General features: G+C 35.1%; 16 protein-coding genes, 2 long non-coding RNA genes, 3 other non-coding genes and 4 pseudogenes across 28 annotated transcripts; 8 read left to right on the top strand and 17 right to left on the bottom strand.

Annotated features, from left to right (window-relative positions):
• The first annotated feature begins 13,612 nt into the window (after positions 1-13,612).
• On the top strand, positions 13,613-14,600 carry LOC133833138 (AT-hook motif nuclear-localized protein 23-like). Its single transcript, XM_062263393.1, has 3 exons — positions 13,613-13,650; positions 13,756-14,332; positions 14,511-14,600. The coding sequence occupies exons 1-3, from the start codon at positions 13,613-13,615 to the stop codon at positions 14,598-14,600; spliced, it is 705 nt and encodes a 234-aa protein (XP_062119377.1).
• Positions 14,601-16,142: 1,542 nt separating this feature from the next.
• On the top strand, positions 16,143-18,545 carry LOC133831586 (uncharacterized). Its single transcript, XM_062261955.1, has 2 exons — positions 16,143-16,739; positions 18,114-18,545. The coding sequence occupies exons 1-2, from the start codon at positions 16,242-16,244 to the stop codon at positions 18,339-18,341; spliced, it is 726 nt and encodes a 241-aa protein (XP_062117939.1). The 5' UTR covers positions 16,143-16,241; the 3' UTR covers positions 18,342-18,545.
• Positions 18,546-19,409: 864 nt separating this feature from the next.
• On the bottom strand, positions 19,410-24,978 carry LOC133831585 (tyrosine--tRNA ligase 1, cytoplasmic-like). The gene is made up of 11 exons (XM_062261954.1): positions 24,710-24,978; positions 23,075-23,198; positions 22,817-22,961; positions 21,165-21,454; positions 20,976-21,072; positions 20,780-20,885; positions 20,584-20,666; positions 20,202-20,347; positions 19,971-20,076; positions 19,827-19,886; positions 19,410-19,725 (listed from the first exon to the last, which is right to left on the bottom strand). Exons 2-11 carry the CDS (start codon positions 23,182-23,184, stop codon positions 19,705-19,707), a joined length of 1,164 nt encoding a protein of 387 aa, XP_062117938.1. The 5' UTR covers positions 23,185-23,198; positions 24,710-24,978; the 3' UTR covers positions 19,410-19,704.
• On the top strand, positions 21,763-22,326 carry LOC133831587 (uncharacterized). The gene is made up of 2 exons (XR_009892535.1): positions 21,763-21,831; positions 21,963-22,326. It is a non-coding gene; the product is annotated as an uncharacterized LOC133831587 (long non-coding RNA).
• A 13,670-nt stretch (positions 24,979-38,648) lies between the features above and the next one.
• LOC133831583 (calmodulin binding protein PICBP-like) lies at positions 38,649-43,737 on the top strand. Of its 2 annotated transcripts, XM_062261953.1 has the most exons (4): positions 38,649-38,795; positions 39,426-39,665; positions 39,767-43,291; positions 43,409-43,737. In XM_062261953.1, the coding sequence occupies exon 3, from the start codon at positions 39,827-39,829 to the stop codon at positions 43,271-43,273; it is 3,447 nt and encodes a 1,148-aa protein (XP_062117937.1). In that variant the 5' UTR covers positions 38,649-38,795; positions 39,426-39,665; positions 39,767-39,826; the 3' UTR covers positions 43,274-43,291; positions 43,409-43,737. The 2 variants fall into 2 exon arrangements, with proteins under 2 accessions (XP_062117937.1, XP_062117935.1); XM_062261951.1 differs by lacking the exon at positions 38,649-38,795 and having other exon boundaries at positions 38,924-39,665.
• Positions 43,738-55,982: 12,245 nt separating this feature from the next.
• Positions 55,983-60,456, top strand: LOC133831582 (uncharacterized; the record flags this gene model as incomplete). The annotated part of the gene is made up of 3 exons (XM_062261950.1): positions 55,983-56,233; positions 56,857-56,918; positions 58,161-60,456. A coding segment is annotated over exon 3 (2,217 nt), but the record flags the coding sequence as incomplete, so codon positions are not given.
• A 30,293-nt stretch (positions 60,457-90,749) lies between these two features.
• On the bottom strand, positions 90,750-92,372 carry LOC133831581 (uncharacterized). 2 transcript variants are annotated; one of them, XM_062261949.1, is made up of 2 exons: positions 91,897-92,372; positions 90,750-91,212 (listed from the first exon to the last, which is right to left on the bottom strand). In XM_062261949.1, exon 1 carries the CDS (start codon positions 92,211-92,213, stop codon positions 91,905-91,907), a length of 309 nt encoding a protein of 102 aa, XP_062117933.1. In that variant the 5' UTR covers positions 92,214-92,372; the 3' UTR covers positions 90,750-91,212; positions 91,897-91,904. The 2 variants fall into 2 exon arrangements, with proteins under 2 accessions (XP_062117933.1, XP_062117932.1); XM_062261948.1 differs by having other exon boundaries at positions 90,750-91,218; positions 91,897-92,371.
• Positions 92,373-117,142: 24,770 nt separating this feature from the next.
• Positions 117,143-118,015, bottom strand: LOC133829512 (protein GAST1). Of its 2 annotated transcripts, none has more exons than XM_062259223.1 (4): positions 117,846-118,015; positions 117,686-117,754; positions 117,537-117,609; positions 117,143-117,441 (listed from the first exon to the last, which is right to left on the bottom strand). In XM_062259223.1, the coding sequence occupies exons 1-4, from the start codon at positions 117,909-117,911 to the stop codon at positions 117,260-117,262; spliced, it is 390 nt and encodes a 129-aa protein (XP_062115207.1). In that variant the 5' UTR covers positions 117,912-118,015; the 3' UTR covers positions 117,143-117,259. The 2 variants fall into 2 exon arrangements, with proteins under 2 accessions (XP_062115207.1, XP_062115208.1); XM_062259224.1 differs by having other exon boundaries at positions 117,537-117,570; positions 117,846-118,010.
• Positions 118,016-119,877: 1,862 nt separating this feature from the next.
• On the bottom strand, positions 119,878-120,089 carry LOC133833332 (small nucleolar RNA U3). Its single transcript, XR_009892716.1, has one exon. It is a non-coding gene; the product is annotated as a small nucleolar RNA U3 (small nucleolar RNA).
• Positions 120,090-126,348: 6,259 nt separating this feature from the next.
• Positions 126,349-126,559, bottom strand: LOC133833331 (small nucleolar RNA U3). Its single transcript, XR_009892715.1, has one exon. It is a non-coding gene; the product is annotated as a small nucleolar RNA U3 (small nucleolar RNA).
• An 882-nt stretch (positions 126,560-127,441) lies between these two features.
• LOC133831580 (pentatricopeptide repeat-containing protein At4g32450, mitochondrial) lies at positions 127,442-130,884 on the bottom strand. Of its 3 annotated transcripts, none has more exons than XR_009892533.1 (3): positions 128,575-130,884; positions 127,841-127,910; positions 127,442-127,749 (listed from the first exon to the last, which is right to left on the bottom strand). XR_009892533.1 is itself a non-coding variant. In XM_062261947.1 (2 exons), exon 1 carries the CDS (start codon positions 130,612-130,614, stop codon positions 128,587-128,589), a length of 2,028 nt encoding a protein of 675 aa, XP_062117931.1. In that variant the 5' UTR covers positions 130,615-130,884; the 3' UTR covers positions 127,442-127,749; positions 128,575-128,586. The 3 variants fall into 3 exon arrangements, 1 of the variants encoding a protein (XP_062117931.1); XR_009892534.1 differs by having other exon boundaries at positions 127,442-127,744; XM_062261947.1 differs by lacking the exon at positions 127,841-127,910.
• A 3,185-nt stretch (positions 130,885-134,069) lies between these two features.
• Positions 134,070-139,635, bottom strand: LOC133831579 (N-acetylglucosaminyl-phosphatidylinositol biosynthetic protein gpi1). Of its 3 annotated transcripts, none has more exons than XM_062261943.1 (9): positions 139,256-139,635; positions 138,402-138,764; positions 138,142-138,282; positions 137,971-138,056; positions 137,644-137,865; positions 136,704-137,198; positions 135,715-136,130; positions 134,470-134,563; positions 134,070-134,365 (listed from the first exon to the last, which is right to left on the bottom strand). In XM_062261943.1, exons 1-9 carry the CDS (start codon positions 139,427-139,429, stop codon positions 134,251-134,253), a joined length of 2,106 nt encoding a protein of 701 aa, XP_062117927.1. In that variant the 5' UTR covers positions 139,430-139,635; the 3' UTR covers positions 134,070-134,250. The 3 variants fall into 3 exon arrangements, with proteins under 3 accessions (XP_062117927.1, XP_062117929.1, XP_062117930.1); XM_062261945.1 differs by having other exon boundaries at positions 138,402-138,719; XM_062261946.1 differs by having other exon boundaries at positions 138,402-138,814; positions 139,256-139,321.
• A 2,076-nt stretch (positions 139,636-141,711) lies between these two features.
• On the bottom strand, positions 141,712-145,339 carry LOC133831578 (tRNA (cytosine(38)-C(5))-methyltransferase 2). The gene is made up of 10 exons (XM_062261942.1): positions 145,141-145,339; positions 144,906-145,016; positions 144,278-144,371; positions 144,046-144,164; positions 143,846-143,968; positions 143,406-143,748; positions 143,189-143,283; positions 142,681-142,746; positions 142,510-142,574; positions 141,712-142,381 (listed from the first exon to the last, which is right to left on the bottom strand). Exons 1-10 carry the CDS (start codon positions 145,213-145,215, stop codon positions 142,303-142,305), a joined length of 1,170 nt encoding a protein of 389 aa, XP_062117926.1. The 5' UTR covers positions 145,216-145,339; the 3' UTR covers positions 141,712-142,302.
• Positions 145,340-146,950: 1,611 nt separating this feature from the next.
• Positions 146,951-148,620, top strand: LOC133833137 (cytochrome P450 98A2-like; annotated as a pseudogene).
• Positions 148,621-149,618: 998 nt separating this feature from the next.
• LOC133831577 (uncharacterized) lies at positions 149,619-150,535 on the bottom strand. The gene is made up of 2 exons (XR_009892532.1): positions 150,321-150,535; positions 149,619-150,135 (listed from the first exon to the last, which is right to left on the bottom strand). It is a non-coding gene; the product is annotated as an uncharacterized LOC133831577 (long non-coding RNA).
• Positions 150,536-165,424: 14,889 nt separating this feature from the next.
• On the bottom strand, positions 165,425-169,008 carry LOC133831574 (GTP-binding protein BRASSINAZOLE INSENSITIVE PALE GREEN 2, chloroplastic). Its single transcript, XM_062261941.1, has 4 exons — positions 168,827-169,008; positions 167,360-168,730; positions 166,593-166,756; positions 165,425-165,900 (listed from the first exon to the last, which is right to left on the bottom strand). Exons 1-4 carry the CDS (start codon positions 168,927-168,929, stop codon positions 165,571-165,573), a joined length of 1,968 nt encoding a protein of 655 aa, XP_062117925.1. The 5' UTR covers positions 168,930-169,008; the 3' UTR covers positions 165,425-165,570.
• Positions 169,009-171,252: 2,244 nt separating this feature from the next.
• LOC133831575 (syntaxin-81-like) lies at positions 171,253-179,100 on the bottom strand (annotated as a pseudogene).
• Positions 179,101-182,559: 3,459 nt separating this feature from the next.
• On the bottom strand, positions 182,560-189,248 carry LOC133831573 (ABC transporter C family member 3-like). The gene is made up of 10 exons (XM_062261940.1): positions 186,860-189,248; positions 186,660-186,746; positions 185,950-186,567; positions 185,665-185,829; positions 184,761-185,055; positions 184,444-184,658; positions 184,029-184,334; positions 183,876-183,939; positions 182,935-183,174; positions 182,560-182,845 (listed from the first exon to the last, which is right to left on the bottom strand). The coding sequence occupies exons 1-10, from the start codon at positions 189,215-189,217 to the stop codon at positions 182,739-182,741; spliced, it is 4,455 nt and encodes a 1,484-aa protein (XP_062117924.1). The 5' UTR covers positions 189,218-189,248; the 3' UTR covers positions 182,560-182,738.
• Positions 189,249-191,787: 2,539 nt separating this feature from the next.
• On the top strand, positions 191,788-197,441 carry LOC133833136 (ABC transporter C family member 3-like; annotated as a pseudogene).
• Positions 197,442-200,034: 2,593 nt separating this feature from the next.
• Positions 200,035-203,913, bottom strand: LOC133833135 (uncharacterized). Its single transcript, XM_062263392.1, has 4 exons — positions 203,552-203,913; positions 203,160-203,472; positions 200,547-200,600; positions 200,035-200,198 (listed from the first exon to the last, which is right to left on the bottom strand). The coding sequence occupies exons 1-4, from the start codon at positions 203,609-203,611 to the stop codon at positions 200,035-200,037; spliced, it is 591 nt and encodes a 196-aa protein (XP_062119376.1). The 5' UTR covers positions 203,612-203,913.
• A 28,581-nt stretch (positions 203,914-232,494) lies between these two features.
• On the bottom strand, positions 232,495-234,027 carry LOC133833134 (uncharacterized). Its single transcript, XM_062263390.1, has one exon. It carries the CDS (start codon positions 234,025-234,027, stop codon positions 232,495-232,497), a length of 1,533 nt encoding a protein of 510 aa, XP_062119374.1.
• Positions 234,028-234,115: 88 nt separating this feature from the next.
• LOC133833512 (small nucleolar RNA R71) lies at positions 234,116-234,222 on the top strand. The gene has a single exon (XR_009892889.1). It is a non-coding gene; the product is annotated as a small nucleolar RNA R71 (small nucleolar RNA).
• Positions 234,223-239,120: 4,898 nt separating this feature from the next.
• Positions 239,121-241,448, bottom strand: LOC133829511 (peroxidase 3-like). Its single transcript, XM_062259222.1, has 4 exons — positions 241,236-241,448; positions 240,710-240,898; positions 240,264-240,429; positions 239,121-239,524 (listed from the first exon to the last, which is right to left on the bottom strand). The coding sequence occupies exons 1-4, from the start codon at positions 241,446-241,448 to the stop codon at positions 239,121-239,123; spliced, it is 972 nt and encodes a 323-aa protein (XP_062115206.1).
• Positions 241,449-252,232: 10,784 nt separating this feature from the next.
• On the bottom strand, positions 252,233-254,394 carry LOC133829510 (peroxidase 3-like; annotated as a pseudogene).
• A 6,838-nt stretch (positions 254,395-261,232) lies between these two features.
• Positions 261,233-263,638, bottom strand: LOC133829509 (peroxidase 3-like). The gene is made up of 4 exons (XM_062259221.1): positions 263,426-263,638; positions 262,879-263,067; positions 262,442-262,607; positions 261,233-261,779 (listed from the first exon to the last, which is right to left on the bottom strand). The coding sequence occupies exons 1-4, from the start codon at positions 263,636-263,638 to the stop codon at positions 261,376-261,378; spliced, it is 972 nt and encodes a 323-aa protein (XP_062115205.1). The 3' UTR covers positions 261,233-261,375.
• Between the last annotated feature and the right edge of the window lie 24,720 nt (positions 263,639-288,358).

Raw genomic sequence — 288,358 nt, 5'->3', positions numbered from 1 at the left:
TCGGAGGCCGCTCCTCCACAACCATAACTTCGGAGGTTGATGCTGCATCCAACTCATGACGAAGGGTGCGAGCATACCTCTCCCTTGCCTTGTTGCTATCTCCAACCAGATGTGGACCTCCACATATGGTGTCTAGTGTGAATTCCACAGGCTCAGGTTGCAAAGGTGTGGATCGTTGCCACTTGAACCGAGGATTGTTGTTACTTCTCTCTCCTTGGGTCTTTTTTGCTCGATACTTTTTCAGTTTCCCCGGCCGGAGGAGAAACTCTATCTCATCCTTGAGATGATTGCATTTATTCATGTCGTGACCATAGTCCCCATGGAAACGACAAAACTTGTTCATATCTCTCTTACTCATCTCCTTCTTGATTGGTGGGGGTTTCCGGTAGGGGACCTCCTGCTGACTTGCGAGATATATCTCCGCTCAGCTTGCCGAAAGAGTGGTGTAATTGGTGAACCGAGGTTCATACTTAGTTGGCTTGTCGTTTGACCCCGACTTAGCCTTCTTTTCATTGTGGTGGTCAGACCTGTTATTCCCACATTTCTTACCACCATTTTGATCATTTCCACCATTCTTGGGAGGATCAGTCGATCCGCTCGGATTGTTCAGGCCCTTCTCTCCCTTCTCAAGCGCATCATCCAATTTCATATATTTGTCCGCCCTGTCAAGGAATTGTTGCAACGTTGAAATTGGGTTGCGGTGAATACTGTCCCACAAAGGACTCCGATAGATTATGCTGGAAGAAATTGCCACCATCTTCCCCTCACCTCCAACTGCAGTAGCTTGGTTAGCTTCTCTCATGAACCTTTGTATGTAGTTCTTGAGAGACTCGTCCTTCCCTTGTTTAATATCTGCCAAGTGATTCGCGTAAACTGGAGGGGTACGAGCAGCACTAAACTGCCTGCAAAATTCCTTTCTGAAACTTTCCCAAGAAGTGATGGAGTTTGGCTTAAACTTCCAATACCACTCCTGGGCAGTTTCGGACAATGTAGTAGGGAAGACTCTGCACTGATAGTCATCACTCACTCCGAGCAGCTCCATCTGGTCTTCGAATTTCCCTACATGCCTTATCGGATCTGCCTTTTCTGTATAAACTGGCAGTACCGGCGCTTTGTACTTTGCTAGTGGTTGGGCTGCTCTAATTCGAGCACAGATGAACCCTGATGAATAGAGACCCATGATGGATAAAACGCCACCCTGATGAACCCATTCTCCTTCAATCTTTCAACTTCTTCTTTTAAGGCTTTCGATCTGTCCTTATCGAGCAGCCTTCTTTTCTGTTGCACTGGTGGAAAGCTTTTGTCAATGTTCAGGACATGGCTAATGACTACAGGATCTATCCCAGCCATGTCCTTATGTGACCAGGCAAAAACTTCCTGGTTTTTTCTCAAAAATTCCACCAGTGTGTGCTTTGTTGTTGCTTCTAGATTTTTACCGACCTTTACAACTCTGGTCAGAATTTTTTCATCAAGTTGGACCTCTTCAAGGTCCTCGACGGGTCCAACATCTTCCTCAAAATCCCCAAAGCAAGGATCTAAATCTCTGTCCTCACTTTGGGCAACACCCTATTTGGTGACCCCCTCACCGGATTGGGCTTGTGTATCAATGGCCATCTGCAACCTCTATGGGGGAGTGCTCTTCGATGTCCCCTTCTTTGCCTTCATGACTGAGGCATTGTAGCACTCACTTGCTTCCCTCTGATTTCCCAACACGCGTCCTACCCCTGCGTCTGTCGGGAATTTCATGGCCAGGTGCCAAACTGAGGTGACGGCTCGAAGGTCAACCAATATAGGCCTACCGATCACCACGTTATACGCTGAAGGACAATCAACTACTATGAAAGTAGCGAGTAATGTCCTGGTAGCGGGCGCTGTACCTTCCGTTACCGGAAGTTTGATCGACCCCGTTGGGGCAAGTCCTTCACCAGAGAAGCCATATATTGTTTGGTTGCATGGCTCCAAGTCCATAACGAACAACTTCATGTGTTCTAGCGACGATTTATACAGGATGTTCACTGAACTTCTTGTATCGACCAGCACTCTCTTTACCATCATGTTGGCGATTTGAACATCCACGACCAACGGATCGGAATGTGGGAGTCGGACATGTTGGGCGTCGCTATCAGAGAAGGTTATCTCACCCTCCTCTGACCGAGCCTTCTTTGATGCCCAGTCCTCCACAGTCATCATCTCGATGTCTTGGTCGTGGCGTAGGGTCCGAGCATATCGTTCCCTTGCCTTTCCGCTGCTTCCCGTGAGGTGCGGGCCACTACAGATGGTGAGCAAAGTGCCAGCTACTGGATCAAGCTACAAATGTGGCAAACGTTGGCGTGCAGGCACCTACTCGTTGCCACCTGGAGCCTCTTGTTGGGAAGTTCCCGAGGCCCGTACATATCTCTTCAAGTGTCCTTGTCTGATTAGGAACTCGATTTCGTCTTTCAGCTAGTTGCACTCATTCGTATCGTGTTCGTAGTCGTTATGGAAACGAAAGAAGTTGGTTGTATCTCTCTTTGACATTTCTTTTCGAATGGGAGCGGGCATTTTGTAAGGCACACTGGAGCTTGTGGCCTAATATACCTCTGCTCAAGACTCGACGAGGGCAGTATAGTTAGTGAACCTTGGTTCATAACAGTTGCCTTTGGCGCGCTTGTTCTCAGAGGTAGAAGGTTCATTATGGGGCCTCTTTCCCCCATTCTTGCCATTGCCATTGCCATTCCCATTACCTTTATCGTTGCCGTTGGGTTTCGACCCATTGGCGGCTTTGGCGGGTTCTGTAGTCCCCTTGTCTTTGCCTGGGGTTTTTCCCTCGCTGGCAATGGCGTCTTCGAGCTTGATGTACCGATCAGCCCGATCCAAGAATTCTTGGGTAGTTTTAACCCCATGCTTCCTGAGGCTATTCCATAAAGGTGTACGACGCCTAACTCCTGCAGTTAAGGCCATCATCTTGCCCTCATCTCCCACTGTTTTAGCTACAGCCGCTGCTCGCATAAAGCGTTGGACGTAATCCTTCAGTGGTTCTCCTTCTTGCTGGCATATTTCTACCAGCTGGTTTGCCTCAGTTGGGTGCACTCGACCCGCATAGAATTGTCCGTAAAACTCCTTTATGAACATCTCCCAAGAAATAATACTTGCAGGAGGGAACTTGAAAAATCACTCCTGTGCTGCATCAGAAAGTGTTGCAGGAAAGATCCTGCACCGAGCGTCTTCGGACACTTTCTGAATGTCCATTTGTATCTCAAATTTGTTGAAATGAGATACCGGGTCACCATACCCGTCAAAGTTTGGAAGCGTGGGCATCTTAAACTTTCTAGGAGTTTCTGCCACAGCTATCCTTTGAATGAAAGGAGTGCCTCTCCTCATGTCGTACTCAATATGGACGTTCTTCCCCCGACTAGCTATTGTACTGTCTGGTTCAGGGCATCTATTTGGGCTTGCACGGTGCCAGGAATCGCCGGGGCCTCTGCTGCTGGGGGGACGTACTCATCATGTCGTTCCCGGTGGTCATTGAGTATGTCCCTTAAGTCTTCGTCTCTACGCCACTGCTCGCTTGCTCCGAGCCGGTCAAAGACGTTGTTTTGCCTGGGCTGCCCCCCCCAGCGTTACATCTCTCTTGTTGATCTTCTCTAGGTGGTGGGCTTCTGCCTCCACCTCTCTCTTCATTTCTCCGACCAGCATTTCTTCTGCCCGAGTTGGCCTCATTATAACCATGGCCATCTCTGAACCTCGATTGGCTATGGTGGGATCGACTGTCCCCTCGGTTGCCTCCTCGGGCAGGAACTTCCCGAGTGTTAGAGGGTTGCCTGCGTTGGTCGGTAGGTCCCCGTGCATTATCATGCCGTGGGGGGCCCCGGACCGCAGAGCTTATCTCTGGGTTCCTTCTGTTTCCAGAAGGATGCTACCCCCTGCTCGGTGGGTTCAGCTCTTCACCCCCATGGCGTCTAGGACTACGGGGCTGCTGCCCGGCCCTATTCTGCCTTGGCTGTGGGGGATTGCCGCGACCAGCCTGGGATGGAGGTTGCACCTCAGGATCCCTTGGTTGGGCATCATCCTGAGGCGTTGGTGGCTGCTCGGGCCTTTGAGGGCTCGTTGGCTGGATTGGGGGGCTAGGATTAGGACCCCTTTGGGGTGGCCTATTTGAAGGTTGATCAGGATGTGAGGCAGGCACAGCCTGATTCCTAGCCAACTATAGGGCTGCTTCGAGGGCTGCCATGGCCTCCCTCTGACGACGATCCATCTCCGCCTGTCTTTCGCTTAACTCCTGGTGCTGTCGCTCTATCTCTTGCTGTTGTCGCGCCATAATCTTCGCAGCACTTTCTTGACTGGCCCTCAGATTGGCCAGTTCATCTTGTAATACCCCTAGGGTATTTCTCAGCGTCTCAGAATCCAATTCCTCCTCATCAAACTCCAAGTGCGGCTCATTTTCAGCCATGTTAGGGGGGGAGGAGGTTGAGATGGTGCAGCGCCAGCCGTCTACCCAGTCTTCTTTGTTGTTTTCGCCATCAGTGCTTCAACAATCTCGTATCAAGCTCTCAACGAAAGCACCAGAATGTTGACCCTCGAATTGGCCAACTGACACGGAGTCAAATGGTTGATGTGGAAGGATGTGTTGGAATAAGTTTGATGACAAAAACAGTAAAGAACACAGTAAATTATAGTGGTTCGGCCCCAGAAACTGATAATAACCTACTTCCACTTGAGCTGTTATTGATTTGAATTCTCCAAGGAGTGATCAAAGAACTAGGGTTCTCCGAGTTTCACAAGCCTTAGAGAGGTGATTAATACCAAGATAGCTCTAATTCTCTTGTAAAGTATAAACACAAATCGGCCAAAAGTCCCTTCCTTGAGCTATTTCTCACTATTTATAGGCTCAAGGAAGATTACATGAATTAGTTACAGATATTCTTTCCTAATTAATCGGATATTCAGGAAATCATGGGAGATAATCTCGGATATGATCATAACTGCCTAAGATTTTCTCCAAACATATCCAGTATACGACCAGGTTGGTCGTACATAAAGTCTGAATGTTTCGCCATGGGCATTTCTCTGGTCGATGGTCAAACGAGAAACCTACCAGGTGCCAGCCACGTTTTCAAAAAGTCTGCCACGTCACCCGTGCCTGTTCTTTGGATAACAGGTTGTATCCAGGATATATGCCCCCCAAGTGATCAGGGAAGGGTCTTTCGTGGTTACTTGATGTTACATCCACAAACATACACGATAATTCAAAAATATTATTTCTTATTACTTAATAAACAAAAGTGGCTTTTATAATTAAGCCTTACAAAGATATTACTGATAATATTTCTTTAAGTGAATAGCGTTCCAAGTTCGTGGGATTTCTTCTCCATTAAGTCGAGCTAGCTTGTAGGTTCCTTCTTTCACGACCTCGATTATTTGATAGGGCGCTTCCCAGTTTGGTCCCAACACTCCGTCCTTGGGATCCTTACCAACCAGGAAGACTCTTCTAAGTACCAGGCCGCCAACGCTAAAGATGCATTTCTTGACCTTTGAGTTGAAATAACGAGTGATCTTTTGTTGATAATGCGCGAGCTGCAGCTGTAAAGCTTCTCGTTTTTCGTCAATTAGGTCGAGGGACGCGCAGAGCAATTCGTCGTTCTGCTCTTGGTCAAATGTCTGGACCCTATGCGAGGCTACCTTTACTTCGACAGGAAGGACTATCTCACTCCCGAAAGCCAGAGAGAAAGGAGTATGACCCGTCGAAATTCGATGCGAGGTCCAGTATGCCCATAGTACCTGGGGGAGCTATTCGGGCCAAACTCCCTTGGCTTCGTCCAGTCTCTTCTTTAGGCTAGCTTTTAGCGTCTTATTGACGGCCTCGACCTGCCCATTAGCTTGGGGATAGGCCACGGAGGAGAAGCTTTTAACAATGTCGTGCCTCTCGCAGAATTCGGTAAAGAGGTCGCCATCGAACTGCGTCCCATTATCCGACACGATCTTTTTCGGCAGCCCGAATCGGCAGACAATGCTCTTGACCACGAAGTTGAGGACTCTCTTTGAAGTGATCGTCGCCAGGGGCTTCGCTTCTGCCCACTTTGTGAAGTAGTCGATACCCACCACCGCGTAGCGAACTTCTCCCTTTCCAGTAGGGAGGGCGCCAACCAGGTCAATGCCCCAGACCGCGAACGGCCATGGGGACGAGATCATCTTCAGCTCGACCAGAGGAGCCCGGGAAATTGTGGTGAATCGCTGGCACTTGTCACACTTTCGGACGTAGGAGATCGAGTCCTTTGATAGAGTGGGCCAATAATACCCTTGCCTTAGTATTTTTAGGGACAGGCTTTGCCCCCAGGTGTGATCTCCGCAAAAACCCTCGTGCACCTCTTGTAAAATGGTCTTCGCCTCGCTTGGCAGGACGCACCGTAGGAGAGGTAAAGAGTGTCCACGCCGATATAATATCCCATCTATCATTGCATACCTTGGAGCCTGGTAAAGTACCCGCCTCGCGCCATTCCGCTCCTTGGGTAACTTTCCTGCTGTGAGATACTCGAGGAAGGGAGTCATCCAAGTCGGTTTGGTGTCAATCATCTCAACCTCCACCCCGATTTCCTCTATGCTTGGTCTTTCCAAGAATTCTACCAGTACCAGCCCCAGAGTCTCCGCTTCCTCAGAGGTAACGAGTTTTGCCAGGACGTCCGCGTTGGCATTCTGCTCCCGAGGTATCTTCTCGAATGAGCCGCGCTCAAATGCGGATAGCTCTTTCTTTACCTTGGCTAGGTAAGCAGCCATCTTGGTTCCCCATGCTTGGTATTCTCCTAACACCTAGTTTACCACGACCTGGGAATCGCTGTAACACTAGACGGAGCTTGCCCTCAACTCTTGAGCCATTCTTAGCCCCGCCAACAAAGCTTTGTATTCGGCCTTGTTGTTGGACACTTTGAATCCGAATCGTAATGCTGAGTGGAACCAATGTCCCTCTGGGGATATCAATATGATTCCAGCCCCAGAGTCGTTCTCGTTAGACGAGTCGTCTACGAAGACCTTCCATGAGGCCTGAGCTGACTCTTCTACAGGGTCTTCTTGGAACCATGTGCACTCTGCCACAAAATTAGCCAGGACTTGGCTCTTTTGTTGCAGTTCGCGGTATGTACAGTATCTCAAATTGGCTGAGTTCGATAGCCCATTTCAACAGGAGCCCCGATGCTTCAGGTTTTTGCAAAACCTGCCTTAAAGGATGATTGGTTATGACGTGTATTGAGTGGGACTGGAAATACAGCCTTAGCATTCGGGAGGCCGTAATAAGAAAGAAAGCCATCTTTTCCATCAACAGATACCGGGATTCAGCTCCGAGAAGCCTCTTACTGATGTAATAGACTGGCTTTTGAGATCAGTCCTCTTCTCGGACTAATATGGCACTAGCTGCATCCTCCGTGACAGCTAGGTAAAGGAAAAGAGGCTCTCCTGCGGTCGGTTTGGATAAAACGGGTGGCTCGGCTAAATGCGCTTTCAGGTCGAGGAAGGCACGTTCGCATTCCTCGGTCCACTCAAATTTTTTATTTCCCCGGAGCAGGTTGTAGAATGGCAAACACTTGTCGGTAGATTTAGAAATAAACCGATTAAGGGCCGCCACCCTTCCTGTCAGACTTTGAACGTCTTTTCGCGACCGGGGTGAAGGAATCTCGAGCAGCGACCTGATTTTATCAGGGTTCGCTTCTATTCCTCTGGTATTGACAATAAAGCCCAAGAATTTCCCTGACTCAACCCCGAAAGTACACTTTTGGGGGTTTAGCCTCATGCCGTATTCTCTCAGTATCTTAAAGCATTCCTCCAGATCGGAGACATGGTTATCGGCAGTTTTCGACTTGACCAACATGTTGTCAACATACACTTCCATATTTTTCTCGATCTGATTGGTAAACATCCTATTTACCAACCTCTGGTATGTAGCTCCTGCGTTTTTCAGCCCAAAAGGCATGACCTTATAACAAAAAACGTTGGTTGGGGTCATGAAGCTGGTGTGTTCCTAGTCTGCTGGATTCATGACGATCTGGTTATAGCCCGAGTATGCGTCCATAAAAGACCTGAGCTCGTGCCCCGCCGTGGCATCTACCAATTGGTCGATCCTTGGCAAGGGGAAACAATCTATGGGGCAGGCTTTGTTTAGATAGGAAAAGTCGATGCAGGTCCTCCATTTTTCGTTGGGCTTCGGGACCAACACAGGGTTGGCGACCCAAATTGGGAACTTTTCTTCACGGATAAAGCCGCACTTTAAGAGTCGGGCTACTTCTTCCTCTAGGGCCTCAGCTCGGGTTGTTCCTAGGCACCTTTGTTTCTGGGATTTTGCGGGCACGCTTTTATCCAAGTGGAGGGTGTGCATGGTGATGCTCGGGCTGATCCCTATCATGTCTCCATGAGACTAGGCGAACACGTCTAGATTTTCTTTCAGAAAACTAATTAGCTCCACCTTCCTCTTTCTACATAGATTTTTCCCGAGCTTCACCACCTTTGAGGGGTCTTGTGGGTCGATATTTACCTCCTCGAGCTCTTCGATGGCTTGGAGCTCAGATCTATCCTCGCCTATCCTGGGGTCAATATCATTATCTAAGATGATACCTTCTCTTCTGGAACTCTGAGGTTTTTCAATCTCAGGACTAGACACAATTTCCTGAGATTCCTCACTTCTGCCCTGGATGGTCATCGTTTGCTGCCCGGGTTTTGATTTTCCCTTCATAGAAATGATATAGCATTTCCTGGCAGTGAGCTGATCACCTCGGACCGTGCATATCCCTGTGGAAGAGGGGAATTTTAGCACGAGGTGGCGGATGGAGGTTATGGCTTCAAACGCTATTAATGTAGGTCGGCCCAAAATAGCATTGTACGCGGCGGGACAATCGATGACCATAAACTCGAGGAGTTTTGAGACAGTCCGAGGTCCCTTTCCCAAGGTGATCACCAGCTCGATTGTTCCTATTGCTGCCAACCCTTCTCCAGAAAATCCATATAGCATCATGGAGGTGGCTTTCAACTCGGTGACAGATAAACCCATCTTTTCCAGCGTCGATCGGAACAACAAGTTCATCGAGCTCCCATTATCGACAAGTACCCTCCTAACTCTCCGGTTGGCAAGCTGGGCAGCTATGACCAGAGGGTCGTTATGAGGGAACTGGACGTGACTAACATCTTCCTCAGTGAATATGATTGGTTGCCTCTCCAATCGTTGTTGTTTGGGCAGACGCTGCTCTAGGACGAACTCCACTCCATTATGAGCTTTAAGTTCATTGACATATCTCTTCTGGGCACCTCTGCTCGTCCCGGCCAGATGGGGGCCTCCTGAGATCGTGGAGATCTCTCCTCCTATCACAGGAAGAGGGGTATCTTGATTTATCCGAGACCCGAGCTGACTTATCGGAGCTTTTGGAGCTGGTTGACCGGCGGGAACTCTATTCCGTGCATACTGAGCCAAGGGTCCGGCTCTGATGAGAGTCTCGATCTCATCCTTCAGGTGCCTACAATCGTCAGTGTTGTGGCCGATGTCGTTGTGGAATCGAAAAAATTTGGAGGGGTCTCGCTTAGCCTTCTGGTGCTTCAAAGGCTCTGGCTTCTTCCAGGGGAGGCGAGCAGAGTTTGCTAGGAAAATGTTCTCCCTAGTGTTTGTGAGCTCGGTATAAGTCGCGTAGACTGGCTTATACTTCTCTGCAGGCTTGTTCTTCTTCGGGCCGTGCTGGCCGCCCTCGCTGCTCCCTTTTCTCTTGCCTCCACCCCACTGGTTATTCTGTGTAACGGTTTGGGCCATTTTTACGACATCCGTCCCCACTCCAGCGGGCTAATCAGAGGCTTGGCTGGTTCCCGCGGCCGACGCTCGCGCCTCTTCCAGGTTTATCCACCCCTAAGCCATATTTAAGAATTCGTTCACGGTGCTAACACCTTTTCTCTGTATCTCTTCCCAAAGTCTGCCTCCAACGAGGATCCCAGTCCTCAAAGCCATAAATTTGGAACTATCATCTGCATCCCTGGCCCGAGCCGCGACGTTCGCGAATCTGCTCAAGTAAGCTTTCAGAGGTTCGTCAGGCTATTGCTTTACGTTTGCCAGGGTGTCGGCTTTGACGCGAGCAGCCTGAGAAGCTCGGAAGGCCCTCTTGAAGTCAGTAGAAAAGGATTTCCACGAGTTGATGGACTGCTTTTTATTCTGTTTGAACCATTTCCTAGCCGGCCCAGTCAGCTCGGGACCGATGTTGTGGGCCATCATCAGGGTGTTGAACATACCCAAATGATCTGACGGGTCCCCGTCTCCATTGAATTTGGACAAGTGAGGCATACGGAAGCCAGGTGGATACATCGTGGCTGCTATGCTGGGAGCGAAGAGCTCGAGTTCGTCCCCCGAGTCGTACTCATCTTTTTCTTTTTTCGATAGGAGCTTCCTCATCAACTCCTCCATCTGAGCCAACCGCTCCAGGGTTTGGTCCTTACTTCCTTGGTTGTTCTGGGACTGTTCCACAGCTCCAATTCCATTGTACGCGTTAGGCGGGTTATTGTCCCTCCTATCTTGAGTAGGCTATGTGGGACATTCCTGCTGTCACGTACTTCTGACAAACCCTCCATTTGGCGAGCACGACTATCGTTTCTAGCTGGATCTCCTCTCTGAGAGTTGAGGCGATCTCGGAGGTCGCCCCTCCGGGTGGCCCGAGGGCTTTGAGCCGAACTTAAACGATGGCGCAGGTCTTCGCCAGACGTACCACTTCGACGACTCCCGGTCCAGTAACTTCCGTTTGAAAAGCTCGAAGCCCGCCGCTGAGGGTGGGGATCCGAGACTTCCCTGGGGGCTCGGCTGCGATGAGAAGGTACAACGGAAGGAGGATTTCTCTTGCTGCTCCCATGAGCTGGAATGTCTCGAACTGGATGGGGAAGAGATGGGTATCTTATTGGTGACGGGGGATGCGTAACTGGGGATGCGATCCTAGTCCCGTCGGGGCGGATTAAGCTAGGTCGCGGCCGCTCCGCTCTATCATTCCCTGCATCCTGCGCTAGGTGGTTTGTCCGGTGTCCACGACGGCTGGCCGGGGTGGGCTGCCGTCGCGAGCCCTCCCCGGATCTCCTTCGCGAGCTGCCTTGGGCCCTCCTAGGTGCACTCGAGGGTGGAACTAAGCTAGGAGTTGAGGTCTGGACCGATCGGCTGAACTGCTGATCGGCCCTAGGAAGTTCTTCAAATACAGTTTCCTGGTGGTGCGACGTGGGAATAGAATTCGATGTCAAGGTTCTGGTCGACCGACTGGGCCTGGACCGGTTACCCTGGCGAGACTTATGAGTCCTACCATGCCTCTTTCCGACGTTAGCGTCAGTTGTAAGAGGGGGTAATCGGGCCAACACCTCTTCGATCTGCTTGTTTGCTTTCGCCAGCTGACTCCTCAACTGTGCATTTTCCATTTCTACCGCTGTGTAGAAATCGGGGTTTGAATTGGGCGGCCAAGGAGCCGAACTTCCAGTGTCATCTTGGCCCATTGGCTGCTTCCTCAGTCGCTGTTGAACCTCAGGGTTTTGCTCATCGAATATGGCGGCATGGTGGGCCTCCTGCCCATCACATTGATCCACTTCGTTATCATGCCTTGAGCGAGTAACCACCATGGTTGGGTCTTTTGCAATAGCACCAATCTAACTGCTCTCAATGAAAGCACCAAACTGTTGACGCGGTTCTTCGGCAACAGATAATTATATGAATAAAGAGATGGATTAGTGCTAAATGATGAACCGTAATATGTAAATATTTATGTGTCAAACTGGCGAGAGTAGCTTAGAGGGAAGGTTATAACTCGTTTCTTTTTAGGTGGTTCGAAGGTTAAAATCCCTCTAGTCCACCAGTCAATATTATTGATATATCTCTGGTAATCCTCACAGAGTGTTTCTTTACAAAATAAAAGCCAACCCTTCGCAACACCCAGGGTCTCCATATTTATAGGGAGAGGACACCTGGGTGTTGGCAAAGGGGGTCATCCCGTGACCTTCTTACCCATCATGTCACTTCTGTGACAATTATGATTAATTCCTAAAACCTGACAATGAAGTATTGTCTAATCAATAGGTAAGGGAGATAATGGGCCGCATGGCCCAAACTAGACGTGGGGTGCCTGAACACGCACGTTTATGCTGCGTGTCCGAGATTTCAGGAACGGAGTAGACACGTGATGTCTGATATGCGCACGTTTACATTGCGTGGTTGACTTTATAAAGGGTCGGAGGTGTCAGCTCCAGGTCGTACCCCGGGCTTGATGTAGTCCCAGCTCGCGATGTCCCCACTGCTGACCTGATGCCTTCATGTATTCTCACTGAACCTTCGGCTACCTCGAGCTAAAGAGATAGAGACTCGTAACAGAAGCTCCGGGTAGGTGGGTTTCACGTGTCAGATGGGATTATCCCCTTTTTCAGCTCGCTAATAGCCCGTGGATGTTTAGGGCGTACAGAGGGTACCAAAACGATACTTTGCAAAAACATAGGATACCAAATGGTTACCTACCATTTTTTTTATATGATTTCTATTTTGATATACCATTTCTTAAACTTTCTCTTCCTCTTTATCTTCTTTCATATAACGTTTCATTGGATCAAAATTGATCAAATTAATGTATGTTACAAGGTTTGTTCTAAATTAGATTGAATAGCTTAATTCTGAACACACGTAGCCATGGTGGGTCCCACTTTTCTACGCATTTTTTATAAGTCTTTTGTTTTCCAATCCCACAATCACACCCACTTTTCTAATCAATAGTCGGTGCCACATGTCCCTCTCAATAAGTACTGTCCAAAATCTATTATATTGTTTAACATTGTAAGTCTGTAAAGGACAAAACCATACATTTACTTCTATACCATTTAAAGTATCGATTCAAAAGAATAAAGCAATTTTAAAATCTGTGATCTGTTCATCAGATTTGATTTTAATGGAGATTTATTATTTACAATTATTTAATGGGCATTTCTACAATACCTCAGTTGGATTTGAAAGTTTTAGTCCTTCATCAAATCTAAGCCACCCGATTGTTGATGGACGGTAAGATTGAGGCGCAATATTGACAATGTGTTAAAATACATATATACCCCTTCATACCCATTAGCAACCGGCTACGAGTTTCACTTACACATATACCCCTTGACAGACTGCAAAAGGAGAGATCTGAAGAATGTAAAGGTGGCCTCAAATGACTCCAGAGACATGCTACCTGTTCAGGAGGATGCAAAAAGAGAGTTAGCTGAGGAACTATCCAAAATAAAGGTGGCAGAATCAGAAGATTTCACTAAGCCAGTAAAGTTAGAAAAAGATGAGCAAGTACCAAACTTCGGACAATACGGTGTTCAAAATAAGACGTTTCCCATGCAAGCTCTCACAAAATGTGATGGTCTTCGATGCTCCCAAAGAAAAGGTCATTGTTCTGATTCTATATGCATAATGCATGTGTTGGCTTGTCAAATATGTCTAGATCTGGTTTCAACCATCTACCTTGGAGTGGTTTAACCTTTTAAAACTATCAATAGACTGTTCATCAACAATTTTTCTTGTAATGTGCAGAAGAAGATGAGGTTTTGGAGAAAACAACTACTTTAAAAGAACTAGACATTGTTGACATAGACTCAAACGTAAAGGATCCTCAAGCCTGTAGCTTGTATGGTCCCTATATATATAATAACAAACGCATTACAAATGTTTATCATGAAGCCATTTGGTTAGAAAATGATGGTTAAGATACATGCTTTTACATTTTTTCCCATTTTTGAATTGTGTTTTCAAAATTGATATCCTTGTATTAGTTTTCCATTTCATGTCAACCGCAACGGTCACTTCAACGTCGATGACGACGACAACAACTTTGAACCCCACTCAGGTGGGGGCTTTGATCTCATCTCGGGTCATCATCAAAACTCCGGTGGTATGGCCTCACGCTGCCCCAGAGGCCAACCACCTGGCTCAATGAACAAGCCAAAGTCGTCGATGATCATCACACGAGAGAGCGCAAACACTCTCCGGGCCCACATCTTGGAGGTCGGAAGCGGCTGCAACGTCTTTGACTTTGTCGCCACCTATGCCCGGAAGCGGCAGCGTGGGATTTGTGTCCTCAGCGGAAGCGGCACCATCACCAACATCACGTTTTGGCATCTCGCCGCAACCGGAGTCGTGGTGACCCTCCACGGAAGGTTCGAGATATTTTTCCTTTCGAGATCGTTCTTGCCCTCGCCTGCGCCACCGGGCGCCACCAACCTCACTGTATTCTTGGCCGGTGGACAAGGTCAGGTGGTCGGTGGGAATGTTGTTGGAGCCCTAGTTGCAGCCGGTCCGGCCATTGTGATAGCTTCCTCTTTCACGAACATGGCATATGACTCTTTTTTTGTTACATTTTACTCATTTCATGTTATGCAATATATCATTTTAATTACACAGCTGCAGATAAATTTTTACGTAGCTAATATTGTAAATAAGTTTCAACTTCATACTAAAATGACCATACAACCCCCAACTCATCATTTTTTGGGACTGACATTTACAGTTATACCCTTACTTTTCACAGTCAGACCAGCACAATTTTTCACATCCGATTTACATAACCGATTCAACAGGTATAAAGTTTAAAAAAGAAAAACATCAAAATTGTTCATAGCTTGACACTTGACAAAAAAATTTGGGCCCCACTTGTTGGATTAAGTCCCGTGAGGGACTAAAGAATTTTCCTTATTTAATATTTTATATAATTATTGGAAGTTTCAAAGACAAAGATGTGAACATGAGAAAGAGTTGTGTTGGTTCATTGAGTTCCACTTTCACTACTCGTTTGTTTTTCACGTTCTCCACTACACTTTTTCTATGTATAATTTTCTTCACTACTTTCCAACTGTGGAAAAAACTAAAGAAAAAGACCCATGAAATTTCTAGTGACTTTTCAGAAGAAAAAAGGAATCTTTTTATTTTTAAAAATTAGTTTTTGGGGTTAAAGTATGAGGCTATTTTGCAAAGAGGATAATATGATTGAGACAACTAAGCTAACATACGACCAAGTCAGTTTAGCTGCATTTGTCTGTCCAAGTCAAGAGTCCAAGTCTATATTGAAATATCAACCTTTTGAGTCACCACCAAGAACTTTAATAATGTAAATATATTTTATACAAAAAGGCCAGTTTTGAATCTTCGGTTTGTTTTCTAGTCATTCAAATGAAGTTTCTTTGACTTTCCACCACAATTGACCTTCTGCTTTGAAACTGTCTTGACCAAATTTGGAGCCACAAAAGAAGAAAATTTTGCAAACAACCTGTTTTGAACCTTGTTTTCGACACTGTAAATTATTCAGAATTTTCTGAAAATATGCAGGATGCTCTAAATAACTATAATATATACAGTCATAAAAAATCGTGCTGAAAATAGTTCACGGGTCATTAATACACAAGAGTCCCACCGATGGGCTCTTTTTGAAGCCCCTACAATAGAATCTCCCTACATATATAGCATAATTCTTTGGTATGGAAAAAAAAAATTCAACCTACCAATAGGGGATTTTTTGGTTTGACACATGAAGAAATTATAGCCCAATTTTTTTATATGATGGGGTATATATTATAGTTATAACAGACATCCTACAAATTTTCGAAAAATTCAGAATAATAAGTGTCAAAATCAGGGTTCCATGTGCCTAATTTTTTTTATACACGTATAAAATAAATCGTTTGAATCTTAATTTCGACATCCTAAATTGTTCTAAAATTTTTTAAAATTAATAAAATATTGTTATAACTATAATGTACATTGTCATTTAAAAAAACTACCATAAAAGGTCATATATATATATATATATATATAACTATATTGTTTGTCCGAATTCTCATCCCTTATTCGCTCTCTTCAGCTCAATCGTTTAGAGGGAATAACATTTCTCATACATGTGGTCTTATGTGCTATTGGAAATAATATTATAACACAGTAACTAATGATTGGTAATTTAATTATGTCCTATTGCATTGTATTATAATAATTTTTGTTTTATAGTATATTTTTATATAAAGGAGTATGTTTTGGTAGTCACTTTTATTACAATATAATATATCTATATGTAAATATATATTATAAATATGTTATAAAACACAGTTATTATAATACAAATGGGCACATCAAACGCACTTGCATGCATGTTTCTCTGAATTGTTGACTTCGTCTTCGTGAATGAGAACCCTTACACATATATACATATATATGTAGCACTACAATACTTATAAAACATATATATACTGATCGATATATATATATAGATATAATGGAGGAGATACGAAGTGCAGCAAAGGCGTATTATGAAAAGTCCAACGAAGGAAAGCAACAGGCTGAGGAGTTGTACCAATGGCTGGACACAAAACAAAATGGTTTCATAGGGTTCAAAGTTTATAGGGAAAAGCTCTACCATCTGAAGGAAAAGCTCAACAACAAGGGTGTTACTGAGCCCATCTTTTTCGGTCATCTGGACAGAAACGATGATGGGCGTCTAGACAAGCAAGACGTTATCACCTTGTCATATCTTATCTATAATGGGAAACTTTTGTTTTGCGAGAGCTGTGGAGCTTTTCTCATCGGCCAATATTTTAGCTGCGTCAAATGCTTCGCTTCTACAACCGACGGTTCATTCTACAAGCTGTGCAGCCGTTGTTACCACCGTGATATGTTCGACCACCACGCAGACCACACCCAGTTTACTGCTGATCTATCGCTGCTCATGAAAACCAGACAGCACCGGGCTAAAACCAATCCTTCTTTGTTAGAGGTAAAACTAAATCAATTTAATTTAGAGTAAATAACCATCTATTTTGTGCTCAGTGTTTTATCAAAATACAAATTTGGTACTATATATTTTCAATAATACTCATTTAGTACCCTATAGTTTGAAACTGTACATATTAAGTACCTTGTACTCTGATCGATAAAAATTTATTAATTTGACCAAACCTTAAGTAATTATATGTAATTAAGTAATTAAATTTGAATTTTAGATTTATATAATTGATGACAATTTGGTCATATTGATAAAATATTATTGATCGCTATATTTGAGTCTAGGGTATCAAATATGTACAATTTTAAATTACAGAATATCAAATTTGTATTTCTATAAAACACAAATACCAAATGAGTATTTACCCATCAATTTATATATAAAAAAAACATAGGGTTTATACATTTTTGGACCCTGTTTTTTTTTCATTACCTGTTTGGACCCTGGGTTTTGACAAATTACTTTTTGGACCCTATGTTTTGTAAATTGTTAAAATAGAACCCTAAACCCGATTTTGATCAATGTTTTCTCAACTAAAATTACAAATAATTTACCAAACTAACAATTCATAACAAAATAAAATCATTCTGCTTAAAAACTGTGTTGTTATATTCAATTTTTTCTTCATCAAAATTGAGTTTAGAGTTCTATTTTAACCATTTTACAAAACATAGGATCCAAAAAGTCATTTGTCAAAACACAAAGTTCAAACAGGTAATGAAACAAAACACAGATTCTAAAAAGGTATAAACCCAAAAACATATATTATATATAGTTGCTAAATCAATTTATCAACATGTTATTTCGAAAATGTATTAATTTATTATTAAATATTTTTTAATTGATATATAAATTTCAAATAAATAAATAATATCATATATTACAAAAGAATAACATTAATATATTAAAAAAATTAAACAAAAATATTGTCTTTAGGTTTAGAAAAAAAATTGTTAAAAGAATCCATTAGATTCACACTTTGCTTGTATCTAGTATATAAAAATATGCTTCTAACGGGTTATTAGTTTAATAGTTTTTTATTTTATTTTTAAAAAATAAAATGATCATGTTTTTTTAAAACATTATAAATAATATTTGGTTTAATTTTTTTTAATATATTTATGTTATTATTTTATAATATATAATATTGTTTATTTATTTAAAATTTACATGTATAAAAAAAAATTAATATATTTTTTAAATAAAACTAAACAAATGTGTATTGCATTTACTTTTACCCGGTATATTTATATGCATCGCATATTTAAATCGGTATGTACATACTACATAGTAGATTCCAAATTCTACTGATATTATTTGATTATAAGAAAGAATTTAATTAATATCCCATTTTCCGTGGATTAGGACCCTTTCAAATTACTACGTTTAAGTTTTCTTGCTTATAAACTTGGTTCTTTCGCCGGAGCAACTATTGCGGGTACTGGAGTCGGAGTTGCCGCAAGTAGTGGCGTAGCTGCATGTGACTTTGGTTCTGCTTCGGATTCTACATCTGTCGCAGCAGAAGCAGCAGATCCAAGTTCCTTTACAGATATCCTTTCCACAGTGTTTGAAAATGTGTTGAATTTTTTGTAAGCATCGAAATGAAGAGGCATATGCCTTTTAATATTCACCTTTGGTTGTTGTTGTTAATTGTCGTTTATTGCTAGAATTTTGTATGTGTTGTCTTAAGTTACTAGTTTGCCTATGTTCTTTTGTGTGCTATATGGCAACTATGTAAAACAAGAAATATCATTTTGGCCCTTGATCTTTTTGAATACGCGATTAGTTTTTGTGTTTTGTTAAATGACAATTCAAATTTTGTGTGTTTACAAAATGGATCAAAAAAGTACCATAGATTCGATTTCAGTCAAAATATTTTCAATTATAAGATCAATTCTCGAGTAATTAGTGATGCGATGAGTTCAGAGAAGTTGAAAAAGTGGTCAAGGAGCTAAGAATGAAAGATTATATTTGAAATTTTTTTTATCAAAATTTGGTATAATGTACTATTTTGATCCACTTTGGAAAACACACAATCCAAATTGTGATTTAACAACATACAAAAACCGATCGCGTATTTAAAAAAAATACAATGATCAAACTAGTATTTTCCCTATAAAAAAAAAAGAATAATTATAAATGAATAAATACTCAAAGTTTTCGATTTTATACCATTTATATACCAAAAAAAAATTGATACAAAAATATCAAACTTAAAATTTTTTATTTTATTTTTTGCAATCCTTACGACCAAGCCGGTAAAGTATCAATTCAGCTAACTAAGCTGCCATGTGTCAGGTTATTATTGGTCTACCTTATATTTTTATATAAAAAAATAATTAATTAATTTAAAAATTATAATAAATATCTAGTTATTATAAAAAATTAAAACGAACTCTTTTTCTCCTTCACTTTCGAACTGGGTTGCTGGCAGCGTTGATGAAGTTTAAGGCAAAAGACAAGACTTAATTCTCCTTCACTTTCAATTGCTTCTTGTTAATCTGGATTTGTTGAGTTTTATTTGGGTTTTTGAAATAGGGTTTGAGTGATTAATTACCAAATAATTATTCTACTATATTATTATATTTTTCAATTGGTTTTATAAAAATATTCCATGCCAAAATTTAAAAAAAAAAAGGTTAAAACTACTAAAAAAAAACCTTTAGAAAAGAGACATGTGCCATTCATAAACTCTGTGAAACAAACCAAACTGGTGAAATTCTCAGGTAAAATAAAATGAAGTACAGCAAACAAAGTAGTAAAAGCTAACTCAGCCAATTTGATATTTACTATTTATACTTGCTGAATAAATATGTTAGTCTAAATAGCTGAGCATTTTATTATTTTAAATTCACTACAATCTCAAATATCAAACCCTTTTCTTTTTCATTCTTTAAAATCCAGTTACAGTAAGCAAAGGGGAGGAGGCAAAATCTTCAAAGCTCCATTGTCAACATCACTTTGTTACTCTGTAAGCCTACAGAAACAAAATCATGATCAAGTAAAAAAATTGTTAGCCATTGGTAAACACATACCAAATAGTTGCTAATTTATGGAATATTTACTTAGCAAAGTTACCTTGACCCTTTTCAGGAGTTCTTTTGCATTACTGTCATTCTTAAAATGTTCTCGAACAGGCTGGGAATAAAAAGAAAATTGAATTTAGTAAAAGCTGAAGGTAACAAATTGACTCATTATGTAGGAGAAAACGGTAGTTTTTACCAGTAGTATTTTATTCAATGCCTTTGATAAGGCGGGTTTAAGGTCGCCTGGATGAAGATCCCCACTCTCATAGTCAGCGGTTAAATCGTCAAAGCTTTTGTAGGTCCTGAATTTAATGAAGGACAAAACCAAATCATCTTTAGACAAGATAGCATCGAAAACAAGATCTTCCCTGTTCCATTAATAGAAAAAGGGCAGTAAAATATTTGATCTAACGTTTGTGATACTTACTTGTTCCCACCATTCTGTTCACCTCGCTCCACAGTGAACTCGTGAAACCAGGCTAAAACAAGATATTTAATGTACTCTAGACATGGATTCCCTTCCACAATCTTTGGAGGGCAGTAAGCTTTCTTTATCTTCAAATTCACCTCAGCCTAACGCAACAGAACAAAAGAAATTAATTCAAATTTGGCTAAAATGAAATTGGAACATCCCCAGTTAAACAATTAGGCTTGGGACAAAAGAAAACAAAAATCAAATTTGCATAAAATGATATTGTAACATCCCTAGTTCAAAAATTTCCTGCACTCAAATGCAGACAACAGGCGAAAACTAATTGCAGCCAGCCCTTGTCAAATAAAATCTTAACTAAGTTGTAACCATAACCCACCTCGTCGTCTTCCATGTAGATGGAGGACGATGGGTCACTTTTAGACATCTTGTCCTGTCCTTGCTGTAATCCAGGTAACATGTCTACACAATACCATTAAGTAAAGCCAAAAAAAAATCATGTAGCTATATACGTACAACATTTGAAAACAAAACAACCAGAAGTGAATATTGAGCATAAAAGATTTAAATCATACGGTGTGACAAAATAATAGGTTTGTTCTTTCTTTTGATATCGTCACAATACTCTCTTGCAAGTACATTAACTTTTCGCTGATCCATTCCTAACTGGCAAATGTCAGCCTGCATTTAAAAAAAAATAGCATAAGTTCACACCTATGTCGACAGAGAAAACTTAAAAAGGCATCATTTTGTGAGAAAAAAATCAAGGACCTTCAAGAAGAATATATCAGCACATTGCATGCATGGGTAGAGAATTTGGGCTGCAGTCAACTCATCTTGCTCACTTCGTCCCATAATTTGACTACACCTATAATATAAAACAGCACATAATCAGTCCGAATTCACCATCACATGCATACAACATACCCCAAAATGCACAACTCATACAGATATAGACACCTGATTATCCTTGGAAGTTTATTCCTGCGAGCTATATCCATTACAATAGGCCAATACTCATGTGCTCTTGCATTAATCTCCTTTGATGACCATAAGAACTCCACTTTGCCTCCTTCTTGATCCATACCAACAGCTTTCCATATCTCAATTAAGTAGCGGCCAACAGTCTCAATTTTTTTCAAGTCACCCCCCATTTTATTGTTAAGCTGTGCAAACCAATCCGCGATCCAGATTTTCACTTTGCACCCAGCAGAGGTAAGCTTGTTCACACTTATCGTCTTCAAAACACCCTGCAGAACAGGCAATATAGCAACCCATTTGAATCTCTCAAAGTATATAATCATGTTACAAGTTACAAGCACATGCCATCAGTTTCATACCAAAAACTATTCATTAAACAATGCTTAAAACAAACAATATATATGAAAAGGTTTCAAACCTCAAGTTATTCCTCACAGAAGTTCACAATTTATGACCACCATTGTTTTTCAATTACTATATTAGAAATATATAATCTGGTACCATACCATGGATAGCTAAAATAAAAATCAACTTGTGATATCAGATTGCATTTGATAAATAAATCAATAATATAGCAACTTTGCACAAATATATATTTGAGACTGTCACTCCAGCTGTTAGAAGATGAGCTTGCAAAATGACAAAGGTAAGGATTTTGATCCTTTCCTTTCCACAAAGTAAAGAATTCTTAGAAAGTTAAGTTCACATGCACTGAAACCTATTAAATGGCAACACTTGTTTGAGCCTAAATTTTTCTTCTTTGATGATAATTTGCAGGTAAGGCAACAAGTACCAGTTATGTAGTGAGATCATCATATCATGAGTATGTAAATCTTAGAGAGATTGTATGATATAAATTTTTTTTTTTCTTTCATTTATATGACAGAATATAGCCTAGATTTAGCAGCAGTGAGATTCTTGTTGAGTTGCATATACAGTAATAGGATGGTGTATTCTATATAGCCAAATACAGCATATATTTTTTCAGTTGCAGAAATTTGGTGTAAGATTTTATTTTATTTTATTGTTCAAATTGATAATCCTTTGTTTGAGAAGGTTTATTTGTTTTATTTATTTTTTCCTGAGAATCTAGTTGTAATAATTATACATTAATTTTGGTTACTTTGAACAGTTTTTTTCATGGAGTGGAATTACAAATTAGTAGAGATACCAACAAGCACAAAGATCCTCATTTCTCATAATAGTTTGAAAAGAATGTTAGATAAATCAAATAATACATACCAATAAGCTAAAATATTAAAAAAAAAAGCATCTTCTTTTTACAATGATCACTGATTTGATTTTCAAGTATGAGCTAGTGCTTAGCATCTAAAATGATTTGATTTATATGTCTTTTCCTCTCATGTACTCCTCTTTATTCCTTATCTTCATGTATTTATTTTTCTCATGTTGATGATATCATAAGAAAAGACATACAAAGATTATCCATCAATATTGTTAAAATATAATCTAGCACCATACCATGGATAGCTAAAATAAAAATCAACTTGTGATATCAGCTTGCATTTGATCAATAAATCAATAATATAGCAACTTTGCACAAATATATTTATATATATATAGTTCTAACGTACACAAGAAAGACCAAAACTCAAATGCTACAAAAATACCTGAGCAATGTGCATTCTACCAGACGGCTCAAACCCATCATAGCAGATAGGCTCAGGCTTCTTTGCTAATAAATTCCGGAGCTCATCCTCTTGAATGCACTCCTCTCCAACACTTCTAACAATTCGGTACCTCTCCTCCAAAACACTGATAAATCCAAATTTTGTATTATTAAAAAACATAAAATATGTGTGTAATATATAAACATATGTATGTTTATGTTTGTCTTTGTGTATATAGGTCATTCAAGAGATTCTTACGGATCAATTGGATTAGAGGAGCTAGCCGGTTCCTCCGGTGGTTGGGATTCAGAGACTGAAAGGGATTGAAGAGCTTCTGCTGGGACTTGAGGTGGTACTTCGGAAGCCATTATACCTAACCAGCCTATAAAAACATATAATTAATCGAATCAGATTCTAGAGGAAAACAAAAATAATTGTCACAGAACTTCACCTAAATAGAAAAACAGACATTAAAAACAATAATAATAATAAGAAGAAGAAAACTGTATAGGGGTGCACACGGGTCGGATTTTTGGATTTCGGGTGAAAAAAATAGTACCGAAACTGATCCAAAATTATCAAGTTTTTTCGGGATGGGTTTCGGGTTTGGTTTGGGTTGAACTGGGACTGCTGGGTTTTGGGCCGAAATGCCCAATTTTGCAAAAATACTAATTTTTTTTCAAAAATACCTTTTTTTACACTTTTTTAATTTTTATAGTTTGTTTTTACACTTTTATGACTTAGCTACCCCACATTGATATGCATCAAAATACTATTATTATTGAGAACCAAAGAACCAAGAAACCAACTGGTTGGTGCGTTTTGCTTATAATGGTGGGGTACTTTGTTTTTTTGGGTGATGTTTGGAAGAATCCTGTCCCACTTTTTATTTTTATTTTTGTTACCTAACTATGTATACAAGGGTCACAAGTTTTGTACTACTAGTCATTGTAGAATGGCCAATTATGAGCTCTGAACTAGCTATTATTTTATTCAATTCTCTAAAGTTTAAGGGGCAGAGATGAGATGAGAAGATCCAGAAAGATATACCATTATATAGCCATAAGCATAATGCATAAACTTTAGTGCTAAAAAAATATATCAATTAATAGACCCAAGGAAGGAGATTCCTTTCTCTTTGTTTTATTCATTAATAGAACAATTTTGAAACACTTATGACTTGTAAGAGAAAATTTTTGCCCTTCAAAAATATATGTCGAATGATTAAAAAATTGTACTAGTTATTAAGATGACAGGAGGAATTGTCCATGGCCATGGCCTATGAACTGTTTTCATGTGGAGATTAAGATAACCATTGTGAGACAAAAAACAAAGGCCAACTGTCATATTAAGACAGCAAAATGGGAAGTCTGCAAATGTGAAAACTGTTCATTTCCACACAAAGTCATAGACAAAAGATTCCTATCTTATGCAATCATAGACTATCTGTTTCACACGGCAACAGTAAATGTCTTTGTATACATCAATGAAATTATTTATATTTATTAGAGGATCGAATACCATTGCATAAGATAACAATTCGTACTGATCATGTTCATGCAATAAGTTTAAAATTTAAGAGGATTCCAAATCTGAAAAGATACATGCTCCTATAAATCATGTGCGTGAGTGTATATCTATAAATAAATATAATTATAAAAAAATGAATAATTAAACAAATCTCAACCCAATAGCAGAAATTGTATTAGCACCTAAAGAAAATAATGCACAGTCTAAAACAGATCTCATAGCTAATCTGGTCATTAACGGTATAACATGGGAATTTTCATTATAAGCCTTAAGAGCTTTGACAACAGCTTCTGTAATAGAGAGAGAGAAAGAGAGAGAGAGAGAAATATATATGTATATGTATGGAGAGGAGACGAGGCTGGCCTGTGGTGGCGCTGTGGCGGCGAAGGGAGGAGACGAGGCTGGCTGGTGGTGGCGCTGTGGCGGCTGGCGTGCTCCCTGTGCGGCTGGCGTGCTCCGAGGATGTGGTGGGCGGGTGGGTCTTTCTTCTCTTGACCGTGCGTGAGAGAGAAGGGGGGCTGGTGGTGTGAGAGAGGCGAGGCGAGAAGAAGAGCTGAGCTGGTGGTGAAGGCGGCTCTGCTGAGAAGAAAGGGGGCCGTGCGTGAGTGAGAGTGAAAGAGAAGAGAAATAAAGATTATTCAGATTTAGGGTTATAATCTTATTTTTCAGATTTTTTTTTTTTTTATTTGGCCGGGTCCCGAACCCGAAATTGCTGAATTTTAAACCCGAACCCGATTTAATATATTTCGGGTTTGGATCGGATTAGGCCCAAAATAAATAGTTTCCCGAAAATTCAGATTCTCGGAGTTTATTAGAAAAGTTAGCCCAAAAGACTTTATCTTGCAGTACAAACTCATCTCACAAAAAAGTGAAAATTAGATTATATAGGTTTTTTAATAAAGTTTTAAAAAATATGACTTTTTTTTTACAAGTATTATTTTATGTTTTTTTTAAATTTGCATTTCCTTTTTATGAGATTTTTTCCTATAATTTTGTAAACAAATCATTATTATGCCATATTTTTGTAAAAAATCATTATTATGTTATATTTTTTTTTCATAATCTGAGTTTTTTTAATTAAATTTGTCCATACAAACTAAAAAAAAAAATTAATAATCATATTTTTACATATTAATAGCAAAAAAGCCATTGATTTATGAAAATATCCCTACAAAAAAACCGATCCTAATTGATTAAAAGGATGGCCGGGTGGAGATAACACGCCAAAAACTCTGATCAAGGAAAGGCCCCCTCACCTCACTACCATCCAGAGCCCACCCGAAAGCCTTGGCCCAATAACAACGACATGGATAAACTCATGGGCCCAATCTAGTTGATAAATGAGGAAATTACAATTTATATGTGAATTTTAATAGTGTGAAAAAATATATTTTTTTCAAAGAAAGTTAATCTATGACTTTTTCTTAAGAATTTTCACTTCTGTGGGTTTATTTTTCCGTATTTTGTATAAAAGTTTGTTTATGTCATAGTTTTAGTCTTAATCAAGTTTTATTAATTTGGAAGTGTATATTTGTAATTTGATTGTTATTTTTTTAGCTTTTTTTTATATTAAAATTTTCTTCAGTTGTTTTGTAAATTTTTTCTTTTATTTTGTAATATAAATTGTGTTTAAAATTATTTTTTATTTTTTATAAACATTTTTTTCTTTTTTTTTAGATTGAATGTTTCTTTTTCCAAATCCTGGGTAAGGTAACTAGTTACTTGATTGATCTTTAACAGTTAAGTAAAAAAAAAAAATCTTAGAGCTAAGTTAAATAACATATACCAGGAGTGGCAACTAGTTATCCTGAGATGAGTAACTTTCTGTCATAAGAGGGGTAACCAATTACCTAAGGGGGATGACGAGTTACTCATATTAAATATGAAAATAAACATCAAATTTGAAGAAAAAAGAGGAATAACACTTCATTAAAAAAAAAATAACTAAGATTTTAGTAACATAGGTAACCAGTTACCATAAAGAACCCAGAAATATACACACATCTCAGAACGTGAAGGTAATTAGTTACCCTCAGAAATATACACAAAAAGAACGTGAAGATAACCAGCTATCCCCGAAAATATACACTCAAAGGACAGGAAGGTAACCAGTTACCACAGATCTGAAGATAGAAAAAAAAATCAGATTCACCCCCTTTCCCTTCTCTCCCATCTTCTTCATATAGTTTTTTTTTCTAGATTTGAATGTTCTCATCAGGGTAACAGGTTTCTTCATCAGGGTAACCGGTTACCCATTCACATTTTTATATTTTTATTAGTTTGCTTTCCAAATTTTGGTGGTCCTATAAAGGTTACAGTAAAAACAAAATTTTAAAAAAATTGATTTGAATTTTTTTATATATAGTAGAAAAAACTATAAAAAAAATTACAATAATAAAATATGATAAATAAAAAAATAGTAAAATAATTATGTAATGTTAAAATATGTGTGAAAAAAATAGAATGAAAAAAGAATAAGTACAAAAAATGAAGAAAAAAGAATGAAAAAAGTTAGGAAAGAAAACTAAAACAACTATGAAAAAAAAATTAAAACAAAAGAAATGATGAAAAAAACAGATGAATGAATAAAAATGAAAAGAAGAAGAAGAAAAATAATGGAAATAAAAAAATAAGAATGAAAAATTGGTAGTAAAAAATGAAAAAATGGAAGAAGAAGAAGAAGAAGAAGAAGAAAAAACTCATATGTGTGAAAAAAGAAAAAAAAATGAAAGGAGAAAATAATAAATAAAAAAACGAAGAAAAAAAAAAGAAAAGAAAGAAAACTGAAAAAATATGAAGAAAAAAAAACAATACAAATGTAAGAAAATAAATATATGAATAAAAATGAGAAGAATAATAAGAAGAATGAAAAAATGGAAAGAAAAAAAAGATAAAAATAAATTGGTAGAAAAAAAAAAGGGGGGGGGGAAATAGAAGAAAAAATAAGCAACGAAAAAAATAACTGAAAAAATAATTAAAAATGAAGGAAAAAATAAAATATCCTTAAAAATAAAAGAAAACATAACTATGATAAAAAAAAATGTGGCATTGTCATATTTTAATTAGCTACTAATTGTGTTTCTCATACTTTGATTTTTTCTTTAATAAATTTTCCCGTACAAATTAAGAAAAGTATAATTCTCATATTTTTGCATATTGATGTTATAAAAACCATATTTTTAAAAAATTCCCTTGATAAATATGAAGCCAACCCACAATATTTCATGACACAACTTACCTATCTGAGTCAAGGATACATGGTACGTGGGCCATTATTAATTACCATGTATCCTTAACTCACCCCAACCCAACTCCACAACCCAACACTGAGGACTCGACTCATCTATCTTTGGAGGAGATTCAGCTCCCTACTTTCAAGAGGCAACGTAAGTCCTTTACTAAGACTAAGTCTTCTCCTCGTTTGAGAAAATAAAGTAATGAGATCACCTACAACCTAAAAGAGTAGCGATCGATCACATAAGAAGCAGACGTAAATGTTGTCGAAGTTCAAGTTCATTATGATCCAAATTTTGGAATGGGCGAGGAGACGACCCTTATCAAGCCCCCCATAACCCCAATGAAGCTCCTTTCATGGAATTGCCATGGGCTGTCCCGGGCCCAGCAACCCAAGTCCTCCGAGCTTGGGTAGGGAGTTAATAACCCGATTGCATCTTCCTAATGAAAACTAAAGTTGGGGAAGAGTTTATGCCCACAAGGCTATGCCTATAACCACATTATTTAATATAGTATTGATGTAACGCCCCAAACTCCAGGGACCGTTACGGTGTGCCTTGTAAACAGTGCTAAACTCGCTAATCGAGTCATTTGGCCAAAACCGTGAACTAAGTATGATTAGCGGCTTGAGGATTAAAAACTTTGGTTAAGATGTAACGTTTCACTAGAACGTTTACTATATACACTGGGATCCCGAAAATAAAGTTTCAGAGTTTATTACAGAAAATATTTACAACAGGTCGTTCTAAGCGGCAAAACAGGGTTCAACCCTAGTTCCACTTTAAACCTCGGGCGTGGCGGATGAGCAGCTGCATATGTACACATCATCACCTAAGCTCTCCAACTCAAGGATGGTCCAGCTTCCTCTTGCCTTTACCTGCACCACGTAGCACCCGTGAGCCGAAGCCCAGCAAGAAAACCCAATAAAGTATGCTATAATGCCAACAACGATCATAATAACCATTCAGGACTATCAGTCCAAGCAAATAGGTGACAATAGCCAAAAGTCACAATAATGAGCATCGCTCCTTCCAGCCATGTGACGATAGGGTCACCAGGGCTTAACTAGTAAGTGATCCTTTCATAAGTTTGGTTAGGACAGGTGCATGGTGAATGGTCACCAACATAACCTTCCTCCCGACTCTAGAGTCGTGCAATGGACAGCGTCCCTTGGCCATGTGACAACAGTCACCGGGGTCATATACCTTGGCCACAAACATCTGGTCATAGACCAGGCAAGCGCTTATAGTTCTCATTGACCTTCCGGTCGGTCCAGCATTAATACCCCATATGAGTCATTCAATGCCAACCTCGATTAGATCTAATCTTTATTTGGCCCGGCGTTCACAACGCACTGCCACCTCTGACCCTTGGGTCGGTAAAGCACGACCAGTGCTCAGCCCGTGGTGAACTTAACTAATAAGTCACAGCTTCACAGACGGATCTGACACTATTGTCGATTCTGACTAATAAGCCAGCGCCATACACAAGTAAGCCATGCCACCAAACACATATCACATGTCCAATATCCATAAACAAGGTATTTAGCATGCTTACTAACAGATACCAGTACAAATAGGACCATGTGCAACCACAGAGGCTCAAGCTCTGAACAATATCATACCCAGTATATAAAGCATGTCCTAATCACATGTTTCTTATGCATCATGTGCAACATATTCAACAATCCAACATGCACCAACAACGGCCATGCATGTCACGTTTAATAGCCAACCAACATGCATCAAGAATAGCCATGCATGTCATACATAATAATCAACCGTCATGCATCTATAATAACCACGCATGTCATGCCCAGTAGACAATCAACATGCATCATAATAGCCATGCATGTCACATATACACAGGGTGCAGTTTTCTTACCTCCGGTTCGAGTGAGAGTTAGAGTAAGAACGACCCCTGAGAACGATCGATCCTCAATCCTTTGACGGTTACCTAGTCATAACCAAAACAACCTCCAATTAATGAAAATCACCAAAGATAGGGTCTTAACCTAAACCCCACTCTCGGGACCTCGAAACATGCCCACATAGTGAGTAGATTCGATCCCGGGCCTTAAAGATTGAAACCCCAAGTCAAAAACCCTTAAAAACACCCAAAACAGGGTTCTGAAGGAACAGGGTAGCGCTACAGCGCTGCCCTTCTAGCGCCCCAGCGCTCAAGACAGAAACACAACCGCCCTACTGAAACCCTGTGTAGCGCTATAGCGCCCTCTGATGGGCGCTGTAGCGCTACCCCCAGACAGCACCACCCCAGAAACTTCCTTCTTCGACTTCCTCAATTCTAACTCGATTCCAATGCTTCCAAATCCCATTTTTGGTGCCAAATGAACCCAAAAACCATCCCCACATGTCCTAAGGACCACAACCCCAAGAACCCTAGCCAAAACTCCAACCAATTCCCAAGTTTCCAACTCAAAAACCAGCAGAAACTTAACATAGAAAACAGAGCAAAACCAAGAGTTCTAGTGGCTAGAAACTCACCTCAATCTTGGCAACACACCCTCTTCAATGGTGGAGCACAACCCTAGCTTGGCTAAGCTTGGTTCCTTGGCTTAATTCCTCAAACTGAGCTTGAAAATCCAAAGAGAAAAGAGGAAGAGAATCCATCGGGAGAGAAGGAAGAGAAGCTCTGTTTTTTCCCCTGAATTTCCACAGCTTTCTAACACTTAAAAGCTGATATATATCTCTTAGGGTAAAAAGACCTAAATACCCTTAGGTCTAAAATAAAACCTTAGCAACCACCAAGGGCAAAACCGTCCTTTCACACCTATTTCATTAATCACAAATAACACCCTCCAATTAACGCTATTCTCAGTATTCCTAAATACCAATAACTCACATCCCATTACCCTTTAATTCCCGGTAATGCTCTAATCATTAAATTCACCCCGAGACTCACCCCGAGCCCCGAACTTATACCTGTTATGACCAGATCGAACTCTCGCATCTCATGATCGTCTCATGTCGACTAGCTCGAACCAATCCACCTTATAATGTGGCTATATTAATTAATCACAATCATGCACCCAAGATATACAGTTACGCCCACAGCGGCCAAATTACCAGAGTACCCTCACAATAATAAGTTCTCCCATATGCATGCATTCACCATCATATAATAATATAAGTCACATAAACATGCATATAATCATTAAATACTATAATAAATCAATTATGGCCCTCCCGGCCTCCTAATCAAGGTCCTAAACCTTATTAGGAAATTTAGGACATTACAATTGACTATTGATAAGTTATTACTTTTCCAAAACATAACATCTCTAACAAGTCACCACATTTTTTTTTTCACTCACCATAAAAGTCTAGTGATTAAAGCAACTATTCTCAATCTCAAACTCTCGAGGATTTTGTGCAAAAGCCCTTTGTTGACGCGGTTCTTCGCCAACAGGTAATTAAGAGAATAAGAGAAAGGGATTAGTGCTAAATGTGAACCGAAATAGATATATGATCTTAGCAAATGGAAAGGTGACTCAAGACACGGTTTTTAAGTGGTTCAAAGGTTAAAATCATTCTACTCCACTAGTCAATATTATTGATCTATACTGAGTATTTGGTTACAAAGTATTTCTTACAAGAGATTATTTTTCCAACCCCTATCAACTCCCAGGGTCTCCATATTTATAGGAGAAGGCACCTGGAAGTTGGTAGGGAGGTCATCCCGTGACCTTCTTACTTGTCGTATCAATTCTGTGACATTCATGATTAATTCCTAAACCTGACACATAAGTGTGGTCAAATCAATAGGTAAGGAAGTAATGGGCCGCACGGCCCAACCCCACCGTGGGTGTCTGAACACACACGTTCCTACTGCGTGTCCAAGAAGTCAGGGGGATATCAGACACGTGATGCCTGATATATGCACGTTTACCTTGCGTGCGTTTACTTCTCAAGGGGTCATAGCTCCATGTCCAGCTCGTACCGCGAGCTTCATGCTGGGCTCGACCTTCGGACTTCAGGGGACCTGCTCTAGTCTTGGACAATGGAGGCGAGCCCTTTGGGCTTCCTCGAGCTAATGACAGAAGCTCCGGTTTTCAGGGGAGTTCATGAGATAACTACGATTAGTCAGCAGCTCGGGCTTGCTAATCAGCCAGTGGGATTGAGCCCTGACGCGACCCCAAAAGTGCATTTCTGGGGATTGAGCCTCATGCCGTATTCTCGTAATATTTTGAAACATTCTTCCAGGTCGAAAACATGGTTGTCGGCAGTCTTTGACTTGACTAGCATGTCATCAACATACACTTCCATGTTTTTTCCAATCTGGTCCGCGAACATTCTATTTACCAATCTTTGGTAGGTAGCTCCTGCGTTCTTCAGACCGAAAGGCATGACCTTGTAGCAATAGACATTAGTTGGGGTCATGAAGCTGGTGTGTTCTTGGTCCGCCGGATTCATCGCGATTTGATTGTAGCCTGAGTACGCGTCCATAAAGGACATGAGCTCGTGCCCCGCGGTGGCATCCACCAGCTGATCGATCCTTGGTAATGGAAAACAATCCTTGGGGCAGGCTTTATTTATGTCGGAGAAGTCAATGTAGGTTCGCCACTTTCCGTTGGGCTTTGGAACTAGCACGGGGTTGGCGACCCAAATTGGAAATTTGGCTTCACGGATAAAGCCACATTTTTTGAGTCGGGCCATTTCTTCTTCTAGGGCTTCAGCTCGGATTGTTCCTAAACGTCTTTGCTTCTGAGACTTAGCAGGAACACTTTTATCTAGATGGAGCGCGTGCATGATGACACTCGGGCTAATTCTCACCATGTCCTCGTGGGACCAGGCAAATACATCTAAATTAGCCCGCAGAAACGTAATCAGCTCCGTCTTCCTCTTGCTACAGAGATTTTTCCCGAGCTTGACCATCCGTGATGGGTTTTGTGGATCAAGGTTCACCTCTTCGAGCTCTTCAATAGCCTGGAGCTCGGATCTGTCTTCGCCTACCCGGGGGTCAATGTCCCCACTCAAGGCGACATTTTCCCCTCTGGCGTTTTGAGGTTTTTCAATCTCAGGAGCCGCCAAGGGTTCCTAGGATTCCTCTTCACTCAGAATGGCCATAGCCAGCTGCCCGGGTTTAGATTTTCCCTTCACAGAAATGTTGTAGCATTCCCTGGCAGCGAGCTGATCGCCCTGGATCGTGCAGATTCCCGTCGAGGTGGGGAACTTCATGGCGAGGTGTCGGATGGAAGTGATGGCCTCGAAATCTATGAGCGTAGGTCGGCCCAAAATGGCGTTGTAAGCAGCGGAGCAGTCTATGACCACGAACTCGAGTAGTTTGGATACTGTTCGAGATTCTTCTCCTAGGGTGATCACCAGCTCGATCGTCCCTATCGCTGCTGATCCTTCTCCTGAAAAACCATACAACATCATGGAGGTTGCCTTTAGATCGGCGACAGTCAGACCCATCTTCTCTAAGGTGGATCGGAATAGAAGGTTCACCGAACTCCCGTTGTCTATCAGCACCCTTCTCACTCTCCGAATGGCGAGCTGGACCGCTACAACCAAGAGGTCATTGTGAGGGAACTGGACATGGCTTGCATCTTCCTCCGTAAAAATGATTGGTTGCCTTTCCAACCGCTGCTGCTTTGACTGGCGCTGTTCCGGGACAAACTCCACTCCTTTATGAGCCTTTAGTTCATTCACGTACCTATTCTGGGCGCCTCTGCTCATGCCAGCCATGTGTGGACCTCCCGATATGGTGGATATCTCTCCTCCGACCACAGGAGGAGGGACGTCCTGATCTACCCGGGACCCGGGCTGACTGGCTGGAACCTCTGGAGTAGGCCGACACGCTGGGACCCTGTTCCGCGAGTATTGAGCCAAGGGACCGGCTCGGATGAGAGTCTCAATCTCATCTTTTAAATGCCTACAATCGTCGGTATTGTGGCCCACATCATTGTGAAAACAACAAAATTTGGAAGTGTCTCTCTTTCCCTTGTGGTGCTTCAGTAGCTCCGTCCTCTTCCAGGGGATCCGAGTAGAGTTGGCCAAGAAGATACTCTCTCTGGACTGAGTGAGCTCGGTATATGTCGTGAAAACGGGCTTAAACTTATCTACGGATTTATTCTTCTTTTGGCCGTGCTGACTGTTTTCGCCATTGCCGTTTCTCTTGCCTCCACCGGGCTGGTTGTTCTGTGTGACATTTGGGTTCGTCGCCACAACCTCTACCCCTATTCCCGCAGGCTGATCGGGAACCTGGTTGGTTCTCGCAGCTGAGGCCTCTGCTTCTTCCAAGTTTATCCACTCTTGGGCCCTGTTAAGGAATTCGTTGACCGAGATAACTCCCTTCCTCTGTATATCCTTCCATAGGTCTCCTCCGACAAGGATTTCGGTTCTCATGGCCATGAGCTTGGAGCTATCATCCGCGTCTCTGGCCCGAGCAGCAACGTTCGCGAATCTGCTCAAGTAGGCCTTCAGAGTCTCACCGGGCTACTGTCTCACGTTAGCCAGGGAGTCGGCCTGAACACGGGCGGCCTGGGAGGCTCGGAATGCCCTTTTGAAGTCAGCTGAGAAAGTCTTCCAGGAACTGATTGACTGTCTTTTACTTTGCTTGAACCACTGTCTAGCAGGTCCGATCAGTGTGGAAGGGAAGATTAAGCATCGCAGCTCCGGGCCAATGTTATGGGCCATCATTAGGGTGTTGAACATCCCTAAATGGTCCGACGGGTCTCCGTCTCCGTTGAACTTCGACAAGTGAGGCATACGGAAACCAGATGGGTATGCCGTTGATGCTATATTGGGTGCGAAGAGTTCCATCTTGTCCCCTTAATCATATTCGTCTTTTTGTTTTTCTGATAGAAGTTTCCTCATCAGCTCCTCCATCTGGGTCAGGCGATCGAGGGTTTGGTCCTGATGTCCTTGGTTATTCCGGGACTATTCAACAACTCCTGATCCATTATACACATTTGGTGGGTTATTGCCCCTCCTATCTTGAGATAGGTTATTTGGGACATTCCCTCTGTTGCGTATCTCGGACAGGACCCCCCCCCCCCCTAAACGAGCCTGGCCACCACTTCCAGCTCGGTCTTCTCTGTGAGAGTTGAGGCGATCTCGCAGGTCACCTCCCTGGGTTCTCTGGTGACTTTGCGCCGAACTTAACCGCTGATGCAGATCTTCCCCAGAGAGATCACTCCGGCGACTGCCGGTCCAGTGGATTCTGCTGGATAGGCTTGGAGTCCGCCTTCGGTGGTGACGACCTGAGTTTTCCCCTGGCGCCCTGCTACGCCGGGAAGGTCCAGCAGACGGTGGGTTTCTCCTACTACTCCCATAGGCTGGGACGTCCCGAACGGGCCGAGGAGGAGACGGATATCTGATCGGAGATGGAGGATGCCTGACTGGAGAGGCGATCCTAGTTTCGTCTGGACGGATCAAGTTTGGTGGGGGCCTTTCGGCCCTGCCAGCCTGCTGGTCCTGCGCCGGGCGATCTGGACGAGGCACAGGACGGCTGTCGGGGACGGGCTGTCGTCGCGAGCCCTCCCCGGATCTTCTTCGGGAATTTCCTCGAGCTCCCCTGGGCGTCCTCGAGGATGGCTGAGAGCTAGGAGTCGACGTTCTGACCGAACGACTGTATTGTTGTTGTCTGATCCTAGGCATTTCCTCGAAGTTTGCCTCTTGACGGTGTGATGAAGGGGTGGAGTTGGCTGTTGGAAGTCTATCCGAACGGCTATGCCTGGACCGGTTACCCCGGCGAGACTTAGGAGCCTCGCCTTGCCTCTCTTCGACATTAACGCCGGTTGTGAGAGGGGGTAATCGGGCCAGGATATCCTTGATTTGCTGGCTGGTCGTTGCTAACTGGCTCCTCAGTTGAGCGTTCTCCATCTCCACCGCAGTATAATAACACGGGTTCGAATTAGGTGGCCGAGACGTCGAACTACCTGTATCATCTTGGTCGGCTGGCTGTTTTCCTAGCCGCTGCTGGACTTCAGGAATTTGTTCATCAGGGATGATAGTGTGATGAGCCTCCTGCCCATCATGTTGCTTTGTCTCGTTGCCATGCCTGGACCGTGTAGTCACCATAGTTGGATGTTTGCAGTAGCACTAATCGAACTTGCTCTCAATGAAAGCACCAAACTGTTGACGTGGTTCTTCGCCAACAGGTAATTAAGAGAATAAGAGAAAGGGATTAGTGCTAAATGTGAACCGAAATAGATATATGATCTTAGCAAATGGAAAGGTGACTCAAGACACGGTTTTTAAGTGGTTCAAAGGTTAAAATCCTTCTACTCCACTAGTCAATATTATTGATCTATACTGAGTATTTGGTTACAAAGTATTTCTTACAAGAGATTATTTTTCCAACCCCTATCAACTCCCAGGGTCTCCATATTTATAGGATAAGGCACCTGGAAGTTGGTAGGGAGGTCATCCCGTAACCTTCTTACTTGTCGTATCAATTATGTGACATTCATGATTAATTCCTAAACCTGACACATAAGTGTGGTCAAATCAATAGGTAAGGAAGTAATGGGCCGCACGGCCCAACCCCACCGTGGGTGTCTGAACACGCACGTTTCTGATGCGTGTCCGAGAAGTCAGGGGGATATCAGACACGTGATGCCTGATATATGCACGTTTACCTTGCGTGCGTTTACTTCTCAAGGGGTCATAGCTCCATGTCCAGCTCGTACCGCGAGCTTCATGCTGGGCTCGACCTTCGGCCTTCAGGGGACCTGCTCCAGTCTTGGACAATGGAGGCGAGCCCTTTGGGCTTCCTCGAGCTAATGATAGAAGCTCCGGTTTTCAGGGGAGTTCATGAGATAACTACGATTAGTCAGCAGCTCGGGCTTGCTAATCAGCCCGTGGGAAAACCAGGGCGTACACCCTTCATTTTCCGCCATTAGATAAATCAAAATTAATTATTTTATTTTTATTCTTCATAATCTTAAAATTTTCCCATTTTTTAGGTTTGAAATTCATGTTATTTTGGATTCAATTTGTAGGATGATTTGAAATTGTTTATGTATTGTATATAGTTTACAAATCTATTGCATTTTAAATTACACAATATATATACATTTTGTTGTAAATTTTATTTGTTTTTCTTATTCTTATACTGTATATGTATATAGCCATACAATTCATTTTTAGGATCTAACTACTTTGTCACATGATAATTAACAATTATGTATTTTTTATAAAAAAAAAAAAAATCAAGATCAACAATTGCGAGAAGATGAGCAATCATATATATTCTAAATTTTAAAATTCTAGCTCCCACATATCTTAAAAAAGTTCAAAGAATTGAAAGTAAAAAAATTGATATTGCTTTTTCAAGGTGTGATCATGGAAAACATCATCCACTTTGGGAATATTCAATTATTACCAAAATGGAATATGTTAAGCTTATATAAAATTCGAGTCAAGTCGTATGAATTCAAGTTTGAAAACTACCCATTATTTGGATCAAAGGGACATCTTTGCCAAGTTCGAATTAATTCAAACAAATTTGTTCTTTTAAGGTTATAAGAATCAAAAGAAAATCAACTATGGAAATAATTGTACTCTTTTATGACAAATTAATGGGAAAAAAATATTTTACTCAATTCATAAAAATGTTATAAGAGAAATGTTAAAAAGCATTATAGGGTGCCCAATGTCACCGGCTACCAAATTAACTCATCGAATTGACAAAACATGTAGTACTTGTTAGCGCACTTAGCTAGCAAGTTAGCCTAAAACTCAGACATGTGCCAAACAAGCTCATTGGTTAGCCACGATACGAGTTACGTACATGTAAGGACAATAACGAAGTATGAGCAAGTACAAAACAAGTCATCCAAAGATAACATTCCACACAACAACTAGAGCATACAACATAGGCAAATGACACGCAATGACCCAACAAATGCAACAAACAAGCAACACATAAACCATAAAGAAAGCATACACAACGAGAATAAGTAACATTTTATTCATATATGACCTTGATATGGCAAGGGAGTACACAATTTAAGTCTCTGTTTGGTCAATAGCCATGGTGCTTTCCTAAGTCACCCCCCTAAGGAGCATCCTAAGAATTAAAGTCTTCCCAAAAGCATATATGATTTTCATTTACGAGACATACATAATTACAAAAATGTCATCACCCTACATTTGAGGTTACTTGGTGCAAGACTTGACTAATGATCAAACACAAAAATATGCTCATACATACAAAATGGTCTCATAGAGATATATCATGTTGTAGCACGTCAAACCCAACACCCTAGTACATGACATAACATTATTGGTGTAAGTTAATATCTGACATAACACATTTAAATTAAAATTAAAATGTGTAAGACTCGATATTAAATCATACTAATGATGATATACTACGTCCTAACGTCTCTTATAATAATGCTTATGTCATTAAAAACATGCAATTATTTAATCTAACACATTGAATGCTTTCTTGAGAAACAAACTTGAAAACAAGTTGAGAATAATCAATTAAGATTTCAATTTGCAATTAATATAGTTAAATGACTTGCCTTCTAAATTTATGTCTTTGAGGTCCATAACAAAAGTAAATAAAGGATTACTTAACCATGGATTTTTTTTTATATGATTTCTATTTTGATATACCATTTCTTAAACTTTCTCTTTCTCTTTATCTTCTTTCATATAACGTTTCATTGGATCAAAATTGATCAAATTAATGTATGTTACAAGGTTTGTTCTAAATTAGATTGAATAGCTTAATTCTGAACACACGTAGCCGTGGTGGGTCCCACTTCTCTGCGCGTTTTTTGATAAGTCTTTTGTTTTCCAATCCCACACTTACACCCACTTTTCTAATCAATAGTCGGTGCCACGTGTCCCTCACAATAAGTACTGTCCAAAATCTATTATATTGTTTAACACTGTAAGTCTGTAAAGGACATAACCATACATTTAGTTTACTTCTGTACCATTTAAAGTATCAATTCAAAAGAATAAAGCAATTTTAAAATCTGTGATCTGTTCATCAGATTTGATTTTAATGGAGATTTATTATTTACAATTATTTAATATTTTATATAATTATTGGAAGTTTCAAAGACAAAGATGTGAACATGAGAAAGAGTTGTGTTGGTTCATTGAGTTCCACTTTCACAACAAAAACAAGTAAAAAAAAGAGAGAAGAGATTCTCAAATAGTGGCCTCCAGCTCTCAAGTGGCCCCCAAAATCATAGAAAAAGAAAAAGAAATTGTGCTAAAAACTTGTAAGTAATCACTACTCTTTTTTTTTTTTTCATGTTCTCCATTACACTTTTTCCCTTATTTTTCTATGTATAATTTCTTCACTACTTCCCAACTGTGGAAAAAACTAAGGAAAAAGAGCCATGAAATTACTTTATTGAAATGGGAATTTAATTTCTAGTGACTTTTCAGAAGAAAAAAGAAATCTTTTTATTTTCAAAAATTAGTTTTTGGGGTTAAAGTATGAGGCTTTTTTGCAAAGAGGATAATATGATTGAGACAACTAAGCTAACATACGACCAAGTCAGTTGAGCTGCATTTGTTTGTCCAAGTCAAAAATCCAAGTCTATATTCAAATATCAACCTTTTGAGTCACCACCAAGAACTTTAATAATGTAAATATATTTTATACAAAAAGGCCAGTTTTGAATCTACGGTTTGTTTTCTAGTCATTCAAATGAAGTTTCTTTGATTTTCCACCACAATTGATCTTCTGCTTTGAAACTGTCTTAACCAAGTTTGGAGCCACAAAAGAAGAAAAATTTGCAAATTTGAGGAAGACCCATTTCGTAGAAGAAGTAAAAATGATTACTGAGGAAAAAAAACTTGAGGTTGTTGCTGATTTTTGTGATGAAAACTTTGAATCTGATCAGCTGTCAGTGACCGTTGTGGAGTCAACCTTATCTGAGGAACAGGACAACGAGATCAGAGGAGGATCACATGTTAAGAACAGACTGAAGAAATTCAGATCAATCAAGCTCTCAAAATCACCAAGCTTGAGACCTTCCACAAGGAGATCAAAAACCCATCTCAGAAATATCAGGGTTGAGCTATTTTGTGAAGAAGAAAACTCTCCATGTTCATCTTCTTCTCATTCTTCAAGCTTTTCCCAGGTTAGCCCCTTAAATCTTTACTCTAGTTTTATTGGTATAATTTGTGCCCAATTATCTTAGCTTTAAGGATTACTTAGTTTTTCTTTTTTGGGTATTTTCAGAAATCAGCACCACCATTAACAAGGAGATCTAGCTTCAAGGGTGGAAGGATTTTAACAAGAATGTCTAGTAAGAAATTAAAGAAGAAAAGCTTGGGAGGGACTGATATGAACCAAATGAAGATATCTAGATCAACCAGGGTTGTGCATTCTGATGGCTCAAGACTACCAAGAAGACAAAACAACTCAAACCGTGATGAGTCTTCTGTTGTTTCATCCAGTGATGTGGAAGCATCGCCTCATTCTTCTAAGTTGACCAATGGTTATAGTGCTCTGAAGATTTCATTGCAGGCAAGTCCTCGTACTCCTGAATCTAGTTGTAGTAGAATTGATGGGAAGAGAAGGACATTATCAGCTTACTCAAAGCCAAACTCAATATCTCCTGGTCAGAAATCATCTCCTAGGACTTTAACAAGGAAAGCTAGTTTGAAACCTTTGAGGTCCTCAACCAAAATGGCAGGTGCAAGATCCAAGAAAAGTCCCTTGATAAATCATTCTGAGATTTCTCAGTTTCCTGACTTGAGTGTTGAAAGAGCTACATGTTCTTCCACTCTTAAGGATTCTAAGTTTCCTGACACCCTGCTTGGAAGTGAGTCCAATGAAAATCCGGTCTCGAAGGTCTGTACATTTTCTTATTGCTCGCTTCATGGCCATCGTCATGCCAATGCGCCACCTTTGAAGCGTTACATATCAATGAGGAGGCGTTCGTTGAAGAACCAGAGGAACACAAGATCAGAAAATCGAGCCACTCGTAGAGAAAGGAATTCGGGCAAGGGAAAGGGTAAGAAAGAACCACTAGCTCTTCTAGTAGAAGAAGTTGATAGAGAATTGGCCTTGGAAGCTTCCAAGTCAAATGGGTTAGGTGGTTGTGGCGAAGAAGATGCAAAGATCGATGATTCTGATTCAGGATGCCTTGCTGAGAGGCTAGTTGGAGAAACATCAAATCCACCTTCACATATTGATGGGAATCTAAGTCAAGTAAGTGATTTTCCCATTGTTGAGCATAATCCAGCACCAGTGAAATGCTGTTCTGCTAACAAAGAACTGAATAGAACAGTTCCTCAAAGCAGTGATAAGGAAGAAACTGGTGCTAATGCATTGATAAATGATGAACACTTGGAAATGGATTCTAGATCTGTTGGTGAAAGTAAGGAGCGAAGTGGGATCACAACTGGAAAACCATATGATGAGTCTTTATATGCATCTCCAAGAGATCTAGAGAACGAAACCACAGAAGCTAAAGACGAGAAGGAAAATTTGGAGCCTGGTGATGGCTTCTTTCAGTTTCCTCCCCCCAAGGATTCTGAACTTAATAGTACCAAAAATATTGGAACACAGAGAATGCAGGTGCAGCTAAAGGATCAGAAATATGTAAGAATGTGGCGTTTGATGTATAAGCATGCTGTGAAGGGAGAAAATGGAACAATTGAAAATCAGGCCCCTCTTGATAATGTGAACAAGACAGAACAAGTAAAAGGAGCTGAAGTTGTACCTGAATCGAACGGTTCTCGTGGTCTTCAAGGTTTTTCAGAAACATATGAAGATACAACAGCAGAAAATGGCAATGCAGGCAAGCAGCAGATGGAACTTTACCAGAATGATGCCGTTAAGCTTGTACAGGAAGCTTTTGATGAAATCCTTCTCCCCGAAATTCAGGATGATCAATCAGTTACAAGTGGCGTAAGTTTAGACCAGGAACCCTTGGAACAAGGATTCAATGATGATGGTACAAGCAGCTTGAAAGAAGAGAAAACACCATCAAAGTGGGGAGGCAAATCTGAACTGAAAGCTTCTAAGAGCTGGAGCAATCTGAGGAAGATACTTGTCCTCAAGAGATTTGTCAAGGCATTGGAAAAGGTGAAGAAAATCAACCCAAGGGAACCAAGATATCTACCTTTGCAGCCTGATCCAGAAGCAGAAAAGGTTAATCTTAGGCGTCAAACATCAGAAGAGCGAAAAAATGCAGAGGAATGGATGCTTGATTATGCACTTCAAAAGGTTATTTCCAAACTTGATCCACCTCAACAAAGACGAGTAGCAATGCTTGTAAAAGCTTTTGAAACAGTTCTACCACCATCAGATCTTATATCTAGTCCAAGGTTGAGTTTAGCAGAACACAGTCAGGTAAATAAAGTTCAATCCTACATTAGTTCGTTCGTTCAAATTGGTGAGAAGACCGGTAAAGAAACTGATGAAAATGAGTATGCTGGCCAACTCCAAGGTGTTGTAAAGGCAGAACTGCGTGATCCCGTGGAATTTCCAAAGCTCGAAGATGTTAAACAAGAAGAGAATGTGCCTGTTTCTGAATCTACTGACAAGGACTGGAATGAAGGACAAACGTCTGGAAGCAATTTTGAAAACAGGAACAACAGCAAAGTCATTCGCTCCATTGATCAACAAGATTTCTTCAGTATTTCTTTAGAGGAGAAAGATTCTCACAAGTCAAGTGATGAGCTGAATTCAGATGACATTGTGAGCACCTTTCATGAAGCTCTACAAGATGAAAATGTTCAAGCAGCACCAAAGCAAATTGATGCCAGCTTGGGGACAGAGGCTTACAATGCTGAGACTTTGGTGATAACTTCTGCTCCTATTTTTCCATTAGAGGACGCCATGGCAGCCAGTAAAGAAGAGAATGGAGTAAATGAGGAATTGCCTCCAATTGAGGAATCAGAGTCCCGTTGCCAAAATGATGTAGCACAAGACACTCAGTCGGAAAAGCAGTCATACATGAGACTTTGGACTTTGGTTTATAAGCATATGGCATCAGGTATTGCTGCAAAAGATGGAGCCGAACTAAACGATGAAGTTGATGAGAAAAGATTGGACAACGCCAAAACAACGGAAGGAACAGACGTTTCTGTTTCTAGTCAAAGCTGTTCCGAAAAGAATGAGGATATTGACATGAAAGACGACACTGCAGATGACCAGAAGGCAGTTCTCCGCCGCAATGAAGTTATCAAGCTAATTGAAAAGGCGATCGATGATATTCTTCTTCCAGAAAATCAGGATAATTCAGCTGATGATCAAGCAACTGTGAAACAGTCATTAGTCTCAGGCTTCACCAAGTGTGTCTCTACTAATGAGAGCTCCAGAGAACAAGAAGACAGGAAAGAAGCAGAGGAGTGCAGAGTTCCAGATTTTGAAGAAAGAGCAACCGATGACATCACCACAAAAGAAGAAGAAGAAAAAACCTCAACTGATCCGAAAATGCCAAGGAGCTGGAGCAACCTGAAGAGAATGATTCTGCTTAAAAGATTCATCAAAGCACTGGAAAATGTGAAGAAATTCACCCCAAGAGGCCCCAGATTTCTGCCCTTGGAGGCCGGTCCAGAAGCTGAGAAAGTCAATCTAAAGCACCAAGATACAGATGAGAGGAAAAATGCTGAGGAGTGGATGCTTGATTATGCAATTCAACAGGTTGTTACGAAACTAACTCCGGCTCGGAAAAGAAAAGTGAAGCTTCTGGTAGAGGCTTTTGAGACTGTCACTCCAGCTGTTAGAAGATGAGCTTGCAAAATGACAAAGGTAAAGATTTTGATCCTTTCCTTTCCACAAAGTAAAGAATTCTCAGAAAGTTAAGTTCACATTAAATGGCAACACTTGTTTGAGTCTAAATTTTTCTTCTTTGATGATAATTTGCAGGTAAGGCAACAAGTACCAGTTATGTAGTGAGATCATCATATGATGAGTATGTAAAGCTTAGATTTATATGACAGAATATAGCATAGATTTAGCAGCAGTGAGATTCTTGTTGAGTTGCATATACAGTAATAGGATGGTGTTTTCTACATAGCCAAATACAGCATATATTTTTTCAGTTGCAGAAATTTGGTGTAAGATTTTATTTTATTTTTTTGTTCAAATTGATAATCCTTTGTTTGAGAAGGTTTATTTGTTTTATTTATTTTTTCTTGAGAATCTAGTTGTAATAAATATACATTAATTTTGGTTACTTTGAACAGTTTTTTTCATGGAGTGGAATTACAAATTAGTTGAGATACCAACAAGCACAAAGATCCTCATTTCTCATGATAGTTTGAAAAGCATGTTAAATAAATCAAATAATATATACCAATAAGCTAAAATATTAAAAAAAAAATCAGTGACTTTTGCATTTTCTTTGTACAATGATCACTGGTTTGATTTTCAAGTATGAGCTAGTGCATAGCATCCTAAGTACTCCTCTTCATTCCTTATCTTCATGTATTTATTTTTCTCATATTGATGATATCATAAGAAAAGATATACAAAGATTATCCATCAATATTGTTAACATATGCCCAAAATATGATTTATTATTTGTTTTAAAAAAAAATCATGACTATATTACAAAAAGGCTATAGAATAGTATATTTTATGGTGAAAATACTTAAATTATTTTAAATTTATACTTAAGTATTTAAATTTATTTTTTAGAACAAAATTACCTTTCGTTATAAATGAATGTTGGTGGTGAATTTTTTTAAATTCAAAACAAAAATATTAAAATCTAAAATAAAAAATTAAGTTCTGTTTGAGAAATATATTTTTTATATAATTTAAATTAATTCTAAGTATTTATTTTTCTTTTTTGGATTTTAATTTATTCTTTGTTGTTTTGTGTGGTTTTTTATTTTAAAATTGACAATTTTTTTTTATGTTTTCATAACTTAATCACTGTCCTTGAAAGTTCTTTTTTTTTTTTTTTTAAAAAAGAAAAAAAGAAAATACAAACTTGGATTTACAAAAATGCAATTTTTAAGTTTTTGTTATTTAAAAAATATGGTGTCTTAAATGTAAAACATATACCCAAAGTATACTAAAAAGATATCATAAAAAAACTAAAAATATACAACTACTAAATAATAAAATACAAAAATGTACCAAATTATACTAAAATCATACCAAACATTTTCTTTCTTGAGAAATTAATATTATTAGGTTATTTTAATAATAATAATAATAATAATAATAGTTATACATAATAATTATAATAACCCATAATAACTATTGTTCAACATTTTTTCTTGCAAAAATTCAAAGTTAGAAAGCTTTGAAGTCTCTTATAATGGTGTAGCAAGAGAGCAATATACATATATAAATGGTATTTTTGAAAATTTAGAAGTCTTTTTTATAAAAAATGGAAAAAAATTATATACAGTACCTGTTTTTGATTAAGTGCTTTCCTTTATACCCATAATTGTAAAATTTTATTAAAATACCCGCTATTTCATATGATATACCTATTATATCCTCTACAAGAGAAACACTTATATACATATATATATATGATATTATATTTCATATTTTCGTATAATATACCTATTATATGTATATGATATATATAAATATAATACATATTACTACAATACTTAGAACCATGTGCTCAAATAAAGGTAATTTGGGAAGTCTCATAATAATAACGAGTAAAATTTAACTAAATATATTTAGTGTCTAATTTTAATTAACTACTCCTAAAAGTAGGTAGTTCTCAACTGTGTGGGCCTAACGGCCTTAGCCCAATGTAGACCTTGCCTAAGAGGACTCGAGCTCTACACCTATTCATGACTTCTGCTCTCTTCTACTTCACTTCCCTTAGTGGAGTCCCAATGGAGGTCGTAAAATGCTTTATTCTTCAGGTCGACAAGAAATCACCACTCCAATAAATTGCTTCTCTAGTTTACATAGCTAGATTTATATAATACTATAGCTCCTTCATATATATATATATTAATTAATATTTTATTCATTCTCAATTTATCATATTCTCTCTTGTTAAATATAAATGTTTATACTTTTTTAGACCATGTGTGTTTTGCAATTACCTTTTTGGACTCTATATTTTGTAAAATTGTTCAAATAGATCCATAAATTTAATTTTAATGAAGAAAAAATTAAATATAACAACACCGTTTTTAAGCAGAATGATTTTATTTTTGTTTTGAATTGTTAGTTTGGTGAATTATTTGTGATTTCAATTGAGAAAATTTTGACCAAAATCGAGCTTAGGGTTCTATTTGAATTATTTTATAAAACATAAGGTCTAAAAAATAATTTGTCAAAATACATGGTCCAAAAAAGTATAAACTCTAAATATAATAATGAAAATATGGAACTCCAATGACAAATTTGGGACACGTCAAGTAATATATATATAGGATAATTCTATGGTGCATATCTTTTGTATTTCCCGGCTAATGAACAGTTTTCGGCGCAATTTTTTGTATGACTGTGTATATTATAATTATTTAGAGCATTCTGCAAATTTTTAGGAAATTCCGAATAATTTATAGTGCCGAAAACTAGGTTCAAACAAGCTGTTTTCCACTCGCATAAAAAAAAATAGTCACGCGTGCAACAATCTATTTGAACCTAGTTTTCGGCACTGTAAATTATTCAGAATTTTTTGAAAATTTACAGGATGCTCTAAATAACTACAATAAACACAGTCATAAAAAAAATCGCACCAAAAACTGTTCACGAGCCGAAAATATAAAATGTATGCACCATAGAAGTATCCCATATATATAAATGTAGTTGGATTATTTAAAAAAAAAACTTGGCGTAGGTGAAGTGAATTGAATTATATATATGTAATTATATATATACATTTCTTTAGAATAATATGTATATATAAACATAGTTTAGTATGTAAAATATAATATTTAAATTATGTAAAGAAAATATTTAAATCAAATAAAAAATATAATATTTAATTGATATAGAGAAAAAAATAAAAAAATTAATGAATGTTATAATATAAAAATTAGAAATAAAATAAATAAAGTAGTATTTTTATGAAGTATTTTGAGAGATAGATTGGAATGCTCTAGAGCTTCCAAGCCACTTTGATTTTCCTCACCAAGAACAACTTCGCTCTATTCATTGTCAACCCAGACGCCGATGTTTTTTCAAAGTAAATTATTAATAGAGTATCATACAATTATATATTTTTTTAAATTAATTATATTTTTGAAGATAACTAAAATTTATTAATTATAAAAATGTCGTATTGAATTTTTTTTTTAACTAAAATGAAGTAGAGGTTAGCTTTGGTAAAGGTTGTTAAAATATAGAGTTATAATTTGAATATTTTAAAACAAAATGTTAAATTTTGCAATTAACTAAAAATCAGGGGATTAAAATGATTTTTTTATCTTATTTTAATATTTTGTTTTCTTTCTAGAATATGGAATAATTCCATTGATTTTACTACTGTACACTGGAGAATCAATCAAGTGACGAAAGATGTACAGTTTAATTAAATTCAATTACAAGTTACCTATATTAGTTTTCCTAACATTTAAAAATAGCAACACCACAAACATTTATTATATTTATTTAAAAATCAAATATATATTTTTAAAATCATAAAAAAAATATCTCATTTATATATTATGTTTACTTTTATTTTGTAGAAATATTACGTTTTATTTAGTTGTAATTAAAGATCACATTTAAAAAAAAAATCTACAAAGGTTTTTTGTTAGTGTTTTATTTTGTAGAAACACTGCCACGAGATTATTCACAATTTAAATTTAAGTTTAATATTTTAGATTTTTTTTAAAAAAAAAAAACAAAGATTACGATATTCTTCAAAATTAGGACACGTAAAAAAAATATCTCATTAGTTTTTCTGTTATTTTAAATAAAGATTTTATTTTTTTATTTTTTAAAAAAAAATCTATAATGGCTATTTTTATTCGTTAGCCTATTATTTAAACTCACATTACCCCAAAAAGTTTCAAAGCACAATCATCCAAAAGAAAAAAAGTGTGAAGATCATCAACCATGGCTGGTATGAGTTACTACTTCTTCCCAACAGATTTCTACTACCCTCGACCGCCATCGCCACCACCTGTTACGGTGGATCGTCCCCTATGTGATCTTGAAGTTCAAAAATTGGAGGCCAAGAATGTTGTTCACAGCAACAACAATATGATTATGAGTAGTAATAAAAGTGAGAACAAGATTTTGAAGACCAGCTTGCCTTATTCGAGTTTCGGGTTATGTCATCCTCGTTTTGCCTATAGAGAAGACCAGATTTCTTCTCCTTCTAATCTTGCTTTATGTTCTGTTCTTAATGTTTATAATCTCAAAGAACGTCATGCACAAAAATACTAGATTTTGTTTTAGTTTTGGTTAAGCTTATTAATTTGTATCGATTTCCTTTAGTAAATACATTATATTGTTATTGATGATGAATTTTGAATGGGTTATCTAGTAGATACTATTTTATTTATTTATTTATGTATTTATTCTAGAAAACAATAATATAGTGATCAATATTATTCATTCGATAGTATGGAAAGTGTGTTTCTTAAACAATTTTCTAAGTAATATAAATATATATATATTCTGTTTAATTATATTTGCTTTTACGTCTTTATTATAACCCTAGATTTTATTTTATTTTTTTTGGTAACCCAATTTAAATTTAAGAATGAGGATCTATATTATTATTATTATTATTATTATTTGAGATGTGTTCATAACACCTTGTACTTCTCAGAGCAGTGAAAGTAAATATTCATTGGGAAATTCTACAAAATATGTCCCATAAAACTCATAATAATGAATCTATCACCCTAGTTTTGTTTCTCCCAAAACTATCCATTAACCTACTTAAAATGACATAACTATCCCTAAATATATAACTTCACACTAAAAACATAAAAATACTCCATGATTTCTCTTATTCTCTCAAATCACCAAACTTACATTTATGTTATGATTAATATAATATATATTTCAAATTATTTAGAGTTGAAAAATGAATAATAATAATAATTTTGTATTGATATGACGAACTTTGATTTGAAATATGCAATTTAAATTTTTTAGGTTCCAACTTGATTATGATCTTGTTCGGACCAAATTTTGACCACTAGGTTCTGACTTAGTTTTAACTTAATTTTAATTATGTTCTGACCTATTTTGAAATAAGCCATTTTTTTTCTCACTTGGTTCGAACTATGTTAGAAGATTTTTTATTTCTAAAAGTGAAGTAGAGGTTAAATTTGGTCAAATTTGTTAAAACATGAATATTTTTAAAATAAATATTAATTTGTATTTAACAAAACCATAAGGATCAAATGATGTTTTTTTTCTTCTTATTTTAATATATAATAATTTTAAAGAGATACACCGTAACATTACCTTTTCTTTACTCATTTTGTTTTCTTTCTAGAATATGGAATAACCCCAATGAATTTACTTTGTTTATTATCAAAAGTATTGTAATTTGCTGTAAAAAAAAAAGTATTGTAATAATTTGACCATTTTACTAAAACTCGAGAATTATTAATCAACGAAATTACCTTAACTTTACTAAACGAAGGATGTATACTTTAATTCAATTTAATTAAAAGTTATTATTAGTTTTCCCAACATTTAAAAATACACCACAATGATTTATACATTAAACTTTAAAAATCAAATATGCTATTTTAAAATTTAAATTACACATAAATACTTTGTGATCGAAAAAGAAAATAAAATACAAATTAAGACTACGATAATCTTTTAAAAATTTAGAATACTCATTTACATTTTTATATCATCTTTTTATTTTTTAAACAAAGATCTCATTAAAAAAAGGCTTTTTTTGTTTAGTGTTTTGAACTCTCTCATATATATATCCTTCATTCGTTACCCATTATAACCTCAAAGTACCAATCAACAAAAAAAAAAAAAGGTGTGAAGATCATCAACCATGGCTTGTATGAGTTACTACTTCTTCCCTACAGATTTGTACTACCCTCGACCGCCACCACTATCACCGCCGTCATCACCACCTGTTACGGTGGATCGTCCCTCATGTGATAAGCCAGTTATTCCTGTTGAAGTAAAAAAAAATGAAAGCTAATAATGTGAATATGATGAACAAGATTTTGAAGACCAATTTGCCTTATTCGAGTTTCGGGTTATGTCGTTCTCGTTTAGCCTATAAAGAAGATCAGATTTCTTTTCCTTATTCCACCACTCCTGCTTTATGTTCTGCTCTTTCTATTTATAATTTCAAACCACATAAATACTAGTCTAGTTTTTTTTTATTTTTTATTTATTAACCATTTTTCTCCGATTATTAGTAAATACAGTCTTATTGATGAATTTTGAATGAGATTATCTAGTAGACTATTTATTCATTTATTTTAAAAAAAATATAGTGATCAATTTTATTCATTCAATAGTATGGAGAGTGACAAATTATTGAGTTTCTTCTTGCTCCTGTAAATCTCTTTACACGGCCTGTAACACTTGATCGGAATAGGGAGATACACGTTACACTATGATTTTGAATTAGAAGAGAGATTTCAAGAAATGACTGATCTATTCACTCTATCAATAACCGAGCCGGATCTGGTGTATCATAAGGGATTTGCCCTTTCTATTGATTTCTACCAATTGGATCAAAAATAATTCTTGAATGAGGTATTCAACTCTAGGGATGAATTAATGGAAAAAGAAATATTTATTGGTTCTTGATAAGAAAAAAATAATAACTATAATATTGGAATTTTCTATGTAATATATTTTGTTTAATTATATGTGCTTTAACGTCTTTATTGTAACCCTAGATTCTTTTTTTTTCCCCTGGAAACCCAATTTAAGTTTAAGAATGAGTATTATTATTTTTATTATTATTATTTGAGAATTGAGATGTGGAGATCCATAACACCTTGTCCTTCTAACAGCAGTGAAAGTAAATATTCATTATTATGATACTCCACAAAATATCCCTATTAACACTCATAATAATAAGTTTAACCCCTAGTTTTGTTTCTCACAAAACTATCCCCAAATCCACTTAAAAATGACATAACTTACCCCTAAAAATATAACTTAATACCAAAAACATAAAAATACTCCATAGAATTAAAAATACTCAATTCCTCTCATTCTCTTAAATCATCACCACCAAACTCACATTTACAGGTTATGTATGTGTTATAATGGTTTATATATATTTTTTTTAGTTTTATTGGACTAAAAAAACAAATCAACAAAATTAATTTTGTGTTGAGATGAATAATTTTCATTTGAAATATGCAATTTAAGGTTTTTTAGTTCGAACTTAATTCTGACCACTTGGTTCGAACTAGGATAGAACATTGAAGCCCATAAATAAACGCATGTCTATGTGGTTGCGCTCCGGTGTGGAACAATTAGGATCTAATTGATAGTGAATTCAAATTCAATTTTATCATTTTGAAAACTAAAAAATTGTGGGGCCCATAAAAATAAATATGGTTGACTATTTTTTAAACTCGTTTTCAAATCAAATTGAAAACTAAGCCAAAAATTAGAAACAAAAATTTCATGTTTTCTCCAAATCCAATTTGTAAATCCAAAAAGCTTAAGCACGATAGATCTTTCCTTTCTACCGTCTTACTTCCCTTCTTCCTCTTCATAGTCCCTGTCTCTCTCCCCTTTTTTGTTCTTCACAAATTCGATCGAGATTTCGGCTTTGCAGAAGAGACATGTTCTATTCTTTCCCAACTCACTGAAACTGACATTTATTTTGGTCGCACAACTTTTTAAGAAGGTAAAGGAAAATGGGCAGAATTATTTTGGTGATTTTTTTTTCTTTCTTAACTCATAAATATTTTACTATACCTTCAAGAACTTTTTTTTTATTTTTATATATATATAGTTTTAGTTGTATTTGTATTTGTGATCAAATCTAAATTTCGATTTTTAGCTCCAAAAAAACCACTTCAAATAGCTTGTGTTTGTCTTTCGGTTGTGCATTTATTTATTTTCCTTTCTATTTTTCAAACTTTTCTCATTGAAACAATTTTAGCTTATTTGTTAATTACTAATTTTGGTTTCTCTAATTTGAAGCTCCTCTTCACTTGAATGTTCAAGTTTTTCTCTTCTTTTTCACAAGAACAGGTGTGATTTATTCTTTTTTTTCTTCATTAAACTATCAATTTTTTTTAATTAATTTTTTTCGTAGTAATCGGTATTTGTGAGCAAGCTAGCTTTTGTATTGATCGCTTGAGGATTTTTGTTATACATGTTAGCTAAGTCTACTTTGTTGGTACTTTTTTAATGGCAGTTAGAAATTAACTATGCTTTTTAGCTAGCTTGAATAGGTATCACACTTTGAAATTGCTAAGTTGTAGCCTAAGAACGTATCTTTGTTTTTTTTAGGGTAGGTAACCATTTGGTACTTTGTGTTTTTACAAAGTATCATCTTGGTATCCTGTATTTACAAATAATGCTCATTTGGTACCATGCATTTTGAAATCGTACCTGCATTTTAAAATCGAACATATTTGGTACTCTGTATTTTAAAATTTTACATATTTGGTACTCTAAACTCAAATTTAATAAATAAAATTTTACCAATTTAATCAAATTAATCTCAATTGTACGAGTTACAAATTATATATAAGTGCTGAAAGTTTGGTCATATTGACAAAATTTGATCTATTAGAATACCAAATAAATATCTATGTTTTTAAAATACGGGGTACGATATGAGCATTATTAAAAACAGAGGGTACTAAAATGATACTTTGTAAAAACAAAAGGTACCAAATGAGTAAATTTTTTTTTTAAAACAAAACGGTTTAGTATCTGGTTGCCCTTTTGAGACTAAAAAAAATTGGCAACCAATTATTATGTCATATTTCAAAGTCTTAAGAAAATATAGACCTGCGATTCAATCTTCACTTTTTACATATTTTTATTCTAATTCTAAATTTATTTTGTAGCAATTATAAACTTGATTTTTTTTTATTAGAATCAAAGATTGGTTAGAATTGTTCTTAATTTGTTACCATAAATCAATAAAATGAAGGTCAATTTTGTATCGAAATTGGAAAAAATGGCAAGTATGTTTTTGATCAGATTTGTGGTTAAAAAGTAATTGTAATCAAAGAATATTACTATAAAGGGTCGTTTGGTATGAGGAGTTCATAATTATTATATTATTGGAAAAATTGAAGATGGTTATGTGGTAGTCTGTAAACTTACATCATTGTGTTTGATTGTGCAATTGAATCTTATATATGATTCATAGAAAAATTACTTTCTGGTTATGCACATGAATTAGTCTACTTTTCATATTCTCATGAAATTAAAATATAATAATATATTTTTATCAAAATAATCTATAATATAATCATACCTAACAAATGGCATTTTAAAAAAAAAAAAAAATAATCAATTTTTCTCTTAGAATATAATTTATAAACAATTTTACTCATGAAATAAATTTTAACAAAATAAAAAAATAGAGTTATTAAATACTAGAATAGAGTATAAGTTTTAAAAATTACACCAATACCCTTATTTTAGTTTTTAATACTATTTCATTTGTTATTTTAAACTAAACTAATGATAAACATGATTTACATATCAATTCCTTTAAGTAAACAAACATTATTTATCATTTAGGGGTGTTTGTTACGGGGTTAGCTTATGTGGGAATGAAAATGTCAAATGTAACCTACGTTTGGTAAATTTATTTTTGAGGAAATTACATTTTATATGAGATTTTTAATAGTGTGCAAAAATATGGCTTTTAAAAAAAAAAAATTAATCTATGGCTCTTTATTAAGATTTTTCTCTTTTATGAGTTTATTTTCCCATATATTTTGTATAAAAGTTGGTTTATGCCATAGTTTTAATCTTAATTAAGTTTTATTAATTTGAAATTGTATGTTTTTAATTTGATTATTTTTTTAGCTTATTTGTTTTTGTATATAACTAATTTTATATTAAATTTTTCTTTGGTTGTTTTGCAATTTTTTTTTTTGATATGAATTGTATTTATTTATAATAAATATTTTTTCCTTATTTTTATATTGTACGTTTCTTTTTTCAAACTATGGATAAGGTAACCAGTTACTTGATTAATCTTTGACAATTATGTAAAAAAAATCATAGAGCTAAGTTAAATAACATATACCAGGAGGAGTATCCAGTTACCCTGAGAGGAGTAACCTTCTGCCATAAGAGGGGTAACCAATTACCATGAGAGAGATGACGGGTTACTCATATTAAATATGAAAAGAAACATCAAATCTGAATGAAAAAGAGGAAGAACACTTCATTGAAAAAAAAAAAGAAGTAACTATGATTTTAGTAACATAGGTAATCAGTTACCATAAAGAATCCATAAGTATACACACACATCATAACGTGAAGGTAACCAGAGAAATATACACACAAACAACGTGAATCTAACCAATTACCCCCAGAAATATACACACAAATAACGGGAAGGTAACGAGTTTCCACAAATTTGAAGAAAGAAAAAAAAAACAGATACACATATTTCCATTCTCTCCCATCTTCTTCATATAATTTTTTTTATAGATTTGAATGTTCTCATCATGGTAACTGGTTACCTATTTACGTTTTCATATTTTTATTAGTTTTCTTTCCAAATTTTGGTATTCCTATAAGGCTTACAGTAAAAAGTAAATGCTGAAAAAATTGATTTGATTTTTTTTTTTTGCATATAGTGAAAAAAACTATAAAAAAAATTACAATAATAAAATATAATAAATAAATAAAATAGTAAAGTAATTATGTAATGTTAAATTATGTGTGAAAAAAAGAAAAAAAGAAAGAAAATGGAATGAGAAAATAATAAGTACAAAAAAACAAGAAAAAAGAAGGAAAAAAAACTTAGGAAAGAAAACTAAAAAAAATATGAAAAAAAAACAAATGATGAAGGAAAAAAAATAGATGAATGAATAAAAAAGAAAAGAAGAAGAAGAAAAATAATGGGAAAATTGAAAGAAAAAAATGAATGAAAAAATTGGTAGAAAAAAAAAAGAAAAAAATGGAAGAAGAAAAAAAGAAAGAAAAAAACTCATGTGTGGAAAAAGAAAAAAAAATGAGAGGAGAAAATAATAAATACAAAAATGAAGATAAAATAGAAGGGAAAAAAGAGAAAAAAAAAAGAAAACTGAAAAAATATAAAAAAAAAAACAATACAAATGAAATTAAAAAATAGATAAATTAATAAAAATGAAGAAGAAGAAGAATGGAAAGATGGAAAGAAAAAAAAAGATAAAGGAAAAAATTGGTAGAAAAAAAAAGAAAAAGGAAAAAATGAAAGAAAAAATAAGGAAGGAAAAAAAGAAAGAAAAAATAATTGAAAAGATAAAGGAAAAAATAAAATATTGAAAAAAATAAAAATAAAATCACATTTAAAATCAAAATTAAAAAAAATATAACTATGATAAAAAAATATGACATTTTTAAATTTTAGTTAATTACTAATTGTGTTTCTTATACTTTAATTTTGTCTTTAATAAATTTTTCCATACAAATTAAGAAAAGTATAATTCCTATATTTTTACACATTGAAGGTATAAAAGTCATATTTTTAAAAAATTCTCTTTATTTTAATGGCTTGAGAATTTGTGTTTCCAAATAGTTTGTATATATATGTTTTTATATTATAAGTTTCAAAAATAAAATTAGACATTTACTAAAAACCTATTGATTTAAGATTTTTTTATTTTTTAAAAAGTAATATTAATTATGGAGTATTTCATATTCATAGGCATCTAAAAAATTACTCATAGAAGTAGGTTTTACTTGAACCGAGGAAAAAATCTCTTAGGGGGTGTTTGGTACAGGGGTTTTGTAGCACCCACATTATTTTGATATATATAGCCAATAATCACATGATTGCATTGCATTACATATCATACAATATGTATAATTTGAGCATATGCATATTCTTATAAGTGTTTTCATGTATAAGTATAAAAGTTGTGTATGTGATGTCTATATGTATGCTCAATATTATTAACCTTGTGGCATTTGAGTTGTCTTTTATGGGTGTTTGATGTGCTCAAGATATAAGAAAGTATGAAAAATATGGACAAGGCATGGAATTAAGTGTTGAAAGTGAGATATAGAAGGCAAAATAGGTTAAGTAGTGGAAAATAGTACAATGTCGATTACTAGTATTTCGGTGTAAAATTGAGTATTTATGGAGTTACCAAATGTAATCGAGGTAGGATTAAGGTCTCATTGATGATGTAAAAATGGTTTTAGAACCATTAGATCAATTCTTGATGGGAGGTATACATAATCAGTGGTATGGATGCAAAGTCAAAACGAGCTTAGCATAAGTGCGCTACGCTCGATCGGGTAAGCATAACTATTGGGTATGAAGTCATATGGACCTAAGGTTTGGTGTGAGTGTTTTACACATAAGGATAATAGGCCTAGCAGATGATTAAGTCGAAATTATTGAAGTGATAAGGTTTTCATAAGTCAAAAGGTGAAATGATGAGATGAAAGGTGTCAACTTTTGACAATAAGGCTAAATCATTGAAAATAAGGAATTTTCATCAAACCTTATCACTTTGCACGACCATTATTCTGAAAAACAGAGAGAAAAGAAAACCAAAAACCATTTCTTGGCTGGTTTGAAGAAATTCTAAGGAGATCCAAGTGAAAGCAAAGCCAAAGAAGTAGATTAAGCTTAGTTCTAGCCTTTTTATGGTAAGTTCTTGTACTTGGAAGTTAAACTATGTTTTTAATTTTTCTGAGAACTTATATATGGTGTTTTATCATTTTTAAGATATTTCTTGGGGTTTCCAAGTGGTTTGAGGTTTAGAAAAGCTTGAAGAGATTGTTTTCGCCGAAAAGTTGCTCGGTAAGTGAAATTTTGTGTTTTATGAGGTTTTTGGGGTTCTTGGAGTACAAGATGATTTTTGGTTATTTGATTGAGTTTATAAGAGAGTATATATGTTTATAAATGTTTGAATATATGTGGAGACTCATTTAATTTGGGTGATGATCTAGGAGATAAGAATTTTATCAAAATCGGTATATGATAACTTTATGATGAATCATGTTGGTATTTGGGATATATGGTTATGTCAGGTTAATTGATGTTGATTATTGGTGTATTTTGATATTTGAGGATAGCTAAAATTAAGGGGAAACTCTGTCAAAATTTCCCCAAATGTCTAAGATAAATCTAATGCTCGATCTAGGTGGTTTAAGGCATTTTAGGCATGTTTTGGGTATGAAATTTGATATGAAGTCTTATGGGTATTTTTTAAATGAGAGTTCAATGTATTACTGCCATCATTATGATGAGAAATCCATGCTATTGTCAGGATAAGCACATCAATACCTAAGACATCACTTGTTACACGGTGAAATATATTGTGGACAAAAGGTAAGTAAAGTACTCAACTGCAACACAAGAATTATGTGTTATGTGAAAGCATGCATTATATGAATATTTTGTGAGTAAGTGGTATTAACATACAGTGACACTTCATCATAAATTTGTATGCATGGCATAATAGTGATATGGTAAATTATTATATGATATAAGACCATGCATGATATTATGATGATTAATTATATAATGCCTTTGCAAGTTTTGTGCAACATAAAAGAAAGTTGTAATAAGAAGTTTAAGTTCAGTGCCACTGTTTTGAAAAGGCAAATGAAAGTGTTAATAAGTGTAAACGGAGGCCTATAGTAGGCTTATAGTGGCTGCCCAATAATTTGGGCTAGGTTTAGTGAACCAATTATATTGTTTGCCATATTTCCGTTTTTATTCTCCTCCATATGAGTTATTGTTATATGTATTGACACCACAGTGTGTGGCCGCCTTAACTCTTGAGCCTGACGGGGCAACGATGGAATAAGGTTTTTAATGTGCCCTACTGTGGTGAAGGCTAGCCGGAGGAGAACCCATGGGATTTTGTATTATATGTGTAACAAGCCCTGCAGGCATTGACCAATTCAAACAGTGTGCACAATATTAAGGGGCCCAAAATTTAAAAAGAAGTTGTATATGTCCATTGATATTGGGTAATCATTAGCATTGCATGCATTACTTTGCTTACTGAGCTTTAGGCTCACAGTTGTCTTGTGTTGCAGGTAGAGAAAGAAATATGTGAATGATATGAGGAGAACTGAAGCATGGTCCTGACCCTGATTTGTACATATGAACACATCGACCTTTTTGTGGGTTATTTCAGTTATCAGTGAGATGTTTGTAATAAAGTGTGAAGTTATGTTTTGAAAATAAATTGGGTTATTTAATACTTATGTATAATATGTTTGAGAAACACTTTATGTTTAATGTAAATAATGTGAAATAAGTTTTCAAGTTTTAAAAAAAAAAAAAAAATGTCCAGACTTCCGCAGAAATAAATTATGATATAGTTTTAAAACATAACACCTCAAATATGGTTTTTAACTAAAATAAGTGAGGGTGTTACAAGTTGGTATCAGAGCGCCATGGTTAAAATGTTCTTGTAGACCGTTCATATGTACACATTGAGGAAAGGATAATGCTCAGTTCATCTGTAAGTTTTATGTGTGCATTTATTATGTGCTGGTTGCATGCATCATGTGCTTTATTGGCTAAATGACATAAGTTATGGACATTTTGTCTTAAAAGATATATAATAACACAGATGGATCATGAACATGGTATGGGGGCTACTGAAGGCTCTTGCAGCAATAAATATGAATAAGAAATGGCTCAACTTCGAGCGGTGGTGAATAGACAGGCTGAACAAATTGAGAAGTTGTTAGCAGAACAACGACAAAGGCAAGCACCAACACCACCTACTGAAACTCCAACACCTCCACAAGCTCCACCTGCAGTGCACCCCATGGAACCATTATATGAACGGTTCCGAAAACAACGCCCACCAGTATTTGAAGGTAGCACTGACCCACTTGACGCACAAGACTGGAAGAGTTCTTTAGAAGACATCTTTGAGTTCATGCAACTAAGTGACAGGGAAAAAGTTTCTTGTGCTGCACATACACTTAAAAAGGATGCTAAGATCTGGTGGGAAGTGGTTAAGCAGACTAGAGAAGTGAATCAGATGACTTGGGCAGAATTTGAACTGGTCTTCAATGAGAAGTTTTATAATGAAGCTGTGTTGACTGCCAAAGTAAGTGAGTTCACTAGATTGCAACAGGGGAATCTATCAGTGGCTGAGTACGCCAGGACATTTGACCGGTTAGCCAAGTTTGCACCAGACTTGGTTAACACTGAAACTAGTAGAGTGAATCGCTTCCTGGAGGGTCTACAACCAGAATTGGCTAGAGATGTAGATATGGGACGTACAGGGCCTCTTTCTTATGCTCAGGCTGTGGAGAAAGCTTTGAGAGCTGAACACAGAGAAGAAAAAATAACAAAAGCTAAAGCTGCTACTAGCATGCCTCGTAGAGACACTCCATTCAACAAAGAACAAAGCCGCTTTCACAATGACAACAAAAGAGGGGCCCAGAATTTCCAATTTAGACAAGGACAGAATAAGAAATTTAAAGGAGGTCAGCAAAACAGGCAACCTGGATTCCAACAAATGCCACGATGTCAAACTTGTGGAAAGAATCATTTCGGGGAGTGCAGGCTTCTAACTAAGAGCTGCTTCAAATGTGGCAAGGGGGATCATTTTATCAAAGATTGTCCATTGATGAAGAACCAACAAATGAAGGATGAACCTCAGAGGACAAATGCTAGGGTGTTCACGATTACTCAGGCTGATGCTGATACCAACAACTCTGTTGTGTCAGGTGATATTTTTGCATCTGGTATTCTCACTCATGCATTAATAGATTCAGGTGCCACGCATTCATTTGCATCATTGACATATGTAAAAAGGTTGGGTGGATCGTGTGAAAAATTGTCAGAAGTTTTTAGTACAATGTTACCATCTGGAGAGATTCTGTATTCTACTCATTGGTTGAGGGGGGTTCCTATTTGCATTGATGGTAGGGAATTATATGCTGATCTAATAATGTTAGAGATGGCCGATTATGAGGTGATTTTGGGTATGGATTGGCTTTCAAAGTATAATGCCACTATTGATTGTAGAAGGAAAACAGTGATATTTAAGCCTTCGGAGGAAGATGAGTTTATGTTTACTGGAGCGACATCAAAAGGTTGCATTCCATTAATTTCTGCTATGAAGGCCAGGCGACTGTTGGAAAGTGGATGTGTGGGTTATCTCGCCAGTGTGGTTGACACGTATAAGGAGCAAAAGTTAAAACCGGAAGATGTACCGGTAGTTAGAGATTTCTTAGAAGTATTTCCAGAAGATTTACCGGGATTGCCTCCAGACAGAGAAATTGAATTTGTGATTGAGCTACTTCCTGGTACAGCCCCTGTGTCCAAGGCACCTTATAGAATGGCACCAGCAGAACTAAAGGAATTAAAGATACAATTGCAAGAACTCCTGGATAAAAAGTTTATCAGGCCTAGTTTTTCACCATGGGGAGCTCCGGTGCTATTTGTGAAGAAAAAGGATGGGACGATGCGAATGTGTATTGATTATAGAGAATTGAACAAGTTGACAATCAAGAATAAGTATCCACTTCCTAGAATTGATGATCTTTTTGATCAATTACAAGGAAGAGGAGTGTTTTCAAAGATTGATTTGAGATCTGGGTATCATCAATTAAAGATTAGAGAAGAGGATGTACCAAAGACCGCATTTCGAACTCGGTATGGCCATTATGAGTTCCTTGTGATGCCATTTGGATTAACTAATGCTCCAGCTGCATTCATGGACTTGATGAACAGGGTGTTTAAGGACTACCTTGATAAGTTTGTAATAGTGTTTATTGATGATATCTTGGTGTATTCTCGATCCCAAGAAGAACATGAGGAACATTTGAGGTTGACGTTGGAGAAATTAAAAGAAAAACAACTCTATGCCAAATTTAAGAAATGTGAATTTTGGCTAGAGAAGGTGGCATTTTTGGGCCATATAGTCTCAAAAGATGGTATTGCGGTGGATCCATCAAAGATTGAAGCTGTTAGTAAGTGGAATAGACCAACAAATGTTTCAGAAGTAAGGAGTTTTCTGGGATTAGCAGGCTATTACCGAAGATTTGTTGAAGGATTTTCCAAGATAGCAATGCCATTGACACAACTCACGAGGAAGAATCATAAGTTTGAATGGACTGAAGCTTGTGAGAAAAGTTTTCAAGATTTGAAGCAAAGATTGGTTTCTGCTCCAGTACTTACTATTCCATCTGGATCAGGAGGACTTGTGATTTATAGTGACGCTTCAAAGCAAGGTTTAGGGTGTGTGTTGATGCAGAATGGCAAAGTCATAGCTTATGCTTCTAGACAATTGAAGGACTATGAACAGAAGTATCCAACACATGATCTGGAGTTGGCAGCAGTTGTTTTTGCACTAAAGATTTGGAGACATTATCTGTATGGTGAGAAGTGCGAAATATATACCGATCATAAAAGTCTCAAGTATTTCTTCACTCAGAAGGAATTAAATATGAGACAAAGGAGATGGTTGGAGCTAGTGAAGGATTATGACTGTCAAATACTTTATCATCCTGGAAAAGCAAATGTAGTTGCAGACGCACTGAGTAGAAAGTCTCATGGTAATGTGTCATTTTTGAGGAAACTGACAAGACCACTTCAGGAGGACATGTGCAGAGCGGAGATTGAGGTGATCACAGGAAGATTATCAGTGATGACTATTCAGTCTACCTTGTTAGAGAGAATCAAACAAGGTCAATGTGAGGATCCTTACTTGGTGGAACAAAAAGGTGAATTGGAAAGTGGGAAGGTCAATGAGTTTAGTGTGTCATGTAATGGGATGCTAAAGTTCAAGGAAAGAGTTTGTGTCCCTAATAATGAGGAGTTGAAGAGAGAAATCCTTACCGAAGCTCACAATACCTTGTATTCAGTACATCCGGGGACGACCAAGATGTTTAATGACTTGAAAAGACACTACTGGTGGCCCAACATGAGAAAGGATGTGGTCGAGTTTGTAGCCAAGTGTTTAACCTGTCAACAAGTGAAAGCTGAACATCAGAAACCTGCTGGTTTACTACAACCAATACGGATACCAGAGTGGAAATGGGAAGAGATTACTATGGATTTTGTAGTTGGATTGCCAAAGACTTCTAAACAACATGATGCTATCTGGGTTATAGTAGACCGATATACCAAATCAGCACACTTTCTTCCGGTACGCATGACTTATACTATGGATCAGTGGGCTGAATTATATGTTCAAGAGGTTGTTAGACTTCATGGAGTGCCAGTATCTATAATTTCAGACCGGGATGCTCGATTTACTTCATTGTTTTGGGAAAGTTTGCAGAGAGCATTGGGCACAAAATTGAAGTTTACTACGGCATATCACCCCCAATCTGATGGACAATCTGAAAGGACCATTCAAACTCTTGAAGATATGCTTCGAGCTTGTGTCCTAGATTTTCAAGGATCATGGGAGAAGTATTTGTGTCTGATAGAGTTTTCTTATAACAATAGCTTTCATGCAACGATTGGTGTAGCACCGTATGAAATGTTATATGGCAGAAAATGCAGATCACCAATTCATTGGGATGAAATGGGAGAAAGAAAGTATCTTGGTCCAGATCTGGTCAGAAGGACAACTGAAGCAGTGGAGAAGATAAGAAAAAGAATGTTAACTGCTCAGAGTAGGCAAAAGAGTTACGCTGATCGAAAGCGAAGAGATGTGGAGTTCAACATTGGGGACAAGGTATTTCTGAAAATTGCCCCTATGAAAGGAGCAATGAGGTTTGGAAAGAAAGGGAAATTAAGCCCAAGATTTATTGGACCTTTTGAAGTATTGGAAAAGGTGGGAAAGGTAGCCTATAGACTGGCATTACCGCCATCACTGTCAAATGTCCACGATGTTTTTCATGTCTCATTATTGAGAAAATACGTGCCAGATCCTTCACATGTGCTAAACTACGAGCCAATAGAAGTTGAACAAGACCTAACATATGAAGAAAAACCAGTGAAAATTCTTGACAGAAAAGAGAAAGAGTTGAGAAATAAGAAGATTTCACTGGTTAAGGTCTTGTGGAGAAGTTCAAACATTGAGGAAATGACATGGGAACGGGAAGATGAAATGAGATCTAAATACCCAGAGCTATTTGGGTAAGAGAAATTTCGAGGACGAAATTTTTATAAGGTGTAGAGGATTGTAGCACCCACATTATTTTGATATATATAGCCAATAATCACATGATTGCATTGCATTACATATCATACAATATGTATAATTTGAGCATATGCATATTCTTATAAGTGTTTTCATGTATAAGTATAAAAGTTGTGTATGTGATGTCTATATGTATGCTCAATATTATTAACCTTGTGGCATTTGAGTTGTCTTTTATGGGTGTTTGATGTGCTCAAGATATAAGAAAGTATGAAAAATATGGACAAGGCATGGAATTAAGTGTTGAAAGTGAGATATAGAAGGCAAAATAGGTTAAGTAGTGGAAAATAGTACAATGTCGATTACTAGTATTTCGGTGTAAAATTGAGTATTTATGGAGTTACCAAATGTAATCGAGGTAGGATTAAGGTCTCATTGATGATGTAAAAATGGTTTTAGAACCATTAGATCAATTCTTGATGGGAGGTATACATAATCAGTGGTATGGATGCAAAGTCAAAACGAGCTTAGCATAAGTGCGCTACGCTCGATCGGGTAAGCATAACTATTGGGTATGAAGTCATATGGACCTAAGGTTTGGTGTGAGTGTTTTACACATAAGGATAATAGGCCTAGCAGATGATTAAGTCGAAATTATTGAAGTGATAAGGTTTTCATAAGTCAAAAGGTGAAATGATGAGATGAAAGGTGTCAACTTTTGACAATAAGGCTAAATCATTGAAAATAAGGAATTTTCATCAAACCTTATCACTTTGCACGACCATTATTCTGAAAAACAGAGAGAAAAGAAAACCAAAAACCATTTCTTGGCTGGTTTGAAGAAATTCTAAGGAGATCCAAGTGAAAGCAAAGCCAAAGAAGTAGATTAAGCTTAGTTCTAGCCTTTTTATGGTAAGTTCTTGTACTTGGAAGTTAAACTATGTTTTTAATTTTTCTGAGAACTTATATATGGTGTTTTATCATTTTTAAGATATTTCTTGGGGTTTCCAAGTGGTTTGAGGTTTAGAAAAGCTTGAAGAGATTGTTTTCGCCGAAAAGTTGCTCGGTAAGTGAAATTTTGTGTTTTATGAGGTTTTTGGGGTTCTTGGAGTACAAGATGATTTTTGGTTATTTGATTGAGTTTATAAGAGAGTATATATGTTTATAAATGTTTGAATATATGTGGAGACTCATTTAATTTGGGTGATGATCTAGGAGATAAGAATTTTATCAAAATCGGTATATGATAACTTTATGATGAATCATGTTGGTATTTGGGATATATGGTTATGTCAGGTTAATTGATGTTGATTATTGGTGTATTTTGATATTTGAGGATAGCTAAAATTAAGGGGAAACTCTGTCAAAATTTCCCCAAATGTCTAAGATAAATCTAATGCTCGATCTAGGTGGTTTAAGGCATTTTAGGCATGTTTTGGGTATGAAATTTGATATGAAGTCTTATGGGTATTTTTTAAATGAGAGTTCAATGTATTACTGCCATCATTATGATGAGAAATCCATGCTATTGTCAGGATAAGCACATCAATACCTAAGACATCACTTGTTACACGGTGAAATATATTGTGGACAAAAGGTAAGTAAAGTACTCAACTGCAACACAAGAATTATGTGTTATGTGAAAGCATGCATTATATGAATATTTTGTGAGTAAGTGGTATTAACATACAGTGACACTTCATCATAAATTTGTATGCATGGCATAATAGTGATATGGTAAATTATTATATGATATAAGACCATGCATGATATTATGATGATTAATTATATAATGCCTTTGCAAGTTTTGTGCAACATAAAAGAAAGTTGTAATAAGAAGTTTAAGTTCAGTGCCACTGTTTTGAAAAGGCAAATGAAAGTGTTAATAAGTGTAAACGGAGGCCTATAGTAGGCTTATAGTGGCTGCCCAATAATTTGGGCTAGGTTTAGTGAACCAATTATATTGTTTGCCATATTTCCGTTTTTATTCTCCTCCATATGAGTTATTGTTATATGTATTGACACCACAGTGTGTGGCCGCCTTAACTCTTGAGCCTGACGGGGCAACGATGGAATAAGGTTTTTAATGTGCCCTACTGTGGTGAAGGCTAGCCGGAGGAGAACCCATGGGATTTTGTATTATATGTGTAACAAGCCCTGCAGGCATTGACCAATTCAAACAGTGTGCACAATATTAAGGGGCCCAAAATTTAAAAAGAAGTTGTATATGTCCATTGATATTGGGTAATCATTAGCATTGCATGCATTACTTTGCTTACTGAGCTTTAGGCTCACAGTTGTCTTGTGTTGCAGGTAGAGAAAGAAATATGTGAATGATATGAGGAGAACTGAAGCATGGTCCTGACCCTGATTTGTACATATGAACACATCGACCTTTTTGTGGGTTATTTCAGTTATCAGTGAGATGTTTGTAATAAAGTGTGAAGTTATGTTTTGAAAATAAATTGGGTTATTTAATACTTATGTATAATATGTTTGAGAAACACTTTATGTTTAATGTAAATAATGTGAAATAAGTTTTCAAGTTTTAAAAAAAAAAAAAAAATGTCCAGACTTCCGCAGAAATAAATTATGATATAGTTTTAAAACATAACACCTCAAATATGGTTTTTAACTAAAATAAGTGAGGGTGTTACAGGTTTAGTTTGGTGGGAATGTGAATGTCAAATCTAAGTAAATTTATTTTTAATGACTTAGGGGTTTGTGTTTCCAAATAAGTCCTATTTTTTAGCTTTATTTGAGGGTAATCTTAACCCCTTTAAATACTTGAGTTTCACATTTTCTTAATCTAAACCTCATCTAACTTTACTTTCCTAAACTCAAACCTCATACCAAACACTCCCTTAAAATTCAGTTTTCATATCATAAAAAGTATTCAAATTTTCATATTTGTTTTTCAGATTTCTGCTCAAGCGGTTGAGTAGCATATGAGTGTTCATAAAAATGAGAGGTTTAAAACTCAATATGAAAAAAAAAAATTTATCATTACTTTTAAAAAAAAAGTTTTAATGAATTTGCTTATTTATTGATTGAATAATTTTTAAATAGAAATATATATTTTTTATTTGTAAGATTTCTAAAAATATCAAACAAAACTTCAATTAAGTAATCAAATCTTATATAAGAAGATCAATTTATTAAAATCTCACAAAACTTTCCCTTTCTATAATTATTCTTACTAGAATCTTGGTGGAAGAATCGAAAAGGCACATAGTAAATAATAAAACTATCAATAAAAATGTCACAAATATATAAAGAAGCACAATGTATTTATTTAAATTTTCTCTATTTATTTATTTAAATTTTCTCTCAAAAACCAACGCCACGCGCTTAGCAACCACAACGAACAACCTACACCTGTTTGACTATTAAAAATAATAACAGAAAAACAAAAAATAAAAACTACACATATTTTCGTCCCTATATATACCCCCAAATCGCACACTACTTTTAACACCGAAAATCCAGATTCTTCGATATTTTCAAAGCTTTTTTTCTCTCTCTCTCATTCTCTTTCATGGCGGGTCTTCAGTACAACTTTTTCCCTACCGATTTCTTCTACCCTCGGCCGTCGCTGAGCTCTACTGCCACCGCAGAGGCGGCACCTAAATCTGTTGTTCCGGTTCAGATCAGGAGACGTGACGTCGCCGACGATCTCCACCAACAACCGCCACAAAGTCCTTCCAACGCCGCTACGGCTCAGCTAAGCGACCTCAGTTTGCAGCAACTGAAGAAGATCAATACTATTCCGAAGAGAAACCAGAAAGGTTCGACGAATTCGCTCTCTTTCCTCTGGTCTCCCGATCAACCTTCTGACTCTTCTTCTTGATTCTTCTCCGATATTCTCCTTTTTCTTCTTCTTCTCCAGTTTTGTTTAAGATATATATTGAATTTTAATATATCTTTTTTTTAAAAATAATTTTTCTTATTTGGTTTAAATATTGGATTTGATCTGCAATTTAAGTACATGCACTACGGTTAAATTGTATATATATTGAAGTTTAATTATGAAAGAAAGAGAAGAAGAAGTTTATTACGAAAGAATTTTTTGTGAGAGTATTTACTATTAATTCAGGGAAATAATCTGCTTTTGTTCTCTGTTTTTTATTGTCTTAATTAATATAATTTTGTATTAAAAAGATAATAGGTAAGCATTAATGGCAAATGACCATAATTAATTTAATCAAAGCACCGTTGGAGGGGACCAAAATTGAGTTTGTGATTAATCCGACTGATTAGTGATTAACTATATAATAAATTGAGAGAAACTGAATTAACATTGCCTGATTTGTATCGAGCCATATGAATCTGAAAACTAATTGTACAATTTAAGATAGAAATTTTTGTTGACAAAACATGAAACGGTCTTTAATCACGCTTAAAAGAATTACGGTATTATATGTTTTAGGAATTAATACCAACTAATTCGGTAAAGGTTTTAGAAAAAAAATATATAAGTATAATTAATAGTTTATGAAAATTTACTCAGCTAAATTTTATAATTGGTAGAGTATTTGATTATATACTTTACTATATACTTTAGTATTATTTTTTGATGGAGTATTTGATTATATAATTTACTAAATATTATAATATTGTCTTTTAGTATCAAATTGGCAAAAGGAAAAAAAGAGCATGCTGGACACGTACTCAAAATTGAAATTTACTAGGAAAAATATCAGTTTGGTGCTACGTTTTTTTCTTAAATAGCTGATTGATTTTTATGTTTTGTTAAATGATAATTTAGATATTGTGTTTTACAAAATGTAATAAAATACTATCTTATACTCAATTTTGATCGAAAAAATATTCAAATATAATATTTCATTCTCAATTTTTTGACTACTTATTTCGTTTCTATGAATTTATCAAATCACTAACAACCTGAGAATTGATCTTATAATTGAAAATATTTTGACTAAAATCAGGTCTAGGGTATTATTTTGATTCATTTTGTAAAGTACATGATCTGAATTATCATTTAACAAAATACATGTCCTGATTACATATAATTGCAAAAATAATATTTTCTAAATATATAGTAACAATGTTTTATTTATTAGATATTTTTACAATATTATTTATTTGAGTGATTGTAGGAAAATTTTCCAATTAAAATTGATTGTTGCAACTTGCATATTTGTCCAAAAAAAAAAAAAATTGTTTGTTGCATAAACTACCTACCCTTAACCTTAACTAAAATTATAACAGTAACCTAACTATTACAAATAAATAGAAATCATTAAAAGTGTAGTCCTAGTTATTTTTTATTTATTTATTTAACTCAAATAATTAATTATTATTTTATAGTCAAAATACTCTGTCCACATATATTTATTAATTATTTTTTAAAATAAAAAGAAATATTATTATATACAGTTTGTTTATAAAAATATATTTTGTGTACCAAACATGTGTAGTGATAAAACAACATTAGGTAGCGGAAACAAATTTGATTAGCATGTAAAATGTTAGGTACTAACAATAATAATCTACCATATGCTTATGCTATATATATATATATACAGTATATAGTGTTCGAAACAATATCATCTACCAAACCTCTTTCATGGAATCCTTAAATATCTTCATGTGAAAAACGTGCACTCAGCAGCCACAATTCATGACTTTTCTTTTCTAAATTTGTATCACTTTGTCTGTTCTTTCGTTAGTGGGTTGGTGTAAACTAACACATAGTGATGCACACGGGGCAGGGGACTGGCGGGGAGTGTTCCCCCGTTCCCGTCCCTATTTATATTTTTAATTCTCGTTCCTATTCTATCTACGCTTATTCTTTGTCAGGAGTGGGATGGAGAATCCCCTATTAGGGCGGAGAATCCCCACGTAGACCTAGTTATTTAAAAGATAAATTTTACATTAAAATTTTAAAATAAAAATCATAAATTATATGTAAATTAAAATATTGCACGATATTTATTATTTAAAATATTAAACATTATTTTAAATAATATTTAAAATATTAAAAAAGTTACTGCTATACTACAATAACATATAAAGAAAGATATAAAATACATATAAAATATTACAAAAATATATAAAAATTTAAATGAAGCTCTGTCTGGGCGGGGAGTGCTATCCTCGTTCCTGCCTCATTTAACGTTCGGGGATTGAAAATTATCCTCATCCTCGCCCCATTCCCTATTTAGACGGGGACTCCCCGCCCCATTAGAGGCGGGTCCACGTCCCCATGGGGAAAATTTGCATCTCTAGTAACTCATTATTGGAAGAGTGTTGCTATTTGGTACCTTAAGTTGCACAATATTACATGAGGTGACATCCTATAATTGATTAGAGATACTCTATAATACTTATTAAATTCAAATATGTAGGACCTGATATTAGATTGCACTAATAACAATATGTCACTCTTTGTGGGCCCAATAGTGCCTATTATCAATTCTTGTATTAGAATTTTACAAATTATTTATACGCGTCATAAATTTAATTATTTATGAATTAAGTGTCACTATTCAAATTAGCCACTTTTCCCAACTGGTAGGTTTGTTAGGAAGAACACAATGCACGAGTCTTGTGAGATTAATTAGTTGAGCACTTCCCATAAGAATATTATTTTGTACTATTGTTTTTCCTAAATAATTTTTTGGACTTATTTTATAAAATAGATTTGTCGTGGTAAAGCAATCCACGACCCCAAGGCTCCAAGATTCACCTGCAAAACAAACCAAGAACAAATATACACAGAAAAATGTACTAAAACACAAACACTTAGAGAACAACAATAAGAAAGGGGAAGAAAACGAATCACACAGAGAGATTTATACTGGTTCAGCCTTAAAATAAGGCCTACATCCAGTCCGAGCACTTCTCCACTATAATGAATCAATGTTACAATACAAAGCAACCCTTCTTCCTCTCCAAAGGTTCTTGAACACTCTGTACAACTCAAAAATGAGCACTTAGTTTACACCACAGTAAACTCTCACACACTCAACAATGTACAAAAAAAATTAACCCTTGTTCTCTCTTTCTCTCTTTTCTAAGCCTCTCAAAACCTCTGAATTTCTTCTCCCCTTCAACTAATGAAACCCCTGGATATATATAGCTGCAGCTCCAGTTCTTTCACGTGTTGAAAGAAAAATCAGTTCTGTTTTAACTGACTAAAAATCTGTTATAACTGACAAGGCAAAAAACGTAACAGAAGAGAAAAGTTGTTTAATGATCTCTTAACAACACACGTCATTTGCCAATTATATAAGGATTACTCCAACAAGATTAAAATAGTAATTTTATAGTCAAAATAATTTTGAATATAACATCAAAGATCAACAGATACTTCATACAAATGACTATGAGTAAAATCTGAGAGCAAAAATATTTTAATTATAATCAAGCTTGAGAAACTAGTTTGATCTAATTTATAAAATACGAGTCAAAAAGCTATTTTTCGAGTTCGAATAGTTATTTAACAAAGAGGGTTCAAAAAAAAATTTCTTTATGTATGTTTTAAGTTAGAATTTGTGGTAGTTTGATCTTGTATTGTAGTTTTGACTTTTGTAATAATTTGTGGAAATTAAAGAGTCAACAATAATAAGGGAATAAAGAAACAATGGAGAATATGCTAATAATATTATTGTAGAAGCCTTGGAGTGCACTGCAGGTCACGGAAGACTGCACAAAAATTTGTTCGAATATGCTCTTTGGCATATACATAAGAGAAAATTTCAAAAAGTTCATAGTCTTATGTATTAGCATACCAACCAAGAATACGAACAAATTAATTATAATCAAATTGTTATAAAATATATTATTTATAGTTGCATTGCATGTGACTCCTAGACCCCACGACAAGTAGAAAATGCAACATTATTAATGTGACACAATATAATTAATAATATTGAGTATAAGCCAAACTACTTATTATCAATCAATCATGACGTAATGTATCATGGTTCTATACTATATATTATAGGGTAATTTTGTTGTGCACCCCAAAATATGCACTCCGTTATACCTCTTCAATTTTTAGTTTGGAAAGTATTTTTGGCGCAAATTTTTTTATAGTTTTGTATATTGTAGTTATTTAGAGAGTTTTCTGTAAATTTTTGAAAAATTTTGAATAATTTACAGTGTAGATAATAAAGTTTAAATAGTTAGTTGCACGTGTGTGACTGTTTTTTTTATGCGTTTGGAAGGTTACGTGTTTGAATTTTATTTTTGATAATCTAAATTATTTAAAATTTTCTGAAAATTTACAGAATGTTCTAAATAACTGCAATGTACACGATCGTAAAAATAAATCGCCAAAAATACTTTTCGAGCCAAAAACATCAAAAGGGTGCACTGTTGTGACTTTTTTTGGGGTACACGGAGATTCCTCCTATATTATAATAGGGGATTATTGATTGTATCATTGTTATATTTTTATATGAATTCCTTTATTATTTTTTGCCAGTCAGTGTCTAAGATTCTAAATTAAGTTTTTTAATGTTTCAGATCTACGATTTAAAAAAAAAAAAGAAATTGTATTACATAAGTTCATAAAATACTATTTCCTCCATTTTCACACCACTAAAAATCACTTATTATTATAATATATTCAAGTAATAATTAACTAGACATATTTTTGTTCTCAAAATAGAGGAATTTCAATTATACTTGGGAGGGCCAGAAAAAAAATTAAAATGGAAAATATATATATAAAAATATTTGGGAGGGCTTGATACTATTTTTTTTAAAACTTTTATATTAAAATATATTTCTTTATTAATTTAATATGTATAAAAAATATAAAGAAATAAAAAAAAATTGGAGAGCTTGAGTCCTCCAATTTCTCTGACTAGCTCATTTGAGAATCATTTTCTACTCTGCTCCTTTCTTTGTAAAATTATATTAAAAAAACAGGCATACAATATAAAATTCCATTAATTCATTTTATAAACGTTTTTTTTAACCTTTATATATTATAAGAATATTTGCGGTGAAAATATCTAAATTATTATGTTGGTAGCACTTAAGTACCCAAATTATTTTTTTGTCGGCAAAAGCACATTTCGTCAATATTTTGTTGCAGTTGTTTATTTTGCTGTTAAGTCCACCACGCGATGTCAAATTTGCTTATAACCTGAATATTTTTGCCGCAAATATCTCATAAGTTGGATACTTTTGCCACACATATCTATCAAATTAGGTACCTTCACCAACATATGTTACAAACACACTTAACGATTAGAATTGACAGCTGCAACAAAACATAAACGGAAGATATTTTCGCCGACAAAAAATAATTTAAATACTTAAGTACTACAAACGTGATAATTTAGATATTTTTACCGCAAATATCCTTATATTATATATAACACAAAATCAAGAGATATATAAACAAATAAATAAAATATTAGTATATATAAGGTGGTCGGCTCTAAATTATTTCTAATTATAATTATATAATATATATAAATATATTATTATGTGTGTGCGTCATGTTGTAATATTATAATTTTGTGATCAGTTGAAAACTTGATTGGCTTATCAGTCTATAAACCTTATACAAATTGTTTAATCAAGCCTGCTAATGGTGACATACAATGCAGTCGCATGTGATTAAAACGTGCTAATCGGTGTTTATAGGTGAAGAAAAAGAAAACATGCTTATAATTTGTGGAGAAATCAAATCTCCCACGTGTCTTTGTCTCATTGGTCAAAATCTTCTTCCAAGCACATGTAGTTGGATTTGCAGATACATATTTTGCAATATTTTTATTACATTACATGTTACAATTATATGATAGAGTGAATGATCTTTTGTATTTACAACACTAATTTTTTTAATCGACATTGTTAATACAATCTTGAAGGGAAAAAATATCGAGCATTCGATAAAAGATAGCATAAATACTATTACTAGTTTACTACTGACTTGAGAGACCAACAACATGGATCGACAATATATTTTTACAAAAAAATATATATGGGAAGTTTAGAACATCCAACTTTGACTAACCAACCCAAAGATTGGCATGTATATTGTTATTGTTATTATTGTGAGGGATATTTGCGGTAAAAATACTTAAGTTTTATAGATTGTGACATTTAAACATCTAAGTCTTTTTTTTATACAGCTAAAATACATTCCGTCAATATTTTTTGGCACCCGTAGGTATTTGGCCGTTAAGTGCCAAGTAAACGTCTATATGGCTGCTTCTGATTGGTCCAAGTGGATATTTTTTTTATTTTAAAAAATTCATTTAAATATTTAAAAATTTATCTTTATATAATTAAAATTTTAAAAAACAATTTAATAATTAAATCAAATTAAAACTTAAACTATATAAAAATTACACTGATTAAAAAAAACTAAACTGAAACAAAAAATAAAAATAAAAAACAAAATCCCTAAAAACTCTCTCTTACTTCTACTTCTTCTTCCCCTGTTCTTCTTCTTATTTTTCTTCTCAGGCAACGGTTGGGACGACGAAGCCACCGCCGACTTCAATGGCACCCAGCTACCGACGAAGCTTGCGACGAGACCTGTATCGATGCTCGAGATGGGATCTTGGTTCATAGGTCTTGGGACGATAGATCTACAACGGAGCTAGGGATGACGAAATGCGTGGTGGGCAACGATGGACAAATCTCGGAGAGGGACGCTTTTCAAGGATGACAAATATGGGGAGATGGGTGCTTTTATAGTGGTGAACAAATTTGGGAAGAGTATTGCTTGGTGGTGGACAAAGCTGATCTTGGTATTATTGGTACCATTGAAGCTTCGATCTTACTTTTGTGCATTCTTTCTCTGGAATTGTGTTTGGATATATATCCTGGTTTGTTGTAGTTTTATTTTGATAGGTGGCAGCAAAGATTGATGATGGTGGTCGTAGGTGGTCGTAGTGTATATGCATAAATTAAATTGGTTTCAAATAATCAAATATAATTTTGAGAAAAAACAAAAAAGTAATCATCAATTCTCATATGTTGGTTAACGTGATTTTCAAAAATCAGATTTGTTTTTGAAGATTTTATTTATTAATTAGTTAATTAAAATAATAATAAAATTATTTTTATTTTTATTTTTAGATAGTTGTTAATCAGATTTTTGTTTTATTTTTAATTAAATTTTTATTTAATTTTTAAATATTTAAATGAATTTTTTAAAATAAAAAATAAAAAAATATCCACTTGGACCAATCAGAAGCCGCTACATAGACGTTTACCTGGCACTTAACGGCCAAGTACCTACAGGTGCCAAGAAATGTTGACGGAATGTATTTTAGCCATAATAAAAAGACTTGGGTATTTAAGTGTCACAATCTATAAAACTTAGGTATTTTCGCCGCAAATATCCCTTATTGTGACGAGTTGGAAATTAGCCTCAACTAATGGAGTTGGTATCAATAAACTCGGGTACTCTGATAGGAGGTTTAGAACCTCCAACCTTGAGTTACCAACTTTAAAACCCCACCATCTATATAAAGGTGGTGGGCATATATTGTTATTGTTAAAAAAAACTAAACTTAAACAAAAAATAAAAATAAAAATCAAATCCCTAAAAACTCTCTCTTACTTCTACTCCTTCTTCCCCGTTCTTCTTCTTCTTTTTCTTCTCAGGCAACGGTTGGGACGACGAAGTCGCCGCCGCCAACTTCAATGGCACCCAACCACCGACGAAGCTTGCGACGAGACCTGAATCGATGCTCGAGATGGGATCTTGGTTCATAGGTCTTGGGACGACAGATCTACAACGGAGCTAGGGACGACGAAATGTGTGGTGGGCCACGATGGACAAATCTGGAAGAGGAATGCTTGTCAGGGATGACAAATCTGGTATAGCAATAGGAGGTTTTAGAACCTCCAACTCTAAAACCCCACCATCTATATAAAGGTGGTGGGCATATATTGTTATTGTTATTATTGTAATGAGTTGGAAATTGCGCTCAACTAATGGAGTCGGTATCTCTAAGCTCTGGTTTACCGATAGGAGGTTTAGAACCTCCAACCTTGAGTTACCAACTCTAAAACCCCACCATACATCTAAAGGTGGTGGGCATATATTGTTCTTGTTATTATTGTGAAAGCTTACCCATTAGAAACTACCCTCAACTAATGAAGCTGGTGTCTCTTAACTCCACAAAAGGGTGTACCAAAATATATAAAAAGCAAGTTGACTGGTTATAAGGAGAAAGATAATTAGGGGGTGGCGTAGGTTGAAAGAGTTGGGGACAAAAGAAGTTCACATCGACCACATATAGTGACTCTACTTTATTACACTCAATAGAGTCCAAATTGATTTGCCTTTTTCCCCCACATTCATGATTCATGCCATGATTTCAATTATATAAATGTGTGTGTGTGTTGAATTTGGAATTTGGTTTAGTTGAATGAGTAGCTTTTAGATGTTATGTCATATAGTATTTTAGTCCCAAGAAACAAAGCAAGTTGGTCTTAGTTAAGGTGGGCCATATTTTGGTATATGTTTCTTTATACAAACATGGTTATGCTAAAGTTGCAATAATGATGTAGCATAAAAAAAGAGTTAATTATATATTTGGTCAAATATTTATAATTGTGATCCAATGTACAAGATACAAATTAAGACAAAAAATAAATAATTTATTTAATATTTACTAAGAACATACAAAAATTAATTTTTTATTACCTATATTATGTATTCTAAGAAATTTGTCATGAAACAAAAATAAAAAATGATATATGGTTCATTATTATTTGTCAATTACTCAATTATAATAATTAGTAATAACATGGTAAATAAAAAAATAACATTTATTAATATACTAAATTTGACACAACTTTTTGTCCGTGACAAATTTAATACACTTTTTTTTAACATATTAAAGTTATATTTTTTTGTAAAATATATTAAATATAGTATTGTTACAGCTTTTTGACACTACATTCTACATGCTCTAATTTAATAAGTGGATATTAAGATCCTCCTTTATGTATCCTTGATCTTCTTTTCTATTTTTTTAATTGTAATGATAAGTGTATTTTTTATGTATATATTTTTTTCTATCATAATAATTGTCATTTTTTTAATATTCCACCCTTCGACCCAAATGTGTATTGGAAGAAAGCTTTTTAAAAAATGAAAAAAAAAATCATGATTGATACTTATTGTCATAAATATATATAGGCTTGTGTACTTTTTGTACACCTTCATATTTTAAATATATATATTATACAAGTGGTAAGCATATTTGAAAATATATATTTATATTCTTTGGGAAATTTTGAGAACATAAAAAAACTACTTTAAATCTTTTTTAAAAATATTTTTTTCTTAACCTTTTTAGTTTTCACATTATTAACTCTTTTATCACTTTCTTTCCAATTGTTTTCCCTCCTCACTTTTTTTTTCTCATTTTTTCTATTATTTATTTTATCACTTTCTTTTTTATTACATTCTCTCACTCCTATTTTTTGTCACTTATTTAATGACTTTAATATTTTGAATTATTATGTATGCCAGTTTATTAGGTGTTATATTTTGTTGTAACTGATTTGGGTGTTATTTTTTTTTGTTGAGTTTGTTAGTTTGTTATTTTTGTATCTTTTGGGCCTATTTATTGTGCCCATTTTCTCAATAATAGCAGGTTGTTTTTCGGAGTGTTTTTGGGCTTTCTTGTAATATGGTATGAGTGCATATTATCTTTCCTGCCCATTCACGTAACAACCCATCTTCTTCTCAATAGAAACCCTAAGCCTTCTCATCCGCCTCTTAAGATTCTCCTTCTTCTTCAGTCAAGTTCTTGCCGTTGCCCTTCATGGTCCGCACGAGAGCCTCCCTGCCGCGCAACTCATCGACCTCCAGCCTTCCTCCTACGCCCAGGGCTGCTGCTACGTCTTCTCCCTCGGCTCCGGTGCTGCCGTCTGCTCCTTCTCCGACCCCGACCATGGCTGTGGCTCCTGACGTTGCCTCCTCTTCTCCCTCTCGTGACGATCTGTGTCCAGCTGCTGCTCCCTCCTCCTCTCCGGCCCATCTGCGGTGTCCTCCGCCTGTCTCCGTCCCTAGGAGTTCGTCTCCTCCTCTCGGCAGTCAAGGTGATCTCGGCAATCATGGTGGTCTCGGCGTTCGCAGTGGTCTTGGCGTTCGAAGTGGACTTGGCAGTCACGGTGGTCTTGGTGCTCAAGGTCCTTTCAGCAGTCAAGATCCTCTCGGCAGTAATGGTGGTATCTGCATTCCAAGCATCTCTACAGCTCCCCTCTGTCAACCTTCCCATATGGATCATACGTACCACTTTAATTTTGTCTTTAATAAATTTTTCCATACAAATTAAAAAAAGTATAATTCTCATATTTTTGCACATTAAAAGTATAAAAGTCATATTTTAAAAAAATTATATTTATTTTAATAGTTCGAGAATTTGTGTTTCCAAATAGTTTGTATATATCTATTTTTATATTATAAGTTTCAAAAATAAAATTAATCATTTACTAAAAACCAATTGACTTAAGATTTTTTTTATTTTTTAAAAAGTAATATTAATTATGGAGTATTTCATATTCATATGCATCTAAAAAATTACTTGTAGAAGTAGGTTTCACCTGAGTTCAGTTCCCATATCATAAAAATATTCAAATTTTCATATCCATTTTCAGATTTCAGTAGTATGAGTGTGCACAAAGATGAGAGGTTTAAAACTTAACATGAAAAAAAAAATTCTATCATTACTTTAAAAAAAAAAAGTTTTAATGAATTTGCTTATTTATTTATTGAATAATTTTTATATAGAAATATATATTTTTTATTTGTAAGATTTCTAAAAATATCAAACAACACTTCAATTAAGTAATAAAATCTTATAAAAAAGATCAATTTATTAAAATCTCACAAAACTTTCCCTTTCTATAATTATTCTTACTAGAATCTTGGTGGAAGAATCGAAAAGGCACATAGTAAATAATAAAACTATCAATAAAAATGTCACAAATATATAAAGAAGCACACAGTAATAACTAATTAAATAAATAAATAATTATTTATTTATTTATTTAAATTTTCTCTCAAAAACCAACGCCACGCGCTTAACAACCACAACGAACAACCTACACCTGTTTGACTATTAAAAAAAATAACAGAAAAACAAAAAATAAAACTACACATATTTTCGTCCCTATATATACCCCCAAATCGCACACTACTTTTAACACCAAAAATCCAGATTCTTCGATATTTTCAAAGCTTTTTTTCTCTCTCTCTCGTTCTCTTTCATGGCGGGTCTTCAGTACAACTTTTTCCCTACCGATTTCTTCTACCCTCGGCCGTCGCTGAGCTCTACTGCCACCGCAGAGGCGGCACCTAAATCTGTTGTTCCGGTTCAGATCAGGAGACGTGACGTCGCCGACGATCTCCACCAACAACCGCCACAAAGTCCTTCCAACGCCGCTACGGCTCAGCTAAGCGACCTCAGTTTGCAGCAACTGAAGAAGATCAATACTATTCCGAAGAGAAACCAGAAAGGTTCGACGAATTCGCTCTCTTTCCTCTGGTCTCCCGATCAACCTTCTGACTCTTCTTCTTGATTCTTCTCCGATATTCTCCTTCTTCTTCTTCTTCTCCAGTTTTGTTTAAGATATATATTGAATTTTAATATATCTTTTTTTTTAAAATAATTTTTCTTATTTGGTTTAAATATTGGATTTGATCTGCAATTTAAGTATATGTACTACGGTTAAATTGTATATATATTGAAGTTTAATTATGAAAGAAAGAGAAGAAGAAGTTTATTACGAAAGATTTTTTTGTGAGAGTATTTACTATTAATTCAGGGAAATAATCTGCTTTTATTCTCTGTTTTTTAGTGTCTTAATTAATATAATTTTGTATTAAAAAGATAATAGGTAAGCATTAATGCCAAATGACCATAATTAAAATTTAATCAAAGCACCGTTGGAGGACACCAAAATTGAGTTTGTGATTAATCCGACTGATTAGTGATTAACTATAATAAATTGAGAGAAACTGAATTAACATTGCCTGATTTGTATCGAGCAATATGAATCTGAAAACTAATTGTACAATTTAAGATAGAAATTTTTGTTGACAAAACATGAAACGGTCTTTAATCACGCTTAAAAGAATTACGGTATTATATGTTTTAGGAATTAATACCAACTAATTCGGTAAAGGTTTTAGAAAAAAAATATAAGTATAAATAATAGTTTATTAAAATTTACTCAGCTAAATTTTATAATTGGTAGAGTGTTTGATTTGATTATATAGTTTACTATATACTATAGTATTATTTTTTGATGGAGTATTTGATTATATAGTTTACTATATACTTTAGTATTATTTTTTGATGGAGTATTTGATTATATAATTTACTGTAATTATTATAATATTGTCTTTTAGTGCCAAATTGGCAAAAGAAAAAAAAAGAGTATGCTGGTCTTGTACTCAAAATTGAAATTTATGAGGGAAAATATCAGTTTGGTTATGTGTTTTTCTTAGATATTCCATTAATTTTTGGGTTTTGTTAAATGATAATTTAGATAATAGTATCTTATAACTAATTTTAGTAAAAAAAAAATTTAAATATAATATTTTATTCTCAGCTTCTCAACTATTTTTTTCGCTTTGTAAAATATAAGATCTGAATTATCATTTAACAAAATATGAAAACTGATTGTGTATTTCGAAAAAATACAAATGCCAAAATGATATTTTCTAAATTTATAGTAACAATCTTTTATTTATTAGATATTTTTATAATATTATTTATTTGATTAATTGTAGGAAAATTTTCTAATTAAAATTGATTGTTGCAACTTGCATATTTGTCCAAAAATATATTGTTTGTTGCATAAACTACCTACCCTTAACCTTAACTAAAATTATAACAGTAACCTAACTATTACAAATAAATAGAAATCATTAAAAGTGTAGTCCTAGTTATTTTTTATTTATTTATTTAACTCAAATAATTAATTGTTATTTTACAGACAAAATACTCTGTCCACATATATTTATTAATTATTTTTTTAAATAAAAGAAATATTATTATATACAGTACAGTTTGTTTATAAAAATATATTTTGTGTACCAAACATTTTGTATAGTGATAAAACAACATTAGGTAGCGGAAACAAATTTGATTAGCATGTAAAGTGTTAGGTACTAACAATAATAATCTACTATATGCTTATGCTATATATACAGTATATAGTGTTTGAAACAATATCATCCACCAAACCTCTTTCATGGAATCCTTAAATATCTTCATGTGAAAAACGTGCACTCAGCAGCCACAATTCAAGACTTCTCTTTTCTAAATTTGTATCACTTTATTTATTTGTTCTTTGATAGTGGGTTGGTGTAAACTAACACATAGTGATGCACACGAGGCGCGGGCGCGGTGGGGACAGGAGCGGGGGACTGGCAGGGACTACTCCGTTTTCGTTCTTATTCATATTTTTAATTCTCGTTTTTCTCAATCTTCGCTTATTCTCTTGTCAAGAGTGGAATGGAGTATTTTTTATTGGGGCGAGGAATCCCTACGCAGACCTATTTATTTAAAAGATAAATTTTACATTAAAATTTTAAAATAAAAATTGTAAATTATATATAAATTAAAATATTACACAATATTTATTATTTAAAATATTAAATATTATCCTAAATAAAATTTAAAATATTAAAAAAGTTCTTACTATATTATAATAACACATAAAGAAATATATAAAATACATATAAAATATTACAAAAATATATAAAAATTTAAATGGAGCTCCGTCGGGGCAGGGAGTGCTATTCCCGTCCTCACCTCATTTAACATTCGGGGATTGAAAATTATCTTCATCCTCGCCCCGTTCCCCATTTAGACGGGGATTCCTCGGTCCATTAGGGACGAGTCCCCATCCCCATGAGAAAAATGTGCATCTCTAGTAACTCATTATTGGAAGAGTGTTGTTATTTGATACCTTAAGTTGTCCAATATTACATGAGGTGACATCCTATAGTTGGTTAGAGATATTCCATAATACTTATTAAATTCAAATATGTAAGATCTGATATTAGATTGCACCAATAACGATTTGTCACTATTTGTGGTGTTGAGCACCAATAATGCCATTTTACAATTCTCGTATTAGAATATTACAAATTATTTACACATGTCATAAATTTAATTATTTATGAATTAAGTGTCACTATTCAAATTAGCCACTTTTCCCAACTAGTAGGTTTGTTAGGAAGAACACAATGCACGAGTCTTGTGAGATTAATTAGTTGAGCTTTTAATCTTGACTTCCCATAAGAATATTATTTTGTACTATTGTTTTTCCTAAATAATTTTTTGGACTCCATATTTTATAAAATGGATTAAAATAGTCATTTTATAGTCAATTTTTTTTTTAATATAACATCAAAGATCAACACATACTTCATACCAATGACTATGAGTAAAATTTGAGAGCAAAAATATTTTAACTTTAATCAAGCTTGAGAAACTATTTTGATCTAATTTATAAAATATAAAGTCCAAAAAAATATTTTTCAAGTTCAAATAATTATTTAACAAAGAGGGTTCAAAAAAAAATTCTTTTTGTATTTTTTAAGTTAGAATTTGTGGTAGTTTGATCTTGTAGTGTAGTTTTGACTTTTGTAATAATTTGTGGAAATTAAAGAGTCAACAATAATAAGGGAATAAAGAAACAAGGGAGAATATGCTAATAATGTTGTAGAAGCCTTGGAGTGCACTGCAGGTCACGGAAGACTGCACAAAAATTTGTTCGAATATGCTCTCTGGCACATATATATATATATATATATATGTATGGCAATTCTCATGTAGGGGCTTCAAAAAGAGCCCTATTGTAGGGCTCTCACTATTTCTCAACCCGTGAATAATTTTTGGAGCGAATTTTTTTTATGACCGTATATATTATAGCTATTTAGAGCATCCTACAAAGTTTCAGAAAATTCCGAATAGTTTACAGTACCGAAAACTAAGTTCAAACATTTTGATTTCTACGCGCATAAAAAAAATTAGTCACACGTGCAACAACATGTTTGAACCAAGTTTTCGGTACTGTAAATTATTCGGAATTTTCTGAAATTTTGCAGGATGCTCTAAATAGCTACAATATACACGGTTATAAAAAAATTCGCGCCAAAAACTGTTCACGGGTCAAGAAACACTGAGAGCCCTACGGTAGGGCTTTTTTGAAGCCCCTACATGAGAAATTCCCTATCTATTTATATATATAAATATATATATATTGGAATTCCCCTTTAGGGGCATCTTGCAAATTTTCAGAAAATTCCGATTAGTTTACAGTACCGAAAACTAGGTTCAAACATGTTGTTGTATGCGTGACTAATTTTTTTTATACGCGTAGAAAATAACATATTTGAACCTAGTTTTCGGTACTGTAAACTATTTAGAATTTTCTGAAAATTTGCAAGATACTCTAAATAGTTACAATATACACGGTCATAAAAAAAAGTCACGCCGAAAACTATTCACGAGTCAAGAAACACTGAAAGTTCTACCGGTAGGACTTAAAATGAAGCTCCTATAAAAAAAATTGTCATATATATAAATTTCAAAATTTCAAAAAGTTCATAGTCTTATGTATTAGCATACCAACCAAGAATATAAACAAATCAATTATAATCAAATTGTTATAAAAATATATTATTTATAGTTGCATTGCATGTGACTTCTAGACCCCACGACAATTAGAAAATGCAACATTATTATTATTAATGTGACACAATATAATTAATATTGAGTATAAGCCAAACTACTTATTATCAATCAATCATGACGTATTGTATCATGGTTGTATATACTATATATAATATATAGGGTAATTTTTTTTGTGCACCCCAACAAATGCACTCTGGTATACCTCTTCAGTTTTTAGTTCTGAAAATATTTTTGGCGTAAATTTTTTTATGGCCGTGTATGTTATGGTTATTTAGAGAGTTTTTTTTGTAAATTTTTGGAAAATTTCGAATAATTTATAATGTAGAAAATAAAGTTTAAATGGTTTGTTGCACGAGTGACTTTTATTTTTATACGCCTGAAAGATTACATGTTTGAACTTTATTTTTTACAATCTAAATTATTTGAAATTTTCTGAAAATTTATAAAATGCTCTAAATAATTAGATTATAATAAATCACCGAAAATACTTTCTCTGAGCCACGGTTGTAACTTTTTTTGGGTGCATTAGAAAATCCTCAGAGAATCCTCCTATATTATAATAATAGGGGATTATTGATTGTATAATTGTTATATTTTTATATGGATTCCTTTATTATTTTTTGCCAGTCAGTGTCTAAGATTCTAAATCAAGTTTTTTAATGTTTTAGATCTACGATTTTAAAAATAAAAAAAAAAGAAATTGTATTACATAAGTTCATAAAGTACTATTTCCTCCATTTTCACACCACTAAAAACCACTTATTATTATAATATTTTCAAGTAATAATTAACTAGACATATTTTTGTTCTCAAAATATAGGAATTTCAATAATACTTGGGAGGGCCAGAAAAAGAAATTAAAATGGAAAAAAAAAATATATATATAAATATTTGGGAGGGCTTGATACTATTTTTTTTTAAAACTTTTATATTAAAATATATTTCTTTATTAATTTACAATGTATTAAAAAATATAAAGAAATAAAAAAATTTGGAGAGCTTGAGTCCTCCCATTTCTCTGACTAGCTCATTTGGGAATCATTTTTTACTCTGCTCCTTTCTTTGTAAAATTATATTAAAAAACACAGGCATACAATATAAAATTCCATTAATTCATTTTATAAACGTTTTTTTTAACATTTATATATTTTTGGAATATTTGCGGCGAAATTACCTAGATTATTATATTGGTGGCACTTAAGTGCCTATATTATTTTTTTGTTAGCAAAAGTACATTCCGTCCATATTTTGTTGCAGTTGTTTATTTTGCTTATAAGTCCACCACCCGATGTCAAATTTGCTTATAACCTGGATATTTTTGCCGCAAATATCTCATAATTTGGGTACTTTTGCCGCATATATCGATTAAATTAGGTATCTTCACCACAAATATTCATTTAATTTTGTACTTTCACAAACATATGTCACAAACACACTTAACGATCGGAATTGACTGCTGCAACAAAACATTGACAGAAGATACTTTCGCCGACAAAAAAATAATTTAGTACTACAAATATAATACTTTGTGTATTTTTACCGTAAATATATTTATATTATATAACATTAAAATCAAGAGATATATAAACAAATAAATAAAATATTAGTATATATAAGGTGGTCGGCTGTAAATTATTTCTAATTATAATTATATAATATATATATATAAATATTTGATTATGTGTATGCGTCATGTTGTAATATTATAATTTTGTGATCAGTTGAAAACTTGATTGGCTTATCAGTCTATAAACCTTATACAAATTGTTTAATCAAGCCTGCTAATGGTGTCATACAATGCAGTCGCATGTGATTAAAACGTGCTAATCGGTGTTTATAGGTGAAGAAAAAGAAAACATGCTTATAATTTGTGGAGAAATAAAATTCCCACGTGTCTTTGTCTCATTGGTCAAAATCTTCTTCCAAGCACATGTAATAGGATTTGCAGATACATATTTTGCAATATTTTTATTTCATTACATGTTACAATTATATAATAGAGTGAATCATCTTTTCTATTTACAAGAATAATTTTTTTAATTGACATGGTTAATACAATCTTGAAGGGAAAAAATATCGAGCATTGGATAAAAGATAACATAAATACTACTACCAATTTACTACTGACTTGGGAGACCAACAACATCACCTTATTAAGAGGATCCACAATATATTCTTAAGTAAAAATATATATGGGAAGTTTAGAACATCCAAAGATTGGCATGTATATTGTTATTGTTATTATTGTGAGGGATATTTACGGTAAAAATACATAAGTTTTATAGATTGTGACACTTAAATACTTAAATCTGATTTTTTGCGGCTAAAATACCTTTCGTTAACCTTTTTTGGCACCCGTAGGTACCTGGTCGTTAAGTGCCAAGTAAACGTCTATGTGGCAGTTTCTGATTGGTCCAAGTGGATATTTTTTTTATTTTTTATTTTAAAAAATTCATTTAAATATTTCAAAATTCATCTTTATATAATTAAAATTTTAAAAATCAATTTAATAATTAAATCAAATTAAAACGTAATTTAAAACTTAAACTATATAAAAATTACACTAATTAAAAAAAACTAAACTTAAACAAAAAAATAAAAATAAAAAACAAAATCCCTAAAATTTCTCTCTTTCTTCTACTCCTTCTTCCCTCATTCTTCTTCTTCTTTTTCTTCTCAGGCAACGGTTGGGATGACGAAGCCGCCACCGACTTCAATGGCACCCAGCCACCGACGAAGCTTGCGACGAGACCTTAATCGATGCTCGAGATGGGATCTTGGTTCATAGGTCTTGGGACGACATATCTACAACGAAGCTAGGGACGACGAAATGCGTGGTGGGCAACAATGGACAAATCTAGAAGAGGGACGCTTGTCGAGGATGACAAATCTGGGGAGATGGGTGCATTTACAATGGTGGACAAATTTGGGAAGAGTAATGCTTGGTGGTAGATAGAGCTGATCTTGGTATTATTGGTACCATTGAAGCTTCGATCTTACTTTTGTGCATTGTTTCTCTGGAATTGTGTTTAGATATATATCCTGGTTTGTTGTAGTTTTATTTTGATAGGTGGTAGCAAAGATTGATGATGGTGATCGTAGTGTATTTGCATAAATTAAATTGGTTTCAAATCATCAAATGTAATTTTGAGAAAAAACAAAAAAGTAATCATCAATTCTTATATGTTGGTTAAAGTGATTTTCAAAAATCAGATTTGTTTTTGAAGATTTTATTAATTAATTAGTTAATTAAAATAATAGTAAAGTTATTTTTATTTTTATTTTGATAATGTTTTAATTTTTAGATAGTTGTTAATAAGATTTTTGTTGTATTATTAATTAGATTTTTATTTAATTTTTTAAATATTTAAATGATTTTTTTAAAATAAAAAAATATATATATCCACCTAGACCAATCAAAAGCCACCACATAGACGTTTACTTGACACTTAACGCCTAGGTACCTACGGGTGCCAAAAAATGTTGACGAAATATATTTTAGCCACAAAAAAAAGACTTAGGTATTTAAGTGTCACAATCTATAAAATTTAGGTATTTTCGCCGCAAATATCCCTTATTGTGACGAGTTGGAAATTACCCTCAACTAATGGAGTTGGTATCAATAAACTCGGGTACTCTGATAAGAGGTTTAGAACCTCCAACCACGAGTTACCAACTCTAAAACCCCACCATCTATTTGAAAGGTGGTGGGCATATATTGTTATTGTTATTATTGTAACGAGTTGGAAATTACTCTCAACTAACAGAGTCATTATCTCTAAACTCGGGTACACCGATAGGAGGTTTAGAACCTCCAACCTTGAGTTACCAACTCTAAAACCCCACCATCTATCTGAAAGGTGGTGGGCATATATTGTTATTGTTATTATTGTAACAAGTTGGAAATTTCCCTTAACTAATGGAGTCGGTATCTCTAAACTTGAGTATACCAATAAGAACCTTGAGTTACCAACTCTAAAAGCCCACCATATATCTAAATGTGGTGGGCATATATTGTTATTGTTATTATTGTGAAAGCTTACCCATTAGAAACTACCCTCAACTAATGAAGCTGGTGTCTCTTAACTCCACTAAGGGATGTACCAAAATATATAAAAAGCAAGTTGACTAGTTATAAGGAGAAAGATAATTAAGGGGGTGGCGTAGGTTGAAAGAGTTGGGGACAAAAGAAGTTCACATCGACCACATATAGTGACTCAACTTTATTACACTCAATAGAGTTCAAATTTATTTGCCTTTTCCCCACATTCATGATTCATGCCATGATATCAATTATATAAATGTGTGTGTGTGTGTGTGAATTTGGAATTTGGTTTAGTTGAATGAGTAGCTTTTAGATGTTTTGTCATATAGTATTTTAGTCCCAATAAACAAAGCAAGTTGGTCTTAGTTAAGGTGGGCCATATTTTGGAGCTTCTGTATATGTTTCTTTATACAAACATGAGTATGCTAAAGTTGTAATAACGATATAGCAACCAACTTGAAGACCGTCTTAAATGAAAGATGTAAATTTTGTGTTAAATTTAGTATAAAATAAATAAGTTAATGCTATATTTGATCAAATATATATGATTGTGATCTAATGCACAAAATATAAATTAACAGAAAAAGTAAATAATTCATTTAATATTTACTAAGAACATATAAAAAATAATTTTTTATTATCTAAATTATGTACTCCAAAAACTTTGTTACGAAACAAAATAAAAATTGATATATAATTAATCATTCATTGTTAACTACTCAATTATAATAATTAGTGTTATTATGGTAAATAAAAAAGATAACATTTATTGATATACAAAATTTAATATAATTTTAAACATGTGGCAAATTTAACACATTAAAATTATAATTTTTGTAAAATATGTTATATATAGTATTGTACAAGCTTTTTGATACTCCATTACACATGCTCTGATTTAATAAGTGGATATTAAGATCCTCCTTGATCTTCTTTTCTATTTTTTTTAATTGTAATGATAAGTGTATTTTTTTATGTATATATTTTTGTCTATCATAATAATTGTCGTTTTTTTTAATATTCTACCATCCGATCCAAATGTGCATTGGAAGAAAGTTTTGAAAAAAAAAAAATCATTATTGATACTTATTGTCATAAATATATATAGGCTTGTGTTCTTATTGTACGACTTAATATTTTAAATATATATTATATAAGTGGTACACCTTATTATATTATATTTTAAATATATTATATGTTTTGAGAACATAAAAAAAACTACTCTATATCTTTTTTAAAAATATATTTTTTTGTTATTTTTTTTTCACATTATTAACACTTTTATCACTTTCTTTCTAATTGTTTTCTCTCCTCATTTTTTTTATTATATCTTTTTTTATTTTTTTTCTCATCACATTTTCTATAATTTTTCTTTCTCATCATCTTTTCACTTTTCTCACTCCTCATTTTTCGTCATTTATGCAATGACTTTAATATTTTGAATTATTATATGTGCCCATTTTAAAAAAATTAGAATATATGCCACTCGGTTTTAATTTTGACCACTACAGTAAATTAAAAGAAAATGTTCAGTTTACATTAGACAAATTACTATTGTTTCTTAACACAGCAAAAATTATTTTATATTCTCATTATAATTTTGAAAACAAAAACATAATACCAAACAAGTCTATTGTTGTGTGTTTGATTAGATTTGACTTTTGTGTTTGTGGACAGCAAATAGTCAACTATGAACAAGTACAGGTGAATAAAACCACTAATTGAAGATCCAGAGAATTTTCTTGTAGAGATGCCTTGGAAATGTGCCCATATTGAGAGATTAGAAAAAAATATTGAAAAGTTCTAGACTCACCATATATAAAAACCCATAAAAATAAAATCTTTAATTAAAAAAAAAAATATATATACATATATATATTTATTGTTGCATTGCATGTGCTAAGTGGAAAAAAAAACATGTGTTTTTGTATAGTTATAATAAAATAAGTAAATTGAACTATTTATTATATATTAATTGGTAGAGTGTTTGGTTGGATACTTTGATCTCTCTATATAATTGTTCAACTAAGGGTTCATTGAATGTGACTATACTTTTAGGTTTGGACAACATATAATTTTAATTTATTTATTTTATTAATTACATGATATAATACATGAAGTGCCTTGATAAATAAATATATCAATATTGAATTTGTCGTATTTCTACACAATCTTTTTTTTAATAAAGACAAAATATGGACTAACAAGAAAAATATTTTACACAAAACTATTTCAAAGTATAATACAAAGACAGTTCGACTTCTAAGTATAATAATTGATTGGACATAAAAAAAATTGAAGTATAATACTTAAATAATTTAGATCAAAAAAAAAGGAGGGATTTTCATAAATATGACTTTTATGCTATTATTGTGCAAAAATATAAGGATTATATATTTTTTAATTTGTATGGAAAAAATTATTAAAAAATAAATAAAGTATGAGAAACTTAATTAAGAGTAAAATTATGTCATAAACTAATTTTTATACAAAAATATGGAAAACTAAATCAATAAAAATAAAAATTCTTAAAAAAAAACTATTGAATAACTTTTTTTTTTAAAAAAAGCCATATTTTTTAAACTTTATTAAAAAATTCATATAAAATGTAATTTCATCCTAAAATAAAGAATCCTCTGGGCTAGAGTATCATTTTTCTTTATTGGATTTAGTGAATTTGGGCTTTATATCGTTTTAAAAATATCAATTTTGTATGGCGTAATAGGCCTTTTATCATAAATGTCAAATCTTCTAGTCATTTATGGGTATTCATGTAAACTGTCCCGATTTAATTTCTATCAGCTTCAGCTCTGTTTAATACTTGATCAAGGGTCTAGTTTGCAAGGCCTTTCAAAGTTAAATTTTGACTTTTATATTTTTAAAAACCATTTTTTAGGCCTGTTTGATTTTACTCAAAATTTAAAACTTTTACTTTAAAAAAAGCTATTCCAGCAGCAGAAGCCACAAGGAGTGAAGTAATGAAAAAATAAACTGTCAATGGCTTAAGATTAGTTTCTCATCCTGGCAAATAGAGCAGGTTATCCATGAACAATATTTATGGTCTCTATTCATCGTATTGAAGAAATAAGTTGATCAATAATCAATTTCTAATCGAAACAAAAAGTGTGAATGAAAAATAAATCATTCTAATTTTATCGGATGTCTTCCAAGGAACAATAATATTGCACTCATTTTTTTTTTTCAGATATAAATAACTAAAGAAATCTAACTAAAAGTTAGGATGGCTATGCAGATGTTAAAATCAGGGAGATAATAGGGTTTTTTCTTTGACACTCCCTCTCCTTCCTCTACAAAGAACTCCCCATATCTAGGGTTTTCTATTGGTCCGGCCAAGAAGTTTTACAGGTGCACTCCCCAGTGTTTCGCTTAATTGCTCTACTTTGTCTTTACCTTTGAGCGACGACTCTGTTACCGTGAGTAGTGCATGTGGTTGGCCCGGTGGCGTGGGAGTGCTTTGTCTCGGTCGGTGTTTTAAATTTTAAGTCCTCCATTTTTGTTGGATTTTTGGAGATGGGTGTACCACCAATGCCTGGTGTGGGGATCTGATGAAGCTGGGCTGTTTTGTTTTTTTAGTTAATCTTTTGGTTGTTTCATTTCATGTTTGTTAAGTGTTTTAGGTCTTTTGGATTTGCTTAGTTGAATAATTGTGCCTTACCACTTGGTTATTTGAGGACATTAGGTCGTGGACATAGTGGTAGTGTTGCTGATTCAGTATTGAATACCATTATTTTAAAAGGTGAATCACTCTATTATGTATTTGCTTGTTTGTTAAATTTGGTTTAACCTATTCTATGTCATTGTGGGTTTTGGGTTAATTATCATGGTTTTTTTAACAACTCCCTAAGCTTTTCAGACTTGTTTGTATGATCTTGGTTCCATTTTAACCAATTAATAGAATTCCATTTTTCTTTTTCTGTTTTTTTTAATAAAAAAATATACCATAAAGATGAATTATACTAGTCCCCTACAGCTTAATAAAGCAAAAGTGCACAGCCAAATTGTATTTAATTAGTATTTAATTAATGTAATGATATGTGAAATAAAATTATACACCAAAACTGTATTTTTATTTAACCAATCAAATTTATTTTAAACGGACAACAGTGTAATGTTTTGGTGTATAAATTTGATGAATATTCATTTCATTAAATCATGTTATAATAACACCAAGAATACTGACTGCCAGTGAAAGAAACCAACTGCAATCTTCCAGAAGGTTTGATTATATCAAATTAATTAACTTTTAATCACAACTAGATCAACAGAAGTTTATAGTTACCAAAAGAAGCAATAGATTGTTCATTATAACCAACTCTTGGAACAGTAGTAAAATTTGAAAATAGGCATTGAGAATTTCAACAATTAGCTAATTAAACTGTACAAGAAACATACAATTAAGATAATCTACAAAACACTTGAAAAATTGAGAGAGAACATTTCAACCTCTTTCTTTCCAATCTGATTTCACCCAAAACAAAAAAACAAAAAAATCTTCACTGTCACTAGGACCACTTGATAAGGTTCAGCAGTGTTCCTCATCCATGGCTCCTGTCATTCTCAAGCGAGAGAGAACATATGGGGTTTGTGAAAGTAACATTTTTTTCAGGCAGAAGATGTGAGAGAGATCATACTCAAAACCAGACTTAAAAAAACTCAATCCAAACAGAACCAAATCAAACCATTCAACACACTATACAACTGAATCAAATCATTGGTGAAAGAATCACCAGTCCCATGTGTTTTTCGCATACTGTCTAAACTGTTTACTGAACTATGAACACGATGATGAAGACATTGGATTTCTTCATCCTATTGCTAACAAAAATTAAGAGTCAATTAAGCTTTTGATTTTGGAGCGAAAGACCAGAAAAGGGTTTAGCCTATTAAGCTTAATCATACAAACAAAAGAACCTCCCCATATCAAGATTGTACAAAAACAAAAAGTTAATCCTAAACAGACACCAAAATTGGATTTTGGCTTTGGCATTCTGTGATTCTGACATTAGAATTTACCAATGGACAAGTTCTTCATGCAACAGCAGTCTCATCAAACAGTAACACATACATATATTTTGAAAAACAGACTATCATTGTATATCTCAAATACCATTACAAAAATTAAACCATTGTAGTCACAACTTGATATGCCAGAAATCAAAAGCTAATCTCCACAGTCTACACAAGTAGAAAAATAAGCTATATTCAAATGAGTGATGCTAAATTTCACTTACCCAAATAGAGAAATTGCCCAGAAAACAAACCAAATGTCAAAAAACTACACAATGCACAATCAATAACCTTCAATATGGAGATTAATCAAATTCGTGACCAATCACACCATAGATGGAAAAATTTATGAACCAAGAAGATACTTTCTACTCTCTGAATCTACATTCCTTAAGAATTTCAGGCGAAATTATTCGAAGTAAGAGAAATCCTCGAGTGGATACGAGAACTCGAACAAAATTGAAAAGGAAAGTGAAGAAAAATTACTCGAAGAATCAGTCTTCACCAAAAAGAAGTCGTAGCCTGGAGGCAAAGAGACCAGTGGGCTCGAGGGAGGCCTCGCGGAGAAGGGCTTGCTTAATGTTGTCGATGCGATTGGTTAGGGTTTGTTGCTCCTGTTGGAGAGCTGAAGTGTCCTCGAGAAGGTCGTGAATCCGATACTTCTGGCCGAGAGATCTAACACTCAATAGCAAGATTCCAGTCATGGCGAAGAACTGAATGAATTTGTCTCTGCGCTTCATTGCATTTGCCACAAGCCCTAACTTTTTAGGGTTTTGGAGGGGCGAAGCTGAGGATGACGCCATGGCTATGGCTCCGACTCTAGGATTTCTCACAGTCAATAATTTTTCTTCTCAAACGTATATTGAATCAGTCTAAAAGGCCAAAGATGAACTTGATCAAGAAATCGTCTTTGGTTAGAGCAAGCTCATGTTTCATCAAAAAAAAAAAAAAACAGAAAAAAGAAGTAATCTTTAGAAAAATATACAAAAAAGAAGTAATCTTTAGAAAAATATACAAAGTTTATGAAATCATCAGAAATATACCAGATGACTTTGACAAATATTAATATGGAAACTAAAATAATTTTTTGACGTTTTATTGTATTTTACTTAATAAATTGTGAATATAATATTTTTACATCTAAATTACAAAATTATAAATCTAAATTTATTTTCTTTTAATTTTGTTATTGTCAACGGATACGAATAATTATGATTATACTCCATTATTTGTCAGCTAATCCATGTGTTGTCCCTAACGATTAATGAAGCAGTATAATTATATAATTAACCAAAAAGATGGAGATGGTAAATAAAATTAGCCCCAATCGTCACTATTGTTATTCCTAACTTGTTACATTAGGCCAACTTCAATGGGACTGCAAAATACTAATTTGGTATTGATCTTACACCATATATCACTCTAATAGAACTGCAAAATAGTGCGCATGAACAGTGCCACGACATTATTGATGTGACACTGTTCACCACGATAAATATTTTTTTTTGTTTTTGTGTTTTATATTAATATTATATATATAAATATATGTATATTATTTAATTTATAAGATAAAATAATATAATGTGTATTTTGTAGAGAATATAATAATGTTGAATATATTTTTTGGTGTAATTTTTAGTGTTTGGTTGAATTGGAAAAAAAATATAGTGTTAAAACTATATTTTTATAAAGTGTGATAAAAATATAATTGTTAAAATTGTATTTTTAGTTTTAAAAGAATTGAATATAAAATTGATTAACCATTTAAAAAATTTATTAGAATGTTGGAGGAACTAAATTTATAAACTATTTCAATTAAATTAAATTTATTTAAATCCACACATAACAAAGAGAAAGGTTGTATCCACGCTAATTATGATTAGGCATGAAAAAATAAATTTTAGAAACCTTCATTATGCAAGAAATATAGTAATTTGATAATAACGTATTCTAACCAATATTTGATCGGCTAAGGTTATGTGACATTTTAAGTACACAAATAAACACATTCCTTCAGTTTTGTCTTCCATGTGGGACAATTGGAGTGTTCTCCCTCACCTTCAAGCCCAGGTATTAGTGTTAAATATCTAAACTAATCTTAACATTTATATAATTCATAAAATTTACATGTATTTAAATACAAAAATTTTTTTTTTTAAACAAAAGTTAAACATATACATTTAATTTTTCAATTATATATATAAATGTCTATACGTTTAATATTTATTATAATAAATAATATATGGTATTGTTTATCGATTATATATTTTCTCATGTAAGTGCAATTTTAGAGACTTTAGTTAAAAAAAATGTGCATTATTTGGAATCATCAAATTCATAATCTTTTCTTTGTAGATTAAACATTTTATTTGGAAGCTTTGCAGGAACAGAATTTTGTATGATAGAAGATTTCTGGCGTTTTCTGCTATGGTAGAAGATTTGCCTATTCCTTAATGTTTGTCTTTGTATGATTCAAACTTTCCTCAAAAAAAAAAAAAAATTCATAATCTTTGTACGTACAAAAATAAATATAAATTATTATTTTTATAACATAAAACACATAATTAATTTGAGTTTAGAAGCTCTATTGGAATTAATTGAGTTGAGAGGTTGTTTCTCATTATCTTTGAATTGAAGGGGTTTTGCTCTTAAAAAGCCACAATAATATTAAAGAAATGACACTAGTAATAAAATAAAATAAAATAAAAAAACATGTTAAATTAGTAATGCAAAAATACTCATAAAAATAAATTAAAACAATTATAATCAATGGCAATCGTATTAGTACGTTTTCTTATTAATGAATGATAATTTATTTTCAATGAAATCCAAAACTTTAAATGACAAAAAATAAAATCACCATGAATCTAGATGATTATATAAATATATATATAGATTTGTTCTGTTATCCGCTATAAATCTAAAGATAAAATTATCTCAAACAACTCTACTATGGACGATAATTTTTTTTTTATAGAACTATCTTATAATTTTTTTTTATTAATACTCTTGTTTTATAATATATCACAATATGTAATTATTTATTAATTATGTGAACATTATATCATTATTTAATAAATAAAAAACAATACATCCTTATCAATAATAATAAAAAAAATTACTTATAAACATAATAAATATAAACTAAGCAATCATACAATGTTATCTATCTAGTAAACAATCAAAGCTTCCTCAAATACCTCTGGCCTAATATGCAAATTCTTCCATCAAGGGAAACTACTAATACATGGTGGTGAAGTAAAAGGCATTTATGGAAGATATTTTATACATTTTTTTGTGTTTTGTCTCATTACTTGTTTGGACCATGTGTCTCATTCTTTCACAGTCAATAATGTTTCTTCTCAAACGTATATTGAATCAGTCTAAAAGGCCAAAGATGAACTTGATCAAGAAATCGTCTTTGGTTAGAGCATGCTCATGTTTCATCAAAAAAAAAAAAACAGAAAAAAGAAGTAATCTTCAGAAAAATATACAAAAAAGAAGTAACCTTTAGAAAAATATACAAAGTTTATGAAATCATCATAAATATACCAGATGACTTTGACAAATATTAATATGGAAACTAAAATAATTTTTTGATGTTTTATTGTATTTTACTTAATAAATTGTGAATATAATATTTTTACATCTAAATTACAAAACTAAAATCTAAATTTATGATCATTTCATTTAATTAAGAATTTTTTTCTTTTAATTTTGTTATTGTCAATGGATACCAATAATTATCATTATACTCCATTATTTGTCAGCTAATCCTTGTATTAGGGGTGTTCATAAAACCGCCCACACCGCATAAACCACCCACACCGCACCACAATTTGTGGTTTAGAACCCTTCGCGGGGCGGTTGCGGTTTGTATCTTTGCCAAACCGCGCAATGCGATGCGGTTTGCGGTTTTAAATTTTATAAATGCGGTTCAAATCACACCACACCGCATCATTATATATATTAACTTTTTTATATTATTTTTTTCAATTTTACTACATTTAAAGTTAATGCATAAATATTTATATAGTATAATACAATATACACAATATCTAGAAAGAAATATAATGTTTCATAGGATGCTAACATATATTCTACTTCAATTTAAAGATATTCCTCTTTAATTAAAATAATATTTACTTTTATATTATATTTTTTATTTGTTATATTTTTATTGTTTTGCTTAAAGTTTATTAGCTTGTTGTACATTTAATTATTTTGTTAAACACTCTATGGTTATGAGATTTATTATGAATCTTTCTTAATTATAATATTTAATTGTTAAATTATTTGGCGATAGGTATAAACCGCCAAAACCGCACCGCACCACACTGCATTTTTGCGGTGCGATTTATGCGGTTTGAGGTCTATGCGGTGTGGGTTGCGGTTTGGAAAATTGTTCAAACCGCACCGCATATGCGGTGCACCAACCGCACCACGAACAACTGCACCAACCGCACCATGAACACCCCTACCCTGTATCGTCCCTAACGATTAATGAAGCAGTATAATTATATAATTAACCAAAAAGATGGAGATGGTAAATAAAATTAACCCCAATCGACACCATTGTTATTCCTAACTTTGTTACATTAGGCCAACTTCAATGGGACTGCAAAATACTAATTTGGTGTTGATCTTACACCATATATCACTCTAATGATACTCTAAATAAGACTGCAAAATGGTGTACATGAACAGTGTCACGACATTATTGATGTAACACTGTTCACCACGACAAATTTTTTTGTTTTGGTTTTTGTGTTTTATATTAATATTTTATATATATAAATATATGTATATTATTTAATTTGTAAGATAAAATAATATAATAATATAATGTGTACTTTGTGGAGAATATAATAATGTTTAATATATTTTTTGGTGTAATTTTTAGTGTTATGGTTGGATTGGAAAAAAAATATGGTATTAAAATTACCTCATTTTGATGTTGGTTCAATACTATTTTAGTGTTTATGGTTGGAGTTGCCCTTAGAGCACTCACATTGGGTGCTCTACTCCATCTTTTAAAATACCTCATCAAAACACACATTTTTCTACAAGGTAAGTAGCATTCTTCTATTAGTTATTTTATTTTTATTTGCACTATCATCTTAAAAAAAAAAAAAAAAGTAAAAATATATATATATCTATAAAAAAAAACCGGAAAAAAGAGTACAAATTGAAAAAGAAAAAAGAAAAAAAAGAAAGTTATACATATATTTATTTATATTGTTATATATTATATTATATATATTTATTGGTAGTTGGTGGCATTTAGTGCCTCCTACATACTTATTAGTTGAGTGCATTAGTGCCTCCTAACCCTTTTTCTTTTTCTTTTACTTTTTATGTTTTTTTTAGTTGAATGCATTTGTGCCTCCTAAATACTTGATAGCTGAGTGCATTTTTTGCCTCCTACATACTTGAACAATCTATCTCCTCTAGTTGATGGCATTAGTGCCTCCTAACTTTTATTTATTTTTTTCTTATTATCTTAGTTGATGGCACTAGTGCCTCCTAAGTTTTATTATTATTATCATTATTATTATTAGTGTTGGTTGATGGCATTAGTGCCTCCTAATTTTATTTTTTGTTGATCATTTAGTTGATGGCACTTGTGCCTCCTAATTTTTACCTTAATTTTGTTATGGTTGATGGCATGCTATGCCTCCCTACTCTTGCCTAATTTTTGATAAGCTTACTTAATTTTATCTTTGTTTTTTTTAATCATATTATCATGTAATTGTTTAATATCTCTTAACATTGTTCTCTTAATTTTATTTTATTTTTCCTTTTACCTTAATTGTCATTTAAAAAAAAAATTATTAGTTTGTCATTTAGTTTACCATATGAATCATTTTAATTATAGTTGGAATTCTGAGTACAACTATTATGAGCACTCAAATTTAAATTATGGAGAAACTAATGATATATATAATATGCATGAAAATTTTGGTATCCATTTTGCCCCCACCTATAATCCAAAATTTTCATGGAGTCATACCCAGTCTCTAATAGGGCATGAATTCAACATGCATAATCAAAGTCATACCCAATCCGACCTATCATATCCCATTGAACAAGAAACGAGCCCATCTTTAGAGGATACCCTACAACAGTTTATGCAATCAACCTACCAAATCTTACTAGCCCAGTTTCAGTCAATCTCAAAAATTGAAACAATAGTAGGACAACTTGCAACTGTTATAGAGTCGGAAAAACAAGTTCATCCCAACCAACTCATTCCCAATCCAAATAGTCAAATTGAAAATGAAAAGGAGAATGAAGTTGTTGAAGAACTTGTAATATGCATCCAACCCCCTAATAAAACAAAAGAGTTGGATGAAATAATTTTCGAGGCTCATAAGGAAAATGAGAAAGATATAATTATATTTCAAGAGCCCATAATTGAACAAATTTGTATATTTACTCAAAATGAAAATGAGTCTAATATAGATATGCAATTTTCTTATTTTATTGATATTCCATTAAAATTGCATATTTCTAATTTTCTTATAGGTGTGATGTTATCAATTATTATTTATGACATTTGCATCAAAGTCATAACTCACCCTATTAATGAAATTTTACACCATCGATTGGGTGTAGGTTAAAAAAGAAAAAAAAAATTTAGTCGAGCTAAAGACTATAAACTAAGGCGCTTTGTGGGAGGCAACCCATATTTTTATGTTTCATTTTATATTTCACTTTTGTTGTGTGTTTTATTTATGTTTTAGGTTAACTTCTTGTTTTGATTTTTGTTTTTTTTTTGTTGCACTCTTGACATGCTCCATGATGAGGTACGACCATTCTAAACTCTAAACTCTTTCACACTTCAATTTATATTTGTATTTTGATACATTGAGGACAATGCATAAATTAAGTTTGGGGGTAGTGGGTTTATATGGTTACTTCTTTCATGTGTTTGAAAATGGTAGAATTTTTTTTAAAAAAAAAAACAAACAAAAAAACAAAAAAAATTAGACGGTAGAGTATCTATTTTATATATTAATTAATATATATTTATATATGTTTAAAATTATCTTTCTAGTAATATATATTTATATAGTTTTGTGCTTTTATACTTTATTTTCTATCTAAAAAAAAAAGTGTGTGTTTTTAATTTCTCTTTTGCTCGAGGACTAGCAAAATATTAAGTTTGGGGGTGTGATAACTCTACAAAATAGAGTTATTTTACCACTTTTTATGTGCTAATTGTTGCTTAATTCTTGAGTTTTTAATTGATTTATTAAGTTTTTAAGTAATTTTGAATTTATTAGGTTTATTTTAATTTTATAGATTTTTGTGTATTTTTATAGTTGTATTATTGTAAAATATTATAGTTTAATTATTTAAAATTAATATTGTTAAGTTAGGATTAGAAAGATGCAATTTTGAGCTTAAATGTTTAAGTAAATTAAGTTTTAATTAATATTTTCATGTAACTTTTGGTTGTCTATTTTATTATTGAAAATATTTAATTTTAATTTAATTTATGTTTGTTTTATAGGAAATTTGTTGTATTTTATTTGCTCTTGAAAAGCAAGAAAAATGAAGGAACTATGGCAATTTTCAAGAAAGAAAGGAAGAAAATGGCAATTTTGAGAACAAGTTCTCCACAAGCCCAGAAGCTTCAGGCCCAAGCCTCTGCCGTGGCCCACCTGCCCAAGCCTTCATCTCCACGCCAGCTGTCCTTCAGCAAACCTCCTGAAGCTTCTCTAGCCGTACAGCCCAGCATTCCCCAGCCGAGCATCACATATGCACACCAACGCCACCTGTCCCAGCTCTCCTCAACACTCAGCTGTCCCACGCCTCTTCATCACCAGCCAGCACCTTGTCGCACGCCCCAAGCACCCAGCCGAAGCCCAATCTACTCCAGCCACCTGGGCCCTCTTCAGTTCACTCCCCAGGCCCACGAAATTCCTTCAGCAATCTGTCTGGCCCAATTTGCACCCCATGCCAAGACAACCAAGCTGCCAATAGCCACCAAAAGGCCAAAAAACACATTTTTCTTCCCAATGTTTTTCATATCCTCCATAGCCTCCATATCTTGCTTGTACCACGAGCTGGATACTTAACTCGACCTTCGGCCTTCAGAGTCCAGGCTCAAGTCTTAGGAAATCTTGGCGAACCCTTGGGTTGCCTCGAGCTAAGGAGGTACGACCTTATGACGGAAGCTCCGGTCTTGGGGAGAAACACGAGATAATCATGATTAGGCCGCAGCTCAGCTTGCTAATCAGCCCGTGGGAAAATCAGGGTGTACAAAGATTATTAAGGTTTAGAATTCACAAAATAAAAGTTCAATAATATTTTTAAGTACATTAATTCCAAAGTTTTATTGATAGTTAAAATAAATCAAACTATCATTTTCCAAATAGATTTATAATTTTAAGCACAAATTAATTCTAAAAATATAAGATTTTTCTTCACTTTTCAAAATTATAATTTCAAAGCATTTAGTATAAATCAATCTAATGAAATAACAAATAAATCAATGAACATTATTTAAGGCAAAACATAACATTTTTGTTCTAAGTATGGATGTGTACAATTTAATGACACATCTTACACAAAGAATATTATGTTTTTACACTAATGAAGAACAAAGTGAAAATATGTGCTAACAATCCAAAATACATGATATTTAAGATGAAAGAAGATATTTGAAGAAGAAAATTCCATAAACTTTGTTGCACAAAATGAGAAATCAACATACAAAATAAATAATATTTAGTTACATATTGTTTCATCATCACCTTAATAATCTTAAAAAAATTAGAAACTCATAACTAAAATATAAATTACAAACATAAATAGGAAAATTTGGAGGAGAAACCCCCAAATTGTTCATCTAAAAATACATAAAAAAATATGATCAAAAAGAAGAAAAAGAAGATGAAGAGTATAGATAAGTTTTGAAATGTGGTAAGTGTGTTGTATGGTAACCTCCTCTCCAAAATGCACACTAAATCCCTTATTTAAAGCCAAAAAATGAGTATTAAAATAATCAATTTAAATTAATTAAATTAATTATAATATGACAAATAGGGATAAATTATAAAGTGTAATGATGATGTTTGGGTAAAATATGTAGAAAGTGGGGTAAAAATGTTGGCTTTTATTTTTTGACAAACGGGACAATTTGTACATTGGGATGTTGGGCTCAAGAAAAAATGGTAAGGCAGCTTTGTGGCAGGCTTAGGGGTTGCTGAACGGGCTTGGGCTTGGCTGGTGAAGGAGCAGGCGGCCCAGGAGGAGATGCTGGAGTCAGCTGGAGGCAGGGAGGCGTTGGGTGCTTCGGCTGGGAGATCTTCAGGAGGCATTTGGCAGGTGGGTTGTGATGTGAAGCTACTGGAAGCTGAAGAAGAAACGGCTGGGAAGGAGCTGCTGGGCGTGGATGGAGTTGCTGGAGGCTGGTTCCAGGCGTGTGGGCTTTGGCTGGAAGGCTTGGGCCATGGAGAAAAATGCCAACTTTCCTTGCTTTTCCTTAAAATGCCACACTTTTTCTTCATTTTTCTTGGTTTTTCAAACACCAATAATACAACAAACTCCCTACAAAATAAACATAAATTAAATCATAATCAAATATTTTCAATTATAAACTAAATCATATTAATTCATTAAAAATATTAATTAAAACTTTATTTAATTTAACATTTAGTTTCAATAAAAGAACATTTTTTTACCCCAAACTAAACAACAATAATTTAAATAATTAGCTACAATATTTTACAACAAAATAACTATAAAAACATATAAAAATCTATAAAATTAAAATAAGCTTAATAAATTCAAAATTACTTAAAAACCTAATAATTAAGCAACAATTAGCACATAAAAAGGGTAAAATACTTCTATTTTGTAGAGTTATCAGGTATTTTAAAAGATGGAGTAAAACATCATTTAGGAGTGCTTGGTCTTATTTGTTTTGTCCTGCAGAAGCTCCGAAGAAAGAAGCCACAGGTCAAAGGCGGTCTGTGCCTCTGACCCCCGAGTACATAAATTAAAATCAACACGTTTTGGAGGGAAATTCGGTTATCTTTCCTCCACAATTCCAGGGTTTTCCTGAACCAACTAACCATTTTATACTTTTGACCTATAAATATGAGATTCTTACTTGAACAAGGGATTGAACTTTTTACTGACTTAAGCATCGGAGTGTCTTTCTTGCAGGTAACCCCGACGAGTCAAAAGCAAACTTCATCACCGGAATAGTGACAAAGCATCATCCACCGTTGGAATATACCTCTAGATATAGAAAGACAAATTGTTGCTTCAACAATTGGCGCCGTCTGTGGGAATCGAAAAATATTTCGGCCTTAGCCACGCCGTCGAATCAAGAAACCAAGAACTTTCCTTTTTACGTCCAAGATTCTCTAAAACTTTGGAGCCATGCCACCAAAAGGCAACGGAGTGCCGGGCCCAGTCGCACAGAGCGTCCCTCCAGCGGACGTGGGCGATCAGATCGACAGGATGTGTCGCCTTCTGGAAGCAAGCCAGCAACGATCCGACGAAGCAATCAAAACATTGACTGAAGCTCAGGCTAGGTTCGAAGTTGAGATTGCTGAGCTGTGTAGATCCGCTGACACCGCACGAACCTCAGTAGTGAAGGATCCCAAGGTCTCCCCCCACCCTCCGGGGCCGAAGAACGACGAGCCCCACTCTGTGACACACACATGCGGACGGACGCAGAACCCATCCGATTTGCTCATCCAACAGCCGAAATTCGCCCTCAACAAACCACACGTCAAGCCACGCACGATTCACCCTCTGAAGACCGTGTTCCCTCGGTCCGGTTCTTAGACAGTTGGAAAGAAGATATGATGAGAGAAATGATGCAGAAGTCTTTTCCCTAAGGTTAAATGCCTTAAGTTTTTTTTTTTTTTAAGCTACACCTCAAAAAGACCTTTGTAAACAGTGAGCATTACTTAGATCCTAATTGGTTTAGGATTAAAAAATATATTTTTATAAAGTGTGATAAAAGTATAATTGGTAAAATTATTTTTTAGTTTTAAAAAATTGAATATAAAATTGATTAACCATTTAAATTGGAGGAGCTAAATTTAAAAACTATTTCAATTTAATTAAATTTATTTAAATCCATACATAACAAAGCTATATTTCTTATTATAATATGTTGTAACAAAAATATATTCTAGAAACAAATATGGCTTCATTATGCAAGATATATAGTATTTTGATAATAATGTATGACATTTTAAGTACACAAATAAACACATTCCTTCGGTTTTGTCTTCCATGTGGGACAATTGGAGTGTTCTCTCTCGCCTTGAAGCCTAGGTATTAGTGTTAAATAACTAAACTAATATTAACATTTATATAATTCATAAAATTTACATGTATTTAAATACAATTTTTTTTTAAACAAAAGTTAAACATATACATTTAATTTTTCAATTATATATATAAAATAGCTACAATATATGCGGTCATAAAAAAAATCGCTGAAAACTGTTTACGGGTCGAGAAACACTGAGAGCCCTACCGATAGGGCTTAAAGTGAAGCCCCTATAGAATAATTATCCTAATGTTTATACGTTTAATATTTATTATAATAAATAATATATGGTATTATATATATATATTTTTCATGTAAGTGCAATTTTAGAGATTTGAATTAAAAAAAAATATAGAGGAAATTACAATTTATATGAGATTTTTAATAGAGTGTGCAAAAATATGGTTTTTTTTCAAAATAAGTTAATCTATGACTTTTTTTAAGAATTTTCACTTTTATGGGTTTATTTTCCCATATTTTTTTTTTTATAAAAGTTGGTTTATGCCATAGTTTTACTCTTAATCAAATTTGGAAGGATATGTTTGTAATTTGATTATTATTTTTTTAGGTTATTTGTTTATTTATATTGTTTTTATATTAAATTTTTATTTGGTTGTTTTGCAAATTTTTTTGTTTGTAATGTGAATTGTTTTTAAAATTATTATTTATTTATTATAAACATGTTTTTTTTAAGATTGTATGTTTTTTTTTTTCAAATCCTGGGTAGGGTAACCAGTTACTTAATTGATCTTAAAAAAAATCCTAGAGCTAGGTTAAATAACATGCACCAGGAGGGGTAATCAGTTATCCTGAGATGAGTAACTTTCTGCTATAAGAGGGGTAACCAGTTACCTAAGAGGGTGACGAGTTACTCATATTAAATATGAAAAGAAACATCAAATTTGAAGGAAAAAATGGAAGCACACTTCATTAACAAAGAAGATGAAGTAACTATGATTTTAGTAACATAAGTAACTAGTTACCATAAAGAAACCATAAATATACACACACCAGAACGTGAAAGTAATCAGTTACCCTCAGAAATATACACACAAAGAATGTGAAGGTAACCAGTTACTCATTCACGTTTTCATATTTTTATTAGTTTTCTTTCCAAATTTTGGTATTCCTATAAGTGTTACAGTAAAAAGAAAATGTTGAAAAAATTGATTTGAATTTTTTTTACATATAGTGGAAAAAAATATTACAATAATAAAAGATAATAAATAAATAAAAAGTAGAATAATTATGTAATGTTAAAATATATGTGTGAAAAAATGAAAAAAAGAAAGAAAGAAATAGAATGAGAAAAGAATAAGTACAAAAATAAAAGGAAAAAAAAACAAAAGAAATGATGAATGAAAAAAAAAAGATAAATAAATAAGAATGAAAAGAAGAAGAAGAAGAAAAATAATGGAAAAATGAAAAGAAAAAAAATATGAATGAAAAAATTGGTAGAAAAAAATGGAAGAAGAAGAAAAAAAAGTTCATATATGTGAAAAAAGAATAAAAAAATAGAAGGAGAAAATAATAAATACAAAAATGAAAAAAAAAATAGAATGAAAAAAACTAAAAAAATATGAAAAAAAAACAAAATAATACAAATGAAAGAAAAAAATAGATAAATGAATAAAAATGAAAAAAAGAATAAGAAGAATGAAAAAATGGAAAGAAAAAAAATGAAGGAAAAAATTGATTAAAAAAAAAAGGAAAAAATGGAAGAAAAAACAAATAAGAAAAAAAAAATGATGGAAAAAAAAAATTACCTTCAAAATCAAAGAAAACATAACTATGATAAAAAAATGTGACATTTTCATATTTTAGTTAGCTATTAATTGCGTTTCTCATATTTTAATTTTTTCTTTAATAAATTTCTCATACAAATTAAGAAAAGTATAACGCTCATATTTTTGCACATTGATGATATAAAAGACTGTTGACGCGGTTCTTCGGCAACAGGTAATTAAGAGAAGAAGAGAAAGAGATTAGTACTTAAAAGTAGAACCGCCGCAGATATGAAATCTTTGTGAGAAGAACTAGGTGACCCTAAACACGTTTTTTAAGTGGTTCGAAGGTTAAAATCCTTCTACTCCACTAGTCAATATTATTGATCTTTTATGGGTAATTGGTTTACAAAATATATAGTTCTTACAAGACTATTTTTTCCAACCCCTATCAATTCCCAGGGTCTCCATATTTATAGGAGAAGGCACCTGGAAATTGGTAGGGAGGTCATCCCGTGACCTTACCATTTGTCATATCAAGTCTGTGATATTCATGATTACTTCCTAAACCTGACACACAAGTGTGGTCTAATCAGTATGGAAGGAGATAATGGGCCGCACGGCCCAACCCATCCGTGGGTGTCTGAATACGCACGTTCCTGCGGCGTGTCCGAGAAGTCAGGGGGATATCGGACACGTAATGGCAGGATTATGCACGTTTATCTTGCGTGTTGACCTCCCATAGGGTCAGAGCTTCCTGAGAAGCTCGCTACCGGAGCAATCCATAACCCGAGCTGATCCTTCAGTGGTCGTCGGATGTTGTTCCCAGCTCCTGGAACAACAAGAAGGAGCAGGAAACTCCATCCCCTCGAGCTAGAAAGGGCCCGTCCTGAAGATAAAGCCTCTGGCCTGTGGGAGCCTCGGGCTAAATCATGTTTAGTCCAAGGATCGTCCTGCTAAACAGCCCGTGGGAAATCCAGGGCGTACATCTGCCCCCCAAGCTCCTGCTCGTGGTCCATGACGTCAGACATGGGAGACCACAGTTGGAGCTTTTAGACTTCTCCCACAACCCTTCGCATTCCATGCTTTTCGCATGCGTCTGATACGTGGAACGCCGCGGGTGGCGACGGTACATTCTACGAGAACCGCATTAAATGGCCTAGCCTACTGTCCAGCCGTCGTTTCACATTTCGAGTGGAGGGTCTCCCAGGAGCCTTTTACACGTGATCCCCCCTTGTATAAAAAGGGGGTGGTCATCCCACGCACGGACCATCTTACCATTCAGAACCTCTCAAATTTCCTTCTTTTCTCTCTGACCTTCCGAAGAGCAAAATCCTCATTTCCATTGCTCTCATCTTCTCCGTTCACGAAGCTTAAGCGTGCGAGTTCCTTCAAGGCCTTGGAGACTACTGTGCCAACGAAGCCCCTACCCGCGCAGCAACCTCGCTCACCATCCAACCCTATACTGTAAGTCTTCTGTCCCTATTTATTTTTGAAAGCATGCCACTGTAGCCTAGGTAAAATTTTTTACTGTAGCCACATGCAGAGGTTTTCTGGGTCGCGCGGATATGGAGGGTGATGGCCCTTCTTTGATTAGGGCACATTTGCCATGGGACATCGCCTTAGAACATGGGTTCCATGATTCTTTCTTAGGAACAATTTCTGGTAGGATCCGTAGGAACTTTGGGTGCAAAAACCGGGTAGCTTAGGGAATACGCCTTAAAAGCGGTTTTGCCACGCCTTGCCTGTTGAAACTTTCCCCCCAAGGCAAAAATTTTTTTTTCTTACTCTGAGCCATCTGACACACGAATTCCGAGTAATCTGGGATCTGTTGAGGGCATAGGCGCGTGTTCCTTGGAACGCGTGGCACCACTCTCCGCGGGCTGGGCTTACCCCAGCTCGTGTACTTAATGCTTGCCTCACTCTCCTGCTTGGGTCGCCTTTTCTAAAGTGTTTTCTTTTGTTCGATAGGCGACCAGATGGCTCCAAAGAGAAATCTGCCACAGAAGAATGTGGGAAGTTCAGCCTCCCAGAAGGATAAAGGAAAGGCGGTGGTGACCAGCTCGCCAATTCCTCACTTTGGACCGGCGGTGGAGAAGCAGGCCGAGGTGGCTCCTGACGCGTTTTTCGAGGCGGAGAGAATCGTCTCGAAGATAACCAGCTAGGCAAAGATCACCAAAATCTTCCTTAACCACAACATTCCTCTGGGGAAGACCTCCGTGATCGCCCGACCTGCTGCGGATGGGGAGAGGAGCTGCACGCCGCTCGACGAGTCGTTCGCGGCCTGGAGCGGGGAACACTTCAAGGCAAGGGCCTTCCTCCCCCTGGATCAGTATTTTGCTGATTTTCTGAACTACGTGGGGTTGGCCCCATTTCAGCTCCCCCCCAATTCCTACCGTCTGCTGGCGGGACTGAGGTATTTGTTCCAAAAGCATGAGTGGGAGGTCCCCACTCCTGCTGATATCTTGTATTTCTTCTGCCTCAAAGCCAGCCCGGACCAGCGGGGGCGAGGCGACGGGTTCTATTACTTAACCCGCTTCCCTAACACAGCAGCAGTGATCGAGCTGCCGAGCCATCCAAACGACTTCAAAGACCAGTTTTTTATGTCTACTGGGTTCCGAAACTGCGATCATCATTATTTCAACCGCCCTCGTAAGTAATCCTCCATTTAGCTCGCCTTTTAACGGTTATCTTATTTTAGCCCGTCCCTTATTCCAATTCTGATTTCGACCAACCTTGCAGCCATCTACTCGAGGACCGAAAAGTCCGTGACCCTCGGGGGTCAATACGACACACTGGCGAACCTGCCTCCCAGTGAGAAAGACTACCGCGTGCTCGTGACGGACGAGACGATGGTATTCTGCAAGCTGATTTTCCCAAATCAGACTTTGAATTTGAAAAGGCCCCGGGGGCCTCCCCCAGCCCGTGACAACAGGCCGATCGTCGCGGAGGAGGTCGCAGATGACGAAGGCGAGGAAGAAGGTGAGGAAGTTCCTCTGGTGAGGAACAGGAAGCGGAGCTTGGAGGTCGCCCAGGGGATGATCGAGGAGAGGGCCCAATCCGGAGCAGCCGCGGGTCCTTCCGGTCAAGGTAACTTTGACTTATTTAAGAACGTAGATAGGGCCACTGCAGACCCCCGGCTGGTTAGGTTCAACCCTAGGCAGCTCGTCCATCGTCACCCAAGGAATCCGGACCTGGACACGCTTCTGCTCCACTGCGTTGACCAGCTCGTGCTGGACAACCAAGAGAGTCGGCCCAAGGGTACCGTAGTAGTAGATAATACCCTAGCCTTTAGGTCGGCCATTTTTGAGGAGTACGGGACCAATTTACGCACGTGGCCTGCGCTCCAGAGGGGCGTCTACGCTCCGGGGATTAGGCAGTACGTAGAAGAGTCCAGCCCCGATTCAGAACCGGACCTAGAACCTTCGCCAGTTCGTGAGATAATCGTCCTAGGCTCTTCCAGCTCGGGGGGTAGGGCTCCCTTAGTATTTGCTTTCTTATTGCCTTTATTTCTGTATGATTGCTGATAACCGTGTTTTTTGCTCTTTGGCAGAAGAGATGTCTCAGCCCGGGAATAGTCTGCGGGGCGTTGTGTTTGGTGGGAATCCCCCAGCGGGGCCGAGGTTAAAGAGGCTTCGCGAGTCCAAGAGCTCGACCGGGGCCTCCACCAAATCCCCAGCTACGGAGAAGGGGAGAGAACCGTCATCCCAGGTCGCGGGGGCGAACCTCCCTGTCGCCAGGACAGGACTCATGCATCCGCCACCCCAACGATCTCCACTGGCCGCCCAGGACGGGGTAATAGAGGTCGGGAATCTGGCCGCGGTAGCCCCGGACGTGCGTATCCCGGTCGACCCCCGGCTCTGGAGAAGATGCCCGAAGCATTCCGGGGTACGGTGTACGAGTCGGCCAGCTACGCCGTCAGCCACTATTACAATATCAGGGAGAAGGAGCTCCGAGCCATCGAAACAACGAGCCCGGTCCGAGTTATAGAGTCCGCTATGGACATGACTTTAACGGTAAAGTGCCCCATTCTTTTAAGGCTTTGACACTCACACGCCGCCTTTCTCCTTCCAGTTTGCTAATTTATCACTCTTTTCTTGCAGGGCATGGCTGCCGCCTATAGAGGCATCGTTAGGACCAAGGCCCAGCTCGAGGGTTTGGAAGCAGATCGCCAGACTGCCCTCTAGGAGTCTCAGGAGGCGAGAGATGCCTTGGCGGCCTCAAAAGCCGAGCTAGAGAAGGTCCGCTCGGAGAACCAAGAGCTTAAACGCTCCCTGGCCGCATCCGAGCTAGAGAAGCTTCGCTCCGAGAACCTAGAGCTTAAAAACTCCCTGGCCGCATCGCGGGCAGACCTTGAGGTGGCGAAGGCCGAAGTCCAGACCTCCCAGACCGCCCTGAAAGACGAGCGGGTCGTGTCGGAGCAGTCCTTACAGGACCTATTCTATCACTGCTGGTCCCACAATCCGGACGCGGACTTCTCCTTCATGCCGCCGGACCTCTGGGCATTCCTGTTGCCGCGGCTTCAAGCCCGCCTGAATAAGGAGGCTCCTCCATCGGAGACTGGAGAGGCCTCTGCCGCGGCGGAGCAGGGTGAGACCGCGACCTCCAAAGGGCCAGCTGATGGGGCTTAGGATGCTTCTTGTTTTCGTATTTTGAACTCTTTTTTATGTGAGGCGTTTCCGCCTCGAGACAATTTGCTCAACCAGTTTTACATATATATTTTCATGTATTTGGTCATAATTTATCTCTTTATTTTTATGAACGTAGTTCGAGTTAACTTTATCCGTATCCCGGGCTCTTTAAATAAGATCCGCGTTCAACAATTTTCTAGTTCACTCCTAAGTTTTCTGACCTGGTTAAGACCAGGAGCTTATTTTGAAAAAACTCAGATCGCGTCAACTTTTATCCGTATCCCGGGATCTTTAAAGAAGAACCTCGGTCAACAAATTTTAGCTAACTTCTAAGTTTTATGACCTGGTTAAGACCAGGAACTTATTTTGAAAAAACTTAGATCGCGTCAACTTTTATCCGTATCCCGGGCTCTTTAAAGAAGAACCTCGGTCAACAAATTTTAGCTAACTTCTAAGTTTTATGACCTGGTTAAGACCAGGAGCTTATTTTGAAAAAACTCAGATCGCGTCAACTTTTATCCGTATCCCGGGCTCTTTAAAGAAGAACCTCGGTCAACAAATTTTAGTTAACTTCTAAGTTTTATGACCTGGTTAAGACCAGGAACTTATTTTGAAAAAACTTAGTTCGTGTCGACTTTTATCCGTATCCCGGGCTCTTTAAAGAAGAACCTCGGTCAACAAATTTTAGTTAACTTCTAAGTTTTATGACCTGGTTAAGACCAGGAACTTATTTTGAAAAAACTTAGTTCGTGTCGACTTTTATCCGTATCCCGGGCTCTTTAAAGAAGAACCTCGGTCAACAAATTTTAGTTAACTTCTAAGTTTTATGACCTGGTTAAGACCAGGAGCTTATTTTGAAAAAACTCAGATCGCGTCAACTTTTATCCGTATCCCGGGCTCTTTAAAGAAGAACCTCGGTCAACAAATTTTAGCCAACTTCTAAGTTTTATGACCTGGTTAAGACCAGGAGCTTATTTTGAAAAAACTCAGATCGCGTCAACTTTTATCCGTATCCCGGGCTCTTTAAAGAAGAACCTCGGTCAACAAATTTTAGCCAACTTCTAAGTTTTATGACCCGGTTAAGACCAGGATAGGACTTAGTTTGTGATAACTCTTATCCATAGATAAAAATTAACACCTAAGTCGTTAAGGAGACCTGGATATATCCGGGTACCATATGCCCCCCAAGTAACTGGGAAAGGGTCTTTCGTTGTTACTTTAAAATTACCCTTGCAAATAACGAGAAACATTTGATTTTTATTTATACATGGGAGGTGACCTTCTAGGTCTTACACATGTTTATTGATAATATTTCTTTAGGTGGATTGCATTCCAAGTCCGCGGGACCGCCCCTCCACCAAGTCGAGCTAATTTATACGTCCCTTCTTTGATGACTTCGATGACCTGGTATGGTCCTTCCCAGCTTGGTCCCAGAACCCCATCTTTGGGATCTTTCCCGGCCAGGAAAACTCTCCTCAAGACCAAATCGCCGACGCTAAAGGCACGTCTTTTGACCTTAGCGTTGAAGTAGCGAGTGATTTTCTGTTGATAATGGGCGAGCTGGAGTTGTGAATCCTCTCGCCTCTCATCCATCAAGTCTAAGGAGTGGCATAGGAGCTCGTGGTTCTTGTTCTGTTCGTAGGACCGGACCCTGTGCGATAGGACCTTTACCTCCACGGGGAGGACCGCTTCACTTCCAAAGGTTAGGGAGAAAGGAGTGTGACCCGTGGGAGTCCGATGTGAGGTCCTATAGGCCCACAGAACTTGGGGGAGCTGTTTTGGCCAGATCCCCTTTGCCTCATCTAGCCTCTTCTTGAGGCTTGCCTTCAGAGTTTTATTGACAGCTTCGACCTGGCCGTTCGCCTGGGGATAGGCCACGGATGAGAAACTTTTCACAATTCCGTTCTTTTCGCAAAATTCGGTGAACAGGTCGCTGTCAAATTGAGTGCCATTGTCGGAAACGATCTTTTTGGGTAGGCCGAAGCGACAAACGATGCTTTTAACCACGAAGTCTAGCACCTTTTTCGATGTTATTGTCGCCAACGGCTCTGCTTCGGCCCACTTTGTGAAGTAGTCAATGGCTACCACGGCGTAACGGACCCCGCCCTTTCCGGTGGGCAGGGCGCCTATTAGATCTATGCCCCAAATGGCGAAGGGCCAGGGAGACGATATCATTTTTAGCTCGGTCGGGGGTGCTCGTGCAACCGCGGCGAACCGCTGACATTTGTCGCACTTTTTTACGTATGAGATCGAGTCTTTGGACAGAGTCGGCCAGTAAAAACCCTGCCGAAGGATCTTCAAGGCCAGGCTTTGCCCCCCAGTGTGATCTCCGCAGAATCCGTCATGAACTTCCTGCAGGATGGCCTTCGCCTCACTTGGAAGAACACACCGGAGGAGAGGTAATGAATGCTCACGTCGGTACAACACCCCCTCGACTAGCGTATATCTCGGAGCTTGATAAAGTACTAGCCACTTGCCATTGGGCTTTGGAACTAACACGGGATTGGCAACCCAAATGGGAAATCTGGCTTCGCGGATAAAGCCACATTTCTTGAGCCGGGCCACTTCTTCTTCAAGGGCCTCGGCTCGGGTTGTCCCTAAACGCCTCTGCTTTTGAGACTTTGCAGGGACGCTTTTGTCTAGGTGGAGCGTGTGCATGATTACGCTCGGACTGATCCCTATCATGTCCTCGTGCGACCATGCGAATACGTCTAGGTTCTTTTTCAGAAACGCGGTCAGATCCGCCTTTCTTCTATCGCAGAGGTTCTTTCCGAGCTTCACCGTCCGTGAAGGGTTTTGTTCATCGATGCCTACCTCCTCGAGATCTTCAATAGCTTGGAGCTCGGACCTGTCCTCGCCTACTCGGGGGTCAATGTCCTCGCTTAAGGCGAGCTTTTCGTCTTCGGAAACCCGAGGTTTTTCAATCTCAGGGGCCGCCTTGGGTCCCTGCGATTCCTCTTCATCCTGAATGGCCATCGCCACCTGCCCGGGTTTAGATTTTCCCTTCATGGAAATGCTGTAGCATTCCCTGGCAGCGAGCTGATCGCCCTTGATAGTGCAGACCCCTGTCGAAGTAGGGAACTTCATGGCGAGGTGCCGGACGGATGTGATGGCTTCGAAAGCAACGAGCGTTGGTCGGCCCAAAATTGCATTGTAGGCAGCGGAGCAGTCAATGACTACGAATTCGAGCAGTTTGGACACTGTTCGGGACTCGTCGCCTAGGGTGATCACCAGCTCGATCGTTCCTATCGCTGCTGACCCTTCGCCTGAAAAACCATATAGCATCATCGAGGTTGCCTTTAGCTCGGAGACGGTCAGACCCATTTTTTCTAAGGTTGAACGGAATAGGAGATTTACCGAGCTCCCATTGTCCACTAACACCCTCCTTACTCTCCGGTTGGCGAACTGGACTGCTACGACCAAGGGATCGTTATGAGGGAATTGGACATGGCCCGCGTCCTCCTCCGTGAAGGTGACTGGTTGTTTCTCTAACCTTTGTTGTTTTGATTGACGCTGTTCCGGGACGAACTCCCCTCCATTGTGGGCCTTCAACTCATTTATGTACCTCTTCTGGGCGCCTCTGCTCGTGCCAGCCATGTGTGGCCCTCCAGAGATGGTGGAAATCTCTCCCTCGATCACGGGGGGAGGGACGTCCTGATCTACTCGAGGTCCAGGTTGACTGGCTGGGATCTCCGGAGCGGGTCGACCTGTGGGGACCCTGTTCTGCGAGTATTGCGCCAACGGACCTGCTCGGATGAGAGTCTCGATTTCATCTTTGAGGTGCCTGCAGTCGTCGGTATTGTGTCCGACGTCGTTATGAAAACGGCAGAATTTGGAAGCGTCTCTCTTTCCCTTAGGGTGCTTTATTGGCTCCGGTCTTTTCCAGGGGACTCGCGTAGCGTTGGCCAGGAAAATATTCTCTCTGGTTTGGGTGAGCTCGGTATACGCTGTGAACACGGGCTTGAATTTATCCACGGACTTATTCTTCTTTTGACCGTGCTGGACGTTTTCACCATTTCCTTTTCTTTTGCCGCCACCGGGCTGGTTGCTCTGCGTGACGTCGGGAGTCGCTACTACGATCTCTGTTCCCGCCCCAGCGGGCTTCTCGAGGACCTGGCTGGTCCCCGCGGCTGAAGCTTCAGCTTCCTCCAAGTTTATCCATTCTTGGGCTCTGTTAAGGAATTCACTAACTGAGCTGACCCCCCTCCTTTGAATATCCTTCCATAGATCTCCGCCTACTAGGATCCCGGTCCTCATAGCCATGAGTTTGGAGCTGTCGTCGGCATCTCTGGCTCGAGCAGCGACATTTGCAAATCTGCTCAAGTAGGCTTTTAGCGTTTCTCCAGGTTGCTGTCTCACGTTAGCTAGGGAATCGGCCTGGACCCTGGCGGCCTGAGAGGCGCGGAATGCCCTCCTGAAGTCAGCCGAAAAGGTCTTCCAGGAGCTGATTGACTGCCTTTTACTTTGTTTGAACCACTGCCTGGCAGGTCCAGTTAGGGTGGAAGGAAAGATCAAGCAACGAAGCTCTGGCCCGATGTTATGAGCCATCATTAGGGTGTTGAACATCCCTAAGTGGTCAGATGGGTCTCCATCCCCGTTGAACTTTGACAAGTGAGGCATACGAAAGCCAGAAGGGTATGCCGTTGCTGCTATGTTGGGGGCGAAGAGCTCCATCTCATCCCCTGAATCATATTCGTCTTTTTCTTTCTCTGACAGGAGCTTCTTCATCAGTTCCTCCATTTGAGTTAAGCGCTCTAAGGTTTTGTCCTGAGATCCTGGGTTATTCCGGGGCTGTTCAACAGCTCCGGACCCGTTGTACATATTAGGCGGGTTATTGCCCCTCCTATCTGGAGATAGGTCATTTGGGGCATTCCCGCCATTACGTACTTCGGATCGGACCCCAACTGAGCGGGCCTGGCTACCATCCCTAACTCGATCCTCTTTGTGAGAGTTGAGGCGATCTCGAAGGTCGCCTCCCTGGGTATTATGGTGACTTTGTGCTGAACTTAGTCGCTGTCGCAGGTCTCCTCCTGAAAGATCACTCCGTGCACTACCGGTCCAGTGACTCCTGCTGGACAGGCTCGATGTGCGTCTTTGGCGGCTCTAACCTGCTCCTCCTCCCGGCGCCCTGCTGCGGCGGGAAGGCCCGGCCGATGGCGGGTCTCTCCTACTATTTCCGTAGGTCGGGATGTCTCGGACGGTCTGAGGAGACGGATATCTGATGGGAGAAGGAGGATGCCTGACCGGAGAGGCGATCCTAGTGCCGTCTGGACGGACTAAATTTGGTGGGGGCCTCTCGGCCCTGCCAGCTTGATGGTTTCGCGCTGGGCGATTCGGACGAGGAACTGGACGTTCTTCGGGGACGGGCTGACGTCTCCGGATCTCCTCGGCCCTCCTTTGGGAATTTCCCCTATCTCTTCTGGGCGTCCTCGAGGAAGGCTGAGAGCTAGGGGTTGATGTCCTAACCGAACGGCTGTACTGGTGCGGTTCGGTCTGAGGCATTTCCCTGAAGTTCGCCTCTTGATGGCGTGATGAAGGGGTGGAGTTGGCTGCAGGGAGTCTACCCGAACGGCTATACCTGGATCGATTACTCCGGCGAGACTTAGGAGCCTCGCCTTGCCTCTCTCCAACGTTACCGTTGGTTGTGAGAGGGGGTAGTCGACTCAGAATATCCTGGATTTGCTGACCAGCTGCTGCTAGCTGGCTCCTCAGTTGAGCATTCTCCATCTCCACCGCAGTATAATAACCTGGATTCGGATTAGGCGGCCGGGGCGTCGAACTACCAGTATCGTCTTGGCCGGCCGGCTGCTTTCCTGGCCTTTGCTGGACTTCAGGAACTTGCTCCTCGGGGAGGGCAACATGGCGGGCCTCCTGCCCATCATGCTGTTCTGTCTCGTTGCCATGTTTGGATCGAGTGGTCACCATAGTTGTATGTTTGTGGTAGTACTAATTAGATTCGCTCTCAATGAAAGCACCAAGCTGTTGACGCGGTTCTTCGGCAACAGGTAATTAAGAGAAGAAGAGAAAGAGATTAGTACTTAAAAGTAGAACCGCCGCAGATATGAAATCTTTGTGAGAAGAACTAGGTGACCCTAAACACGTTTTTTAAGTGGTTCGAAGGTTAAAATCCTTCTACTCCACTAGTCAATATTATTGATCTTTTCTGGGTAATTGGTTTACAAAATATATAGTTCTTACAAGACTATTTTTTCCAACCCCTATCAATTCCCAGGGTCTCCATATTTATAGGAGAAGGCACCTGGAAATTGGTAGGGAGGTCATCCCGTGACCTTACCATTTGTCATATCAAGTCTGTGATATTCATGATTACTTCCTAAACCTGACACACAAGTGTGGTCTAATCAGTATGGAAGGAGATAATGGGCCGCACGGCCCAACCCATCCGTGGGTGTCTGAATACGCACGTTCCTGCGGCGTGTCCGAGAAGTCAGGGGGATATCGGACACGTGATGGCAGGATTATGCACGTTTATCTTGCGTGTTGACCTCCCATAGGGTCAGAGCTTCCTGAGAAGCTCGCTACCGGAGCAATCCATAACCCGAGCTGATCCTTCAGTGGTCGTCGGATGTTGTTCCCAGCTCCTGGAACAACAAGAAGGAGCAGGAAACTCCATCCCCTCGAGCTAGAAAGGGCCCGTCCTGAAGATAAAGCCTCTGGCCTGTGGGAGCCTCGGGCTAAATCATGTTTAGTCCGAGGATCGTCCTGCTAAACAGCCCGTGGGAAATCCAGGGCGTACAAAGACATATTTTTGAAAAATTCCTAAAAATATATGTGCATTATTTGGAATCATCAAATTCATAATCTTTTCTTTGTAGATTAAACATTTTATTTGGAAGCTTTGCAGGAACAGAATTTTGTATGATAGAAGATTTCTGGCGTTTTCTGCTATGGTAGAAGATTTGCCTATTCCTTAATGTTTGTCTTTGTATGATTCAAACTTTCCTCAAAAAAAAAAAACAAAAAACAAAAAACAAAAATTCATAATCATTACAAAAATTCATAATCTTTGTACGTACAAAAATAAATATAAATTATTATTTTTATAACATAAAACACATAATTAATTTGAGTTTAGGAGCACTATTGGAATTAATTGAGTTGAAGGGGTTTTGCCCTTAAAAAGCCACAATAATATTAAAGAAATTACACTAGTAATTAAATAAAAAAAAAAAAAAAACATGTTATATTAGTCATGCAAAAATACTCAGAAAATTAAATTAAAGCAATTATAATCAATGGCAATCGTATTAGTAAGTTTTCTTATTAATGAATGTTAATTTATTTTCAATGAAATCCAAAACTTTAAATGACAAAAAATAAAATCACCATGAATCTAGCAATGATTATATATATATATATATATATATATATATATATTTGTTCTGTTATCAGCTATAAATCTAAAGATAAAATTATCTCAAACAACTCTACTATGGACGATCATTTTTTAGAACTATGTTATAATTTTTTTTTTATAGAACTATGTTATAATTTTTTTTATTAGTACTCTTGTTTTATAATATAACACAATGTGTGATTATTTATAAATTATGTGAACATTACATCATTATTTAATAAATAAAAAACATTACATCCTTATCAATAATAATAGAAAAAATTACTTATTAACATAATAAATATAAACTAAGCAATCATACAATGTTATCTATATAGTAAACAATTAAAGCTTCCAGGGAAACTAATAATGGTGGTGAAGTAAAAGGCATTTATGGAAGATATAGCACTACATATACGTATCTAAAAGGATTTATATTTTTTTTTTGACCTTGTATTTTGTCTCATTAACTATTTGGATTTTGTGTTTTGATAAATTAATTTTTGAACCCTATGTTTATGTAAAATGGTTCAAATAGAACCCTAAACCCGATTTTGATCAAAGTTTTCTAAATTGAAATCACAAATAATTCATCAAACGAATAATTCATAACAAAAATAAAATCATTCTACTTAAAAACTATGTTGTTATATTCAATTTTTTCTTCATCAAAATTGAATCTAAGAGTCTATTTGAACAATTTTACAAAATATAAGGTCCAAAAATGATTTTTTTTAAAACACAAAATCCGAACAAAAACACAAGGTGCAAAAAGTTATAAACCCTATCGAAAATTTAAGCTTAGTACATAATATAAAAAGGGTGTTTTTCAAGGGCACTTGGGGCCTCCTCTCTTGGTCTTCCAATTATTGTAACGAGGGCATACTTGCTTGTTTCCATAAGTCCCTGGAGGCACACAAAGGCATGTTGCACAACACTTTTGGCAGAAGAACATGCATGGCTTCCTGTACTGCGTGTTCGAACACCGCGCTGTACAACGAGGATGACACTCTGCACAGATTCAACACAACTATTTACTCTTCATTTTGCTGTAGAAGAGGACCATTAAGTCAAGTCATTTGTGTAAACAATCTTTAGGTGCATACCTTCTGGTTTAAGGCTTCCTTCTGTGATTCCATGCTGAGTTTTTTTTAAGTAGAAGAAAAAAGGTATACGTAGCTTTAGTCACAAAACAACAGTAATAAATAAGAGTAATTTATAACAAGTCACTCATTGATGGTGAAACTTAACTCACCATGTAAGGCTTTCCGGTTGTAGTGTTGAATTGAGGCTGTGGTGATGGAGCCTCAGAGATCTTAGTAGCCTGAAAAAGATACCAAACATAGTTATTCACGGAATCAAAAATCAACAAGAGTGAGAGTGAGATTGAGAGTGAGAGTAGTTAGCTTGCTTACATGAGTATCTGTAACCAAAAGGAGAAGAAGAAAAGAGAACATCACAAGGCTTAGTTCCCTTGCCATTTGCTTGTTCTAAAGAAAGAACTGCTAGAAAGGACTTAACTTGACTAGATAAGAGGAAAAAGAACAGAGCAAATATGGTTTTTGGAATTGGAAGGCTATCTATGTAGTGAGGTCTATTTATAACATCCACAGAGTAATATGTGACTCATGTTTTGGATAATCAACTTTGTCCTACCTATGCATGGAATGTTATATTTTATACCCTTAACCACAGTGTCTACTCTTTGTCTGTAAATATTTATGTTTGGTTGGAAGTAATGAAAATAGAAATAAAATTTAATGAATAAAGTATGCATTGAAATGACCTTTTCATTTGTTTCTGAATGGAATATTCATTCTACCAAAATTATTTTTCGTGAAAATTCAAAGAAATACTGATTCGGTTTTTTAATTTTTCAAATCTGCAAGTTTGATTCTGATTAGATTCTTAGTACAAGTGTTAAGCAGAAAGTCATTCCCCTAATGAGGTGTTTGTTTTGAGTGGTTGAGTTGCCTTAGAAAGTGTAGAAGAATTTAGGATGAAAATAATATTAAACTCTTATATACAAAAGTTTTCACTTTACTTTTAAAATACATGTGAGGCCTACATAAATTAATCACTTTACCCCCTTAAAATTTGAACCAAACATATGAATGGTTTTATATTCTCATTTCCATATTTACTTTACATTATACCAAACACCCCCTAAAATGTCACTCCATACTTTAATTTCTAACCAAAAAAAAGAGAGAATGAATTCATTTCCCACAATCAACCAAATGGGGTGAATAAATGACCTAAAGACAAACTTATACTAACTTATGGGTGATCACATAAACTTTGCTCCTTCCTAATTACTCATTCATTAAAATCAATGTACTCACTTGACCCTACTCAATAATACCATCATAATAGCAATGTTAAGTAAGAAAAGAGCAGTTCAACCAGAAATCTCAAGGCAAGAATTTTGTCATGATCTAAAATGCACCACATAATTAAACTGTTGATTCTGAATTTAGTTTTCTGTTGATTCTGAAAACATGTGAAGAAAGAGATAGCACTGAAAGTGATAGGAGAATCCAACTCACATGTGCATTCACATGATGCAAGTCCCATTTTCATGTCTCTAATGCCCAACAAACTAATTAACACAACATTTTTTCTTTCTTTATCGTTACAGAATATATTCTCTACTATATTTGTCGTCTTCTTCATAAGGAGACAATGGTATAAGCAAGCACCACTACTCTATAGTTTCAAAGGTCACTACTCTAGTAGCTTATTATATATTCCCTTCCCTTCCCTTCCCGTGATCAATATTTTGTTCTTTTTCTTTATGTTTAACAAGTATTATTATAGCTTTGGAAATGTAAGGGAGAGAGGGAAGAGAACCTGTCATAGCTAGCCGCCCATATAAACCATTTGTGTTAGGTATTCAGTTTGTTCTGTTGGTTTCCTCTCGTGAACTATATCACTTGGCTGCATTCTAAGAAATCATGACGTGTCTCATGATTTATATATATATACATATACATACACTAATACTGAACATGTTGTTATCTGTTACACTTGACAACAAGTCTTCGAAAGATGAGAGTTCATCTTTTCGAAGAGTACTACACTGCAGACCCTTTTCTCATATATTTTTATCAAAAACACGCTGTTTCTCCTTAGATTTGAAAAGGGATATAAAATGGCAACCGCCACGTGAAGAGAATGAGAGTGAAAAATAAAACAAAAGAATGGATGTGAGTTGTCTCAAATTGGGAAGGTTTCACTGTCTGTTTATATGTCAGTTAGTAAGAGTAGTTTAGGTCTGTTTAGAAGGAAGAGCACATGATATAGTTACAAAAATGAGTTCAACAAACTGTATCAGACGTTGCTGTCTTAAAATGGACCTAAAATAACACAGAACTAGACCAATTAATTTAAATCCCAAAAAGAAGAAAAACTTAATGAGGAAAAAAAGAAAAAATAATAAAAATAAGCCTGTCAGACAACCGTGCGACCACCCCAGGCTAGAGAACTAGCTGAGAACGATCATCTACAGCCGTGACCATCCGAAGAAGATCTAGCCGTTAATCACGCTCTGATCGCACGGTCATGATTCATCCACCAGGTTTGGTTTCCTGTCTCCTTAGAACTCAAGGAAACAGAGGTACGAGCCTATAGAACAGATCCTGTTCAAGTAAGGTCGTGAACGTAAAACTTGACGTTGGACTATATAAAGGTTAGCTACTTATTGTTGACAGTCGATGTGGGACTCTAGTTCCATCTTAACAACTAAGCACCAATATGGAACAAGTGGCTGCGTCACCTAGTGGAAGAGTGCTAGGGTGTCACTAAAAGTGATGACTCATTACTAAAAATATAATTTAATTAGAATAGTTCCAGATAAAGTTGTGTTGGGTCCATTATAAATAATTAGGTTTTGTGTTTAAACGTAAGATGTAAAAGTGTGATTAATTGACTCTAATTCAGTATTAGTACACTATCTTAAGGCACTACGTGTGTTAATTCATATGTAGCAAGTGCAACTATTGACATCCTTCTCTTTTGGTTGTGAATTTTTTTAGAATATTCATTAAATTATAATCATTTAAACCACAAACAATTAACATATAAAAACACCAACACTCTGAATTTCTAATCCCCCAAAACATTAGGCGTCATGAATAAACAGTCACTATTTTACTACATAAATTTGGGCTAATATTGGTTGATTTTAGTCACAATGTCTTTCATGTTCAAAAAGTTATTTTTTATTATAAATATATGAAAATACGGTTATAATTCTTTTCCTTTTTTCTAAAAAAAACTAGTTTTTGTTTTTATAACTTTTTATTAGATATCTGAACGTGTTGTCTTTACTTCAAAATGAATTTAGATGATTTTTAATACTTATTATTTAAAAAATACAGTGTCTTAATCGTTTATTAGACACTTATCCAAATGTACTAAAAATATAATAAAAAGATGGAACTAAAAACATACCAAAAGTTAAGTACAATAATATTATAAAATTACCAAAAAAAAATCAAATAGCACAAATTTTAAAAATTATATAATAAAATATATCCTCTATATAAAAAGTATGTAAATAACAAAAAATTTCGATTTTAACAATTTTGTTTGTTTGTAAATTTTAACAGAGTATTACAAATATTTAACGGAATATATTTTTAAAAATTATTAAAAATAGATATTTATTAATTATATTAATATAGATTTAAATATTATAAAATATAATTATTATAATAATATTTAATACAAAACTAAATATTAAATAATTATATTAATATAAATTTAAATATTATAAAATATCATTATTATAATAATATATGATACATAATCTTAATTTTTATAAAAATTTTATCATTGATATTTATAAAGAAAACATATTTTTTTATTACTTAATGTAACTTAACTAAATATATATTCAAACTGAATAACAACAAATATTATAAATACATTATATATAGGTATCGTGTGTGTAAAAATAGTAAGATTGTGTAACTACATACGAAATTATAATAATATTTATCTTTTATCAATAATAAACAAGTTTCTTCTCTAATTATAAATGTGTGATTTGAATAATATCATGAATGTTTTATATATTAAATAATGTAGTTTATGATCTAAAATGTTATCATATATTTTTCTTTTGAAAAAATCATAAGCAATGTTTAGGTTTAATTTTTATTTTAATATGCTTATGTCATTCTTTTATATATATATAATATTGTTTATTTATTTAAAATTTATATGATAATAAAACTTAATAAATATATTTAATAATTTTTTAAAATAAATAATAACAGCAGATTGCTTGCTCCTAGTAAAAAAAACACTAAAAAGTTACCAAACTCAACAAAAGGTGAAGTTGGGGACTAAAAAACAGAATGTAGTATTCTACTCAATTTTGCAAGGAGAAGAGAAAGGAGCTTAAGTATAGTATAGGCATAGTTTGCTAGTGAAGCACTCTCCGAGTGGGTATTTTCAAGGGAAATGCTCAATATAATGTGACCACAAGCTAAAGCTATGCTCGGATTAGTGTTTTACTCTAACATAATAGTAAGAAGAAGACTCATCAAACATAATTAAGATACTCTGTCTTAGACTATAATAATTTAGGATAATTCTTTGGTATGTCTCTATCATAAGATCGTTTTCTATTTCTGGTATTTTGAAAAATTATAACCCAATTTTTTTTTCATGACCGTGTAAATTATAGTTATGGTAGATATCCCACTAATTTTTGGAAAATTATGAATAATTTACAGTGCCAAGATCAGAGTTCAAATAGTCAATTGCACTCGTGAATATATATTTTTTTATACGCGTGGAAATCAGACAATTTGAACTTTAATTTGGGTACTGTAAATTATTCGAAATTTTCTAAAAATTGGTGGGATGTCTGTTATAATTATAATTTACACAAATATGAAAAAAAATAATTGAGTTATAATTTTTCAAAATACTCGAAAATAGAAAATCACCTTACGGTATGGGCATATTGTAGAATTATCCAATAATTTAATAGTCAAAGTATTCACTTCAAATATCCTAGTTTCCCTTTTTATATTTCAATTTGAATTTATAGCTATAAAAAAAAGTAGGGAATTATCTTACTCATTATAGGATTTTAGGTTAAGTTCCATGTCTTTGTAAATGGAGGTTGTCACTTTGTGAAGGGTGGATTTTTTGCATGAAAAAACACTATAAAGATTGTAATGTTAAAATTGATCAGTAAAAAAAATCTTGTGAACATAGGGTTTTTAAGCGATCTAACATTTCACTAAATGTTACTATTTAAAACGTATCTTTTAGTTATGAAATTGATTTTGTAAACATTTGTTACAAAATCAGTTTTATAAATCTCTGTTACTGACATGTAATGTATAATTTAGTTACAAATTATTTTGTACATGTTGTTTACAAAAGTGTCTTTCTAAAATTGATTATTTTGTAAATATTGTTTACAAAAAGAAAAAGAGTCTTTAATCTTTACCTTTTAGGCACTATGTATTTACGTTTTTATCACTCCATATTTTTGTAAAAGAAAAAAAAGTATTTTATTACGTATTTTTGTAATATAAATATAACTATTTACTTTTAAAATTAATGTATTTTTGTAAATTCTTTACAATTATATACCAATAATATAAAATAATTATAAAAATCACTTACAAAATTTTATTTACAAAAATATCTTGTTACGTCATCAAAAAATACCAGATTCTAAAAGTAATATACCTGAATTTGAAACTTTCCTGAAATCCCAATTTTCCCATTTTTCTGGGTTTAAAAAAGTAATATTTTGATTACTTAAAATGTTAATAAGTTACCAATTAGTTACTTTTTTCATGAAAATTTTATTTTTATAGCATATATTATTTTATATACATTTTGGTTACCTCAAATGCTTATTTTTTTAAACTTTTTTATCTTAAGACACTGATTAGTCATTTTGAAGTTATATTATGCTATCTTATTACTTAAGCTACTTTTACGTTGCCGATTAGTTAGTTTTTAAAAACTAATGAGTTACAATAAAATATAATAAATTACTATATAACTTATTATTAAAAATTACTTTTAGTATACTATACAATAATTTTTTTAAAGAAAAATTTTAATTCATTTTTAGTCACTAATGTAATTTATATGAGAGAAATAGTATTTTTTTATTAATCAAACAAAAAATAAACTTACAAGTTACTTTCGAATTATAATAATAAATACACATTTCAGTCTTTAACTATTAAGTTTTTATTGACCAAAATAAAAAGCAACTACATAGTTACTTTTTTAATACAATACAGAAATTACTTAATCCAATTTTTAAGAAACTTTTCCATTTTTTTAATAAATAAAGTTAAAAAGAAACTTAAACGTTATTGTTAAAACACAACACAAAAACTATCATATCCCCGTCATCTTCTCCGGCTTGTTATATACTTTTTGTTGTTGTTATATATTTTTTGTTGTTGTTCTTGTTACTTTTATAAATGGCTAAGGACCAATTTGTAATTATTCCAAATTATTTTTATGGTAATCAAGAAGTATGATATTACTTTTTGTTGCTCATTTTGTTAATTTTATTGATTGCAATCAAATTGAGGTAACTTAATTTATTTCACTCATATTATTTATTTGTTCTAGTACCGTACTACTTGTTATAGTTTAGTCATATAATTCTTCCACCCTAGTATATCACTCTTCATCTTGCCCAAAACAACCATATTATGTGATAGAACCGGTGAATAGACATGAATGATGATAACTGAATTTGATATATAATATTTCATCGAGAGACCAAAAGAGAGAACTTTTAGTTTGAAATTTTACATGTATGTTTAGCTCAATTTTGTCTGTAGTATATGAATGAATTATTACTATATACGTAGATATAAGATATATACGTGTATGTGTATGGACAGTATAAAATGAACAGAAGAAAGAGAACAAAGAATTTTTCTGGGCATGTATAGAATCCCTAAACAAATAAAAGAAAATTCCTGAGGAAAAGACAAGCCAAATGAAACAGGAAATGATTTCAGTTTCCACCCAAAGATTCCGACGACTAACATACGCCATTCGAAAACGATTTGATGTTTATAGAGTTCTGGTAGGTAGAAAGAAATTGCAAAGAAAAGAGAAAAATGATGAGTGAGATCTTGGCTAATGTTTCAGTTTTGAACACGATAATAATATGCACTAGAAAATGCCCAAATTGTATTATTTAGATGTGATGCTGATTTTTTTATGTTTAATATGTAGATGGATTATTCAGGACTTGAAATTGATCTTCAAGAGCATGACTCCAGCAGTTTTGAATGAGAATAATGATTTTGAGGATTCTGAAGATGAAAGTAGTGGTACTCAAGAGAGTGGTTCTTGTCTTCTTCGTGAATCTAAGTTTGATTCACAAAAGTTTCATAATTTGGCCATACAAGCTTTGATTAAGCATGACATGCCTTTCAAGTTTTTTGAATGTGTGGTATAAGATCAATATTTAGTTATCTGAATCCTGATATACAACTAATGTCACAAGAATCTGCAAAAGCTGATACCATTAAGCTGTTTATGAAAGAGAGGGCAATACTGAAGTCAATGCTGAAGCTAGCATTGACTTCATTGAATACTGATGCTTATATGTGCTTGACATGCCACTTTATAGATGAGAACTGTACAATGTGTTATGTGAGTGGGGACTTGAGACTAAGGTTTTTAGTATCACTTTGGACAATGCAGATTCTAATGATGATTATGTTCATATGTTGCAGACAAATTTGGTCGCTTAGGGGACAACTTGTAGGGAATGGTGATCATTTTCATATGCGATGTTTTGCAAACATATAAATTTGATTGTCCAAGAAGGATTGAAAGAAATTGATCAATCTATTCTCAAAATTAGAGAGAGTGATTTACACTATAAAAGTTGCCCTTCAAGACAAGAGTGGGAGAAAGTGGAAAAGATTACTTCTTTTATAGAAGTGTTTTATGGTTCTGCTCTGATGTTTTCTGGGACTAAGTCTCCAACTTCCAATTTGTAATGACTGCTATTTTTTTTGTGTTACATAACATTGAAACAGCACAAAGAAGGGAATGATGAGCACTTAAAAGCTACAGCAGATAAAATGTGGACAAAGTTTGAAAAGTATTGGTCTGAGGTTTCTACAACTCTGGCTATAGCAGTTATTTTCGACCCTCGATACAAATTGGCTTTTGTTGAGTTTTGCTACAAGAAGATTTATGGAGAAGATTCCCCTGAGATTTTCCATGTTAAGAACAAAAGTACACTCTTTGTTTGAAGAATACAAGTCAAAGTCTCCCCATGTTCAACCTTCAACTTCTGATCATTCAATGGACAAATTTAAGGCAAATTATTCTCTTTTTGGTTTTGATGTTCAATGTTCTGTGATGTAGGAATTTGAAGATGTGTTAGCTGCTGAGTTGGGAAGTAATGTCCAAAAATCTCGGTTGGAAATTAAATTAGTTTCTCTGTATGTTGTTTTTCTCACCTAAGTTTAGTGTTTACATATACTTATATAACTAATGTAATTATTATACTAAAACATTTTGTTGTATATATAAAGAGGGTGAAGCTGATTTGGACGAAGTTACAGTGGACATATTGAAGATGGGATTGAATGAAGAAACATCACCAACCTCCTCAGACTCTGTTGGGCCTTAAACTTTCTTTTGTGATGACACTATTTTAATGGAATTATTCCATGAGACTCTTTTTTCTTCCATTTATTATATACTATGTTATGCCAAATAAAGAGAGAGAGAGAAACAAAAAGGAGCTTGCTCTGTTCTTTCTCAAACATTAGCCGAAGAGACCATAAGATTAAACAAATACTACTGAGTAGACGAACCTTTGAAAATATGATGAAAATTATACTGATACATAACCACAGATAAAACATGAAAAAATAAAAGATAAGCCTGTCAGACAACCGTGGGACCACCCCAGCTAGAGGACTAGCTGAGAACGATCATCTACAGCCGTGATCATCCGAAGAAGATCTAGCCGTTAATCACGCTCTGATCGCACGGTCATGATTCATCCACCAGGTTTGGTTTCCTGTCTCCTTAGAACTCAAGGAAACAGAGGTACGAGCCTATAGAACAGATCCTGTTCAAGTAAGGTCGTGAACTAACACCCTAACGTTGGACTATATAAAGGTTAGCTATTTCTTGTTGACAGTCGATGTGGGACTCTAGTTCCATCTTAGCAACTAAGCACCAATATGGAACAAGTGGCTGCGTCACCTAGTGGAAGAGTGCTAGGTGTCACTAAAAGTGATGACTCATTACTAAAAATATAATTTAATTAGAATAGTTCCAGATAAAGTTGTGTTGGGTCCATTATAAATAATTAGGTTTTGTGTTTAAAGGTAAGATGTAAAAGTGTGATTAATTGACTCTAATTCAGTATTAATACATCATCTTAAGGCACTACGTATGTTAATTCACATGAACCAAGTGCAACTATTGACATCCTTCTCTTTTGGTTGTGAAATTTTTTAGAATATTCATTCAATTATAATCATTTTAACCAAAAACAACATATAAAAACACCAACACTGAATTTTTAATCCCCCAAAACATTAGGCATTCATGAATAAACAGTCACTATTTTTCTGGACTCTCTTTCAATATCAATGTCACATTTCCATCACTATATTTTTAAATTATTTTAATCTTTAGCCTCACACGTTTATTATAATTAATTAATGAAAATTTACTTTGAAGCAGTAAATTTTTAGGTGAAAAAAAAAGGAATAATCATAATGTTCATGTAATTGAGTTTCTCATTGTAAAGTTGTGGTTTGAACATTAGCCTTCAGAAATAGTAAGTTTGAATTCCCATTTTTTTACCACAACTGTTATCAATCGACTTCAATTCAATAGGCAAAAACACCTAAATGTTTCTCCAGTACCAAAGAGAACTCTGCTGCAATATCAATAACCAAATTCTTCAGTGTGACAAAACAGGGGCAATTATGTCCAGAAATTCTGAATATAGAGAGCATTAATGAAATGAAATATATTTATTAAGTCAGGCAGGTCAAAAATACAAGCAGGTTTTTCATTGCTACATGCCCTGTTATGGTATAATATCTACATCCAATTCGCAACAAACCAAAATTTTGTATGAATAAGAATATGGAGGATAAGCTTCAATGGCTGCAAGAATGGTTATCCGAAGAGATCTTTTCAGTTATACCATAACTGAAATGAAGGGAAAAAATTACAAAAATCACGTCCTGCATATGCCTTGACTTAATGGCAACGATGGCGATCTGTGAAGGACCATCGATCGCCATAGTAGATCCTAATCTGAAGAAGAGAAAAAAGTCAGAATCTTCTGATCCAGTAAATGAACAATCTTAGCACTAAAATGATAGCAAAGCAGACAACAGCTACTCACATTTTCTCAGTTAGGATTCCACTAATCGAAGCAGGCAATAGATGATTAACACATACCAAAACAGTTTGTCCTGAAGGTACACAGATCCATAACAATACATCAGTACAACATGTAAACACAAACAACAATACATTACGCAATAAAATGGCACAAGAAAAGCCTATAGAGGCAGAAGTTCCCATAAAACATCATGCCCAAGTTTAGGGGGAAAGAAAATCAGATGTATCCTAGCATACATAGCTTTGGATGGTAGACATTAAAGCTCAAAAGCCACAGTTGAAGTTTTTGGTTTATGTCATAAACGTTATACTAAACAAGAGAATATTTTACTTACATCAGTACAGAAATTACAACTCAGTCAAAATTTATATCAGGGTGATGATTTAGTAACTAACTGCCCAAACAATCTAACTCTCCATAAAAAACGCACACGCTTTCTTGATTTTATGTGGTCTTTTCTGTAGGCTTTGCACTAAAGAGCAATATTTTCAAGCATTTGTGTGCATTAATTACTCTCTTTAAAGTTCAAATTATGAGCTTTATGCACTAATTTAATTCGGACAAACTAAGGAAAGCAAAGCCATATTTTGTAGTCACGTTCAAACATTAAGTCTACATAGGAACAATATATTTTAGTCTTTTTTTAGCAAAAAAAAATATTGTTAAACATTTTTTTTGTTCCCTAAAAAGGGTCGAGATAATTACAGGAAATATTACTAAGATAAGTATAGCACCTCAATTTTTGTTCACCAATAATCCCGGCAAGAGCACAATCCATCTTTGAAGTGATGGAACCTCTTAGCATCACGCATGATGAGTTCTCTGCCGACTATCTTAGAAATGATCTTCAGTGCGTTATGACAATCACCACAAACCCGAAGATTCTTGATCACCCTAATAGGTGAACGTGCTGAGCTGCTGAGGAGGCCATAGGCAACAGCCAGTCTCTCACTGTGAGCAAGAAGAGCATCTTCCTTGCTTTCCTGATCTATGTCATGTAGCACAAATCTAGTCTCCGGTATATAACCAGCTTCTTTCATTTGTTCTCTCAAACCCCTAAGCTTGGCATAAATCTTATCATTCTCAGGATGAGAGGTATCACCTGCTCTATATTCATGGACTCGACTTCTTACTTCTAAAAGACTTGGATCTTTCTTCTTCTCTTTCTCTTTTACAAAATCAGAAGATTTCACTGGAATAAGGCCAGCTTTTGACTCCTTATCTAAGCGTGAAGGTTCTAGCTGCTCAACAAGCTCAGCACAACGATCACCAAGCTCTGTGTGCCCATGAACTCTGCACAAATTCATTAGGGCTTCCCAAATATCAACAGTAGGCTGCAATGGCATCTTCTCAATGAACTCCAAAGCTTCATCCAGATGGCCTGCACTTCCTAGCATATCAACTATACTGACATAATGATCCATCGCTGGAACAATGCCAAAATCTTTGCTCATTGACTCAAAATGCAACATTCCCTCATCAATATCTCCAGCAACACTGCAAGCGTAGAAAACCCCAATAAACATTTGACCATCGGGTTTCCGCCCTGCCTGCTTAAACTCAGTGAACATATCAATGGCGTCCCACCCAGAACCATTCTTGGCAAGCCATGTTATCATAATGTCCCACGATGTCAAATTGTGCTGTGGCATCTTGTTAAATACCAAGAATGCATCTTCCATAGAGCCACATCTTGAATATGTCTCTAGGATTCTGTTATAATCACTTACTTGAAGAGAAGGTTGTGACCTTATAATATCTTCATGAACAACTTTGGCCTCTTCTAGGGCTTTAGCCTCTCCACAGACCTGCATTAACAGTAAATATCTAGGCAAATCCACATGAATATGTTGTTTCTCCAACAATTTTAAAACCTCCACAGCTTCCTTGGCTTTCCCCTCCTTACACAGACCATCTAAGTCCTGAAGACTCACAACATTTGGGCTACTTTGGGGTGCTTCAACCAATGCCCCTTCAGGTAAAGGGTAACTTGGTACTTGAGGACCCGCCATAGTATTATGATAATAATTAGAGGTTGGCTGATGATTATGTTGATACTGTCCATAGACAGGGATCTGCTGATGCATTCCAGAGTTTCCCGCATACTGAGTATCCGGGCTTTGCTGAAACTGCGAAAATGATTGCGAATAATTTCCATTTGGAGCCCCCTGAAATCCCAAATTTCCTTGTGAACTAAACCCACCTGGGTTTTGCCTCATTTCACTCGATCCCACCTGATAAGAAGTATTTAAATTCTGCATATTTCCATTTCCTCCATTATTTTGAGCATAAAACCCACTAAAGTTCTCATTTTGCCCAGACTGGTTGTTAAAACTTCCAAAGTTAGAGCTCTCCCTATAAGCCCCGCCATGATTCTGGTACGCCCCATTTGAGTTTCGCGTCAAATCACTATCATTTTTTCCAAAATCTCCACTACAGTTACCATTATGGGAAACTGTACTTTCCACAAAACCATTTTTAGGGCCTTTTCCATAAAACCCATATGGAGCTGAGCCTTGTCCCCTCACTTTGTCCTCAAAATCAGTGAAGTTACGTCTCTCGCTCTGAAACCCACGAGGGTTTTGACCATATTCAGAAGAAACTTCCGTTTGATAGCCATTATCGACTTGGGAATCGACTAATCCGGCTGCAGATCTAAAATTTCTCAAAAGATAAATTTTTTTAAGAGAATCTGAAGCGTTTCGGGGAGAGCATACCTTTGATAACACCGTGAGAGAATTGAGCTTGAGAATTGTGGCTCTCTTAGTGTACATTTGAGGGTATAAGCCCTTTCTTGCTTCAAAGTTCAAAAACTTCGAAGAAGAGAGAGAAATATTCCGCCAGAAAAGAAAATGAGGGAGATAAGCCCACCTTTCTTCTTCGTCCTGAAACGTTGAATAGAGACAAGGAAAGCTTCGAAGGGAAAAAGTATGGCGGAAAGTGTAGTTGAAGCTTAAACCCCTACACTGGTCGTCTCGTCAGCCCTAAAATCGTTAAACCCTAATTTGGGTGAAACATATTTTAGATTCTTTTGCTAGGTTAGGGCACTCCAAATGTCACAAATGTTAAAATTGGATCAAATTTAATTTAACAAAAGGAGAAAAAAAATCTCTTGTAAAATTGACATCAAAAAATAAAAATTCTATTTTTGATAAATACTTAATAGAATTGACTAATTAATTTTTATATTGTTATTAATATTTTATTTATTTAAAAGTCGATTCTAATATAAGTTATTATGTATATATTAAATATTATTAATTGTTATAATTTTTATTTTCAAACATCATTACAAATAATATTTGTGCATAGTATTGAATATTAAGCTAGAATATAACATTAAGTTTTTTAAGCCTTTAAAATAAAAAACATATATATTTTTGTAAGTATTTACATAAAAAATATTATCGAAGAAATTTGAGAATTATATTATTTTTTAAATTAGAATAATTTTTATAATTTATAATTTATTCTCAAAATATTTTTCTATTGATTATCTAAACAATTTAAATAGCTAATTTGTTAATTTATATATATTATAAACCTTTTATTTGAGATATTACCATAAATAAAAGGGCCTTAATCACCTTTTATTCTAAATTTAGCATTATTGTTAGTATTTTATCATTTTCAATGTAAGATGTAAATTTTGTGTTAAATTAGTACAAAAAATGAGTCAATGTTATATTTGGCTCAATATTTGCAATTGTACTCTAATGCACAAGATATAAATTTAAAAAAATAAACAATTCATTTAATATTTATTAATAATATACAAAAATTAATTTGTTTTCATTTTTTATTGTAAAAAAAGTAATTAAAAAAGTAATATGGTTAGTGATTAATTGTTAACTAGTAAATTAGTGGCAATATGATAATAAAAAAAAGTGGCATTTATTGCTAGGCCAAATTTGGCTCATGCTATATCTTGTGTCAAATTTAATACAATTTTTAGCATGTGCTAAATTTGACACACTTTTTAGAACACCATTTGAAATGTACTTTTGTTAAAATGTGTTAAATATAAGAGTAAATGACGGTTAAAATACCCAATGTTTTCAAAATGTTACACTTTTATACATAATTTTTTTTTGCGGTAAATATACTCAATGTCTTCAAAATGTTACACTTTTATACTCAATTTTTTTTTGTAGTAAATATACCTAAGATTTTTAAAATGTTGCACTTTTATACCTAATTTTTAAAATTATTTTGAGAAATAATAAGAAAGTTAAGAAAAAATATATGATTTTAGTTATTTTTAAAATTTTAAATTATTTTCACTTTCAAAATAATAAAAGAAATAAGATTAGTAAAATTAATCAAAATAATTAAAAATTATATTTTTCCTATAAGTTTTAAATTGATGAAAATATATAAGTTTTTAATTATTTTTATTTGTTTTAATAAAATATTTATTAATGTTTAATTTAAAATAATTATTCTGAGAAAGAATATGAAAGATAAAATAATTTAAAATTTTATAAAAGAATTAAAATCTTATATTTTCCTTCATTTTTCTTATTAGTTATCAAAATAATTAAAAAAATAGGTATGAAAATGCAACATTTAAAAAAAAATTGAGTATATTTACCACACAAAAAATTGGGTATAAAAGTGCAACATTTTAAATATATTGATTATATTACTGCCAAAAAAAGATTGAGTATAAAAATGCAATATTTTAAAAACATTGAGTATTTTAGCCACCATTTACTCTAAATATAACAATGCACTACATTTTTGTCGCTCCATTAGTGCTACTCTTATGTTTTTGGCAGCACATTAGCATTAGTACATGAATAATCTAGAACAAATATAAAATATAAGAACTTATATACTACTTACTTTCACTTAATTTAGAGATATTAACAATTAGGTAGGCACGACAATATAGGACATAACATGATAACACGACTAAAAAACAATTGAAAATCAGCAGGTTTGAGTTTAACATAAATAGGTACAAGTTAAATTAGTTTAAGCACAATTAGACACAATTAAATTTCAAGTCAAAATCAAGTAAAACCTGATAAACACAATTCCTTTTACACTATTAAGTACAATTATAACATATATAATTGCTAAATGTATATATATATATATATATATATATATATGAATATGACTATGCACCGTATTTGAATTTGTTTATTAAACATGATCTTATAAACCACACTCTAAAAGTATCAAATTAAACATGATCTTTTATAAAACGAATCAAATAAGTCATAAAAGATTAACCAATTTATAAATAGATCGGGTTTAGGTTTTAGTTTTCGACACGATTAATAATTAAGTCGGGTTTGGGTTTAACACTTGCTTATAATACATATACTTCGACATGATACGAACACGGGCCTGTGAACACGAATTGCTAGTCCTACAATTAGGTATGGTAATGGAAATGAAGGAATAATAATAGTAACAACAATATCTTAGCAAAAAAAAAAATATAAACAATATAATACACATAGAATAGGAATTAAATTTATGATTAGATTCTTCGAAAATAAGATGATAAAAATAGAATGAGAATACTATCTAAGAAGATACTAAATTATAAAAATATTACAATTTGATAGCTTAAAACATCCAGCATTTTATATTGTGACTAATACAATTCAATATGAATTCCACATATTTCATTGACTTATATTGAATTACCATTAGGATGTCAATTAGTAATGATGTTTCTTTTTAGTGTTAAAAGTTATAGGTAACACAAACAAATAAATTAATTTTTAATATGTTTTAGGTATATTAGCAATATAAAAAAAATCAAAGAGCAAATTTGAAGGAATAAATAATTGGAGAGGTAAAAATTTAGTTGTTTTTTTTTACAAACAAAAATATTTAATTAATTAAGGTGTCAAAATGTTTGCTGCCCAACTTTTTTTTCTTCATTTTTTATTTTGTTCAACATAATTTATGATTAAAAGTAGATTATTTTTTAGCATGATAATCCTACCCGACAATGAACACTCTATTAGCAAATCAATTTCTAATTCATTCTTTTATACTTTTCCTACTCATAAGAATTATACTCAACCAATTATATTTCTATTTGGTTCACATTTTTGCTTAGTTTTTTTTTTTTTAACAAGTGCACCAATAAAACTTCCCTAGAGGTGACATTCTTACTCAATCACACACATATTTCTGTATTTTGCCAAGAATAATTGCACTCAAATTTAACTGATGAAATAAAAAAACATAACAAATAACAAAACCTCAACAGTTTTTCTTTGTTATAATACTCTAGAGAAAAAGAACTGTATATAATCTACACGGCCTCACACCTAGAATAGACTTCAAAACTGAATATAAAGAATCACAGCAAAAAAGTGGGAAGATCCATCAGTGAGCTAGAAGAATGGGGTAAATTTAAGAAAACACTCTCTGTTAGATCATGTCTGCGGCTTTGCCAAAATCGAATCACGGCAGAGGAACCAATACTGCTTGTAAGGGATGAACATCCATGGCATCGGTGAAGGAAGATCAGCCACCAAGGTAGACCCCATTCTGCATAAAAAATAGAAAAAGAAAGTTCAATTACAAAATTTTCTACTCAGCTATGGAAGAAACTAGAGGCAGACAGTAAAATTAAGCAGAAGATGTCAAGTTACCTTTTCCCAGTGAGGACCCCATAAGCTGAAGCAGAAATAGACGATCGAGAAATGCCCGAAAAAATACTTTTGTAGTGAGGCAAGACTACTTGTCCTGAAAGTTAAAAGTCCCATTATATGCTAGAAGAAGTAGCTTTAATGTGATGGAAGATGAGATAATTCATTAAAAACTAACTATTCGAAAGATAAAAATGCACTTCAAAGACAGTAGAGTGTATTAAGAACTTAAAAGAATTTGCATGCATGGGACATCCTATTGGCAGAAAGAACCGATGCATAAACTGAAAGTCGATCCCATAGACAAGAGTCAAATGACTCGTGTCTTTCAACTCGAAATGTCAGTTAGGTTTAACTCAATTCAGAAACGTAATTTAAATCCCTAGGTTTAACTGAGATTGGAAGCTAGAAAAAAGTTTAAGTAGGTCATTGAATAGAAGGTAATAGGAAATAGTGTACATAATATAATAATGTCTGTGTCTGGAGCTCTTTAACTAAAAATGTGTCAACCAAGGGCATGTACTTTGTGTGATCCTCACCTAGGGATGCTCATTCGATACGATCAAACATTTTTACATCTAACCAATCCAATCCAATTTAGCCTCAAAATCCAATCCAATCTACTTGTAATTTGATTATTGATTGTAATTGGATTTGAACAGTTACTTTAAATAAGTTTTTTGTCTTTTAAACTAAATTATTAAATTTTAATATTAAAGAGATTAACAAATAAAAAAACATTAAAAAAAACTAAACAATATTTAGTAATAAGAATACATTGTAGACCTTAAAATCACCACGTTAAATCCTCAACATGAAGTATTAAGTTTACAAAACAGCCATTAAAATTTAAAATTAATAAATCTCAAACTAATAACTAAAGTGCTAACGTAGCATCAAAACAACAATAATATCTACTAAATGACAGCCAATAAAACTAACATAATTAAATATATTTAAATTTAATATAATATATATAAAAAATATTTTAATAAAGGTTGGATTAGATTGGTTCCTAATTAGATTTTCACACTGCCATCCGCCAACCGATCCAATCCAATTGACATTCAACTTTTCAAATTCAATTGAATTGGAGTGATTCGGAGTAATAGGATTGGTTTCGATCCTGGGCACCCGTAGCCTCACCCACTGCATGCAGATATATTGAAAAATATCTTTTGGGAAAAGAAACAAGGGAAAGAAATAAACTCACCCCAGAAAAACAGAAGGGTGAAAAGGAAGTCTCACCTAGAGTCATGACGTTGCTGTGGACAAATGAAATCATAGAAGAAGCTTTTTCCTTGGTGATGTCCTTTTTCATCTGCAAGTTCTCAGAGGAAGAGTTGACCCCTTCTGAAGAATCACAGGTATCATACTGACATGACACTACATCAAACCATATGCCAGAGGGAAATCTTCTTGGCCGAACCAACCGAAGAAAACCTTCGACATATGGCGTAGCATGAATAACTGACATAGCAACTCTAATAAACATACATATGAGGCTTATGGTTGTGTCCAAAATACTAAAGAAGATATAGAAAACAGAAGTTGTTGGCAGTAAAAGCAGGAGTGGTGTAAACAGAAGCGATCCAACAATGTGCTGCTTCACAGTGTAGTCATAGCTGTCTAATCTATTTCGAAGAGGATTCCATTTTTGACCCCTGGCAAACAGATACAAGATATTTTAAACAAAAATTGAAAAAATAAAACAATCACTGTAACTGAAGTGGGTGGGAATGTATTTACATATTATGCAATAGTTTCAAGGAATTTAGTGAGGTTTTGTGGCCATGAAATTGACATCTCAGTGGTTTACAGTTTTACAGTACGAGTAAACCAGAAAAAACCCAATATTCCACGTCTTCACTAAGCAGAAAAAAGGAAGGAGAGGAGGTGTTGTAGATATCATATCCTTTGTGTTCTTTCTAACTACTCTATAAATGTTCAATTTTTTAACAAAACTATTGTTTCATAAAACATTATGCAACAAAATTGTTTCCAAAAACCGGTCACCATCACTATTCTGACAGCCTGATAATCAACAGTCCACTTTCGAATTATGAATTAAGTTCCATGCTAGTGGCTAATTATATGCTAAAAGCTAAACTTTCTTATCAAATCTAGCTAATCGATCAGATAGAGAAAAAAGTCCACAGTATAAGAACAAGAGCTCTTACCTAATTGTGCCTCAGAAAAATATGGTTATAGAAAGAGAGGGAGTCACAAGAAAGTACCTGAAAAGGCGCCACAAAGATGCTATTGCTTGTATCTGAGTTGAATACAAAAGTGAGATCACGCAATGGATACTTGACACATGTAACGTTGCTAGAGCAATCAAATCTATGATCAAAGCAGCAGGTAAAGTCACACCAAAAATGATACTCAAGATAGCAAGGCCTTTAATTATAAAGATGACATCAAAACCCATGAAGATCCAAAGAGTTGACCAAATCTGCACTGTATTAAGTGAAACCGTGCCAAGTACTGCTGCAAGTTCTGTGTTTAACTTGAAACCTGCAGGGACCCCCATCAACCACACACAACCTGAACGCAATAACTTGTTCATAATTTCATCAGCAACGTTAACAACCCAGAAGCTGGCAGATTCAGCATGAAACAGCAGTACAAAACCAATCAAATTTCCAAGAAAAATATCAGCGGCTAAACTTGACCACATAGAATGCCTCCGCAAAGCAGCTATCTCCGCATATTCCACACATGATAAAGACCTTGATTAATAAAAAAGAAATAATTAGTCAATGCGTGAAATGAAAAAAATGAAATGAATTAAAGTGAAAGCATGAAAAAACAGAAACTAAAACATTAAACAGTCCCAGCAGAATAAATATAGTCATTAAAAAGCTTCCTAGTCTATATATAACAAAAATAACTGCACTCCCTATCATTTAGTCTACTATTTCCCCTCCTGCCCTTCCATAGCAAATATCCACAAAGTCTTGTTTGATGAAAAGCAGGAAACAAAAAGTCATCAACAAAACAATAAACATACGAGTTTTGTGTTAAGAACAATACTTATGCTTCATAAAAAGATGAAGAAGAGACCAGATATCTAATAATGGATGCAATTTTTAAATTTCATCAAACTTCCAATCAATTAAAATGGCATCCGATCCCAATATAGCAAAATACACCTTAAATGATAGAATTTATTACCTAATGCCCCTATCTTGAAGGAAGATTGGCCAGTACAAGATTTGAGAGCATCGAATTCTAATATTTAACCCAGCCGTGTGGAATACCTTGGTTGATGTAATGTATATCCATGAGGTTGATGTGTAACTCAAGAGCCTGTAAAGGGACTGAAGACTGATATAAAGTACAGAGGACATTGAAGCCACAGACACAGCAAATAGATGCCACAAGAAGGCAAAATTCCTGAAAATGACAACATATGTTTGCATCACTTGCAGATTGACAGGATATGAATAGGAGACAGGAAAAGTGACATTCATGAAGAAAAACATGTGAAGAGAATAATACCAAGAAACAGATCTTTTCACATCCAAATGTCTCCTGAATAAGACCCTAGCAGCTGTGGCACAATTAATAGCCAGAATGGTAGTGTCCTGTATTTAGAATATAAAGAAGCATTAAAAGACAAATGCAGGTCTTCAAGCACCCAAAAAAATAATAATTTAAAAGGTTGTTTACCAAGTCACAAAGTGGCTGCTTCTGGTGAAGTGCTTCAACCCATTTGGGCTTTCTGAGAGGAGCTTTCACTTGTTCATATGAACTCCAAGAATGTGATGAGAAATGGTGAGATCCATATGCTGGTGTCTCATAAAATATAAACTGGATTTGTTCAAAACAAAAGAACTGTCTTAGGAACCAGTCAACAACAACAAATTATTCTTTAAATGAAGGAGTACTGTAAAAAAAAAGTTCATCAGTAGTATCCATGACTTACATACGTGAACATCACAATGCGATACTATCTGACCATTCCAATGAATGTGATGCAATTTAGGAATGCTAAAAATGTCTCTTCCAAACTTTTCATGAGAACAAGAAACAAGCTGGATCCAACTATTTCCCTTAGAAATCTGTCTATCTTGTTCTACAAACCCATCAAGTTTATGACACTCGCAAGACCATCGTCCAAAGTTCTTTCCATATATATCTCGACCAGACTTCGACTCATCATCTTCTCCCCTTCCAACTCTTGACAATTCGCCATTGTTGCCAATGCCAACAGCAAAATGACCTAATAAAGTGAGCCCTGATTTATCCTGTAATGACATTGGCATTTTTTCGTTTGTTTCATGGAGAATTCCCTGATAGAAAATAGTTTCTAGTCATCAGTGCCACAAAATAGAGCACGAAACTAAAAACGCATTTCACAGCCAACAAAAAAGATACAGTTATTTTGCCAACAAAGACAGCATACAGTTAATACGCCAACCGAAGCTAAACTATCCTCTCTCTCTTTTCAAGAGGCCCTTAAGCTCGACCAAAATTCAATTCTTCAATGAAAATGTTGCATTTTTACTTACTGTTATATAATATGATTTGAATGTTAATAATAATACAATATGAATCATTTACTTTGTTCTCCATTTCTTCAAATGCAACTAATTGTGATTATGCTTACATTTACCAGAAAGAAAGAAAAAAAAATATAAAACGTATTCAGTAAATTAAAAAACACATGAACGAAATAAATTAACTCTCAAATTTATCAAAACATATACTGAAAAGAAGAACCATGTAAATTGCAATTAATGTTATAAAAAGAAAAAAGAACACATAGCCACGGATTTGATACCTCGAGCCCAGGTTCCAAACCAGAAAGCGAAGCATCACTGGTGGCAAAGGCCACTACAACGTCGAGATAATTGGAAGAGGAAGAAACGAACCAGCCGAACAAGAAGTATTTAGAGGGCGATGTTGCGTTTAGGGAGAGCTCCTTCGGCCACCAAACCCTACACTTCCTTCTCATTTTCACCGTCAAATCACGACGACGACGACTCGATCGTTGCCATTGCCGGAGTTCAGTTACGGCCAGCTAACGGCGGCGACAACGGCGTAGAGAGAGATGAATGACGAAACGTTGGGAACCGAGAGAAGAAGGTGTGATTCAGATCGATGCGCTCAAGTTGAGAACTTGAGGACGAGTTCTTTCACAGTGGGAGTTCGAATTGGATACTGTCTTCTCTGCAACGAGGAATGACGATGAACAAAACGGTGCGTTGTGAGAAGCGTCTACTAGATGGGCTTTCAGGCCCGTTCAAAAAGGCCCACTTGAGGAAAAACTTTTAAGAATACCCGCTTCTAATGTTTCTTTGATTTATACCTATTTTTAGTAAAACTTTTCAAATGTACTAAGCATGATTGAGAAATCTTTTTGAAAAAGAATGAACTAAGGCTATGTTTGGTATAAAGGAGGAAGATCAGGATAGATGGAGAGGATATCAACTCTTTGTTTGGTATTAATTATTAAAATTACTATATTATATTGTTTAATATAAATATTATTAATCATTCAAATATGGAAGGATTGACTTCTCCCTACCAAACATAATGCAAAGGTTAAAGATGCATAAGCAAGTTATCCTTATTTTGTTTGAATGCAATCTAATAATTTTGAGCTTTCCCTATATAATGAAATTAGACTATAAGTTTAGGATCAAAAATGTATTTTGGGTTATTACAAAGCATATGAAGTGTAGTGACTAGTGATTACATTTGATAATACATATTTATTAAACAAGTTTGATATACACTTGTCCTTGTTGAAGTAGATCATCACAATCAATTTAATTAGGATGCTGATTTGCAAAAATATTATACTTTCTTAAATTTTATGGCAAAATTTTAAAAAATATGAGAAAAATCTAGTAACTAACAAAAACGTGGAAAAGCTAAACCCATAACTTAATAAAAAAAGTCATATTTTTGCAAAGATTTTATATAAAATCATAACATCTGTAATTTCCTCTTAATATTAAGTGAGACTATTAACACATTTACTTTCATATTTAAGACACTTTAGCTATGTTAACCTCTGAATGCAATAATTACTAATCAAAACAAAGTAAACGAAGAAGAAAATTGAGATTATACATGAGAAGTTAAGGGTCTGATTGGTTCGCGATTAGAAAACTGTATTTTTGAAAAGTGGGATTCTGAAATGAAAATATGAATTTAGTGACTGAAAACATGTTTCTGAAAATGTGATTGGTTTAATGTCAGTAAACTGTTTTTGAGTTTTAAAAAACTGAATCTGTGATTGAGATTAAATTTGAAAATATAACAGAAACTGAATATGTGATTGGTTTAGCTGAAAGTAAAATTTAATTATATTGATAAATTAAAATTTAATAATAGTGCATTAATTAAATTCATAACAATATTGCATTGTCATTAACTTTGATTTTTTTTATATTAAAGTTATATTTTTTTAGGACATGATTGATTAGTGATTTAAAAATTGTATTTTGAAAAAGTATGATTCTGAATAAATAATCTAGATTTAGTGTCTGAAAGTATGTTTATGAAAATGTGATTGAATGTATTGTCTGTTAACTATTTTTTAGTTTTATAAAATTGAATAATTTTTTGGTAGAAAATCTAAAAATTGAATATGTAATATATATATATTTTTATTTTTGGTATAATAATAATTGAAGTGAAAATATTTTTTTATTTATTTGTTGTAATTTTTATTTGATCAATGATTTTTTTTAGCAAATATATTGTAAATTAGAATTAAATTAGAATTAAATTATATTCTGTTATATAATTTTATAATTAATTATTTTACTAAATTTATATAGATAAAAATTTTAAAAAGTAGATTGACTTGTAAAAATGACAAAAGAAAAAAAATCAAGACTATAAGAAAAATAAAAGAAAATTAGCAAGATTTTTTTTTTTTTTTAAATAGTAAGATTATACTGAAAACATTAAGGGGTTAATTGGTAGTTAATTCAAAAATATAATTTTAGAAAATTATTTTCAAATCAAATGATTTGAAAATATTGAATTTAAAAATAAATTATAAATTTTTGAGATCTTGAATGGTTGGGTGTTTTTAAAATTTAAAATCTATAGAATAGAAAGAAAACAACAATTTGTTGTTTTCTCTTTTGCTGAAGGATTTTAACTTAGTTTTCAAAAATGGTTTTTTTTATTTTCTAAAACAAGTGTGCCAATCAAGTTTTCATTTTTTAAAATTTGAAAATGATAAAACTGTTTTTGAATCCCCTACCATTCACACCCTAAGTGGCTATCAATCCTACAAACCAATTAAGAAAATTAAAAATAGTGTTTATAATTCTTACACGAAGAAAAAATTAAAAAGAGCATGGAGTATATTCATCAATGATTTGGATTTTCAAGACAATGCATGATTAAATAGTTTATATGAATTGAGACATCAATGGGTTCTTCTTGCCTTTGTCAAGGACATATTGGGCTAGAATTTGATATAAAGTCATGTGGTCTCGATGGTAGAGGGCTGAAAATGGAGTCATGTGGGTGTGTTATGCCAATACTTTGCCCATGAGCTCATTGTTTGAGTTTGTCTCCCACAAAACATCTCAAGTACGTCTCTGTTCCACAATTTACCACTTGGGAGTCATGTGGCCATGCCTTGCAACCTGAATGACTCCATCCAAAATCGACCTCGGGTATAAGTTTGGTTCTTTGATTTCGATAGAGAGTAGAGTCGTGCCGAGGTAGAGAAGCTGAGACTCAGTTTAAGCCCAGTAAGAGCTACCCTGCTTCTTGTGAGTCTTTCTTCTAGATAAAATACAAAAAACATAACAGGTATGCCTTGATGAAATGCCCTCACAAACATGCAACCAATAATCATGACGATTCAGCAAATAAATATTGCAGTAGAGGAGAAACCACTGCTATGCTTAAACCGTTCCCAAGCAATGCATAACTGAAACACAGAATAATTAATTATTAAATTTACTGGGAAAAAGAAAAGAAACATATATTTTTTTTATATAGAGTAACACTAAAGAAAATACTATTACTATAATCAAATGTTAGTTGTAAAGGGCAAACCGTTGTCTAAGGCTTATGTGTTGTGGAAAGTCGAAATCTTCAGGAAAAGAATGCAAATTAGCAACCTAATTTGTCCGGGAAAGAAAGAGAGAATGGTTTAACATAAACTTTATCGAAAAGAATTCAAGGGAAAAACAAATAAATCTGAAAAGGTAATAGATATCAACATACCTCCCTAGGGGTAAAATATCTTAGACCTTGTTCCTTCAACGGAGATGATTTACCCTTTTTCTCAGGCTGCAGAACCATTATCATATAGATGAGTGACATATGTAAACTATAACATGAATTCAACAAGTATATGAGTAGGTAAAGTAAAAGAATGACTCGCTGAACTGCAGAAATTTAGTACTAGAAATAGACTTTACATCAACTATCATTTCCACAATCAAAGGTAATATTTAATTATATGTTAGATCAAACCACTATGGTGCATCACCTACTAGAGATAGTGACAGTGGAGATAATTGCAAATTGAATTATATTTTGTGCAAGCACCTAACAAATATAAGAAGAAGAAAAAACTACCTAACAGGTATAAGATAAAAGAAATTGAAATTCTAAATACACAAAATTCTCAAGTATAATACAGAACTTGAAACGTTTGCGTTACTTTTATTACAATAATCAATGCATAGTCTTAACAGCTGAATTCAGACATAATTCCATGAAATCTTACCAGGACAGTTGCTAAAAGGGAGCCAGTACCCTTCACATATCGGTAATAACTTTTTGTAAAGCAACAACAGCGCTGTGAATCAGGATAGACAATATCTAAGCATGGTTAAGAATTTCGCAACATACTGTATGCATGTATAAAGAGGCTTGACACAGAAGTATTCATTGAAAATTAGTACTACAAAGTATTATCAATCATAGAGAAGAATAAAGGATACCCATAGCACTTCCCCACCTCTCTATCAAATTTAAAGGGACAAAATACTGTTCTAAGGAGCTAATATCATGGCCATCTCCTTTATCATCTGTTTCTGGAGCTCCAAAATCATCCTTTGCATTAGTACTTTCCAAAGAACTGGATACAGGTTGCTGGGTAGTATTCTTGAACTCAAGGAAGCTTTCTATTGGCTTACAAGATTGGATCAACTTATCCATGCTCTCTTGTGTTTGATCAAGTTCGCACAAAGCTACTTCATCAGCATGCCCAAACAGTGGGCTCGGAGATTGAAGAAGTTGATTATCAAAATGTGGGATTTGAAATGATAACGGTTTCCTCTTTGCCTATGTAGGAAATTAATACAAGTTGAGATGATATACTAGACAAATGCTGTATTTTAAATTTTCAAAATGACTAGGAACCTCTGAGAAAAGAAGCTACCAGACAAAAATAGCGTGGCCTGGAATAAGGCACACCAAATTGTAAAGGGGTCAATATAAACTCTTGTGTGACAAAATCAGCCTTTACCAATATCTCTATCATTCTCGCATGTGTATCAGACGTCTGGAATCAGAAAACGAAAATTGGCATTAAAAGATGAGCCCACAAATCTTATTATGAGAAATGATTTATGAACCAACCTCAAACCCAACAACATTCTCTACAAATAACATGGTTGGAGGATGTGAAGTGTCTCGAATCAATTCAAGAATATTGAGAAATGAAAATGCACGAGGATCATTGGATTGTTTCTGGAGACCTGCGAAGAAGTAGCTCAAAAGTCATCACTAGAAACACGAAACACATATTAAATACAGAATAATTTGTTTGCAACAGAAAAAGGAGTTGAAGATTTAAGAAGAAATGTGTGACCTTGTCGAGTGTATGGCTGGCAAGGAGGAGAAAGAAGCCATGCATGAGCTCTATAACTGTCCAGATCAGTAGCAGTCAAGCTCTGAATATTACCCTGTTCATAATTTCAGGAATTTGAATTTTAGTAGTCATTAATATTATTATAAAGAAGAGTACTAACAGCGCTCTATTTCTTACTTCAATCTTAGTTGCTTGATATGTGCACTCCACTAAAAGAGTGAGTGTTGCTAGCATTTTACACTTAGGAAAAACAAATACCATGTCCAGAACTAATTTAAATCCCAAACAAGAAAACTTAAAAACTATAGCACACCCTTCACACCTAACACCTCATATTAGCCCCAATCTTCTTTGTTAATTGGTTGTCTTCTAAGAGGCAGAACCCAAAAATATTAAAATCAACAACACATAAGGTCTAAACTTTACAGCCATTACAAAATGGGTTAAAAGCAATACAAAAAAGGCTCCATACCCTTGTGTCACCAATACACTGCAAAATTTTCCAAAAAGGCAAACAGACTGTAAATTGCCTAAAACCAGAAATTTCATATTTTCAGAAAGAAACCAACTAAAACTATGTATTATTACTATCCGCAGACTATGTTAACTCAAAGAATAAAGAAAAAACCTGATGGGGACGGTGACCAAAGTTATATTCATACACATCGTTTGCCTTGTCATTAATGTCGAAGGCTTCCACAATTTCAGCATTCACTCCCGCCCTAGTCAGTGAGTACCTCTAATAACAAAGCAGAAAGAAAAGGAAAGAAACCAATTCATCCCTAAAGTGTTCAAATGATCTGAGAATCACAACTAGAACCGAATAAAAATTATAAAACAGAATGGGGTGAGTATATATCTACCATTCCTCCGATGCCGCTGTAGAACTCAAGGGCACGCCATGGTTGGTCTGGGTGCTTAGGAGAGTGGTTCTCCATTGCCGCCGTCTTTCAAAGGCCAAGCCACAACCGGCGTCTCTGAAGATCAAGGAAAACCGAGACTCGGCTTTCTCCAAGGTTTTTCGCAGAACTATTTGAAATGGTTCCTTGGCAAAGGAATACATAATTTTTAGTGTTTATACATTTTTTTACTCGATGTTTTTTTTCGGTTTAACAAATTACTTTTTGTAATCCTAAAACTAATTTTGGTTAATGTTTTCTTAATTAAAATTATAAATAATTTACCTAATTAATAATTCAGAATAAAAATAAAATTATTCTGCTTAAAAACTGTGTTGTTAATTCAATTTTTTCTTCATTAAAATTGAGTTTAGAGTTCTATTTTAACTATTTTACAAAACATAGGATCCAAAAAATAATTTATCAAAACACAGGGTCTAAACAGATAATGAAAAAAAATACAGGATCTAACCCTAATTTTTATTTTTGCTGAGAAAATAAACAGTTTAAACTCTATTTTTAACAATTAAATCCTTAAAAAATATACACTGTTTTTTTTCATTACTTGTTTGGATCTTGTGTTTTGACAAATTATTTTTTGGATCCTATGTTTTGTAAAATGGTTAAAATAGAACCATAAACTCAATTTTGATGAAGAAAAAATTGAATATAACAACACAATTTTTAAGTAGAATGATTTTATTTTTGTTCTGAATTGTTAGTTTGGTAAATTATTTGTGATTTTAGTTGAGAAAACATTGACCAAAATCGAGATTAGGGTTCTATTTTAACAATTTTACAAAATATAGGGTCCAAAAAGTAATTTATCAAAACATAGGGCCCAAACAGGTAATGAAAAAAAATATAAGGTCCAAAAAAGTATAAACACAAAAATAAATAATAATTACAACTTTTAACATGATGTAATGCTTTTAAAATATGAGTGAATATATTTTAGGGTTTATAACTTTTGTATCATTAGTTTTGTACAATTACCTCTTTGAATCTGTATTTTAATAAATGATTTTTTGGACTCTTTATTTTGTGAAATAGCTCAAATATAACCATAAACTCATTTTTTGTCAAAATTTTCTGAGCTAAAATTACAAATAATTCATCAAACTAATAATTTAAAAAAAAAATAAAATTATTTTGTCTAATAACTGTGTAGTTATATTAAATTTATCATTCATCAAAATTGAGTTTAGGAGTCTATTTGAACAATTTTACAAAACACAAGGTCCAAAAAAAATTTGTCAAAACAAATAATCGAAACATGTAATGAGATAAAATACAAATTCCAAGTGCAACAGTTGTTTTCATGAAAACCACATTTGTTTTCATAAAGCATCACATCATGTTAAAAGAGCATTGCATCATATTTTGTACACTCAAAATGCACATAAAAAAGCATTACATCATTTTTTGTAAACTCAAAATACACATAAAAGAGCATTACATCATGTTATTATTTCATATTCAAGTGCAACATTTGTTTTCTCTTCCTTCTTGGCTAAGTCAAGTAAGAAAATGAGCTCCAAAACTTCATATATAAGAGTAGTATTTGCTTAAAAGTAACTTCGGGGACACACTTATTTTGTACATTCAAAATGCATATAATGATGTGCTATGCATGGTTTAAGATGCATATCACATCTTTGTGTGAATTTTGGGTGTGCAGAATAAATGTGCATCTATCATTACTTTTTCCTTAATAACCCTTACATATTTTTTAATCTAATCTACTATCCAAACGTGACCAAACACATCGATCATGGCTCTTCCTCTACTACTACTACTCACCATTTCCATTATCAACCTCTTGGTCTTTCGCCACCTCTACTACCGCCTCCGATTCAAGCTCCCGCCCAGCCCACCTCGGTGGCCTATCATCGGAAACCTCTTCGAAGTTAGACTAGTGAGGTTCCGATGCTTCGCGGAGTGGGCTGGGAGATATGGGCCAATCATATCGGTTTGGTTTGGTTCAAGGTTGAATGTGGTTGTTTCTTGCTCGGAGTTGGCCAAGCAAGTGTTGAAAATACATGACCAGAAACTTGCTAATAGGTTTAGGACTAAATCAGCAGCTAGGTTTAGCAGAGATGGGAAGGACCTTATTTGGGCTAACTATGGACCTCAGAAGAGGATTGAAGCTCTTAGATTCATTAGAGAAGAAGAGGTCACCACCATGGTTGAATCATATTCAAGGACCGCACAGATCCTAGTATGTTTCCCTTTTTTTTTTTATAATTTCTAAAACATTTATACTTTTCATGAGTACATAACTTGAATAATATATAATATGGTTAGGTATAATACATTTAGCAAGCATATATACAAATTAAAATCATAAAATGTTAAAATTAATTGAGAAAATAAGTACTTTTATATATATATGTGTGTGTTGACTTTCAAAATAGTCAATCAAGTATACAATTTGTGTAAAAAAAAAAGGAATTTATTAGAGTGGTTTGGTTATAATCTATCCCACTATAGTTTTTTTTAAAAAAAAAAATGAAATGAGAATGATTACAATTAAGAGAACTGATCTCTAGATCAATATCTATGAACTCATTCACTGCCTTGTCACGTAATTGCTATATTTTCAATTATTGGTCATGTGTTATACCTATGATGTGTTTTTTTAACACACAAGAATATGATTTTTATTTTATTTATTCTTTTTGAAATATATATAGACTTGATTACGACTTGAAAACCTATATATGTAGCCTTAAAATGTTACACTAAATTGATCAGAATACAACAAGAGAAGTTTGGTAATTAGGAAATACTTGGGATCCGTAGCTTTCAACAATATAACAAGACTAGTATTAGGAAAGCTATTCATGAACGCAAAAGGCGTAATGGACGAACAAGCTTAGGGCTAGAGCTCAAGGCCATTGTGGAGAGCGGAATCAAGCTCGGTGCATTGCTCGCCATGGCGGAGCACATCCCGTGGTTGAGCTGGTTGTTCCAATTGGAGGAAGAGGCATTCTCGAAGTATAAGGTGTTAGAATATTTATCAATTTTATGCATATCTTATTTGATTGAGAAAATATTTCAATCTGTGACAGAGATTCTAATGAAATATCTCACTCTATAAATATAGAATACCGGTCTTCAAGTTCGCTACTCATTATTCAGTCTTTCAATAGCTCTGTTAGTGAGATATTATCTATAGCAATGACTGGAGGTATATATATTCGATCATCTAAATTTTATAACAATTTGTTTATTTCATATTATGATTGTTATGCATCTAGATTAACATTTTTAATCTAATATGATGCTCAAAGAGACAAACTTACTAAAGCAATCGATGTATAACAATCAAGCGATAAGCAGCCTCATTTTGTTAATGTTTTGCTTTCGATGCAGGACAAGTATGATCTTAGTGAGGACACAATTATAGGACTCATTTGGGTAAGTAAAGATTCTCTTTAAAAGGACACATTGTATGCTTAAATACTCTGTTGATTTTCTAACTTTATTGTTTAAATGTTTTAAATGATATGTCATGTATTCAATAGTTGGATATAAATTGGGACATCAAAATTGGACAAAAAAAAAAAAAAATCTTTGATTGCAACTTAGATGATCATAAAACTAATTTGTAAAGGGTACTTCCCATCGACCCAATTCTTAATTTTGTTGAATAAAGATCAAATACATTTACATTTTAAAAAATTGGATACACTCGTATTATCATGCATTCTAAATCCAAATCAATTGAGCTAGATGAGTACTATACTCATATTAATTTTAATTTTCTAACATGATATTTTACTAATCAGACTAAATATCTATATTCAGTGTGGGAGTAATATAAAGTAGTGTTAGTCTTTTCTGCATTAAAAAGTGTGTGAGCACATTCAATAGTATATAAGATTACGAGTTACTCTTCGCACCACTAATTGATTTTAAAATAGAACCTCGTGTACATTTCCACCCATATATTTATACTTTTTACAATTACTATTCACATTTATAATCTAGATTATATTCCATTATATATTTATTTTACAAAAAATTATCAAAACTAAGTCAGGATGCAAAATAACTTCAAAAATTAAATTATTTTATCACATAATTGAACGATTCCACTAATAAACCATTCAAATAAATCTAATCATAAATTATAAATTTAAATATATAAATTATTAACTCAACTAATTACATAAACATACTAAGTCACTATGTTGCCACTCTCAATTTTCCCTCTTCATGTTTTCTTACATTTTGTATTTTTGTCTAATTATTAGTTATTATTTTTCACTAAAAACAAGCTAAGGACACCATTTTAAATGTTTAAAATAATAGATGACTGTGTGTAGCATTTTTAGAAACTAAAGATAAACTTATCAAAAAGACCAAAATAGCAATTTTTTAAATATATATATATATATATAAATAGCTCAAAAGTATAAGACAATACAAAAGTCTTTGGTTACAAAAGGATGGTCATGTCCCAAGTATTTCATTCCATCAAATGCTTACTTTATTACATACAAGAATAACACAACACATTACATAATTAAGGAACACACAAATACACACTATTAATTAAAAAGCCAAACGCATCTAGTAGCACAACATGCATATTGCTTATGTAACATCATAAGCATATATATATATATATATATATATATCACCAAGTCATGATTGGACATAACATTATTTTTATGATTCTCTTGTTTGGCAACATTTTATTTTCTAAAGTAATAACATATATATTGCCAAACAAAACAAATACTCCTCAACAACAATTTCCAGTGCAGAAAGGTCCTGGAGGATAATCTTGAGTAGGGTAACAAACACATCCTGTAGGACACTTTCCACTCTTGCATACACCACAGATACTCATTAGCTTCCCTTCCATCAATATATTTAAGAGAGGACTTCTCTCAATCCTCTCAGCTATACCAACCCTATTTTCCGACGAAAGCTCTTTTCGAGATCCTATAAATAGACATAAAAGTAAAAATTATGCCAAACGAGCCTATAAATTTTGTTACAAGCTAACTTTTAGTATACTCATTTGAATAGATAGTCTTTTGATCGATGTGTTTCGACTAAATTAAATTCATTGCAAAACTTTAAGAGAAAAGAAGAAGAAAAGAGTTGAGAAATATAGAGTAATTTACCTGCAAATGTGGATGGAAGAAAGGTGGTGACCAGGCATATAGTTACCATGGCCATAGACACCACCTGCAAATTGGCATTAGTATTTTTCTCCATAAAATACATTTCAATTTTCTTTTTCTTTCTCCTATTATTTCTGTGCACACACAAACCCTCTTCATATTTGGTACTTATATATAAATTTATATGATGTTAGAGGCTAATTAGGTAAATTAGCATTAATTTATTATATGCCAACTTTTTTGTCCTTTTTCTCTGGGACCAAACAAATTTTAGATAAGGATTGTAACGTGTACTATAGATGAGCTCTTATGAAACTAAGAGGTTATTGGTAATGAATCTATATATATATATATATATATATATATAGGAGAGCTTTAAGGAGATTGTGTGGCACTCTAAAATCTCTTTAAATCACTCTTTTTATTTTCCCATTTAATCTAATTTTTTTATTCATTTTCTACTTTCTAAAATATTTTAACAATTGAAAATATCAATATATATACATATTAATTTGATTAAAAATTATTTAGTTTAAATATCTTAACTACTTATTTATTGAAAAATACTAAAAAAATTATCCATATATCTATTTTCTTATTATATTATAATTATGTTTTTTTTATTCTAAAAGTGAATAATTTTACAAAATATTTTATAAAATATCTTAACAATTAAAAATATTAATATATATATATATTAATTTGATTAAAAATTTATTTAGTTTAAATATCTTAACTACTTATTTATTAAAATCTCTTCAAATCACTCTTTCTATTCTCATTTAATCTAATTCTTTTATTCATTTTCTATTTTCTATTTTCTAAAATATATTAACAATTGAAAATATCAATATATATACATATTAATTTGATTAAAATTTTATTTAGTTTAAATATCTTAACTACTTATTTATTGAAAAATACTAAAAAAAATCTATATATATATAAAGGAGAGCTTCAAGGAGATTATGTGGCACTCTAAAATCTCTTCAAATCACTCTTTCTATTTTCTCATTTAATCTAATTTTTTTATTCATTTTTTACTTTCTAAAATATTTTAACAATTGAAAATATCAATATATATACATATTAATTTGATTAAAAATTATTTAGTTTAAATATCTTAACTACTTATTTATTGAAAAATACTAAAAAAATTATCTATATATCTATTTTTCTTATTATATTATAATTATGTTTTTTTTATTCCAAAAGTGAATAGTTTTACAAAATATTTTCTAAAATATCTTAACAATTAAAAATATTAATATATATATATTAATTTGATTAAAAATTTATTTAGTTTAAATATCTTAACTACTTATTTATTAAAATCTCTTTAAATCACTCTTTTTATTTTCCCATTTAATCTAATTTTTTTATCCATTTTCTACTTTCTAAAATATTTTAACAATTGAAAATATCAATATATATACATATTAATTTGATTAAAAATTATTTAGTTTAAATATCTTAACTACTTATTTATTGAAAAATACTAAAAAAATTATCTATATATCTATTTTCTTATTATATTATAATTATTTTTTTTTTATTCTAAAAGTGAATAATTTTACAAAATATTTTATAAAATATCTTAACAATTAAAAATATTAATATATATATATTAATTTGATTAAAAATTTATTTAGTTTAAATATCTTAACTACTTATTTATTAAAATCTCTTCAAATCACTCTTTCTATTTTCTCATTTAATCTAATTCTTTTATTCATTTTCTATTTTCTATTTTCTAAAATATATTAACAATTGAAAATATCAATATATATACATATTAATTTGATTAAAATTTTATTTAGTTTAAATATCTTAACTACTTATTTATTGAAAAATACTAAAAAAAATCTATATATATAAAGGAGAGCTTCAAGGAGATTATGTGGCACTCTAAAATCTCTTCAAATCACTCTTTCTATTTTCTCATTTAATCTAATTTTTTTATTCATTTTCTACTTTCTAAAATATTTTAACAATTGAAAATATCAATATATATACATATTAATTTGATTAAAAATTATTTAGTTTAAATATCTTAACTACTTATTTATTGAAAAATACTAAAAAGTGAATAGTTTTATTCCAAAAGTGAATAGTTTTACAAAATATTTTCTAAAATATCTTAACAATTAAAAATATTAACATATATATATATATTAATTTGATTAAAAATTTATTTAGTTTAAATATCTTAACTACTTATTTATTAAAATCTCTTCAAATCACTCTTTCTATTTTCTCATTTAATCTAATTCTTTTATTCATTTTCTATTTTATAAAATATATTAACAATTGAAAATATCAATATATATACATATTAATTTGATTAAAAATTTATTTAGTTTAAATATATTAACTACTTATTTATTGAAAAATACTAAAAAAAATATCTATATATCTATTTTTCTTATTATATTATTATTATGTTTTTTTATTCCAAAAGTGAATAGTTTTACAAAATATTTTATAAAATATCTTAACAATTAAAAATATTAATATATATACATATTAATTTGATTAAAAATTTATTTAGTTTAAATATCTTAACTACTTATTTATTGAAAAATACTAAAAAAATTAATTAAAAATTACGTAATAATTTTCAATTATCTATATATCTATTTTTTTATTATATTATAATTATATTTTTTTATTCCAAAGTGAATAGTTTTACGAAATATTTATGTCTATATTTATATATAAATGAGAATTTAAGAGTGATGAGGTGGCATCCTATATTTTTTACAATCTATTTTTACTATTTTGTGAGAATTTTATATTGTGTCAAAAAAAATATATATACATACATATATACGTACATAAACCCTTCAACAAATGTAACAGAAATAACCAAATTAATACACATACTTATAAATACATTGATTCTAATATAGTCATACGTAACAATAGTTATCCAATAATAATAGCATGAAAGAGATATCAATGAGAATGGTCATATATGGTTTAACTAAATAGTTATCACAATTAGATTTTATTATATTATTATATCATTTTATAATTAACATTTTACAATCTAAAGTATCTAATTTTTTATTTTCTTTAATATTTTATTCATTTTTTCAGTTTTAACCCATAAAAGTATGTCGTTACAAAATAATATGTTATCATCAATCATCAATATTTATAATTGTATTTTTCTCTTATTTGATATTTTACTAAGCTTGTGAAAATAAGATATTACTAATGGTATTATTTGGATTTGTGATTTGTTTTCACTATAATAAATAAATATTTTATAGATTGTAATTTTAGTGGACATTCCCGCAGCAACAAAAGATGCGGAGGTTGATGTGAAACACGAAAAATTCTTTTTAGAAATAAGGAACACATTATGAATTAAAAATAATATTACTAAAAATAAAATAATGTACAACAACAAAAATAATAAATGTTTATTTAAATTTTTATGTTTTTTTTAATTTAAATGTAATAGTTTTACAAAAATATATATTAATAATATGTATAATTTAATTTGAATTTGATTTATTTCAACGATGTATATTTTGACTTTAAATTTGATTAGATATTTTATTACAACAACTATTTAATTAAATTATAAATATAAGTAAACAATATATTTTTTCTCATTTTTTATATTGCTTTTTTAATTTATGGCTATTAATTTATTAAGGAATTTTTTTTATCTATTTTGTCTGTTCTCTTTTTTCTCATTTTTATTTTAATAAAAATTATAATAGATAAAAATATCTACATATAATAATAATAATTATTATTATTATAATAATAAAATCTATCTATTTATATTTTGACTTTTTGACAAAACACGGGATCCAAATGTTAACTTTTAACAATAAAATATTCAAACGGGTAATCAACCAAATTATATGTGATTCAAATAATCTATCTTTACATTCCTATTTTTGAATTTTTAACAAAATACAAGGTCCACAAGTTAATTTAAAAAAAAATTAATTGTCAAAATGGGTAAACAACTAAAATACAAGGTTCAAAATGGTGTGAACCCTTATAGAAAACATAAATTATATATATTTATATAATTTACTTTTTATGAATAATTTTTAACCTTTTGAATAAATATATGATCCACATGTTAATTTTTAAAAATAAACAATCAAAATGAGTAATCGGCCAAAATATAGTGTTCAAATAATCGATTTATCTATTTCTATTTTAATATTTTGACAAAACTTGAGGTCTACAAGTTAATTTGTAAAAATAAAAGTTCTAATGGGTGATCGACTAAAATACAAGGTTCAAAATAGTGTGAATCCTTACAGAAAACAAAAAATTATATAAATATATAATTTAATTTTCATAAGAAGCTTGAACATTTTAAATAAATACATGGTCCAAAGGTTCATTTTAAAAAATATAGGGTCAAAACGGGTAATGAGCAAAAATTCAATATTCAAATAATCAATCTATCAATTCCAATTTTTATTCTTTTGACAAAACACGAGATCTAAAAGTTAATTTTTAAAAATAAAGATTTCAAACGGTAATTGGCCAAAATAAATTTTACACAAAATATAAATTTTCTTATACATAATTTAGACTTTTTATAAAAAGAACTACGCAAAGCATATAATAATAATAAATAAAAGTAAATGTACAACAAGCTTTTTGAATTTTGTTTTCAGTACTTTAATTTGTCAGAATTTTTCAAAACCCTACAGGAGGTTCGCTATACAATAACAGTGAAGAAAAAATATTTTAAAATATATATGTTTTAATAATTACAAAAGACTACGCGGAGCGCGGTTATATTTTCTAGTATATATATAAAAGAGAACTTCAATGAGATGATGTGGCACTCTAAAATTACTCCAAACTATTTTTTCTATTTTCTCCTTTAATCTAATTTTTTTATTCATTTTTATTAATAAGGAGATGATGTGTCATTCTAAAATTACTCCAAACTTTATTTTTTTAGATATTTAAATAAGATATTTTTTTAATTAAATACCTAATAAACTAACAAAAAAAAAAACTATATTAAATGTTATTTTTTTTAGATATTTAAATAAGATATTTTTTGAATTAAATACCTAATGAACTAACAAAAAATAAAATAATAAAAAAACTACAAATATATACTACATAATATACTAATAAAATAACATCTTTGAAGCGGTATATAAAAGATTATCTAAACGAGTAATCAACATTGTGATAAAACACAAGGTCCACGAGTTAATTTTAAAAAATAATGGGTCCAAATGGGTAATCGGCTAAAATATAAAGTTCAAAATGGTGTGTATATATAGTTTACTTTCTATAAAGAATTTTTAACACTTTGAATAAATACATAGTCCAAAGGTTAATTTTTAAAAATAAAGAGTCAAAACAAGTAATCGGCCAAAGTATAGTGTTCAGATAACCAATCTATCTATTTCTATTTTTAACATCTTGACAAAACTTGAGGTCCACAAGTTAATTATTAAAAATAAAGATCCCAATGAGTAATTGGCTAAAATACAATGTTCAAAATGATGTGAACCCTTACAAAAAAACATGAATTATATATAATTTAATTTTTATAAAGAATTTTTAACCATTTGAATAAATATATTGTCCAAATGTTAATTTATAAAAATAAAGGGTCAAAATGAGTAATCAGCCAAAATACAATGTTCAAATAATCGATCTATCCAATCCTATATTTAACATTTTGACAAAACACGAGTTCTAAAAGTTCATTTTTAAAAATAAAAGGTTCAAACGGGTAATCGCTCAAAATAAGTCTTATACAAAATATAAATTTCCATATACATAATTTAGATTTTTTATAAAAAAAAATCACGCAAAGCGTATAATAATGATAATAATCAAAATAAATAAATGCACACGTACAACAAATTTTTTGAACTTTGTTTTCGGTACTTTAATTATTCAGAATTTTTCAAAAACTTGCAAGAGATTTGATATACAATGGACACCATTATGAAAAAAAAAATTGTATTCAATACGCCTTCACGTGTCCATATAAGGAACATATTGTAGGAGTAGGGTGAAAAATAATTCATGTCATAGCATTCTCCTAAAAATATTTTAAAATATGTATATTTTTTAATAATTATAAAAGACTGCGCGAAGCGCGGTTATGTTTTCTAGTACATATATATTTAAAGAACAGATTCACGATTGCTTTTTTCTTTATATATATATATAAATATATATGGAAGACTTCTCAATGGTTAGTATGAATACTAACAATTATGATGATGTGACAACATAATGACTTGGTATAGTAAGTCATCAACATGTAAATATTTTTTTTCTACATTAATTTCGAATTTAGTTATTTTTTTTGTCATAATTAATGTTGTTTCCAACTAATGAGAGACACGAGTCATATTTAGAAATTGATATGCATTTGAAAAATGAAAATTTTTAAATATTATATTTGCATAATAAATACACGTTTTTTTATCAGGTAACCTTTCAAAAAATTTAAAAAAATCAAAATGTATTTTTAGAAATATTAATTAACAACTATAAATATGGACCATTGATCTTAATCCAATTGTTAATATTAAAGTAATCATCTATTTGTAGTAATCATTAAGAATTGACCCAAATATATATAAATATATAAGAGAATTCTCCTATAAGGGCTTTACTTTAAGCCCTACCAGTAGGGCTCTCAGTGTTCTCGATCTGTGAATAATTTTTGGCGCGATTTTTTTTATGACCGGAATATTGTAGCTATTTAGAGCATCCTGCAAATTTTCAAAAAATTCTGAATAGTTTATAGTATCGAAAACTAGATTCAAACATGTTGTTGCACTCGTGACTAATTTTTTTTATGCGTGTTGAAAACAACATGTTTGAACCTAGTTTGAAAATAGTTTTATTATTTTTTGAATTTAAAAAGTAAAACTGCTACTAAAAACCTTATTAGTACACTTATTTTAGAAAACATAAGAAATTCTTTTTGAAAACTGATCTATAATTCTTCAATAAAAGTATAAACGATAATGTCTCAAATTTTTTCTTAAAAATAATGCATATATGGCAAAAAAAAGAGAGAATATTATAAATTTACAAATCATCAATCATTCAAAATTTCAAAAATATATAATTTATTTTTAAATCCAATATTTTTAAATTGAATGATTTAAATCTAATTTTCTAAAATTATAGTTTTTGAATAAATTACCAATCAAGCCCTAACTTATCTCTTTAATTAATTAATTAAAAATAATAATATATGTACTTAAAATATATTACTCATTTTTTACGTGAAATAATAAATCTTATTTTAAATAAATATAATTAATTTGAAAAAATTATCACTTGTATGTACATAACATTACTCAATTATTAAATGCATCTGTCACATTTGTTTTCATGTGATATTTTCTCACATGTTATCCATTGATTTTAAGAGAAAGAAATAAACCCACTTTTTTTCTTCACATTTATTGATCGTAAATGCACATATTTAAAAAATTTGTTTTTATTCACATACTTCATAATAAATGAAATAGTTTAAGTTAGGCATTTGGTACAATAATTCACTAACTAGCTAGGGTAATTGGTTATATATACTATTGGAAACTTTTATGATTGAGGCTTCGAGAAGAATACTATCAGTGGGACTCTTTTGTGTTCTTAATCTATAATCAGTTTGTAGCGCGATTTTTTTATATAACCGTGTATATTATAGTTATTTAGATCATTTTATAAATTTTCAGAAAATTCCAAATAATTTACAATGCTGAAAATTAGTTTAAAAACAGGTTGTTGCACGAGTGACTAAATCTTTTATGCGCGTGGAAAACAACATGTTTAAACCTAGTTTTCACCACTTTAAATTATTCAGAATTTTTTGAAAATTTGCAGAATGATCTAAATAATTACAAAATACACGGTCATAAAAAAAATCGCGCTGAAAACTATTCTTAGGTCGGAAATACAAAAGAGTTCCACCAATAGGGCTCTTTTTGAAGCCCCTATCATAAAATCCTCCTATACTATTAGGCCATTTGATAACACTTTCATCTAACTAAAATATAAATATTGTTATGGTTCTATTCTTAATTAAAATGATGTTTTTATTTTGAAAGGAATAACATTTATTCAATGGTTAAGTATGCTCTTCAGATCAGATGGAAAAGAGCTGCACAGATCACACAATAAGAAGACAAAACAAACAACAAACTACGCCAATTATAATACAAGAGAAAAACAACCTATGAATAAAGTCCTCCTAATAAAGAACGACGTAGAAAATATATCAAGATCATGACTCCAACAACAAACCACACAGATAATATGCTCATCTTTTAAAAATCTTACAAATAAGCAACGATGCTCCAAACCGTCTTGGTAAAACTTCACAAGTGGATGCATAGTTAGGAATAGACTAGACAAAAGGCACAAGCCAACAATCACTACAAAAAAAATGGGTATTTACAACGCTCCAAGTCATTCTCTCTCTTCTTTCTTGTTATTCTCCACATTAACAAAAAATCCCTTCTTTGTCTTTTCTTTCTTTTCCTCCGTCCCCTCTTTCTACACACTCAACCCAAACTAAAGAACCTTTCTTCCCCATTTCTTTTCTTTTTGGTTATATGATGAGTCTTTAATAAGTAAATACTAGGGTTGTACGTTGGTTGGTTTGGCCGGGTTATAGCATATTTTAAGTAACCCAATGTAAATATTGGGTTGTAAACATCCAACTATAACCGACCCAAACAAGAAGAAAAAAATGGTTAACCTGCCCAACGATTTTAGCGGTTTGGCTGGGTTAACTTGTTTAAACTGATTTTCAATATTTTTTTTTTAGTTTTCAAATAATCAAATTCAATAAACTAAAAGTATAATATGCATATTTCAAGCTTGAAAATATTATATTATAAATTCAATGTTGAAAATATAGGGTTTTATTTTTTTATTTTAAAAAAATATAATTCATGTAATATTTTATAAATACATAAAGTGTGATATTTGTCCTTACAAAACTAATACATATTTATGTTAGAAATGATAACATGGTAATTTTAATAATTAATTTTTTCCATCATTCTAATTTCATTTCTTGCTAATGCTAATTTCTCGTCTGTTCATCATACTCTCCTTCATTTCTAACATCTCCATCCATCATACCCTCCATCCTTGTTACCGAATATAGTATTAATGTTAAAGACTCATCATATAACCAATGGAAGATTGGATTTTTTGGCTACTATGGAGAAGAACGAGAAATGAGAGAGAATGGCCGAGGTCGGGGAAGAAAAGAAGGGGATAGAGAGTAAAGAAAAATGTTTTTATTTCTTATTTATTTTTATTTGATTTTTTTATTAATTTCTTTTAAAATTATAAATTGGAGCAAATAAAACATGACACGTGTCATTATATTTTAAAAATATTTTAATGATTTAAAAGGAAGAGTAATTTAGATATTATAGAAAAATTATTGACTAAAATCATGCCAAAGGCGCCATTTTTTTTTATTGATTTTACTATAAAAAAATATTATTTTGATTTGTTATATTTTGGTAAATTTGTTTTACAACTTCAGTTTTTTTTTTTTAAATATTTATTTAGAAATACAAATCACTTAAAAAAATTCTCTAAAAAGAAAATACTAGGTTAATTAAGAGAAAAGAAGAATTAAAAAAATGGTTTAATTGGAAAAGATTAATACGAGAATGAAAAGAATTTTAATTTAAATAACGAAATTAAAAAAAAATCAACAAAAAGTAAAAGTGTGGTGTGAGAAAATTCTAATTTTTTAAATTTAAAACAGGAATATCTTTTAAACAATGATAACAGAGAAAAAATAGGGTTGTTAATAATTTACCTAAAATAAAATTTAAACTACGAATTGAAATCAAAATCTGACCATGTATAGTATCCAATAAGATCGTTCACACACATATATATAACACTTTCTATTCAATATCATTTATAAACTATAAAACCTAATCCTAATCGAATTTTAAACACTTATTATGCACATATACAAAGTACGAACACAGAAGAACATAACCATAATCAAAATTATCTCTCCTAAATCACTTATTTCCAGAGTTTAACGAGCCCTTCTAATCAAAAGTAAGAAAAACATTGAATTCTATATATGCTTTACAATTCATTATTTTTTCTCTTGTTTTCTTTTTATAAATATGATGATAATATTGCTATGTGTTGTGACATTATATGTTGCTCAATACTAATTAAAGCGACATATTATTATTGGTGTATATAATTTAATAACGGATTTTTTATATTATTGCAATCTCATCAAAGTACTTAAACATAATTAAGTGTTTTAGGGTTACTACTTTTCTTTTATTGCTATATATAAGTATTTGTGTTGTCCAATATTATTTCTTCTCTAATCCATCATTGTATTTGTTTTAGGGTTTGCGATGGATTTTTCGACGAAAGAAAACAAGACGAGTGTTTTCGGTAAGACAAAGACGTTCGTGGGCGAAGTGGTGATAGTGCGAAAGAGTAGTCATTTGGGTCGTTTGGAGAATTACTTGTTGTTGGTGATAACGTACGTAGCGATGTGTTGGTGTTTGACGTTTTTGTTAGTAACAATGGTGTTAAGGGCTTTGAGGAGTGGAGGAGTGGAGCTAAGTCAACAAGTGATTCTGGCTTTCCTTGTGATAATCTCAGCTGTTTTGTTCTTTGTTTCGGGTCTGTTGTTGTTGGTTGAGTTTCACGACAAGGCTGGAGAATGGTCTATTGAGAGTAGTGAGAAGAAGAATAAGCCTCGCAACTACTTGAATGTCTAGATTAATATCACATTCATTCTTCTTAGTTCATCAATTTAACAACAAGACCCTTTTTTAATTTTATAACAACGTTATAGTAGAATCTATTGATTTTATTTTTTTAGTTCATGTGTTTGATTGGAATAAATGTGGAGAATTTCTTAAATGACAATTGTTTTTGTGAATTAGTATGAGTGTGCTTTTTTTTTTAGAACTAATTTAGTACATTATTGAGGGGTAGCACATTGATGCAGCCAACTTTTTGGTTGCACAAAAAATAAGATTCAAACAGTTGAATTTTACACGCATATACAAAATACAAACATAAGTGCAACAACTTTGTTTTCGGTACTGTAAACTATTTCTAATTTTTTAAAAATTTGCAGAATGTCTTAAATGACAACAATGTACACTATCATAAAAAAATAAAAAATAAAAAAGATTATTTCAATGCCCGAACCATGCCCTGGCTGCACCGAAGTCTCCCCCTATTATTGAGTTACTAAATACTATATATAAATTCAAAATTGTATATTTTTTTACCAATTTTGGTAATTTTGTTTTTTTTTTTTTGCTAAGAAATTTATAAATGTATTGATAAATCTAAGAGAGTTTAAATCAAATAATTTTAACATATTTATCAATAAAATTAATGAAAATCTATAATTTTAAATTGAATTGGTAGATTGTATTTTGTAGAATTTCTTAGATAATTGAATTGTTTCGCAAACTATTTGGAAGACTATTTTACAAAAAGTTATGAAAAGAATAGTATTTTGCAAAATAGCATATTATGTATATTTTCACCAACTACTCCATATAAATCAAACACCATGAAATTAGATAACTGTAATTCTCAAATAAATCTATTAAGTTGATATTGAGAGTGTCTTTGTATAGAAAACAACTCCATTGTATAATAAAAGCGATTTGCTATATTTTTCTAAGTTAAAGATGATTTTGTTCATGCAAAGCATACATACATGGATGCGGTTTCAAGCTTAGACTACTTGCTGAGTCTCTATTGAATTTTAACTACCCAAGTTATGGTTATTATATTTCTAGCACGACATAGGACTTGGAATGCGACGACACTGAGTGCCTCGGAAATAGCCTTAGGGGGCCGAAAACTAAGTCTTTATAGGAGTGGTGCTCGATCAAGAACCAACGGCTCTCTTTGAGTTATTTCAATGCCATCGAAAGTCCATAGTTTCAAGGTTGCTTCGTCTTTGAGACCCAAAGAGAACCAACCTAATCTGGCCAGCGAAACATCGAAGCTGTTTGTGTCGCTACTTGTTCCAGACACTTTGAGGCCTCTACCTTTCAAGCTGCATATCTCATATCTTCATAAAAATGCTTCACTAGAGGGTGGGGCGAATGGAGTCTCGGCATAATGCCCCAAAATTTAGTCCAAATAATTTCTATAGAAAGCTTATTTTAGTTTTTCACTATAATTTTTTTCCTCAAAGAAAGCACAAAATATTTTTTAAAAAAAGACTACATTTTAGTTTTTTGCCGAAAGACCCCAAAATACTTGGGTCTGTCCTATTCATAAATTTATAACAAAATGTGTTGAGAAAAATAAAAACATTAGGAGACAGTGATGATAAAGTTACTTAATTTGTCAACAATGGCTGTCCAAATAGTTCTGTAAAGAAGTTTTATGCTCTTAAAGCTAAAACTTGAATTGTAGCCATAATCCTAATTAGACAAGTCAGAAAAATAAATTGATCTTGAATTTTTTGAGTACAAGCAAACAGCCTCAAAATAAAAATGATCAAATTAAAACTAGTTAAGAAGAAACATATGAGCCGTTAAATTGAATAAAGCAAATAGGGTAAGAGACATACTTTTGGTAAAATGATGGATTGAATTAATCTAAAATATGTAAATTAATTCAACCTTTATTCCATCAAATAAATGAACCCAGCCACACTCCAAGTATAAGAACAAAAATATCAGTTTTAGAGTGGGAGAGAAGTGAAAAGAAAAATTCAGTCTTTTTTTTTTTTACAAAAATAAAAATTTAGTCTTAATCAATAATAATGGCCCGTTTGGTAAAAATTTTGTTTTTGATAAACACAAAAATAGAAATATTATTTTATTTTTATTTATTTATTTTTAAAAAATAAAAATATGTTTGATAACTATTTTTATTTTTAAATAGAAAAAATAATACACGCGTTTGATAATTTTTATTTTTATTTTTTGTTTAATATGATGTGTTGATTTGAAGAAAAAAAAAAATTAAAAACTATTTAAAAAAAATTGAAAGTAAAAAAATTCTATTTTCAAAATTTAATAAATTTTAATTAAAATTTTAAAAAATAATAAATAAAAATAGGATTACCAAACACATTTTATGTTTAATTGTCAAATTTGTAATTAATTAAATGAAAAACTATTTTTTTTAAGTGTAACCATACAACACCAATAATAATAATAAGATATACAAATTTTGAATTTAATTTTTGAACAATACAGACATACTAATCGATATCATATGATATTTTGAATATTCAAATAAAAGTATCATTTAAAAAAATAATAAAAACACATATACCTTAGAATATGTACGGTCAGTTACAATATAACATATTTTTAAAATACACTAAATTAAAAATTAAAAATCAAATAATACGGTTTGTCAAAAAAAAAATCAAATAATACGGTATACTAAAAAAATAACATTTTGTTTTTTAAAAAAAAAAAAAATATCATTTTGATTTTGCAGTATAAAATATCGTTATCATTTTAACTAACAAAATTTTGAAATTAAATATCAATACAAATTATGGAAAACCCTAATTTTTTAAATTTTAAACACCTTTATCGTATAAGTTGTTATAAAAATCTGCTTATATACATAGTTAGATAGACTAACTCTACACCTTTATGCATGAACACAAAAAGTCATAATATTAATCAAAATTGTCACTCCTAAATTACTTTCTCCAGAATTTGACAAGCACATCTAATCAAAAGTAAGTAAGAAGAACATCAAATTCATTCTATTTTACCATTTATTTGTTTTCCTCCCTAAATCCAATAATATTATATATTGTTACTTGTAATTTATACATTGAGTATCACATATTCTAATCTATTATTGTATTTGTTTTAGGGTTTACGATGAATTTTTTCGACAAAGACAAGCTAAGAGATTTCCTCGATGCTATTCTTAGGTTAAGGATCATCATAAGCGTTATTGATTATAGGTTCAGGAATATCTCATGCGTGAGAGGTGTGATTGATAGAGTGAATAATATCATAAGCGAAGTAATGATAGGACGAAGGAGCGATACCGATATTTTGGAGCATATCTTGCTTGCTATTATGAGATACACAATCATGTGTCTCATGGGATTTAGCTTTGCAATTTTCTTAGTAAAAATGATGATCAAGGGTTTGAGGATTGTAGGGGTGGTGCCAAGTCAACTGGTGATTGATGCCATCTTTTTCACCACTTTCCTTATTTCAGTCATTATTTCGGCATGGTGGCTCTGCCTTCAGTTTAGCAGGGTTGAAGATTGGATTATTGAGTGGAAGCAGAAGAATAGGCCTCGTACCTACTTGAATGTCTAGATTATACCTTTTTTTTTTCTTGTTGTAATCATCTTTGTTGAAACAACAACTTTAAATTTAAAGTAGTATTCTTTTTTTAATTTTAAAGCTCGTGTATTTGATTGGATTATATTTTGGAGAATTTCTTATGTAACTGCAAAATAAAATTTTTAGTTTGGATAAAGGAAACTAAAGAGTCTATATTTGTTATTTTAATACTTTGCATATGATAAATCAAAATAGTTTTTTTTAGGTTCTATATTTCCGGTTCAAATAAACTCTAAATCAATCGAAAAGAAATTGAATATAAAAACACAATTGTTAGGCAAGAATTGTTGCGAGTTGTTACTTTGTAAATTATTTATGGTGTTATGTAAAAAGAAAAAAACTTTAGAGATCTTTTTGAACTATTTCGCATGATTCATTTTACAAAACACAACAAATGGTACAAATATTTTGGACATTAAGTTTTGTTTCAATGTGTTTTGACAAATTACTTTTTTGAAATAGAATGTCCTACTTTGTTAAATTGATGAATTATTTATGATATTAGTTCAAAAAAAAACTTTAATCAAAATCAAATTTAAGAATCTATTTGTACTATTTTACAAAAGACGTAATTTGTCAAAACATAGACATAAATTTTTTTTATTTCCTATAATGAAATCAAAGAATTGTGAACATTTTTCAATTTTGAACTGGTGTACTATAGAACAAGTAAAATAGTCTTCCTAGACACTCGTCGAACATATATGTAAATAAAAATATTATGAAATTAGATTACAGTAAAAGAAAAAGAATTTGTATTAAGTTGATCGTGGGAGTGTTTGTATAGAAAACAAAATGACTGTGTAAGATGAAAGCCTTCTACTAAATTTATCTACGGTAAAGGTGAATTTGTTCGTGCATTGCATACGTACATGGTGATGGTTTCAAGCGCATATTTCCTCTTGAAGCTTTTTCTGTTGAGCTTCAAGCTTAGATTGATTGCCCAACGCCTCGGAAATAGCCTTGGGGAGCCAAAAACCAGGTCTTTCCAGGAATGGTGCTCGGTCAAGAACCAAAGGTTCTCTTCGAGTTATTTCGATGCCATCGAATGTCCATAGTTTCAAGGTTGCTTCACCTTTGAGACCCAAAGAGAACCAGCCTAGGCCAGCCAGCGAAACGTCGAGGCTGTTTGTGTCCCAGCTTGTTCCAGACACTTTAAGGTCTCTGCCTTCCCAGCTCCCTATCTCAGATGCACGCTCAATGCCAATAGGAGGCTGCAACAAATTTAAACTTCATATCTTCAAAAATTTATATAAAATAAATGTGTTAGAAAAAAAAAACATTAGGAGACATCAGACAAGATATATCTTAACTCTTGACATATTTTGCATAAGTCAAAATCTTCAGCAGAAAACTAAATAGGTATGAGGCAAATTTTGTCAAGCCAATTCCCTCAAATGGAAACACCAATGGGCAATTGGAAACTGAAGACAGATCACTGAGATCCATATCTCTATGGAGATGTGCCTATTGGCTACCTAATAGTACTGTAAAAATGTTTTATACTCACTTGAATTGCAAGCATAATTCCTAATCAGACAAGTTTAAAAGAGAGTGTGTATGAAAGAGAGAGAACAACAGCATTTTTGTTTTATACTTTTGCAAAAATCCAAACAATGGCCTGGTAGTCTTAATTCAGTAACCAGACTAGTAAAAACATACAAGGGAACAACAGTGTTCTTGTTATTCATTTCCATAGAAACCCCAACAAGTGCCCCAAAACTGGTGGCTATAATTCACTAATCAATAACAACTGCTTTTTTTGGTGAAAATCCTGACAATGCCCACTATACTTGGGAACTCATATGCAAATTGATTCTATCCCTCAAGTCCATTGGTTGGCATGGAATTACTAGAGAGATTATGAATGCAAGTATCCATCAGGGAAATAAAATAAAAAAATTACCTGTAGCCTTATGCCAACGTGTTTCTTCCAAGTTTCTTCGGCATTTTCTATCTTTCCCATGTGCAAAGAAACGTTTGGTGATGCCCAAATGGTTACATAAATTGTTTGTACAGAGGCTTCAACAAGGTCCAGTCTCATTAAGCCACCAACATGTATGGTCTGTCCTGCCTGCAGATACAAAAACATGTTTGAATTATAAGGTTACCATCAGGATCAGATTTTACCAAACAAAGAAACCTCGAAGGACATATTGGATGTATTGTACCCTTGGATGTACACATCTTGTATACCAGAAGCAAAATCAAAACTTACTCCCTCAGCAAAGAGGAAAAAAGAGAACCACTCTGTATATCTTATTGAATTATATAGAATATAGTAGAACTTGGTGTTACAAAATTTTAGTTCTTTTGTGTCCGCTTCTTTCAAAGCTCAAATTTTTGGAATAAGTGTACATCAAAATCTGAGAACAAGTGGTAGGAAACTTGGTCAGCCTGTTGAAGTGATAAACAGGTTAACAAATTTGAGTTGAAAAATAAGCATGAAGACATATACCTCATGAGAAATGGGAACTGAGATATCAACTACAAACTAATACATTATAGACAGAAAGGGAAAGAAAAAAACATTTAATGTTTTTGACAAGAATGAACTCATTCACACTCACAAGAAGTTTTAACAAGTAGCCTTGGGTTAATATATATGTAGAGTGCTGGCCATTCATAAAACATTCAGCGAAAAATGAAAAAGCAGAGAGGGTATTAAACAACTTGCCTTCATCCTGTAAGTTCGAGCTTTTAGCTCCTTCCGTATCTCAACCATTTTCTGCTCCTCCCTGTTCAATCTCATGGATACCAAATACGGATGTAGAAGTCCCGGAGTATCAAACAACTTTGCCTTGGCAGGCAAAATTCCTCCTATTCTCAAGATCCCAAGAGTTGTCCCAGGAACAGGAGCTTCTGTTAGTTTTGTAACTTTTGCACTTTCTTTCTTTGCAAGTGCATTTATTAAAGTAGACTTGCCTGCATTCTGAGCACCTATAACCCACACATTCCCTCGAGGGCCAGCCAACTCTTTAATGAAGGAAAGCAAATTCCTCACTCCCAAATCCTTGCGAGAGCTAACCAGATAAACCCCACTTAGTTTAGGTGCCCCTGCAGCCCGAGCACGATGCCTAACCCATCTATCTAACCTAGTAGGCGAAATTTGTGATGGCAGAAGATCAACCTTTGTAGCAACAAGAACAAGCTTTGGTAACCTTTTTTTAAGCTTTGGATCATCTTTGTTCCCCTCTAAAGCTTTAAACAATGATTTTGCAGCTCGTTTTGGGAATGAACCGTCAAAATCTACACAATCAACAACCATAACTACAACTGTAGAATTGGAATTCCCAGATGGTTTCACCAGCCGGGTAGAAATTAACCTATCAAAATCAAAATCAGGTATCAAGTTTTCAACTGCTTGGTTCTTTACCTGCCCATAATTTCTCAAAGAATGACACCTAGCACACACTGTAACCTCCTCTTTCTCTTTAACAGCTTCCCTAGCCTTCCTCTTCTTCTCTGCTTTCGATATCTTCTCCTTCTTCACCTTCTTCAAAAAATCCTCAGTAATGTTACCATAACCAACCCCTGGTGGAGTAAATCCATCCAAGTTCAACGAATTCACTTCCTCCCCTAATAACTTAGCTTCCCATTCATCAGAATCCCAATCAAGCTCATCCCCACTACCCAATTCACCTTCTTCCACATCACTTCCCTCAAATTCATCCTCAATTTCATCCAAAAACTCTTCTTCTGCATCATCATCTGCTTCTTCTTCTTCTTCAATTTCAGCAAACACCTCAAGCTCACCCTCAAGCTCCTCCACACCATCTGACAATTCTGATTTCACTACCTCCCTTTGTTGAAAAAACCCAGGAAGATTTGGGTCCTTATCTTGCATAAAGACCCCACAACCAGGACAAATGGGTGCATAGCTCTCATCCTCATCTCTTCCCTCACTCAAAACTCGACTTCCAGCAGTCCCACCACCTTTCCTTGGTCTAATTTTTCCATGAACTTTCTCACTTGCTTGGATTTTTACAGCACAACTAACAACTAATGCCTTCTTATTATGCTTGTTTTTGCAAAAACTAAATCCTGAGAAAACAAATAATAATGACTGAAAAGTCTGAGTGCCTTTTTTTTCTTTAGTTCAAAGCTTGAAAGAAAATAGGAAATGAACAGTGGAATTACCTGTGAAAGAAGAGGAAATTGGTGCTGGATTTTCTCGTTTGCCGGCATTGTTGGAAAATTTCAAGCTCAGTTTGGTGGCTGTTGCAGATAACAAAACTGCCATTGATTCGTTGAGAGAAAAATGAGACCCAAGCCAGGAGGGAAAAGACGACGTTTTCCGGTTTGCTGCATAAAACGCAGCGTTTAAATCCTCAAATTTTTTTGGTCGAAAAATCCTCTTATATTGTCAAGGGAAAAATAAAACGCAGCGTTTAAATCCTCTTAATTCTTTTTTAAAAAACTCTCTCCTACCATTGTTAAAAATTGGAAGCAATTCAATCACAAAGTTTAAGGGTTTAATTAGTTCGTGACTAAAAAAATGCAATTTCAAAACTGTGATTTTGAAATTTATGACTAAAAACATATTTTTGAATAAATGATTGGATTATTATTTATAAATTGTTTTTTAATTTTAAAAAATTGAATTTGTAATTGATAAAAGATCCGAAAAATATTACACTATCATAATATATATATGCTTAAGATGAAATTGAAAACTATTTTAATTTTTTTAAACAAATATTATATGATATTAAATTTTAATTTATCAAAATAAATTTTAAAATTTATACTAATAGTACATCAACATCAGTTTTTGTTTTATTTTTTAATTAAAGTTACAATTTCTAAAATCTAGGCCACATTAGTCCAACAATGTCATCTAATATTTTCTATCTTAATCATATAAGCTTTATAAATTTATGATTCATCTCCTCCTTGTTAGTTTTTTGTTCTTAAATATGCAAACTACAAAGTCCAATTTATTTTGTGTGACTAGTTAAAAGGCAACAGAGAGGTTGAAGGAAAATCAAAGTGTATAAAAGAGTACCATTATGTGATTAAATTTGACTTGAGAGCTGCTTTTGGAATATGCAAAATTGTTTCATTATATCCAAAAAGTTGATTGTTTAGATGTGGGAAATGAAAAGCATTTATATGGTTTTTGCAGTCACTATCACTTGGATTTGGAACCTACACGTTGATGCTTACGATTTCGATAGCCATACCAGTGATTTATTTAACTTAAATTCCTACATTATGAAAATTAAACATTACATTTAAAAAAAAAAAAACTGTTGTTGTTGTTATTTAATTATGGTTAATTTCACTTAGTATTTTGTAATTTTAAATTTGACAAGTTATTGGTTTTTTATTTTTGTTATATATACTTTTATTTATTTAATTTATTAGTATAATATTAATCTAATTTATTACTATGATATAAGTCTAAAAATAAAATATAAAACAGATTTATAATTATAAAATTAAATAATTAAAACATAAAGTATTATATAAAATGATATATATGTATTTAAACAAAACTATTAAGGGTATTTTAGGTATTATTTTGTTGCTTTTATATGAATAGTGCTGACTTTATTATTGAATGTGCATAGTATAATTCTTTAAAATGAAGATAAAAATAAAGTTGGGTTGAAGATGATTTTTGTATGATTTTGATCTTTAAAATGAAGGAATTGAGGTTTTGAAGTCAATGTTGGAGATACTCTAAGGAGTTCTTACACAAACCAATTCTCCAATCCAGACCTAAGATCTCACTTTCTCGCCCTTTTTTCTCCGAACTTTCAATGTTGGTAACCCATCCTACAATCTTCACCAAGAAAGAAACTTATTCAAGGTGAAAAAAAAAGTGATGAGTTAGAGAAAATAAGAGTAAAAAGATAGGTAAGGTAAGATAATGGGTTTAGTGGTTTATTTCGTTAGGGAGGTTTTCAAACAATGAAATGATATATCACTTTTTTTGCCTACACATCTCAGTCCTATAAATAAAAAGTAATGATATGTACAGCCAAAATATACACTCAAACATTAAACACAATGACGTGTCACTACTTTTAAAATAGTAGGTCTCAATTTTAATAAATATGATTTGCTAAGCTAAACTAACACATCACTGTGTACAATGTTTGAGTGTATATTTTAGGTGCACATATCATTACTCATAAATAAATAGATAGAACTATAGGTGTAAATATAACTTTTTTTTCATAAAAATTTCACATCAATGCTCCTATTAGGATGAAATTTCAAAATTCACATAAAGCATACAATAATACTTGTTGAGAAAGAAAAGAAAACAAACTACAATTATCATTGGGTCATAATCCATTCATGGATGAAGAGAAGAAAGTTCCTAAGCTTTGGAGAAGAGTGTTTGAGCTTGAACATAGCGGTTTGAATTGAAAAGTCATATGCTTTTAAATCAACTCAACTCGAGAAAAGCTATTTCAATTTGTTCAGTTGATCAGGTTGTGATGACAAGAGGTGAAAGAAATGTTCATGAATAAGGAAGCAAAGCAATAAATGTATATGTTTTTCCTAACCCTACTTGAAATGCTATCTATATTTAAGTGCAACTCAAAAAATTTAGGACCAAATTCCATTTCCTTTTCTTCTTCTTTTTTCCCCTTTTCAATGAAATAAGTACAAAGAGAAATATAGTATTTTGTTAATTGGAGGTGAAAACATTTTAACTAGCTGTACCAATCAAGAAACAAAATTGAAAAAGTGAGTACAAATAGGAAAAGAATAAGAAAGGTCCTCCTGCTGCTATTCCTCTGGATAGCTTGGGACAGTTCTTTGTTACCAAGCTCCACATTGTGTGTAGCTTCAACAGCCTGTCAAATAAAAAAGGACGAAATTTTGAAATCACCACATGCTAACATCTCTATCTAATTAACTTGTAAGATGATAAGAATACTCTATATAAGAATAACCTCTATTTTATTATAAAAAAATTTGGTCCCAATTTGGATAAGTTATAAATAAGAATAACTTCTAAAATGTAATTAGTTATGCATATTTTAAGTCTCGTATTAAGAAAGTATACCTCTATATAGTAATAGTTATGTATCCAGTCAAATAAATATATATATTATGTTATTTATTTGTACTCAAAAGGAGAAAATAAAAAATGTATTCCACATTTGAATTACTTTTAAATATGTAATAATTATTAAGATATTTTTGTTATTATTGTTGTTAAAGTTGATAATTTGGGGTATTTGAAAAATTTTTTTTGTACAAATACTTCAATTGAGTTATAACCTCTTAGTTAGAATACAATTAGTCTGGTCCCAAAAGTATTCTTATATAGAGTTTTTACTGTAATATAAAATATATATTTATACAGACTAAGACTGCCCATCTTAAAGTTGAAGTACAAGAACCCAAGTACCATCATGAGCTATACAATTAAGTTAGAAAATGAATTGTCCACTTCTCTTCGAAGATAATTTTCGAAAAAAGGTCGAACGAGTTTGCTTTGTATTCCTCCTACCTACATAACAATTGCTATAGTTTTTTTCTTTCCTAAAATGTTGTAGATTTAGAGTTAGGCGAGGAGTCTCATTTCAAAAAAACTCTTAGCATTCCTATTACAAAATCTATTAAAATGTATACAAAGGGAGGAAATAGCTACCTCGGTATTTACAGATCTAACTGGTTCGAAAATATGACAAAATTGAAGACAATGGTGCAACAGGTTGGCAGCCTATGGACTAAGTTTATAAAATTGTGGTAATCATAACCATAAAATTATCTCTTTGTTTTTATTTTGGGAGTGGGGGTAAAAAATTTAGCGTAAAAGTTTATGTACATGTATTTTCCCAAAATCTAAAAGAAAAAATGAACAAACATTTTACCTGATCATATAGTTGTTCTATTTGTTTGGCTTGATGCAAAACGTGTGTAGCCATGAGATGATTCAATGCTGACATTTCCACCATCTTAGTTTCGGTTTCTTGAACAGAATCTAGAAGGCTAGTCAGCTCGACCTGCAAATCAGCAACAAAAGCTTCAATTTTTAAGAGAGCATTAAAGACTGAGATTGAACAACACACAGGACAGACATGATGAAACATAGAAAAATACACCACTGGTGGGCAATCACAATGATTACCTGAAGAGCACGTGTTTCGTCATCCAAGAGCTGTTGCTTGACTTTTAGAGGCTCCGGTTGAAATTGATCAGCTTCCCTAGGCTCAAAATTGTTTAGTTGAGATGAATTTTCAGAACTTGGTTTGGTAATAGGCTTAAATTTTCTTCTTGGTGTTGCTCTACTAATGGCTTCTTGGAAGCGTATGGCTCTCAGCTGATCAAACTGTGAGGTCACAGAGTGGAGCTTCTCACTCAAACTCAAAACCTGCAATCAAGATATTAGATTTAGAAAATAGCGATTGACCAAATTATAATATTTATCAATCTTAGTTTCTAAATAAGCTCAAGTAAGATATAAAAGTGTGACAAGATCCTATTATCACCACAACATCATTAAGGAGTTGAAGTGGATGATTTCTGCCATTAAGCACACCAGTTAGCATATATGATATATAGACATGAATGATTAATAATATGCAAACTGCTACTTACCACCCCATGTTTGTGTGCTACAGTATCAGCATTAGATTTATCAACCCGAATGCCAAGCCAGCCGTTGAATTTGTTTCTTCATCATTTATGCTGTTTTTTAAAACATCAATTTGATCTTGGCATGCTTTAATAAAGGCACCAACCTGCATAAAATTGATTGAACAATTTCATTTTAAGTATTTTTCATGAGTACAAACCCACCACACCTAGTTTTTTATTTCAAAATTCTACTTTAATATTTTCATCACAGCTATATTCAAAAGAAAATTAGCTAAGCTCCAGGCAAGTGTAAGCCGAACAGCATAAATGCACACATAATGAAACAATTACCACAGTTTAGAGATTTCCAAATCATCTAAAACTTGCACAGGCACTAATGAAGTTATAAATTATGAGGGAGAAAAACCATAAAAGAATGTATACTGGAATGAATGTGTCTGATAGACATTTTATATCATCGAATGGAGGTTTTTGAGGGGGGGAGGGGGGGATCTTCAAACAAAATTTGAAAGAAGATGTTGAAAACATAAAATAAATTGTAAAGACAATAAGAATTTAAGTGGCAAATTCCCTCATGACAAAATATACTTTAACAAAACTGTAATATGACTTACTTCATGCTCAATGCTATCTCTCTCCTGCTCAGTAGTGCGATGTAGATCCACATAATCTTTACGATGTTTCAGCATAAACTGTTCTAGTGTTTTAATGCTCTCAAGCTAATTGAGAAAAGAAAAACAAAAACAAACGAGTCAACAATGAAACATAATTTATAAGAAATTTCCTCATAGAATAAGCAAGGCAATGATTCACATACTGTTTTCAGTGCGCCTCTAGTAAAAGCTGATCTTTGGCGAGGCTTGTGGATAATAAAATTTGCCAAAATGGTGGCCAATTTAGACTGTCAATAAGCAAACCATGTTAATCATAAAGATTTGACTATAGCACAACCATATTATGAGCTATAAATGAATTTGAATAAATCCAAATGCTTTGAAAACCAAACCTCATCATATCCCAAAGAAACAGCAGTGCGCCTCACGGCATCTTTAAAATCCTCAGTCCTGTCTCTGACTTTTGACATTCTTAATCATCAAGAAGCAATCAAAACCTAACCCAAAAATTTCCACCAAACACTTTTACTCAGCAAGGACAGAATATAAGAAATGATAAAAGAGCTATAGTTTCTTTTTATCCCTCGATCTGGTATGCAAAAAATTGTTCTGGGTAAAAAAAATGTTTTCAAACAAATCTATCTAATTGTCCAATGTACAACTCTTATAACTGATCAAAAAAATCTTATAACTAATAAAGTGGCTGATTTGAGCTGTCTAGATTTTTTTGAAGATAATAATGTTATTTTACAACAAAATTTAAACCTCAAACATTCAATGGCTAAAAATTTAAACTAATACTTTCATAATTTACAACATTGGTCTTAAAATTAGGATGCGATCTGCTGAACAACAAAGACATATTTGGAGGATGCTGGAGAAATCTTTGGCAAGAGAAATGGATCTCGAAAAGAAAATGACCAAATTAAGACAAGTTGAAGAAGTGCTAAATCAAAGGCTGGTCTCCTCAGAACAAGAAGTATACTGCATGGGAGATGAAACAGAAGATGTTTGGGAAAGATTGTTTGAGGCAGATAATATGGCTGTGGTTTTAGTGGGAATTTCAAAAGAGCTGTTGGGTCAATTGCCGATACTCCAGCTAAGTTTGAAAAGTTCAGCTCAACAAGAGACTCAGCTAAGATTAAAGCTTGAAGGTTTTGAGGAAGAGCTGAAGGCTAAAGAAAATTCTTTGAGCAAGCTGGAAAGCAGCAATGCAAAATTTAATGACTTGCTTGTTGCACAAACATACGAACTAAAATCCAAATTGAGAGACGCTGAAGATAAATTAATTATTGCCAATTCAGAAGCCTTTTCCTTTGGGTGAAAAGGTCAGCTTTGCTTGAGAAAGAGCTGAAAGAATCTGAGTTTCTGCTGCTGAATGCAAAGTCTTCTGCAGATGGTAGTTAGGAAGAGCTTAATGCTCTATGTTGTAGAATCAATGAAATGGAAAATGTTATTGCAGATTCTGAAGTAAGGATATGTAAAGCAGAAAGTAGGGCTGAAAATGCTGAAACCAAGTGACCAATATGGAGCTTAATGAAGAGCTGGGCCTTCTTAAGAGTGGTGTTGGTGCCTCTGACAAGGTTGATTCCCTTGAGAGGCAGTTAAGAGAGTCTGATCTTCAGCTACAATGTGCAATCACATATGCCAAAGCTAGTCAAGAGAAGCAAAACCTACTGTATTCTACAATAGCTGAGCAGTGAGGGCAGAGAAGCCAGACAAAGCAGTTTTCATTGGAGGAGCGAGAGATTCTACCACTGGAGCATTACTGTGAGAAGTGTCGGAAGCCATTGAAGAATCAAGAAAGTAAAAGAAACAAGGGAAAGTTGAAGAAGAGGATCGATGTTTTGGCTGTACCATGTAAAGAATAGAAATTGTTTGATAAAAGCTCAGATCAAGTAATGGATTGAGCTACTGAGCTTTGTATTTATAGAGTATCACTATTACACCAAAACAATATTTAACAGCTGTAACCAAACCCAGTTGTTCATTTAGCAGAACCTAAGTGTAATATCTAACACAATCACCCCAAACAAGAAAAGCTTTCATTGAGTTCAAGCTACAGACCTTCAACTTAAATGTCAGGATAAAATCTAATCCCTGTTCAAGCGGACGGCAGGTGGTTGTTTACTTAGATCAAGTCCTGGTCTGTAAGGTTGAGTAATTCCTGCAGAACTCACATGTACAAACCTACAGAAAATATAAAATCAATTAAACCAACAATTTTGGACAAAAAGGTACAAGAATAATGATCCCAGAAATGGCCAGCACACATGTCAAACATCAGAGAGGTTTAAGAATTCATTAAAGTATATGTAATTCCAAATCAAAGAGCCAAATATAGCATTAAAATAAAAACATATAAATCCAAAAGTCATATAAACAAAGATGAACAAACATAATGGCCGACACTTAGCTATACCAGAAATTACTAATTTAGATAAGAGGCAATTTATCAAACACCTAGGACTATAAATTCATGAAAATGAAGAAAAACTCTCCATGATAATGATAATGATCCCAGTGGCAGTGGCAGACGGATGATTGTTCTGTGTAGGGAGGTGTAGTGACAATAGCAGACAACAATTCAGAAATTTGAAGAACTCACCAATTGGATGACAAAGTTAGGGTGTCAATGACAAAGTGCAATAGTGAAGGATCAGAAAGCGAATGCGAACGACTTGCCGTCGATCTCAACGTCGTCGTCGCAGATCAAGACAACGACGGTTCGAATGGCGGTTCGAGGGAGGAATTGGGCGTTGAGGCTGCTCGATCATTGCCGGACGAGGGAAATGGTGGCGTCGCCGAATGACGAGAGTGAGATTGTGGGATAATCGAGCTAGGGTTTGGGTCGGGGTGAACGTGTTTCTCAGAGGACAAGCACTGCTGAGACGAATGGGGCAGCTGAGTACTTGGCGGTGATTGACTGGAGGAGAGGGATGCAGGATTCGAAGTAGCCATTGACGAGGACTGTGATTTTGTCTGATCAGAGAGTCCGCGGGTCATGCTGGACCGTTGGATCACATGGATCGACGGTGATGTTGCGCAGAGAAAGCGATGACTTTAAGAAGAAGAAGAGTAATGCGAAGCTTGTTAGAAAAAGAGTCATCTATGGCAGCTTTTCAAAGAGAAGAGGAGGATGAACTGAATGTTTTGACTTTTTGGCTACACTGACTATTTAACAAAGTTTACCTTTTTTTTACGACAAAATCAGAAACGTCGTCATTTAACCTTCTGTTTTAATTTCCCAATGAGATATGCCATGAATTGAATCATCCCACTTGAATCATCACTTTCACCATCCTCTGTAATTTTACAATAAATACAAATTAATCTTAGAGACTTACACAACCATTGTCATAAAAAATATCATATAAAGATAGTATTCTTATGTGCCAAAAACAACTGCCAAGCATTCCTCTAAGCACGCATTCTTTATAAACATAAAACAACAATAATAATATTTAATCACTACTAACAACAATCGCTTATATATATTTATCCCTAACATCCACACAAAAACAACAATAATAACAAAACCAAAGCTACAACATTATACACTACTAACAACAATCACTTATATATATTTGTATATATATATATTTACTTTAAAATATTTAATCAAACACCTTAACTACAATATCAGATTCAATATACAAGTAACATAACCAATATATAGAGTCAAAAATAAAATAAATAACAGTACACACTGTAAAAACAAAACTAACACAATCTACGAATCCAACAGTTCATCCATAGTCCATATATAAAAGTAAAAACGACCATATATTCACTGGAAAAGAAAAGAGACCTGTATTTTGAAGATAAAAGGGTGAAACGATGGCCATGTTGTTTTTTTTTTTAATAAACGGTTTTGGACGAATTTTTGGGCAGGTTGAGTTGAATGAAATTAATGACTAACTAAAATTTAAGTTGTAAAGTTTATAATCTATGTAAATTTTTTAGTGTTTCACTCACATCATGATACAAATTCATTCTTCAAGCATTCGTTCACCGAAAATAAAAATTCTCTTTAAAACCATGTACATAATTGGGATAATGGCGGCATAAGTACCCAATGTTTGGGTTTTGTACGTGTCATATACCCAATGCTTATTTTTAGTGGCAATAGTACCCAAAGTCAGTAAAAGTGTAATTCCACCAGTCTCCTCCGTTAGGTCTGTTAATAAGCTGATTAGGTCTGTTAATAAGCTGATTAGGCAGACACGTTTCACATTTTTATTGGTCCAAATCATAATTATTTTTAAAATATTATTGAGCTGGACCAATCACGGAGTGACACGAGTTGGTCCAGTCATCATGAAACGGAGACCTAACAAAGGAGGCGGACAGAATTACACTTTTAATGACTTTGGGTACTATTGTCACTAAAAATAACATTGGTCTATACCGCGTGCAAATCACAAACATTGGTCCCTACATAATTGATAATATGAATACAATACAAAAAGTTGTACTATTTAAAAAAAAAGGTTCAACCACTACACACACAGGACCCTCGCACACAAATCAGGAACATCCCAAATAAAGATACATAGTATTGATTCAACCGCAACACATGAATCTCACATACAAATCATCCAAAACAACAGAGAGCATTATCATTGTATCATGCAGAGCCCAAAACAGAGAGCTGCCTGTAGTTTTCAAATTAAAAATATTATGTATATTTAAAACTATGATGGAGGTCGAGGGGCATTACCAAAAGTCGTTGAAGGAAAGTAGAGAAGTCTCCGTCGTCGACCATAAAGAGCACAAATCCACCACCGTGAGCAGCGACTCTAAGACGTAGGACACGGAGGGTATAGGAAAAGTGAGGAAACTGAATGATTTAGGGGTCAGACTTTAGGGCAAAATGAAATTGTAAAACTATTTCAATTAAATACACAAATAAAAAGTGAAAAAAAAAAGAGAGAAGAGAGGCAGAAATCACACCTGCTCTGGTCTGGGTTTGGTGCGTGAACAGGCGAGGTGAGGTGGCGAAAGGGTGGTCAGATGGGGGTGAGTGCTAGGTTCGGGTCACCTAGCTTCGGGGTCGCGCGCGAGGGAGGCCGAGATGGGGCTGGTTGATTCGGACACTTGCGCTTGGGTCATCGGAGATGGTGAGGGAGGGACGACGGAGTGCTTTTGGGTGAGGGGAGATGGAGCTGACGAAGAAGGTGGTGGTGTTGAGTTTTGGGGTGGCGGCTAGTATAGATTTAGAAATGAAAAGTTAATTAGTATGGTTTCACCCAATAATAATGTGTAATTTTTACCTTAATTAAAATCTACTCAAAATTTACACTACAAAATATTAATAACTAAAAATTTATAACTTAGGTAAATAAATTATTTATTTATATATATTTAAATTAATTAAAATTAAATAATATAGGTAGAAAAAATTTAGAAAATATTATTATCATCATATAATATTAATAATTATGTTATTTTGGATAACAAATTTGATATATATTAATAATAATATTCATAATAAACAAATTGTATATCTCTTCTATATAATAAGTGTATAGATAACAAAAATTCTTAGTTTTAACAGTTTTTTTTTTTTTATGTTAACTTTAACAGAATATTCTTATATTTAACGATAAATTGTAAACATGACTTAAACTTAAAAAATAATAAAGACATACATCTTTTTTTTATCTTATAAATTTGTGTAATAGTTTGTTTTTATCAACTGATTGTAAATATTTTTCTTTATCAAATTCACTAAAAGATATTGTGAGATATATTAAAAATTAAAAATAGTTGATGCATGTATATTATTGTCTACGTACATTATGAATTTTTCTATTATTATTTTATTTTTAAATATTATTGTATTATATATATCATATAGTCATGTAAATATATATATCTATGTCAACGTTGTATTTAGATGTCATATATGTAGAAATTATTTATATAAATCGTAGAATTATAATTCATTCTATTATATATATATTAAAAAAAAAACAGTGAACCAATTTTTATTAAATTTATAGATAATATTTATAATTTTAAAACTAAGCAAACTTGTATTGTATATTCCTTTTACTTAGGATATATATATATATTTGTGATTTGTCTAAAGTGAACTTGACCAACCTAAACAAAAAAAAATAAAAATACCAACAATTAGGGGTGTCGAGCCCACTAGAGCAAAATAGTTGCACCAAAAACAATAAATTGAGTATTATAATATCGTTTGGTTACATATGCATTTTTTTTTTTTTTTTGTGAAAAGTAAAATAAAATATTTTAGAAGAATGGAAAAATATATACAGATAAGAAAAAAAAATGATGAGAATAAATATGAAAGTTATATGTGAAATTTTATTTACTATCAGTATCAATATTATTATTTCACGAATTTACACATGCTTTGCACCTTTAATTAATTGTTACGGCTGCATAATATATATCTATATATATATATGCAATTATAATATATAATATATATTTAAACTAATTATATCTCTTCTATATAAAAAGTGTGGAGATAACGAAAATTATTGGTTTTAATGATTTTTTATTTTTTTTCCGTTAACTTTAAGGGAATATTCTTATATTTAATATAATATTTTTATATTTAGTAGGAAATTCTAAACATGACTTAAACTTAAATAAAATAAAATAATTAATTAATTAAACAAATTAAAATAAAATATTTTACAATGAAAATGATTTAAAAATAATAAAATCATATATTTTATAATTTAAATAAAATTTAATTAAACTTAATATTATATTAAACGTATAATATACAATCTTTTGTTGTTATTATCAAATTAAAAAACTAGAACAAACATAAATTTTAACAAAAATAAATAAACAAATTAATTAATTAATTAAAATATGATATTTTAAAGATATTTTATGATAAATTAAAAAATTAAATCATATTTATTTAAAAATAATAAAGACATATATGCTATTTTTTTATCTTATAAATTTGTGTGATAGTTTATTTTTTATCAAGTGATTAATGGAGTTTTTTTCTTCATCAAATTCAATTGACTTTGAAAATGAGAAACTTGGCCAAATGTTAATAAATCTCTCTTTCTCTTTTAGGACAGAATAGAACTATACAAGAGAATATGCATGTGAATACATCAAGAAGTTATATTTAGTCATTTAACTTGGTCCAATAATGCATTACAAGAAAACATGCCCAACTGTTAACAAAGCAAAGTAGATGTCATGGCAAGGCAAGGATGGCACATATCATCTTGTGTTTGGTATGGGGTAAAGTAAAGATGTGAATGAGAATCTAAATCTCTTCATATGTTTGGTTCAAATTTTAAGGGGATAAAGTTAATAATTTGTGTGAGCCCCACATTTATTTTAAGGGTAAAGTAAACCCTTTTGTACACAAGAGTTTAATATTACTTCCATCCTAAGTCCCTCTATACTTTCCAAGACAACTCAATTACTCAAAACAAACACTATTATCTTCTAAAAAATATGCCAGTAGAAATATAACAAAGTAGATGTAGTAAAAACAAAAAAATAGAACACTTAGATTTTAAGTAGGATTTCTAGGTGAAAATAAGTGAATGAACACCTATATATTGAACAATGACAAGTAATTCTAACATCATTATATATACAAGTCAGGACCAAGACACAAATCTCTTAGGAAGCAATTTAGTGGAAATAGATATGTTCCACAACAGAGGCATTTTGGAATCTGTTAAGTTGGGACTTTCCTCCCCACCTTTAGCTATAGTATCATATTTCCCCAAAACAAACATATTTATTTAAGGGTTTATGCCTTTTTAGACCTTTTGTTTTGCCTCATTACTAGTTTGGATCCTGTGTTTTCTAAAATAGTTCAAATAGACCCATAAACCCGATTTTGATTAAAGTTTTTTGAACTAAAATCACAAATAATTCATCAAACTAACAACTCAAAACAAAAATATAATCATTCTGCCTAAGAACTGTGTTATTATATTCAATTTTTTATCCATCAAAATCAGGTTTAGGGGCCTATTTGAACCATTTTACAAACATACAGGGTCTAAAAATAATTTGTCAAAATACAGAGTCAAAACAGGTAATGAGGCAAAAAAAAGGGTCTAAAAATGTATAAACCCTCTATTTAATCATTTTGAACTTGCCTAAGTCACTTCTAGTAAAAACACACAAACTTAATACTACAGTTAATGAGAGATCAGTATATACATTATCGACATCATAGTGTAGAAAGCCATATACACACAATGCCACTTATTATAGTAGAAGCTAGCAGTGCAACGAAATGTGTCACAACCATATTGGCTTCATAGAATCTTGATTTTTCTAGGCAGGAATTAGCACTTGACTCAAGATTCACCAAGAAAGAACATGGTAATAGTAATTTTCAACTTGTTGTTGACTTTTCAAGTATAATTTTGAGTTATGAACTACCATTACCATATCTAGGATTTTTTTCTCAGCTTTCTTTCAGGTGCTACATACATCCAATATATTTACATGTCAAATGTAGTTTTGGCTGTTGGGAAATGATTTTCATTTTCCATGACACAAACAAAGCTTCAAAGATTATTTGGCTAAGAAACTCACAATCTCCTTCACTGCATGAAAGATTATATATTGAATGTTAAAAGAGTCATAAAAGAAAAAAAGTCACCTATATATGTAATGGTGATAGATCAATCAAACCAAAAGAACAGTCAATAAAATGTATAGCAATCAAAATAGGTTCCTGCACACGCCCACTGATCTCCCAAATGTATTATTTATAATACCAAAAACAAAGAAAAACAGCTAGATTAGAGTTCATAATCAAACAATAGACAGATCACACTTCTTTGATTTTCATCATTGTCAACAAATTGTCTCAATAAGAGGTTGTTTCAAAAATCAGAATTTGATCTCATGGTATATTCTGCTACAAGCTGAGCAAAAGATGATGCTTTGTTCTCTAGCATTCTTTCTGGAGAGTCGAATTCCTCGATAAGGCCTAAGCAAAAAAATAATAATTGAAAGAATGAGGAAATAGTGGATAAACAGCAAACTGTAGTAAGTGATTAGAATGCAATTGCATGGTACCATGACTAAGAAGAAGAACCATGTCACTGTCAAGAACAGACGTTATTCGATGTGCAATTGTAATGACCGTGCAATCAGAGAAGTGTTGTCGAAGTGTTTGCTGTATTAGATTGTCTGTAGCAGTGTCGACGGATGCTGTAGCTTCATCAAGCACAAGTACCTTACTTTTCTTGAGTAGAACTCGGCCTAGGCAAACCAGCTGCCTCTGTCCCATACTCCAATTCTCTCCATTTTCGGTAACTGCAACCAACAGCCACATCAACATAAATATAAGAAAAAGTTGATGTTAAGTTTTGAGATTTCTCAGAACAAACTAATGGGAATTTTTTCTCCATCAAAGGCAAATTCTAGAATAAAGCTGGTTTATTCTCTTATTGCAATGAAACACACAAAGTACAAGTATGGTTAAGCTTTCAAGAGGCTTGGTCATTGCCCAATAGAGCTAGGCTCTTTCAAATTACAAAACAATCAGATAACTAATTAGCCTTTCGGATAGCCTATTTATAGATTAGGTAGTTAGTCCAATTAAAATATAGGGAATTTACTCATTTGGTACCCTATGTTTTTGCAAAGTATCATTTTGGTATCCTCTGTTTTCAATAATGCTCATATAGTACCCTGTATTTTAAAATTATACATATTTGATACCCTAGACTCAGATTTGATAGATAAAATTTTGTCAATGTGATCAAACTGTCATCAATTATATGTAATTAAATAATTAAATTTAAATTTAGAACTTACATAATTGACAGCAGTTTGATTAAATTAGTAAAATTTTATTAATTAAATTTGAGTTTAGGGTACTAAATATGTATGATTTTAAAATACAGGGTACCATATGAGCATTATTGAAAATAGAGGGTACCAAAATGGTACTTTGTAAAAACACAAGTACCAAATGGTTACCTACCCTAAAATATACCACAACAACACCAAACCTGTAGAATCAAGCATTCCTTCCCTTTTCCTCACTTCATCTCCAAGTTGGCACTTATCTAGAGCCTAAAACATGTAACAGAGACATTAAACATAATGTAACAACAGGAAGTTTCAGATTATAATGAAGTGACCAAAAAAAAAAAAATGCCCACCTCCCATATTTTTTCATCAGTGTACTCTTCAAGTGGATCTAAGTTGCTTCTTACAGTCCCTTCAAACATGGTTGGATCCTGAGGGATAATGCTAAGCTTTGACCTCAAGTCATGCAGTCCAATGGAAGATATGTTGATGCCATCAATTACAATTTGACCAGCAGCCGGGTCAACAATTCGAAAAAGTGTCTGTATGAGAGTTGATTTTCCACTGCCTGTTCTTCCTACAATGCCAGTTTTGAGTCCTCCATGAAAAGTGCACGTTAGACCTCGCAATACAAGTGGCATGTGGGGGGAATACCGAACCTACAATACGCCCATCAAGATTAACAAAATGTTAAAATCATACAAATGAACCACTCTAGAAATTGAAGGAAAGTTTTGTTGAAGTAAAAAGCAGAACACTAGGATATACTTGTAGATCACAAATATTGACTTCTCCTTGTGAAGGCCATGATGGATCTGGCCTATTTGATTCTATTACAAGAGAAGGCTCACTTTGGATGCTAGTGTATTGAATTACTCTCTCAACTGATATTATTTTGTTCTCCATTTGACAATGATCCCATATAACCCATGTTTGTAATGTATTCAGAGTAAGTCCATACATGACAGCTAACCCTGCAATTCCTTTAATAACACAAATAGGAAAAGGGATAAACTCAGTTTTTTACACTTACCAATGGAAACAGGATTGAAAAACTTGACTTGTATCCATATAGAAATACTTGCCTGGATCAATAGCTCCCTTGGGAACAGATATCAGTATAACCAAAGAGAAAGCAAAAGTAACAGCAGACAAAATATCTAAGCGAAAGCATAGCCATTCCATTGCACCAGCGATACTGAAATTAGGCCGGGAATATCCATCCATCAATTTCATGTTTGTCTCCTGGAACCTTGATTCTTGATTGAAACTCCTTATGGTTGTCAACCCAGAAATTGTTTCTGCAAAATGTTGAATCAGTGAAGCCTTGCAAACTCCAAGTAATCGTGCTGATTCTCTCGCTGTAGGTATGTAGTATTGCTGCATAATTATAAGCTACTTAGAACTTCTCTATCACATTTAAATAGAAGTTAGATACTCATATTTTGCAAAGTCAAATGTGGATGTTGGTTCATATCACTTAAGTTTTTTTTGTCCAACTCAGCTCACTCTATATGTTAAAGGCTTCAATTAGTTAGTTAAATCAGTTAGCAAGGTTTTGGTTTCTCTTTTTTTCGGCTATAGATATTCCAGCTAAGTCCAGCCTTGGCGTGAAGAGTTTTGCTTCTGTTTTGGTTTTCAGTTTGGAGAGAAAGAGAGTTCTTGTATATTGTTCTTTAATTCATTGTTCCTTAGTTTTGGAATTTGAACATTGTAAGGAGTGAATCTCCATTGTTGTACATTGCTTCTGCTCAATACATATTGAAGCCTGCTTTGGCTGTTTCCCCGTGGAGTAGACTAGAGTGCTAATGCTCTAGATCGAACCACGTAAGTTCTTGTGTTGATTTACTTTTCTGTACATTGTTTTATTTTCATTCTTGTTCAGTGATCTACTTTAATTGGTGTTCTTGTTTGTTGTGGTTAATCACCACATCAAAGATAAAATAAAAAAACTAAAAAGACATTGTGAAGTAAGAAGGTTAAGTATACCTCATACCAGATGCAGGCTGCAATGACAGGGACAAAAAATATTGTAACCTGCCATGAAACTTGGCACATTACAGCAATAATTCCAATAAGATGGATCGTAGAGAAAGCGAATGCAGAAACTTGCTTCGAAATCTTAAGATCCACTGTACTTTGGTCTGTAGAAACCTGAAAAAGAAAGAAAAAAACAATAAACAAAGATTTTTAAGCACTACAGTAATCTAAGATAGAGGAAAACAATATAAATAGAGAAACAAACACTCCTTAAAATAAAACCTATGCACTTACTCTGTTCAAAATTCTTCCACTAGGAGTAGCATCAAAGAACAACATAGGAGCGCGAAAAAGGCATTCGTGCATTTTATTAAAGAGTAAAGTAGCTGTCTTATGAGAGGCTGTGACTAGAAGCATAGATCTCACAAGGACACAAAAAGAACTTCCAATGGCCAAAATAACATATACGACTATAAGCTTGGTGCTCACAAGAGGCTTTTCATCTTCTAAAACAGGACTAGCCAATGCCATCCAGTAGTTGCTTCTGATTTGAAGGCCATGAAATAAAACTTGTGCAAGCAGTATAAGAGGCACAAGAGCTCCTCCATATGCAGTTGTAAAGTATTTCCAATAGACTGAAAAACACACTCTTCCCTTCTCTCTTTCTTCTTCTTCAACAAGCTGCCTTTTCGGTTCCCTGCTTTTTGCTTCTTCTTTCTTCATTAGCCCACTTGCACTGGCTGATTTTCCATTGTTCTCAACGACACAAGCTTTTTCATCTCGAACTCCCGCTTTAGCATTAAGTGTGGACAATGCTTCCTTATGTGCAACCACTAGTTCCATAAAATCAGTCCCAGAATTGAGAATGTCATTGTACTTTCCAGCTTGGTTAATCCTTCCATCTTTCATGACCTATGAGTTGGGAGCAATTTTAAACAAACTAGAGAGCAATGAATTTTCTATGATGATATGATATCACAAAGAAATGCATACAACTCACTTACCATTATAAGATCAGCTGTGGGTAAGAATTCAATTTGATGAGTGACATAAATAATTGTTTTTGAACTCAAGAGGCCTAGTATGCATTCCTGTTATCAAGAACAAAAAAACATAGATGGTTCAGAATAATAGAAAAGAATTATCTTAAATGCATAGAAGGTATTTTCTCTTTTGCTTATTTTTTTTAACATAAATTGATTACCCTGAAGAGATGAGAACCTGTGTGAGCATCCACAGCACTGAAAGGATCATCAAACAGATAGATATCAGCATCTTGATACAAGGCACGTGCAATTTGTATTCTCTGCTTTTGTCCACTGCTCAAATTGATTCCTCTCTCCCCAATGACTGTCTGATCACCAAATGAAAGGATTTCCAGGTCCTTCTTCAAGGAACATGCTTCTAAAACCCTCTCATACTTTTCTCTGTCCATCTCTTTACCAAACAAGATGTTCTCTTCTATCTTGCCACTCTGAATCCATGGCGACTGAGCGACATAGGCCGTCGTCCCACACAACTTGAGGGTTCCAGACATTTTTGGAATTTCTCCTAGGATGCAAGAAAGCAAGCTTGACTTCCCTGAGCCAACAGTACCACAAATAGCAACTCTCATACCATGGACTACATTGAAACTAATATCTTTCACTGTAGGATTCTGGGAAGATATATCCCAGGAGAAGTTACCATCAACTATTTCAATGGCTGTATCAGAAGAAGTACCTTTTGGAATCTTTTCAATAACGTTAGCCTGCAAATCTTCAAGACGAAGAAAATATGTTATTCTATCAATGGAGACCTTTGCTTGTGCTATCATTGAAATCGTGCCTGGAAGATTAAATATAGGCCCTTGAAGAATCCTGAAAGTTGCAAGTGTAGAAAAGATTTTCCCTGAATCAAGAGGGACACCAAAAAGCATGCAAGTACCAAAAGTGACGACTGATACAAATATTGGGCCCCCTGAGAAGACAAAAGAGGTCATGGCTGAAGTGTAAAGATATTTTTTCAAGCATCCTAACTCAGTTTTCCTATGCTCAAAAATCTTAGACAGAAACTTCATCTCCCATCCTTGTAACTTGAGAATCCTCATGTTCCTTAATACCTCAGAGGTTGCCTTCATCCTAGCATCCTTGGACATCATCAACTTCTGTTGATAAATCTTTTGCAATTTCCCCAAAGGGATATTTGTCAACATAACTAATACAGTGGCCACAAGTGTAGAGATTGCAGCAAGACCAATGTTTTTATACAATATCAGCAAGGCCAAACAAACTTGTACAATGAGTTTCCATGGATCATGTATGTACCAGCTGAAGTCACCAATTGTTTCAGCATCAGCGGTCATGAGATTGATAATTTTCCCAATGTTGTGCTCCTGCTTGGACTGACATGAAAGAGTCAAACCTTTGCTATAGATCATCGCAACAAGTGCTGCTCGGACCCTTACTCCAATCAGCTTTGCTCTAAAACACCATTGCATATGCGAGAGACACTCCACAAGCTTTGCAACGAAAAATGCAGACACCAAAATAATGCCTTCATTTTTCAACTCCCGTCGCCCATTAAGGTATTGAACAAAAGTGTCAATAAGATAAGGACCAACATAAGATGCGAGTGAATACAGAAGCACAAATATAGATGTCAAAAGAATCTCTCCCCAGACCGTGAAGAACAATGCTATCACCAACTTAAGTGAGGTGACTCTGCTAATTGATCCACTATCTGATTCAATCCTATTCCTTAAATTTGAAAAATTCCAAACAATACTATCTCTAGTATCAAGCTGAGGAATATCCTCAAGGTCTATGATTTTCTTATAGCCAGCTGAAATTAGAGGAGTCATCCAAGAGAAAGTAAGAATACTGAAAAGTCCAGCTTTAGAAAAAGGAGTTACAGTCGCATCCCCTGTGGACTTATTTGACACTACATCATTAGCATTCAAAAGGGGTTCTTGAAGAAGTGTATCTTCACCTTCTTTCTTCCCCCCAAATCCCACATATATGAAAAACAGACCGGAGATAACAGACACAACAGCAGAAACAAAGGACTGAGCAGATATGGAGACTTGTTTTTTGTATAGAACAAAGTCTACTACAAGGCAATAGCAAGAAACGAATATGTAGAAAATCCACCAAACTCTCAATAAAAATGGAAACTTTGAATGACCGGAGTTAGAAAATTTGGTGTGCATGTAAATAGAGACTACACCCCAAGCAAGTGTTCTTATGACTAAATCCAGAAGGGTCACTAAGCTTTCATCAGACCAACCATTCCTATACCAGTAGATGTAGCTCAATAAGCACAACACTAGATTAAACGCATAAAGACCCAGACAAGCCATTAAAGCTGGTTTATAACACAAATACTTTGTGTTATTAAGCCTCTCCTTCGAACCCTCATGATGACTCTTCTTGAATTTCTTGCTAACCCATGTAAGAAGCAACAAGAATAACAAAATGAAATGTAATGAACTGGTAAACCCACGAAGGAAAACAGGTTTTAGGAGAAAATGAGCACTTAAATACATTTGTAACGAGTAAAAGTTGGAGAAAAATGAGGACATGACCTGTGTTGAATGACCAAAAAATTCTATGATCCCTTACCTGGCTTTGAGAGATGTTTGTGATTTCAAGTGAAGATTTTTGGTTTGTAATTTAGAGTATATATATATATATAAAAAAAAAATACTAGTGCGTTGAGTAGGTAATAGTCATTGACTCATTGTAGTGAAGAGACTAAGTCAAACGTGGGGAGCAAGACACTAAACTGAGATGAAATAAATATATATAAACATGTACCTGCGTCAATGTGCATGTAATAAAATATATACACTGTAGATGATGCCCTGTTTTAATTAAAAAAATCATTCCTAGAATATAATACATATATGTATATTTATACATATATATATATACACATACTGTATGTGTATGTGTATGTCCTGTTTTATTGATACAATCGCCGTTTATTTCTGCAAATGATTGTTGTTGTCGTTTTATATTTTTAAGGTCGTTTATTGAGATCAGCGTTGTTTATTAATATCAATGTCGTTTTCTCATGTTCTGCAAATGAATTGTTGTCATTTTCACTTTTAATGTCGTTTATCGATTACTCGTTATTTATTTATTCAAATTATTGTTTTTGTCGTTTTTACATTTTATGTCGTTTATTGATATAATCGTCGTTTATTTTATATTAATGTCGTTTAATTGCTGCAAGCATAAGCTACAAGGAGAATAAAAGATCCATTTCAGTTTCATTTTAGGAAAGAAGAAGATGATGACGGTGGGACTTCACTTCCGTTGGTCAAACAGCTAAGTCCTCTTTTGATGTCGTTTTCTACATTTTAAATGTCGTTTATGAATATCATCGTCGTTTCTTCATTATTTTGACTCTATCTTTCTTCATTTTTTTTTTACGTTCCTTAACACTTATTTATATTATACACACACACGTATATATATTTACTAGATACAAGCAACTTGTAATATGCGCTTATTTTTATTTATAGAATTTATTAATTATTTTTATTAAATTTATTTTAATATTATATAAATTTCAAATAAATATCTTATTTCAATTAAATAATTTATTTATTTTTGTTTAAATTTATGTTTGTTCTAGTTTTTGAATTTGGGAACAACAACAAGAAATTATATATTATATATTTAATGTAAAATTAAATATTATATATGGATTTTAAATTTAAGTTTTTTGTAAGTTTTTTTAAAAAGTAATTTGTTGCCAATTGATAATAGATTATATTATATATTTAATATAATATTATTCTAATACGTGAGTTTAAATTTAATTAAATTTTATTTAAGTTATAAAACGTATGATTTTATTATTTTTAAATAATTATTATTGTAAAATATATCAAAAATATCATATTTTAATTTATTTAATTATTTATTATATTTAAATAATTATCATTGTAAAATATCTCAAAAATATCATATTTTAATTTGTTTAATTATTTATTATTTTAAATAATCATTATTGTAAAATATCTCAAAAATATTATATTTTAAAATTTTTAATTATTTATTATTTTTTAAATAATTATCATTGTAAAATATCTCAAAAATATCATATTTTAATTATTTATTTTATTTTATTTAAGTTTAAATATTTACAAACTAACGTTAAATATAAGAATATTCTGTTAAAGTTAATATTAAAAAAATAAAAAACTATTAAAATTAAGAATTTTCATTATCTATACACTTATTATATAAAGCTCTTTGAAAACATTATCTATACACTTATGAGAACAAAACTTGGAAAACAAAAGACAGAAAACAATACCAAACAGGTCATAAAACTCTTTTCTTAATTTTCAGCTTAATGAAAATACACTCTCAGTATTTAAACATTTTCCATTCAATAAAATATCTCTCCTTTTGGATCACCACTTGTCAATATGAACAATTACATCAAATATAAAGTCTTGATATTTGGAAGCCATATATATATATATACCAATAAGAACATGACACGTTGACTGAGTATGCAACAATAGCCAGACAAGAAGTTGTAGTTTTATGACTTAACCAACTTGTATGACTGTCATAACTGACATAACTGCTAACAATAGTCATTTGCATTCAGAGACAGTCATCTCATCAGACAATGATTAGACTATCTAACACTAAAATTTCATACATTATTCACAATGAATGTCTTTCCATCAAAATAAGTGGGTATTTAATTCCCTCCATTTATTACTTGGTGAAGAAGTGGAAGAGAAAGAACCTTTTTTTTGGACCAATTGAAGAACGTAGAGAAAAGTGGTGCTAAAATAAATGAAAGAAAGGAAGAAACTTGAAAGATATTAGTCTTTTCTTTGTTAATGGCTGGCCACTGAGAAAATATTTGTATTCTATTGTTCACTTGTTTCAAAGTTACCTTGAGAATAAGCTATGGGCGATGTCATGATTTTGATAATATAAACCATGCCCACAGCTTCTCCTGTTTGACCATTTTATCATGTTCTAAGAATAATATCATTCCTAGTGGTGGTAAACAAAGACAAAGTAGTTGAAGATATTAGCATAATTTATTTCCATAAACATCATCATGGATATACATGGATTGACTTCATTTACATCCTTACAGAAGAAGACTAACATGGAACTTTGTTCTTCATCTGAACAGGGTATGCTTACCTTCTTCTCACTCTACTTCTCATTTCAGCTCTATCCAAGTACTGATTTTTTCCTTGGACCAGTTTTCCAACGTGGGATTTCTGGTTTAGCACATGTACTTCTGTTATTTGCTTTGTTCTTATACTGGGTGTGTGAGAAGTTTAAGGTGGGCTGTCTTGAGGGTCCAAAAGATAGACCTAAAAACACCAAAAGCTGGTTGTACTATAGACATACTTTCATCTGCTGTTTAAGTCTTTCTGCGTTTAATCTTGTGTTGTGTGTATTGAGCTGCTTTTATTGGTATAATAATGATTGGACTTGGACTGAGAAAAGGATAGTACTGACCCTTTTGGATTTTTCTGCTAGAACACTTGGTTGGGGTGCAGTTTCTGTTCATTTGCACAACCAATACTCTATTTTTGGTGAATCAAATACCTCGTGGTTACTGAAAGTTTGGTGGGGTCTCTACTTTTCTGTTTCTTGCTATTGCCTTGTCATTGACATTTTTCTATATACCAGACATGTTTTGTTACCTACTGAATCCATAATATCCGATGTTGTTTCTGTTATCACTGGTCTGTTTTTCATGCACATGGGATTTTTTAAGAAGGAAGAAGGTGAAGATTCTCTTCTTGAAGAATCCCTTTTGAATGGTGATGATGGTACTAATGTAGCGTCAAATGATACCAGAGGGGATGCAACTGTGACACCCTATTCTAATGCTGGAATACTTAGTCTTTTAAGTTTCTCTTGGATGGGTCCTTTGATTTCTCTTGGGAATAAGAAGACTTTGGACCTTGAGGACGTTCCTCAACTTGATGCCAAGGATAGTGTTTTTGGGGCTCTTCCAAATTTTAAAAATAAGCTTGAGGCTGTTTGCGGCGGTGTAGGTAATAATAGAGTGACAACACTCGAGTTGGTTAAAGCATTAGTCTTCTCAGAATGGAAAGAGATTGTATTGACAATTTTCTTTGCACTTATTAATGTTGTGGCCACTAATGTTGGCCCATTTCTTATCAGCATATTTGTGCAGTACCTTAATGGGAGAAGGGAGTTCAAGAATGAGGGCTATATTTTGGTTTCCATGTTTTTGTTGCAAAGATTGTGGAGATCATCGCAGAAAGGCAATTGTATTTTAAGATGCCCCAAATTGAACTGAGGGTACGAGCTGCACTTGTTGCTGTTATTTATGATAAAGGTTTGGCTCTTTCATGCCAGTCCAAACAAGAGAACAACAGTGGGGGGATCATCAATGTCATGACAGTTGATGTTGACCGAGTTGGTGACTCGACTTGGTCCATCCACAATGTATGGAGCACCATTGTAGAAGTTTCTTTGGCCTTGTTCATTTTGTATAAAAATATTGGCATTGCAACAGTTGCAACATTTCTTGCAACTGTCTTAGTTATGCTGACAAATGTCCCTTTGGGAAGATTGGAGGAGAAATTTCAAAGCAACCTGATGGAGTCTAAAGATACTAGGATGAAGGCAATGTCTGAGATAATGAGTAGCATGAAGATTCTCAAACTACAAGGATGGGAGTTGAAATTTTTAACTAAGATTGTTGAGCTCAGGAAAACTGAGGAAGGGTGGTTGAGCAAATATCTTTACACTTCTGCTATGACCTCATTTGTCTTCTGGGGTGCACCTGCATTTATATCTGCGGTCACATTTGGTACATGTGTACTTTTGAGGATCCCACTTGAAACAGGAAGGATCTTATCTGCACTTGCAACATTTGGTATTCTTCAAGGGCCCATCTATAGTCTTCCAGAGACAGTTTCAATGATGGTGCAAGCTAAGGTTTCTCTTAACAGAATCGCAGCGTTCCTTTGTCTTGATGAACTGCGGTCTGATGTTATAGGGAAGCTTCCAAGAGGTAGTTATGATGCAGCAGTTGAGATAGTTGATGGTAATTTCTCTTGGGATTTGTCTTCCCAAAGTCCAACATTGAAAGATATTGGTTTCAAGGTGTCCCATGTCATGAAGGTAGCTGTTTGTGGTACTGTTGGCTCGGGTAAGTCAAGCTTGCTCTCTTGCATCCTAGGAGAAATGCCAAAGATATCTGGTACTGTTAAGTTGTGTGGTACAAAGGCGTATGTTTCTCAGTCACCATGGATACAAAATGGTACCATAGAAGAGAACATATTGTTTGGCAAGGAGATGGAAAGAGAAAGGTATGAGAGAGTTCTTGAAGCTTGTTCCTTGACTAAGGACCTGCAAATTCTTTCTTTTGGTGATCTGACAATCATAGGGGAGAAGGGAATAAATTTGAGCGGTGGCCAAAAACAACGAATACAAATCGCTCGTGCCTTGTACCAAAATGCTGATATTTATCTGTTTGATGATCCTTTCAGTGCTGTAGATGCTCATACAGGATCCCACCTCTTCAAGGTAATAGAAGGCATTGTTGTTGACATATTTTTTCTTCTTAAAATTTGTTAGTAAATATGCTTATTATAGAGTTACTTTAACATGTTCTTCTATTACAAACCATAGTAGTGACTGTTTTTCTATTTGTATAACAGGAATGCCTGCTTGGCCTTTTGAGTTCAAAGACAGTCATATATGTGACTCATCAAGTTGAGTTCTTACCTGCTGCTGATCTTATATTGGTAAAAAAAAAGTAGTTTTTCTTTTCTTTTCTTTTCCATTTTTTTCTCCAGAGAATACTATGCATTATTATCTATTTATTTGCAATTATTAGGTAATGAAAGATGGAAAGATTACCCAAGCTGGAAAGTACATCGATATCTTTTGTTCTGGAACTGATTTTATGGAACTTGTGGGTGCACACAATGAAGCCTTGTCTGCAATTAATCTTGCAGAAACAGGTCCAGTTGAAAAAATATCCATTGGCAAGATTGATGAAAACTTGGTTATTGAGAATGGGTTCACAGAGAAAGAAGAAATTGAAGGTATACAAGATGGTGAAAATGGTAATGACGTTGGACCAAGACGACAGCTTGTTGAAGAAGAAGAGAGAGAGAAAGGTAGAGTTGGGTTATCAGTGTATTGGGAATATATCACAATAGCATATGGAGGAGCTCTTGTGCCATGTATATTGTTGGCACATATTTTGTTTGAGCTTTTTCAGATAGGGAGCAATTATTGGATGACTTGGGCAAGTCCGGTTTCAGAGAATGTAAAGCCTGTTGTTGGAAGCACTACACTTATAATGGTCTATGCTGCTTTGGCCATTGGATGTTCATTTTGTATTCTCTTTAGAGAGATGCTTCTTGTGACAAATGGATATAAGATAGCCACTTCATTGTTTAACAAAATGCATTTATGCATTTTCCGAGCTCCCATGTCATTCTTTGATGCCAATCCAAGTGGAAGAATCCTAAATAGAGTAAGTGAAGACTATGATTAATGGATACTACATAATGAAGGTTGTTTCATAATCAATCACTTTTGCTTTATCATTTGTTTTACAGGCTTCTACCGATCAAAGCACGGTCGATATGAATATTTGGATTATATTTTCCTTTGCCTTTTCATGCATCCAGCTTTTGGGATATATTGCTGTGATGTCCAAGGCCTCATGGCAGGTTTTCATAGTTTTGGTCCCTGTCATTGCAGCATGTATCTGGTACCAGGTATTCCTGGTGACTTTCACAATTGGAATTTTTCAATTCTAATGTGACAATTTAGTTCTCACAAAGGTTCTCTCGTATGCAGCAATATTACATCTCTTCATCTCGAGAACTAGCGCGATTAGAAGGAGTCTGCGAAGCACTGGTGATACAACATTTTGTAGAGACAATTTCAGGGTCAACAACTATAAGGTGTTTTGATCAAGAATCAAGATTTCATGAAAGGAATATGCAATTGATTGATGCATATTCCCGAACTAAGTTTCATTACTCCGGTGCAGTTGACTGGCTAGGCTTTCGCATGGATATGTTGTCTTGTGTTACATTTGCCTTCTCATTATTATTCTTGATTTCTGCTCCTGAGGGACTTATTGAACCAGGCAAGTTCTCATTTTTACACTTTCCCAGCTATTCTTCTTAGCTTAAGGAACACTGAATAATCTATCTTTTTACTGTAGGCATTGCGGGCTTAGCTGTAATGTATGGACTTAGTCTAAATATGATACAAAATTCGGTTGTCTGGAGGTTTTGCAACATGGAGAACAGGATAATATCAGTGGAGAGAATACTTCAATACACAAGAATCCTTAGTGAGCCTCCTCTTGTAATAGAATCAAACCGCCCAGATAGTTCTTGGCCATCATATGGAGAAGTTGAAATTCATGATTTGCAGGTACTTAATCGTTGCTAACATTGTTTACTTGTTTCACAAGTCAGATAATATTGAACAAAAGCTTCTATTGAGCTTGACTTGTTGACTTATATGGCTCTTATACATTGGCTTACTTGACATACATACTGTGTGCTTGAACCCTTAACTTCTATCTTAAAAGGTTCTTAAAATCAAGCTGGTTCTTCTGTGAGCCAGATCCAATAAAGGCTTGAAGGGGAGTCACTACATGTTGATTCCTTCTCTCCTTCATGTGCATGATTTGTAAACTATAGGTTAGGTATGCGCCACATATGCCACTTGTGTTGCGGGGTATCACATGCACTTTTCCCGGAGGAAAGAAAACTGGCATTGTTGGAAGAACAGGTAGTGGAAAATCAACTCTCATACAGACACTCTTTCGGATTGTTGACCCTGCTGCTGGCCAGATTGTGATAGATGGCATCGACATATCTTCGATTGGACTGCATGACTTGAGGTCAAAGCTGAGCATTATTCCTCAAGATCCAACCATGTTTGAAGGGACAGTAAGAAGCAACCTTGATCCCCTTGAGGAGTACACAGATGAACAAATATGGGAGGTGGGTCTTTTAGTCTTGAAAAATTACATTTTATCATAACAGAATTATTTGTGTTGTTGCTACAAACTATTGAATGTCCTGTTACATGTTTTAGGCCTTGGATAGGTGCCAACTTGGAGATGAAGTTAGGAAGAAGGAGGGAAAGCTTGATTCCTCAGGTTCTTTTTTTAATTCTCCATCTGGATTTGAGTATATGAGCAAGTCTAACTAAGTACATTAAACAGTTATAAAACATTTTAAGAACAATGTACACTCAATCTAAAACTAACTACTTAGTACATAGAACAGGATCTCCAGTACATAACATTAAAAATTTCGCAAGTTCAGTTTCAGAAAATGGAGAGAATTGGAGTATGGGACAAAGGCAGTTGGTGTGCCTTGGCCGAGTGCTACTCAAAAAAAGTAAAATCTTGGTGCTAGATGAAGCTACTGCCTCAGTTGATACAGCAACAGATAATCTGATTCAGAGAACTCTTAGAAAACACTTCTCAAACTGTACAGTTATAACTATTGCTCATAGAATAACATCTGTTATTGACAGTGACTTGGTTTTGCTCTTAAATCATGGTGAGTAGTACAACTCTCTCTCCCTATGATTTTGGTTTTGCTACTCATAACTCACTCAAAGTTTCCCTCATTTCTACTTTACTTTTTGATGTTTTTTCATCCAGGGCTTGTTGAAGAACATGACTCTCCTGCTACATTGTTAGAGAATAAATCATCATCTTTTGCTCAGCTTGTAGCAGAGTACTCTGTCAGATCAATTTCCACTTCTGCTGATAATTAAATATTAGTTCTGTAATGATTATTTAAAGAAAAAAAAATCAAGAAGCTATATGTATAATCCAACAAGAGTTGGTGAACCAGAGTGCAACATTTAGTTAAATATTGTTGTCTTTTTCTTGGTATTGGTGTGTAAGAATCTATTTATCTTCTTGTGTTAACTGAAGTCAGTATGTAAGTGTAATGACCCACTAATCTAGACTCTTGGACCATTATCGAACTATACATACAAATTCTTACTAAAACATACATTTGCGAAAATACCATAATTTATTATAAACTTGTAGAAACAAAGGTTACTTTCATAAAAATAAGTAGGATATGGGTACCCATTGTCTTTAAAACAAAAATAACTTAAAGTAAAAAGAGTTACATAGAAAATGCGGAAAATACATTTAAAACCATAAAAAAAACATAAACAAGACTACATCCTCGAATCGAATAACGCTCGGCCCCTTGACTCCATTCACCATCGATACACATCCTCTAAGCGTCACGAATCTTACCGCCTCTAAAGCTTATTTTCCTGCACATAAAACAGAAAGGAATGAGCCTAATGCCCAGCAAGGAAAATCTAACACATAGTAAACTTCATAATAAACGTAAAGACATATCATAACACATAATACATACACTTATTATAATGGCCATTATTACTTGGGGTCCCATAGACTAAACAAGCTTATGCCCATGAGATTAGTGGGGTCCCACTAGCTAAGTGGGCATATGCCCATAACCTTTTTGGGGTCTTGTTAGTCAAATAGGGCATAAGCCCAAGCCTACAAACATACACATTCATAACATATTCATAGCATGTTTCATAACATAACACATAAAATAACATAAACATAAACATAAACATATAGATTCTAGCCTATTTTCCTTACCAAAGTTACCGGGATATGTGGACTGAGTTGGGACTTTTTGGAACACTCCTAATAACCATTAAAAAGAGTGAGTCTAAAGAAGAAAAGAGATGAAATGAAAGGGATGGAAAGACTAAACCATTGAAAGTTACATACTTACCGAAACTTATGTGCTCAAGAGCTTAGATTTCCTAACCAAAATAAAATGGGGTTAGGAGACTGAGTAGAAGGTTATGAAAGAGGAAATAACATAAAGCAAATGAACTAAAGTTTTGGGTTTACCTCAAAGACTTGTAAGATCAAATTACACCACAACCGAAATACTATAGAACCTCACTTCCCAAAGTGTTTGATAAGCTTATGATGTTTAAGCTTATGATTTTCCCAAACCAGGTGTTTACACTCTCACACTCACTTAACACTAGCAGCTTCTGAACTTAGAGCAAAAGGTGAATAATGGCTGGGTACTAGGTCCTATTTATAGAGTTTGGGAATGAAAGTATCTTGATTTTACTTGAATAAAAATAATGGCTTTTTAGGTGAAAATCATTTGAATAATCGTTCAGCAGAGGCTGAAGACTCGTTCAAAAGATGCTGGACTTTTGAAGAAGTTTGAATGGCTGAAAGGAAAAGAATTCAAAAATGTTTGAATTTATGCTGGAGGAGGCGATATATCGCCCCCTGTAGGCGATATATCGCCTGGGCCAGTATGCCCGAGGCGACCGTGCATCGTCTCGTGTTTTCCGTATCTACGTGCTGCGATATATCGCCCCCTATAGCTGCGATATATCGGCATACGCTGAATATTTAAACACGAAATTACACATTTTTAGCTAAGTTTGAATGGAGTAAACAGCCTTGACTAAGCCTTCAACGTATTCAAAGTTGCTGACTGACCCTATAACATTCAAACTTTACCCTTATTTAATTTTATCCTCAAAAATACTTAATCCTTAATCACCATTCATAACATGTGCTTAAAATCCTATTGGTTGATATCTAAACCTTATAGTATAATAAATATAATCCTTAATTATCAGTCATATGACTAAACCTTAGGTTATACTTAATATTCTTAAACTATAGGTTAAACTTAGAAAATCTATAAGTACTACTATGAGTGTCCAAATAATTCCCGGTCTGAACCAAAAATCCACAGTAACAAAGATAATACTAAAATTCTATAATACTACTAAACAATTAGTTAAGTAAAGTTCTTGGACTCTGCAGTAAGTAATGTTAATAATAAGCATGAAGACACATTTGTGCATTTTCCTAGAAAATTTATGAACCTATCTTTTGGAAGTGGGAAAGTTAAAATAATACATTGAAAGAATACATTGAAACAAAGAAAAATACATTGAAACATTGAAACACCACAAGGCAAATACATTGAAACAAAACACTTTAAGAAAAAAAAAACACAGCCATAAAAATAAAAATAAAAACACAATCAAAACTGAACATTATGCTAAATAAACTACTTATCCACAAGAAACCAGTTACATACAACCAAGTACAAAGAAACAAAATACTTTAGGAACAAAAGAACACAACTATAAAAATAAAACAAACACAATCCCCTGAATGTGAAACCAATTACAGTAACATCAACATATGAACATTTCTTTTATTATTATACTTAAGAAAATAAACACATACCACAGCATGCTTAGTCTCAAGAGAATCATCTACAGCATCCTTACTATCAGATGCACACGATTCCCTCGTCTATTTAATAGTGGAAGGGGATTTACTCCTCTTCCTTTCAACAGACTTCAAACGAGTAATGTTACTCCTTCGAGGAAGAATCTCTCCAATATCATCCCCTACAGTCTTCGAATCATCCTCTACTATTTCAGAAAATTTCTTCTCAGAACCAATAACACCACCAACTTCACCAGAGTGATCCATCAGAAATCTTTGAAATTAAAATAGACAATGCACTGCATAAAATAAAAACAAACAACACAAATGAAAAAGAATAACAGATATATATATATATAAATATACATAGCACAAATTACAAATAACTACCCATAAACTTCCCCAAAACAACTGATCAAAAATTGTCAACCCCCACCAAAAAACTAACCATAAAATCGTGCACCAAAAACAAAAACCACCATTAACACCGATTAAAAAACAACCATCCACGACCGAAAATAGATAATCCAAAGAAAAATTAACAAAAATATACATTAAAAAAACTAAAACACAAACCCCTGTAACTAGGTACTCACCGAGTCGAAACAACACAGTAGCCACAAATCCACAACCAGAAAACTTATAAAACCCTAAAAACAGAACGAAAAAGAAGAACGAAAATCAGAGTAGCAAATGCTGAAGGAGAGGAGAAAGACGAAATCAGGGTTATACAAAAACGTGATATTGAAGCAACCTAAAAAAATAGAAGATATAGGTACTCGAGTACTTGCATGCAGAAGAAATAACACTGAAGATTGATTTTTCTTAAAAAATTGCTTTCCAAAAAAACTGAACAAAAAAATAATAATAATAATACATAAAATTACTGAAATACCCTTGTTGACCCTCGTTTTGGCCAACTGACATAGAGTCGATATTTGATATGAAAAAAAGTATTGAAGTAGATCTAATGGAAAAACAGTAAATAACACAACGATATTATAGTGGTTCGGCCCCAAGAATTGGTAATGACCTACGTTCACTTAAGCTATTATTGATATAGAATCTCAAAGGAGTGTTCAAAGAACTAGGGTTCTCCGAGTTTCACAGACCTTAGAGAGATGAATAATACAATCTTAAGATGATAGCTCTAATTCTCTTGTAAAGTATGAGCTCTAATTCTCTTGTAAAGTATGAACTCAAATTAGCCAAAAGTCCCTTCCTTGAGCTATATCTCTTTATTTATAGGCTCAAGGAAGATTACATAAATTTGTTACAGATATTCTTTCCTAATTAGTCAGATATTCAAGGAATCATAGGAGACAATCTCGGGTATGATCATAACTGCACAAGATCTTCTCCAAATATACAGGATATACGACCAGGCTGGTCGTATATAAAGTTCAACTGTTACGCCATGGGAATCTCATTGGTCGATGGTCGAACAGAACTTCTGCCAGGTGTCAGCCACGTGTTGAAAACGCCTGCCACGTCACCCATGCCTGCTTTTTGGATAACAACCCTCACAAAAATTCAAATTTAGTATAAATAATCTTATACAATAAAATATGGGAAACCAAATAATTTATTTGATAAATATGGGAAAACAAAATCTATAAAAAAGTTAAACAACAAAAAATACCATAAAAAATGCACAAAAAAAATCATATATATCAAAATTTATATAATTTTCTCATATTTCATGTAAATTCCAAATTTAGTATTGTAGTGACTAAAAATCACTCAAAGCAAAGGCCCAAATCGAAGTACCATTGTCCAAATGGTTACAGTAGCCCACGAAGGCACCAATAAGCCCCCTTACTTTAGTCAGTAGGTAGTTTTTCTACACCAAACAAACCACAACCCATTCAATGATGAGAACAGATCAAGCACGTCAAATAAAACACCATGAGCTGGAACCATCTCTAACTAGCCTAAGAAAATTAGGGTGTGATTCGTTAATGATTTGAAAATAAAATATTTGAATTGTTAATAACAAAATTTAAAGAAAATAAAAAAAAATTAACACCAAGATTTTATGTGGTTCAGGTTATAAAACAACCCTAGTCCATGAGTCTTTGGTAATATTGCATTTGAAGCTTGAGATGACAAGTTTCAATGGAGGTTTTCTCAGGCGGTGTATAGAGTGCTCTGAGTACAGAAATTGTGAATCCTTTTACAATTTTTCCCTAGCCCTATTTATAGAGTCTGAGGGTCATTAACTCTCAGAATGAGGAGTTATTACAAGAATATTCCCACATGAGTGAGATTAAAAGCCTAATTAGAAAACCTTTATATGACAAAAGTGGCAGTGGGCCCATGCAGATTGCACGGGGCTCAATTTGCAGGTTGCAACCCACTCTTTCAGGGAAGGCATGACCCTGACACTGTCAGAATACGACTGCACGTTTTCTTGTGTCAGTCAGTGTTGTGGGAAATACCAATTTTCGAGTGTACGAACTCAACACCACTACTTGAGACACCCAAAAAGTTGTCAGACAATCTTGTGGTGGCCAAAGGCTGCAGTGACTGACACACACTACAAAAAAAGGGGTTTTATCGACGACTTAAGTCGTTGCTAATTCCCCAAATGTCGTCGCTAATTCCTTTAGCGACTACCAAGTCGTCGCTAATTGTCGTCGCTAAATGCTGGTCGCTAATTGTTTTTAATTAGCGACGAACTTAAAAATGTCGTCGCTATTTCCCTCTTGTCGCTAAAAGGTCCATTTTTTCGTCGCCGTTAGTTTGCAATTTCCTTTGACTTGTGGAATAATGTTGAGATTTAGCGACAACATTTGGACTTTTAGCGACTACACGTTGTCGCTAAAAGGTCCATTTTTTCGTCGCCATTAGTTTGCAATTTCCTCTGACTTGTGGAATAATGTTGAGATTTAGCGACAACATTTGGACTTTTAGCGACAACATATTGTCGCTAAAAGTCCTTATTTTTTTATTTTTATTTTTTTAAAGTTAATTTTTTTTTGGTAATCGTTAAAGCACTATTATATATACTTAAAAAAAAAGCCATTATTCAATATATATACTAACACATTTTTTTGCCAAAAGATTTGAAATAGAAGAGAAATTTAATTATGCACAAAATTATATTTTGACTATAAATATTTTTATGACAAAATAACTATCATAGTAAAATTAAAATACATAATATGAATGTTTTTAACTAGGTGTTGTAGGATCGGCACCATGACCTTGCTGAGAAGATCCAGATCCCAAGACTCCACCAATCTTAGCCAAGTGCTCCTCTATGGCTCGGAGTTGCTCCCTCACCTCTTGCATGTCTTGTGCGGTAGGAGGTGGTTGGGCTGGTTGAGGTACATCAGCCGCTTCACAATTTGCCCTCGTACGAATCTTACGACCAAGGCCTGGCTGATAGCCTCGACGACGTCCAAAGATTGTCTCAACAAGAATAATGTCATCCTCTTCTCTCGGGATAGTACTCGAAGCAGAGGCGCTCGTAGATGATTGTGACTGCAGAGTGTCACGTATCTCCATCATCTTTTCCTGTATCACACAATTTTCAAGAATATTAGAATTTACAACACAATAAAGCAAGAAAATCATAAACTATAAATTTACTTACATAGTTATCCTTTGCTGCCTTGCTCACCCAACCTTCCCCGTCTATGTACTTAGTCGCCATCCAAATCTCTGGAACCCCAGCAAGACACCCAGTTTGTAAATCACGCTACAATACAAGAAGTTTGAAAAAAATTAAGAAAAAAAATCATTATAAAAAAACATAAATAAAAATTATGTAAAAAAGAAAGTACCTTCTTATAACGAAAGGCTGGCGTAGACTGTGAACCCTGCACGCTTCTCTGTTTTTGTTTTGCACGGTTCGCAGAGTTAGTCTCAAAATGCCTCTGCAAAGAACTTGTGTTAACCATATGTTAAATTAACAAAAATAAATTAAAAAAGAATATTTTTGTGAATACCTTCACTTCAGGGCGATCAAAATACTAGATCGCCTTCTTCCATTTCTCCATGCCCAAACCATCAGGAGGATGTGCTCGACCATTCTTTTTTAAATGAGTGGACAAGTCATTCTTCCACTTCGAGTAACGATCAGCGCACGACCGTTGAATGTCCAAAAGAATGTCGGGGAGGTTCTCTGAGGCATATCGACTTTGACCAATGTCGAATAAATCATCCTGAATCAAAAAAATAAAATAAATTAGCTAGATTTAATATTAAAGTGAACCCAATAAAAAAATTATAGAAATAAATTACCTCTAGATGAGGAAGTATGCGATCCCTAACTTCGCTGGGTAATTTATCCCATCGGTAGTAGTCGGGATCGGCATATTGTCGAATGAAAATGCCGATCTCTCTAGAGAAATGTTGGGAATAATCACCAATTTATTTGTAAGTCTTCCCTCGAACATCCCACTCCAGTGGTAGTGGTCTACCTAATGCAACTTTAGCTTCTCGAGTTGAAAACCCTTTGTTGATGCCGCGCCTTTTCGTTTTAGTTGTCACTATTATTTCTCAAATACATATAATTATTATATACACATAAATAAATTAATTCAATATATTCATCCAAAAAAAATAATTGCATGTGATACCTCTCTCACAATCAGCCTGTAGCTGGATTGGATCTGAAGGAGGATCTGCCCCACCATCACCTTCGTGATGTTGCATAACCGCAGAAGACATATCTAAGCCTCTGATAAAAAACATAACTCCATAACATCACATACAACTCAAAGCCTAAGGAATGAAACACATAAATTGCCAAACCAGATATTCATCAAAGTCAAAAGTATGAATCATATACTAAATATACAAAAAAATTAACCAAACAAAAGGCCTCAAAACAATGGGTCATCATTAATATTTCAGAATAGTGGGGATTTAATCAACATGACTTATAATACCTTAAAGTCACTAAGTCAAATTGTCCAAAACACTCAAAGCCACCAATCCACTAAATCAATCAATCTGAAATAATCAAATTTGAAACCAAATTAATACTATAAATAGATTAGAAACCAAGTTCAACAACGTATACATTTCTAACTAAAAATCTCAACACACCAACTAATAACACTTGTTAAAATAAACCATAAATCATACTCTACACAGGATAAGAATTTGATTTAAACACACATATACACAAACTAATAACAAAATGGGCACCTAATTAATCCTAAACATATAAAAGAACCAAAAGAATACCTCAAGATACAAAGTCCATAAATATTGATTGCATAAAAAAACAACTAATGAGATTTCACAGAAAAAACAGAGCTTAAGCTATTCTTTGATGGCTATAAAATAAGCTTAAAATTCAAAACACTTAACAGAAAACACAAAGCAAAAAGTAAAAGCATTTATTTTTTAATCCCGATATTAACACAAAACAGAATAAGCAAGAGCACAAAACCAGCAAGTCCAAATGTTTTTCTTATTATAGTTCCAAAAAGAAATACTAAACCGAATACAAATGATTTTTGTTTAGAAAGTCCACACCATCTATAACTATAACTATAGAGAACTATGTCTAATGTCAACGCATATGAAAGGGACAAGTCATCCAATTTGGTCATTGTTTTCTTGGGCTCTAATTAATACCCAATATGGTTGTTTTTAGTATAATATAAAAACAGACATAGTATAAAAAGCTTTCATGTTGTTGTTGAAAACTAGCTCATTTGTATCCGTATATTGGTGGTTGTGATTGATGCTTAGGTTACATGTGAGTTATTCTCTATTAATCTGTTCTGGCCAGAATTATGGTTGCAATACATATAGAAAATATTAATAAAATAATATAAAAGTTCCAGTGACACCTATTCAGCAAGGTTTATGAAAACCTATTTGAAGAAAGTCTTAATAGTCATCCCAGTTAAGTTTAAGATTTAAATGTAATCATGTACTTCAAATATACAATTCTATACATGCATTTGTATAAAACCCCACTATAAATTAAGATAACATAAAAATGAACAAAACAAACAAGATAGCTAAATCTAGACTTCGAAACATAAAAAAGAAAATGATCTTAATAATCAAAGCTACAGAAATGTAAAAAGGATAAATCTCAAGTACCAACCTGATGAGCAAGATCAAATTGTGCCAATATAACTTATACATACTTATATAACAAGTACCTCTGAACACCATAAACCAGAGTCAAAATTATTATCCCAATCATACAAAAACAGAACATATACAACTTACTTTCTATCCAAATACTCCATAACTTAAAAATGGACCTAAAAGAAACTCCATAACTTAAAAAGTTTCTAAGATAAATGCACTCAGTGCAGTCACTTTATTTTTGTTCGACCAAAACAGAACATCCAAAAATAAAACCAAAGTTTCAACAAAATAGTGCAGTCACTTATGCTCAATGCAAGTATCAAAGTAAAATACCACAGTAAGAACCTTTTATGATCACTTAATTGTTAGACAGAACAATTGAAAAATTAAACAATATGAGTCTAAGGTTAATTGATTAATTGTTTTCTTCAATACCAAATTAAATCAACAAAATACCCCTATTTATTTTCACCAAAACACCAATTTCAGAAAATAAAGAAACAACAATAAAAATTAAAGAAACAACATAAACAAATTAAAGTCTTGTTACCAGATAAAGAAATTACAAAATGACAACATATTTTGCCCCAAAACACAAACAAAATCTCATCACAAAAAAATTCAGAATTTATGAGCCAATATATACATTGACATACATAAGAACACATAACAAACAAGATTTATAGATAATCAAATATAGACACATACAACAATATCAACAAGTGCATATGAGCCATACCACAAACTTTCACATTTCATTGAAAAAAAGAAACTTAATATATATATATATTATAGGATACCTGTGAGAAATAGTTGCATTAAGAAAATGGATAGACTATTACAAAAGGATGGGAAGTAATTAAAGAAAAATAACATCACAAAGAACAACAAATATACATATTATTCTGAGAAACTCAAAACTTGTAAAAATAGTAAGACTTCTTTTTCTTCATAAAAAACAAATATACTATTTTAAATAGGACTGAATATGTGTAAATATCAATCTAGTAATAGGTAGCTATAGCTTAAACATATTGTATTAATTACATGGAATTGGACTAACATTGTATAAATGGGCTGGGTGATCCTGTTTTCCTGAATACTACTAGCTAGCCCAAATGTTTTTATTATTATAGTTCCAAAAATAAATACCAAACCCAATACAATAGATTTTTTGTTTAGAAAGCCCACACCATCTATAACTATAACTATAGAGAACTATGTCTAATGTCAATGCATATGAAAGGGACAAGTCATCCAATTTGGTCATTGTTTTCTTGGGCTCTAATTAATACTCAATATGGTTGTTTTCATTATATTATAAAAACTGACATAATATAAATAACTTTCATGTTGTTGAAAACTAGCTCATTTGTATCCGTATATTGGTGGTTGTGATTGATGCTTATATTGTTTGTTTTGTTGACAATAGTAACTACCTCCTGATGCTAGATCTCTGTTTTAATTAAAGGCCGAAGCAGAGTGTAACGCCCTGGATAGCCAAGACCGTTACACTGTGTGTTTATAATGTGCCAAACTTGCTAATCAAGTATTTAAAGTAAAAGCGTGTTACTCAAATAGTAGAGGAACTAAGGTTAAAAGAGTTTCGGTCTCAAAAGATACATTTTCATTACTAAACATTGTTTATGTACAAGGGATCCCAAAAATGACAGTTTAAAAGTCATTTACAAAAGTTACAAAGTCTATATACATCAACAGCCATACTAAGGCAAAATGAGTGGTTAGGTAATCTCCGTCCTGACACACTCCTCGACCGTGGTGATCGAACGACTGGCTATGTACATTTCACCTCGGAGCTCTCCACCTCAGGCCTGGTCCAGCTTGCCCTTACCCTTACCTGCACCACGAAGCACCCGTGAGCCAAGGCCCAGCAAGAACATATATCAATAATAGAGCATGCACATTTAGCTGTCAAGTCAATCTCACTTATAACATCTCATAAACTCAAGCATATCAATAGTCAAGTATTTCATATACAGAGCATTTCAACTCATATAACACAATGCACAGATGATAACCAGGGCTAGCGCTCACAAGCTGCTCCCTCTGTTATCCTTTCGTTTCTGGCTCCCAGTGGCCAATTCGCGTCCCATGCGCTAAATTCATGAACGGTACTCTTAGACCGCTTACACGTGTCCCTTGGCATAATACCAACGATGACACAAAACAATTCTCGGGAGCACTTAGTCCCATCACAATCATACATTCGGGTGCAGTGTTCTTACCTTTCAATTCGCTGGTTTCCGATATCACGTAGCCACAAGCACGGTCCTCTATCCCGAGCTTCTCCAAAGTCCTAATCAAACACAAATATAATATTCCTTGTCATTAACCAATCCAAGACTACCTTCCCGGTACCTAATCCACACTCTCGGAACCCCCAAAACCCTAGAACAACATCCCGGAGACATCCCCCGAACCCCCGGAGCAAAGGTCAAAAATTGCAAAATATCACTCCCTGAATTTTGCCTTGTGCCGCGGCACCACATTCCTTGTGCCGCGGCACCCACCTCCAGAGACCCCTAGGCCGCGGCAAGCAAAAGCCGTGCCGCGGCACACCATCGCAGACCCAGATTTCTGGGTTTTCCTTCGCATTTTCCCGAGCTCCAACCTCACCAATTCACCCCAAACTCTATCCTAAGTCCCAAAACCAACTCTAAACCCCTAACAAACCTCACAACAACCCAAAGGCATCATGCTTAAGCTCACTCACACCTTCAATCCTAAAATTCACTCTTGAATTCCCACTTGACAACTCAAACCAGAAAAGTTATGCACAGCTTGAATTCAAGCACAACCCACACTTCAAACTCCCTAAACCTTAACAAAACAAATCTAATAAACATACAGAGACCTTACCTTAAGTGATAGGTTCAACCTCCAGCTCTTGACCTTCTTCCCCCTTGGTTTCCAAATTCTGAAATTACATAAAACCAGCCACCAACTTATCTCAATTCACCTTCCTTAACTAAAATTCAGACTTAAAACTTAGATATAGCATAATCAAAATCTTACCTCTGAGTTTTCTTGGCCTAAACTTGGTTGATAACATCAGACATCCCTTGATTCTCCTTCCAAGAGTCTAGATTTCTGCTTCTCCTTTCTATCTCCTTTTTGTTCTAATTCTAGGTTTCCACCATTCAGCATAAACCCCTCTCCAAAATATTATACGTATATGTTATTCCCTCAGCTCAAACTCATCTATTTACTACCAAATTACCATTTTAACCCTCCATTAATATCACTTACTAACTAGACCTCAAGGGCTTATTTGTCCTTTCCCTAACTTTGCAATTCTACCACTTTCCCAAAGAAACCTGTTACTTTCTATAGTTACTAATGGTTACACAGGTTACCAAGTCACCAGTTACCTTTATCTAGTTTCCTAGGACCGCCTTGGCACGTGCATCACGTTTGTATCACAGCACCCACACAGTACAATTCACATATCATAATTATCACATAATATAATTCACATAGTCATATAACATGCTTAAAATCATAATCATACATCTTAATCATAATAATCACACATAATTCCCATCATGCCCTCCCGGCATACTAATCAAGGCCCTTAAGCCTTATTAGTGAATTTGGGTCGTTACAACTATCCCCTCCTAATAAGAATTTCGTCCTCGAAATTTACCTGAACAATTCCGGATACTGATCCCGCATAGCTGTCTCAAGCTCCCAGGTCGCCTCCTCGACCTTACTGTTTCTCCACAGCACTTTAACTAAAGGAATCGTCTTATTTCGCAACACCTTGTCTTTTCGGTCCAAGATCTGAACTGGTCTCTCATCATAAGCCAAATCTGCCTGTAACTCCAAATCTTCATGCCTCAAAACATGAGTCACATCTGAGACATACTTCCGAAGCATAGAGACATGAAACACATCATGAACTCCAGACAACGTTGGTGGCAAGGCTAACCTGTAAGCCACCTGACCAATCCTTTCCAGGATCTCGAATGGTCCAATGAATCTAGGGCTCAACTTGCCCTTCTTACCAAACCTCCTCACCCCTCGCAGAGGTGAAACTCGAAGGAAGACGTGATCACCAACCTGAAACTCCACATCCCTACGCTTAGGATCAGCGTAACTTTTCTGCCTACTCTGAGATGCGAGCATCCTAGCTCGGATCTTCTCTATGGCCTCACTCGTCCTCTGGACCATGTCCGGTCCCAAATATCTCCTCTCACCCATCTCGTCCCAATGGATGGGCGATCTACACTTCCTCCCATACAACATTTCATAGGGAGCCACTCCAATTGTTGACTGGTAACTATTATTGTACGAGAACTCAATCAACGGAAGGTACTTACTCCAAGAACCCTCAAAGTCAATCACACAAGCTCTGAGCATATCCTCCAGTATCTGGATCGTCCTCTCAGACTGTCCGTCAGTCTGAGGATGAAAAACTGTACTGAACTTCAACTGAGTTCCCAAAGCTTTCTGCAAACCTCCCCAAAACTTGGAAGTAAAAATAGGATCCCGGTCTGACACAATAGACTTAGGAACCCCATGGAGACGTACAATCTCTTTCACGTACAACTCAGCGTACTGATCCACAGTATAAGTTGACCTCACTGGAAGGAAATGGGCTGACTTGGTATATCTATCCACTATCACCCATATTGAGTCATGAAACCCTACTGTTCTGGGTGGACCTCCTACGAAATCCATAGTAATATCCTCCCATTTCCACTCAGGAATATCCAAAGGCTGAAGCAACCCTGCTGGTCGCTGATGCTCAGCTTTCACCTGTTGACAGGTTAGGCATCTAGCAACGTACTCTACCACATCCCTCTTCATCCCGGGCCACCAATACAAAGTCCGTAGATCCTAATACATTTTTGTGGTACCTGGATGAAGCGAGTACGGTGTCGTATGAGACTCATCTAGTATCTCCCGTCTGATCCCCTCGTCAGCTGGAACACAAATTCGTCCCTGATACCGTAATAAACCAACCTCTGAAACAGAATAGTCCTTAGCTATTCCTGCCAAAACATCCTCTCTAACCCTCTGTAACTGAGCGTCTGTCAACTGCCCCTCTCTGATCCGCTCTAGCAGGGTCGACTGTAGAGTAATATTAGCCAATCGGCCCACAACCAATTCTATTCCCGCTCTAACCATCTCATCTGCTAACTCCCTTGAGATCTGAACAGAGCTGTACAACTGACCTGGACCTCTGCGGCTCAATGCATCAGCCACCACATTGGCTTTTCCTGGATGGTAAAGAATATCATAATCATAATCTTTCACCAGCTCCAGCCAACGTCTCTGTCTCATATTCAGGTCCCTCTGTGTAAAGAAATATTTCAAGCTCTTATGGTCAGTGTACACCTCGCACTTCTCCCCATATAGGTAATGCCGCCAAATCTTCAGTGCAAAGACCACTGCTGCCAGCTCTAGGTCATGAGTAGGATACCGCTGCTCATACTCCTTCAGCTGTCGTGATGCATAAGCTATCACCTTCTCATTCTGCATCAGCACACAGCCTAAACCCAACCTTGACGCATCACAGTAAACAACAAACTTCCCTTCTCCTGAAGGCAAACTCAACACTGGTGCAGTAATAAGTCGTCTCTTCAACTCCTGGAAACTACCCTCACACTTGTCTGACCAAATAAACTTTAAATTCTTTCTTGTCAATTCTGTCATCGGTGCTGCTATCTTTGAGAAACCCTCTACAAACCGCCTGTAGTAGCCTGCCAAACCAAGAAAACTCCGCACCTCTGAGGCGTTCCTTGGCCTCGGCCAATCCCTAACTGCCTCTATCTTAGACGGATCTACTTTAATCCCATCTGCACCTACAATGTGTCCAAGGAATGTCACTTCAGGTAACCAGAACTCGCACTTCTTAAACTTAGCATATAACTGATGCTCCCTCAACCTCTGAAGAACCAAACGAAGATGAAACTCGTGCTCTGTCTCTGAACTGGAGTACACTAGAATGTCATCGATGAAGACTATAACAAACTGATCTAGAAAATCCTTGAATACTCTGTTCATTAAGTCCATAAAAGCTGCTGGGGCATTGGTCAAACCAAAAGACATGACCAAGAACTCATAGTGCCCGTACCGCGTCCGAAAGGCCGTCTTAGGTATGTCCTCATCCTTGATCCTCAGCTGGTGATAACCAGATCGAAGATCAATCTTTGAGAACACCGTCTTACCCTGCAGCTGATCGAACAAGTCATCAATCCTTGGTAGGGGATACTTATTCTTAATAGTTAACTTATTCAGTTCCCGATAGTCAATACACATTCTCAGGGTCCCATCCTTCTTCTTAACAAATAAAACTGGAGCACCCCATGGCGAATAGCTAGGTCTGATGAACCCTATATCCAGAAGTTCCTGCAGTTGTATCTTTAACTCTTTCAGTTCCGCTGGTGCCATCCTGTATGGTGCCCTCGACACTGGCTCTGTCCCCGGTGCCAACTCAATAACAAACTCAATCTCCCTACGCGGCGGCAACCCAGGCAAATCCTCAGGGAACACATCCAAGAACTCACAAACCAGTCTGGTCTCCTCCGGTCCAACTAATGAAACTTTGGTGGTATCCACCACACTAGCCAAGAAGCCTATACATCCACCCTGTAACAAATCTCTGGCTCTCAACGCAGATATCCTGGGTACGCGGGGTCCTCGCACCGCTCCCACAAAAACAAAGGGATCCTCACCCTCTGGCTCAAAAGTCACCATTTTCTTTCTACAATCAATAGTAGCTCCATATCGAACCAGCCAATCCATGCCTAAGATCATGTCAAAATCCTCCATACTTAACTCAATCAAGTCTACCGACAACTCTCTGCCATCAACTAACACTGGCAATGCCCTAACCCATCTCCTAGACACCACCAGCTCTCCCGTAGGCAAAATAGTCCCAAACCCTGAGGTACTAATCTCACTAGGTCTACACAATCTATCAATCACCCTATCAGAAACAAATGAATGCGTAGCACCAGAATCAATCAAAACAGTGAAGGAAGTGCCAGCACTAGAAAGCTGACCTGTCACTACGGAGGGGCTAGCCTCGGCCTCTGCCTGCGTCAAAGTAAACACTCGAGCTGGAGTCAAGCTGTCCACTTTTCCTGCCTCGCCCTTCTTCACTGTTGGGCAATCTTTTCTGAGGTGCCCCACCACCCCGCATACATAACAGGCCTTAGCCTGACACTCGCCCAAATGGCGTCTCTTGCACCTCGGGCATTCTGGGTAAGTCCTCCACGATTCACCGCCTCCCCGTCGACCACCCTGAGTACCCCGACCTCCTCTATCAAACCTAGGAGCAAATGGGGCTTCTGGAGTCTTTCTCTTCAAATCACTAACACCTCCACCTCTACTAGAACCAGAATACGGAGGCACCGGTCTACGGCCCTCCCTTCTTGCTGCATTATCTCTCCAAATTCTATTCTCTGCTTCCTCAGCAGTCAAAGCCCTTTCCACAGCCTGGGCATAGGTAGTCACTCCAGGGACTATGGTAATCCTCACATCTCGAGACACCATAACATTCAATCCTCTAACAAATCTGTCTAACCTGGCCGCATCGGTAGGCACAAAATCCGGTGCAAACTTTGCAAGTCTATCAAATTTCAAGGCATACTCCGTAACAGTCAAACTGCCCTGAACAAGGCCCACAAACTCATTCACCTTCGCTGCCCTGATAGCAATGTTATAGTACTTCTGATTAAACAAATCTTTAAACTCTTCCCAAGTCATCGTGGCAACATTTCTGGTCTGCGATACCACCTCCCACCAGATTAGGGCATCCTCTCTCAACATATAAGTGGCGCAGGCCACCCTATCATATCCTTCTACCTTCATAAAATCAAGTATAGTGGTAATCAAGGTCATCCACTGCTCAGCTTTTAGTGGATCTGGCCCACCCTCAAAGGTCGGGGGCTGCTGCTTCCTGAACCGCTCATACAACGGTTCCATTTTATTACCAACCTCAACAGGCTGTACCACAGGTACCAGCGCCGGTGGCCCAGCTGGGGCAACACTCCCAGATGGAGCCTGCTGCAGCATTCTGATCAACTCATCTTGGCTCTGAAGCCTAGCTTGCATTTCTGCCATTAACTGTTGCCAGTTCTCAGGGACTGGCGGAGAGGTTGGGCCCTGATCATCCTCTCTAGCCCCAGACCTGCCGGCTTGTCGTGTTGATTTCCTTGAACGCATATCTATTCAAGTCAATCTGCAAACAACGACTCGGCAATTAGGCTAAGATGACAGGGTGATAATCTCTCCATAATCCACCACCGAAAGTCCAATCATTCACAAGTAAGCAAGTATAACAATTTATCCAGATATTCATCCACATACACAGCAATGCTAATAAGCACGCCTCAATAACATCATGCAATAGTCAAGGGCCAAGCCCTATCAGAATCTCATGCTCCCTATTCATCAGACAGATATCAACATTCATATCTCACTCAAATCATTTAAACACATAATCATACATATACAGTTACCAAACCCTGAGTTGAGCTTGTCTCCCGCAGCGAATGTACATACCCAGCCAGTCTTCAGGACCCATAAACCTAGGACGCTCTGATACCAAGTTGTAACGCCCTGGATAGCCAAGACCGTTACACTGTGTGTTTATAATATGCCAAACTTGCTAATCAAGTATTTAAAGTAAAAGCGTGTTACTCAAATAGTAGAGGAACTAAGGTTAAAAGAGTTTCGGTCTCAAAAGATACATTTTCATTACTAAACATTGTTTATGTACAAGGGATCCCAAAAATGACAGTTTAAAAGTCATTTACAAAAGTTACAAAGTCTATATACATCAACAGCCATACTAAGGCAAAATGAGTGGTTAGGTAATCTCCGTCCTGACACACTCCTCGACCGTGGTGATCGAACGACTGGCTATGTACATTTCACCTCGGAGCTCTCCACCTCAGGCCTGGTCCAGCTTGCCCTTACCCTTACCTGCACCACGAAGCACCCGTGAGCCAAGGCCCAGCAAGAACATATATCAATAATAGAGCATGCACATTTAGCTGTCAAGTCAATCTCACTTATAACATCTCATAAACTCAAGCATATCAATAGTCAAGTATTTCATATACAGAGCATTTCAACTCATATAACACAATGCACAGATGATAACCAGGGCTAGCGCTCACAAGCTGCTCCCTCTGTTATCCTTTCGTTTCTGGCTTCCAGTGGCCAATTCGCGTCCCATGCGCTAAATTCATGAACGGTACTCTTAGACCGCTTACACGTGTCCCTTGGCATAATACCAACGATGACACAAAACAATTCTTGGGAGCACTTAGTCCCATCACAATCATACATTCGGGTGCAGTGTTCTTACCTTTCAATTCGCTGGTTTCCGATATCACGTAGCCACAAGCACGGTCCTCTATCCCGAGCTTCTCCAAAGTCCTAATCAAACACAAATATAATATTCCTTGTCATTAACCAATCCAAGACTACCTTCCCGGTACCTAATCCACACTCTCGGAACCCCCAAAACCCTAGAACAACATCCCGGAGACATCCCCCGAACCCCCGGAGCAAAGGTCAAAAATTGCAAAATATCACTCCCTGAATTTTGCCTTGTGCCGCGGCACCACATTCCTTGTACCGCGGCACCCACCTCCAGAGACCCCTAGGCCGCGGCAAGCAAAAGCCGTGCCGCGGCACACCATCGCAGACCTAGATTTCTGGGTTTTCCTTCGCATTTTCCCGAGCTCCAACCTCACCAATTCACCCCAAACTCTATCCTAAGTCCCAAAACCAACTCTAAACCCCTAACAAACCTCACAACAACCCAAAGGCATCATGCTTAAGCTCACTCACACCTTCAATCCTAAAATTCACTCTTGAATTCCCACTTGACAACTCAAACCAGAAAAGTTATGCACAGCTTGAATTCAAGCACAACCCACACTTCAAACTCCCTAAACCTTAACAAAACAAATCTAATAAACATACAGAGACCTTACCTTAAGTGATAGGTTCAACCTCCAGCTTTTGACCTTCTTCCCCCTTGGTTTCCAAATTCTGAAATTACATAAAACCAGCCACCAACTTATCTCAATTCACCTTCCTTAACTAAAATTCAGACTTAAAACTTAGATATAGCATAATCAAAATCTTACCTCTGAGTTTTCTTGGCCTAAACTTGGTTGATAACATCAGACATCCCTTGATTCTCCTTCCAAGAGTCTAGATTTCTGCTTCTCCTTTCTATCTCCTTTTTGTTCTAATTCTAGGTTTCCACCATTCAGCATAAACCCCTCTCCAAAATATTATACGTATATGTTATTCCCTCAGCTCAAACTCATCTATTTACTACCAAATTACCATTTTAACCCTCCATTAATATCACTTACTAACTAGACCTCAAGGGCTTATTTGTCCTTTCCCTAACTTTGCAATTCTACCACTTTCCCAAAGAAACCTGTTACTTTCTATAGTTACTAATGGTTACACAGGTTACCAAGTCACCAGTTACCTTTATCTAGTTTCCTAGGACCGCCTTGGCACGTGCATCACGTTTGTATCACAGCACCCACACAGTACAATTCACATATCATAATTATCACATAATATAATTCACATAGTCATATAACATGCTTAAAATCATAATCATACATCTTAATCATAATAATCACACATAATTCCCATCATGCCCTCCCGGCATACTAATCAAGGCCCTTAAGCCTTATTAGTGAATTTGGGTCGTTACACAGAGTATCCCAAGCCAAGACTTCGATCCACATTAATGGCATGAATTATGAATATAAGTTGTGGGCCATTCTATATTAATTATTAGGTTGCAAGATGCTTAATGACCAGGCTTGTTTATGACCAGAATTCAGATTAGACTCCCTAAACCATTTCTTAAAGATTTCAAGTAAAAGATAATATATAATTTTACATACACATTAACATGCTTAGCCCCTCTAGAAAGTAGAATCTATCCTCCATTGTCATTCCAACCTCCACTTGACTCTATATTGGGTTCTATTAAGAGGACTGTTCAAACACCACAAAGAATATCCAATCCCTTTTCCACGTGATCGATCTCTCTACTTTCTTTTGTTTAATATATATATATTTATATATGCTAAAGATATTTACTCATGTCCAAACCCGTTTGAGATTTATTCTATACCAGTGTTTTTAATAATAACAATAATGATATAAGGGCATACATTCACTTTACTCGTTTTGGAAAATATGGCTGAGCTGAACATGGAGCTTATGTTTCAGTGGCAGATATAGTTAAAATACAAAAATAGCTCAAATGTAAACTAAAAAATTTACAGTGAAAATTTATTAATTAAAAGTTCAGCATTTGAAAAACCCATCACAAAATTTAAACATAATCGATTATAAAAAAGAAAAGGGTTAAGAAAGCAAACCTGAGGAGTCCAACAAAAAGATAGAACACTGCAAAGAGAACCCAAACAATACATGATTAAGTTACTTAAGAAGAAAACGTATACACAGACAAGATAGAGAAGAAGGGTCTGGAAAGGAAAGAAAATATACCTCAAACAAAATATATATATATATATATATACATATACCTGTGAATGCTGAGAGGAAGATCGGAGAGCTTGGGGACGCCGTCTACGATGGAGCTGCCCAAGATCGGAGCTGTCGGCAAGAATCATAAGCCAATATATACATAGACACACTTGCAAATCAAACATTATTTAGACCTTCCAATATATATATTCCTTCAGTGATCAAAACTGAACCTTGACTCTCTATTTTCAATAAGAAATTCAAATCCAAATCAGTAAATCATTATCATCATACATGCATAAGATAATATTATTAATACTAACATAAATCATTTCATAAATTAAAACACTGCATTAACTACACAAAAAAGCTCAAAGCAACCAAAATATAACCAGACCTGATAATTAGGAGATCACAAACACACGCGTTTGGTCATGGGTTTAGTACTCTTACAATCCGGAGCTACTCTGAGCCAGAGAAAGAGAGAGGCAGTGAGAAAAAAAAAAGAACAAAATTAAACCAAAACTCACCACTCCAAACATACATATATGTATATATATATATGAAGTAATCCTACAGCACAAGACTCAACAATTTAAAGGTTGATCAAACACAAATCAAAGAAAAACACAAGCTGAAATCAAATCTAATGCAACAACAGAAAAATAAAAAACAAGAGAACAAAGAAATTTATCCTGGTTCGGTCCTCAATTCAAGGCCTACTCCAGCTCTCCCCCAAGGAGTTTTCTCCACTATAATCAAGCTGATTACAATCTCCAATAGTAGTAGTGTACACCTCTTGAAACAACACAGAAAAAAATCCCCTCAAACTCTCACACTCGAGCTCACAAAGCCATACAATGGCTGTTACAATTTCTCTCTTTCTCTCTCTGTTTCACTCTCCCAAAAAACTGCCTAATCTCTATCTTTGTTCTAACCTTTATAATGAATAGGTTAGAGCCATAAATAGAGTTTCAATATGAGCTAACTAACTGAAATGACAATCCCAAGGTGTACAACTACAAAAACTGATTAGTAACTAACTTAACAGAAATTGACAAAAGCTGTTAAGTTATTATAACAGATTTGATTTTCTTTGGATTACCAATCCTACAATATATATAATAGAGAGAGGCTTGAGAGTGTCGTGGGTCACAAAAGAAAAAAACATTTATAAATAAATTAACTAAATATATATATACTAGATATAAAATACGTGCAATGCACATAATATTTTATACTTTTTAGAAACGATGTAATATTCAAAAAATCAATTAGATAATGAATAACATGATTATTAAAATGTACAACATGATTTAATTGAAAGTTGTTGTCGTATTATGTGAATAAGTACTTTGAGGTACATTTTCAAACAGTGATTGCTTCAATAACATAATATATCAAACCTATAACTGGTTAAAACCAAATTAAATGAAATAATTGAGTTCGACAAATTAGACAAGAAGGATTTCAACGAAGCCAGTTAACAATACAGACGACATGAAACAAATGTAAACATAGTGACATATGTGCATAGCTCGTTCCCACTTCAAATTCCTCCAAATACACAGGACAACTCTGTTCTATCTGTTCATCACTTTCTCCAACTATACAAGTAATAAGAATCAAATCAACAATCTCCATATTATTCCAATATGGAAACCAATCCTCAATTGCCATGTATATCTCACAGTCTCAAAGTTCTATCTATCTTATCTGTCTTTAAACATTCCTTTTTAAATAGTCAGGAGAATCTAGCTAATAGCCAAAACATAAAAGTTAGACTATGTTCAATAATAATGATATTAGTAATTTATAATTTTTTTTTAAATATTTATAAATAACAAACTTTAAAAAGCACAACGAAAAATATTTGATTTAAACTGTTTGTTTGAATGATTTTGAACCTATGTGTTATTCATTTATGATTTTATTTTCGATTTTGGTAAAGGATAACAATTATTAAATATTTTTGAAGTGTAGTTGAGATGTAACTCTTAGTTTTTTCTTAATCTAAATATAATACAAAGAGTCGAATGGTTTGAAAGTGGTATTCAATCATGTTTGCTTTGGTTTTCATTTTATTTGGTGAAACGATGTTGAATTATGTAGTAGCTTAGTTTATGTATAAATAATAAATTGGAATTTTTTAATGTACTGAGAATAATAATAATTTAACTAACATTTGGATTGTTCAGATTGTTCCTTAAAAGTTCATGAGATGAAATCACAATGTATTATAACAAAACACCTGAGAAAAATAAATCAAAAGTGGAATAAGTTTTCAAAATTGTTAATTTGTATAAATATAATATATATTTAATATTTTTATAATAGGTAAGATAGTAAAATATTATTTTTTATTTATTCTTAACTCTAAAAACAATAATGCATTTACTCTTTCCCTTTCCAAATAAATGATTATTTAAGATATAAGATATTTATATTTGGAACAAAAGCCCAAACCCACCATCTACCTGGCAGCCACATGGCTGCACTTGATTAGCTCAAATAATTTTAAATTTATTAAATATTTTTAAATAATTTAAAATTAACCAAAAAATTTAAAATTTAATTAAAAAAAATCATTTTAAATCAAATTAAAATAAAATAAATTTCAATTTAAAACAGAAATAGAAAATCAATTCAATTCAATAGAAAATCAAATTATATATAAGTTTAATTATTTATTAACACTACTAAATTAAAAAAGAAATAGAAAATCAATTCAATTCAATAGATATTAAGAGGGTGTTTGGCACCTTAACTAAAAAACTGTTTTTTGTTTTTAAAAGCTAAAAACTGTTTTTTGAAAACAAGTTGAGTTGTTTGGCGTTGTTTTCAGAAAACAATTTTTAAAAACAAAGTTACAAAAAACAGAAAATTTTGAGAACAACAAAAAGTTGTTTTTTGTTGTTCTCAAAATTTTTTTGTCTATTTTTTTTCTCATATCATTTATTTATTTATTATTATTTAACATCATTTATTGTCACATAATTTTCTATCTCATTAGTTTCTCTCTCTTCAGTTTCTCTCACATCACTTTCTCTCTCATTACTTAATATATCTTCATTTTCTCTCTCATCATTTTTTCTCTCTTGTCTTTTCCTCTCTCATTATTTTCTCTCCACTCTCTTATCTCTCTTTACTTTCTTTCTCATCACATTCTCTCTCATTTTTTCTTAGATCAATTTCTCTCTTCTCAATTTCTATTTCTTCAAATTTTCTCTCCTTACTTTTTCACTTCTTATTTTTCATCATTTTTTTCAAATTATTTTATCTCATTATTTATTACGAACTTTTAAAATATTTTTCCCTTTGTAAATATATTTGTTAATATTTCATTTAAGATTTTAAAAAAATAAAACTAAAAAATCATTTTTAGAAAACATTAACCAAACACCTCTTGTTTTTTGAAAACTACAAAAACAGTTTTCTGTTCTCATTTCTGAGAACACAACTTTGAAAACAAAAAACAGAAAACAATGCCAAACAGGCCCAATATTCTTCTCTCACTTCTCACGCCACCTCACACACAAACGGGTTCCCCCACATCTCTCTCATTTGAGTCTTTCACATAAAGTATATGGAACTCTCTCCATCGCTACTCAATCTCCCTCACTCTGTCGCCCACTGCCTCTGCCTGGGCTGATTTCTTTGGGCAATCCCTTCTAAACTTGCATACGAAGAACCCCCAAAAGGAAAAAAAAAAATTAACAACCAGTCAAACAGGGGAGGGTGGGTGTTATAATAAGCCATATGTTTACCGAGTTTTTCGGAAACGAATACAAACAAAATAATAGAAAGATAAGAACTGTAGAAGTGCAGAAATATAAATAGACAAACAGATTTTTTACGTGGTTCAGGCGTTAATGAGCCCTAGTCCACGAGTCGATGTTATTATACTTGTAGAGAATTACAGTAAGATGGCTGGTGTACAAGAACCTCACAAACTCACAATGTTTCTCTCGAGTTCTCTTGAGGAAGATGAAGCTAAAGAGATTTTTTCACAGAGTTCTTGTTCTGTCCCTTTTTCTCTCTCTCTTCCTCCTATCGTAAAATGAGGAGGTCTTTATAGCTAGGGTTTTGGATTAGGGTTTTACTCTGCCCTCGTGAGTCTTAATTACACCAGCCGTAAATAGGGGATACAATTACTGTAGCAGCATGGCTACCAGACTCTACGTAGGTATAATTACATGAAAATATGGGGAATGTCAAAAGGCAGTTGTATTTTCCAGGCTGTCAGTGGAACAGTGGGCGAAAAGGCACTTTTAGGCGCGCTGGGATGTGTGCGGCCTTGACCTGTCAGGCAGGATTCTGTGTCAGATGAGTATCATTCCAACTATACCTCCTCCGTGACTCGACCGCCTGATCTTTTTCCGTGCGAGGCACGGAACTATATCCGCGAAGGTAACCTGAAGTGCTTCTCCTGGAAGGACCTTCCCCGAAGGATATCCCTTCGGGAGCTCCGGGAGAATTGACGAACTTCTGGGTCGCGGTTGCTTGAAGGAGTGTGCTAGACACTAAACGGAAGAGGCGAGGCCTTTCTGTCCATCCGCGACCCCTGGTCACCCTTCGTGAAGGATTTTGATGATTCTCCTTCCCCGAGTTTATCCATCTAAACACTATCCGGAAATCTGGATAACACCATATATATAGTTAAAATCAGAAGCGTATAAATTTTCCCTAAAATAATGGCTATCTTAGTGATTTGCAAAAGAAGAAAACAACAAACATAAATATTGATTATAAGTCCCATATATACGATATTAGCCGGGAAGACCAAAACACTATGTTCATAAGTTTTGATGCTTTTCACGGTACAAATACGTAGAAAAATAAAAAGATATGTATATATATTTATACATGTGTATGGATGTATCAAATGGAAAACAAAAATACCTTAATTTATGATAAATCTGCATTGTTTGATTATTAGAGGTTGAGAATTCTTTCCCAGAGAACAAAGTGGATGAGGACAAAGGTCCAGTGGTGCTTCTATCCAACCAAGTGTGGGTATATGGTTTTGTATGCATATTTTGTTGATAAGAAATTTGACTGATCTTTTAAATGTTCCTTCAAAGCTTGAAAGAAGAAATCATATTGTATTCCTTAACATCCCTGAAAAAAGAAAAATAGTTCAATAGAGTGTTTAGTTTCTTAATTGTTGAACATGAATAGTAAACTTCTAGCATAAAGAATTTTATTTTTATGTAAATTTTTTTTACCTTCTCCACAAGTTTAATAGCAGATTGTCTTATATTTCAAATTTATGATTGTGTTAATTTAGGATTCATAAATAGATGAGATGATTTTTATCGTGTTTGCAAATGCTAATGGTTGTGTCCTATGGCAATGATTGTATATTTCTCAACTGTTGCATCGTTTGACTGAATTATAGATTCTGTTAAAATATTAATAACCAACTGTTTAAACCTACCAAATTCTGTTAAACCATACCAAATTCTGTTAAATACAAAATACCGTTTGATAGTCATTTATATAATAGGTAAAGATATATGCATACGAAAATGGGAAGAGTCGAAAAAAACACAAAAAATTATCTTAATAATATACACCTGAATATATATGTGCAGAGAGAAATGGAATGGAAAGAGTTGAAAAAAACAAATTTTTGAAGAAGAAGTAAATAAAAAAAAATTAAAAACAAGAAGTGGGGGAGGGAGAATATACCTTGCGCCAACTGAGGGAGGGAGAAATGGGAGGTGAGTTGAAGAATGGGCTCTCCGTTTGGGATTTCTTCAAGAGTTGAAGAATGGTCTCTCCGTTTGGGGGTTTTGGTTTGGGTCTGAAAGCAAAGGGAGAGAGACAAAAGTATGAAGAATGGTCTGAAATGGTTTGAAAGTAAAGGGAGGGAAATGAATTGGGTATCTCCGTTTGGGATTTCTTCAAGAGCTGAAGAATGGTCTCTGTTTCGGGGTTTGGGGGTTTCGGGTTGGGTTTGAAAATAAAGGGAGAGAGAGACAAAAGTAAAGTAAAGGGAGGGAAATAAATTGGGTTTCGCGCGAAACATGTGCCGCGTATATGAAATAACCTCTAGCGACGATTTTTTTCATGTCGTCGCTAGAGGTGTAGTCGCTTCAAACTGTTATTCTTGTAGTGACATGACACTCTCTCCAGGCCCGATGAAAAATTCCTAGACCTGGAGGACTATCGGGTCAAGAAGGCGGGAAGACTGCTAGGGTGGTTCGCGGGACGTGGCCTCACTTGGAGACATCCACGCCTAAACCAGGATAATGGATTACAGAGGGGAGACTACTCTCCGAGGAGCTTTGGGCGAGCTCTACAGATCTTTACCATCTCTCGAGAAGCTTAATTACTTCTCTAATGAATGACACATGTCCAATGATGAAATTACGGACAACAGTTAATTTTATTTGAAAATGCTGATTTGAAAATAATATTTTAACATTTTAATTATTTGAGTGGTTTGTAGTTTTGCAGCTAAAATGGAGGTGGATCCCATTTGTTTTAGGCATTTGTAGAGAACAATGTTTTATGATTTTCCACTTCTATGTGTAAAAGCTATCTCATTTTCAAAAACTGATTTTAGGTTTGTTTTAGAAAACCAATCAAATATCGTCTTGGCCCATTTATATGATAAGTATTCAAAAACTTAAAATTCTATTTGAATTCTCAACCAATCACACCATAAGTTTTTGGTTGTTCGGTTTTGGGGTATTGAGGAGGGAAATGAGAAAAGATAATTAATTTCACATCCATTGTTAAACCTTTTTTATTTGTTGTTTTGTTTGTTGTGTTTTCTACATTATAATTTCAAAAACCAATTTTTATTGTTGCCAAATAGAATTATAAATCCAATTTGGTTATTACTTAGCTGCAATTCCCTTGGGTACGATCTCACCTGTGTGAGTTACTACTTGTATGATACGTGCGCCAAAAACTTGTTGCGATATTTTTATTACACGCAAGTGCACGTATCATATAAGTAGTAACTCACACAGGTGAGGTCAAACCCAAGGGAATTGCAGCTAAGTACTAACCAAATTGGATTTAAATTTCTATTTGGCAACAATAAAAATTGGTTTTTGAAATTATAATGCAGAAAACACAACAAATAAAAAGGGTTTAACAATGGATGTGAAATTAGGAATATGATTTCAATTGCTTTGATTACCCAATTGATAACACTAGTCAACTATTCTTCTTCCTCCAATGAGATGATAGATTATAAAATCACCTAAACTCTTTTCAGATCATGTAGGTACTAAATTGCATTGTCAACTATTGCATCTATGAGATAGTACAACAAACAATTCACATTAAGCAATAATCTAAAAGTCACATAAGCTATGCGAATACTTTCGTTTCACATCAAACACCATGTTTATTCATTTAGAGCATTCCTAATATTCACTTTTCAAATTTCATATTAGGACCATGAATCATGCTTAAGGTGATCAATCTCAAACATGTATTGAGCACAAAAATGAACAAATCACATAAACAAGGAAGAAGGAATAATCAAATAGCTTTAATCCATGGAATAATCTCAGTCAATATCCATCAAATCCCTAAATAGGAGTTTAGCTCATAATCTCAGTATTCATATCCATAATCAAACTAAACATAAACAATAACATAGAAAATTAAAGAAAAAGAGAATGAAACTAGATTGGGAATTGCCACAGATCGCCCACGCTTGCTTCGAGCTTCTTCTTCTTCTTCTTTTCTCCACTTGTTTATGTCTCCTGCCTCTAATTCACGTTTTTCTCCTGTCCCAATCGCATTAGAAATCGTAACCCTAAATTATCCCCCCTTGAATTAACCAAAATGCCCTTCATTTAAAAATCTGTCGAATTTCAATTTCCAGCAACCTAGAGCGGTCGCACTCTACAGTAGCGAGGTCGCTCTACTCTCTCAGAAAAGTCATTTTTGACAACTTTACTAATTTTTGTGCTTTTTGGCATCTTTTTCATTCTAAATCATCCCAATCCTTCAAAACCTGAAAATAAACAAAAACAACACAAAACAAGCATAAAATAGAACAAAACAACCCTAAACCTCTAAAATACTTCCTAAGTAGACACACTAAAACAAGTACAAAACTCGCTAATCAACTTCCCCCAAACTTAACCTTTACTCGCCCTCGAGTAAAGAACTCCAAACAAACCAAAAAAAAAACTAAAACAACTAAACAAAGACAAATCAAATTGATAACGACAAATCAAGCCTCCAAATTATGTTTGTCATGCTCATATAGTTTTCAGAAAATCCAGCCATCGTGATAATCTAGAATTTCGATCAAAACATTTCTTCAACTCACTCAATTCCAAACAAATATATGTTCGCCTGATCATTATCAATAAATAACATGCATTTGAATCTATTTAAACCTACCAAATTACTCACCACAAACCATCAAATCTTATTATCTCATATGCTTGCATCACTTACTACTTTCCACTAAGATAGACAACACATGCTCAAGAATCAATAGGGCTTTTATAGCTTATAACGATAGGCTTAGGCATGGGTAGACGAGATGTCATTTAGGCTCAAAATTACCATAAGCATACAAACCATACAAAACACACTTGATATCCACATTACAGTTCACAAACAATCCCAATATTTCCTTTTTCCCAAGATTGAGATAATTCACACTTAGATTTTTTTTTTTTACAAACTACACTCCCCCAAACTTGTTTTTTATTATATGTTTAAAATGAGTGTAGTTTACTTTCAATATCTTTTTTTTTAAAAAAAAAAAACAAGAAGTCTCAATCTTTTTATTTATAACACTCCACAATACACCATATTACAAAACCAATCCCCCAATCATCATTCACTTGTATGCTCACGGTAATCATTCAAGGGAAAGGAAATATAATAACATGTTTAAAGTAAGCTCAAAATAGGTGTCAAAACAAAGAATGTAACATTAGACTCAAAAAGGACAACTAGGGATTAAATTAATCAAGGTTGGCTTGAAAGGCTCAATCGTTAAAAAAAAAAATCGCCTAAATCACCTTCCTAAGTATGCATTATCTATGATTTCGCCTCAAGTAGCAAGCAAGCAAGTTCTAAGCATAATCATCCATCTTTCCTTAAACCAAAATTAGGCAAGCATAAATATCATCAAATGCACGAGATTTATCTAAAAATCTTGATCAAGCTCTCACATATTTAGATAGACCCAAGAAACTCAAAGAAACATTCGACCAAGCACACATATTTTTTTTTCTTCAATTTTATGGCTTTCATTTCATCCAACTATACAAGCGATCCATTCAATCATTATCATCAGCTAATCATCATCAACTTGATTTTTCAGACACTCTAAACACCCTAAACAAGACACACTAGCACAAGACACACATAAAAGACAAACACTCAAACAACAATAAATTCCTGTCCCCCAAACTTAATCTAAACATTGTCCCCAATGTTTTAAAGAAAAGCTAAGGAAAAAGAAACTTACCTGACAAATCAAACATCTCACGACGAAGGACCCTCACCACCATCTCCCTCAGGTGAAGGATAACCAAAATACGGTGGCTAAGGAAACTGGGGCAACTGACTAGTATCAATGCCAAAATGTGACGGAAAGGCCTGCTGGTATCCATGTTGGTACTGAGCCATATTCACACTCCATAAATGATGTTCTTGGAAATTGAGCTCCAACCTACTCATCCTCTCTTCCAAAGAATAGGAAGAAAGAGGACGCCTAGGTCGGGCCTGAGACGAAGTACCACATGCAGAAACAACACTAGGAGGACCAACTGTTTTGGTCTTGTTAATAGTAATTGTGTCATAAATCACAGGAGTCAAAAGCTCCTCAGTCTCATGAAATTCAACCCCAGCTTGCAAGCACAAACTCGTTATCAAACTGGGAAAATATAACCCCACATTTTGATTGAATAATGAAAATTGTATTTGTGAAGTTATAATCCTACCAACATCAATAGTCATGCCAGATAAAATAGAGTAAAGCAGCACCGCCTTATTAGTATTTACAGTAGTCAAGTGACCACTAGGTGTCACATTCGCACAAAGGAAATTTAACCAAACTCGTTTCTCTCTAGTTAACAAGTTAAAAGGGAATCCTATTCTAGTTTGCCCATGATAAGTCCATTGAGTCTCAGCTGGAGTCAAAGCAGTCAAAATTCTATCCCAAGTACTCTCCTCACACAATTCATTTCTCAAAGCTTGATACTCATCATTGTCATTTGTGGGCAACCTAGGGAAATCATTAATTATTTTTCTGTCAAAATGGACAGTTTTCCCTCTAACTATGGCCTCCCAAGTATAATCATTGTCAAAAGCAGCATTGGCATAAAACTCTCTCACAATTGGTATCACAGCAGAAATAGGTGGGGAACAAAAAAATTTCCAATGGTGAGCGTTAATGACATTGACATACTCTGCAGGAACAGTAAACTCTCCATCAGCATTGGTTGCAAATCCCCTCTCCTGAATTAAACTCCTAGACTTTTCAATTTTATACCTAGACTGAGCAGGGGTAGAAGTAAATCTAGGATCAGTGAATTCAGTGTCAGGTTCCTGAGTTTCAGGCACTTGTTGTTGTTGTTGTTGTACTTTTTTACTTCTTTTCTTAGAAGGAGCCATATCACAAAACCAAAATAACAAAGCACTGGAACACAAAGGCTACACTCAACAACAACAAATAATCACTACGAAATTGACAATTATGGATGCACCAACAACAATTTTCAATGTGAAAATGTATGCAAAAATAACCAACTTGAAACAATACCCAAGCACAAGCAAGTATATTATGACCAATAATGCCCAAATAGAAACTCAATTTGATCTCTAATGCACCAATTCTTCACATGGAACAAAACCTCTCAAATTCATGCCCTAGAATAGTCAAATGCAAATTTCCCTCAAGTTTCAATGAAATTCAACTAACCAATTGATAGGAATTCACAAGCATCACAATAATTTCATCAAATTCAATCCAATTTCATGAAAACATTAAGAAATTCGAAACCCCCAATTGTTAGGTCAAAATTTCCCCCCAATTTTTTTTTTTCAATTTTTCATCAAGTTACCAAGAGAAATCCTTGAACCCATGAACATTTAAGTACATGATCATCATTAAGCACTTAGAATTTGAAAAACAACCAACAATCTCAGCCCAAACAATAAGAAATTCAGATTCTATTATGGAATTTAATGAAAACCAAGAAAAGACACAAAATTCATATGAGTAGGACTAACAATGGAGGATTACATTAATCTATGCTTGTAAACAAGAGATTAATTCAAGAAAACATACCTTATTGTGACCTTAGTGTGGAACTCGGATGAAGGGAGTGAAAAAAGAGAAGAAGAGAAAAAAATGAAAGAGAAGAGAAGTAATTTGAAGAAAGTGAAAAAAAAATCGTGTTTTTTTAAAGTTTTAAGCACCCTGGTATGCTCCAGCGTGGTCGCGCCCCTCCTGGCGCGGTCGCGCTACCATCCTCCAAAGCCACGTAAGTGCGGCGTCGAGCGTGGTCGCGGCAGTCATAGAGCGGTTGCGCTACTGCTCTTGATTGCCCTGACCCTCTGTGAGCGCGATCGTGCCCTCCTGGCGCGGTCACGCTAATGGCCTCGATTGGCCTGGCTCTCTGTGAGCGCGACCGCGCCCTCCTAGCGTGGTCGCGCTAATGGCCCAGATTGTTGTTTTTTTTTTCATTACATAAAAAAAAACTACATAAATAAATAAATAAGAAAAATTAAAACTTAGAATGTCTCAAACTGAACAAAAATTACTGTAAAAACTTGGGGTGCCTCCCAAGAGCACTGTCGTTAACGTCATATAGCCGGATGCTGATTTCCTCTTTACTGCAGCGCCAAGAGGATGGCGGACTTGGCTTGATCAAACTGACCACCCAAGTAGAGCTTTAACTGCTGACCATTTACTTTAAACTTGCCAGTCTTTTCACTTGTTACTTTGACGGAGCCATAAGGAAACACTTGTAAATACCGTGAAAGGACCAGACCATCTCGATTTCAGCTTGCCCGGAAAAAGTTTCAATCTTGAATTAAAGAGTAATACCTGCTGACCTGGTTGAAAATCCTTCCTGACAAGGTTCTGGTCATGCCACTTGTTAGTCCTCTCCTTGTAAATCTTGGCGTTCTCATAGGCTTCATTTCTAAACTCCTCCAACTCGTTCAATTGCAAAAGCCTCTTCTCACCAGCTGCTACCAAGTCCATGTTCAAGGTCTTCATGGCCCAAAATGCTCTATGCTCAAGTTCCACTGGAAGATGACACGCTTTCCCAAAGACCAGCCTATATGGTGATATACCAATAGGTGTTTTGAAAGCTATTTTGTATGCCCACAAAGCATCATCGAGCTTCTTAGATAAGTCTTTGCTCGAACGCTGTATCGTCTTTTCCAAGATTAACTTAATTTCCCGGTTAGAAATCTCAGCTTGTCCATTACTCTACGGGTGATAAGGTAATGCTTTTCTATGTCTAACTCCATATTTTGCAAGTAACACCTCAAATTGCTTGTTACAAAAATGACTCCCTTCATCACTAATAATAGCTCTAGGAGTACCAAACCGGGTAAAAATGTACTTTTGGAGAAAAGTAAGAACTGTTTTACCGTCATTAGCATGAGTTGAAGCCGCTTCCACCCACTTAGAAACGTAGTCCACAGCTAGCAAAATAAACAGATTGTTGTATGATGACGGAAAAGGACCCATGAAGTCAATACCCCACACATCAAACAGTTCCACTTCTAAAATACCAGTCAAAGGCATCTCGTTCCTTCTTGAAATATTACCAGTCCTCTGACAACGGTCACATGCCTTGACAAACTCATGAGCATCCTTAAAGAGAGTTGGCTAGAAGAAACCACTTTGTAGAACCTTTGCAGCAGTCCTTGTCCCACCAAAGTGACCTCCACACTGCAAACTATGACAATGATTCAGGATAGAGTACATCTCCTCTTCAGGCACACATCTTCTGATTATCTGATCGGCGCAGTGCTTGTAGAGGATTGGCTCTTCCCAATAATAGTGCTTTACCTCAGAAAAGAATTTTTTCAATTGTTGTCTTCTCATGTCAGGAGGTGTGATGTTTGCAGCTAGAAAGTTGACATAATCAGCAAACCATGGAACCATCAAACTTTCCTTTAAAGTAAACAACTGCTCATCAGGGAACTTATCATTTATCTGGACTTCCTTCATACTCTGACTCTCTTCTAACTCCAGTCTTGACAAATGATCTGCTACTAGGTTCTCGGTACCCTTCTTGTCTCTGATTTCTAACTCAAACTCTTGGAGGAGAAGGACCCATCGAATTAGTCTTGGCTTGGCATCCTTCTTGGTCATAAGGTATTTGATCGCCGAATGGTCTGTGTACACAATAACCTTATTCCCAATTAAATATGGCCTGAACTTGTCACAAGCGAAGACTATGGCCAACATCTCCTTTTCAGTAGTAGCATAGTTCAACTGAGCATCATTCAAGGTCTAACTAGCATAGTAGATGGTGCGAAAAACCTTGTCAACTCGTTGACCCAACACGGCCCCGACAACATAGTCACTTGCATCACACATCAACTCGAGCGAAAGCTCCCAATTCGGTGCAATGACCATAGGTGCCGAAATCAATTTTTCCTCAAGAGTTTGAAAAGCCTCCATACACTCCTTTCCAAACTCAAAGGGAACTCCATTAGCAAGCAAATTAGACAATGGCTTGGAGATCTTTGAGAAATCCTTTATAAACCGTCTGTCGAAATTGGCATGACCCAAAAAGCTACGAATCCCTTTTATCGAAGCTGGAGGGGGCAAATTCTCAATAGTAGACACCTTGGCTTTGTCTACCTCAATGCCTTCCTGTGAGATCTTGTGTCCCAAAACAATCCCTTCTCTAACTATGAAATGACACTTCTCCCAATTAAGCACCAAATAGGATTCTTCACATCGAATCAATACCAGTTCTAAGTTCCTCAAACATTGGTCAAACGACGAGCCAAACACTGAGAAGTCATCCATGAAAATTTCTATACAATTCTCAACCAAGTCAGAAAAAATAGCCATCATACACCGTTGGAAAGTTGCTGGTGCGTTACATAGCCCGAATGGCATTCTTCAGAAAGCAAATGTGCCATAAGGACATGTAAATGTCGTTTTCTCTTGGTCCTCTGGTGCAATGACTATTTGATGATACCTGGAGTAACCATCCAAAAAACAATAATACTCCTGACCCGCCAATCTGTCTAACATCTGATCAATGAATGGAAGGGGAAAATGGTCTTTCCTTGTTGCCTTATTGAGCTTGCGGTAGTCAATGCATATTCTCCAACAAGTAACAATTCTTGTTGGAATTAACTCGTTCTTTTCATTCTTTACTACCGTCATTCCCCCCTTTTTAGGTACTACCTGAATCGGACTCACCCACTTACTGTCAAAAATTGGGTAAGCCACCTCTGCATCTAACCACTTCACCACTTCCTTTCTCACAACTTCATTGGCGGATTAAGTCTTCTTTGGGCATCTATTGTTGGTTTGACTCCGTCCTCCATTAAAATCCGGTGCATAACAGTAGAGGGGCTGATCCCCTTGATGTCTGCCAAAGTCCACCCAATGGCCTTCATGTACTCTCTCAAAATTCTCAACAATTTTTCAATCTCCACATCAGAAAGTGAAGCTGAAACTATAACTGGAAGTGTCTTGCTTTCACCCAAAAACTCATACCTCAGAGGGTTAGGAAACACCTTCAGTTCTAATTCCGGGGGCTTCTCAACTGAGGGCAATGACCTTTTTGGCACTGCCCCAAGCTCTTCAAAGTATTTCCTCTTCAATGGCCCATAAGAATTAAGCCATTTTGCGTACTCCATAGCTTCCTTTCCATCTTGATCACTAACCTCATCTTCAACCAAACTCAACTCAAGAGGTTCATTTATCATTTTTCTCTCTTCTACTAAGTTACCCATTACATCAACCGAAAATCAATTATCACTAGCTCCAGGATAAGTCATGGCCTTGAGCACATTGAATACAACTTCTTCCCCTTGCACTCTCAACTTCAACTCACCAATCTGAACATCTATAAGTGCTTGGCCTGTTGCCAAGAAGGGACTCCCAAGGATGATGGGAACATTGCTATCCTCTTCCATGTCAAGAACTATGAAATCGACAGGAAAAATAAACTTGTCTACTTTGACAAGGACATCTTCAATTACCCCTCTTGGATGTGCCAACGAACGGTCAGCTAGTTGCAAAGTTACAGTTGTGGGCTTGGCTTCTCCAAGTTGCAATCTCTTGAAAACTGACAATGGCATCAGGTTGATACTAGCCCCCAAATCACAAAGAGCATTTATTCCCTCAATTCTCCCAATAGTGCACGGTATTTTGAAACTCCCAGGATCTCTCAGTTTAGGAGGGAGCTTCTTTTGCAGTATAGCCCTACACTCTTCTGTAAATGCCACAATTTCAAAGTCCTCCATCTTCCTCTTCTTGGACAAGATGTCCTTCATGAACTTGACATAGCTCGGCATTTTCTCTAAGGCCTCCGCAAATGGAATGTTGATATGCAGTTTCTTTAATACTTCCAAGAATTTAGTAAACTGCTTGTCCATGTTGTTCTTACGGAGCCTTTGGGGGTAGGGAGTCTTTATGTCATGCTCAATACTAATTGGTGGCGAAGCTTTTTTTGTTGGTATGCCTTCAGTAGCCTTCTTCTCACTGTGCTTCTTTTCCTTTTGTGCCTGTGCCTGTTGATCCTGACCCACTTCTTCAACTGACTGCTTCTCACTTGGTCCCTCATAATTCTTCCCACTTCTTAACGTGATTGCCTTGCAATTCTCCTTCGGATTAACTTCAGTGGTGCTAGGCAAGTTACCTTGGGCACGATTAGCCATGAGAGTAGCCAATTGTCCCATTTGGGTCTCTAGGTTTCTAATAGAAGACCTAGTTTCAGCCATGAATTGGTTTAGCACATCTGACTGAGCATTAGAATTTCCACCAAAATTTTGTTGTTGTTGATGATGAGTAGGCGGTTGAGGTTGTTGCTGCGGCCTAAATCTCGGCTGAAAGAACCCCTGTGGCTGTTGTTGGGATGACTGTTGTTGGTTTGAAGATTGACCTTGCTGATCATTCTTCCAAGAAAAATTGGGATGATTCCTCCACCCTTGGTTGAAGGAATTGGAATAAGGGTTGTTGTTGCTCTGTCGAGGAAAATTCCCAATAGCTTGAGCTTGCTCCATGGGCATGTTGTTTACATTAGCATACTGACACTGTTCATAGGCATGAGGGCCCCCACATACTTCACACAAAGTCTGGGCCTGTTGCACTGGAGCTGTTATTATATTGCCTTGCAATTGCTTAGTCAAGACCTCAACTTGAGCAGTCAACTTCGAAATTGCATCCACTTCATACAGACCGGCCACTTTCCTTGAAGAGCTTCTTTCACTTGACCATTGCTGATTATTCATGGCCATTTCCTCCAACAAGTCATATGCCTCATTGGCGCTCTTTCTCATAATCGCACCACCAGCTGCTGCATCAATGAGTGTGCGAGTAGTACCACACAACCCATTATAAAAATTATGGACTAGCATCCATTTCTCTATTCCGTGATGCGGGCACTTTCTTATCAAATCTTTGAATCTCTCCTAAGCTTCATAAAGGGCCTCATTATCCAACTGATGAAAATTATTAATCTCTCATCTCAACTTAGCTGCTTTAGCTGGAGGGAAGAACTTGGAGAGGAACTTCAGTGCTAGATCATTCCATGTATTGATTGAGTTAGGTGGCTGAGATACCAACCAACTCTTAGCTCGCTCTCTCAGAGAAAATGGGAACAATCTAAGTCTGATAGCATCATCACTAACTCCATTCATCTTAAATGTCTGACAGAGCTCCATGAAGTTAGAGAGATGCATGTTTGGGTCTTCAGTGGGTAGTCCCCCAAACTGGACTGTGGATTGAACCATCTGAAGTATGGATGGCTTTATCTCAAAATTGTTTGCATCTATGACAGGTGGTCTTATACAAGACTAGACCCCTGTCATTGTTGGCAACACATAGTCCCTCAAACTACGGTCGGGTGGATTCTGACCATTAGCCAGGTCTTCTACGGCACCCCCATTATTACCGTTGTTGGCCATAACTTCCTCTTGCTCAATCCTTTGTACTACTCTTTCCAACCTTTTGTTTCTTCTGTTCTGCCGGCAAGTCTTCTCTATCTCAGGATCAACAGGCACTCTTGCAGCTGGTCCTTGACGTCGCATAAACCAATGGTACCTGAGATGAGACAAGAAGAATTGGACACAAACAAGTTAGCAAAAAGTGAAAAGAAAACCAAATTAGAATTTAATCCAATTAACGTAATATCAACTAAACAATTCCCTAGCAACGGTGCCAAAAACTTGTTGCGATATTTTTATTACACGCAAGTGCACGTATCATACAAGTAGTAACTCACACAGGTGAGGTCGAACCCAAGGGAATTGCAGCTAAGTACTAACCAAATTGGATTTATATTTCTATTTGGCAACAATAAAAATTGGTTTTTGAAATTATAATGTAGAAAACACAACAAATAAAAAGGGTTTAACAATGGATGTGAAATTAGGAATATGATTTCAATTGCTTTGATTACCCAATTGATAATACTAGTTAACTATTCTTCTTCCTCCAATGAGATGGTAGATTATAAAATCACCTAAAATCTTTTCAGATCATGTAGGTACTAAATTGCATTGTCAACTATTGCATCTTTGAGATAGTACAACAAACAATTCGCATTAAGCAATAATATAAAAGTCACATAAGCTATGCGAATACTTTCATTTCACATCAAACACTATGTTTATTCATTTAGAGCATTCCTAATATTCACTTTTCAGATTTCATATTAGGATCATGAATCATGCTTAAGGTGATCAATCTCAAACATGTATTGAGCACAAAAATGAACAAATCACATAAACAAGGAAGAAGGAATAATCAAATAGCTTTAATCCATGGAATAATCTCAGTCAATATCCATCAAATCCCTAAATAGGAGTTTAGCTCATAATCTCAGTATTCATATCCATAATCAAACTAAACATAAACAATAACATAGAAAATTAAAGAAAAAGAGAATGAAACTAGATTGGGAATTGTCACAGATCGCCCACGCTTGCTCCAAGCTTCTTCTTCTTCTTTTCTCCACTTGTTTATGTCTCCTGCCTCTAATTCACGTTTTTCTCCTGTCCCAATCGCATTAGAAATCGTAACCCTAAATTATCCCCCCTTGAATTAACCAAAATGCCCTTCATTTAAAAATCTGCTGAATTTCAATTTCCAGCAACCTAGAGCGATCACGCTCTACAGTAGCGAGGTCGCTCTACTCTCTCAGAAAAAGCATTTTTGACAGCTTTGCGAATTTTTGTGCTTTTTGGCATCTTTTTCATTCTAAATCATCCCGATCCTTCAAAACCTAAAAATAAACAAAAACAACACAAAACAAGCGTAAATAGAACAAAACAACCCTAAACCTCTAAAATACTTCCTAAGTAGACACACTAAAACAAGTATAAAACTCGCTAATCAATAATCAGGGCTCATGTAATGCCCCGAATTCTCTGATATGGTTTAATGGCGGGATTAGTAGGCCGGGAGGGCCATACTTGTTTAATTATGCCATTAATTGATAATATGCATGTTTATGTAAATTATATTATGATATGATGTTATATTCATGCATGTGGATCCACATTTTTGTTAATTGAACTAGTTTGGTAATTTGGCCCGTTTAGGGTATAATTGTATATTTGGGTGCATAATGTGATTTATAAATGAGATTCCATTATTATGGAGATATATTCGAGCTATTCGGCATGAGACAGTCATATAGAGTGGATTAGCGGTTTTGTCATAATGGGGTCAATTTTGAGGTAATAGGAATGTTTATTTGATGATAGATTGAGAATATTTGAGATCAGGGTGAAATTTCAGAGGTTTTGACTATAATGTCCCCGGGGGTATTTTTGAGACCCCGAGCATTAGGTTTTATTTGAGGTTACTTAAGCTTGAAGTAGCTGTCAGATAGAACGTACGATTAGAAAACCTCTCGCTCTCCCTTTTGACAGTCCGTTTTACCGTTTGAGCATTTTTGAAGAAATCTCGAGTTCTAGGAGTCGAAATGAAGCGAGGATCGAGGCATAGCGATCCTAGGAAAGATTAGAAGCTTCTTAACTGAAGGATTTGACAAAAAACAACTCAATCAAAGGTAATCTAAGTTTAAAGTTTTGAGTTTTTATAGTTTCTAAGCTTTGAATTGGACTTTGTGAATTGTTGAGTTTTTAGTGGGTTTGAACCTTGGGTTTTGAGAGTTTTGGAGTTTTGGGAAGCTTGGGAACTTTGTTTTGATGATTGGGGATGGTTAGGTATAATTTTGGAAGCTTGGAGAAGTTGAAAACACGTTTGGGAATGGCCTAGGGTCGGGGGCCGCGGCCCTGGCTTGATGAGGAAGATGAGGGGGTTCTGTCTTGGCTGGGCGCCGCGGCCCTTGGTGTTGGGTGCCGCGGCGCTCGCCTCTGGAATTTTTGGGGGCCTCGGCCCAAGGTGCTAGGGTCGCAGCCCTTGCCCTGTTTTCACCCCATTTGTTCGTTTTGACCCCGGGAACTTAGCTATAGGCCTCGGGAGTGTTCCTACTACTTGGATTAGTTTGGATTGATCTCTCGAAGGCTAGATGTTGGTTTGAAAACCTATATTGATCATTATTGTTAATGATGTTCCGTGTTTGGTTATGATTAGGTGACCGCTAAAGGACTAAAGGTTGATCGTTCTCACGGGTCATTCTTTTAATCTTTCTAGCTCGAATCTGAGGTAAGAAAACTGTACCCTGTGTATATATGACATGCGTGATTATTATTGAGGCATGTTGATTGATAAATGTGGACATGGATTGCCTATTGAATGCTAGCAAATGTTGAATACTTGTATGTGTATTGACTAGTCAGGGACACTGACCTAAAGAGTCAGAAATGACATAGCGTCATGAACGCCGAGCCAAATGAAGATTAGATCTAATCGATATCAGCGTTGAATGGCTCCAAGGCATTAACGTTGGAGCAACCCTACGGTCGATGAACTTATAAGTGCTTGTCTAGTCTAAGACTAGTTATTTAGAGCCAGGGCATATGGCCCCGGTGACTACTTGTCACATGGCTAGGGAACGCTGTTCCAAGGTTATGACTTTAAGTCATGAGGAGGGTTATGTTGGTGACTAGTCACCATACACCTATCCTGTTCAAACTTATGAAAGGTTCACTAATCTGTTAAGCCCTGGTGACCCTATCGTCACGTGGCTAGAGGGGGCTGTACCCATTTCAATGACTTTTGCGACTGTCACCTATCTGTTTAGGACTGATAGTATTTAATGATTATTATGATAATTATTGATATTATATCATGTGATGTTGTGTTTTCTTGTTAGGCCTTGGCTCATGGGTGCTATGTGGTGCAGGTAAAGGGAAAGAAAAGCTCACTCAGCCTTGAGTGGAGAGCTTAGGTGATGTTGTGTACATATGCGACCGCTTGACCACCACGGCCAAGGCGTTCTCAGAGTTACTAGGGGGTTTACCCTATTTTTGCCGCTTAGGTCGGCGGGATTGTAAATTTGAAACAGTAATGATCATTTTGTATTGAGAACAACTTGTAAATGTTTTGATTAGCTCTGCAGAGCAGTTTGTAATGAAATATATCCTTTCCTTTTGTTGGTTTTTCACCTTAACCTGTTAATCACATTTAGAACACGCTTTTAACCAAAGGACTCGGGTAACGGGTCAAATTTCTGGTTCACCGTAACTGTTCTGGGGTAACCAGGGCGTTACAGCTCATTTTTTCTGGTGAGAGAAGAAGCGGGATACATTGTATTTCGCTAAATAAAATGTTTGGACATTATTTCATTTTAACCTTCGCGCCTTTACCGCTTTTGATGCTAAGAAAATGTAATACTTTTTCAATAGTATTATAATCATGTGTTATTGAAAGTGATTTTTGGTGTAGTGGCATTGCATCACACTGCACCGCATTTTTACAATGCGGTTTATGCGGTGTGGGTTACGGTTTGAAAAATTGCTCAAACTGCATATGCGGTACAGTCCAATAACTTTTGGTAGAAATATATTTTTTTTTAAAAGCAAAAGCTAAAGCTAAAAGCCAGTAAAGCACCAGCCCTAAAACCTCCATCAACATACACTAATACAACAACATTAAATTTTAATGAACAATTTAACGAGCACAGTTAATTAAATTAACTAGTAATGTGTTTAATTAGGTGAGTATATATGTCTCTCTTTAACATACAAGTAATTAATAAGCTATTTATTTAAATTCATAATTATTCCACACATAATTTATAGAATTTTAAGTGAGGAAACTAAAGAAAGACGCTTAATTTGGGAAAAGAAAATTTCTACTCATGAAATTCACAATTATCACAATATCAATCAAAAGCCATAAATACAGTACAGTTTGTTTATTCGATCGAAAGATAATAAAAGAAGAACAAACATGCACACACTCAAATATTTCAGATACTTGAGACTTCCATGTTCATACATATATTTATATTATTGTTCTAAGAATTGACAGCCCAACACTTGTTCCTGATCTCACCAGCCGTGCCGGTGAGGACCTCAACGGCTCCCATCTTCTTCATGGACAGTGCGAATTCAGCGAAGAGATCATTTTGATAAACCAACTCCTGGACGGTGTCACGGGCAACCTTGTTCGTGAGAAGTGCGGCGTCTGAGGTGAAAAGGCCCTTGTGCTCGAGCACGACGCCGTAGTAGCTGCTGTCGAAGGTGAGAGCACTGCTGGGGTCCATTGGGACAGTTGTGTTTTGGTCGTTTGGAGGGCATCTGGTCTTCAAGAGTTTGGCATAGGTTTTGTCCAGTGAAGGGTCCTGGTCTCCTTTTCCGGTGAAGTTGTATAGTCTGTTGTTGAACGCAGTGCAGTGTCCCACTCCGATTGTGTGTCCTCCTATAAATATATATATATAAATATTATGTTAGGCTATTAATTATTACTAAAGTTCAGCAACTACAGCTGTCGTTTTATCATGTTTTTCATTGTTAATTTCTTCTTCTTCTTTGCATTGCATGCTTTTCCAATAAGCCCATAAATAATGACAATTATAAGCATCAATTTGTAACAATAATTAGTAATAAGTGGTCCCTAATATATACAGAATTGCTAACTACAGTTAGGTAGGTGTCATATTGTTATTTATTGCAGTAATTTAATATCGAGTCTCCTTGTTTGAATTTTATAAGTATTATGAGACATCGATAATCAATTATGTGGTGTTGGGCACCAAATAGCAACACTCTAATATATAAGGGGGTGTTTGATATCAGATAAAGTAAAGTTAATAATTTGTATGAGTCTCACATGTATTTTAAGAGTAATGTGAACCATTTTGTACATACGAGTTTAATATTAAGTCTATCCTAACTTCATCTACACTTTTCAAGCCAACTAAACTACTCAAAATAAACACCCTCTAAGAGAATTGCTAAGGGACATCAGTGATGTTCATGACCACAATGAGGTGGCGTATCACTATTGGTGCAATTCAATATCAGATCTCACATATTCAAATTTAATTAATATTATGGAATATGACTTGCTGTCTTCATATAATGTTGGACAATGCCAAATAATCATATTTATATATATATAGCCAAACAAAGCTTTAATATATATGTGTATTTAGTACCTGATAATACGACAAGGTCGTGCACAGAAAGGCCTTTGGTGGCAAAGCTTTGCTTGAGTTGGGTGAAGTTGAAGAAGGGTGCTGGAATGTTTTGTTGTACTTCGCTCATTCTTGATACTTTCCCATCTCTTCTACCCGTAGGCACTTCCCACATGGATTTCTTAAACTGAACATACATATTAAGATATTATTAAGACTCTAAATATATATACACATTGCTAAATTTTGTTATATATTTTTTTAGTATTGTTATTTGACACTTTAAGATGTTCAATACTACATGAGGTGATGTTTTATGTTTGGTTAGCGATATTCATTCAAATAAGTAGAACCTGATATTATATTGCAACAATAACGATATGTCACCTAATTCACCTAATTGTATTGTTGGACACCAATGGTACTCCTTACTAATTCTCATATATTTTTTAGTTCTAATCACTTACTGCGTAGGAAACAGAGTCCCTTGCTGCCAAAGCGAGAATATCAGCGCATGAAACGACTCCGGGACATTTCTTCTCAACTTGTGCTTTGATATCATCTATTACATCAAAACCCAACAAACTTCGGTTTGGAGCTGCATCTTTTTCAGCATTTTTCTTTGTTGAGTTCAACAGAATCGAACCATCACATCCCTGAAATAATATTAATGATGATATATTAATACTCGTATATTTAAGAAAAAAAATACTATTTTGGCATTTGTGTGTGTTTCCGAATCGTGATCGGCTTATATGTATTGTTAAATGACAATTTAGATACTTTGTTTTACAAATTTGATTTTAGTCAAAATATTTTCAATTATAAGATCATATCATGGGTCATTGGCGATACAATGGGTTCAAAGAAACAGAAAATGTAATCTGAGAATGAAATGTTATATTTAAAAATATTTTGACTAAAATCGAGTCTAAGGTACTAAAACATTGGTCTGAATTGTTATTTAACAAAACACAAGAGACGATTGCTTACTCTAACAAAACAATCGTGGAAATGCATTCTGAGCAAGCGTGCAGGCACAGCAGGGTTATTGGCCACATGTTTCTCGGTGGCCTTCTTCACAATGGTCTCAGCTTCTTCACAGCTATGCTTGTAGAAATTGTTTGTGAGTTGCCCTCCTTCAGAGCCCACCAAGAGACTAATTAGAACAACAAACACCAATATAAGAACGTTGATCTTCATCATTGTTAGAAATATCTTTGTATTTATGAGCAATGATAGTACTTATTGGTGTGAATGAATGAATGAATTCGAGTGCTGGTATATATAGGCAAATATTATAGCTAGAAACGTAGTCTTCACTTATAATATAATTAATCTCTCTGCTGCAAATATAATATTAATGATCAAAATTATATTGCCAACTAAACTGATATGACTTTCTATGTGTGTGTGATTATCTTATGCTGAAATTGCAGCCAACAAACAATTTTTCTTTTTAAATGACCATTATTTGTTAATTACTAAACATTATATACTACACGAAGAAGTTTTCTCAAATTGTAAATGAAGTAGCAATTGGTTACAATTAATGATTGAGCAAAGTTGACTTGCACATACATAATTAATCATATATTCTATAAGTATGATCTGTGCAGTCAAAATAATCTGTACACGAATCATATTATGACTCTTAAACTGTTCCCGGCAGCTCAGCCGGATTGCTATTTTTTATACTAATGATATAGCGACCTGCAGTAGTTGTTGTCTCTTTAATTATACATTTATATAAAAAATTAAGAGCAAAAGTATCCAATATTTTTGGATTAGTAACCAATCATTTTCTTATGGTAAAAGTACTCAGTGTCTACTCATGTCGGTATCGTTGGTACCCACTCTAATAGAATTGTTAGATACCGACAAAGTGAACACATATCACCTCCTCATCGGTCTACATTATAATTTTTTATAAAAAGTTATTTAAAATAAAAAATTAATAAAAATATATATTAATTAATAAAAAATATAAATTTATATAAAAATTATTAGTGAGAGCAGAATTTTATTTTTAAAAACAAATATTTTTTCTCTTTTTTTCTTTTCTCCCTCATCTATCTTGATATTTCTTCTTCTTCCTTCTTGCTCGATAACAATGGCGACTCTCCCTCCTCCTCGACTCCTTCTTCTTACTCCTCAGGCAGCGGAGTAGATGTGCCCCTGCACAAATCCGAAAAAGAGAAGGAGCATATCTTAGATTGGTTGTCATCCCCAAAGTCCACTCCCTGCCTGTGCAGATCTCGGCTCAAATGTCTTCGTCACCGGTGATGGGAGGGGTAGGGGCTTTCGGCTGGGGTCCTAGGCTCGCAGAGGTCTTCATCACAGGCGATGGGAGGGGTAGGCGCTTCTATGGTGGCTTTGGCGGCGTCGGTGGTGATGAAGAAGATAGCAAGGGAGAGAGAGATATACAGATCAGGGAGAGAGTGTGGATGAGAGAAGGGAGATTTAATTTTTTTTAATTGATTCAAATATTTTTTGTTATTTTTTAAATTATAAATGTTTTTTAATTAGTTTTTTTTTATTTTAAACTCAATTTAAATTTTTTTAAAAAAATTATAAGGTGGACCAATCAAAATAAATCATTCGTATACCCTGTCAGCATCTAACAACTCTGTTAGAGTAGGTACAACTCTGTCAATTCCCCTAAATATATAATTTGTTGCTAGAGGAATTTGATAACAAAAAAAAAAATTGTGAGGACTCGAGTTTGAAACTGCAAGTACTTGAGCAAAACATCACAGATTTAAGTAAATAGCAAAAAATGTAAAAACTCTAGAATTAGAGTGATTCGTTCAATAATGCTTTCGTCCACTTAAGTTCTTCTGGATTTCAGGTTCATTTATTTATAACTCAATAAGTGAACATTACAAAGAGTTTAGCTATATATTAAGATGGTCCTTATAAATAATATATGACTAATAGATAAGCTATTACAATGTTTATAATTAATGTAACGCCCTGGTTACCCCAAGACCGTTACGGTGAATGTTGAAACGTGAATTTAACTCGCTATCCGAGTTCTTTGGTTAAAAACGTGCTTCTAGGTGTTATTAATAGGTTAAGGTGGAAAACCAATCAAAAGGAAAAGATATATTTTATTTAAAACATAAAACTGTTCATGGGCCCATCAAAACGTTTACAAGTTATTTACAACTCAAAATAGCCATTACTGTTTAAATTTACAAGTCGCCGACCTAAGCGGCAAAAATAGGGTAAACCCCCTAGTTCCTCTGAGAACTCCTTGGCCGTGGTGGTCAAGCGACCGCATATGTACACAGCACCACCTAAGCTCTCCACTCAAGGCTGGGTGAGCTTTTCTTTCCTTTTACCTGCACCACATAGCACCCATGAGCCAAAACCCAGCAAGAAAACACAATAATGCACGCATATAATATCAAATGATGATCATGATAATCATACAGAGCTTATAGCTCTGAACAGATGAGTGAATATCACTTTGTGGTTACATTGACCATGAAGGAGCTTATAGCTCTTAATCAAATGAGTGATTTAACACTTGAGGTTCTAGTAAACCATAATGAGTGACTGATGAGCAAGTCACTAGCTTAAACAGATGAGTGACTGATGGGTAAGTCACTAGCTTAAACAGATGGGTGACTGATGGGTAAGTCACATGGGGCTTGGCACCCACATCCATGTGACTAAATAGTCATTGTGGCTCTAAGTAACTAGCCTTTGGCTAGACAAGCGCTTATAGTATTCATCGAACTTGAGGTCGGTCCGGCATTAATGCTCTTCTGAGTCATTTAATGCAGATGTCGATTAGATCTAATCTTGGCATTGCGTTGAACATGGTAAGGCCGTTCCTGACTTATGAGTCAACACTGTGTGATCAGTGCCCAGGACCACTGCCGAACTTGACTAATGAGTCATAGCTTCACAGTTGATACTAACACCTTTGCCAATTCTGACTATTCAGTCAGTGCCATACAAAAGTGAGCAAGATTTTCTAAGCATTCAATATTCAATCCATGTCAACATTTAAACATTCAACATGCCTCATGAATAACCATGCATGTCACATATGGGGTGCAGTTTTCTTACCTCTGGTTCGAGCGAGAATGAATAAAGGAACGACCCTTGAGAATGATCGACCTTTTGATTCCTTAGCGATTACCTAATCATAACCAATTATAACCTTCATTAATGAAAATCGACAATGAAAGGGTCTTGACCTAACCCCACTCTCGGGACCCCGAAACGTACCCACATTGTGAGTAGATTTGATCCAGGGCCTTAAGGATTGAAACCCCGAGCCAAAAACCCTTCAAAACACTTAAAATAGGATTCTGAAGGAACAGAGTAGCGCTACAGCGCTACTCACTAGCGCCCCAGCGCTACTCACTAGCACCCCAGCGTTAATCTCAGAACCAAAAACCGCCCAAGCCTCCCCTGGGTAGTGCTGTAGCACTACACCCAGCCTGATCAGCCCCTGAATCTTCTTCCTTCGACTCCTTCCTTTCCAACTCGATTCCAATGCTTCTGAACCTCATTTTTGGTGCCAAATGAATCCAAAAACCATCCCCACAAGCCCTAAGCATCACAACCACAAGAACCCTAGCCAAACACTCCCAACAAAACCAATCAACCAACCTAGAAATCCCAACTGAAAACCAAGACAAAAACAGAGCAAACCAGAGATTTAATGGATAGAAATTTACCTTAAGCTCAGGTTATGATGCTCTTCAATGGTGGAATACACTCCCAAGCCCTCAAGACTTATTTCCCAAGCTTGATTCCTCAACTTAAGCTCAAAACTCCAAGAAGAAAATGAAGAGAAATGGTGCACGAAAACTAACTTTGATACTCTATTTTTCTTCAGGTTTCTACAACCTTCATGGCTTAATACTATCCTAGGGGTGAAAAGACCAAAATACCCCTAGGTCAAATAAAGGTTTCTAAAGGCTCCCAAGGGCAAATTCAACATTTCCTACCTATTTCGCTAATCATAATTAACGCTCTCCAATTTCCGCTATTCTCAAAATACTCAAACACCAATAATTCATATCCCGTTACCCTTTAATTCTTAGCAACACTCTAATCATTAAAATCACCCCGAGCCCCGAACTTAAACCTGGTATGACTAAACCGCTAATTTGCACTCAAAATCGTCTCATGCCGAATGGCTTGAACAAATCCACATTATAATGTGGTCTTAACAATATGTCACCAACATGCATAAAAATATACAATTACGCCCTCAATGGGCCAAATTACCAAAACACCCCTGTAAAGAAATGTGGACCCACATGCATGCATTTAACATCATATTATAATATAATTCACATAATCATGCATATAATCATTTAATGGCATAATTAAACAATTATGACCCTCCCAGCCTACTAATCCAGCCATTAAACCGCATTAGGGATTTCGAGGCATTACAACTATCCCCTCCTTATAGAAATGCTGTCCTCGAAATTTACATTAACAGCTTGGGATACTGACTCTGCATATCTGTCTCCAGCTCCCAGGTCATTTCCTCGACCTTGTTGTTCCTCCACAGTACCTTAACCAAAGGTATCGTCTTATTTTTGAGGACCTTATCCTTTCTGTCAAGTATCTGGATTGGCTGCTTCTTAAAGGAGATATCTGCCTCAAGCTCTAGATCTTCATAACTGAAAACATAAGTCACATCAGATACATACCTCCGAAGAGATGAAAAATGAAACACGTTATGCACGGCTGACAACGCTGGTGGCAAAGCTAACCTGCAAGCCACTTGACCAATCCTTTCTAGGATCTCAAATGGACCTACAAACCTAGGGCTCACCTTGCCCTTCTTCCCAAACCTTCTCACCCCTTTCCATGGCGAGACTCTAAGGAAGACATAGTCTCCCACTTGGAACTCCACATTCCTGCGCTTGAGATCTGCATAACTTTTCTGCCTACTCTGAGAAGTGAGCATCCGAGCTCTAATATTTTCAATGGCCTCACTGGTTCTCTGAACTGCCTCAGGACCGAAGTATCTCCTTTTACCTGTCTCATCACAATGAATGGGAGATTTGTACTTCCACCCATACAACTTCTCATCCCAATGGTAGACTAATAATTGTTGTTGTAGGAAAACTCTATCAAAGGTAGATACTTATTCCAAGATCCACCAAAGTCCAGCACACATGCCCGTAGCATGTCTTCCAATATCTGGATCGTCCTCTCAGATTCCCCATCTGTCTAAGGATGATAAGCAGTACTAAACTTCAACTGTGTTCCCATGGCCTTCTGTAAACTCCCCCAGAACTTGGAAGTAAAAGTGGGGTCACGATCTGACACGATCGACCTCGGCGCTCCATGGAGGCGCACGATCTCTCTCACATAGAGACATGCATACTGATCAACTATATATGTAGTCCTCACTGGCAAGAAGTGAGCTGACTTGGTGTAGCGATCCACTATCACCTAAATGGAATCACGCTGACCAACAGTCCTGGGTAAGCCCACCACGAAATCCATCGTGATGTCTTCCCATTTCCACTCTGGGATATCCAGAGGCTGCAATAACCCTGCCGGCCTCTGATGCTCAGCCTTGACCTGCTGACATGCCAAGCACTCATCCACATATTCTACTACATCCCTCTTCATCCCCGGCCACCAATACAATGATGTCACATCCTGATATATCTTCGTGGTGCCTGGATGCAAAGAGTAAGGTGTAGTATGAGATTCATCCAGAATCTCTCGTCTCATAGCAGTGTCTAACGGAACACATTTCCGCCCCTTGTATCTCAACAAGCTTAAATCAAACACTGTATAATCTTTGGAAGCTCCAGCCAAAACATCCTCTCTAATCTTGATCAGCTGTGGATCACTCAACTGACCCTCCTTAATTCTCTCCAACAGTGTAGACTATAGCGTAATATTAGCCAACTGGCCCACCAGCAACTCTATACCAGCTCTGGTCATATCATCTGCTAATTCTTTGACTATCAGCCTCACACCATAAATTTGTCCCGGACCCTTCCGGCTTAAAGCATCAGCTCCCACGTTGGCTTTTCCTGGATGATACAAAATCTCACAATCATAATCTTTCACTAACTCCAGCCAACGCCTTTGCCTCATATTCAAATCTTTCTATGTGAAGAAGTATTTCAGGCTCTTGTGGTCTGTGTAGATCTCACACTTCTCTCCATAAAGATAATGCTTCCATATCTTTAAAGCAAAGACCACAGCCGCCAACTCTAAATCATGAATGGGATATCTCTTTTCATACTCCTTCAACTGACGAGAGGCATAAGCAATTGCCTTTTCTGACTGCATCAAAACACAACCCAAACCTTGATGCGAAGCATCAAAATAAATCACAAATTTCTCCTGATCTGTTGGAAGACTCAGAATTGGAGTTGTAATCAATCTCTACTTCAATTCCTAGAAGCTGTTCTCACATTTGTCTGACCACACAAATTTCTGACTCTTGCTTGTCAGCTCAGTCAATGCAGTAGCAATCTTAGAGAACCCTTCCACAAAACGCTTGTAATAACTTGCCAATCTAAGGAAAATTCTAACCTCAGAAGCATTCTTTGGCCTTGGCAAATCTCTGACTGCCTCAATCTTCATTGATTCTACCTTAATCCCCCCTTACTAACAATGTGCCCAAGAAAGGATACCTGAGATAACCAGAACTCACATTTCTCGAACTTTGCAAACAGTCCGTGTTCCCTCAGTCTCTGTAGAACCAACCTCAGATGCTGCTCATGCTCTGACTCAGACTGAGAATATACTAGGATATCATCGATGAAGACGATCACAAACTGATCCAGATAATCCTTGAACACTCTGTTCATCAAATCCATAAAAGCAGAAAGGGCATTAGTCAATCCAAAAGACATGACTAAGAACTCATAATGCCCATACCTGATACAAAAATCAGTCTTTGGTATGTCTCCCTCCTTGACCCTCAACTGATGATAACCAGAACGAAGGTCAAACTTTGAGAATACCTTCTTACCTTGCAACTGATCAAACAAATCATCTATCCTTGGCAAAGGATATTTATTCTTAATTTTTAACTTATTCAGTTCTCTATAATCAATACACATCCTCAGAGAACCATCATTCTTTTTCACAAACAGAACTGGCGCACCCCAAGGTGAGAAACTAGGTCTGATAAAACCCAAATCTAACAGCTCTTGCAACTGTACCTTTAATTCTTTTAACTCAGCTGAGGCCATTCTGTACGGTGCTAGCTCTGTCCCTGGTGCTAGTTCTATCACAAACTCTATTTCTCTGTGTGGTGGCAACCCTGGAAAATCTTCTGGAAACACATCCAGGAATTCACAAATAATCTAGTCTCTTCTGGTCTCACTGGCACGACCTGAGTGGTATCAACCACACTGGCCAAGAATCCAATGCAACCTCCTTGCAATAGATCCCTAGCCCTCAAAACAGAAATCATAGGTATGCGAGGTCCATGCACAGTACCAAAAAAAATAAAAGGATCCTCACCTTTAGGCTCAAAGGTGACCATCTTCCTTCTGCAATCAATGGTTGCCCCATACTTTACCAACCAATCCATACCCAATATCATATCGAAGTCAGTTATAACGAATTCTATCAAATCCACTGACAACTCTCTGCTCTCCACTATCACTGGCAAAGATCTAGCCCATCTCCTAGACACCACTAATTCCCCAGGAGGTAACAAAGTTCTAAATCCCACAACATAAAAATCACAGGGTCTACACAGTCTACCAATAATACTACTAGCAACAAAAGAATGTGTAGCATCAGAATCAATCAAAACATTATAAGGGGTTCTAGGACTAAGAATCTGACCTGTAACTACTGAGGGAGAGGCCTCAGCTTTTGCTTGTGTCAATGCGAACACTCGAGCTGGGGCCGAGCTGTCCGCTTCCTTGGGTTCTTCCTTTCTTGCCTTAGGGAAATCCTTCTTAGGTCATTCATGACGAGTCTTCCAGGCTTCACTACCACCTTGACAACCCATTGAAATACCACGGGGTCACCTATCAGGACTTGGAACTGGGAAGGTGTCAGGAACCTTCCTCTTTTGATCACTGAGGCCTCCACCCCTACTTGAACCCACAAAAGGAGAAGTTGTTCTCCTAAATTCCTTTATGGTTGCATTATCTCGCCAGATCTTGTTCTCTGCACTCTCAGCTGTGAGTGCCTTCTCAACCACTTGTGCATAGGTAGTAACCCCAGCAACAGTGGTAATACATACATCCTGGGCTAATATTGGTTGTAGCCCTTGGAGAAATCTCTCCCTCTTGGTCCCATCAGTGGGCACCAGCTCCATGGAAAACTTTGCCAATCTATCAAACTTTAAGGCATACTCAGTGACTGACCAACTTCCCTGAAGTAGCATGATGAACTCCTCAGCCTTTGCTGCCCTGATGGCATCATTATAATATTTTTAGTTGAACAGAGTCTGAAACTCTTCCCAACTTAGGGCGTTAACGTTTCTGGTCTGGGTAATAACCTCCCACCAAATTCAGGCATCCTCTCGAAACATGTACGTGGCACAAGCCACCCTCTCATTACTAGTTACCCTCATGAAATCTAGGATGGTGGTAATCATACTCATCCATTGTTCTGCCTTTGCAGGGTCTGCACCACCCTCAAACACTGGAGGTTGTTGCTTTCTGAACCTTTCATAAAGAGGCTCCCATTTATTACCAACCTCAGGCAGCTGCTCAGCTGCTGGCACCGACACAGGAGGTGCCTCTGATACACTGGCCACTGCAGGAGCTTGCTGTTGTCTCAGGAGGCGAAGTTCTTCTCCCTGTCTCAACACTGTAGCCTGCAGATCATTAAATAAATGCTGCCCGTTTGCAGGAGCTGGCTGTGGAATCTGCCCCTGGCCATTATCTTGACCCTGATTATTATCATTCTGCCCTTGATTACTCTGGCCAGCTGAAGTATCTGTCTCCCCCAGATTCATTCTTATTAGCTTATACCTTGTTGAAACAATAGTCAATACGACTAGTCAGGTAGTGATAACAAAACCTCTTGCTGCCTTACGGTCTAAGAACAAGCAGATAACTATCATATTCCACAGTCATACATTTATACAAATAGATACATGGTTATAGCATTTAGCACTTAACATGTATCACATAATAATTCACAATCAACAATACTAATAAGCATGTTCCAGCAATTTCAGTACTATTTAACACACGGTTGCCGAAGATGTAATATTTAGGGCAAAGGTTTAACATGGTGTCTCATGTATACATGTAAAGCATTTATAATATATTTAAGCAGTTATACATATAATTACATAAATAGTTACCAAACCATGAGTCGAGCTTGACTTCAGTGGTGAGTGTACATGCCCAGCTAGTCTACAGGAACCCTAACCTTGGCATGCTCTGATACCAAGTTGTAACACCCTGGTTACCCCAAGACCGTTATGGTGAGCATTGAACCGTGAATTTAACTCACTACCCGAGTTCTTTGGTTGAAAACGTGCTTCTAGGTGTTATTAACAGGTTCAGGTGGAAAACCAATCAAAAGGAAATGATATATTTTATTTAAAAAATCCCATCAAAACGTTTACAAGTTATTTACAACTCAAAATGGTCATTACTGTTTAAATTTACAATCTGCCGACCTAAGCGGCAAAAATAGGGTAAACCCCCTAGTTCCTCTGAGAAATCCTTGGCCTTGGTGGTCAATCGGCCGCATATGTACACAGCACCACCTAAGCTCTCCACTCAAGGCTGGGTCAGCTTTTCTTTCCCTTTACCTGGACCACATAGCACCCATGAGCCAAAGCCCAGCACGAAATGTAGAGTCCCAGAATGTTTACTTAGTCATTAATTACTTCTTTAATGACTGACACGTGTCCAATGATGAAATTACGGACAACAGTTAATTTTATTTGAAAATGCTGATTTGAAAATAATATTTTAACATTTTAATTATTTGAGTGGTTTGTAGTTTTGCAGCTAAAATGGAGGTGGATCCCATTTGTTTTAGGCATTTCTAGAGAACAATGTTTTATGATTTTCCACTTCTATGTGTAAAAACTATCTCATTTTCAAAAGCTGATTTTAGGTTTGTTTTAGAAAACCAATCAAATATCGTCTGGGCCCATTTATATTATAAGTATTCAAAAACTTAAAATTCTATTTGAATTCTCAACCAATCACACCATAAGTTTTTGATTGTTCGGTTTTGGGGTATTGAGGAGGGAAATGAGAAAAGATAATCAGGGCTCATTTTTTCTGGTGAGAGAAGAAGCGGGATACATTGTATTTCACTAAATAAAATGTTTGGGCGTTATTTCATTTTAAACTTCGCGCATTTACCGCTTCTGATGCTAAGAAAATATAATACTTTTCAATAGTATTATAATCATGTGTTGTGGAAAGTGATTTTTGGTGTAGTGGCATCGCACCGCACTGCATTTTTACAATGCGGTTTATGCGATGCGGGTTAAGGTTTGAAAAATTACTCCAACCGCATATGCGGTGAAGTCCAATAACTTTTGGTAGAAATATTTTTTTTTTAAAAAGCAAAAGCTAAAAGCCAGTAAAGCACCAGCCCCTAAAACCTCCATCAACATACACTAATACAACAACATTAAATTTTAATGAACAATTTAACAAGCACAATTAATTAAATTAACTAGTAATGTGTTTAATTAGGTGAGTATATATGTCTCTCTTTAACATACCAGTAATTAATAAGCTATTTATTTAAATTCACCATCTCACATATATATTTATCTAAATTCTTACTTATTCCACACATAATTTATATAATTTTACGTGAAGAAACTAAAGAAAGACCCTTAATTTGGGAAAAGAAAATTTCTACTCACGAAATTCACAATGATCACAACATTAATTAAGAGCCATAAAATCCACTCCAGTTTGTTTCTTCGATCGAAAGATAATAAAAGAAGAACAAACATGCACACACAGTCAAAGATTTCAGATACTTGAGACTTCCATGTACATACTTATATTTATATTATCGTTCTAAGAATTGACAGCCCAACACTTGTTCCTGATCTCACCAGCCGTGCCAGTGAGGACCTCAACGGCTCTCATCTTCTTCATGGACAGTGCGAATTCGGCGAAGAAAGCATCTTGATAAACCAACTCCTGGACGGTGTCACGGGCGACCTTGTTCGTGAGAAGTGCGGCGTCTGAGGTGAAAAGGCCCTTGTGCTTGAGCACGACGCCGTAGTAGCTGCTGTCGAAGGTGAGAGCGCTGCCAGGGTCCATTGGGACAGTTGTGTTTTGGTCGTTTGGAGGGCATTTGGTCTTCAAGAGTTTGGCATAGATTTTGTCCAGTGAGGGGTCTTGGTCTCCTTTTCCGGTGAAGTTGTATAGTCTGTTGTTGAACGCAGTGCAGTGTCCCACTCCGATTGTGTGTCCTCCTATAAATATATATATATACATATATTATGTTCAACAACTATTGCGTACGACATGTCGTTTTGTAATTTTTCATTGCTAATTAATTTCTTTTCTTGAGTTTGAAAATATATGTTTAATAATAAGCTGTTTGGTGGGAGGGAACAGGTCTTGGTCTTGGACGTTGAAAAATAAAGGGAAAACACAATTTTTGCCTTTGTGTTTTGACCGAATATGCGATCAACCTTTATGTTTTGTTAAATAACAATTCAGAATTTGTATTTTACAAAATAGTATCCTAGACTCGATTTCAGTCAAAATATTTTCAATTATAAGATTAATTCTCGCATCGTTAGTGATGCAATGGATTGAGAGAAGAAAAAAAAGTGGTCAAGAAGCTGAGAATAAAATATTATATTTGAATTATTTTTTACCAAAATTAGATATAAGGTACTATTTTGATCTTTTTTAAGAGCACGCTGGATCTGAATTATCATTTAACAAACCACATGATCGATCGCCTATTTGTTAAAAACACAAAGGCCAAGCTGTTATTTTCTTAAAAATAAATATACAAGCTAATTATGAACATGTACGTTAAGAGAAATGGTCCTTAGTATATAATATGCATGTAAGTAACAACGTCTGTATATTATATATAATTAATTACTTTGATTAGTTATATATAATTAATATGTGTATTAGTACCTGATAATACGACAAGGTCATGCGCAGAAAGGTCTTTGGTGGCAAAGCTTTGCTTGAGTTGGGTGAAGTTGAAGAAGGGTGCTGGAATGTTTTGTTGTACTTCGCTCATTATTGATACTTTTCCATCTCTTCTACCCGTAGGCACTTCCCACATGGATTTCTTAAACTGAATATATATACATATTAAGATATTATTAAGACACTAAATATATATACATATTGCTAAATTTTGTTATATATATTTTTAGTGTTATTATTTGATACTTTAAGATGTTTAATACTACATGAGGTGATACTTTATGTTTGATTAGCGATATTCATTAAAATAAGTGAGACCTGATATTAAATTGCACCAATAATAATATATCACCTACTTGTGGTATACTAATTCTCATATATTTTTTTTAGTTCTAATCACTTACTGCGTAGGAAACAGAGTCCCTTGCAGCCAAAGCTAGAATATCAGCGCATGAAACGACTCCTGGACATTTCTTCTCAACTTGTGCTTTGATATCATCTATTACATCAAAACCCAACAAACTTTGGTTTGGAGCTGCATCTTTTTCAGCATTTTTCTTTGTTGAGTTCAACAAAACCGAACCATCACATCCCTGAAATAATAATGGTACATATTAATACGAGTATATTTAAGGAAAAGTACTATTTTGGCATTTGTTTGTGTTTTCGAATCGCAAACGACTCTTATGTTGTTAAACGATATTTTGGATACTTAGTTTTACAAAATGAATACAGAAAATGAAAGATTATATTTGAAAATATATCGACTAAAATCGAGTTTAGAGTACTAAAACATAAGTCTGAATTATCATTTAACAAAATACAAAAAACGGTTGCTTACTCTAACAAAACAATCGTGGAAATGCATTCTGAGCAAGCGTGCGGGCACACCAGGGTTAGCGGCCACATGTTTCTCGGTGGCCTTCTTCACAATGGTCTCAGCTTCTTCACAGCTATGCTTGTAGAAATTGTTTTGTGAGTTGCCCTCCTTCAGAGCCCACCAAGAGACTAATTAGAACAACAAACACCAATATAAGAACGTTGATCTTCATCATTGTTAGAAATATCTTTGTATTTATGAGCAATGATAGTACTTATTGGTGTGAATGAATGAATTCGAGTGCTGGTATATATAGGCAAATATTATAGATAGAAACGTAGTCTTCACTTATAATATAATTAATCTCTCTCTGCTGCAAATATACTAAACAGTATATACTACACGATCGAAGAAGTTTTCTCAAATTTGTAAATGAAGTAGCAATTGTTACAATTAATGATTGAGCAAAGTTGACTTACACATACATAATTAATCATATATTCTGTAAGTATGATCTGTCCAGTCAAAATAATCTGTACACGAATCATATTATGACTCTTAAACTGTTCCCAGCAGCTCAGCCGGATTGCTATTTTTTATACTAATGATATAGCGACCTGCAGTAGTTGTTGTCTCTTTAATTATACATTTATATAAAAAATTAAGAGCAAAAGTATTAAATACTTTTGGATTAGTTACCAATAATTATTTTATAGTAAAAGTACCCAATGTCTACTTATGTCGGTTTCCGTTGGTACCCACTCTAATAGAGTTGTTAGATACCGACAAAGTGAACACATATCACCTCATCATCGGTCTACATTATAGTTTTTTTCTAAAAAGTTATTTAAAATAAAAAATTAATAAAAATATAAATTTATATAAAAATTATTAGTGAGAACAGAAAAAAAAAAAATTAAAACAAATATTTTTTCTCTTTTTTTCTTTTCTCCCTCATCTATCTTGATATTTCTTCTTCTTCCTTCTTGCTCGACAACAATGGCGACTCTCCCTCCTCCTCGACTCCTTCTTACTCCTCTGGCAGCGGAGTAGATGTGCCCCTGCCTAGATCCGAAGAAGAGAGGGAGCATATCTTAGATTGGTCGCCATCCCCAAAGTCCACTCCCTGCCTGTGCATATCTGGGCTCACGAACGTCTTCGTCACCGGTGATGGGAGGGGTAGGGGCTTTCGGCTGGGGTCCTACGCTCGCAGAGGTTTTCATCACAGGCGATGGGAGGGGTAGGCACTTCTATGGTGGCTTGGGCGGCGTCGGTGGTGATGAAGAAGATAGCAAGAGAGAGAGATATACAAATCGGGGAGAGAGAAGGGAGTTTTAATTTCTTTTAATTGATTCAAATATTTTTTGTTATTTTTTAAATTATAAATGTTCTTTAATTAGTTTTTTCTATTTTAAACTCAATTTAATTTATTTAAAAAATTATAAGGTGGACCAATCAAAATAAATCATTCGTATACCCTATCAGCATCTAACAACTCTGTTAGAGTAGGTACAACTGGAATTCAACGGAAGTGGACAATACTTTTGCCACAAAAAAATAACAATTGGATACTAATAATTCACAAAATTTTGAAAATATTGGGTAGCTCGGATGTCAATTCCCCTAAATATATAATTTGTTGCTAGAGGAATTTGATAACAAAAAAAATATTGTGAGGACTCGAGTTTGGAACTCCAAGTACTTGAGCAAAAACTCAAAGATTTAAGTAAATAGAAAAAAATGTAAAAACTCTGGAATTAGAGTGATTCGTTCAATAATGCTTTCGTCCACTTAAGTTCTTCTAGATTTCTGGTTCATTTATTTATAACTCAATAAGTGAACATTACAAAGAGTTTAGCTATATATTAAGATGGTCCTTATAAATGATATTTGACTAATAGATAAGTTATTACAATGTTTATGATTAATGTAACGCCCTGGTTACCCCAGGACCGTTACGGTGAACGTTGAATCGTGAATTTAACTCGCTACCCGAGTTCTTTGGTTAAAAACGTGCTTCTTGGTGTTATTAACAGGTTAAGGTGGAAGACCAATCAAATGGAAATGATATATTTTATTCAAAACATAAAACTGTTCATGGGCCCATCAAAACGTTTACAAGTTATTTACAACTCAAAATGGTCATTACTGTATAAATTTACAACCCGCTGACCTAAGCGGCAAAAATAGGGTAAACCCCCTAGTTCCTCTGAGAAATCCTTGGCCGTGGTGGTCAAGCGGTCGCATATGTACACAGCACCACCTAAGCTTTCCACTCAAGGCTGGGTGAGCTTTTCTTTCCCTTTACCTGCACCGCATAACACTCATGAGGCCAAAGCCCAACAAGAAAACACAATAATGCAAGCATATAATATCAAATGATGATCATGATAATCATACAGAGCTTATAGCTCTGAACAGATGAGTGACTAATGAGTGATTTAACACTTGAGGTTCTAGTAAATCATAATGAGTGACTAACGAGCAAGTCACTAGCTTAAACAGATGAATGACTGATGGGTAAGTCACTAGCTTAAACAGATGAGTGACTGATGGGTAAGTCACTAGCTTAAACAGATGAGTGACTGATGGGTAAGTCACACCGGGCTCGGCACCCACATCCATGTGACTAAATAGTCACTATGGCTCTAAGTAACTAGCCTTTGGCTAGACAAGCGCTTATAGTATTCATCGAACTTGAGATGGGTCCGGTATTAACATTCTTCTGAGTCATTTAATGCATATGTCGATTAGATCTAATCTTTGTTGGCATTGCATTGAACACACTAAGGCCATTCCTGACTTATGAGTCAGCACTGTGTGCCCAGTACCACTGCCGAACTTGACTAATGAGTCACAGCTTCACAGTTGATACTGACACTTTTGCCAATTCTGACTATTCAGTCAGTGCCATACACAAGTGAGCAAGATTTGCTAAGCATTCAATATTCTATCCATGTCCACATTTAAACATTCAACATGCCTCATGAATAACCATGCATGTCACATATGGGGTGCAGTTTTCTTACCTCTGGTTCGAGCGAGAATGAATAAAGGAACGACCCTTGAGAACGATCGACCTTTTGATTCCTTAGCGGTTACCTAATCATAACCAATTATAACCTTTATTAATGAAAATCAACAATGAAAGGGTCTTGACCTAACCCCGCTCTCAGGACCCCGTAACGTACCCACACAGTGAGTAGATTCGATCCCGAGTCTTAAGGATCGAAACCCCGAGCCAAAAATCCTTAAAAACACTCAAAACGGGATTCTGAAGGAACAGAGTAGCGCTACAGCGCTACTCACTAGCACCCCAACGCTAATCTTAGAACCAAAAACCGCCCAAGCCTCCCCTGGGTAACGCTGTAACGCCCCCTTGTGGGCGCTGTAGCGCTACACCCAGCCTGATCAGCCCCTGAATCTTCTTCCTTCGACTCCTTCCTTTCCAACTCGATTCCAATGCTTCTGAACCTCATTTTTGGTGCCAAATGAATCCAAAAACCATCCCCACAAGCCCTAAGCATCACAACCACAAGAACCCTAGCCAAAAACTCCCAACAAAACCAATCAACCAACCTAGAAATCCCAACTGAAAACCAAGACAAAAACAGAGCAAACCAGAGATTTGATGGCTAGAAACTTACCTTAAGCTCAGGTTATGATGCTCTTCAATGGTGGAATACACTCCCAAACCCTCAAGACTTATTTCCCAAGCTTGATTCCTCAACTTAAGCTCAAAAATCAAAGAAGAAAATGAAGAGAAATGGTGCACGACAGCTAACTTTGATACTCTGTATTTCTTCAAGTTTCTACAGCCTTCATGGCTGAATACTATCCTAGGGGTGAAAAGACCAAAATCCCCCTAGGTCAAATAAAGGTTTATAAAGGCTCCCAAGGGCAAATTCGACATTTCCCACCTATTTCGTTAATCATAATTAACGCTCTCCAATTCCCGCTATTATCAAAATACTCAAACACCAATAATTCATATCTCGTTACCCTTTAATTCCCAGCAATGCTCTAATCATTAAAATCACCCCGAGACTCACCCCGAGCCCCGAACTTAAACCTGTTATGACTAAACCGCTAATTTGCACTCAAGATCGTCTCATGCCGAATGGCTCGAACAAATCCACATTATAATGTGGTCTCAACAATATGTCACCGACATGCATACAAATATACAATTACGCCCTCAACAGGCCAAATTACAAAATCACTCTTGTAAAGAAATGTGGACCCACATGGATGCATTTAACATCATATTATAATATAATTCACATAAACATGCATATAATCATTTAATGACATAATTAAACAATTATGGCCCTCCCGACCTACTAATCCAACCATTAAACCGCATTAGGGATTTCAGGGCATTACAATTAATAACATCTACATTTTTTGTAATTGAATAGCTATAGTTTCCAAACTAATTTTTAGCATATTTTGTGATAAGTCTATTTTAGTATTGTTTTATAGTAATTTTTAAGAGTGTGTTTTTAATCGTTTAAGTTGGTTTGGTGCATAATTATGCTTGTGTTTTGTGTGTTTTCAGGTTTTAGTGATGACTCAAGGGTTGGTGTGGATGTGGTGCAACTAAGGGCTAATTCGAAGATAAACGACAGATTTCTTGCGTTAAACGGTGTTTGGTTGTGTTGGGGCACTTTAGAAGAGATCGAGGTTCGCAAGGATATTTTCAAAGTTGATGTTCTAAAAAAAAGCTATTTTGAGATGCGGCTCTTGAAGCTGGGCCGCGACGCTGGTTTAGTCAGAAAGCTGTTATACGTCCATATTTTGAGCCGCGATGTTTCAATTCTGGGCCGCAACAGTATCCTTTTGAGCCGCGGCGCAAGATTGCTGGGGCTATCGTGTTAAGGCCGCGACACATGAAAGCTGAGTCGCGACTCTTGTGTCCGTACGCGTTTTGAAAATAAGGGAAATTGTGACTTTTAATAGGAAATATTAGGGCTAAAGAGTTTTAAAAAGAACTTTCTGAGAGGGGGAGAAAGGGGATTGGAAAACAAGGAAGGAGGCAAGAGGTTGGTTTTTGATCAGAGGAAGCAAGGAGAGCACTCTGAACTTCGTTTCCATGTTGATGAACTAATTTTATTCTTAGAGTTTAATTGAATCTCTTGAAATTTTACTATGATTTAATGCAAGGTTTATATTTTTTTTCTTCTTTTTTAAGATCCTTTCAATTTGTGTTTATTATATGTGATTGATTGGCCATCCTTTTGACATAATCCATATGAGTTTGAGTCAAGGTGAGATTTAAACATGCTATAATTGATTAGACATAGATTTTAATATTGAACAAGAGTATTAATATAATTTATGTAGTTTTTGAGTTTTTGATCTTAATGCTTCTTATATTATCATAGAAATATAAAAAATTCATATCTAGGTCGAATTTTATATATCTTAATCTAAATATAAAATGCTTTTGTAAACTTGCTATCTTAATAAGAAGAGTAATAGTGAAATCTAGCATTAATGAAATAGTAGAGTAGATAGAAGAGGATATTAAATTCCCTAATTCGCTATTTATTGAAGTAATTATCTTTTGTTTTTTTAATTTCAGTGTTAAACTTATGTTCTTTTTGCTAGTTTATTTTTGCAATTTACATTTGTTTATGCTTTCTTCATTTCAAACTTTACCAATCAAAATTCGTTAGCCAAATAGAAACTAGAAATTAATTATTTGGTAATAGATAAATCAGTCTTCGTAGGACGATACTCATTCTTACCGAGATTTATTACAAATTGTGATTACGTGTACTTATGTAGCTTAATAACTGCGAGGCATCTACACTAGCGACTTAATGGCATGCGAAATCCTTTGGGGCAGTTTGGCCACACATATTTCAATGACAAACAACAATAACACATCTCCCCTTAAATGCTCGTTCTTTTGCTCCTCGACAATTCTAAGTTCTTTTTGAGTATCTTTTACTCAAATCTCTCCAAGCTCGCACTTTTGAGGTTGTTTAACTTTTTGGTGATCCCCTCCTACTAAATCACTCCCTTATATTTTATCTTCTGTTATTTTAGTTCGATTTCCTCCATTTCCATCATTGTTGTCTACTACGTGATGCATCATATTAGATGGTTGAGAAATCAAACAAGGAAAAAACCTCAAATATGAGAAACTCTCAAAACACTATTTTAAAAATCAATTCTAAAAGTTGTCATTACATTCTTTCCACTAGGTTTATATAGTCATGCAATAAAGATAATAAAATGACAAAAATAACAAAAGGCCAAAATATTACAAAATAAAATTCTAAAATATTCTAAATATATATATATATATATCCTACAATACTATCCTACAATTTTCTGTTTGACATAATTGAAAGTTAGTTACCTACTGCTACTCATTTTTCAGTCAATTACCCATTCAATTTATCAAATTAAATTCATATTTGAATCAAGAATAAGTGCTAGAAATAATAAAAATGACACAATTATTTTTACATGGTTCAGTCTTGATTTCTCACAACCTACTTTATGAGACCTAGTCCAGAGGTAAAACAAATTCACTAAAAATGCTTAGAGTTGATACAAGTTACAAAACAGTAAATCAATTTACTGTTGAGGTTTTATGCCCTAATTAAAATACAATTTCTTTGTAATCTCATTTTATTATCAATAAAATAATAGAAAACATTTTAAAATACTAAGAGTTGCGGTTTGAAAAATTACTCAAACTGTATATGCGGTGCAGTCCAATAACTTTTGGTAGAAATAATTTTTTTTTTTAAAGCAAAAGCTAAAAGCCAGTAAAGCACCAGCCCCTAAAACCTCCATCAACATACACTAATACAACAACATTAAATTTTAATGAACAATTTAACAAGCACAATTAATTAAATTAACTAGTAATGTGTTTAATTAGGTGAGTATATATGTCTCTCTTTAACATACAAGTAATTAATAAGCTATTTATTTAAATTCACCATCTCACATATATATTTATCTAAATTCTTACTTATTCCACACATAATTTATAGAATTTTACGTGAAGAAACTAAAGAAAGACGCTTAATTTGGGAAAAGAAAATTTCTACTCATGAAATTCACAATTATCACAACATCAATCAAAAGCCATAAATACACTCCAGTTTGTTTCTTCGATCGAAAGATAATAAAAGAAGAACAAACATGCACACACACTCAGAGATTTCATACATAAATTTATATTATTGTTCTAAGAATTGACAGCCCAACACTTGTTCCTGATCTCACCAGCCGTGCCAGTGAGGACCTCAACGGCTCCCATCTTCTTCATGGACAGTGCGAATTCGGCGAAGAAAGCATCTTGATAAACCAACTCCTGGACGGTGTCACGGGCGACCTTGTTCGTGAGAAGTGCGGCGTCGGAGGTGAAAAGGCCCTTGTGCTTGAGCACGATGCCGTAGTAGCTGCTGTCGAAGGTGAGAGCACTGCCGGGGTCCATTGGGACAGTTGTGTTTTGGTCGTTTGGAGGGCATTTGGTCTTCAAGAGTTTGGCATAGTTTTTGTCCAGTGAAGGGTCTTGGTCTCCTTTTCCGGTGAAGTTGTATAGTCTGTTGTTGAACGCAGTGCAGTGTCCCACTCCGATTGTGTGTCCTCCTATATAAATATTATATGTTATGTTCAACAACTATTGCGTACGACATGTCGTTTTGTGATTTTTCATTGTCTTGAGTTTGAAAATATATGTTTAATAATAAGCTGTTTGGTGGGAGGGAACAGGTCTTGGTCTTGGACGTTGAAAAATAAAGGGACTTCTTTGTGTTTTGACCGAATGCGCGATCAATCTTTATGTTTTGTTAAATAATAATTTGGAATCTGTGTTTTACAAAATAAATCAAAATAGTACCCTAGACTCGATTTCAGTCAAAATATTTCCAATTATAAGATCAATTCTCGGGTCGTTAGTGATGCAATGCATTAACAGAAGTGAAGAAAGTGGTAAAAGAGCTGAGAATAAAATATTATATTTGAATTTTTTTTTACCAAAATTAAATATAATGTACTATTTTGATCCATTTTGTAAACAAGCTGGATCCGAATTGTCATTTAACAAAACACAAGAATCGATCGCCTATTTGTTAAAAATACAAGGGCCAAGCTTTTATTTTCTTAAAAATAAATATACAAGCTAATTATGAACATGTACGTTAAGAGAAATGGTCCTTAGTATATAATATGCATGTAAGTAACAACGTCTGTATATTATATATAATTAATTACTTTGATTAGTTATATATAATTAATATGTGTATTAGTACCTGATAATACGACAAGGTCATGCGCAGAAAGGCCTTTGGTGGCAAAGCTTTGCTTGAGTTGGGTGAAGTTGAAGAAGGGTGCTGGAATGTTTTGTTGTACTTCGCTCATTATTGATACTTTTCCATCTCTTCTACCCGTAGGCACTTCCCACATGGATTTATTAAACTGAATATACATATTAAGATATTATTAAGACTCTAAATATATATACACATTGCTAAATTTTGTTATATATTTTTTTAGTGTTGTTATTTCATACTTTAAAATATTCAACTACATGAGATAACACTTTATATTTGGTTAGCGATATTCATTCAAATAAGTGAGACATGATATTAGAATGCATCAATAACGGTATGTCACCTAATTGTGCTGTTGAACACCAATGGTGTCCCTTACTAATTCTCATATTTTTTATTTAGTTCTAATCACTTACTGCATAGGAAACAGAGTCCCTTGCAGCCAAAGCTAGAATATCAGCGCATGAAACGACTCCTGGACATTTCTTCTCAACTTGTGCTTTGATATCATCTATTACATCAAAACCCAACAAACTTTGGTTTGGTGCTGCATCTTTTTCAGCATTTTTCTTTGTTGAGTTCAACAGAATCGAACCATCACATCCCTGAAATAATAATGATACATATTAATACGACTATATTTAAGGAAAAATAAAATTTTGGCATTTGCTTGTGTTTCCAAATCGCGAACGGCTCTTATGTTGTTAAACGATAATTTGGATACTTAGTTTTACAAATGGATCAAAATAATACTTTAAACTCGATTTTGGTCAAAATATTTTCAATTATAAGATCATATCATGGGTTGTTGGCGATGCAATGGGTTCAAAGAAACATAGAATGTAATCGAGAAACAGAGAATGAAATATTATATTTGAAAATATTTCAACTAAAATTGAGTTTGGGGTACTAAAACATAGGTCTGAATTGCCATTTAACAAAATACAAAAAAAAGTTGCTTACTCTAACAAAACAATCGTGGAAATGCATTCTGAGCAAGCGTGCGGGCACAGCAGGGTTAGTGGCCACATGTTTCTCAGTGGCCTTCTTCACAATGGTCTCAGCTTCTTCACAGCTATGCTTGTAGAAATTGTTTGTGAGTTGCCCTCCTTCAGAGCCCACCAAGAGACTAATTAGAACAACAAACACCAATATAAGAACGTTGATCTTCATCATTGTTAGAAATATCTTTGTATTTATGAGCAATGATAGTACTTATTCGTGTGAATGAATGAATCCGAGTGCTGGTATATATAGGCAAATATTATAGCTAGAAACGTAGTCTTTCACTTATAATATAATTAATCTCTCTGCTACAAATATAATATTAGTGATCAAAATTATATTGCCAACTAAACTGATATGACTTTCTATGTGTGTGTGATTATCTTATGCTGAAATTGCAGCCAACAAACAATTTTTCTTTTTAAATGACCATTAATCAGTTAATTACTAAACATTATATACTGCACGAAGAAGTTTTCTCAAATTTGTAAATGAAGTAGCAATTGGTTACAATTAATGATTGAGCAAAGTTGACTTGTACATACATAATTAATCATATATTCTGTAAGTATGATCTGTCCAGTCAAAATAATCTGTACACGAATCAGCCGGATTGCTATTTTTTATACTAATGATATAGCGGCCTGGTAGTTGTTGTCTCTTTAATTATACATTTATATAGGAAATTAAGAGCAAAAGTATCCAATACTTTTGGATTAGTAACCAATCATTTTTTTTTATGGTAAAAGTACTCAATAACTCTAATAGAGTTGTTAGATACCGACAAAGTGAACACATATCACCTCTTCATCGGTCTACATTATAATTTTTTATAAAAAGTTATTCAAAATAAAAAATTAATAAAAATATATATTAATTAATAAAAAATATAAATTTATATAAAAATTATTAGTGAGAACAGAAAAAAATTAAAAAACAATTTTTTTTCCTCTTTTTCTCTTTTCTCCCTCATCTATCTTGATATTTCTTCTTCTTCCTTCTTGCTCAATGTAAATCCTATAATCGGCATTTTTATAGAAATATCTTTTTCTTAAAAGATAAATTGGTTGTTTCCCTTTATTATAATTTTCGGAAATCCACTTTCCCATTTTGTGAATTTTTGGATAATTATGAGCTTCCTTATTTAGCTTGTATTGTCTCAATTTGTTTATAAATGGAAGATTTATATTGCAAATATTCAGTACTTACCCAAAATTGTTTATGGTTTATTTGCTTATATATTTTCGTCCAGCTCAAGAATTAATAAACAGGAAACTGGATCCTTAATGTCATTAATTGCTGTTTCCTTTTTGAGCTTTTTTTTTATCCGACACAGGTCTGAGCTGTCCCCACCAAAATCGTATCTGTTGGATCAGTATCTTCTAAAAAAAGCAACTCTTCATCAATCAAGAATATCTTCAATTATTCTTACCTTTATTAGAATAAATCTTTCTCAGCCTTTATGAGCACGAAAAATGACTCTATAAATAAGGCTCTAAAGACAGTGAGAAAAGTGAACTCTTTTGTGCATTATTTGTGAGCATTATTGTAATATTTGTGAGAGTTCCTTTTTGTATTCAAGATCATAAGTATTCACGTGATCTTGTAGAAATACGAGTGTTTAGTTTTTAGTGGTGAGTTTATACCACGTTCATGAGTGAATACACAGTGTAAATTGAACACATCGTTTATAGTCTTTGGGAGAAGATTTTTACAAGCATTGGGTCGGGAGGATGCAAGCACTTGCTGGCCATTGAAGGGAGTTCAAGTGGTTGAGTGTTTCAATCAAGATCAGATTAGTGAAGAGAAGTACAACAAAGTTGCGGCAAATCTCAAGATGGAGTCTTGTTTTGTTTAAGTCAATATTTTGTACTTGTGATTCTTTATTAATTGGTTTTATTCTCTGGGCGTGGCCCCAAGGAGTAGGTTATCCAAAAGGGTTTCTGAACCTTGTAAAAATTCGTTGTGTTCTTTATTGTTTTGCACTGTCATTTTATTGTGTTCAGTTTTTGTCGTGACAAGTTCGTATTTTGTCTCGACAGAACTGCAATCTGTGTAAACAGTTAATTACCATTCCGCACTTTAATTAATTCACATGGTTTAATTAATTTGGTAATTACTAAAAACGAAATTTCAATTGGTATCAGAGCGGGTCACTCATTTTTGAGTGTGATCTTGGTTTATTCCATTTGTTGTTCTTGTTCTTGCAATGTCTTTTTTCACAGAAGGAGGCTCCATAACTCGCCCCCCTTTACTCAACGATTTGAACTATCCATATTAGAAAGTTAGAATGAGAGCCTTCATCAAATCTCAAGATGAAAATGCTTGGAGAGCTGTTTTAAGTGGTTGGACTCCTCCAGCAGAAAGCGATGATATAACTAAGGTAAAATCTGAACTTGATTGGACTGATGCTGAAGATAAATTGTCCAGTTACAACAATAAAGCATTGCATGCTATTTTTAATGGTGTTGGTGAAGGTTACATCAAATTGATTTCTTCATGTGTTTCGGCCAAAGATGCTTGGCAAATTCTTCAAACTCAATTTGAAGGAACTGCTGATGTCAAGCTGTTGACCCTCGTTTTGGTCAACTGACACGGAGTCAAATGCTTGATGTGACAGAAGGTACTGAAATAGATCTAATGGAAAGAAAAGTAAATGACACAATAAATTATAGTGGTTCGGCCCCACGACTTGGTAATGACCTACGTCCACTTAAGCTATTATTGATATTGATTCTCCAAGGAGTGATCAAAGAACTAGGGTTCTTCGAGTTTCACAAGCCTGAGAGGGATGAATAACACAATCAAAAGATAATAGCTATAATTCTCTCATAAAGCATAAACTCAAATTAGGCAAAAGTCCCTCCCTTGAGCTATTTCTTCTCTATTTATAGGCTCAAGGAGGAATACATGAATTAGTTACAGATATTCTTTCTTAAATAATCAGATAATCAAGAATTATGGGAGGTAATCTCGGATATGATTACAATTGCACAAGATCATCTCAAAATACACGGAGTATACGACCAAGCTGGTCATATATAAAATCCAAATGTTATGCCAGGGGAATCTCCTTGGTCGATGGTCGAACAGAATCTCTGCCAGGTGTCAACCACGTGTTGAAAATGTCTGCCACGTCATCCACGCTTGCTTTTTGGATAACATTTGCCCCCAAGTTTATTTATTACGACCAGCAATAAATAAACTTTTTGCAAAACGACTCTTCGATTACCCCACCAAATCTGTCAGAGTAGATCGTGCTTCCTTGGAAAAAGTGACCTACTCCCGTCTAATCGTGTCTTTTCGGTTCCCAAGCAATCCTTTGACGGCTATCACTCTTCCCCACGTCTTGAAAAAAGGGAACTTATGATTACCTCTTTTTCCACATCTCAGATGATATATATAGCTTCCAGAACTTCCTTTTCACTTTCCGCAAGCCATTTTCCTGTCAAGAACTCTTTCAAGAACTTCCAAGTCAGAACCCATATTTTCTTTGAAGACCATCCTTCGTCGTTCCAGGAGTCTGATGCTCGCGCACCTACACTTGAACAATCTTCATATAGGTAAGCTTCAGAATTTTAAGCTGGTTTTTTAGGTTCTGATGCTGCACCATGTTCTTGGGTAGAGATGCATGAAAATGGGGCATTTGTCGAGTGATGCTAGATAGGGTGGTGTATAGTTGCCATTTAGGAGTTATGAATCAGTTTGATAGTCGAAATCATAAATTTAGGACGTAAAATCGAAGTAAAAATTCGATTTTTATGCTAGTTGAAAAACTGGGTTTTTCCCGCCCTCACTGAAGTCGAAAAAGCTTTTTCAGAAAAAACTTTTTGCTTTCACTTTTTGAACTGTTTTTCAAACTGTTCGTACAAAAATTTTAGTTTTTGTTAGAATGTTGCTGTATAAAAGTTTGACTTTTATACACGAGCAGCGTTATTCTAATCAACTTTTTAGGCTCTTCATCCTCACCTCCCCTATTTTCTGTCTGCAGATTTTAATGCCAGATTTGTGGGGAGGTGAGAGGCCGATCGACGGCGATCTACTTGCGCAGCTGCTCGAGGGTGAAGAACAGCCAACCCAGTTCATCCACAAGATTCCTTTCTCTAGAATTTCTACTCCCAGACCTCAACCAACACCAGTTAGAATGGGTCGTGTCAAGTCCACTGCCCAAAAGAAGAAAAAACCTGAAAACCCTTCAAATCCTCCAGCCCAGTCCGACTCGCAGGCTGGGGTTCCCTCGACCAATGGTTGAGAAAATATTGTTCCAGACCCTCATATCCAACTTAGGGCCCGCCCTCGACATTCAGTTCTTCCTGATGTCGAGTGGTATATTTCCCTACTTAGCCAAGTAACCCCCAGGATGCTAGCCAACTACCTCAGAAAGTATGGCCTTACTGGGGTAACCCTCAAAATCCCTACTGCGGATCAGAGGGCGAATTTTCCTGGAGGCGTTTACAGCGCCTGGTCGAGGTATCACATAGAGGCTGGGGCTACCCTTTCTCTCCATCCATTCTTCCAGGGGGTGGCGAACTACTTTGGGGTCGCCCCTTCCAAATTACACCCAACAGATATAGAATGCTAGCTGCACTCTATATCCTTTACAACCATAAGAAATGGCCAGAACCTACCCCCCATGAGGTCAATTATCTTTTTGACCTTAAATCCAACCCCCAACAATCTGGTACGAGGTTCTTTCATTTTTGTCACCAGGAGACGACCCAAACCTTCCTGAGTGAAACCACTCACATTTCCGACGTGGGGAAATACAATCAGGAGTATTTCCTTACGCCTGACATGGTCGCGAATAACCTGGCCTTCACTCGAGGAGGTAAATGTCTTTTTCCCACTGGTCATTGTTTTTACCTAACAATTTTCTTGCATTTTTCTGAAACATCTTGTGTTCTTCAGGCCCATGGTTGCGACCAGACCCAACACCAGACATGGTGTTGAGGTCTGCCATGTTGGCCAGCATGACGGACATTGAGAAGAGCGTCATGTCCCTGGTCACCGAGGCCAACCTGAGGCTAGCTGGCCTCCTGGCCCCTCACCAGGATGTGAGGGAACCCGCGGCAGGAAGTGCCATTGCCGCGAAAAATCCCGAGCAGCAACCACCAGCGTCTCCTCCTCGACGGAGACCGACTGGGGTTACAATCAGGGAACCCGTTGGCACTCCCTCAGCAGAAAGGTCTTCTGCCCCCCAAGGAAAGGGAAAACAAAAGGCAGCCGAGCCTGTCATAGACTTAGATGAGTCCTCTGACGAAAACGGTATTGTCATTTCACTCTTAGATAACTTGCCAACTCCTTGTCATTTATTCGACGGGGACGGCAATTTTACATATGCTCAAAACCTAGGGCCAGACTTCTTCATGCCAAAGAGTGAGTGCATGACTAATAAAATCAATAGTACAGCGACCAGTAGTAATAGCTCAAGTATTTGACTCTGTATTTTTCTTTATTTCTTTTCTGATGTACCATAACTTGTCATCTATTTTTGGTTTACTGTCTGCATGTTTACCTCTTTTGCAGAAATGGCTTCTGTAAACGTTTTCGATATCTACAGCACTCATGAGGAAGAAGAGGTTCCCTTGGTCCGAAAGAGGAGAGCGACCAGGAAGCATGACGGTGAGTCCAGTCAGGTGCCTTTGGCCAAAAAGAACCGAGCCACCGATCCTTCGAAGGATGGGCCCCCTGACCAAACATCTGCTCAGCCTCTTACTCCTGTTGAGAAGGAAATTCCACCTCCAGCTACTTCTGCTACCACAACTCCTTCACCTCCGGCTCCAACTGAACAGACTCAATAAACTGAGGGTGTTCCCTCCGGTGCTAGACTATCGGGCCGCTTCCTAAGGTCAGCTAAGGATCGCCTTACTAACATCCTTAAGCATGACCGTTGCAAAGAGGTCATGGCTGACGCAGAAACAATGGGGTTCGACAGGTCCTCAATAGAGCCCTCAATGAAGTGGCCAGTGTAAGTAATCTTCCTTCTCTTTTGTGATCATAGTCTTGATTTTCCCTTTTGAAGTCAGTCTAACTTTTATACATTGATTGCAGGCAATGCTGACCATGACAGCTGTTCGCGCCCACGCGGGTGCAAGCATCAAGCAGTCCCATGCTAGGGAGGCGAAGCTAATGGAGGAGCTTCAAGCTGCGGAGGCAAGGCACGCGGGAGAGCTGGAGGTGGTGACCCAGCAGAAGGATTCTCTAGCAGCGGACCTGGTGGAGAAACAGGCCTCTTTGGAAAATGCCCGAAAACAGAGAGATGAGTACCAGGAGGCCAGCTGAACCCACTGGCGCGAAGTCAAGAAGCTCTAGGAGGATAATCTTGCGAAGGACAAGAGCATCACCATCCTCAAGAGCCAAGTGGAGCAACTCAAGCTCACAAACGCCAAGGACCTGGAGAGGTATAAGAATGGGACACTTCGATGTTTCTACGACTTCTGGAAACACAATCAAAGTGCCAATTTCAGCTATCTTCCAGAGGATGCCAGGACAGCTGAGTTGGCTCGCTGTGCTGCTCGACTGGCTGCCGAAGAAAGGGCAAGAGTTCCTGCCTCCCCAGAGATTTCGCTGGCCACGGGGATGGATGGGGGGGGGGGGGGGGAAGCTGCAGAAGACGCAGTTGATCAAAATGCTCCCCAGGATCTTCCTGCTGCTCCTTAGCCTATTTTTAACTTATTTTCTTTTCTTTGCATGACCCATTGGTCACGATGTTAAGACAATGTTTATTTTTTATTGCTGCATGGGCAGCTTTTCCTTTTAATTTAACATTTACATCCGAGCAGTGCTGCTCGTAGTGTAAAAGGATTCCTTTGACATTATAATATTTCTGTTTTATTATAATATCTGTTCGCATGACCGAACCTAGCATAGTTCTTTGGCTTGATTTAACAAAATATAAATTTTGAAAAATACTCTAAGTACCGTAGTATGCTTTCACTTATTTTGTTCATGTGTTTACATACCTCTTGGTATGGTTTGCTTTCTATGTACCTTATATGCCCCCCAAGTGATTGAGGAGCTTTAGGTCCTTGGTCACTTGCCTTGACCACAACCTATACGAACATTATTGCTCGGTATAAAATGTAGAGCTTATAATACAGCAAAACAACACACGTAATGAGCAAATACTTGTAATAAATTACAAAGTTTGGCAAGAAATGACTTGCTGCGCACAGTCCCTTATAATTCTCGTATTTAAATGGACTAAACATGTCTTTACGAGTGATCTTTGAAAGATCTTACACTTATAAGTGATTAGCCATATAACATGACTAACCCTTTTTCAAGACTTGTAAAAAGTAAAAATTAATACAAGCCAGTCCTTTAAGAAGGAATGTTTACTGATAATACTTGCGTAGGTGTTCTCCATTCCAATAACGCAGAACGAGATCTCCATTTAAACGTGCAAGTTTGTAGGTGCCTGGATGGAGGACTTCTTCAATCTGGTAAGGTCCTTCCCAGTTTGGTCCGAGTACTCCAGCAGCTTGGTCGCGGGTGTTTAAGAAAACTCTTTGAAGTACTAAGTCTCCGACACTGAACTTCCTTTATCTTACTTTGGAGTTAAAATATCGAGCGACTTTTGCTGATACGCAGCTACTCGGAGTTGAGCTTTCTCTCGTTTCTCCTCAATTAGGTCTAGGGACTCCATCAACATTTGGCTATTTTGATCTTGGTCGTATGTGATTCTGCGATGCGAGGGCGAATCTAATTCGACAGGCAACATAGCTTCATACCCATATGCCAAGGAAAATGGGGTATGACCTGTTGCTGTTCGGTGAGAAGTTCTATACGACCAGAGTACTTCAGGCAGCTATTCTAGCCATGCTCCTTTAGCTTCCTCGAGCCTTTTCTTTAGGGTATCCTTCAATGTCTTATTTACTGCTTCGACTTGCCCATTTGCTTACGGATGAGCAACTGAAGAAAAGCTCTTGATTATGCCATGCCTTTCGCAGAAGTCTGTGAACATGTCACTATCAAACTGGGTGCCATTTTCTGAGACGATCTTTCTTGGCAATCCATATCGACAAACAATGTTCTTGATGACAAAATCAAGTACTTTCTTTGTCGTTATGGTTGCGAGTGGCTCAGCCTCAACCCATTTGGTGAAGTAGTCGACCGCCACAATTGCGTATTTCACCCCACCTTTTCCTGTCGGCAAGGACCCGATTAAATCGATACCCCATACTGTGAAGGGCCATGGGCTTCGCATTTGTTTTAACTCATTAGGAGGTGCCCGTGGGATCTTGGAAAATCTTTGACACTTATCGCACTTTCGCACAAACTCCATCAAGTCTTCGCTCATGGTTAGCCAGAAATAACCTTGCCTTAGAATCTTCTTTGATAAACTCTGCCCCCCAGCGTGGTCTCCACAGAAGCCTTCATGTACTTCCTTCATTAGTTCTTTAGCCTTTTCTGGTGTAACACACCTGAGCAGTGGCATTGAGTATCCCCTTCACTATAGAATACCATCGACCAGTATATACCTAGCAGTCTGTCTCTGAAGGGTTCTGGCTTTGTTTCTATCTGCTGGTAGTATACCGCTCGTGAGATATTCCAAGTATGGTGCCATCCATGTATCTGCTAGTCGGACCTCCAGATTGGTTTCATCTGCTCGTATGCTTGGCGTGTGTAGCCGCTCGACTGGCACTATATTCAAAGTGTCAGTATCTTTTGCACTCGCGAGTTTGGCTAAGGCATCTGCGTTTGAATTCTGATCTCAGGGTATTTGCTGGAGGGTATATTTTTCAAATTGCGCCAACAGATCTTTTGTTTTGTTCAGATAGGTCACCATTTTTAGGCCGCGTGCTTGATACTCCCCTAAGACCTGATTCACTACCAGCTGTGAATCATTGTAAATATCCAGCACTTTTATGCTCATGTCTTTGGCTAATCTTAATCCAGCGAGTAGGGCTTCATACTCGGCTTCACTGTTTGAAGCGGTGAAATTGAACCTTATTGCGCAGTGAAATCGATGCCCTTCCAGCGTTATCAATATCACTCCTGCTCCTGTGTGAGATTCATTGGATGATCCGTCTGTGAATAGCTTCCACGAAGGAGCTTCAACTTGAGGCTCAGGCGCACTAGGTTTTTCACTCTGCTCGCTGTTTGGGAGTTCAGTGAATTCATCAATGAAATCAGCCAAGACTTGTCCTTTTATTGCTGCTCGCGGTGAGTATGTTATATCAAATTGCCCGAGTTCGACTGCCCATTTCAACAAACGACTAGCAGCCTCTGGCTTTTGCAAAACTTGCCGAAGGGGCTGATCAGTCAAGACTGTGATTGGATGGGCTTGGAAGTAAGGACGTAACTTTCGTGAGGCCAAAATTAGGCAATAGGCTAATCTTTCAATGGGAGGATATCTCAATTTGGCCCCGATTAACCTCTTGCTCACATAATACACCGCCTTTTGTACGCCTTCTTCTTCCCTTACCAACACCGCACTAGCAGCATATTCGGTGATCGCCAGGTTTATAAACAAAGTTTCCCCATCTACGGGCTTTGATAAGATGGGAGGCTGCACCATGTGGGCTTTTAAGGCTTGGAAAGCCTGCTCGCAGTCTTCAGTCCACTCAAACTTCTTGTTGCCCCTAAGTAGATTAAAGAAAGGGACGCACTTATTTGTTGATTTAGAAATAAATCTACTGAGTGCGGCAATTCTTCCAGTCAAACTTTGCACATCTTTGATCTTTACTGGCGATTTCATATTGATCAGGGCCTTGATCTTTTCGGGATTAGCCTCGATTCCCCTCGAATTGACAATGAACCCCAAGAACTTCCCTGATCCTACTCCGAAGGAACACTTGAGAGGATTTAGCTTCATTTGATATTTATTCAAAACATTGAAACACTCTTGTAAATCCTTCACATGTCCTTCTGCCTTTTTTGACTTTACCAGCATGTCATCAACGTACACCTCCATGTTTACTCCGATCAACTCCTTAAACATGTGGTTAACTAGTCGCTGGTAAGTCGCACCAGCATTTTTCAATCCGAATGGCATTACTTTGTAATAGTATAGCCCTGTATCGGTCCGAAAGCTAGTGTGATCCTCGTCAGGGGGATGCATACTAATCTGATTGTATCCTGAGTATGCATCCATGAAAGAGAGGATCTCACGGCCTGCAGTTGCATCGACCAGTTGGTCGATCCTTGGGAGTGGGAAGCAATCCTTAGGGCAGGCTTTATTAAGGTCTGTGAAATCCACACAAGTTTTCCATTTGCCATTAGGCTTGGGAACCAGTACTAGATTAGAGACCCATGATGGATAAAACGCCACCCTGATGAACCCATTCTCCTTTAGTTTTTCAACTTCTTCTTTCAAGGCTTTCGATCTGTCTTTATTGAGCAGCCTTCTTTTCTGTTGCATGAGTGGAAAGCTTTTGTCGACGCTCAGGACATGGTTGATGACTGTAGGATCTATCCCAGCCATGTCTTTATGTGACCAGGCGAAAACTTCCTGGTTCTTCCTCAAAAATTCCACCAGTGCGTGTTTGGTTGTTGCTTCTAAATTTTTGCCGACCTTTACAACTCTGGTTGGAAACTTTTCGTCGAGTTGGACCTCCTCAAGGTCCTCGACAGGTCCTACATATTCTTCAAAATCCCCAAAGCGAGGATCTAAGTCTCTATCCTCACTTTGGGCAACACCCTATTTGGTGACTTCATCACCTGATTAGGCTTGTACATCAATGGCCATCTGCAACTTTTCTGGGGGAGCACTCCTCAACGTACCCTTCTTGGCCTTAGTTATTGAGGCATTGTAGCACTCCATGGCTTCCCTCTGGTTTCCCAATACGCATCCTTCCCCTATGTCCATTGGGAATTTCATGGCTAAGTGCCATATAGAGGTGACGGCTCGAAGGTCGACCAGTACTGGCCTTCCAATTACAGCATTGTAGGCCGAAGGACAAACAACTACTATGAAAGTAGTGAGTAATGTCCTTGTAGCGGGCGCTGTACCTGCTGTTACTGGAAGCCTGATTGACCCTGTTGGAGCGAGTCCCTCGCCAGAGAAACCATAAATTGTTTGATTGCAGGGCTCCAAGTCCTTGACGGACAACTTCATTCATTCTAGCGAAGATTTATACAGGATGTTAACTGAACTTCCTGTATCGACTAGCACTCTTTTCACAATCATGTTGAAAATCTGAACATCCATGACCAGCGAATCGGAATAAGGGAATCGGACATGCTGGGCATCGCAATCAGAGAAGGTTATTTCACCGTCCTCTGTCCGAGCCTTCTTTGATGCCCGATCCTCCACAGCCATCATCTCGATGTCTTGGTCGTGTCGTAGGGTCCAAGCGTATCGTTCCCTTGCCTTTCCGCTGTTTCCTGCGAGGTGCGGGCCTCCACAGATGGTGAGTAAGGTGCCAGCCACGGGGTCAGGCTGTAAAGGTGGCAAGCGTTGGCGTGCAGACGCCTGCTCGTTGCCACCAGGAGCCTCTCGTTGGGAAGTTCCCGTGGCCCGCACGTATCTCCTCAAGTGTCCTTGTCTAATAAGGAACTTAATTTCATCCTTCAGCTGGTTACACTCGTTCATATCGTGTCCGTAGTCGTTGTGAAAACGATAGAACTTGGTCGTATCTCTTTTTGACATATCTTTTTGGATGGCAGCAAGTCTCTTGTAAGGCACACTAGAACTTGTGGCCTGATACACCTCTACTCGAGACTCGACAAGGGCAGTGTAGTTGGTGAACCTTGGCTCATAACGGTTGCCCTTAGCGCGCTTACTCTCGGAGGTAGAGGGTTCGTTATGGGGCCTCTTTCCTTCGTTCTTACCGTTGCCATTCCCACTGCCTTTGCCGTTGCCGTTGGGCTTTGACCCATTGGCGGCTTTGGCGGGGTCTTCAGTCCCCTTATCTTTATTTGGGGTCTTTCCCTCGCTGGCAATTGCATCCTCGAGCTTGATGTATCGATCAGCTCGATCCAAAAATTCTTCGGTAGTTTTAACCCCATGCTTCTTGAGGCTACTCCAAAGAGGTGTACGACGCCTAACTCCTGCAGTTAGGGCCATCATTTTGCCTTCGTCTCCCACTGTTTTGGCCCCAGCCGCGGCTCGCATAAAATGCTGGACGTAGTCTTTCAGTGGTTCTCCTTCTTGCAGGCGTATCTCGACTAGCTGGTTTGCCTCAGTTGGGTGCACATGACTCGCATAGAATTGTCCGTAAAACTCCTTTATGAACATCTCCCAAGATACAATACTTGGAGGAGGGAACTTAAAGAACCACTCTTGTGCAACATCAGAAAGTGTTGCAGGAAAGATCCTGCACCGAGCATCTTTGGACACCTTCTGAATGTCCATTTGTATCTCAAATTTGTTGACATAAGATACCGGGTCACCATACCCATCAAAGTTCGGAAGTGTGGGCATTTTAAACTTACTGGGAGTGCCACAGCAATCCTCTGGACGAAAGGAGTGCCCCTTCTCCTGTCGTACTCGATGTGAGACGTTCTTCCCCCGACCAGCTGTTGCACTTCTTGGTTCAGGGAATCTATTTGGGCCTAAACTGCCTCAGGAATCGTCGGGGCCGCTGGTGCCGAGGGGATGTACTCATCGTACCGTTCTCGGTGGTCGTTGAGTACATCCCTTAGATCATCGTCTCTACGTCGTTGCTCGCTGACTCCGAGTCGGCTAAAGACGTTATTTTGTCTGGGCTGCCCCCCAGCATTACGTCTTGCTTGCTGGTCTTCTCTAGGTGGTGGGCTTCTACCTCCAACTCTCTCCTCATTCCTTTGACCAGCGTTCCCTCTGCCTGAGTCGGCCTCATTGTTGCCATTGTTAGGAAAATATAAATTGCCTCAATGGAAATTGATAAAATATATTACAATGTGTTGCAAAACAACAAGAAAAGAACTAACACAAAACAGAGAATAACACAGTGGTGATGCGAACGTCACGGGCTAACCTGGGCTGTAGCCCCTGGAGGAATCTCTCTCTCCTGGTCCCATCAGTGGGCACCAGCTCTTTGGAAAACTTTGCCAAACGGTCAAACTTTAAGGCATATTCAGTTACTGATAAGCTTCCTTGAAATAGCCTCATAAATTCATCGGCCTTCGCCGCTCTAATAGCATCATTATAGTACTTTTCGTTAAACAAGGTCTGAAACTCCTCCCAGCTCAGGAGTTTAACATCCTTGGTCTGGCCAACCACCTCCCACCAAATCCGGGCATCATCCCGAAACATATAGGCAGCACAGGCCACCCTCTCACTACCAACTACCCTCATAAAGTCAAGAATAGTGGTAATCATGCTCATCCATTGTTTAACTTTAATAGGATCAGCGCTGCCTTAAAAAACAGGAGGTTGTTGTTTCCTGAACCGCTCATAAAGAGGTTCCAATCTGTTTACAACCTCAGGCAGTTGCTCTGCTACTGGCACTGACACAAAAGGTGCCTCTGATACATTAACCACTGCAGGCACTTGTTGCTGCCTCAGTAGACGAAGCTCCTCTCCCTGTTTCAATACCATAGCATGCAAATCATTAAACAACTGTTGCCAGTTTGCAGGTGCTGGCTGTGGAATCTGGGATTGGTCATTCTCTTGACCCTGACTGTTGTCATTATTCTGACCCTGACCACTCTGGCCAGCTGTAGTGTCTGTCTGTTCTGGGTTCATTCTGTCACTGATACCTTACTGAAACAACAATCAATACGGCTAGTCAGGTAGTAATAACTAAACCTCTTACCGCCTCACAGTCCAAGAACAAGCAGACAGTTAACATATTCCACAGTCATTCAATATGCACAAGCAGATACATGTTTATGGCACTCAGCACTCAGCATGTATCACATAACAGTTTATAGTATCTCACGCATACAGGTAAAGCATTTGCACCACATTTAGGCAGTTATGCACATAACTACGTAAAGAGTTACCAAACCATGAGTTGAGCTTGACTTCAGTGATGTTTGTACATGCCCAGCCAGTCTACAGGAACCTTAACCTTGGCATTGCTCTGATACCAAGTTGTAATGCCCTGGCTACCCCAGAACAGTTACGGTGAACGGTGGACCGAAAATTTGACTCGCTACCCGAGTCATTTGGTCAAAAACGTGCTCTAAGTGTAATTATCAGGTTAAGGCATAAAACCAATAAAAAGGAAATGGAGATTTTCATTACAAACTGCTCTGCAGAGCTAAACAAAACATTTACAAGTTGTTCTCAGTACAAAATGGTCATTATTGTTGTAAAGTTACAATCCCGCCGACCTAAGCGGCAAAAATAGGGTAAACCCCCTAGTTCCTCTGAGAACACCTTGGACGTGGTGGTCAAGCGGCCGCATATGTACACATCACCACATCAGCTCTCCACTCAAGGCTAGGTGAGCTTTTCTTTCCCTTTACCTGCACCACATAGCACCCATGAGCCAAAGCCCAGCAAGAAAACATAATACTTTTCATAACATTATCAAATGATTATCATTATAATCACACTAAACATAAAGCTTTCAAACAAGCGAGTGAACATCACATGATTCTAGCGGGGGAGAGTGGCTGCTAGGTAAGCCACTAGCCTCCAAGCGCATATTTCATTCATCGACCCTCGGGGTCGGTCTGGCATTAATGCTCTTTGAGTCATTCAATGCTAATAGTCGATTAGATTTAATCTCTGTTGGCTTGCGTGACACACGCTAAGGCAGTTCTGACTAATGAGTCAGCGCTACGTGACCAGTGTTCAGTATCACTGCCGAACCTGACTAATAAGTCACAGCTTCAAAGTTAACATTTACACCTTTGCCAATTCTGACTGATGAGTCAGTGCAACGTGACCAGTGCCCAGTACCACTGCCGAACCTGACTAATGAGTCACAGCTTCACAGTTGATACTAGCACCTTTGCCAAATCTGACTAATGAGTCAGTACCATGCACAAGTGAGCAATATATGCTAAGCGTTCTGTATTCAACCCATTTCCATATTTACACAACTAACATGCCTCATGAATATCCATGCATGTCACACTTGGGGTGCAGTTTTCTTACCTCTGGTTTGAGCTAGAATGAATAAAAGAACGACCCTGAGAACGATAAACCTTTTGGTCCTTTAGCGGTTACCTGGTCATAACCAATTATGGGGTTCCATCAATAAAATGAACAATAAAAGGTTCCCAAACCAAAACCTAACCTCCGGGACATCAAACACTACTCAACCGGGTAGTAGGTTCAACCCCGAGGCCTTAGGTTTGAATCCCCATGCTAAAAACACTATTCTGGCCAAAATGCCCTGTTGGGCCGCGGCCCTCCCCAGCTGCACCGCGGTGCGACTCCAAACAGAGGCAGCCACCATCCTGACAAGCACCATGGGCCGCGGCTCACCTATGCCAGGCCGCGGCTCATTATGCCTAACAGCCCAGAAATCAGCACGCACCAGCAGCCTCCTCCTGCGTTTTTCCTCTCAACTCGGCCCTTCAAATCAACTCAAAACCTCAACCTAACACCCATTCAAACCTCCAAACATCACCCATAACTCTCTCTCATCATAACCCAAGTAAAACACCACAAAAACTCCCCTTGATTCCAACTTTCCACACCTAAATCTAGAGCTGAAAACTTAAAACGAAAACAGAGTATAACCAGAAAAATAATGGATAAAACTCACCTCAAATTCGAAACCAAACCCTCTTCAATGGCTGAACTAAGTCTACAACCTTAGCCCCTTGATCTCCTAGCTTAATTCCACACCTTGAGCTCAAAACTCCAAAGAGGAAAATGAGAGAGATGGATGTACGGGAAGGATGAAGAAAACTCTGTTTTTGGTTATGTTTTTACAGCCATCTAAAACCATATATATCCAAACCCCCAAATGACCAAAGTACCCCTAGGTCTTTTAAGGCTTCTAAAACCACTTCAAGGGTAATTTTGGCACTTTCCACCTATACCGTAAATCATAATTAACGCTTCCCAATTCCCGCTAATCTCAATGTCCTCAAACACCAATATTTCACATCCCGTTACCCTGTAATGCCCGGTAACACTCTAATCATTAAAACACCCCGAGACTCACCCCGAGCCCCGAGCTTAAGCCTGTTATGACCAAACCGATAATTAACATTCCTTGATCGTCTCATGCCAAATGGCTCGAACAAACCCACATCATAATGTGGTCTCAAAATATATCCCCAACATGCGTGCAAATAATCAATTTACCCTCAACGGGCCAAATTACCATCACACCCCTGTAATAAGAAATATGGACTCACATGCATGCATTTCACATCATATCATAATATAATCAACATATACATGCATTTTATCAATTAGTAACATAATTAAGAAAGTATGGCCCTCCATCCTACTATTCACATCGTTAAACACATCGGAGAATTCAAGGCATTACAGATATCAATGGCTCTTGAATTCAAACCAAACTCATGTGTCAATCCTTTTAGCCATAAAGCTTCCTTAAAAGCTTATGTAGCAGCCATGAATTCAACTTCAGTGGTTGACAAGGCAACTACCTTTTGCAAATTTGACTTCCAGCTAACAGTTACACCAAGTACTGTGAATACAAGTCCAGTTAGGGACCTTCTTGTATCCAAATTTGCAGCATAATCACTGTCAACATATCCTACAACTTCTCCTTATGATCCTGTATTGCCATTAAAAATAAGACCAAGTTTGAGAGATCCTTTAATGTACCTGAGTATCCATTTAACTGCTGTCCAGTGAGTTTCTCCAGGATCTGCCATATATCTACTGACCGCACTTAGAGCATGAGCAAGATCAGGCCGAGTACATACCATTGCGTACATTAGGCTACCCACAGCACTAGTGTAAGGCACCTTTTCCATTAGTTCCCTTTCTGCATCTGTTTTAGGACATTGAGTTTGAGACAACTTGAAATGTGGAGCGAGAGGTGTTGACACACTTTTAGAGTTATCCATTCCAAATTTTTCTAAAACTTTCCTTAAATAGCCTTCCTGAGATAGCTTGATAATACCAGCTTCACTTTGATCAATATCTATTCCAAGTATCTTCTTTGCCTTTCCAAGATCTGTCATTTCGAATTCATTGCTCAAATCTAATTTCAGCTTTGTGATTTCACTTATATTTTTCCCAACTATAAGAATATCATCAACATATAGAAGTAAGTAAACATGTTGATTAAAATAGACACAAGGATAATACTTACTTTTGGTGAAACCAGTTTTGATAATGAATTCATCAAATCTGATGTTCCATTGCCTTGGAGCCTATTTGAGACCATACAAAGACCTTTTCAAAAAACATACTTGATTTTGATTTCCATTGTCAAATCCTTCAGGCTGCTTCATGAAGATTTCTTCTTCTAACTGACCATGGAGAAAAGCTGTCCTCACATCCATTTGATCCACCTCAAGATTTTCCCTAGTAGCTTTTGCTAATATAACCCGAATTGATGTTTGTCTAACAACTGGAGAAAAAATTTCATTATAGTCTACACCTTCCTTTTGAGTAAAACCTTTGGCTACAAGTCTAGCCTTGTATCTCTCCTTTTCAATTCCTGGTATACCCTCTTTTCTTTTGAAAATCCATTTATAATCTATCAGCTTTTTCTTCTCTGGTTTGTCCACCAAAATCCAAGTTTCATTTTTCAGTAATGAACTCATTTCCTTTTCCATGGCCTGTTTCCATAGTTTGCTTTCAGGTCTACTCATGGCTTCTTGAACAGTTATAGGATCAGAACTAATTTCCTCCTCTGCTACAGATAAAGCATAAGCAATGAAATCTGCATATCCAAATCTTTCAGGTGCTTTCACCTCTCTTCTTTCTCTGTCCCTAGCAAGCTGATAATTACTCAAGTCAGTTTGAGTTTCCTCGTGTTGAATCTGAATTTGTTGATCAGAAGTTTCAATATCCAGCTGAGTCCTTTTCTGTTTTACCTTATCAGTCAATTTGTTTTCAACCTTCATAGGTTTTTCATCTTCTCTGAAAACAACATCTCTACTTATGATGCATTTCTTGAAACCTTCTTCCAAACACCATAGTTTGTATCCTTTTACACCATTTGGATATCCAATAAACATGCACTTGACAGCTCTAGGCTCAAGCTTGTTTTGTCGAATGTGAGCATATGCAGTGCATCCAAACACTTTCAAGTGTTCATAGGATGGTTTCTTTCCTGTCCAAACTTCTTGAGGAGTTTTGAAATTCAAAGCTACTGAAGGACACCTATTTATTAAGTAGCTTGATGTAGTAATAGCTTCTCCCCAGAATTTCCTTTCTAGATTTGCACCTTTCAACATGCACCTCACTCTTTCTAGAAGAGTTCTATTCATCCTCTCAGCCAAGCCATTTTGTTGAGGAGTATTTCGGACTGTGTGATGCCTTGCTATACCAGAATTGCTACAATATTCATTAAATTCCTTAGAGCAATATTCAAGGCCATTGTCAGTTCTTAACTTCTTTATTTTCAGTCCTACTTGATTTTCTATCAGCTTCTTCCAAGTAATGAAACTGTCCAAAGCTTGATCTTTAGTTTTCAAAAGCAACACCCACACCTTCCGAGAGTAATCGTCTATGATACTCATAAAGTAGTTTGCTCCACCTAAAGATGATACCTTTGCTGGTCCCCAGAGATCAGAATGAATATATGCCAATGGGGCTGTAGTGTTATGAATTCCAACACCAAATTCGCTGGAATCGAAATATCTGCTAAATCCGGGTCACAATTTGTATCGATTAAACAAATCGTTGGAATTCCCAAAGTGATACATTCTCGAAGAAATGAAGATATTTTCTCCATTCAGTCCACCCTTTTCCTAGAAAGAAAGAACTAAAGATTTCACTCTGCAACTTTTTCCATAGACACATTCTTCACAAAAATCGAGCTTGCCACTGAGCTTACCATTGAGAACCCCTTGCTTCAATAATTCTGAGATTCCTCTTTCATTAATATGCCCAAGTCTTTCATGCCAAAGTTGAGTTAGATCAACATCTTTGTTTGAAGCTACTGCTGTAGATCCAACAACAGACTTCCCTGTCAGAAAATAAAGACCTCCTCTGAATTCACCTTTCATAACCAAAAGAGATCCCTTTAGCACCTTCATACAACTTCCATCGATTTTCACTGTGCATCCATTTGATTCTAGGACTCCAACAGATAGCAGATTTCTTCTTAATTTAAGCACATATCTGACCTTTGTAATAGTTCTACTTACACCATCATGCATTTTAATTACAACAGATCCAATTCCATGCACCTTACATGCTTTATTGTTCCCCAAAAGAACAGATCCACCTGAGATTTCTTCAAGATTGCAAAATAGATCTTTATTGGGACACATGTGAAAAGAGCACCCAGAGTCAAGTATCCAATCTTCACCTGTTCTTTCACTTGAAACCACCAATACATCAGCTGACTCATAACCATCAGATACTATACTTGCTTCACCCTTTTCACTATTTCCATCTTGATCCAGCTTGTTCTTGAGCAGAAAACAGTCAGCTTTGTAATGTCCTTCTTTCTTACAGTAGTTACAAATCTTTCCTGGTTTGAACTTTGACTTTGATCTGTGATTACTGTGACTCCTATGGCCATTAAAGTTCTTGTGATTCTTGAACTCTCTTTTGTCAGATCTGCCTCTAATCAATAAACCTTCACCATTGGATTCAGTTTTTTCTTCAGATCTTTTCTGAATTTCTTTTGAGTTTAATGCACCCTTTACTTCTGCCATAGTTAGTGTTTCTTTTCCATATAAAATAGTATCAACAAAATGCTCATAAGATCTAGGTAAGGAACTGAGAAGGATTATACCTTGATCTTCTTCATCTATCTTCACTCCAATGTTTGCCAACTCAAGGATAATTTTGTAAAATCATCCAAGTGTTTCCTCAGCTCCTTTGAGTCATCCATACGAAGTGTGTAGAGTTTTTTCTTCAGGTAAAGCTTGTTTGCAAGAGACTTCTTGAGATATATTGATGCCAATTTGTTCCACAACCCAGAAGCTGTTTCTTCATGAGAGACCTCTCTAAGAACCTCATCGCCAAGACTCAAGAGAATTGCACTGTGTGCTTTTGTTTCTGTCTCTTTCTTTGTCTTATCATCCTTGATTGCTTTTAATTCCTCTTCATCCAAAGCTTCTGAGATGCCTTGATGAACTAAAAGAGCCTTCATTTTGATTCTCCATAAGCCAAAATCATTCTCTCCATTGAACTTGTCCACCTCGAATCTTGCTGAACTCATTTCTTGCTCTGTTTCTTGATCAACCAAGATGATCACCAAGTAGTTCTTGAATCCTCCAAAGCAACCTGGCTCTCTGATACCACTTGTTGCAAAACAACAAGAAAAGAACTAACACAAAATAGAGAATAACACAACAGAATTGAGCCAAAGATCAACACCAAATTTTGCTTGGTTCGGATTACAAGTAATCCTACATCCAAGGGGTAGAACAACCTTAAATGGTTGAGAACTTTATTCAAATATCTTGAGAACAGTACAAGAGATTACACCAGAAGACTTGCTTCAAAATTACATAGAGAGCTCACACCAAATGAGAGATCAAGATCAGAAACACTTGAACTCTTTTACAACCCTCCAATATCTCTTTTCTTTTTCACTCGATATCTTTTCAATAAACCAATGTTATCAAGTATATATATAGCTAATTCCACTTAACAGAATTAACTATCTAAACTAAACAAAATAAAGTCTCAGCCAATAACAGAAAACCACATCAGCATAACAGATTAAGTGGCTGAACTAACACCACACAACGCTATGCAATATATTACAAATAATAATGATTGATTAAAAGGAGTTACAACTCTATAACTGAAAATTACAAATAAACCAAAGGAAATGAAGAAGATGATGAAGAAGAAGAGAATAGTAAAATACAACTCTAAGCAAAAGGTTACAAATAAAGTAAAGTGTTTGAAACAAAAGAAAAGAAAAGATTTTGACTCTTGAACATGAAATACAAGTAAAAGAACAAGAGAATAAGAAGAAAACAATACAATAGAAAGAGGAACAGAAATACAAGAAACTCTCACTTACACAACCTAAGTGAAGAGGGTTGGGGATCACCAACTTGAACAAGGTTTAAAACCTTTGTCCAAAAGCTTATTTCCCCTTAACTCAAGCACTAAGGGATCTCTCTCAGATATTGGAAAAGCTTTCTGGAATTATCAAGCCTTAAGGTGTTTCTAGCCAAGTGCTCTAATAGATAGAAATGTTGTGTCTTTCGAGTGAGCTATAGGCTCCTATTTATAGAGTTTAGAGACACCCATTGAATTTCAAATTTCACCAACCCCCGTGACTGTTACCAATGTTTAATTGGATTAATATGGAATTAAAAAAAGAGATTTGGGAGTTATTTGGGGTTTTTGAGCCGTTCAACAAAGATTGAAAAAACTGAAAATTGGTCAGTTTTTGGCTTGTGGCCGCAGCCAGAGACATTAGTGTTTTGGGAGTTACAAAATCATTTGGGAGGGTTTGGAACCGTTTGGAAAAACAACACATTTTTTGTGCTGAAATTGGTCGGTGGCCACGACCACCAACATTCAGTGCCCGTGGCCTGTGAGACAGAGACTAGTGGCCGCGGCCACTAATGTCTCTGGCCGCGGCCACAGGCCAAAAACTGACCAATTTTCAGTTTTTTCAATCTTTGTTGAACGGCTCAAAAAACTCAAATAACTCCCAAGTCTCTTTTTTAATTCCATATTAACCCAATTAAACATTGGTAACAGCCATGGGGGTTGGTGGAATTTGAAATTCAAAGGGTGTCTCTAAACTCTATAAATAGGAGCCTATAGCTCACTTGAAAGACACAACATTTCTATCCATTAGAGCACTTGGCTAGAAACACCTTGAGGCTTGATAATTCCAGAAAGCTTTTCCAATATCTGAGAGAGATCCCTTAGTGCTTGAGTTAGGGGGAAATAAGCTTTTGGACAAAGGTTTTAAACCTTGTTCAAGTTGGTGATCCCCAACCCTCTTCACTTAGGTTGTGTAAGTGAAAGTTTCTTGTATTTCTGTTCCTCTTTCTATTGTATTGTTTTCTTCTTATTCTCTTGTTCTTTTACTTGTATTTCATGTTCAAGAGTCAAAATCTTTTCTTTTCTTTTGTTTCAAACACTTTACTTTATTTGTAACCTTTTGCTTAGAGTTGTATTTTATTATTCTCTTCTTCTTCATCATCTTCTTCATTTCCTTTGGTTTATTTGTAATTTTCAGTTATAGAGTTGTAACTCCTTTTAATCAATCATTATTATTTGTAATATATTGCATAGAGTTGTAATATTTTTTTATCAATTTCCATTGAGGCAATTTATATTTTCCTAACATTCAAAAGCTTATCCCTTTTGTTTCAATGGAAGGGGAGACAATCAAGATCATGAACCAAGACCTAGTGAGATTGGATAGGTTTGATGGGTCCAATTTTACTAGGTGGCAAGACAACGTGAGATTTCTTTTAACCACTCTCAAAATCGCCTACATCCTTGAGTCTTCCTTGGCACCTCTAGCCGAGCCATCTGACAAAGACACTCCCGAGGAGGTGAAGAAGAGAAGGAAGAGGGAGGAGGACAATCTCCTTTGTAGGGGTCATATCCGCAATGCTCTATGGGATGCACTTGAGAAAAAGTTTAAGGCGGAAGAGGAAGGTACCAAAAAGTTTTTGATATCCCAATACTTCGATTTCAAATTTTTTGGTGATAGACCTATTCTTCCTCAAAGTCATGAATTGAAAATTATTGTTAACAAATTGAAAGTGTTAAAGATTGAGCTTCTCGAGGCCTTTCAAGTTGGTGCAATAGTGGCTAAATTACCACAAACTTGGAAGAGCTATAAGAAAAGAATCCTTCATAAATATGAGGATTATTCTTTGGAGGAGATCCAAAAGCATATTCGAATCGAAGAGGAATCGATATGTAGAGATAAACTTGTGGATGGGTCTAATGGAGAGACTTCCAAAGCAAATGCGGTGTCACAACCAAAACATCCCAAAAACAAAGGGAAAAAGGGTAATGAGAAACCTTTGGGTCCAAAAACCAACCCAAACAAGTTTAAGGGCGAGAAAGGCCCTTGCTTTGTGTGTGGGAAAATGGTCACTATGCTAGAGAGTGTAGGCATAGAAAAGATCAACAAAGACCTAAGGTGAACGCAACTCAAGAGGAAAACATAGTTGCTACCCTTAGTGAGGTGAATGCGGTCCAAGGCAAGGTGAAAGGGTGGTGTATGATACATGTGCCACCGTCCATGTCACCTATGACAAATCATTGTTCAAGACCTTTGAAGAGTCAAAGGGCAACCATGAGATACAAATGGGCAATGAGGGCAAATCCAAGGTACTTGGCAAAGGTACTATTGAAGTCTTTTTCACCTTTGACAAGAAATTTGCATTAGTGAATGTACTTTATGTTCCCGAAATGAGTAGAAACTTGGTAAGTGGTGATTTTCTTGGCAAGCCGGGCATTAAAGCCGTTTTTGAGTCCGGTAAACTTATACTTACCAAATCAAATGTATTTTTGGGAAATGGGTACTCTTGTGAGGGTATGGTTAAATTGTGCACCAATGATGTAACTTTCAATGTTATCAATAAAAATGCTAATTCCGCCTATATTGTTGAGTATGATTCTTTATTTTTGTGGCATCTTAGACTTTCGCATATAGGTTTTTCAACCATGAAAAGAGTAGTAAAATATGGTATGATTGCATGCAATATTAAAACTATGGTAAATGTGAAACATGTGTTAAGGCGAAAATGATTAAGAAACAATTTCCTAGTGTAGAAAGATCATCTAATTTACTAGATTTAATCCATAGTGATCTTTGTGAATTGAATGTTGTTTTAACTAGAGGTGGTAAAAGGTATTTTCTTACTTTTATAGATGATTTTAGTAGATATACCTATGTGTTCCTTTTAAAGCATAAAGATGAAACTTTTGATGCTTTTAAATTGTATAAATTAGAATTCGAAAATCAACTAAATAAAAAGATTAAGGTGCTAAGAAGTGATAGATGAGGAGAGTACTTCTCTAATGAATTCAATACATTTTGTGAAGAAAATGGTATAACTCATGAGTGCACTACACCTTATACACCACAACACAATGGTGTTGCCGAAACGAAAAATAGGACTTATCTAGAGATGATAAATTCTATGTTGGTGTTTTCTAAGTTGAACTTCAACTTATGGGGTGAAGCGCTTTTAACCACTTGTCACATTCTTAATCGAATACCGATGAAGAAAAATGAGATATCTCCATATGAGTTATGGAAAGGAAGAAAACCCAACATAGGGTACTTCAAAGTGTGGGGGTGTCTTGCATATTGCAAGAAAAACGAACCTAATAGAACAAAGTTAGGTTCAAGAGCCTTAAAGTGTTCTTTTGTTGGTTATGCCAACAATAGTAAAGCTTGTAGGCTATTAGACTTAGAGTCTAATATTGTGATTGAATCTAGAGAAGTTGAATTTTTTGAGAATATGTTATGTGACAACAATTCTCAAGCTTCAACATCTCTAAAGGAGAATTTGTTATATGAGAACAATTCTCAAGCTTCTACATCCAAAGTTGATTCTCAAGAGGAGAATTCTCAAAAGGATGTAAAGCAACCCTTTGAACCTAGAAGAAGTCAAAGGCTTAAAAATCATAAAAGTCTAGTAGTGGATGAGATAGATTCTCAAAGAATTTCATTCTACATGGTAGAAGGAAATAGAGAGGAAGTCATTAGGAAAATTCCTATTGTACTTCTCGTTGAGGATGATCCTAAGAATTATATAGAAGTTATGCAATCGAGAGATAGTGCATTTTGCAAAGAAGCCATCAATGATGAGATGGGTTCCATTCTTTCCAATAACACTTGGGAATTGGTAGACCTCCCACCAGGGTCTAAGCCAATTGGGTGTAAGTGGGTATTTAGGAGAAAATACCACACTGACGGCACTATCCAAACCTTTAAAGCTAGA

The sequence above is a fragment of the Humulus lupulus genome, chromosome 4 (genome assembly GCF_963169125.1).
Source record: "Humulus lupulus chromosome 4, drHumLupu1.1, whole genome shotgun sequence".
NCBI classification, from domain to species: domain Eukaryota; kingdom Viridiplantae; phylum Streptophyta; class Magnoliopsida; order Rosales; family Cannabaceae; genus Humulus; species Humulus lupulus.
The sequence above is the reverse complement of the archived record's forward strand: the minus strand, read 5'-3'. Positions and strand labels throughout refer to the sequence as shown.

Bases quoted from the DNA above. Each gene is read 5' to 3' on its own strand.
- LOC133833138 (XM_062263393.1), top strand. From the start codon at position 13,613: ATGGTCCCTATATATATAATAACAAACGCATTACAAAT. The intron at 13,651-13,755 runs GTTTATCATGAA...TCCTTGTATTAG, and splicing joins ATAACAAACGCATTACAAAT to TTTTCCATTTCATGTCAACC. The intron at 14,333-14,510 runs GTTACATTTTAC...TACTTTTCACAG, and splicing joins TGGCATATGACTCTTTTTTT to TCAGACCAGCACAATTTTTC.
- LOC133831586 (XM_062261955.1), top strand. From the start codon at position 16,242: ATGGAGGAGATACGAAGTGCAGCAAAGGCGTATTATGAAAAGTCCAAC. The intron at 16,740-18,113 runs GTAAAACTAAAT...TCCGTGGATTAG, and splicing joins CCAATCCTTCTTTGTTAGAG to GACCCTTTCAAATTACTACG.
- LOC133831585 (XM_062261954.1), bottom strand. From the start codon at position 23,184: ATGGCTTCCGAAGTACCACCTCAAGTCCCAGCAGAAGCTCTTCAATCC. The intron at 21,455-22,816 runs GTATTTTTGTAG...CCTGTTCTGCAG, and splicing joins GTAGAATGCACATTGCTCAG to GGTGTTTTGAAGACGATAAG. The intron at 19,726-19,826 runs GTAACTTTGCTA...TTGTTTCTGTAG, and splicing joins AACTCCTGAAAAGGGTCAAG to GCTTACAGAGTAACAAAGTG.
- LOC133831583 (XM_062261951.1), top strand. From the start codon at position 39,357: ATGATTACTGAGGAAAAAAAACTTGAGGTTGTTGCTGATTTTTGTGAT. The intron at 39,666-39,766 runs GTTAGCCCCTTA...GGGTATTTTCAG, and splicing joins ATTCTTCAAGCTTTTCCCAG to AAATCAGCACCACCATTAAC.
- LOC133831581 (XM_062261949.1), bottom strand. From the start codon at position 92,213: ATGGCGTCATCCTCAGCTTCGCCCCTCCAAAACCCTAAAAAGTTAGGG.
- LOC133829512 (XM_062259223.1), bottom strand. From the start codon at position 117,911: ATGGCAAGGGAACTAAGCCTTGTGATGTTCTCTTTTCTTCTTCTCCTT. The intron at 117,755-117,845 runs GTAAGCAAGCTA...TATCTTTTTCAG, and splicing joins TTTTGGTTACAGATACTCAT to GCTACTAAGATCTCTGAGGC. The intron at 117,442-117,536 runs GTATGCACCTAA...GAATCTGTGCAG, and splicing joins AGGAAGCCTTAAACCAGAAG to AGTGTCATCCTCGTTGTACA.
- LOC133831580 (XM_062261947.1), bottom strand. From the start codon at position 130,614: ATGTACACTAAGAGAGCCACAATTCTCAAGCTCAATTCTCTCACGGTG.
- LOC133831579 (XM_062261943.1), bottom strand. From the start codon at position 139,429: ATGAGAAGGAAGTGTAGGGTTTGGTGGCCGAAGGAGCTCTCCCTAAAC. The intron at 137,866-137,970 runs GTATTATTCTCT...TGTCATTTTCAG, and splicing joins GTGAAAAGATCTGTTTCTTG to GAATTTTGCCTTCTTGTGGC. The intron at 134,366-134,469 runs GTAACTTGACAT...TTTTTTATGCAG, and splicing joins GGGGTCCTCACTGGGAAAAG to AATGGGGTCTACCTTGGTGG.
- LOC133831578 (XM_062261942.1), bottom strand. From the start codon at position 145,215: ATGGAGAACCACTCTCCTAAGCACCCAGACCAACCATGGCGTGCCCTT. The intron at 145,017-145,140 runs GTAGATATATAC...CTTTGTTATTAG, and splicing joins ACAGCGGCATCGGAGGAATG to AGGTACTCACTGACTAGGGC. The intron at 144,372-144,905 runs GTTTTTTCTTTA...AATTATGAACAG, and splicing joins TTGGTCACCGTCCCCATCAG to GGTAATATTCAGAGCTTGAC.
- LOC133831574 (XM_062261941.1), bottom strand. From the start codon at position 168,929: ATGGCAGTTTTGTTATCTGCAACAGCCACCAAACTGAGCTTGAAATTT. The intron at 168,731-168,826 runs GTAATTCCACTG...TTGTTTTCTCAG, and splicing joins AATTTCCTCTTCTTTCACAG to GATTTAGTTTTTGCAAAAAC. The intron at 166,757-167,359 runs GTTGTTTAATAC...ATCTGCAGGCAG, and splicing joins AACTTACAGGATGAAGGCAA to GACAGACCATACATGTTGGT.
- LOC133831573 (XM_062261940.1), bottom strand. From the start codon at position 189,217: ATGTCCTCATTTTTCTCCAACTTTTACTCGTTACAAATGTATTTAAGT. The intron at 185,056-185,664 runs GTATACTTAACC...ATAATTATGCAG, and splicing joins CAGCCTGCATCTGGTATGAG to CAATACTACATACCTACAGC. The intron at 182,846-182,934 runs GTACCATGCAAT...TTTTTTGCTTAG, and splicing joins GGTTCTTCTTCTTAGTCATG to GCCTTATCGAGGAATTCGAC.
- LOC133833135 (XM_062263392.1), bottom strand. From the start codon at position 203,611: ATGGCGACTAAGTACATAGACGGGGAAGGTTGGGTGAGCAAGGCAGCA. The intron at 200,601-203,159 runs GTCATGGTGCCG...TTCTGTTTTTAG, and splicing joins ATCTGGATCTTCTCAGCAAG to GGTTTTATAAGTTTTCTGGT. The intron at 200,199-200,546 runs GTGAGTACCTAG...ACTCTGGTGAAG, and splicing joins TACTGTGTTGTTTCGACTCG to TTGGTGGTGTTATTGGTTCT.
- LOC133833134 (XM_062263390.1), bottom strand. From the start codon at position 234,027: ATGAGAAAGAGCGCCAATGAGGCATATGACTTGTTGGAGGAAATGGCC.
- LOC133829511 (XM_062259222.1), bottom strand. From the start codon at position 241,448: ATGATGAAGATCAACGTTCTTATATTGGTGTTTGTTGTTCTAATTAGT. The intron at 240,899-241,235 runs GTAAGCAATCGT...ATATTATTTCAG, and splicing joins TCCACGATTGTTTTGTTAGA to GGATGTGATGGTTCGATTCT. The intron at 239,525-240,263 runs GTACTAAATACA...ATATATTTATAG, and splicing joins CGACCTTGTCGTATTATCAG to GAGGACACACAATCGGAGTG.
- LOC133829509 (XM_062259221.1), bottom strand. From the start codon at position 263,638: ATGATGAAGATCAACGTTCTTATATTGGTGTTTGTTGTTCTAATTAGT. The intron at 263,068-263,425 runs GTAAGCAACTTT...TTATTATTTCAG, and splicing joins TCCACGATTGTTTTGTTAGA to GGATGTGATGGTTCGATTCT. The intron at 261,780-262,441 runs GTACTAATACAC...ATATTTATATAG, and splicing joins TGACCTTGTCGTATTATCAG to GAGGACACACAATCGGAGTG.